Below are 260,524 nucleotides of genomic sequence, written 5' to 3' on the forward strand. Positions count from 1 at the left end.
GTTGCTGAAAGAGTCTACTTCGGGACTCAGGGGAAGTTGAAGGCCAGTCTGTGTAGAAAGGCTGAGGCAACGGGGAAAGACCTGACAGCTAGTTACATATGCTCTGACATAGTACCCCCATGATGGCTTCCAGTGACACATGTGCTGATAGAATTCTAAACCTCTGGAATTTCCCTGCTGGCGACTTCTATGGCCGTTGACTGTACAGGGTAACCTGATGCCAGATGCTATGGGCGTGATGAAAACTAGAGCATTGCAGCATGGAGGAAACTGTGAGGCACCAGATCCTGTGCTTCTGCAGGCCATTTTCTGAAAACCCCTGTTAGGAAGGTTGGATTTGGCGTGACTTGCTTGAGCAAGAGTCCTGGGGAGAGATTTTGAGGTTTAATTTAACGGTATATCCAGAGCTAACAGTGACTCAACTCGTCTAGTTCTGCAAGTCAGATGTACACTTAGAGTCTCCTTTGTGAAGGGTTTGGGTCTGAGCTGTATAGTATGTCAAACTGCCAGTAAGCCAGCCCCTCACCCTCTGATAGATATTCCTTTAATTCACCAGACTTCATGTTCGATAAATGATTAATGGTTGAAATTGTTTCTCTTCTTTTGTGTTTTCCCAGTTAATAGATGGTCACTGTTTCCACAATGTTTTATACTTTCAGCTTTTTGTAACTTAACTATAATTACTTAATTTTATTTTTTTAAAGCTTGTTGTGGTCTAATGAGAAGTATTTTTCAGTGCATAATGTTTTTCTGAGCTTCTGTAAATGCCATCCCAATGTGGTTTTGTTTTGTTGAGCAGAAACCAAAATAAATTTCAAAATGTTAAAGCAATGGATTTAATGCATTTATTTATTTATTTATTTTATTTTATTTTTGAGACAGAGTCTTGCTCTGTCACCAGGCTGGAGTGCAGTGGTATGATCTCGGCTCACTGCAACCTCCGCCTCCCAGGTTCAAGCGATTCTTCTGCCTCAGCCTCCCGAGTAGCTGGGACTACAGGTGCGTGCCACCACGCCCAGCTAATTTTTGTATTTTTAGTGGAGACGGGGTTTCACCATGTTGGCCATGATGGTCTCAATCTCTTCTTCGTGATCCGCCCACTTTGGCCTCCCAAAGTGCTGGGATTACAGGCGTAAGCCACCACGCTTGGCCAATAAATCTATTAATATTATATTAAGATGAACTCCAATAAGACCTTTGGCATGTCAGTTTAACATAAGTGAAAGGTCCTTTTTATGCCTTCTGAGCCTTCCTTCACCTTCCATCCAACACACACATGTACCAGTACATTGCAGATGCCATTTCTGGGCTTTGCACACTTTCTCTGGCTTTCCATGTTCTGCTCCTGACCAACTCTCTTGCCACCTGACTCCTCCCAGCCTGGCTGCCTGTGTTGCTTTCAGTAGCTGGGCCATTGCTGGGAACACTCTGTTGCCTCCCTGTGCTGTCCTCTGCTGTGCCATTGTGTGGAATGCCCTGCAGCCTGCCTCAACACAATGAAGTAATCTTACCAGTCGATGCCCTGACTCCTGACGTCACCCTTCCCTGCCCTGTGTCACCTTTCCCTGCATATTTGGAGGATAAGGCTTGATTGAGGCTCGGGTACCGAGCTCCCTGAAGGTGCCTTGATGCTGGCACATCGAGAACCAGATGCCACCCCGATGATAAGGAAGACAGACCTGGGACTTCCATATGAATTGGATATGATCGTCTGACATGCACCCTACTAACTAATGGATCCTGCTGTTACCCCAAAACTCCAGAACAACACTGGGCTGGACACAGGCATTTCCTGTCCCCTGAAGAGCCACTGAACCCAGCACAAAAGAGATCTAGAGCTCTCCAAACCTATGGAATGGCAACCAAAACCATGCCCAGGTTTTGAGTTAAGCCTCATTAGTCTCACTTTTCCCTTGACAGTGTAGAACTGTGCAGCGTAGCACTAAGTGAATGAGAGCAGAAGCCTCAGGACAGAACTGAACCCACCAGCTTGAGCTGACAACACTGCCAGGGGTTCTGTCCACAGATGGAATATTCGCTTTGATCACTGAGTTAGGAGGCATGGGTGAGGGATGCAGAGCGCCGCTCGTCATGAGACATCAAGCTATCCAAGTCAATATCCTATTAGTAGGGATGGCATATTATAGAAGGTGGAAAGATCTCACCTGCCCCAGCTGGAAACAGTGATTCCATTGCCCCAGATTCGGAATTGTGATTTAAACTAGGCCTCTCTTCAGGCATCAGAACCAAATAAGAGTGGTTTATATGTGCAAGGAACTAATGCCCCAGCTATTGGGCAAATTCCTCTGACTCCTCCCTGATGGAACTAATTCTTCTGTGCCCAGATCCTAGAGACAAGATCCTTAAGGTCTGAGTACAAGTTCCACTTCAGGATGGCACTGCTGCACAGCAGGGCACCTTGCAGGGCCCCGACCAGCCCACAGGTGAAGATACCCTGGCCTAGGAGGCAAGAGCAGAGGCCCCTGAGTGTGCACCCAGGCAGGCCCAGGGGAGGGTGGGGCCCTGGTGCTCTTCCCTCCACATGAGGGCCACCCAGAACTGGCTCCAATCAGGACCGGGGCCACGGCCTGCCCAGGCAGCCCTGCTCAGGGGATGGGAGGCTGCAGGGGACAGCAGGGCCTGAGGGCAGGAACAGAGGACGTTGGGCGACAGGGACCCAGGGTCTCAGGTCCTGACAACATGGGGCAGTGAGTATACCTGTCAGAGGTTGGTGATGGGGCTCTGGGCCTTCAAGGCCATCACACGAGGGGGCAGGCGGCCCAGGTCATGGTCAGCCCTGTAGCAGACACCTCGGGGAGCAGCCAGAACTGGTTGGTGAGTGGGGATCCTGCAGTCACACTCTCCACCTGAGGGCAGAAAGGGTGGGGCAGGCATGTGAGATCCTGGCTCCCCTCCCTCTTCCGCTCTTTCCCATTCACTGACTCCGGGGTTGGGTGCCCTGTCCTTCCCTGGGGCTCATGTCTTGGGGCCTGATTCCCATCTCAAGGAAAGGGCAGAAATAGCACCGTGAGGTCCGTCACCACCCCAAATACTTTACCCCCTACCTTCCCCTCCAGCTGTGGGAACAGTTTCAGGACCACTGACATAGAGGCTTCCACAAAGAAGTTTTTGAAGGTCTCATAGTCACTGCCCCGCTTTACCTTCAGCTCCGCCTGCCACTCCTCAAACCACTCGTAGGCAGTGGGTATGAGCATGATCATGGTGGACCAGCCTGGGGATCAGAGCTGATATTACTACTGCCCGGCCTCTCCCTCCACCCCCTCACCCGGGACGTGCAGCCCCCTGTGGGAATCGGTCCTCCCCGGTCGGATCCTTGGCTGATGGGAAAGCAAAGAAGAGAAGAGGGATGTGTTCCGCAGCCTCTTCCCTGGGCATGGAGATGTAGCGCTCCATCCTGCGTGTGACAAGAGTGTGGTGCGATCTCCAGGCTTTTGTCCTCAAAACCCCAGAACCACTGCAAGGACTGCTCATCCCTAGGGACTCCCCACAGGGGTGAAGCTGAGCCACAGCCTTGGCGTGACAAACTTCCAGGTGCAAATTGGAAATTGCCTACTTCCTCCCATTCCATAACTTCTGCTTGTTCTCTGAGTCAAGCCGGGAGGCACGGGCCACACACATACACACACACGTGCACCTTATGCCTGGTCCATGTCTGTGTCATAGTAAACATAGTAGTTGGTGGACGGCAGATGCAGGTCCTCCTTGGTGCCTCGCAGGCAGATGAAAACAGAGGTCATGCCTAAGCCGGGCTGAACTGTCCCCAGCTGCTGCTTCACACCTGCCAAGGGGAGTGGTTGGTGCCTTTGTGGACCATGGCCGGAGACAGCCACTCCCTGCTCCCAGGAGAGCCTCAGGGTGACCGCTCGCTGTGTCCTGAGCCTTATCTTCAGTTGCCAGCTTTGTGCCCAGGCCACTTTTACAGCTGTTTCAACTTGATGTTGGCAGGGGCCTGCTCTTCTGTGTCCTCCTGCCTGGGAAGGACACTGCCCCAGGTTCCTATTCTTCCACCTCCCCTGCCTCTGCTCCAAGCCCCTTCAGAGGCAGGTGAAGCCCAGCCCTGGTCCTCAGCCCCCATGAGCTGGCTCAGCACCTGCAGGAAGGTCAAGCTTACTGCCTCCCATCTTCCCCTTCGTGTCTTGAAGTGTGGAGCACATGACTGGGCTCCCCCCATGAAGACCACACATGAACAGCAGCTCATTACCAGCCTGATTTCAGGATGAACTTTTATGCAGTCACGGAGTGAGTGAACATGCATGATTCTTAGTGTGACATCAGAACACAAGGCCTCCAGAGGGATGCCAATGCATGTGAGCAAAGGCAGGCAGCCTGACTGGTACTTGGCATCTCAGGACTCAGCTGGAGGGAGGAGGGAAGAACTACACTATGGCAGAGGCCACAGCCACTGTGGGGCACCTGATGTTCCCCAGACCTAAACAGCTGGGCTTCCCCACTCCTCAGCAGATGACCTGAGACCGGTGTTCCGGAAACTGCCCCCACAGATTCTTCTGCTGTCTTCCCATTCCCATGCCAGAGGGATGCCGGGCCCCTGGCTCCTCTGCTTTTTCCATTTTTTAAAAAATTTATTTATTTTTAGATGGAGTCTTGCTCCGTCGCCCGGGCTGGCATGCAGTTGCGCGATCTCTGTTCACTGCAACCGCCTCCCGTGCTCAAGCGATTCTCCTGCCTCAGCCTCCCGAGTAGCTGGGATTACAGGCATGTACCACCACACCCACTAATGTTTGTATTTTCGGTAGAGATGGGGTTTCACCACGTTGGCCAGGCTATTTTCAAACTCCTGACCTCAAGTGATCTGCCTGCCTCGTCCTCCCAAAGTGCTGGGATTGAAGGCGTGAGTCACCGTGCCCGGCCTGCTTCGTTCATGTAACTAAATATTTGTGAGGCCCTCAGGTTGTGTTCAGGAGGAAGAGACACAGGAACACAGATGGAGGGCAAGAGGGACAGATGGCTCTAGCTGGGCTGCCTGGGTGAGATGCTGGGGCCTGGCCAGGACAGTGTCAGTTCCCAGAGGTCCTGGGACAGGGGAGAAGGGAGGTCAGGGTCACAGAGAGAGAGGCAGGAAGTAGCAAAGGCAGAGTCTGCCTGTGCACCATGCCCGACCCCCCTGCTCTGCCCCTGGGCCGTCTCTACCTCACCCCCTCAGCTCCCCCGGTCTGAGACAGGGGAGGCCGAGCAGGCTGCAGACCCAGCCACATGGGGCAGGGGAAGGAGAGGCTGGCATTGGTGGAGCCACCCACTGCACTGCCAGTCATACAAAGAAGTCTATCACACAGAATTATGTGCAGTATTTTTTTTTTTGAGACAGAGTTTTGATCTTGTCTCTCAGGCTGGGTTGCAATGGCACAATCTCGGCTCACTGCAACCTCCACCTCCTGGCTTCAAGCGATTCTCTGGCCTCAGCCTCCCGAGTAGCTGGGACTACAGGCGGCCGCCACCATGCCCGGCTAAGTTTTTTATTTTTAGTAGAGAGGTTTCACCATGTTGGCCAGGCTGGTCTCGAACTCCTGACCTCAGGTGATCTGCCCGTCTCGGCCTCCCAATGTGTTGGGATTACAGGCATGAACCACCGCGCCTGGCCTATAGTACTTTTTAATGAACGAAATGACTATGTTACTGGCTTATGTATTTGCTATATTTTTATTGTTTTAAACAAAAAAGTTTAAGAAGTAAAAAAAAAATGTTTTTGTTTTTGTTTTCTTTTGAGAGGGAGTCTCGCATTGCTGCCCAGGCTGGAGTACAGTGGCATGATCTCAGCTCACTGCAACCTCCGCCTCCCGGGTTCAAGAGATTCTCCTGCCTCAACCTCCCTAGTAGCTGGGATTACAGGCGCCCGCCACTGTGTCCGGCTAATTTTTATATTTTTAGTAGAGTTGGGGTTTTGAGGTCATGGTCTCAAACTCTTGATCTCAAGTGATCTGCCCACCTTGGCCTCCCAAAATGCTGAGATTAGCAGGCATAAGCTACTGCACCCAGCCCCAAAAAAGACTTTAATTAGAAAAAAGCTCATAGAATAAGGATATAAAGAAAATATTTTTGTGCAGCTGTACAATGTATTTGCGTTTTAAGCTAAGTGTTATTACAAGAGTCAAAAAGTGTTTAAGTTGATAAAGTAAAAAAGTTAAACTAAGGTTAATTTATTCTTGAAGAAAGAAGAAGATTTCTTTATAAACCTAGTGTTGCCTAAGTGTACAGCGTCATGGTTACTCACCACTCACTGACGCACCCAGAGCAGCTCCCAGTCCTGCAAGCTCCATGCCTGGGAAATGCCCTATACAGCTATGCCATCTTTTATCTTGTTTTTTGTTTTTGTTTTTTCCCAAGACAGAATTTTGATCTTGTTGCCCAGGCTGGAGTGCAACGGTGCGATCTCGGCTCACCGCAACCTCTGCCTCCTGGGTTCAAGCAATTCTCCTGCCTCAGCCACCTGAGTAGCTGGGATTACAGGCGCCCACCACCACGCCCAGTTACTTTTTGTATTTTTAGTAGAGACGGGGTTTCATCATGTTGGCCAGGCTGGTCCGCTAACTCCTGACCTCAGGTGATCCACCCTGCTCGGCCTCCCAAAGTGCTGGGATTACAGGCTTGAGCCACTGCACCCGGCCCATCTTTTATCTTTTACACCAGATTTTACTGCACCTTTTCTATGTTTTGTTTCTGTTTTTTTGAGAAAGAGTCTCACTCTGTTGCCCAGGGTGGAGTGCAGTGGTGCGCTTTCGGCTTACTGCAAACTCTGCCTCCCGGGTTCAAGTGATTCTTGTGCCTCAGCCTCCTAAGTAGCTGGGATTACAGGCATGTGCCACACACCTGGCTAATTTTTGTATTTTTAGTAGAGATGGGGTTTCAACATGTTGGCCAGGTTGGTCTCGAACTCCTGACCTCAAGTGATCCACCTGCCTGACCTCAAGTGATCCACCTGCCTCAGCCTCCCAAAGTGCTGGGATTACAGGCGTGAGCCACCACACCCAGCCACCTTTTCTATGTTTAGATACACAAACACTCACCACAGTGTCACAGTCACCTACAGTATCCAGTACAGTAGCATATGCTGTACAGGCTTGTAGCCTAGGAGCAATAGGCTATACCATATAGCCTAGGTGTGTACACCATCTAGGTTTTTCTAACTACACTCCTCTATGATGTTTGCACAATAAAATTGCCCAACGACGCATTTGTGAGAACGTTGTCTCAGTTGCTAAGCGATGCATGACTGTATATGAAATGTCTAGAATAGACAAGTTTGGAGACAGAAAGTAGATTAGTGGTTGCCTAGGGCTGGGGGAGATGGGCAAAATGTGGAGTGATTTTCAAAGGATATGGGGCTTCCTTTGGGACTGACAAAAACTTTCTAAAATTGACTGGTGATAGGTGCACAACTCTGAACATACAGCCAATGAATTGTCTACTTTTTTTTCTTTTCTGAGATGAAGTTTTGCTCTGTTGCCCAGGCTGGAGTGCAATGGCGCTGTCTCGGCTCACTGCAACCTCCACCTCCCGGGTTTAAGCGATTCTCCTGTCTCAGCCTCCCAAGTAGCTGGGATTACAGGTGCGCACCATCATGCCTGACTAATTTTTGTATTTTTAGTAGAGACGGGGTTTCGCCATGTTGGCCAGGCTGGTCTCGAACTCCTGACCTCAGGTGATCCACCCGCCTCGGCCTCCCAAAGTGCTAGGATTACAGGTGTGAGCCATCGCACCCAGCCTGAATTGTATACCTTTTTTGTTTGAGGCAGAGTCTTACTCTGTTGAGAAGGCTGGAATGCAGTGGCACAATCATAACTCACTGCAGTCTTGAGCTCCTGAGCTCAAGCAATCCTCCTGCCTCAGCCTCCTGAGAAGCTGGGACTACAGGCTTGTGTGCCACCATCCCCAGCTAGTTGTTTTTTTGTTTTTTTTTTTAAGAGATCAGGTCTTGCTATGTTGCCCAGGCTAGTCCTGAACTCCTGGCCTCAAGTCATCTTCCTGCCTCAGCCTCTCAAAGCATTGGGATTATAGGCAAGAGCGGCTCTGCCCAGCTGAACTGTATACTTTAAATGGGTGAAGTGTAACTTTAAATGGCTGAAGTATATCTCCATAAAGCTGTTACAAAAAAATTAATTGTGGTGCTAGATACTATGGAAAGTATCCAAAAGATGCTTCCTCACATCTTGGCAATTACGAGTCAAATGGGTGATAGAAGCATAAGCTGAATGTCATTCCAGGTGGCAAATTCATTTAAATCAGCTGTGAAAATGATTACCCCCTTTGCAGCTCAGTCATGGACACTGACTGGCCTATGTACATTTGAGACAGGAAGCTGGGCTCAGGTTTTCTAAGGGTGTCAGGCATGCCTAACATTCCCCTGTGGCAAGTGGCAATCTTCCTTTGCATATCTGCGAAAGTCTAACACAGGGTTTGGGAGTGAAACAAACAGGTGGTTTGATTCAACAAAAGCACTAAAGAAACACTCAGAAAAGGTCTTGCAACTGCAATTTTATTTTCTTTTGTGAAAATAAACAACTGGGAGTTTAAATTGCTCCAAAAACCATAAAAACGAAAAGAAATACACACAGAAGAAGCATGTGAGGTGATGGGGAAGGGAACAGGGTCTCTAGAACTTTGGCAGATTGTGCTGGCACAGACCCAGGTGACAGGAGCCAGACCATGGGGCCGGTCCCGCCTGCCACTCTGGGATTGTGAAGGGATGATCGCCACTGGCAAGGACGGGGAGGAACACAGACTTCTTCGCTGAGGAAGTGGCAGGCACCTTGAGTCCCTTTAAATGCGGGGGTTGGGAGGAAACCATTTCAGAGGACCGCTTTCTCCACTGAAAGCTGGGGCTGGCGAGTTCGGGCCCACTGAGGGAGGGGACGCTGGTGGCAGCAAATCAGGCCAAGATGTCTTCTCACATGGTGATGGCCTCACACTGGGCAGAGGACAGAGGACGAAGAAGAACCCACGGTATTGAGCAGACGATGAAAACTTGGGCTGGGTAACAGGAAATGTCACAATGGCAGAGCTGCAGATGGAGTCGGGGAAGCTGGGGCAGGCGGCAGGGGCGAGAAGAGACAGGAGACAGAAAGTGCAAGAGAGGTAGAGAGAGAGGTGCCCTCTGCCCAGGTCCATCCACCACAGCACCTACAGGACGAATAGCACGCTACTTTTCAGTTCTCTTTCTTATAAAGATTTTTTTTTGTTGTTTTGTTTTGTTTTTTAAAAAAGCCTTAAGATCAGCTACTGGTTACATCTACAAACTGTAAAGTGCTGTTGTTACCAGCCACTTTACAGAACAGTCCAGAGTGGTCAAATATTGACCAATAAAGTCTCCTTTTTCTTTTTCTTCTGAATCATTACTACTCAATGAGTCACGTGACAGCCTGCAGGGGTCGGGGGGAGCTTAGTGGGCAGACTTGGTGACCAGGGAAAGAGGCTGGGCCTGTAGCACCGGGAGGGCCTGGTGGGCATGGAGTGTGGCGGGGAAGGACGGGGGAGAGGCCAGCAGAGCTGTGGGCATGGACCCAAGGGGGAGGGGCCGGGACAGGAGGGGAGGCTGGCTGCCCATCTGCCCAGAGGAGGAGGCTGCAGCCTTAGCCGACAGGAAGGCGGCAGAGTGGAGAGCCAGCTGGGCCCGGGTTTCTGGTTTGGTGGTGAGGGAGAGGGGCTGGGCTTGCTCCGAATGGGTGGCAGCAGGGGCAGCTGGTGAGGCCAAAGCTGCAGAGGGAGTGGCCGGGGAGTCCAGCATGCTCCCGTGGGAGGAGGCAGGGCTGTCACAGGGCTTCTCGGGGGGCAGGTACTGAACACATGGCTTCTTGCTCTTGGAGGCCAGGGCACCTAGGGGGAAAATACAAGAAAGAGTGAGCAGCTATAGCTCCGTGAGAGGCGGAGGCTGAGGAACAGCCCTGGCGATACATGTGCTTTGGAGACATAGGGATGATTTTGGCGAGGACCTGACATTACTTCCAAGGCTTTCAAGACTAGGAAACTGCATTCACAAATACCCAGAGCACAGAGAAGAGGCAATGCCCAAACTGATGAAGATCCACCCAGCATCAGATCGGAGAGAAGACGGCTCAGTGTCTCACAGGACCACCCTCCTTTCCTAAAGCTGGTAACTTTTGGGATGAATCTCCAATTTGCTTTGAAATCTTTGGTTTATGGTATTAATACAGTCAGAGAGAGTGCATGCCTGCTGAACAGCGTGCCAGACAGCGGGTTCTGTAGCACGCACGGGTTCCACTCATGTGCGCTCCTATGTATAATGGAAGGAAGGAAGGAAGGGAGGAGGGGAGGCAAGGAAATAGGGAGGGAGGGAAGGAGAAAGGGAGGGCGGAAGGAGAAAGCGAGGGAAGAAGAAAGGGGGGGAAGGGAGGGAAGGAGGGGGAAAGGGAGGGAAAGAGAAAGAGAGGGAGGGAAAGAGAAAGAGAGGGAGGGAGAAAGGGAGGGAGGGAGGGAGAAAGGGAGGAAGGGAGGGAGAAAAGGAGGGAGGGAGGGGGAAAGGGAGGGAAGGAGAATGGGAGGGAAGGAGAAAGGGAGGAAGGGAGAAAGTGAGGGAGGGAGAAAAGGAGGGAGGGGGAAAGGGAGGGAGGGAGGGGGAAAGGGAGGGAAGGAGAATGGGAGGGAAGGCGAAAGGGAGGGAGGAAGAAAGGGAGGGAGGGAGGAATGAAGGAGAGAGATTGAAAGCACTTTACATCGTGCAAGCAGCGATACACTTGTCCTGGAGTGAGCATGAGATGGGGGCGTGACCTAAATATTAATAATAATCGTCACAGTGTGAGCATCTTTCTGTGCTAGGCATGATTCTGGTAATATAGAGATTTTATACACGGTTTTGACACAAAGTGCCTCCTAAACCCAAGCAAACTAATTTTTTTCTGGTGTTCAACCAAAGAAACATCCAAGGAAACCCGGGCTCCCCTGGATCCACTGACAGGTGGGATGTCAGGGGCTCATGTGCTGCCTTCCTAAGGGTATTTCAAAGACAATTTCAACCTCATTCCATTAACCCTCAGGTAGGATGATTCACTTTTCAATGGAATTAGATTGTCTAGGCTTTGAAGTGACAAAGTCCTGGGATCAAATCCTACCACCACCACTGAAGCAGAGTGCCTGGGAAAATGCCTTCACATCTCAGAGCCTCTTAAGTGGCCACCTCGAGAAAGGGGTAATAATACCCGCCTGCGAATACCGAGGCAGAAGCCCTGACCCATCAGGGAGCTAGAGACAGCATGGGCAGGTGGGGCTGTGACAAAAGGAAAAGCAGGAGAAGAGGCCAGTGCCCCCAGACGCACCCTCTGCCTCCTGGACTTGCTGCTGTGACTGTGTCTGGGACAGCTGCTTTTCTCTCTTCCTCTTCTTTTTCTTACCCTGGAAAATACAGCCAAAGGAAGAGGTAAGCTGGGAGAGAAGAATGCTGGCTTCTCAGGGGCTCCCAGATCAGAGAGAAGACAGGACGTTGCCCTTTACTGCTCTTGATCCCTCAGGGAGAGTGTGGAGAGATAATTCAGATCACAGCCGTGGGAGCCCGTGAGGAGGCAGAGGGAGCCCTTCCTCCCCTACAAATGCGTTTCCCCTCCAGGTCGGGTGTCCAGGCCTTCTTGGAAGGCCTCCTCCCTCCACTGCCCTTCAGACTCTGTTTTTCTGTTTCTCTCCCTAGAACAGTGCTTCTAGATCTTTTCTGAGGGGTCCCAGGTCCCTTTGAAAGTTTGATGCAACCGTGGGTCCTCTTACCAGAAAAAAAGCAAAGAAGAACACGCATGCAAAAATTGGCTTGGTTTCCGGGAGCTTAGAGACATGCCCCCTGAGGCTTACACACTGGTCTTTGAGCCCTGGGTTAGGAGTGGCTGGAGACAACTCTTCCTACCACAGCTAACCCCGTGCCCTGTGTTATGAAATCGAGGGCAGAGTCCAGTTCAAAGGGAAATGCATAAACTGAAGTCCGTCCTCAGGACTTGTTGACCTCCTGAGAATTAAAACACCTTCCTTATTTCTAGAGAAGTATGGGCTTCTCCCTGATCTTAAGAGTCCTCTATAAATGCAGTTGCTGGCCGGGTGTGGTGGCTCACGCCTGTAATCCCAGCACTTTGGGAGGCCGAGGTGGGCGGATCACGACGTCAGGAGCTCGAGACCATCCTGGTTAACACGGTGAAACCCCGTCTCTACTAAAAATACAAAAATTTAGCCGGGTGTGGTGGCAGGTGCCTGTAGTCCCAGCTACTCGGGAGGCTGAGACAGGAGAATGGCGTGAACCCGGGAGGCGGAGCTTGCAGTGAGCCGAGATCGCGCCACTGCATGCACTCCAGCCTGGGTGACAGAGTGAGCCTCTGTCTCAAAAAATAAAAGAAAATAAAATAAATAAAAATAAATGCAGTTGCTTTCCTTCACCCTTCCTCCTCTTGCAGAGGCTGTTCCTGGGGTCTGAGCGTCCTCTGCCCAGAGTGTGCACTTACATAGTTGTCCCGGGCTGACCAGGTTGGGTAGAGCTGCGAGTGAAGCTGCCGCTCCTTCCGGGCCAGCTCGTAGTACTTGGCCTGTTCTTCCCGAGACAGGTTGTGCCACTGGGGGAGAGAGGGTCAGAGACCACACGGAGCCATCAATGCAGGGACGCTGCCTCCATGGCCTGGAGGGAGAGGGCAGGTCTTACCTTTCTTCCAAGGATCTGGTTAATGGCTGCACTTTCCTTCAGGGTGCACTCAGCCACCACCTTGGCCCTCATCTCCTTCATATACAACATGAAGGCATTCAGAGGCTTCTTCACGTGGGGCTTCTTTTCTTCCTCCTTTTTCACGGTGACTGGTGATTTCCTGGGAAGGCATGTGGTTGTAGGTTAGCATGTCAGGTGTCACACAACTCATCAATCCCCGCCTGTCACTGAAACACCGCTGGTTGTCTCTGGGGAGGGGCACGGGCCGCCTGGATGCTAATTCAAGTGGCCCCATGGCTGCACTCCACACCTGAGTACCTTCCTCCCATAGTTTCCCACCTTTGAACGATCTCCAAGCCAGATTCTTTGAAAATCTACTCTCTAATTTCCTGACAGAGGAACAGAGCATGGTGGGGTTGCTGAGATGAGCTCTCACTGGAGCTGGCAGGTGCTGGCGGCGGTGACAGGACACAGTGTGGGGCACTCTGGGCAGAACCAAGTTGGGAGGGGGTTCTCTTGGGATCTCCAGGGAGCACTGACTTTGGCTTCCTGCCATCTTTATGGCACACGGGCAAGGTAAGGACCCTGGTGCTCATCTCAGCTCGGCCACCAGCCCACCACAAGTCCTTAAGAAAACACTGTCTCCTTTCTGGGCCTCACCTTTTCATATATCTTACGGTGGGGTGTTAAAAGCTTTCTCAGGTTCTCTTTCAGCCTCTGAGACCTGACAGTAAAACTTTCCTTAATAAGAGAGAAGATGCACCATGTCCCTGAAAGGACAGGGACCCAGAAGGTCAGAGGGAGTAAGTCCCGAGGGAGAGGGAGGGCCTGGCTGGGGAGGCTGTGATGCCTGCTGAGTGACACCAAGAGAGAAGAGTACATGACATTTGCTGCTCAGAGTGTGGCCACCCCTCTCCACAGCCTGCACCCTCCCACCTGCAATCCAGGCTGCCGCTTACTTACACGCTCACTGCAGGGCTCAGGCTGGGGGGTGCCGGTTCCTGCTTGACGATGGGGGAGACGATGGCAGGGTGGGGGATCCCTGAGGTGGGCAGGCCAGGGTGGGCGGGAGCCACCATGTGAGGAGAGAACCGACTGGAGACCAGGCTGTGCACCGGATAGAAACAAATGGCAACAGAGGGGTTCAGGCTGGATACCTGCCACCCAGCAGAGGACACGGTGGCTCTCTGCCTTGAGGGCACAGGCATGTCCGTGGGGCAGAGTCTCAGGACTAGAAGGCTATTTGTCGTCTTCTAGAAAACCAGGTTTGGGAGATGCTTAATGCCTCTTCCTTCTCCCCACCAACACCCAGGCTGCCCATCTGGTGCTGGAAGCAGGTGGGATGAAACACACAAAAGGGGAGGAGGGTCAGAGGCCCGGGCATACTGGGGAAAAGAAGGGCTTAGGCTGTGGGCAGCTTTCCTCTGTCCTCAGAGGTTCCACTGTCAGGTAGAGCTGGTCTCTGAGAGAGAAATCCCCTTTCACCGTCTCCTCTCCTGACATCATTTCAGGAAAAATTCATCTTCTCCCAGTCCCTAGCTTCAGTGTGATATACAGACAGTCCGTGACTTAGGATATTTTGACTTTACGATGGTGCAAAGACGATATTAATTCAGTACTCTCCTTGACCTAGATGGGGTTATATCTGGATAAAACCATCATATGTTGCAAATATTCTAAGGTGAAAGTTGTGTTTTCAGTGTACGATGGGTTTATCAGGACGTGGCTCCATCCTAAGTCGGGGAGCATCTGTCCTCAAAATGCTTCAGTGCCAGAGCCCATGGCAGGAGGCAGAGTGCTAGGGCTTTGCAATCCTTCTGTTGGAGAGATGGGGACAGTGATCCTTTGGTCTCCATTCTGACCTGGGGGTGGGGAGCGCGGGGCGCAAGAAGGTGCTTGATCAAAGAGAGGTGGGGGGAAGGATGAGCCCTGTGCCTGCTCATTAACTGGCAAGAAAAAGCTGTTTCGTGGTCAGAAATGGCGTGGTTGCTAAGACAAACATGCGGACAGCCCCAGCCCCGGGACTCACCTGGACATCGAGGCGTTCATGGCGAGGGCGGGGTAAGGGTGCCGGAAGCCACCAGGAGGAAGGGAGTACATGGGCTGGCCTTGCCTGTGAGGGTGAGGAAATCTGGTCAGCATATTGGGAAAGCTCAGGGCAGAGGAAGAGAGGCACTTGGGAAGAAGGGATGAGAAATATGGGAAGGAAGTGGGAAGGTAGAGCTGGGAGCACGCTGCCTGGGCGGGAGCAGGGAGGCCTAGTCCTGGGCTTGCCTCTGAGGGGGCTCCACTGTGCAGGGCGCGCAGGGCACAGAGGCAGAGCTCAGCGCAAGGAGGGAGCAGGGGGAAGAGAGGCTGTGGGTTCCTTACTGTGGGACGAGCCAGCCGAGGGGGTGGGGGATTTGTCCGACAGCTCCGGGAGAGAGTGGGTAATACGGTGACAGCTCGGATGGGTGAGGGGGCCGGGGGATTCCTGCTTCCAAAGAGAGATATGTCAGACTGTTCCCTCGCCCTGCCAGAGCACCTTAACGAACATCAAATGGGAGCATCCTGCCCTATGTCCCTGGTGCTCTGGAGCCTAGCAGGTGCTTGTGTCATCATCCTTGCCCTCTGTCAACTCCCTAGCAGCTCTCACCAGTCAGTCAAGGACATATTCAGGGGAGGCAGGACTAATGCACCCCCTCTCTAGCTGCACGGATTCTATCTCTGTGAAGAGTATCTTCCAGCTGGCTGTGACACAGAAGCCAGCGTCCTGGAAGAGAGGGACAGGACCCACAAGACCAATGACAAGAGTCACTGGTGAACCAAGTCTCTAGAAAGCCCGCCTCATTCATGGAGAAATAAACTTTGGATTCCTCCTCCACATGTATCTTCCTCATTATCTGTAACTTGTAGTGACTGTTATTTCTCCAAAGAGGGGCTCCAAAAATGCTTTGCCTTCCCCTGGCAACTCTGTGTGAATGCTATAAAGACAGTGGCTCCCTGGAATGGACAGGTCTGGTGGGCAAGTTAAAAAAAAAAAAGAAAAAAAAGCCAGCTCAGGTTGGGCATGGTGGCACACACCGGTAATCCCAGCACTTAGATGAGTTGATTGCTTGAGTCCAGGAGTTTGAGACCAGCCTGGGCAACACGGCAAAAACCCATCTCTACTAAAAATACAAAAATTAGCTGGGCAAGGGCATGGTGGCATGCGCCTGTGGTCCCAGCAACTCGGGAGGCTGAGGGAGGAGGACTGCTTGAGCCCGGGAGGTCAAGGCTGCAGTGAGCTGAGATCACACTACTGCACTCCAGGTTGGGCGACACAGCAAGACTGTCTTAAATAAATAAATAAACAAAAGCCAGTTTGGCCTCACTGCTTTACAGTTGCACTTCTGTGTCTGCTTAGACTGATGAATCTATTTAAAAATGTTCAGTTTAGGGCAAACGTGTCTTGGTGTAGGGAAGCACGGCCCACAGCTGGGCTAGACTTGGGCAGAGCCACCCCACACATTGCCTATGGAGCCAGGCCCTGTGCTTTACTGCATTTAATTCCTGTGGGCCTTATCATGACCCTATGGTGGAGAAGGTACAGGGGAGGCACAGATGAAAAAAAAAAAAGACAAGGCTAAAGTTAGCAGACAAGGTCCAAAGACTCCTGAGACAGCCATGATTTGAACCCAGGTCAGCCTGATTCAAGGGCTGTTATGTTCCCACAAAAGAGAAGCCCGCCCGCCCTGCAGCAGCACTGCCTGAGTGGCAGACGACTTACCTGTCTTTGGATCGATCTCTGGGGAGAGGTGGGTGGGAGGGGAGCCGGGGGAGAAGTGGTCATTGCTGTAGGTGATGAGGGGAGTCAGCGGATGCATGTGATGCGGGTGCTGAACGACAGGAACTTTATTAGACTGAAAGAGACAAAAAAGACCAGGAATAGTTGCCAAGGAGATGGAGAGTACGACCAGCTGTTATTTATGGAATCAAGTAAGTGCCAGGTATTTTCCAGGCAACATCCCATTCAGTCCTCAAAACAGTCCCTGAGAGATGACAGCAGTGGACACAGCAGAGCAGCAGGACTTGAGAAGGGATCACACCCACCCTCCAGCTTCTCCCCCAAGACAACCCTCCATCGCTCCCCTGACGTGCACTGTGTGTGGGAAACAGTACAGGCTTCTGGGGAATGATCTGCGCTGTGTCATCTCAAACACTACAGGCTGCTGAGGGATGATCTGCACTGTGTCATCTCATTGAATCTAAAAAGGCTTTTTTTTTTTTTTTTTTTTTGAGATGGAGTCTTGCTCTGTCACCCAGGCTGGAGTGCAGTAGCATGATCTCGGCTCACTGCAGCCTCTGCCTCCCGGATTCCAGCAATTCTCCTGTCTCAGCCTCTGGAGTAGCTGGGATTACAGGCGTCTGCCATCACGCCTGGCTAATTTTTTTGTATTTTTAGTACAGATAGGGTTTCACCATGTGGGCCAGGCTGGTCTTGAACTCCTGACCTCAGGTGATCCACAAGCCTCGGCCGCCCAAGGTGCTGGGATTACAGGTGTGAACCACTGCGCCCGGCCCTGAAAAGGTTTAACACACATTTTTCAAATAAACTTCATAGAAACAGTTGCTCTCAGGTTCAAGTCTGGGACTGGGAACAGGGCAGGGGGAGAGTTGCCCCCATTAGACCTCATACTACCAAGTCTCATATTCAGGCTTTACAGATACAACCCTAAAGCACTTGAAACACTTCTCTCTGTAACACTTTACTCTGCTGACCTCACTACCACATTCTGTGTAAAACACCACCAAATGGAAGGAGCACCATTATTTTATAAAGCTATTGAGAAAGAAAAACGCTGGCACGCCACAGACACATCTTCAGAGTTGTTAACATGGGAAAAACCCGTGCGTCCTACAATTGGTAAACAGAATTAACTCTTTAATTGTTTAAACCTAATCTGACTTATCCATAAGGCTTTTTATTTTAAAAACATCTACATGTCACTGAACCCTGCATTACAAACACAGCACCAGGCATAATGTCTACTCCTTATAACCTAGAAAAGAAGCTGTGATTACCCCCATTCCAGAGATGAGGGAACAACCCAGAAAGATTACATGACTTAGCCTGGGACACAGTTAGTAAGTGGCAGAGCTGGGATTCATATCAGCTGTTTATGGCTCTAATAAACAAGAATGTTTTCTCTTGTACAACCTGTCTCTCCCAGAACCTTCTCAAAACGTAAAACTTATCTGTCACAGAGAAAGGACAGAAATTATGTTTTCTGATAATAAGACAAGTGAGTTACAAGTGGAGAAGAGATTTCTTTTTAAAAGAGATTTGTGGCCGGGCATGATGACTCATGCCTGTAATCCCAGCATTTTGGGAGGCCAAGGTGGGCAGAGCACCTGAAGTCAGGAGTTCAAGACCAGCCTGGCCGACATGGTGAAACCCTGTCTCTACTAAAAATACAAAAATTAGCTGGGCATGGTGGCGTGTGCCTATAGTCCCAGCTACCCAGGAGGCTGAGGCAGAAGAATTGCTGGAACCCAGGAAGCAGAGGCTGCAGTGAGCCGAGATCGTGCCACTGCACTCCAGCCTGGGTGACAGAGCAAGATTCCATTTCAAAAAAAAAAAAAGAGATTTGTAAAAAAGATGATTTGGAGGTAACCCAAGGGCTACAACTCCACATGGCTATATTCCTCTTTGAATTTTTCATTTCGTAGATTCCATGAGACCTTTCTTTCCTTTCATGTGGTGCCTATTTGGTACTCATAATGCAAACTCCAATCCATAGATTTCCTGGGTATCCTTGAGCTCACCACAGCCTTGTTCCTTTTCAGTGTGCCAAGCAGAGAGGAGAGGCGGAGAATTAAACCGTTTATAACCATGACCACCAGGTGGCGCCAGCACACAGCTGGGCCCTGCTGGTGGCTGGTGGGCTCACTGGATGTTGCATAATGAATTTAAAAAGTACTGTCTTCTTACTGTTTTCACCTGTCCAATTACTCGTTTTTGAAGATATCTCCATATACATGAACATACAACACAAAAGTATTAAAAATTATTGTAAGATCGGATTTCCAGGAAGCCAATGCATCTTAATGATAGTTTCTGGAAACAGCTTTGTCTAAAGGGTGACTTTTAGTATTATAAATGCAATAGAATTATTACCGGAGTGAAAATACATAATCACAATTAAAAAATACATAAACTCTGTAATTTAAAAAAAGGCTAAATAGAAGCACACCAAAAATGTAAACAAGTTATATTTGAGTGGTGAAACTATGGGTAACTTTGTCTTTATTGTCTCTCTTTCCATATTTTCCAACTTTACTTTCACCATGATTTACTACTTAAAAAAATATACTATGAATAACACAAACTTTCTAAGAAAGAAATGCAAACTATATCATAATTGTATCACAAAGCATTTAGACAACATAACTGCACCATCCTAACCCTGTCGCTATGGTCATTTTGGCATATCTCCTTTCATTAAGCCTTTCTGGACATCAGCGTGTGTGTGTGTGTGTGTGTGTGTGTGTGTGTGTGTGTGTGTGTGTTTGAGACAGGGTCTCACTCTGTTGCCGAGGCTGGAGTGCAGTGGTGCAATCTCGGTTCACTGCAGCCTCTGCCTCCCAGGCTCAAGCAATCCTCCCACCTCAGCCTCCCAAGCAGCTGGGACTACAGATGCGTACGGCCACACCTCGTTAATATTTTGTAGAGACGCGGTTTCACCATGTTGCCCAGGCTGTTCTCGAACTCCTGGGCTCAAGCAATCCACCCACCTTGGTCTCCTAAAATGCTGGGATTACAGGTGTGAGCCACTGTGCCGGGCTCAGTGGCTCAAAATAAGATTTTATTTTATTTTGAGACAGAGTCTTGCTCTGTCACCCAGGCTAGAGTGTAAGTGGTGTGATCTCGGTTCACTGCAACCTCTGCCTCCTGGGTTCAAGCGATTCTCCTGCCTCAACCTCCCAAGTAGCTGGGATTACAGGCACCCACCACCATGCTCGGCTAATTTTTTTGTATTTTTAGTAGAGATGGGGTTTCACCATGTTGGCCAGGCTGGTTTTGAACTCCTGACATCAGGCGATCCCCCTGCCTCAGTCTCCCAAAGTGCTGGGATTACAGGTGTGAGCCACCACGCCCAGCCTCTGCATCAGTTTTAAATTTACATTTATTTACATCATTTATAGCTGTCTTAAAAACTGGTGATAGTATTAGCAAATCCTGATTGCTCATGTGCTGTATTTGGCCTGGGGAGAAACCAGCAAACAGGACTCAATGGGTAACAGAATTAAGTATTAGGTTGGTGCAAAAGTAATTGTGGTTTTGGCCATACTTTTAATGGCAAAACCACAATTACTTTTGCACCAACCTAATACAAAGTAGGGAAATTTTTATTTGAAGATCTATGTATAGTTGTCGAAATGCTGTGTGAGTTCTTACCGTTTCCCACTAGGTGGCATCATTGTCCAGAAAATGAACCGGGAGGGAAAGCGGTAAGTAGATAGTGGCCTCCTAGAAGGAAGGTTCTCCTTGCAGGCTTCTGTCCCAGTAAAAGTTCCTGCTCATTGCTCTCCTCAGCTGCCCCCAGGGGCAGGACGTTCACAGCATATACCCAAACCGAGGACTAGGAATGTAGGGAACCACCGCACACCCCTCTGTGGATAACCCCAACAGGGACAAAACACACAAGGGTGGGCATGGGTGTGCATGGCCAGGAAGCTGAATCCAGATGCATCCAAAGAGCCCCTGAGAGCCACCTCAGACCTAAATCCTTCAGGCAAGCGCTGCAAGCCAGCTCTTTCTAGCTCAGGTGTTTCCCGTCTATTTCAGTCTGTTTCTAGAGTTGGTACAAGACAAAGGTCTTTAAACTCTGGTCTCCCTAGGAAGCCATGTGTCCTCTCTCACATGCTTTTTTTTTTTTTTTTTTTTGAGACGGAGTCTTGCTCTGTCACCAGGCTGGAGTGCAGTCTCGACTCACTGCAACCTCCGCCTCCCAGGTTCAAGCAATTCTCTGGCCTCAGCCTCCCGAGTAGCTGGGACTACATGCACCCGCCACCATGCCCAGCTAATTTTTGTATTTTTAGTAGAGACGGGGTTTCACCATGTTGGCCAGGATGGTCTCGATCTCTTGACCTCGTGATCTGCCCACCTCAACCTCCCAAAGTGCTGGGATACAGGCGTGAGCCACCACACCCGGCCTGCACTTTTTTTTTTTTTTTTTTTTTTGAGATGGAGTCTCACTCTGTCACCCAGGCTGGAGTGCAGTGGCGTGATCTCGGTAAAAATATAAAAATTAGCCAGGCGTGGTGGCACATGCCTATAATCCCAGCTACTCGGGAGGCTGAGGCAGGAGAATCGCTTGAACCTGGGAGGTGGAGGTTTCAGTGAGCCAAGATCGCACCACTGCACTCCATCCTGAACGACAGAGGGAGACTCTCTCTCAAACAAAAATAAAATAAAATAAAAAATATTAGATAAATAAGTTTATTAAAATATTTTAATACAATGTTAAAATGCTAAGAAGAAAAACTAAGAGAAAGTAGAAAAGAAATATAGAGGGGGTGAGCAGGTTAAACAGGATGTTTCCCAGGATGACCAGGGAAGTTGTCAATGAGAAAATGACTTTTTTTTGGAGACACAGTCTCACTGTGTCCCCCAGGCTGGAGTGTAGTGGTGTGATCTCAGCTCACTGCAGCTTCTGCCTCCTGGGCTCACGGGATCTTCCCACCATGCCGGGCTAACTTTTGTATTTTTTGTAGAGATGGGGGTTTGCCATGTTACCCAGGCTGGTCTTGAGCTCCTGGACTAAGCAATCTGCCTGTCTGGGCCCCACAAAATGCTGGGATTACAGGTGTGAGGCACTGCGCCTGGCCTGAGAGCATGACTTTCACATTTTGAAAGAAGTGGGGAGCTGGACACGTTGATTGTGGGGAAGGACATTTTGGCCAAAGAAACACTAGTGTAGTATGCCCAGCATAGCACGTGTGAGGACCCACAGCAGGCCAGTGGGCTGCAGCAGAGAGGAGAATGAGGGTCTGTACGGATGGGTCAACAAATACGTTCTGAGCTCCTGAAAGTGGTGTGCTGCAGGCTACGAAAAATGTGAAGGTAAGTCAAGAGTCTCTGCAGGGCAATAGGAGAGAGAAAAGACTCTGGGACCTGGAATGTGCTTTCAGGTCCTTCTGAGCAATGGTATGTTTCTGAGGTCTTTGCAAGTAGGACAGGATTTGTCATTCTTGGGATAAGCCTTTCCTTACCCAAACTCTTCTTTTCCCACTGTTTGCTGGCATTAAGGGTGGCAAAAGACAGCCCTAAGGTAACCTTTATTTTTGTTCCTTTGGCATTTGCCTTTTTTTCTCTTCTGCATGGGTGCTTGAAGGAAAACATTTCTAAACCCTTGCAATTTGAACTGTTTTTAGGATATGTCTAGGTGAATGTCAATTTTCATTGAGTTTTATAGAATTCAAAGGAGCTCTTTCAATCCATAAATTCAAGTTTTTGTTTTTAGAGCCCACTTTAACTTTCTTAATTGCCTCTTTTCATTCAGTTTGGTCTCTTCTTTAGAAACACTATTTGTGGAATGATTTTTAATTTTTTTCTCTGTATCTATCAGCGACTTTCTCATCACAGTTACAAATGGCACGAATGTGACTTGCCACAATGTCAACTCCAGTCTATACTAAGACGAATGAGCTGGGAGACATGAGTAAGAATTTCAAAGACGCTGAAGCTCAACAGCAGAAATGAACAGAAGGAACGATGCAGGTGGAAAACCATCACTGCCTGCTAAAACTAGTGGGTGAAAAATTGATGAGAAATAGGGCATTGGCATAGCCTTGGAGCCTCTCCCTACAAAACACTTATTAATTACAAAGGGAAAAATTGGTACCCTAGGGTGGAAACATTTGTCAGATACCACCCAATCCAAACAGTTGATGCTAACATCACTAATACTGGGACAAAGGCAGACTGTAGGGCTACCTCCTGAAATGAGGTACCGAGGATGCAACTTTAGTGCAGTGACATTCTGGCCAAAAATGCACAATCTGAATCTAACCATGACGAAACATCAGACAAACCCAAACTAAGGGACATTCTACAAAACAGCTGGCCTGTACTTCTCAAAAAATGTGAAGGTCAAGAAAGACAAAGACAGGCTAAGGACCTCTGCTGGATTCGAGGGAACTAAAGAGACATGATGGCTACATGTAATCCATGATGCCAGGTGGAACCCGGGACCAGGAGAAACACATGGGCTATCATGGACATTATTGGGACACGGGCCAAAAGTTCAATCTACATTGTGAGTAAGATAATGATATGAAAAGTTAATGTTACTGGCTGGGTATGATGGCTCAAGCCTATGGTCCCAGCACTTTGGGAGGCCGAGGCAGGTGGATCATTTGAGGTCAGGAGTTTGAGACCAGCCTGGCCAACATGGCGAAATCCCGTGTCAACTAAAAATACAAAAATTAGCTGGGCGTGGTGGTGGGCACCTGTAATCCCAGCTACTCAGGAGGCTGAGGCAGGAGAATCACTTGAACCCAGGAGGCGGAGGCTGCAGTGAGCCGAGATCGTGCCGCTGCACTCCAGCCTGGGCGACAGAACGAGACTCTGTCTCAAAAAAAAAAAAAAAAAAAAAAGTAAATGTTACTTTCTTCATTTTGAGGACTGTACTGTGATTATTTAAGAGAATGCCTTTGTTCTTAGATAATATAGCTAAAATATTTAAGGGTAAAGGGTCACAATGTTTCCAAGTTACTCTCAAACTTTTAAGAAAAGAAAAAACAGAGAGAGAGAGAGAGAGAGAGAAGCACAAAGCCCAGGGGAAAAATGTGTGAATCTGGATAAAGGTTATATGGGAGTTCCTTATATTATTCTTGAAACTTTTCTGGGAGTTAAAATAATACCCAAAAGTGGCCAGGCACAGTGGCTCATGCCTGTAATCCCAGCACTTTGGGAGGCGGGCAGATCACCTGAGGTCGGGAATTCGAGACCAGCCTGACCAACAAGGAGAAACCCTGTCTCTACTAAAAATACAAAATTAGCCGGGCATGCGGGCACATGCCTGTAATCCCAGCTACTAGGGAGGCTGAGACAGGAGAATCGCTTGAACCTGGGAGGCAAAGGTTGCGGTGAGCCAAGATCACGTCATTGCACTCCAGCCTGGGTGACAAGAGCGATACTCCGTCTCAAAAAACAAAACAAAACAAAAGTTATTACTGTGTATTAAGAATTACAATCAGTATTGAGGGTAGTACAGAGCACCAACAGGATATGCTATGGGTTTTGGAGTTTTCTGCATCTACACAGGTATACTGGTAAGAAGATGGAGAAGCTATGTAGAATTTTATTAAAAAAAAATTTTTTTTTTCAGACAGGGTCTCAGTCACCCAGGCTGGAGTGCAGTGGCCTGATCACGGCTCACTGCAGCTTCAACTTCCTGGGCTCAAGCAATCCTCCTACCTCAGCCTCCCAAGTAGCTGGGATTGCAGGTATGTGCCACCATGCCCGGCTAATTTTTTTTATTTTTAGTAAAGGTGAGGTCGCACTATGTTGCCCAGGCTGGTCTCGAACTCCTGAGCTCAAGTGATCCTCCCACCTCAGATTCCCAAAGTGCTGGGATTACAGGTGTGAGTCACCATGCCTGGCTATATGTACAGTTGTAAAAGGGAAATTCCAATGAATATTTTTGAGAATTGGCATGTTAAGCAGCGTCAGGTTTCTCAGCTCAAAGCTGGGGCAGAGCTATTGATGTTCTTTCGGAGAGCATCCAGCACTGGCTCAGCAATCAATAATTTGACATGAAACTCTCCAGTTTGCTTCTGAGAGTGACCCAATTTGCAATGCTAAAACTGGGTGTTTACCATTACTAGTGCAGACAATGTCCCTATGCCAGTGGTTCTCAAAGCTCAGTCCCCAGACCAGCAGCATAAGCATCACCTGGAAACTTGTTAGAATGCAAATTCTCAGGCTCGACCTACCGCGACCCACTGAATTAAACTCTGCAAAGTGTGATTCACCCAGAGTTGAAATCATCCAGAGAGCTTTTAAAATTCCCAATGCTCGGCCAGGCGTGGTGGCTCACGCCTGTAATCCCAGCACTTTGGGAGGCCGAGGCGGGCACGTCACAAGGTCAGGAGATTGAGATTGTCCTGGCTAACATGGTGAAACCCCGTCTTTATTAAAAATACAAAAAATTAGCCGGGCGTGGTGGTGGGTGCCTGTAGTCCCAGCTACTCAGGAGGCTGAGGCAGGCGAATGGCGTGAACCCGGGAAGTGGAGCTTGCAGTGAGCCAAGATCGTGCCACTGCACTCCAGCCTGGGCGACAGAGCGAGACCCCATCTCAAAAAAAAAAAAAAAAAAAAAAATCCCAGTGCTCAGGCCACACCTAAATTCCATCAGAAACTCTAGGGGTGGGGTTCAGCAATCTTTGTTTTAACAAGTTCCCCAGATGACTCCGATGCCTGCTCAAGAGACCCACCAACGGGATGATAAGGAAGATGCTGCCAGTGTCTAAACAGTATTGGTAGGGTCCTTCTAATACTGAGAAGATGACAACCAAGAGAAATTCTAATTTTAATCCTACTGAAGATGCTAAACTCTGACAGGAAGTACTTGGACACGAGACTGTTAACACTTGCAATAATTTATTTCTGTTTAGAGTATGTTCTACATTCTTGAATCTCAAATGCTAAACAAGATCAATAGGTCAGGATGTAGCCATGTGTTTGCTTTCACTATTTATTTATAATTCTCTTTCCTTCCCTTGCCCCATCAGTATTAGACTTGCCCCTACATATTAGTCTGTTCTTGCATTGCTATAAAGAAATACCTGAGACTGGGTAATTTATAAAGAAAAGAGGTTTAATTGGCTCACAGTTAAGCAGGCTGTACAGAAAGCATGATGCTGGCACCTGCTCGGCTCCTGGGGAGGCCTCAGGAAACTTTTAATCATGGAGGAAGGTGAAGGGAAGCAGGCGCATCTTACTTGGTGGAGGAGGAACAAGACAGAAAGAGTGGGGGGAGGTCCTGCACACTTTTAAATGACCAGATCTTATAAAAACTTGCTCACCATCGCAAGAATGGCACCAGGAGATGGTGCTAAACCATTCATGAAGGACCACTCCCGTGATTCAGTCACCTTCCACCAGGCCCTACCTCTAACATTGGGGATTACGGTTAGACACAAGATTTGGGTGGGGACACAGATCCACACCATATCACCTTATGACTTGCTCTGACCAATGGAATATTAGCAGACATGAAATGAAGTGAAAGGAAGCTTTCAATCTGCTTCCCTTCTTTTGTATCTGCCATATGCCATGAGAAGGACATGACCTGGATAGCCACTGGTCCTGGGATAAGAGCCATGTGGAGAAGACCTGAACCTCCCCCTTAACAAGCTAAAACAGCCACTCCAAGTGACCCACAGGTCCATCAGTGGAAAAAGAAATGTTTACTAATGTAAGCCACTGAATTGTTTGTTACACAGCATTACGAAAGAAATAGTTGACTTGGGCTGGGTGTGGTGCCTCATGCCTGTATTCCCAGCACTTTGGGAGGCTAAGGCAGCCAGATTGGGTAAGCCCAGGAGTTTGAGACCAGCCTGGTGAACATGCCGAAACCCCGTCTCTATAAGAAATACAAAAAATTAGCTGGGCATGATGGTGCACACCTGTGGTTCCAGCTACTTGGGAGGCTGAGGTGGGAGGATCACTTGAGCCCAGGAGGTGGAGGTTGAAGTGAGCCAAGATTGTGCCACTGCACTCCAGCCCGGGTGACAGAGCAAGACCCTGTCTTAAAAAACAAAAAGAGAGAAATAGCTAACTTAAGACATAAAGTCTACAAAAATATTTTTTGAGAAATACAGAAAAGTATAAAGAATGATACCACACCCAAAACCTGCCATGTGGGATTGTTTTTATAGCTTTTAAATTTTGTTCTTTTTTTCTTAAATAAAACATCACAGAAAGTTAAATCCTCTTAAACACTCCACCAGTCTTATGCTCCTCCCCACTTCCCAAAGGCAGCTACCATTGAAATGTTCCCATTCTCCCTTAAAAATACATATGACCAGTAAACTCAGCACTTTGGGAGGCTGAGGCAGAAGGATCACTTGAGCCTGGGAGGTCAAGACCAGCTTGGGCCATATAGTGGAACCCCATCTCTACAACAAATAATAAAAATAGCTGGATGTGGTGGTGCACACCTGTAGTCCTAGCTACTTGGGAGGCTGAGGAGGGAGGAATGCTTGAGTTTGAGGCTGCAGTGAGCTATGATCATGCCACTGCACTATAGCCTAGGTGACAGAGTGAGATCCTGTCTCAACAAAGCACAAAAAACCAAAATCCGGGAGGCTGAGGCAGGAGAATCTCTTGAACCCAGGAGGTGGAGGTTGCAGTGAGCTGAGATCATGTGCCATTGCACTCCTGCTTGGGTGACAAGAGTGAAACTCCATCCTAAAAACAAAAACAAAACCACAAAACCAAAACTAAAACCAAAACAAACACATACACACAAAAACAAAACCCCAAAAATATGGATGTTAAAGGTGCTTCCGGTGAGGCTTCAGATGGAAATGGGGAACATGTTATTGGAACTAGTGGAAAGGCGATTCTTGTTACAAAGTGGGAAGAAACATGGCTGAGTTATTTTGTAGTGTTTTGTGAAAGGTAGAACTTGTGAGTGATGAATTTAGATATTCAGCACAAGTTATTTCTAAGCAAAGTGCTGAAGGTGTGGCTTGGTTTCTCCTTACTGCTTGTAGTAAAATGTGAGAAGTAAATTACTGTTAAGCAAAAAGGAACCAGAACTTGAAAATTTAGAAAATTCTCAGCCTAGCCTCATTACAAAAAAATGAGAAGGTGTGTTCCTGAGAGAACACCAATGGAGTGGCTGGACGATCAGATAATGAGACTGGGGCTGTGAAGCATGGATTCAACCAACCACCTCAGCAGAAATACTGCCCTTTTGGATTAAAATGGACAAAGACAGGACAAAGGGAAGGAAGGCTGTCAGACTTCTACAGAATGGGCTACAGTGATGTGGCTGCAAACATTTGTTATCTTTCAAGAAGAGGGAAGAATGACCCCAAGAGGGGATTCACAAGGTGTGGCTGCTGCCCAGGGCCTCAGGGGCACAGCTCCCAGCTCCCATCCTGGTGGGCTGGAAGGACAGAGAATGAATGGTGCCAAAGAGGATTATTCTTGAGCATTAAATTGAATAGAACTCTGCTAGCAGACTGCCTTTAGACTTAGACTATAACTCTTTCCTGCCAGTCTCCAGCCTGCCAGCCTACCCTCTTAAATCTTTCTCCCTCTACACATTCACACTCACTCACTCACTCGCTATATATACATACATCACCTTGGTTCTGTTTCCCTGGAGAACCCTAACACAGAACTGTTCTATATCTTTTTTATTTTTACTTTTCATACCAAGCTAAGCTGACTAGGAGAACTGTTCTATATCTTGATTGTGGTGAACTCATGTATGACTGCAAAAGTTTGTCAAAACTCACAGAACTATATACTCATGTGAATTTCACTATATGTAAATTATATCTTAAAAATGGGGAGGTTGGGCATGATGGCTCATGCTTGTAATCCTAGCACTTTTGGAGACTGAGGTAGGAGGATCACTTGAGGCCAGGAGTACAAGGCCAGCCTGAGCAACATAGTGAGACCCTAACTCTAATTTTTTTTAAATGGGGGGAAAAGCGCACACGTATACAAATATATGCACAGGATGCTAACTTTAGCTTAAAAACTGGGGCCGGGTGAGGTGGCTCACGCCTGTAATTCCAGCACTTTGGGAGGCCAAGGCGGGCAGATCACCTGAGGTCAGGAGTTCAAGACCAGCCTGGCTACCATGGTGAAACCCCGTCTCTACTAAAAAAATACAAAAATTAGCCATGTGTGGTGGCAGGCACCTGTAATCCCAGCTACTTGGGAGGCTGAGGCAGGGAGAATTGCTTGAACCCGGAGTGTGAAAGTTGCAGTGAGCTGAGATCGCACCACTGCACTCCAGCCTGGGCGACACAGTGAGACTCTGTCTCAGGGAAAAAAAAAAAAAAAATTGGGCTAGGCGTGGTGGCTCGTGCCTGTAATCCCAGCACTTTGGGAGGCTGAGGTGCACGGATCCCATGAGGCCAGGAGTGCCAGACCAGCCTAGCCAACATGATGAAACCCCGTCTCTACTAAAAATACAAAAAAATTAGCTGGGCGTGGTGGTGAATACCTGTAATCCCAGGTATTCGGGAAGGTGAGGCAGGAGAATCTCTTGAACCCAGGAGGTGGAGGTTGCAGTGAGCTGAGTTTGTGCCACTGCACTCCAGCCTGGGCAACAGTGAGACTGTCTCAAAACAAACAAACAACTGGAAACCATCTATGTCTATCTATTTTTAAAATGTTTAAATAAAAGGCAACCAGGAAGAGAGAGGTGGCAAAGTTTCAAAGGTGGTAGATATTTCTGCCTTTGCACTAACCTCATCTGGATTTTTCTCTACACCTTCCTCTATCCCTCAACTCCTTACTCTCTAGGTCCCTTTTCTGATTCTGGATGCTCAGCCTAACAGCTAAAATTTGCATTAAAAAACCCCTGAATATCTGACCATTTTCCAAAAAGCTGGATTAAGTCACTCTAAAGTTTTGGAGAACTGCAACCATTTCCAAATCATCTGGATTATTTGTCTCCTGGTCTCTGGGTCTCTGGCCCCATTTGCCTGTAACTCAGCAGAATTTATTAGGCATCTACCTGGACAGGAAGCATTTTGGTCATCAGAGAGCAAGTTACAAGTATACACACACACACACACTCTCCAGACTGAAATACTATTTAACAAAATGTTTGTGGGTTGTGGGATTATAGATCTTTTTCTGTGCTTTCTGGCATTTTCCCAAGAGTTCTACACAGTGCATGCATTACTTTTACAGTTTCAAAAAAAGATTTTTTAAAATTAAAAAACAGTTCTGAATGAAAAAAGGGGTTGGATCTTGGGTAAATGTGGGTAGAGAAGGGGTATTAACTTTTTACCAGACCATTCATTCTTCCATTCATTCAACAAATGCTCCCGAGCATTACAACAGGCGCTCAGATGCGATTCCTGTCTTCGTGTTGCTTATATTCTAGAGGGGCATATATGTGTTTTGTGTGGCTGGACACAGTGCTCCTGGGGGACAGTGGAGGGAAGACAGGCACCTGGCATGTGGGGCCATGGTGAGGGGTCTGGATAATAATCTGCAAGTGATGAAATTACACTGATCGGATCTTACAAATAGTTGCTTATACAACGTTACTGTTAGTCTTTAGAGCTTGTTTTGAAGGTGTGAAGTCCAAATTATTAAGCACTTAACTTCATCCCGCACCCTGGCCCAGTTGTGACTTGCTTAGACATACTTCCTTGTTAGGCAGCTTCTACATGACTCACTAAATCTCTGCAAGTATGCAGGCTGTTTCCTTCGCTTGCTCTACTCCCAGGGCAAACCTCACCTTAAATATTTTACTCCTGACTCTAAAATACATTTCATAATCTCAAGTATTTTAACAAAAAAGCCGGTGTCCAAACCTCTGTGACTCCCTCCGAAAAACCTTCAAGTTCTGCTCACACATCTAGCCTGGAGAGCCGCATGGAGTAAACTGGGATGTCTCTAGGTCCTCCTTCCACTCTGCCTCTGGTTTGTGATTTGCAATTACAACAATGATCCTCGACTCTGGCTGCCCCTTGGAATCTCCTGGGGAGCTTAAAAACTAAGATACCAGCCGCACCCCAGACCAATTAAATCATATCCTTGGGGGATTAGATGCTAAATTCTATAGGCTCATTATCTCTGTTACCTCTGCAATCTGTCCATTTGTTCTGGCACCTAATTCAGGCCCTCATTACCTCTTAGTTTTGCTAATTAAACAGTATTTTCATTGTTCTTTCCCTCTCATTTAATAATAGTAGAGGTAGCGGTAGTGGTGGTGGTGATGCTGGGAGTAGTAAGCTAATAGTTATTGAGGACTTATTTTGTGGTAGAGGCACAATTCTAGACTCATTACAATACACTGGCTCATTTTCGCACAACGACTCTATGAAGTCAGTCTCTTCTAATCCCCATTTAATAGATGAGGAAACCAAGGCAAAGAGAGATGAGGTAATTTGCTTGCAGCTGCATAAATAGAAAGAGGTGGATCTGGGATTGCAACCAAGTGTATTATACAGCCTCCCACTCATATACCCTCCTCCCTGGGTATCTCAGGTTTTGCTCCTGCACGTACACACCTCTCGTTGCAATGAGATGCTCTGCCTCAAAAATTGAGAATGATGGTCTTCTCCCCATCTGTTGAATTCCCAGTTAAGATTTTCTCCCATAAATGTTCCTTAAGTTTTTGAGGCCTGTGTCTGCTTTGCTATATTATAATACAGACTATGGTAATATAAAATTTACTAGAAAACTATCCATGTTGCTATCTATAATGCCATGTGTGGCAACGGTTCATGCTTCTCTGCCCTTAGACAAAATAAGGGACCCCTGCTCCACCACAATGCTGAGTTATTATTTGCAGAGCACACATCTGCAATGGTTAGATGTTTGTTTGGCAGTTGGAACTACGGGTGTAGAACTTTCTTGAGAGTTCTACAGCTCTCTTGATGGGATTTTATATATTTTTCTGTCACAAACATTGAGAGTAATAAGTGATGATGAAGAGTTGATTTATTTGAATAAAAGTCTAGAAAGAAAATGGAAGCTTCAAAAGGACAAACAACTGATTATGTGTATTAATACAGTATCTTGGAGTCAATGAAAAGATTTACAGGAAGCAGAGAGTAGTCAGGCCTTGGCTGTCGGCTGTTGGTGCAAAAAAGCAGGAAAATGAGTGGAGTTAGTTATTCGATGGCGACTGGAGCGCTAAGCCGGGCTGCAGTGGAGTGGCAGAATAAAGGAGGTGACAGAGGTGTGGGAAGTCAGGCGGTAAACAATAAAAAAGAAACAGGACGGTGCTCACAGGAACAGGAAGGCTGAACACAGGGTTTTTCTTTCATTTCTCAGAGGATTGCTCTGTGCAAAAGGAAGAATGGGAAACTCAGAGTACACGTGTTAGTTTTGTTTTTTTGTTCACGACAGGGTCTCACTCTGTCACCCAGGCTAGAGTGCAGTGGCACAATCATGGCTCACTGCAGCTTCGAACTCCCAGCTCAGCCTCCTGAGTAAATGGGACTATAGGTGTGAATGACTGCATCTGGCTAATTTAAAAAATTTTGGCCAGGCGCAGTGGCTCACGCCTGTAATCCCAGCACTTTGGGAGGCCGAGGAGGGTGGATCACCTGAGGTTGGGAGTTTGAGACCAGTCTGACCAACATGGAGAAACCCTGTCTCTATTAAAAATACAAAGGTAGCCGGGCATAGTGGCACAAGCCTGTAATCCCAGCTACTTGGAAGGCTGAGGCAGGAGAATCGCTTGAACCCAGGAGGCAGAGGTTGTGGTGAACCAAGATCGCGCCATTGCACTCCAGCCTGAGCAACAAGAGCAAAACTCCGTCTTTTTTGTAGAGATCTCACCATGTTGCCCAGACTGGTCTCAAACTCCTGGCCTCAAGCAATCCTCCCTCCTTGGCCTCCCAAAGTGTTAAGATTAAAGGCATGAGCCACCATACCTGGCCACTATATGTTAGTTTTTTTTTTTTTTTTTTTGAGTCAGAGTCTTGCTCTGTTGCCCAGGCTGGAGTGCAGTGGTGCAATCTCAGCTCACTGCAACTTCCACCTCCTGGGTTCAAGCAATTCTCCTGCCTCAGCCTCACAAATAGCTGGGATTACAGGTGCGTACCACCACGCCGATTTTTTTTTTTTTTTTTTTTTGAGATGGAGTTTTGCTCTTGCTGCCCAGGCTGGGGTTCAATGGCACAATCTTGGCTCACTGCAACCTCTGCCTCCCGGGTTCAGGCGATTCTCCTGCCTCAGCCTCCTGAGTAGTTGAGATTATAGGTATGCGCCACCACGCCTGGCTAATTTTGTAATTTTAGTAGAGACAGGATTTCTCCACATTGGTCAGGCTGGTCTCGAACTCTCGACCTGAGGTTATCTGCCTGCCTCAGCTTCCCAAAGTGCTGGGATTACAGGCGTGAGCCACCGCACCCGGCCTCATGTGTTAGTTTTTAAAGAGAAATAACATTCTTGAAAAGTAGATGGAGATGCGACAATATGCAGAGAGACACTAAGAGGACCCAGCCATCTCAGGTCTTCAGGAGTGGGCTGGCAGACGGCACAGGAGAGGTAGAGGAAGGCACAGATCTGAAACAGAGATGGCTGCACTGGGGGGAGGTGCAGGGCACGAGCCAGGTCTAGGGTGGGCAGATGTGGTCCGCACATCCTCCACCAGGGCTGACTGGCACCACTAGAGGGCACCCGCGCCTCGTGCTTGGCTATCCCAAGTGGGACTCTGGGCCAAAGCCACTACCCTGGCTTATGCCTGAGGTGTGGAGTGCTTGTTCAACGGCAGCTTGTGCCTTGGCGACTGGCTGCAGAACCTGCTGCCTTTCCCGGATGGCTGGTCCCGCCACTCACGGTTCCTTCCACTGTCATCCTTGCCTGACTCCCTGGTGATGGCTGTGATAATCACCTGAGAGCTGCATGTGGCATCCCACTGTAGATCCCACTGTAAACTCCCAAGGGCTCCACAGGAGCGGGTCTCCTGATTACTGGAAATCATACAGGCTCCCTGCACCCTTATTTATTTAGCTTTCTGCACATATCTTCTTTCTCTTCTGCTAGACTCTAAGCTTTTAATGAATGAGAATTATCAGTTTTTTTTTTTTTGAGACAGAGTCTCGCTCTGTCACCCAGGCTGGAGTGCAGTGGCGCGATCTCGGCTCACTATCAGCTCTGCCTCCGGGGTTCACACCATTCTCCTGCCTCAGCCTCCCGAGTAGCTGGGACTACAGGCGCCCGCCACCACGCCTGGCTAATTTTTTGTATTTTTAGTAGAGACGGTGTTTCACCGTGTTAGCCAGGATGGTCTCGATCTCCTGACCTCGTGATCCGCCCACCTCGGCCTCCCAAAGTGCTGGGATTACAGGCGTGAGCCACTGCGCCCAGCTATCAGTATCTCTTAAAATGTCCTATGAGATGAAGTAATGTCTGGGATTCACTTTAAATCCCTATGTAGCAGGAGGGAAATTCTGGGTGAAGGGAACATGGGGATTCATTATGTAATTCTCTCTACTTTGATACATCTTTAAAATTTCCTGTAATTAAACTTTAATAAACATCATAGAAGCCCAACGCCTAATACCTAGTACAGGGCAGTAACAGTGAAGTCCTATGTCTGCTCGTCTGTAAAATGCATAGGTCATGCAGGATGAGGGTCCCTTCTAACCGCATTCCCTGATTTTGAGGCTCACTGTACAGTCGGCGAGCACCAGTTAGCTTGTGGGGTGAGTGCATCTTAAGGCAAGTGTTGACCCAAGCACCCAGGAAAAGCCCAGGAAAGTAGGATATCTGGTTCTGTTCCAGGAGCATCTCTTATCAGCTTTGGGTTTCAGTCCTTTGCATGTCCTGAGGAGGCCAGAGGAACTGCTTGGATCCACTGCTCCTGTCTCCCAGGATTGTCCAGACCCTCCTTTCCAGCTGGTATTGCCACAGGGCCTGGCAGAAGAGGCTCGGCTGCCCTGAGGAGCATTTGTTTGCATACGTCCTATTGAATTCTTTCCTATAACATCCTGTACAGAAGAGCCTCTTCGGCCGGGCGCGGTGGCTCATGCCTGTAATCTCAGCACTTTGGGAGGCCGAGGCTGGCGGATCACGAGGTCAGGAGATCGAGACCATCCTGGCTAACACAGTGAAACACCGTCTCTACTAAAAATACCAAAAATTAGCCAGGCGTGGTGGCACATGCCTGTAGTCCCAGTTACTTGGGAGGCTGAGGCAGGAGAATCGCTTGAACCTGGGAGTCAGAGGTTGCAGTGAGCCAAGATTGTGCCACTGCACTCCAGCCTGGGCAACAGAGCGAGACTCCGTCTCAAAAAACAAAAAAAACAAAAACAGAAGAGCCTCTTCAACTATTGCCTGGCAGCTACGAGGGAGAAGAGGAGGCAATTCTGGGTAAGCCTCAACAGGACAGAGAAGCCACCCTTGCCCACGTGAAGTGGGCAGCGGGTTCAGATGGCAGCCGGGAAGGATCGCAGGCAGGCTTCCGTGATGAACCAGGGTGAGCAGCCAGGGCCATGGGGGTTGGGGGACGGCTATTCCAATTACAAAACATCTGAGGCGGTGTGGTGTGTGTGTTGAGGTCACAACCCAATTGTTAGCCCCAAGCACTCAGCTCTTCCTCACTGTACTCACACATTTGAGGAAACACTGTTGGACCCCATCTGCTTCAGCACGATGGCAGAAGGCAGTGGCATGGGATGAGGCCACTAATAGTGGCCCTTTGGTGCTTTAAGGTGAAACAGACTTACCAAGTGTGCTGGAGATGGTGACCTCGTGTCCTTGACTGTGGCGCTGGAGGGGACATCGAGGAGGGGCCATTTCATCTGCAGGTACTGCACAGGGAACAGAAAAGAAAAAGCTGTTGGTGAGATGAGGCCTCACAAGTACTCAAAGTTTGCTGGGCTCTGCTGTTAGGGCACCGGGGCAGGCCATTGGGGTGGCCTGCATTTTCATGCCACATGCCCTGTACTGGGTCAATTTCCAAACGATTATAACAGGAGCGAGCATATATTTACAATCACTACCAGCCTCACCACGCCCTCTGTCATTTTGGGGGGGGGGGGCACGAATGACAACTAAGCTGAACTTTAAGTGGTGGAGAGAACCGATCCATTCCAGCACAACCAATCAACATATTCAAAGAACCTACTGGTGAGGCTCAAGTCCCCTCCCTATGCTGTAGTCATGGACACGCAGGGCTGACCAAGGAGGCAGAGGCTCCCAGATGGCCATCCTGCCCCATCCATTTCCATCACTTACGACATCCACACACAATGCTCCCTACGAAACAGCCGTCCAGAAGTATCTGGGAATGAATGAATAAAAGCCATCTGCCTGACACAAAGTCATGGGCAACATCTACCCCAACTCAAGGATGCTGAGCTTTCCTTCATTATAGCGTCTCTCAACCCTGAAAAGATTACCCAGCACCCCATTCTTTCTCATGTCAGTGCAAAAAACTCAAACCAAACAGTACTTCCCCAACACACACACACACACACACACACACACACACACACACACACACACACACACAATCTCTCTCTCTCTCTCTGGCATGGCACAGTCCTTGCCAAGAGCCTGGAAAGAATGAGTTGAGTGGAGCAGCAGTCAGGAGCACTGAGAAGGGCCCTTCTGGGCTCCGGAGCCCTGCATTCATGGGTTCAGGCTCTTACTCTGCCAACATAGGCTGTGTGACCCTGAACGAGTGATTAACAACTCTGAGTCCCAGTTTCAGCATCTGTAAGGCAAGGTTATTATCACTCACGGTACAGGTTGTTCGGAGGACTAGGGACGGTGTCACATATTGAACACAGTGCCTCGCACATGGGAGACATTTGATAAATGACACCTATTATTTCCATAAGCAAACCATTAGTCTTTGCCAGGAGCAAAAGCACACATGTTGTCTTAGTGTCAACACTGACAGGTTGCTTCTGGGCAGCAGACCCGCAAGCAGCCTCTTTGCAGAATTCTTGAGACTCCTTTGAGAATGAAAGCTGTAACGGAAAGTGGTGGCCCCAGGAAGTTTCACAGAAAGAAGTCTTTGGCTGGGTGCAGTGGCTCATGCCTGTAATCCCAGCACTTTGGGAGGCCAAGGTGGATAGATCACTTGAGGTCAGGAGTTCAAGACCAGCCTGGCCAACATGGTGAAACTTCGTCTCTACTAAAAAAACAAAAAATAGCTGGGTGTGGTGGCGCAGGACTATAGTCCCAGCTAATCGGGAGGCTGAGGCAGGAGAATCGCTTGAGTCTGGGAGGTGGAGGTTGCAGTGAGCCAAGATCGTGCCATGGCACTACAGCCTGGACGACAGAGTGAGACTTTATCTCAAAAAAGAAAAAAAAAGGAGCCTTTGAATCATCCCTCACTCTGGTCATGTAATATCAGGAAAAATCAATCACAATCTGGCTCTGCTGTGTACAGGAGCAGGAGGGCGATGGGAAGAGCCCCAGAAGGCCCCTTTGCTCTTCATTCACCGTAAGTCTTGACCAAGATGGCAGGGACTGACTGGGCTTTCAAAAAGGTGTCCATGGGCAGGAACAACAACTTAAGGTCACACGTGCCACAGGCCAGACTAGCACATGGGATGGGCCAAGCAGGCCCGGTGTGGGAGACCTGGTGGGAAGTGGGAATGAAGCCCTATGAATTAGGACAGTCTTTTCACTTTGCGACCTCTGTACTCCCACCCCTCAGCCCTCAAATGGGGTCTCACCTCTGTCCCTGTCCTCTGCTGACCCTATCTTCTTCCTCCCCTCCCACCACCACCCATCCCTTGCCCTACCCAGAGCCCACACACCCGACATGAATTAACTGGGATTTCAATGCCTGTGGCCAGTTAAAAGCACTGGGCAAATATTGGTATCAATAGTTAAAACTCATTTCCACTGTGAATAACATTTGTGCTACATTTGCACTTGTCAAAGCATTTTCACACACAAAACTCAGTGTAATCTGCACATCAATCCTGCAATGACAAGTAGGGGTGACTATCCCAAATTTTAAAAGGAGCTAGGCCGGGCGCAGTGGCTATGCCTGTAATCCCAGCACTTTGGGAGGCCGAGGTGGGCAAATCATTTGAGGTCAAGAGTTCAAGACCAGCCTGGCCAACATGGTGAAACCCCGTCTCTTACTAAATATACAAAAATTAGCTGGGCGTGGTGGCGTGTGCCTGTAGTCCCACCTTCTTGGGAGGCTGAGGCAGAAGAATCACTTGAACCCGGGAGGCGGAGGTTGCAGTGAACTGAGATCACACCACTGCACTCCAGCCTGGGTGACAGAGTGAGACCTTGTCTCAAAAAAAAAAAAAAAAAAAAGGAGCTAATGGACATAAACAAAGGCTAAACGCTTCCCCAACTTCATACAAGACAGCTGGAGCTGGAGCCTAGGTCTCTTGACTTCAAATCCCACACCTTGCACAAGACCAAGTCACGAAGCTTTTCCTAAGACTGTCTTCCTCAACTCTCCACCCGCAGCCTTCTCTTTGCTCAGATGTGTTTTCTCTCTCCTTCTCTGTCTTGCACGGGGCTGGCCACCCAGAAACAGAATGGGTCCATGCATGTCAGTGTTCTCCTGGAGGGATGCTGAAGGTGCCCAGAGCTTGCACTTGAAGCCTAAACACCACACTCGTTTTTCTAAAAGCAACAACTTGAACATTTCTGGTTTTAAAAATTAAACTACAATAACAACTACCAGGTGCTAAAGAGAAGTATCCCAAATCTATACCCCCTAATATTAAACAGGATAGATGGGTACCTAAAAATCCATCAACTCTACCAGCATCTGCCCCCTATTTAGGGCCACAAAGACACACATTCATTCTTGTTGGCTTACCAGGGATGTCCTTAGATCATATGGGGGTGGTCCAAAGAAATGTAAACCCTAGTCTGGGATGGTGCTAGAGTTGTGGGTCTTAAATAATCCTCTCAAGTGACCTTATAGATTGTCTGGCAGAGCTGGCTTGTAGGACTGTAGTGCAGGGTTTCTCAGGCTCAGCACTATGACATTTTGGGCTGGATACTTTTGTTATTGGGGGTGGTGGGCTGTCCTGGAAAGTTTAACAACATCTTTGGCCTCTAACTATAATACTAAATGCCGATGCGCTCCCATACAGATCATCAAAAACGTCTCCAGATTTTGCCAAATGTCTCCTGGGGCTGAGGGAGAGAATCTTCCCTCCCGCAACTGAGAATCACTGCTCTAGTGGCCAAGGAGCTGGCACCCAATAGACTGCAAGCTCCATGAGGGTTTGTCTGCCTTGGTGCTGGGGATATCAAGGTACAGGTACATTTATGTATGCTTGTATTTTGTACACACATTCATAGTAAGGACTTTCAGTAACAGCCACTCTTTTGGGTGTCTGACCATGTACTTGTTTTATCTATGTAACAAGAAGTCTTGGCTTCTGCTGGGAGGAGACCACACTGGTCGCGCCTACCACTGATACCTGGCCCCTTACAGACAAGTCAGGCAGTGTGAGGGAAAAGAGCAGAAGGGAGAGGTGGTCCTGGGAACAGTGAGCATCTCACCGGGACTGACCCTGCTCCAGCCATGCCTGGGACTCACTCTGGGAGGCAGGGGTGTGGAGGATCGTGACTTTCCCTTTTCTATTTGTCTTTTTAAGATTTGGAGATGAGTGATGGGGGGAGGAGGAAGAGCTCTAAGACTTTGGAGCCCCTACAGCTTGGCCATGGACAGCCTCTGCATCACAACTCTGAGGAAAGGACAGTTGAACTTCCCAGAACCATGAATTGGGGCAGCAGGAGCCAGTGACAACCCTTGTAATCCTCTTCCACTGCAGTACTAGACATTTGAAGATGGCCAGGTAGTTCTGAATTCCTAGCGTCAGGCCCAGCCCAACTAGAGTGGAAATAAAGTTCTTCTGTTTATTTATTTATTTTTATTTTTTATTTTTAGAGATGGGGGTCTTGCTATGTTGCCCAGGCTCATCTTCAACGCCTGGGCTCAAGCAATCCTCCCGCCTTGCTCTCGCAAAGTGCTGGGATTACAGGTGTGAGCCACCATGCCCAGCCAATAAAGCTCTTCTTAGCTGTAAGGCCAACGCCACGATCACCCTGAGGGCAATCACTCATGGGTGGGAGCATGTTCTTGGGGAAGTAAGTGATGGCTGACTGTGCTTAGATTCTTTGCATGGTAATGGTATGTGGGCAGGTTAAAACTGCTGGTTTCTCCATGCCCAGTCTAGGCTACATTTAACTGGCTCTGCAAGGCCCAGCTCCTGACCAGTGTGTTGTGGCTGGGTTTCAGCCCATAGCGAAGATGTGTACACGGGCTGGTCCAGCCACCTCCCTCCTGGGGGATGCCCACTGGAATGTGACACATTGAAATGATGATGAATGGCATCAATGCAACTGATGGCCAGGCAATAGCGATCGCTCCCACTTCTGGGGTGCTTTCTATGGGTTAAATACTCGCTTTTGGATGCTCAAAAATAGAAAGGAAAACACCAAACCCAAACGGCAGGTACTACTGTCTTCGATTTACATATGTCGTGACTATCTAAGACAGGACAGATACACAGTTTTCCAATCTCACTGAATCTGAGAAACACTTTTCTGGGGACTGGGGTTCTGCTACTGTGGTTCACAGTTAAGTAGACTGAGGCTGTGGTTTAAAACATGTCTTTACCTCATTAAGGAAGGATGATTCTAATCCTATTTTTACATTGTTTTCATTGGAGCAGTTGTTGCATTTTTCTCTCAGCATTTACCAAAATGGTCATGTGGTTTCTCTTATTTGACTCATTTATGAGATGTATATATAGCAATAGATTTTCTTACATGAAGGCATTTTTGCATTTCCCAGGTAAGCCCTATTTGGTCATGGTGGTTTGTTCCTTCTTATGCTGTGTTGTGGAATGCTAGTCATGTTTTAAATTGTTGACTTTTACATTCCTAAGTAAAGGTGAACAAAGTTTTCTTTTCTTTGGGTGACATCTTTATCGAGTGTTGCCATCAGTGTCCTTGTGGCTTTATTATTCAGAGGGGCTCTGCTCCTCTCTTTCTCAATGTTTTGGGCCCCTCCTTAGAGCCCTCCTTGGGGCGAGCACTTGGCCAGGCGGGCTGTTTCTGCTCAACGTGGATCTCAGGAAGGGTCCCTCTGAAGGATGCTGTCACTAGAGAGCTAGAGCCCCCTTTCCTGCAGGGAGGCGGAGAATCCATCCTACAGAATCCTCGCTTTGATTGGAGCCATGGAGCAGATTAATTGCAGCTGTGCCCTGGAATTTCCCCAACACACAAATCTTCGTGATGTAAAACAGCTGGGAGGAAATCCCAGCATGCCCTGTACAGAGGCAGGACTGCCAATGAGCTACGGAGATTAACCCTCCGGCTCCCAGAAGGTAGGGAGGGCCCCGCCCCAGCCGTCCTCACCCTGTCCCACACTTGCTTAGTGTGGACAGGACTCTACAGGGCTCGGGGGAACGCCCACATTCTCCCTGTTCGCACGTTCTCACAGAAAAGCCTTTAAGCAGGGCCTGGGCAACAGAGGAAACAAAGCTTCATGTTACAGAATCCACAGCTCCCCACAGTTGCACGCAAGGAAAACAAGTCAGCTCCAAAAACTGCACAGGTGAGAAAACTCCAGCCCAGAGAACGCCTTCCGCTGCTTCTAGAGGAAAGGCCCAGTAGGCAGAGAAACCGCCCCTTGCTCCAGCCCCATGGTCTTGCCCATTTTTGGCCACTTGCCCATCAGCAGACACAAAGGGTCCCAGTTTTGGTGACTGGTCCTTCCTGCCTCTCTGGACCCTATGGTAAACAGTGACTTTGGGGACCTAGAGCCAGGATCCCCTTTGATAGAGAAGCAAGGGTTGCCCAGGCTTTTCGGGAGATGTAAAGTCCCAGTGCCACCCAGAACCCAAGGCTACACCCAAACTCTGGGTGCAGGTGGCTTCCCACCACAGTGACAATAACATTATTCAAAATGCTCTCCTTGTCCTCTTAGAAACTCTATGTAACAGGAACCTATACTATAACTGTATTATAAATGAAAAATGTGAAGAAGCGATCCGTGTCTCCCCGTCTCCATTCTGCCACAGTTGCAGTCGTTTCTTGCCTGGACTACTGCAAATCCTACCAGAGTCAGCCTTCTAAACACCAGTCACATCTCTCCCCTGCTCAGAACACTTGCCTGGTTGGTTTCTGGGGTCAAGAGATAAAGCCCCCAAACTCACCAGCAATCCCACACCACCCTATCCTTCTGGCTTCCACCCTCACCGCCCCCCACCCCAGCTGCACAGAGTCCTCACTGCACTCTGAACGCACCACGCTGCCCTGCTGCTCCCCGGCCTGCTACGGCCTTTACTGCATCCTTCACTCGTGGGAAACTTTAACCCCTCTTCTTCAAAACCCATTTCCTCCCAAGGTCACCCTCCCTGGCATGAAGCCTCCATGAGTCTGTCGCTCTCGAGAAGCGGCACACGGTGTTTCCACAGCACTCACCAGGCTACTCCTCCCCATTTGCACACTCTGTCTGCCCTTGGGACGGTAAGCTCCTCAAGGGTCATGCTGCACCTCAATTCCTCACCCAGAACCCGGCAATCATGATGTGTTGAAACCCTGTCCCATGCTGTATTAATGCCGTGAGCTTAGGCCCAGTTTCCACATCTGTAATGAGGGGTTGAACAGCCTCTGCCTGAAGCCTTTAGAGCAGGGGAGAGATGTGACTGGTGTTTAGAAGGCTGACTCTGGTAGGATTTGCAGTAGTCCAGAAAAGAAACGACTGCAACTGTGGCAGAATGGAGACGGGGAGACACGGATCGCTTCTTCACATTTTTCATTTATAATACGGTTATAGTATAGGTTCCTGTTACATAGAGCTTCTAAGAGGACAAGGAGAGCATTTTGAATAATGTCATTGTCACTGTGGTGGGAAGCCGCCACACGGGAGCCCATTTCACTCATGGGCAATGCCTGCTTCTCACAGTAACTGGCTTAGTCTGCCGAGAATACGTAAACGTAGCATGGAGGCTGGGATGCCCAACGTGGCCAGTTCTTGGAGACCTGTTTCTATCTTCTGTAGTAAAGTTCACAAATGGATCTAAGTTTGAAAATACACTGACACTGAGCAATGAACTCAGGAACAGGGAGACAGAAAAGCTTTCCCAATTGGGAAAACATTTTTAGTTTTCAGCAGTCGGTAAGAGAAAATGAAAGTGTAAAGAACTTGTTCCCAAACAAGATGGATTAGACAAAGAGCTCCAGGGGCAAAAGTATAAAAGAAGTTTTATACTCTTATCCCTTCTTTCTTAAGAATGAGTCATTTATGCCTTTGCTTAACTTTGCGGATGGCACTAAATCCCAAACACATTTTCTGTTTTACCTGAGGGTAGGTTAGATTCTTTCTTGAGGTATTTTTTTTTTTTTTTTTTTGAGATGGAGTCTCACTCTGTCGTCCAGGCTGGAGTGCAGTGGCGCAATCATAGATCACTGCAACCTCCACCTCCTGGGCTCAGGCAATCCTCCCATCTCAGCCTCTCAAGTAGCTGGGACCACAGGCATGTGCCACCATGCCTGGCTAATTTATTGTAGTTTTGGTAGAGACAGGGTTTCACCATATTGCCCTGGCTGGTCTCGAACTCCTGAGCTCAAGTGATCTGCCCGCCTTCACCTCCCAATTCTGCTGGCATTACAGGGGTGAGCCACCGCACCTGGCCTACACTGGTCTTAAACCAATGAAGTGACTTTGCTCTCTCTAGCACCTGTCACAGCATTTAGTCAACAAATGGTTTTAAAGCCCATGCACTGGTAGCAGAGGGGCTCCAAAAGCATTTCATAACTGAATAGTAAACTCAAAAGTAAGAGTGTGTCAATTAGGTGTCAGTTTCACCATAAACACCTCTTTCCTCTGCTTTCCCCAAATGATTCTTTCTTTTGTGGATGATCTCAAAACTATTCTCTTCCCCTCCCATTCCAAAGAACCTGGCAATTTTGCCTCCTAGATTTGACCTAAGGTTTGTTTTTAAAAACTGGCTCCCCCGCAGAAGTCAAGCTTTCGTTTTAGAGCACAGGAGGCAAGAGATCAGGGTTCCAGACTCTTTCTAACCTTTCTGGACTCCATAGTCTCATCTTTAAAATGGGAATATTTTACTTCATCAGCCTGAAGCAGGGGCCTGGACTAGATGGTCTCCTTTGGAAGGAAAAATCAAATGCAGCTGTTTGTCTAAACACAGAGGGCACTGGGAGTGCCGACCGTGTTGAGGTGTTCAACAAATACGGAATCAGGGGTCCTAGCTGAACCCCACTTACAAGCTGTGTGCCTGTGTACATCACCTTTCAGAACCTCTGGTTTCCACATGTAAAATAGGAATAAGAACACCTACTGCCTGGCAGAGTGATTATCTCACGTGTGGCTGTCACACTCAAGTGTGAGTGTCCTCTCACACTGGAGAGGACTAGGCAGAGTGTGGGGCATGCGGGGAGCTTGTAAGAAATCTGTGTTCAGTCACTAAATGTGTAAGTTATTGGTATTCTAGGAGCCTGTGACCTGCGCTTTACCTGGGGAGACAGGTCTGGTTCGGTGGTGTGTTGGTAAATGCCTAACAACTGGCTCTCTAAGCAAAAAACAAAGTGAAAAACCAAAGCATTTGCTGGTATTCATGGTGTAAACACTCCCGCTGATTTCAAGGTACCACGATGAGTCACTGAAGGCTCAGTGCGGAAGAGATGCTACCAGTTGGCTGGGTGCCAGCTGGCTCAGGCACACCAATGACCGTGGGCAAGAGCTGGGTTGGGGGGGTGGTCTCAGATGTGTCCTGACTTGCTGGGATGGCTGGAAAGCTGAGACACACATGGTTCTCAGCTGACGTGGGCCTGCTTGAGGTCTTGATGGAGAGCCGGACACTTGGCTAGGTATGTCCCCCGACAGCTGCATGCTCTGGAGGAGGGAAAACTCTGCTCCCAGAGCACTAGGCACAGCCATTCTGTGGTGGCCCTGACCAGGGGGACCCCGGGACAGAGCCCTAGGCTTTCAAACAATGTCAAAGTTCAACTTGCTTCCGAGTCCGCATTTCTGCAGCCTGGAGCGCTGGGCCTGCTGAGTCGCAAGCTGCCTCTCCCATCAGCTGTGACCTTGGGTTTGCTGGGCCTGGGCAGTGTCTGTGCAGTGTCTATGCTCACTGCCCAGCCACCAATGTGCTGCAGGAAGTGTCTTCGTGGAAACTGGCTTTGGAGGCCCAGTCCTCCTTTCCCTGAGGTGAACCCTGCTGGGCCCCTCCCTCTGTCTCTCCCCTGTCGCTGTGTGCCTGGGAATCTACTGACACGCTTCCCTCCCCTCAGGCCCTCAGGTGAGAACATCTGCCCTGGCCCCCACAGGATGCAGAGTCCACCTGCTGGCCTCTGACCAGGAGCTCAGACTGGGCTGAAAGAGCAAATGCCTTTCTCCTTCACAGCCTGCAGCCTGTTCTCTGGCCTGCACATACCCACCCACGCCACTCTGCCCCCACTCCATTCGCCGGCATAGTAGGGCTGGTCCCATAGCCATCCCCACAGAGCTGCCTCCTCCTGGGTTACAGGAGGTGCCATAACCGACTCAAGGGGCCCATACTCACAGACATGGAGGTGTTTCCCAGGCTTCTGCTGCAGTGAACACCCTTGAACACTCACCATGTTGCCCATGTATGTCTATAGTGGGAGGACACATTTCCAGCTGTGAGGGGAATCACTAGGTCAAAGATATGCACACTTAAGTTCTGAGGAGTGTTATTAAATTTCTCCCAGTTGACACTGCTAACAGCAACCTGGGAGAGGGCTTATTTCCCCACACCCTTGCCCATACAAGGTTATCAAACTGTTTAAACTTTGCCAAACTGACAGGTAAAAAAGTCCCTCACTGGAGTTTCCATTACTCTTATAACGAGTGAGGCTGCGAATTGTCCTCTGTATGGGTGATGATTTGAAGGAGGGAAAAAAGATGTGTGTGGCACAGAGGAAGTGGGGCACATAATCTGCTGGATGGTGGGGATGGGGGAGGACGAATATGGAGTCACTGCCGGTGAAACACAGGAGGAGTCTGTGGGTTCCTTGCAGCTGGCACAGCCTGTGCAACCTCTCCTGCATTTGATCTTCACTCAGGTGGAAGAGGCCAGAGAGAAGGAGCTGAGGCTGAGTCTGTGGGCTGTTGTGAGTGAGGAGGAGGCGGGAGGAGAGCCCAGGAAGCTGCTGGTGGGCAGCTGCCCCTTCTGGTTCTCCCCCTTTCCCTTCCCCGCATGTACACAGGCTGCTTACATGCCCTCCCCGCCTCCCAGGTACTTCTCAGCCCCCAGAAGGCTGGCTTCTGTTCCACTCCCTCCACTGTCTCTGTAGACACTCTCCTGTCTTTGCAAGGCCAAGGATGACTTTAGGAAGAAAATAAAGGCAACTGGCTTTTGAAGTGCCACATGACATGGGCAGCTCTGGGGAAGCCTCTCCCCCCTCCTGCCCTGTGGCTGCAGGTTCTGCATGCCTTTTGGGTGATTTTTTAATTGATTGATTGATATACTGGTTAATGGATTGATTGATAGGGTCTTGCCCTGTCAGCCAGGCTGGAGTGCAGTGGCACGACTGTAGCTCACTGCAGCCTTGACTTCATGGAATCAAGCAATCCTCCCACATCAGCCTCCTGCATAGCTGGGACTGCAGGCAAGCACCACACCACCCGGCTAATTTTTTTTTTTTGGTAGAGACAGGGTCTCACTATGTTGCCCAGGCTGGTCTGAAACTCTTGGCCTTAAGTGATCCTTTCGCCTTAGCCTCCCAAAGTGCTTGGGATTATAGCTTTGAGCTACCACGCCCGGTCATGCACATTTATTGACCTGAATAAAGTGTGCTGGACAAACTGTTCAGTGAGAAAACCCAATTAAATAATCTGGAAGCATAGTCACCCAAATGTTATCGCTGGATTTTTAACATTTCAGGCAATTTTATTAGTTCCTTTTTCATATTTTTCTTCTTCACTTGAAATTTTTACAATCAGTATGTCTTATATCATAGCAACAGTAAGCAAAGCTATTAAAAGTAACCCCAGATGAATTATTTTCAATCCTGTGCCTTCAGTGTACCTAACCAGAAACCTCAAAATCCACTTTAATGACTTTAGTTACCTCCCTAACCTGCTCTGGGCCACCCAGTTATATGGCTTCTGGACATTTTTTGAACCCTATTCCGAGGAGGAGCCCCTGCAGCAGCCTTCTGGGTTTGCTTGAGCTCCTGCAGGTTCTCACCCAGGAGGAAGGCAGCGGGGGTGGGGGGCAACCCGGTTTGAAAGGGGTGGTAGTGGGCTGCAAACCACATCGGCAGGTTGCTTTGCCTCACATTGACAAAATGTCTGTTGTCCAAGAATAGGGTAGTTGACAGAAATGAAGGGATCCCAAATCCTCTCTCCACTGAGTCACCAGTGCTCCTGTTCTCAGTTCATCTCTTCAGTCTACCCTTCACTTACCTCTAGAAATATCTTTCTAAAATATAAAACTGTGCTGTTTAAAGCTAGCAGGAGGCTACTCATTCTTACAGGACTGCCTACCAGATGATCAAGATGCAGTGACAGCTCTGTACAGAGACCTCCATCAATGTTTAGTGAGTATCTCATATAAAAGGTGGCTGTTTATATGCATGATATACCACAGGAGAGATTTTTTATGTACATAAATAACTAGACTATAAGCCTATAAATGACAGGTTCAGATAAGACAGGGATGACAATGGGCAAGAATTATCGTGGAACAACTGAAAACTTCATAGAGGAGGTGGCATCTGTGCTGGGTCCTGCAGGCAGGATATACTTCCATAGTTGTTTTACTTTTTAAAGCATTCCATATGAATTATCTGATTTGATATTACTGACTCCTGGATATAGGTAAAGCAGATATTATTATGTTCATTTAAAAAATGGGAAACTGGGCTGGGCGCAGTAGCTTATGCCTGTAATCCCAGCACTTTCGGAGGCCGAGGCAGGAGGATCACGAGGTCAGGAGCTCAAGACCAGCATGGCCAATATGGCAAAACCCCGTCTCTACTAAAAATACAAAAATTAGCCGGGTGTGGTGGCGGGTGCCTGTAATCCTAGCTACTTGGGAGGCTGAGGCAGGAGAACTGCTTGAATCTGGGAGGCAGAAGTTGCAGTGAGCTGAGATCGCACCATTGAACTCCAGCCTGGGTGACAGAGGGAGACTCTGAATCAAAAAAAAAAAGGAAATTGAGCCTGCTGGAGGCTGTTGGATTTCCTCGACACTGGCACTAGAATATAGGACTTTGGGCGTTTATGTTGTAACTCTAAGGGTACAAGGACATGATTTCTGCCTTCTAGAAACTTGTGGTTGGGAATGGGACTCACACTTGTAATCGCAGCATTTTGGGAGGCTGAGGCAGGTGGATCACTTGAGCCCAGGAGTTCAAGACCAGCCTGGGAAACAAAGTGAGATGAGACCCCGTCTCTACAAAAATACAAAAAAAATTAGCCAGGTGTGGTGGCGCACGCTTGTAGTCCCAGCTACCCGAGAGGCTGAGCTGGGAGGATCGATTCAGCCCTCGAGTTCGAGGCTGCAGTGAGCTGTGATTGCACCACTGCACTCCAGCCTGGGTGACAGAGTGAGACTCTGTCTCTAAATAAAAAATAAAGAAACTTCCAACTGATCTCGGAATCTTGGGATAGCAAATATGGGGCACAGGAGCAGTCCCATCCCTCCGTGCTTGTGGCAGACACTGCTAGTAGACCATGGCACTCTTTCTTGCTAAAGGTGGGTAAGACCTCAGAATCCTCAACACTGAGGCAGCTACTAACAGTTGATTAAAACTGACCTGTAAGGTGCAATCTATTTATTCTCTCTGATTTACGCCAGGAGGTAGATACAGATGTTCTGTCTGGTGAGAAGGAGGGGCAGAAACCAGGTCATAGAAGCATCTCTCCTGGCTGGCACAAAGCGGAACTCAGCTCCTAGACAGAGGTGAAGGCTTCACCAAGAATGTGACTAGATGGCAAAAACAGTCATAATTTGCAGAAAGTCCATTGACCAAAAGCAGGCCTGAGAATTCTAAAGTTTACGGACTTTCCCCTATGGGAGGAGAAGCTGGAAAGCATCCCAGGTATTGAGGAGAAAGGAAGCAGGATCTGTGTATAATCAGTGGGGAACAGGAAGCGCTTATCTGGGGCCAGTGAAATACTCAACACAAAAGAACAGCCAGGCAGCCTGGAGCTGCCTTCCAGCCACAGAGCTTCAAGGGTCTCTTAGAACCCTTCCCCGCGGCTCCTGCAGGCCCAGCAGCTGGCCAAAGTCAACAACTCCTGGGCACCGGGAGATGGGAAATGTCTGAGGAGGCCTCTCCATAGATGGGCAGTTCCAGGAGAGCTCTCCGACCCCACAGGTGAACAAGAACACAGGAGAATAAGGGTCACACCAGCCACCTCTATACAGGGCCATTGCTCCTGATAAAGGAGCCTGAAGAACGGGTCCTGTACCCTACACTAGTGTGTATGCAAATGTGGGTGCACATGTGGCTTACATATCTCAGGGAACAACACGATTTTATGTCCATATTGAAGGGAGGGTGCAGGAAGTTATGACGGACAGTGGAAGGGCTGAGAAGTTCCCATCTCAATACTATTAAACAACACCTCCTATTTTTTAGTACCTAAAATATTTACATTAATAGGCCTTAAAATATTTAAGTATTTAAAATATTTAAGTATTTAAGCCAGTATTTTTGGCTGGGTGTGGTGGCTCACGCCTGTAGGCCCAGCACTTTGGGAGGCTCACCTGAGCCCAGGAGTTCAACAGTAGCCTGGGCAACATGGTGAAACCCTGTCTCTACAAAACACAACAAAACAAAAATGTATATATAGCCAAACAAACAAAATTATAAATACATATGTATGTGTATTTTTTATGTATGTGTACACAATTACACATACATGTTACAGGCAAAGTTTGATATCTTGGATACTGTTGCTTACAGTGAAGCTCCATTTTTAAAAAGTGGAAAAAAGTGAATCAATTCAAAGAAAAATAATTATGTAAATAGTATAGGTGGTATGTGGCAAAGATTATGTGAGGAAGTGACATCCAGGGAATACTGTTGTAGGATTGCATGTTTGTGGCCATCCAGGGGCTACTGCCAGTTGTGGATGAGGGCACCCCTAGGAATTGGAGAAAGAGGTTCTGCACACAGACTCAAAGGTCAGAGCATCCCAGGACACACCACTATTTTCTTCCCAAATTGCTTCTCACCGAGATCTACCATCTCTCTCTTCTCATGTACCTGCAGGGTCAAAACCTCAGACATCTTTTCCTCCACCTTCTTCCTCACTTTGTCATCTAGCCCATCAAGTCCTGTGTTTTTTCAATCTCAACTACCACTGTCTTGCAATGGCTCCCTAACATTCACCTTGCCCCACACTCGTTCCTCCAGGTTGGTCACACACCCTGCTGCCCGCTGACTTTGCAGCTCACAGCCAGGCTCATTTCCTCGCTTAGCTTCCCCTAAGCTCTTTGGGGATAGGCATCCAATCTTTTTTTTTTTTTAACCTGCCGCTTCAGAAAGGCATCCAGGCTGGGCATGGTGGCTGACGCCTGTAATCCCAGCACTTTGGGAAACCGAGGAGGGTGGGTCACCTGAGGTCAGGAGTTCGACACCAGCCTGGCCAACATGGTGAAACCCCATCTCTATGAAAAGTACAAAAACTAGCCGGGCATGGTGGCGGGCGCCTGTAATCCCAGCTACTCACGAGGCAGAGGTTGCAGTGAACCGAAATCGCGCCACTGCACTCCAGCCTGGGTGACGTGACCGAGACTCTGTCTCAAAAAAAAAAAAAAAAAAAAAAAGGCATCCAATCTTATTTGCCCTTTGGGTCCCCACGGCCTTAAGCACAGCATATCATTTGTGAGAGGTGCTTGATGACTATTGCAGGGTGTTCTAGGATTAACCAAATTAGAGGTGCAAGTCCTTCTCTCTGGAGGTGTTGCCTCCCAGGCAGCTCTAGTGGAAATGTTGTATGCAAAGGCAATTAGCGGTCACACTCCTGGGGTTGTTGCCACAGACCCTAATTTAGCTGACGTAGGGTGAGAACAGAGAAACCATCACCTTTTGGGAGAATGATGGATAGAGGGAATGGGAAGGTCCGCTGCCAGTGGGGACCCTATCAGGTGAGTAAGACTCCATTTACCTAAAGTGATCAAATAAAAAACATTTACCGATATCATATCTGCTTCTATTTTTATATTTTCCTCTACAGTTAATACATTATAAAAAAACAAACAGAAACATTCTAATCTTTTGTAGCTGGGGGCCTTGATGCTGGGATTCTTCTGTTCAGCCCCACTGTGGAATACAGCACTTCTGAAATTCATACTCTGTTTGATATTAATATCATTTCAGATAAGCAAATAAGTATGTGCCAAAGCCAAGGACAGGAAACTGTCTGCATAAATCTTGGATAAACAGATTTCTTTAAAGAAAACATTTAGTGATGCGTTACCTTGTGCCAGATACTCCATGTGTTATTTCGTTTAACCCCCACAGCCTTATAAGTTGATGCTATTATTATCCTCATTTAACAGATGGAGGGATTAAGGTACAAAGAGGTTAACTAACTTGCCCCAGTCTATCCCAAACCCAAAAGCCAACTCTTTTTTTTTTTTTTTTTTTTTGAGACAGAGCCTCGCTCTGTTGCCCAGGCTGGAGTGCAATGGCACAATCTTGGTTCACTGCAACCTCCGCCTCCCGGGTTCAAGTGATTCTTCCACCTCAGCCTCCCAAGTAGCTGGAATACAGGTGCACACCCAGCTAATTTTTGTATTTTTGTAGAGACAGCGTTTCACCATGTTAGCCAGGCTGGTCTTGAACTCCTGACCTCAAGTGATCCACCCGCCTCGGCCTCCCAAAGTGGTGGGATTACAGGCATGAGCCACCACACCTGCCCAAGGCCAACTCTTAATCCTTTCATTATGCTAGTGCTGGAAGAGAAGAAAACATACCACTCCTGCAGCCCATCCTGGCACTCCTCAGATAAGGGCAGTCAGGCCCATGGGGTGAGCTGTCCCACCAAGGTCACGGAGGACACTGGCAGAGCTGGGATCAGAACAACCCAGGTGTCCTGGCCCCCAGCTACAGAAGAGCTATGATGGATCAGGTTATTTTTTTTACAACACATAAACATAAAAATAATTGGAAGGGGATGAAATACTAATGTAAGCAAATCAATATTATAAATACCAATCTGAGAAGTCATAAAACACAACAAAAGAATACTTGTATTATTGAAAGTTTCAATATGGATAAGCCGTAAGGCATGCAGAGCATGCTCAACAGCTCCACACTGCCCCCTGGTGGTTCCCAAGTGCCCACCAGAAGCATGCTGGACCAATGACCAGCGGGAAACAAAGGCCCTGGACAAGGATACCTGCTGCACTGAAAACCCCAGGAGCCGGTGACCTGGTGGGCCAGACAACAAAGATCCTCCTGGGCTGGGCACCAAGCCGTCAAGGAAAATCTCTGGGTTCCACTCCCATTTGTTTGCAGAATTTGAGATAAAGAAGTTATGAACTCAGTAATGAGTTAACTACTTTTAGTCTCTCATGTTGGCAGTGGCCTTTTCCCCCTTTAATTACCACAGGCACTTTTTAATACCCTGGTGGTGGGAAAGTAAATTAGTAAATCCTGTCTTGTGCAATTTGGAAGTATGTATCAAGTCTTCTGAAGGCTTACTGTCTCTAGGAATGCATCCTAAGGAAATAATTAAGGATGCAAGCAAAATATAGCTGCAAGGATGTTCACTGAAGAGCTGTTTATAATAGCTGAAAGATATTAAATGCCTTATGCTACAATTATGATATCTGAATTTATGTAGTAGGTGGTTATTTACAGAAACAGAAAGGTGTTTACACTGTTAAGTGAAAAAGCAAGATACAAAACATGTATTTCCACCTGTGTAATGGGGAGTGCTTAAAAAAAGAAAAAACATGTATTGAATCCTACTTTTACTTGTAATTTTGTAAAACAGGTATCTTTATGTATGTGTTGAGAAATCTGGAAGAATATACACTAAGAGGTGAGTTGAACTTAATCTCTCTGGGAGACAAGATTATGGGTGTTTTTATTTTATTCTTTTGGCTAAACATACATTGATTTTAAAAGGTAAATGCAAATATATGCAATGGGAATCACTTTTTAATTAAAAAATTTAAATATATAAAAACACTCAGAAAAAAAAAACCCCAGTAAAGTCTATATTCAAGTCTTCAGCCTCTCATTTCTGAATTTCTGAGTGCTGTTTTCTTTTGAATGGGGTCTTGCCCCTGACAACCTTCCCAACCGTTCCCATTAGGGCCTGGAAAAATGTGACCTCAGCCATTTGGAAGCCTTCAATGGTTCCTGGGCAACATACGCTGGGGCCAGTAAGTGCTGTGACTGCCAGCTGCACAAGTCCTTCCTTGGCTGAGGAAGGGTCCACTCTACAGCCCCGCCCTGGACACTCTCCTCCACTCTTTCCCTTCCAGAGGGATTCCCCTCTGGGGGAAGGTCTGGGCGCCAATTCAACCAGAGGAGACAACCCAGTCTGCTAGTTCTCAGATCTCACTGGCATCAGGGCTGCTGGGAGGAGCTTTAAAAACACTGATTCCTGTCTGCGTTCCCCATTATGATTTAACTCTTCCAGGGTGGGGCTTAAGCATCTACTTTTTTTTTTTTTTTTTTAAGCTCCCAGGTAATATTAATGTGAGGTCAGAGTGGTCCCCAAATGCTCACACCTACCCCTCCATAACTTTCTGTAGTTTCTACCCATTGTTTGGGCTTCTCTTTCAAAGACGACCTTCCTGGATCTATGGTCCTGTCTCTTTTTTTTTTTTTTTTTTTTTTGAGACGGAGTCTCGCTCTGTCGCCCAGGCTGGAGTGCAGTGGCGCGATCTCGGCTCACTGCAAGCTCCGCCTCCCGGGTTCACGCCATTCTCCTGCCTCAGCCTCCCGAGTAGCTGGGACTACAGGCGCCCGCTACCACGCCCGGCTAATTTTTTGTATTTTTAGTAGAGACGGGGTTTCACTGTGTTAGCCAGGATGGTCTCGATCTCCTGACCTCGTGATCCGCCCGCCTCGGCCTCCCAAAGTGCTGGGATTACAGGCGTGAGCCACCGCGCCCGGCCGGTCCTGTCTCTTTTACACTCTTCTTTCACAGCCCAGAGCAAGCATCCACCCACTTACCCATTAAACACTGTTTAGTGCTACTGTGTGCCAGGTTCATGGTTCTCCCCTACCTAAATCCTTGCCTAGAATACATATCTTCATTCCAGTGGATCCATTATAAGGCTCAAGGTGGAAGTTTCTGGTAAAAATGGAGAATCTATAACCTGACAGCAGCCCTCATAAATTAGCCATCACAAAGTGAGACAGGAAATGCCCACACAAGTTTCCTGATGGTTTATTGGACAAATTCAATATCATAACCCATATGCCATAAACATTCCTAACGGCGTTAGCACATTACATGCCTTCTTTCTGGGTTGGGAGAGGGGCTGCAACACATTCCCCCAACTCTCCAATCAAATCCAGGGCTTGGTCTTTATGGAATTTCAAGCATCCAGGCTAGGCTAGTTGGGTTGGGGAGGAGGGTACATTTCAGAGCACAAAGGCTCTAAAAACATTTCTCAAATCCCCTGTCATTTCCTGACTGACCTAGTAGAACACCAATTCTAGGCATAGCCTGTGCATGAAGTTGGTTACAGAACTTAACTTTCACAAGCAGCTGTTTGAGGACCGAGACTGGGTGGTGATCAGGTCTTGTTCAGGCCTGATGATGACCTGAAAATTCCACATCTTTGCCACTTCCTTCCTGAGCCCCCAGTTCCTATCCAGACTCTGAAACCCAATCACTGACCAGGTGACAACTCCATCTCATGTCTGAGGATTTGTGATGCATGCACAGCACCAGACTGGGTAGGTGTGGCCCATTTGAATACTTTTTTGTAAGTCCATTGGCCAAATTCTCATTTGATCCACCTTGATTTTCCATGTTCCATTCTATCCATTCCTGGAGGTCAGGAGTACTCACGTAGTCACTCAGATACACGCTGAATTAAACTCCAAGTCATGGTTCAAATGGGTCATTGATTTCTTCCTCTTCAATTTCCATTTTTCCCTTCAAAGAAGGAAAAATGGGCAGGAAAAATCAGTGCAATTGGCTGGAGACCCACAGTTGGATGGGCCCTGTGCTGAGGCCGTCTCTCCCTTACAAGCTCTTTACAAAACCGTCAAACCCCCCACTGTCAATGCCTCCACTCCCTCCAATCATTCGGCCCACTGCCACCTGCCTTCCACGTCACGGGCCCTGTTTTCGCTAAGGCCACTGCTGTCCTCCTAACTACCAAACCCAATGTCATCTTCCAGGTCTTTTTCCTAAGAGGCCCCTCAGCTTCTGGGGCACCCTTTCGGCTGGTTTTCCACTTACTCCTCCAGCCGCTCCTCAGAACCTTGGCCTATGCCTCGAAAGCTGGTGTTCTCTGGGTAGTCTCCTCCTCCCCCTGCAGGTTGGCACCCACGCGGTGATCACGCTCATCTCTGCAGCTGGCTCCAGCCTTCCTCCTCATCTCCAAGTGCTTCCTTGACACCGTGCTACAGGCAGCTCAATCCCACACAGACTCATCAAAATCCAGCCCTGATCCTGTTTCCTACATCCTATCAACCAAGACTCCTTTGAAAGTGAAAGGGAACACCTTTAACAATTATGATGGATGATGTAAACCAGGACATGCGGTCCCCCTGAGTATTGTACAAACTTTGGGGATCATTCTGGCCTCTTCTCTTTCTCTCACTCTCTACAACTGACAGGGGACCAAGTCTTGTCATTCTAACTTGGACCGTCTCTCCAATTGTTCCCCTTCATCTCTGCTGCTCACTGCCCTGGACCTCTGTAAAGACTCTGAGCTGCCCTCCTGCCTGCAGCCCCTCCCCAGGCCAGCCCACCCTTCCTGTGATTGCATTACTTCCCCCCCCCCACCCTACCCCCAACAAAAGCTCCAGTGGTTCCCGATGCCTGCTCAGTGGGCATTAAAGCCCTGGCCTACCCTTCCCATCTCCAACTGCCTATTCCCAACAACACCCTCCATCCATTTTCTAGCCAGCCAATCATTCCATTCTCTGAGTGTTTCACTATTTATGCCCCCAAGTCTTTTGCCAAAAGGCTGCCATGCTTTTGCCAGTGACTGGACCACCACCCTGGGTATCTTTGGTCATTGGCCCAAGTGAAGGCAAAGGGCTGCTGAGGGACCGCAGCTTTCCCCAGTTGCACGTGGAAAAGGTGCAACTGTCATGATGTAGATGACACTCTCTCCTTCTCCCTCTCTCTCTCTGAGGCCCTTCTTTCTGGAGTTCCATAGCCACTGGCCTGGCCCAAGTTTGGGGTAGGGGTAGGGTATCTGAAGCCACTGCAGTAGCAAGTACCCCGTGTTAGCCTCTAGTTCCCCGCTCTTGGGTGTCATTTCTTCCCGGGTCCATGAGTAGCCTTCCAAAGGGAATCTGCTGGAGAACTTATTGGAGGATGGCATCAGGCTCCAACTCTAGGGACCACAACCCATATGCTTGTTCTCTAATTGCTTTCAGAGTTCCAGAGAGACCCTGTGAGTTCCTGGGTATCCCCCATGTATATGATGGGGAATTCATTCTGCTGGTTTGATCTCTTTTCCTTTGGGCAACATCTTTAAAAAAAGTCTTCCTTGGAGACTTCAAACCTGGATCTTTAACAAGTCCTTGATGAAATGCTTGGAAATGCTCGTGTTTTTACCCTGGACTTGACAGCAGCCTCTACAGACTCCTTTCTCCATATTCTGCTTGGCTTGTCAGAGGCCAGAGGGATCCAAAAGAATTCCTCAGGGGAGGAAGCCCTAAGCCTACATCTTATTCTTTTTAGTTTTTTTTTTTAAGAGACGGTGTCTTGATTCTGGAAGTTGCTCTCAGAGGCAGCGTGCGGGTGTGCTCTTTGTGAAATTCCACCGTGGCGTACCATGGCCAGGGCCAGAAAGTGCAGAAGGTGATGGTGCAGCCCATCAACCTCATCTTCAGATACTTACAAAATAGATCGCAGATTCAGGTGTGGCTCTATGAGCAAGTGAATATGCAGACAGAAGGCTGTATCATTGGTTTTAATGAGTATATGAACCTTGTTATTAGATGATGCGGAAGAGATTCATTCTAAAACAAAGTCAAGAAAACAACTGGGTCGGATCATGCTAAAAGGAGGTATTCCTCTGCTACAAAGTGTCTCCAGCTAGAAATGATCAATGAAGTGAGAAATTGTTGAGAAGGATACAGTTTGTTTTTAGATATCCTTTGTCCAATATGAACATTTATTCATATTGTTTTGATTACCCTTATGTTATTACAAGATGGCAATAAATGCTATGGGATTGTTTGTCTTACAAAAAAAAAAAAGAGAGATGCTGTCTTGCTCTGTTGCCCAGGCTGGAGTGCAGTGGCACGAACATGGCTCACTGTGGCCTCCTGGGCTCATGCGATCCTCCCACCTCAGCCTCTTGAGTAGCTGGGACTACAGGCACACATCACCACACCCAGCTAATTTTTTTTTTTTAACAGATGGGATCTTGCTATGTTGCCCAGGCTGGTCTCAAACTCCTGGCTTCAAGAATCCCACTGCCTCAGCCTCCCAAAGTGCTGGGATTACAGGTGTGAGCCACCAGGCTTGGCTTCTTTTTAGCTTTGACAACATCTACTTCAACTCACCTGATTGCTTAGGCTGGGTTTTGGTTACAGCTAAGGCACAACTTCTTGTCCTTAGCAACCTTTGTCAAGACACATGCTTGCTGGTGGAATCATGTACAGCCCCCACTTCACAAAGTCCTCTTCCAGGCATTGTCCAGGGAGGTATCCTTCATGAGCACACACATGCTTCATAATTACAAACATGAAAATGATCTTCCTTTTAATGCCTGCTTTAAACAGTAGCCACTGGAGGTGGAGAATCCAGAGGTCTGGCCTGTGTAATACGCTTCGATAGACACCATGCCCTTGTGTACAGGCCTATGGGCCTTGTTATTATAGTTAACTTTTATGGTGGGTTTTAGGGGCTGAAAAAATTCTACTAATATTATTGGAAATACATTTTATAGCTTTGGCTATGAAATACCACACACACACACACACACACACACACACACCAGCAATAATTGAGGAAGTAATTGAAAACAAATAACACTTGAGTATATGTGCAAATTCTACACAGGTGACTGCAAACCACAAAGATACTAATGAGAAATGGCAGACAGGTTCTTGGCAGGTAGGATCTCACAGGACGTGTGCAGGGCCTGTCACAGTAGATATGATAACTGAGGGAGAGCAAATTCTCGGTCATTGTAATAAAACCAAATCCCAGAAGAACTTCTTTTATATCCCAGAGTGGAGGACAACTATTTTAGGATGTTGCTGCTTGGACACACCTGTTCTATCAGAAGGGGCTGAGTATGTGATACTGAGTTTTCTCTTTTCCTGTATCTTTTTCCCCTTTGTATCTGTGGTACACAGTACAGCACATTATTCAACGTATGTTCATTAAATGGCCACCGAAACATCTTTCACACGGGTTAACAAATGGCCAGGCCTCACGTACAAGGTCTATTTGTTTGTTTTTTTTTTTGAGATGGGGTCTCACTCTGTCACCGGGGTTGGAGTGCAGTGGCACGATCTTGGCTCACTGCAGCCTTGACCTCCCAGGGCTCAAGTAATCCTACCTCAGTCCCCACTGGGTGGCTGGGACTACATGCACGCACCACCATGCCCTGCTAATTTTTTTTTTTCCTGTATTGTAGAGACAAGGTCTCACTATGTTGCCCAGGCTGGTCTCGAACTCCTGGGCTCAAGCAATCTGCCCGCCTCAACCTCCCAAAATGTTGGGATTACAGTCGTGAGCCACTGCGTCCGGCCACGTACAAGGTCTCTTTAAATGATGAATTGGAAACATCAGTATTTCTTCTTTTGCTTAAATTCCAGTCCTCTGCCAACGTACACTGCCATACCAAGATTAAATAGAGAAGGGCACCCAGAAGCATCTGGTTCGCTGTAAGCACTTGACAGCTATCAGCTATGATCATCATTTCTTCTTGCTGATGTTACTGTAACATTGTGGATGAAGCAGTGTTTGCCTTAATCGATGGGGGTGAGTTTGGAAGGCCTGCCCTCCAGGGATGTCTTAGTTCCAGGTGCTGCAATTTGCAGTCCTGGAAATGGAGAAAGGAGATAAGCCTGCAGTTTAGTGCCAACTGTGAAAGGTCAGTTGAGGGGGGGGGCTGCTGGGGGCCTCTTGGGAGTTCTCAGAGGCCCTCCCCTCACATATGCACAGTATCTGGTGTCCCAGCCACCAAATTCTGGAGACCTCCAGAATGATCGGAAGCTTCTGCAGGGTCCAGCCAGTGCTCAGGAACACTCACGGCCCTCCTTTTTCCTTTCCTCATTCAACATCCCCGCATTTCAAGGCTCTCTACCAGCATTTCTTTGTTCATTGTTCAGAAAAAAATGAATCAAGCCATGACTAGAGGCTTGAATTCAACTTTAAAAAATTGTATGGCTCAAAGGGTGTCTATCCAAGTTTTTCCCAAAAGATTATTCTCCAAGGAAAAAAGAAAACAAAATGGCTAAATCGCAACATTTTTTCAGTCTCCATTATCCCACGGCTCTCTTTACCCCTTGAGACACACAATCTTCAATAGTAAACAGGGCTGAAGTTTGAGGGCAAGGCCTAGAGAAGCTGTTTAATTTCTACCCCGAAGACAAACTCAGATTCTTTCACAATTTTCCCTCAGGCCAGCCCTCTGCTTTATAGGGCCAAACCACTGAAAGAACAAATGAATGCGAACAATTTGCCTCCCAGCAGCGAGCACTAAGATTTCCTACAGATACGAATTCCCAAGCAAACCCTGCCCAAAGATAATACAAATGAAGGTTGGGTTTATCGGGCTTTTTAAAGGGTGGCTGCCTGATCTTCTTTAGGATCTGAATATGTTTACACGGGGACTGGGGGGGCGCTTACTGACAGAGCAGTTTTAGAAAACCAACACAGGCCCCAGAACACTCATCAGTCTGCAGCGGCTCGGCCGCTCATTCCACAAATACTCACTGTGCATCCACCATGCGCAGCCACTGTGTGTGGTGCTGTGGGGGACAGAATGACAATGTGTCTTGGGAGGTGGCCTCAGCTATAGGTAGGGAGGACAGGGCTTCTGTCCCAAATGGTAAATGTCATAGAGTGGGGGTGTCACCGAGTGTGGGGGTATTGCAGAGTTAGGCCAAGAGGTGGGATCTGAGCTAGACCTCGAAGAGTACAGATGGCAATTTCCACAGGGCAAGGCTCTATTCTAGAACCAACGTATTCATATTAATAAATAAGCAAGGGTTTTGAACTGAAAGGACCTACGACACTGTTTTCCTAAAGACGCCTTCGGAGGCGGGCATGGCTACAATTTGTCTTAAGTCTCAGAGGTCAGTGATGGTCACCCACTGGGGAAGGAAGGGCATGCAGACAGCCCCCCCAACCCCAATATCTGCAGGGTTTGGGACAAGAACATAGATGCAAGCCCATACGCTTACACATGTAAAAGTTATAACTCAAGCTGACAAACTGTTAAATACATTCTCTCCTCCTCCCTTGACAAATATGAATGCTATGAAAAGGCCAGGCTTGAATTTAGAATTCCCAGACTCCTGAGTTCTGTACCAGAATGCGGTGGTGGTAAAAGAGCCTGATCTGGCACCCCCACCATTCCCAGTTCCATCTTGTCCTACGAGGTCTTGGGACCACACATGGAAACATCCCAGACATCTCAGCACCCCCATCAAAGCTCAGCCCCAGGCAAACGCGAGCCCCCCATGTCAACCTATAGGTGTGCACTCCAGTGGCTTGATGCACATCCAGGGAAGAGTCAGGCAGGCTCTCAAGCCTCAGGATCCCATTCTTTGGATCCTCAGCTCCGTGGATTCCTGGCCTGGTCAGGAAGGAAGTGGCCAGGGTGGTCAGAGCAGGGCCCTCCAAAGTAGGGTCCAATGCAGGCCCCCCTGCTCAGGTCTAAGGGTACAGTGTGCACAGGCAAGGATTTGGCTCACTGGACTGTGAGGCACACTGTGTCGTGTGGTTTTGATTATGATGATACGGGCTAACCTTTATCCCAGATAATGAATACAACATTAGTCTGGTTTCCACTTAATCCTCATCAGCCCTACTGAGTTTAGTATTGTTGTTATTCCCATTTCACATATGAGGAAACTAAGATTAGAGAGATTTTAATTTATCCAAGGCCACACAGCTAGGGGTTGTGGAGCCAGGATTTGACTGTTATACTGAGTCTCATGGCCTAAAAATACTCAGAGGAAAATCATTTCCTGATCCCGAATCATGGAAAATCAAGAGACGGAAGGAACCACGACATTCATAATGTGGAACCCTCACTACGTGGCGGGAGGGGGCAGGTAGCAGAGGAGAAATCCAGGGTCCTGCTTCCGGGGCAGTCCCCATGCGGGCAGCAGCGTGTCCCACAGAGTTCAGGAGGGCAGCAGCACCTGGTGGGTATGCTGTGCAGTGGGCGTGGCCTCCCCAGGGGATGCAAGGGGAAGCCAGTCAGGGTCAGGCAGGGCCAGAGCAGCCCCGTAGGCATGTGTGGCCAGCAGCTGGCACCACAGCCCTCTGTGAGCTGAGAAGGTGACCTCACTCCAAGTGGGGCCCTTGGAGCTATTTTCTAAAGCTGCTGCCTTTGATGCTTTCTTCAAATCCCGTGAGCAAAGTGGCAAACTTGGGTGGGGAAGCCCCAGAATCTGGCTGCTGTGCAACTTCATTCTGTTTCCAAACAGCGGTGTGGGAGCTCAGCGCCCACTCCACCGGGCAGTACGAGGATGCCCTGGAGCTAAGCTGGGGAACCTGTTCTTCCTCCCTGCAGCTGTGCTGGCCAGCCAAGGCCTTGGTAGGTCAGGAAGGAGGGATTTTTCTTTTTTTAAATTAATTTAAAATATTTAAAACTAAGGTGTAATATGTATATATAAGCAAGTACACAAATCTCGTGTGCGGCTCAATGAATCTTTAAGACAGGATTTTGTTCTGTTGCCCAGGCTGGGGTGCAATGGCTCAATCAGAGCTCACTGTAGCCTCGAACTCCTGGGCTCAAGCAATCTTCCTGATTCAGCCTCTCGAGTAGCTGAGACCACAGGCATGTGCCACTACACCCAGCTAATTCTTAAAACTTTTGTAGAGATGGGGGTCTCACTACGTTGCCCAGGCTCTAGTGAATTTTTAATATGTAATTTTTTTTTTTTTTTAAGACAGAGTCTCACTCTGTCACCCAGGCTGGAGTGCGATGGTGCGATCTCAGCTCAGTGCAAACTCTGCTTCCCAGGTTCAAGTGATTCTCCTGCCTCAGCTTCCCGAGTGGCTGGGATTACAGATGCCCGCCACCACACCCGGCTAATTTTTGTATTTTTATTAGAGATGGTTTCGCCATGTTGGCCAGGCTGGTCTCGAACTCCTGACACCTCAGGTGATCCACCCACCTCGGCCTCCCAAATTACAGGCATGAGCCACCAAACCTGGCCCAATATGTAAATATCAATGTAACCACCAGCCTAGATCAAGATGTAGAATGTTTTAAATTGATTATAAGTTGCAGAAGCAATGCATGAACACACTCTCCTTGTAAAGCATTAAAACATGAGCTGTGAGCCGACCCCTCCCAGTGTCCCGCCTACACACACAAGGCCCCACTGTTATATGTAATTGATTGTGTGTCCGGAAGCAGGGGCTTCCCCCTAGGCATTCCCAGGCCTCTAGGCAGCTGAGCAGCCTGACCCAACAGGTTTAGGGTCTTTCTCCTTGAACATTCTCTTCTGCCCATTCCCTTCCCCCACCCAAATCCTCCAACAGAGAAAGAGCCTGTGGATTCTCCCACCGTGGATAACACAACTGCCTCGCTGAGCTTCCTCCCTCCCCATCCTTACAACTGAAAGCAGTCTGACTCGGACGCTTCTAAGCTGTGGCTACAGAGAACACAAAGAGCAGCCTTCGGCGCGCGGACGCACCATCGATGAACTGGGTTGGGGCGGGGGGGACGCCAACCGGCCCCAAAGCACATCGAAGCCAGAAACTGCCCGAACTAGTTACATTCCAGCAAGATTAGCACAAGGCCGGGCCTGCTCCTGCGCCCACCCCTCCTCCCCTCCTGAGCCATGAATAGGATTTTTAACTATTTCCCTCCCACTTGCTGTCCAGCCTCACACATGGACAATGCTCCCCGCTGTTTGCACATTAACCTCCCATTTGCCAGGCAGCTTCTCAGGGACTGCAGATTAACATCCACCAACTCAGACAATGATCCCCGGGGAGGGGTGCAAGCAGCTCAGACAAAAGCTACAGACACTGAGCCCAGTCAATCACTGCACAGTGACCACTGGCCAACAGTGCAAGGGACTCCTGGACTCCAGACACACAGGAATCACCACAGGCGGCTCATTCCTGGCTCTGGGCACCTGCCCCACATGGGACCAGAGAGGATACTCCCCTAATGCAGGCCTACAGCAACCAGAAGACACCCTCCCCACCCCATCTAATCTGGGACATTCTGGCCTAGGAGGGGCCCGAAAGGATCAGGGACTGAAGGGCTGGGAAGGCAGAGGGCAGCCCTAGGCAGGCCTCACAGACCCAGCCCACCCTGTTTAGGCTTCTCCTTTCTCCCGGCAAAGCGGAGCTCTCAGGGGACAGAACAGGAAGCAGGTGCCTCAGGCCCCTGCCCTGGGGCTCCCTGGGAAAGCTGCCTGGTCTCTCAGCAAGAAGGGCCCCTGACTGAAGCAGCTTGTAGACATGATTCCATACATCAAAGCCATTTTCCTATGCCCTTGTGTGCAGGTGTGCACACAGGCATGAACTTGGAAACACAACAGCATGTAGGGGGGAGGGAATGGGGAAACAGCTGGACTGTGAGGTATGGGAATGGTCCTTCTATGTCCTAGGCCAGCAGCTCAGCCCCTGCATTTGTATTAAAAATCTCCTCCAGGTGATGCTCATGCACCCTGGTCCTGAACCAGAGGCCCTGGAAGTGAACAATCGCATGCATTAGCTGAGGATCCTGTTAAGATGCAGTCTGGGTCAAGAGGTGTGTCGTGGGGCCCAGGATGGTAAGTTTCTAACCAGCTCAAGACACACTCTTGAGGCCATCTCAGTGAGGCCTCAGACTGGGCGCATCATCAGAAGGGCGATCTCTCTGTATGCTGCTTCACCAAGTAGTTGTCTGGCTACAGTTTCCACCCTTCTCGAGAAAGGTCACCACCTCTCAAGACAGCCAGTTGCAGCTGCGGACAGCTCTGTTTGAGTCCTTCCTCATATTAAGACATCCAACAGTGACAATCTGAAGTCTTTCTTCTCTTGACCTGGTAGTTCCAGACCCTCAGAAGACCTTGTGGCTTCCACTCGTGTTTTCCCCACATACCCGTGCCTCCTCATCTAGGCCACTGAGGCTGTTTTTCTGAGTTTCATTCTCTTCTTAGTACTAATGCCAGACAGGGTGGGGGCAGGGGAGCAGATCTCAGTGCAGATTGGTGAGGCTATTTGGGTAGGAGTGAGAATAGAGCCCCCAACGGAAACAGAAACCACAGTTCTAGCCTGGAGCAGTTAACATACAAGAAACTTAAGGACAATTAAAAAGCAACAACCACAATTAACATGGTTTACACAGGCAAAACTCATTAATGTGGATCAGGGTGCTGGAGTTTACCTTTGCTAGGCAAACCCTTTTTACAGACAGTACAGATTAATTGCAAGCAAGACTCCAAGGGGAATATCTAAATGGCTATGAAACAACCTTCAAGCCCCCCAATGCAGGAAAAAGCACCACTGACCTACAAGGGACACACAGAGGACTTCGTCCAGGGAGCCCCCTTGCCAGTCTGGCTTCAATTCCTGGTGAAGTTCAGAAGCAATAAACCTGTGCTCCTTTTGAAAGGTTTTATAATTCAGAAGACCCCCTAATTCACACTAACATCCACCCCAAGTCTGAATTAATTGTGTTACCCAGCAGTTCTGCTAAGGAATCACTTCATCATCACTGCTGCAGGGAAAATTTGAGTGGGGCTGATGGTTTGCAGTGGCAGCAAGTCTACAAATGATTATCCCTAATGAGATGATGCGAGAGCAGCCTCAAATAAGGCACTCCTCCAGCGGCTCCGTGCCCAGCTGGGCTTCCTGCCCTCCCACCCGCTCCAGGCCATGAGCCCTTCATGGGGCTCTCATGGCAAGAGGGGCCTGGATCTTCCAAAGATGAAACCATCCCAAAGACCCAAGGGCTCCCACTCAGTCTCCTGCTGCCACTCCCTGCCCCACTGCAAGGTCACAGATGACAGTGGGGTCTGGCTGAGCTAGGACTGAATCCTGACTGTACCCCTTACCAGTTGTTACCTTGATCTAAAGTTAATCTTTCTGAGCCTCAGCTCCCACATGTTGAAAAAGTATTAGTATAATCCAGTTCCTAAGATTGTGTGGTGGTTTAACTGAGTGAACGCTTAGCATGCACAGGGCCTGGAGTAGGTAAACTCTTACAATGGTAGTAAAAAGGAGGAATATTTCTTTTAAGGACAGGGAGATGGCCCCTCTTTCTTTGAGGCTCCAAAGCTCACTGTTCTTCTGTTGTGACACTAACCTGTCCCTGCCTTGAGATCAGTTCCACTACTTGTGTTGTTGCTCTGGTGGACCAGGAGCAACAGTTCCTATATAAGGTCATGGCCTCACTCATCTTTTACTTACCTACTGCAACGTTCAACCCAATCCTTGCAATTAGTAGGAACCTGATCAATATTTCTGCATTGACTTGCCAGCATGAACCAGCCTACTCAGGACAAAGCATGGAGGTTGTAACCAGATGGGTCAAACAGCCAACAGACCAGACCTCCCTGCACCCGCGAGCAGGTTTCTGTCCTTACAAACAACAGCAGTTGCGTTTAGGTAAAACGACAATTACCCTTCTGACCGGCTGTCAAACTATTCATGAAAATGGCCACCAACATCCTATTTTTTAAATCAAACACTAAGCCATATGTCTGCTACACAATGAAAAATCCCAAACCTATGTGGTTTAATAGGCTTTCCAACATTTCTTCAGAAGCCTAGATCCCTAATGTTTACATTTAAGGTGACACTGGCTCACGGTCTGTTGTTCCATAGTCTTATTGCACTGTCTACACATCCTACCTCATTTTTACAGAAATGGGTCATTAGGTCAGGGACCACCTTCTTCCATGTCATGACATGCTTTGGTTGGGAGTGGCGAGGGTCTAATTTTAGGCTGTCTGAGAAAGGGCTTAAAATTTCCTAAAGTAAGCAATAGAGATCAAGTTTTTAGGTTTTCTGAGGTTTTAAAACCAGAAAGCCGTTCTGTTTCCTTGAGCTGCCATCCATTCAACCCTAGAAGTTGCAGCCTGCCGTTCTGGGCTCAGAGAAGGGAGGACTAATGCTCAGAACAGTTTCCCTGGGGAGCTGGATACTAGGTGCTGAGGTTGGGCTCCCTGGCAGGAACAGGCCTCAGGGAGCTTGTGGTAGGGGCTGCTTGGAAACCACACACTTACTCTGATGACACTGTTTGTGTGCAAGCATTTCTAGACTGTTCTTTGGAAATGGGCTGTAGAAAACATTCATTCCTTCAAAACACACCGCTCTTTTGTGGTCTTTTATTTCCCCCTTCTTGGCTTTGCTACTCTCCTGGGAGTCAGGGACTCCCCAAACTCCCAGGGAAGGGATCTCTTTTGGAGAGGCCATGCAGAGGGGTCACACCGAGGCTTGGGTCAGGGTAGTAGAGTGATAGCAAATGCTCATGTGGAATTGTCTGCCTGAACGGGTGGCTATAAATTATCACAGGGTATAACTGCCCGAGACCACGTAGGTGAATTATCTAAAAGTCCTGCGAATGCTCAGGGGTGGGTACCTACAGCTGCCATGAATATGGCTTCAAAATAAGTTTCCTTAGATGAAAACAACTGAGAGGCCAGAGGCATCAGCTAGCCTGTGGGGAGGATGTGGGAGGACCACCCATGGCCTCAGTTTCCCTGGGTGCACCACTCACTTCCCTCAGAGTCCTTTCTGTGATACCTGCCTCCCCCAGCCCTCTTGTCACTGTACCACCCAATGCACACACAGCAGCAGAGAAGCATCTGGAGTGTGAGTGTGTGTGTGTGTTTTGAGAGAGGATCTTACTCTGTTGCCCAGGCTGGAGTGCAGTGGCGCAATCACAGCTCACTGAAGTCTCGACCTCCTGGGTTCAAGTGATCCTCCCACCTCAGCCTCCCAAGTGGCTAGGATTACAGGTACGTGCCACCACGCCTGGCTAATTTTTTGTATCGTTTGTAGTGATGGGGTTTTGCTGTGTTGCCCAGGCTGGTCTCAAACTCCTGAGACTCAAGTGATCTGCCTGCCTCCGCCTCCCAAAGTACTGGAATTACAGGCATGAGCCACTACACCTAGCCTAGAGTGTCTCTGAATTGCAACCTGAACTTGAATGGGAAACTGTCAGCTAGCTTAAGGGGCAAGCAGTAGGTAGCTTCTTGTCACATTTTCTCAATCAGATGCCAGTCACAGGGAACTATCAAAAAGCGGCGATTTACAAGAGTGACCTGAATAGACGCTCTGGTCTGGTCTCTCTCCTTCAGCTCTTATATTCAGCTGGTCCCTTCTGTCCTGAAGAGGTAAACAGCCTCAAGCGGGGCCCAGAGACTTGGGTTCTAACTCGACCCCAATTAGCAGTGTGATGACTTTAGGCAGGTCCTTTCCCCTTGCTGATCACAGCTGCTAGAAAAAGCCTTTATGGAAACAAACATGTATTAGACCCCTACTGTTTACACTATATACTGTACACAATAAAGGCAAAGGCTTTTTATTTCTTCCTCACAAGCTTCTCTGTGTGCATAGAAATGAGTGCTGATTATCATTTAGACATAATAATATCCGGATATGGGTCATTAAGCAGGGCAGTGACCTACCCACTTGGTCCACTGACCTATTCTTGGTTATTGCAAAACATTATTCGGACAGCAAGATAAATTGGTTAATTTTTCTTTCCACTCCTAAATTGTTAAATTAGTTACAGCAAAAAACAAAATTCAAGTAAACAAACCACACAAACCTCCTAAATACAAAGTAGGGCCCTGATCCTGCCATCTGTTTAACTCCTAAATATAGGCTGGTTTATCTCTCTCCCACCTTCTAGTGGCCTCAGGCCATGTTCTCAGGCCTCTAACTCTTAGCTGCTATTTAGAATCCAGCTGTTAATGACTTCTTTAACACCTTTTTGCTGCTCAGTCTGAACACTAAGCATTCTCCGAGACTACAGTTTCTCCTTTGCCTTTCTTTAGTGGCTCTGAAAGGTCTCTCAAAGGTTATCTGTCCTCAAGATGTGCCTAATTCTGTGCATTCAGGGCTTTCTTTGCAGGGGACGGCACAACTTGGGAGCTTTTAACATACACGAAACACAAAATAGTTTAATACAAAGCTAGCCAGGCTTATTAAAAATCTCATTTTTCGGCTGGGCATAGTGGATCACGCCTGTAATCCTACCACTTTGGGAGTCTGAGGTGGGTGATCATTTGAGGCCAGGAGTTCGAGACCAGCCTGGCCAACATGGCGAAACCCTGTCTCTACTAAAAATACAAAAATTAGCCGGGCGTGGTGGCCGGCGCCTGTAATCCCAGCTACTCAGGAGGCTGAGGCACGAGAATTGCTTGAACCCGGGAGGTGGAGGTTGCAGTGAGCCAAGATAGCACCACTGCACTCCAGCCTGGGCGACAGAGCGAGACTCTGTCTCAAAAAAAAAAAAAAAAAAAAAAAAATCTCACTTTTGAGCTAGTCTGTGTTTAATATTTAATATATTACCGGGTGCTGTTTTAAAAGGCCCAGTTACCAATTCCTGTGTGTGGCAAGGTGAGAAGGCCAGGGGTGATAGGTGCCTTATGGCTTTGGTCTATTGCAGATGCCTTCCAGTAGTGGACCAGAGCAGCTGGCACTGGTGTACTGGCATCTCCTTCAAACTCAGTGTTCAGTGATGTCATGTTGGTAGCTTGAAATCAGCCACAGGGAGAGTATTTACATCATGGAAATTGGCAAACACTAATCAGAGCACAATCCTCCCCACCAGGAGCTGACTGCTAAATACTTACCAGTACATCACTGCTTATAACCCATTTCCCCACTTCTCTTTCTATCATTAATTTAAAGGACTCATTTATTGGGCACACAGTCCACTGCATTAGACACAAATGCTACAGAAAAACAACAATAACAAATGTTACCTTTCTCTGTCCCTATGTCTTTGTCTATGTCTTTACACTGCAAACTCACTTAATCCTCAGAACAACATAGTGGGATAAAGAAATAATGTTATCACCTTTTCACAGATGAGGAAACTGAGGCACAGAATGGCAAAACCTTGCTCATGGCTGCAACTGATGATGCTTCCAGACCCAGAACTGAGGGCTTTTCCCCACCCCACAGAGCCCATGGGTTTTCTACTCTCCCAGGAAAAGGCCTGGATGGAGGCCCAGTGTGCAAAAACTCAGGGATATGTTCCACCAGAACTAAGACTCAAGAGCAAATGAGTTTTATGGAGGCTTTGTACCAGGAAGGGTTCTTAAGGGAGACAGTTGTGCAGGCTGTGAGGAAGGTTCCGCAGACCCCCAGAAAAGCAGGTGAGTGGCAACTGGGGTCACCTTGAGAAGAGGGGTTTTGGAGTACAACAGGCCCCTTGGCCTGGTACACTTTGTCAAGGCAGAAAAATGCCTTCCACTTCTGGAGGGAAAAAAAGGAAAGAGGCACAGGATGCAATTAGGAAAGAACAAATATACCCTCAGATTCTCACAGCTGAACAACTAGGGAAAACCCAGCCTGTAAACAATCAAAAACTGGTGTCGCCAGAGCAAATACCCAGGTCTCTGCTCACCCATGCAAGGGTAACTGCACGAGAATCGGGGCCCATACCAGCACAGGCCAGCGAGGGACCACTTTTTCCTTAGCAGTAGCGGCAGCGGCAGCAGCTGGTTCTCCTGCTGGGTTCAGTTGGAAATTCCAAAGGGAACTACTTTCTGCATTCAGCACACAAAGAGAAAAACTGCAACTAGTGAAAAATAAAAACTAAAATTTCAAATGCTACTTTGTAGAATGCAAACAGTCATAGTCTGCCAACAGACATTAGACTAGGTATTTCCTTATGATACTTACGAGAGACAGAAAACCAAGTTCACTCCCCCTTTCCCTACTTCCTCCTGTTTTTTTTTCCCTCCCCAAGGGAATGAGTCAAGTCAGTCAACAAGTATTTATGGAGCACCCACAGGATTGCAGAGTCTGGGAGGAGGCACGGGTTGCTGGAAGAAGCCCAGGATAGCTCTCATTTGAGACAGTTAAAGGAAATGTCAATCCTCAGGCCAGGTCTAAACAGGGCAGTAAAGAACTGACTGCCACCTGGGTGGGTTTATTCTGGACCAATCACTCACTCCTGGCTGAGCTGCCTCTGTTATTGGCAAGGTTATCCACCAAAGTGGGTGGATCAGCTATGTTCATGTACATTTTTGGAAAACTACAAGCACAACGCTAGCAATCTTGATGGTTTAGGGGGTGGGAGTTGGTGGTTGGCTGAGATACTCTTCTTCCTCCCTCCCAAAAGGCCCCACAACGATAAAAATTAAACAAATGTTGTCAGGTGTTCACCATTTCTCCTCTGCAAATGTAAGTGTGTATAAGTGGGACGGGAAGGCTAGCAAAACCCAGGGCCCGTGGAAACAGCCTCCTGGGGGCCTGTCCGCTCTAGTTTGGAGACTGGGTTGTATTTATTTGGCTGCAGATCCTGCTACTCCAAGTGTGTTCCCTGGACCAGTACCATCAGCACTATGTGGAATTGTGTTAGAAATGCAGAGTTCCAGGCCCCACGACAGCCCTGCTGAAGCAGAATCTGCGTTTACACAATCTCTTCAGATGGTTCCCATGCATGGGTGAGTTGAAGAAGCACCAGTCCCAATAACCAAGCAAGTGTTTGTTATTAAACCCCAGAGAGCCCCCAAAGTCACATTTGGGGAACATCTGCCTTTCATATTGCAGGGGGGCAGTTAGCTTCCTAGATTTCCTGTTCACAGAAAGCAAATACCAGTAAAGCCTAAAGATTTATAAATCTATTATGACTCCTGGTTTAAAAGTAGGTACCTGGAAGGACCCAGGTCAGGTGCACATTATTCAATCACCATAGGGAGATATATTCTTGGAGCTAACAGAACTGAACACTACCGGCCACAAGGAGTCTTTTCACATCTACATTACACTCAACTAACTGCATGCTGGCCTAGATTCGCTTCTGTTTTAAATATCCAAGCTATGTTTGAATAACCTGTATGGTTACAATTAGGATCACTGCATCTGGGAAAGTCACCGCAAACCCCCACACATAAATACGGTGATTTTAATAACAAATAACACATTTGGAGGCTGGTATATAAGTATGCAGGCAGAGGAAGCCACTGAAGATGTTAATTTGCATGTTCACAAAGAAATGGAATCCAGCTGCAACGTTAATGCTTAATTCTACAGAGCCATAGGACACCCGCGCAACCTTACCATGGGCATGCTCTAAATTTAAAGCCGATTTTCAAACCCTCACAATTTTGGCAAAAACCTCAATTCAACTGCTTAAGGAGACTGGATTTTCTGTGAATCCCAAAATAGTGCTAGCAGAAAAAAGTCCATTTGTTTAAGTTTTGCAAGTTAAAGACAAGTATCTGAATTGATTTGATGCAAAGGTTCTCAAAACATTCACCTTGGGGCAGGAAAAACAAAAGGTCTCATTGGAAGAGATTCCTTCTTATAAGCGATTGGAATTTACGGACTAGGGTCTAACTTAGCTGTTGCTTTCTGGCCTCCTACACTTGTATTTACTGTTTAAAGTAAAATGTGAAAATTAGATCAGTCTTTAAGAAGATAAACCTTCTGAAATAGGATGCATATGAGTGAATGTGTTTGTGTAAGAGGGAGAGGTTAATAATAGCGGTCATGGTGATATTAATAACAATAAAAGGTAGTGTGCTAATTTGGATATTGTATCCTGGTAAGCTGTGTTCACTTCACCAGTTTCTCTAAGAAAATGGAGTCTGTTGAACTGCTCACTAGCATGGTGTACTTGCTCAAGCACCTGCAAAAAGACAGAGGGGGCTTCTTGTAGGGATGCAAACCCAGTGGGGCAAACAAACAGAGCCTGGTAATAGCACAATCAATCAACTGTTTCAGTTATGAAGGAAAGAGCTGCTAAAACCTCCCACTCCAGTGGAATGTACCTCACTGAAAGCTCTTGGCACTCACTCTTTACAGAGAATGGTGGGTAGCCAGGACCTATGGTGACATCAGGCACAGAGCAATTCTCCTGTCCTACAAGTGGACAAGAGGGAAGGAGGGTGGTGGCCAAAACCATCATGGGGGTACATGTATCAGATAATGACTAGACTGCATGATTTCATGAGATAAGAAAAAAATATCTTGAGAGAAATGCTTGAGAGTCCTTAGGATTGCAATTCTGCTGAGCACTTGGCTCATCTGTTATTAATAAATGCTGGTGGCAATATCCGTGAGTACACTTGTCAGAGGGGCTACTTCCTCCCCCACTGAGCAATGGCCAGATGGAGAAGTCAGGAGACCTGCGTGGAGAGCCTCGCCTTGCCAGGGGCAAATCCATCACCTCAATAAGCCTCAACTCACTGTCTATTAAATAGGAGTGATTATACCAGCTGCACTTAATTCTTAGAACTATTTTGAGGATGAAATGAGATAATGGATGTGAGTCGTTAAGTATGTCAATCTGGGAATATGTGGGTGGAGCTGTGTGGGAGGTGAGCTCCCTTCTGCTCTGTCATGAAAGGCATGTGACACTCTAAATAGTACTTCCCTCTCCCAGGCCCCCAAATAAGCTTGCCTGTCAATTTTGACACATTTAGAATTCATTAATTAAATCCATTTTGATCTAATTGAGTTTTCCTTTGAGGGCAGTTAAAGATTCCACTAAGCCTGTGAAGCTTATGAGTAATTGCAAGTGGAAACTACACCCAACTGTGTTGAGATGTCCATCCTCGATTTTTTCCCAATGCATGATTTCACTTGCCTGGATGGCACTGTTACATCTGGAGATCAGAACCAAGCCAACCACCACCACTAGCAGAAGCAATAAATAACACCATTGCATTGAGTCAGCACTGTGGACAGTCCTGTCCTAAACCACACTCATGGGGGACACCTGACTGCCATTCACTTGGAGATCTTTCTGGGCAAAGGAGAGCTGGTCAGTCACCGGGTGACCAAAACCGGCACTGCACTGCCCAAGAAGGACATGGCCATCCTTTAACTGTTTCCATCTGACAAACTGCTGTTGGTATATGGGCAACTGTTGGTCTGTTTTTTTTTTTTTTTTTAATTAATTTTTTTTTGAGATGGAGTCTCGCTCTGTTGCCCAGGCTGGAATGCAGTGGCGCGATCTCGGCTCACTGCCAGCTCCTCCTCCCAGGTTCATGCCATTCTCCTGCCTCAGCCTCCCGAGTAGCTGGGACTACAGGCGCCTGCCACCACGCCCGGCTCATTTTTTGTATTTTTTTTAGTAGAGACGGGGTTTCACCGTGTTAGCCAGGATGGTCTCGATCTCCTGACCTCGTGATCTGCCCGCCTCGGCCTCCCAAAGTGCTGGGATTACAGATGTGAGCCACCGTGCCTGGCCTGGTCTGTTTTAAAGAGGCCCCTGGCTCTGACCTTGTAGCTCAAAGATGAGCCACGTGGTTCCAGGTCCCCATCTGGGAATTCTGGTTGCACTGTGCCAGTGGGAAGCCTTGTCAGCCAACCTACCCCATCTTAGAGGGAAGAGGGACTGGTGACTGATGCCCAGTGAAGAGGCTTGCCTTCGGCCCTCCATCCGAGAAGGGAACCCCCTATGGCCCACTATCCTAAGCAAGTGCTGAGCCATAGTCAGCTTCACCCCATTCTCTATGGGAGCCTGACACCAAACCATTGATCACACCAATCTTCTCAGATAAGGGAGTCCAGCTCAGGTTCCAAGTCTGGAGACTTTTTCCTGAGTCTCCTAGGGGGCCAGACATGCCTGGGATTTTGAAGAGCCTCCTCTCCCTGGTATCTGTCTTGATACCAGATTCTATTCTGGAATATGTCCTGCTACTGGGCAGAGTGCCAAGTCTATATTTTGAGGACAGCAAAGACCTGCATTTGCTAAACCTAATGGTTGTTTCTCAGCCCTCATCTCACTCGACCTTCAGCAGCACCCCCTCTTCCTTCGTGCACTCCCCTCCTTGGCTGCAGGAATGCGGCGCCCACCAGGTCTCCTCCTACCTCTCTGGCTGCTCCTTCTCAGTCTCCTTTGCCAGTTCTTGCTCTTCTCTCCAGTGTGCAAAAGCTGTAGTGCCCACGGCTCAGCCCTTGACCTCTTTTTTTCTCAGCTTCAGTCTCAGGGATCTCCTCCAGTCTCATGGCTTGAAGTACCATCAACATGCTGATGACTAAAGTCTCTGTCTCTAATCTAGACCTCATCCCTGACTTCTAGACCCAATTACCCCACCTATCACTCTCCCCACTGGATGTCCAAAAAGTATCTCCAATACAACATGTCCCAAACAGAGCTCCTAATTATTTCCTCCCAAACCTGCCCCTCCCACAGTCTTCTCCATTTCTGTCAATGACACTTTCTTCTTTCCCACTGCCCAGGAGACATTCCTAACTCTTCTTCCTCTTGCTCCCCACATTTGTTCCATCAGCAAATCCTGTCACTCCTCCTTCAAAATGGGGCCAGAATCTGAGAACTTTCCCCATTTCTACTGCCACCATCCAGGCCCCACTGGCCCAACAACTTGTCTCTGATTTTCTACCCTTGACCCCTTCGGTCTATGATTATATCATGGCAGCCATGGCGCTACGTTAAAACAAAGGTTGGATCACGTCACCTTTCTGCTCAAGACCCCTCTCTACTCCCCATCTCAGTCAAAAGGCTTCATCATGGGCTGCATGCCGCTGTGACCAGCCCCCTGTCCCCTTTCTGACTGTGCCTCCTTCAGTGCTGCCCCCCGGCCTTGCCCACTCTGCTCCAGCCACTCTGTTCTGCCCGCTCCTGGAACCTACCAAGTGCCATCCCCTTTGCACCTGCTGTTCCCCTCTGCCTGGCATGCTCTTCCCCCATGTATGTGTCTATAGAGTTTGTCACCTCCCTGTGAGGCCTTCAATAAATATTGAATAAATGAATGAACAAGCAGACTGAAGGCTTTACCCTGAACCCTCCCTGGCAGGCCGGGATCCCACAGTTTGCCTGTTCGTTCTTTCCCTGTGGCTGGATCCTGAACTCTGCCCACCACATCTCCCACCCCCAGGGGGTGCTGTTCACAACGTGGTCCGTGGCTAGCAGGGCAGCTCCCAAAGTCAACTCTGCAGGGACCCGTGTGAAGTCACAATATGAATATCCAGCCCTTTCTAGGGTGCCTGGCACGTAGTGGATGGCTCAGTGTATATCTCCTGAACGAAGTTTCACCTCTTACCCTGAGCCAGAATCCTGCCCACTCAGAACCCAAGACCCATGCCTGGGGCTGCCTCTGGCCAGGAAGCTTTCTCTCCTCAGCCCATCCCCAGCCTTCTCCTCCTGGCCCAGCTCCCCCTTCCCTTGCTGAGTTTCTAGCACCTCTTACGCTGTTCACCCCCAGACAATTCCGAAAACACTGGATCCCCTGTGAATGGTGTGGAAATGCAACTACCCCATGTGGAGTCGCTGGGCATGTTCCCCTTCCCTTCCCCTCGAACCCTGCACAGAGGGGGCCATTATGTCACACAAGGCCATTTCACGAGTAAGGCACAAAACGGCCCTTTTGGAACTCAAAACAAAGCTTAAGAGCCGCACCTGAGTTACTGAAGCTTCCACTCAGCCTCACCCATTCCTAGCAATAAGCTGCAGCAGCCGGATCTGCTCCCACCTCTGGGTGATGGCTGGGAACACCAGGCTGTTACCTTTCATCAAAAACACAAAGGGACAGCAAGGGGCCTCAGGCATGTAATGGTGCTGAGGAGTAGCCATAACATGTTATTACAGAATTAGTTCTTTCGAAACTGCGTGCCAACTGATTATTAATAAACTGCAAAAATGAGTTAAGGGTGGAATAATTGGGGCTGAGTGCATACCAATTCTGCACATGTTAACCAAGACATATGAGGTTCAACTACAAGCCAATTGAACAGTTACTTATTGTTAACTACTATGTGCCAAGATGTCGGTGCGTCGAGATCTTTAAGACTTGCCGGAGGCCCCACTGCCAGAGGTGTGTAATCTAAATGGGGAAAGGAAAGGAAAACATGCCCTTTCATTCAATAGTTTTTAAAACAGTACAGTGTACTAGGAAAGGCTGAGGTAAAACATCTGCTTCAATAGGGAGGCAGAGAAAAGGGGATATAGAGGCCCTGGGGAGATTTCTTGAAGGAGACAGAAAACTGGAGATCTGCAAAGAGAAGAAACAGGAGGAAGCAACACGTCCCATGTGGAAGGGGAGAAAGTGGGTGCTGTGAGCAGGAGTGACAAAGTCTTCAGGAAGACTGAGCCTGGGGACAAGGCTGACCTCAACATTTGCCTTCTATACAGGGTGTGCACAAACCTCAATGCCAAGCCCCATTCAAGGAAAAGGAGGAAGGCTGCAGATGGACCTCACTGACTCTCCCTACAGCAGAATTGGGCACAGCCGGGTGCAGCGTCTAGGTCAGGAGAGGTGGTGTTTGCATTCATGCTGTCATAACGGCTGTGGTCAGGCTTGGATGAGGACGTCAAGCTGACAAAACCTCAAGGTGATGGAGGACCATTCCTTCCATTATTTGAGCCATCCCAGAAAGAAGGGAGGTAATTCTTAAGCGCGACATGTTCACAAATGGAAAAGTGTGGATTTGGCCTGGATGTTGGCATTTTACTTGGGCCGGGGCTTTATGTGACGTGGGTTCTATGTTGGCAGCCCAGAGGCAGCCAAGTGACCCGGGGAAGCCAGCAACCATAGGGTTTCCAGCCTCATGGTATCAATGGAAGAATTATGAGATCACAAATGTCAGAGCCCCTGGGGCCTTGTAGGTAAATGCTTGGTTTGATTTTAAGTGATCCAGATAATAGAAGAAGTTCTCACTGGCTTCTTTAAGATGGTCCCTTAGACTTACAGATGTTTTTAGGTTCTCATGATTCAAAAATCTATTCTTGCCCCCCCCCCGCACCACCGCCCCCACCCCCCAAAAAAAGCAAGCAAGCAAAGAGAAACCTGAAAGGAATATTTACCAAAAAGCAAACTATTCCTGGACTAACGGAGTTATCCAGGTCCTAAGGAAATACAAATAGAGTCCAACAGACAGTTTAGTTAAAATACTAAAAATAAACAGTGGCTGTATTTAATTTCTTTTTTTAAGTTTCTAAGGAAGTCAATAAAATAAAAATATATCTGGGGCCTGAATTATCATGCATGAACAAGGACTGCTTGAAAGTGTATCCAGGTCGGGCGCGATGGCTCATGCCTATAATCCCAGCACTTTAGGAGGCCAAGGTGGGCAGATCACCTGAGGTCAGGAGTTCGAGACCAACCTGACCAACATGGTGAAACCCTGTCTCTACTAAAAATATAAAATTAGCTGGGCATGGTGGCGGGCACCTGTAATCCTAGGTCTCAGGAGGCTAAGGCAGGAGAATCGCTTGAACCCGGGAGGCAGAGGTTGCAGTGAGCCAAGATGGTGCCATTGCATTCCAGCCTAAGCAACAAGAGTGAAACTCCATCTCAAAAAAAACAAAAAACAAAAAAACGAAGTGCATCCAGTCCTCTGGATCAAAGAGTGCGAAGAGGCTCTTCCCTGCTGTTCCCCTGCTCCCATCCTCTAGACTCAATGAGTCAGTCAACGAACTTCTACTGTGCACCACCATGTAGAAGGCACTGAGGACAGGGCATTTCAAGAGTCAAATGAGGAAATGCTCGTGTGCCAACTTCTGTTCCCACACTGAGAAAGAAAGAGCAAAAACTGCTGAGCTCCAAAAGACATGCTGTGTAAAAAATGTTGAAAAGGAAGACAAACCCTTTAAAAGGGTGACCTTGGGCGGGCCCTTCCCAATTGAGTTAAATGTCACTAACTCTGAGAACTTGTACTTTCTGATTTCCTGATTTTGCAGAATCTAAAGCTAGCATAATGAATTTAAACCCTCCAGCTTCCTTCCTTTCTCCATTTCCTTAAAAACAAAAACAAAAGGCACAGATTTAATATTTCCATTAAAATAAAACTTAACAAAAAGCATCACATACTTTTACTATTACCACAGTTTAGGAAAGAAACACATTTTTCTCTCTTTTGGCTGCAAGATTATTTTTTCAAATTTCAGCAGGCACAAAATTCTGCCCCTTGGTGACTTAATCTGTAAGTACAAGCACTATTTCAGGCAACTGATTTTTTTTTTTTTTTTTTTGAGGCAAGAGTCTTGCTCTGTTGCCCAGGCTGGAGTGCACTGGTGTGATCTTGGCTCGCTGCAACCTCTGCTGCATGGGTTCAAGCGATTCTCCTGCCTCAGAGTAGCTGGGATTACAGGCACTCGCCACCATGTCCAGCTAATTTTTTTTTTTTTGTATTTTTAGTAGAGATGGGGTTTGGCCATGTTGGCCAGCCTGGTCTTAAACTCCTGACCTCAGGCGATCCACCCGCCTTGGCCTCCCAAAGTGCTGGGATTACAGGTGTGAGCCACCATGCCCAGCCAATGGTTTTATCATCTGTGTGTTTCTCAGTTATCTCCTTCACCTCTAACACGGGAACTGTTAGAAACAGGAGGGAAGTTCCCATATCAGCCCTTTGACTCCTCTCCGGTTTGCCATCCACACCCTCTGCGATGACAGCCTGAGGTTTAAAACATCCTTCATCTCCACAGCAGTCCCCCGGCTTCCTCTGTGTTCACAACAGCCTTGTGAGAGAGGGAGGTGCAGGGACATAATCATCTCCATTGTGCAGAGGAGGAAAGGGAGGCTCCCAGAGCTGCTCTGTGCAACGTGGTCCATGCAGTGCAGTGGCCACTTGCCACATGTGGCTATGGAGCCCTGGAAATGGCATGCAGGCCACAGGAAACACACACGGAACACTCAGTACGAGAAAAGAACATCCAACGTCTCAGTAATCAGTCTTTAAATTGATTACATGTTGAAATGCTAATACTGTTGATGAATTGGGTTACATAAAATATACTATTGAAATTAATTTACTTGCTTCCTTTTCATTCTCTCTCTTTTTTTTTTTTTTAGATGGAGTCTCGCTCTGTTGCCCAGGCTGGAGTGCAGTGGCGTGATCTTGGCTCATTGCAACCTCTGCCTCCCAGGTTCAAGTGATTCTCCTGCCTCATCCTCCCCAGTGGGTGGGATTAACTGGTGCGTGCCACCATGCCCGGCTACATTTTTTGTATTTTTAGTAGAGATGGGGTTTCACCATGTTGGTCAAGCTGGTCTCGAACTCCTGACCTCAAGTGATCTGCCTGTCTCAGCCTCCCAAGGTGCTCGGATTACAGGCATGAGCCACTGCGCCCGATCTTCATTCTCTTTTAATGTGGCTACATGAAAATTTAAAATTACTGCTTCAGCTTATATTTCACTTTTATTGGACAGTACCACCCTGGAGAGATTGGTGCAAAGTCATCCAGCAGGCCAGGGACAGACCTGGGCCAAATCCACTGCTCCCACTGCGTTTGGGGGCATGGCATCTTCCAGGGCATGATGGGTTGGGAAGAGTTTGCACATAGAGGAGAAACAGTCCACACTGTGATGAGTTTGCACATAGAGGAGAAACAGTCCACACTGTGCCCAGCATGAGGGGGAAGGATGCTGCCTGGGGTCTGTGTCCGTGGCAGGGCAGGGAGGGGTCTGGAGGGCAGAGAGCAACCCTCACAGCAGCAGAGAAGCAGGGCAAAGGACCACAGGGAAGGCCTCCGACTGCGTAGGATGGAGCATACAGGGACTGCAGGGGGAGCCTCAGCCTGGCGGGCTGGTCCAGTGAGGGAAGTGGGGTATATACATCTCCAAAACAGGGACCCAACTCCTATCCCTTCCTTCCATCTCTTTTCTACACAGTTAAATTCTACACAGTTAAGGAATTATGTTAAATTTTATATCAGATTTAGTCATACCCCTGGACCCCTGTTTAAAATGCTCCAATACCAGTTTGGCCAACATGATGAAACTCCATCTCTACTAAAAATACAAAAATTAGTCGGTGTTGTGGTGGATCACACCTGTAGTCCCAGCTACTTGGAAGGCTCAGGCAGAAGAACTGCTTGACCTCGGGAGGCGGAGTCAGCAGTGAGTGGAAATTGCGCCACGACACTCCAGTCTGGGCGACAGGGTAAGACCCTGTCTCAAGAAAAATAAATAAATAAATAAAATGCTCCAAAAGATTGTTCCCTGTCCATCCAACCTAAAGTAGCCCCTCAGATACTACCCCACTGTGCTGCGCAGTCCTCTGTATGGTGTATCATTACTGTCTGGGTGTTTCCATCTGTTCACTGTCTGTTTCCCCCCAGCAGAATGTGATATCCATGAGGGCATAGACTTTGCCTGTGTGGTTTTCTGCCCCATCCTCAGCTCCTAGGACAGTGACTGGAGGCAGAAGGCAATCCATAAGGAAGCGTTGAAGGAAGAATCGATGAAGGAACCACAGCCCCGGCTGTGCGGGATGACTCAGTTCCTACCACGGGTGCCATGTGCCGGATAAGATGCTGCTCTGAATCCCCCCAAAAGAGTAGTCATCTTCCTTGCAGAGAAGGCAGCTGAAGGCTCCGTGTCTCTGTTTGCTTGTGCCCTTCCCCTAGTACCTGGAGAACAGCCTTCCCTGCCCCAGCTGAAGCTCCTAAGCCCGCCTCCCGCTGCCTGCCCTGACTTCGGGGCTCCTCCCCTTCCTCCAAAACCCTTCACAGGACACAAAGGGCCGAAGCCTGGAGTCGTCTGTGTGCTGGCCTTTCTTCCCCATGCACTTATGGACTGTTAGTGAATAGTGCCTATGTCTTACACAACTGAATCTCCACCTCCCTCGCTCGCTGCCACTGCGCCAGGGCTGCTCTGGGTATACAGCAGGAACCTAATAATCATCTGCTTCAACTGAGCCAGGCAGGGAGAGCCTTTCCTCCCACTGACCCTGGCGGCCCAGGGCGGAAGCCTCCTTCGCCTGGAATGCCACCACCTGTTGGGTCCTGCCCGCATCACCTTCCCCCTGCGTCACTTTCCTCTTTGTCCGCTCACACTTTGCTTGCATGCCTCCTGCTTCTGCGGAGGCATGTCCTCCATATGTGAAGAGCCAGGGAGCCTGCGAACTCCGCTTTAGGCCTCCTGTTCTTACCCTCTCCTCCCCGACCCTGCCTGATTTGGCAGCCCCCCACCAGCCCCCTCCCTCCTTCTTCATGCCCCTCCTCCCTCCCCCATTATCCTTAGCTTTGCAACCCACCCCCCAACCCCACTGTTTACACAGCTGCAGAATGAAGAGATGCTTTCTTCTCCACTCTCCAAGCCCAGGGTTAATATATGTGTATTTCTGGCTCCCCACAACTTGGGGCAGAGAGAACACTGCCCCCAACCCAATCTCCTGTAAATAGTTGGTACATGGATAATGACATTTTCTGAGGATGGAAAAGCATGTTGAACCACTTAGAGTGAGTGATCCTGTGGATGCCTGTACAGTTTGTACATAGCCTTCCTGTAGCCCAGGAAAGGAGCAGCTGCTCCACACTGTGGAAGCCCCAGACAGCAAGCGACAGGCTGAGAGGGGGCTGCACTGCAGACCTCGGAGTCACCAGGGCTCCAATCAGGGGCCACAGTTATAACAAGGATCCTTCACTGGATCTTTGTTATAACTGTGAGCTGTGATTGCACCACTGCATCCTTCTCAGTCCAAAGCTTGGCCAAGTGTGTGGGCAAGTTGCTGGAAATTTTAAAAAACACAACAAACCACTAGAAAAACTGTCCAGGAGTTCTAACAAATACCTTAGAACTATAACAAAAGGCTTGAAGGTATTTTGGGCCTCTCCAGTCCTAAGACGTGCTCCAAATGATCACCACCTCCTGGACCATACTTCAGGGCAGATGGGAAAACCTAACCAGAAAGGTCTAAAAAGCACCTCTCCTGAGCCTATGGTGGTATCTCAGCATCCTATTTCAGACTAATGCAGGTTATCTGAGATCAGAGTTCCAAGAAAAGAGCTTACGACAGTGACCTGGGGTCTGAGGGATGCAAAGAGCTGATGCCCTCGCCCCGTGGTGGTAGACAGGTTTAGGGAACAAAGCATTTGGAAATCTCAGTCACTGCAAATGACCCTGCAGTCCCTCCTTCTCTCCTCCTGGTTCCTATTACTCGGCAATTCCTAGAAAGCCGTGAGACTTTTGACGCTCCTCTAAAATGAAATTGTTACTTTGCATTCTGACTTTCTCCCAGGAGCTCAGACTTGGGACTCTGTTTACCTCTTATGTTGCCCCTGCCCCCAACACAGCCCCCAGAGCATGACACATGGGTAGATACATATAACTGATCCCCGGCAAGGCTCTCTTTCCAGGAAATTACCTGACTTATCTTATGGGATGCCTCCCAGCCAGAAATCTGACAAGCCTAGCACCTGTCTCTCACCTTTCTCTTGAAAATTCATTCTTACATTCTGGGGCTCCAGGGACACACCAGGGGGTTCACACAATTGCATCCAGAGGCCTCCAGCTGCGAACATAGAAGGAAAGCCCCTGGATCTCACCCACACCAGAGGCCTCTCTGCAGACAAACGGGGGAAGTATGGACCTGATTTTGCCTGTGATGTCTCCTGGAGTCCAGGACAACCATGGTGACCCAGGTCATCTCAAAGCAAAGAACAGAGTTCAGAAAAATCTGCCTGTATGGACAGAGTGCCATAGGGTCTGAAATACTCGCTGATACAGACCGGGCTTGAGTGAATAACTCACTTCAGGGTTGTTAAAGCCATCTTGGCATGAGTCTCAAGGTTGGGTTTTTTTTTTGGGGGGGGGGATGGCGTGGTTTGAGACAAGGTCTTGCTCTGTCACCCAGGCTGGGGTGCAGCAGTGCAATCACAGCTCACTGCAGCCTTGACCTCCAGGGCTCAGGCAATCCTCTCACCTCAGCTCCCCAAGTAGCTGAGGGCATGCCACCATGCCTGGCTAATTTTTTGATTTTTTTTGTAGAGGCGAGGTCTCACTATATTGCTTAGCTGGTCTTGAACTCCTGGGCTCAAGCGATCCTCTTGCCTCCGCCTCTCAAAGTGCTGGGATTACAATCATGAGCCACGGTACCCAGTCTGGTGGGTTTTTATTTTTGGTAGAGACAGAGTTTCCCTATGTTACCTAGGCTGATCTTGGATGCCTGGGCTCAAGCAGTGCTCCCACCTTGGCCTCCCAAAGTGTTGGGATTACAGGCATGAGCCACACCGCACCTGGCCCCTTATAAGGTGTAGCCAAGTTTTTATTTATGTCATTGCTAAAAAGGTACCTGTTTTGCCCTTGCCCTTGAGATCCTAATGCCTTGGCTAGCGGAGAGCGTCACAGGTATAACGCATTGGCTGCCTCTTCCTAGTTGAGCTCCGCGAGGCTTCTGGGCTGCAGGTAGGGATTAGCTCCATGGTACAGATGAGGAAATGTGCCCACGGTCACACCACAAGGGAGCCAGCCCTGAGCCTAGGGGGTGAGGCTCCCAGCACGGGGCCTTCCTCTTTTCCACACTGCCCCTTAGGAACCACATTCCCAGCATCCCCAGAGGGTGGTGATAAACCAACCCTGCTCAATCCACTGCATCCTAGATTGCAGGATAAAGAAATGGCTTCGGGGAGACAGGCTAGGGACAGACAAAGTCCATAATGAAGCCAAACTCACATCCAAGTGCTTTGGATTAATATGAGCGTGTTATTTCTACTTAGTGTGGACCCAGGCCTAAACTAAGGGAAAATGAAAACAACTCTGACAGCCATTTCCTCGCTTTCTTTCTCCACCCAAGAGGTACCAGTGGTAAACAGTATGGTGGCAACAAGTGGGTCAGAGGTCAGCCCCTCAGTAAGTGCTGGTTTCCATGGAGATGAGGCCTATTCATCCAGCACACAGAGCCTCTTCACAGCCACTTACACACAATTGAGCTATTACTGGGAGCCCAGGAGAGCCCTGTCTGGAGCACAGTGCGCTAGACAGGGCAGAGTTTAATGGAGCTGATTAAATGGTAGTTGGGGAATTATCCAGAGCAGGATTTGAGAACACCCTTCAGAAACAAGTTAAATCCCCAAACCTCGGCCCATCCCCAGCACCCCTCTCCTGCAGAGCCTCTGCAATCCAAGCCACCCTTTCACCTTCAGTGATGCCAACATCTGCACACTCAAGCTGACCTCACCTTTCTTCCTATGTGTTCATGAGAGGACAAAGCCCTATTCTGAGTTTCCTGGACCTCACCACCTTTGGCATCTTCATCTTTTGCTTAGCATCACGGTGATTTTGTGATTTAGAAAGGTATCAACCCACAGACAAAAAATTAAAAGTTAAGTAGGCGATCCACTTCGGGCAGAACATAAATTCCAGCAGATGGGGAATGTGGTCCAAGACTTTTCAAGAGGTGAGAAATTCTTTGGCATATGTTTGGGAATTCGTGAAATCAATCTTTTGAAAGAATGGGGGCATTCCTTCAAAAGATGCAATACCATCTGTAACTTACCAGGCAGAGTTTCTACCAAAATTTCCACAACCTTTAAAATCAGAGTGGAACGGCCAGGTGTGGCGCCTCACACCTGTAATCCCAGCACTTTGGGAGGCCGAGGTGGGTGGACCACAAGGTCAAGAGATTGAGACCATCCTGGCCAACATGGTGAAAACCCATCTGTACTAAAAATACAAAAATTAGCTGAGCGTGTTGGCAGGTGCCTGTATTCCCAGCTACTCGAGAGGCTGAGGCAGGAGAATTGCTTGAACCTGGGAGGCAGAGGTTGCAGTGAGCCGAGATTGCACCACGGCACTCAAGCCTGGCGAAAGAGCGAGGCTCCATCTCAAAAAAAAAAAAAAAAGAAAAAAAAGAAAAAAGAAAAGAGATGAAAAAATCAGAGTGGAACAAGAGAGATGAAAAGTGAAATGCCTTATTAGAAGATTATATTCTCACACAAAAACTTTACGTGACTATTTATGACAGTTATATACATAATCTTCCCAAACTGGAAACAATCCAAATGTTCTTCAGCAGATGAATGAATAAACAAACACGGGTTCATCCATACAACGGAAAACCGCTCGGTAATGAAAAAGAACTACTAATACCTGCAGCAATGTGGATGAATTTCAAGTGCATATTATTGAGCAGAGGAAGCCAGAATCAAAAGGCTACACACCATACGAATCCACTTATATCCTGGAAAAGGCAAAACCACAGGGATGGAGAGTGGATCAGCAGTTGCCAGGGTTTGGGGCTCACTACAAAGGGGATGCCCAGGGGAAATTTGGGGGTGGGTGGAATTGTTCTATATCATGATTGTGGTGGTACAATTTGTTAAAACCCCAGAAGTTAATTTTATAGCATGTTAAAAATAATTCTCTGGCTGAGTGCAGTGGCTCACGCTGGTAATACCAGTACTTTGGGAGGCTGAGGCGGGCGGATCATGAGGTCAGGAGATCGAGACCATACTGGCCAACATGGTGAAACCCTATCTCTACTAAAAATACAAAAATTAGCCAGGCGTGGTGGTGTGTGCCTGTAATCCTAGCTACTCAGGAGACTGAGGCAGGAGAATCGCTTGAACCAGAGAGTCGGAGGTTGCAGTGAGCCGAGATCACGCCATTGCATTCCATCCTGGCAACAGAGCGAGACTCCGTCTAAAAATAAAAATAAAAATAAAAAATCTCTGAATTTAACCTTTTTAGAGAACACAAAAAGAAAGTGTGCTGACTCTTCAGGTCAGGAGAAAATGATGAAGAATCTCCAGGATGGGTGTGGGGGCTCACACCTGTAATCCCAGCAATTTGGGAGGCTGAAGAGGGTGGATCTCTTGAACCCAGGAGTTCAAAACCTGCCTGGGCAACACAGGGAGACCTCTTCTCTACAAAACGACCCAAAAAGTTAGCCAGGCATGGTGGCACACACCTGTAGTCCCAGCTACTCAGAAGGCTGAGGTGGGAGGATCTCTTGAGCCCAGGAGGTCGAGGCTGCAGTGAGCTGTGATTTCGCTGCACTCTAGCCTGGGTGACAGAGGGAGACCCTGTCTCAAAAAAATAAATAAATAAATAAACAAAATCACAAACAAAAAACAAAAAAGAATCCCCTTTGTTCTCTGAAGTTACACCTGCCAAGCTGTAACAGTAGCCCACTGGTTTTAATTCCTGTTGCTGCTTTTGCTAACCAGGGTAAGGTAAAGATGAATATATCCCAGAACTGAAGCACTGCGTGGGTAAGTATAAACACTCTAATGACAACCGGGATTGGATGGGGAACATCAACATTTATATTTTTTGAGATCTTGCTCTTCCTGAATATGTCACTGGAAGAAAAATAACAGTGGAGGAGATACCCCTTAATCAGTAGGAGAAAATAGTGGGAAGGAGAATGCAAAAATAGGGTTTAATGCCCATATGCTGAACAGTGGTGAACAAACTTAAGATCATCATGCAAAGGGGTCAACAAGACCTCACAGAGGTCTTGGCGGAATGAGACAGACGGATGGCTGCTTGTGTCCGTGGAATGTCAGCTTCCCCAGGACACTCATATCACTGCTGTGGCCCCCAGAACAGCTTTGGGCCATGGAGCTGTACCACCAGTATTTGTTAGATAATGAATAAATCTGAGGGTAGAAGTTCAGAGGAGGAAATATGATGAAAAAGAAATGGAGAAGAAATAATGGAGGATGTATACAGATCGCTTGACCGGGCTGAGCATCACGAAGCATTGCTGAGAGAGACTTAAAATAACAATCACAAAAACAAACACACACAGAGCAGAAAACAAGAGACAGAAAGCAGACAAAGGCGAGAATGGATTGCACGAGAGCCTCGAGTCTCCAGCCTCTGCTGGCAGCTACTCAGCCCTGACCCGATCGCCTTGTGGGCTGCTGATCTGGGAGGCTCACCGGTCAGATGCAGAGGAAACATGATGAAGATCTGGACTCTCAACGGTGTGACAATGAGAAATGACACCCATCTTACAGCATACCAGGCACCATCCGAAGTCCTTCGCTAACATTAACTCAATCCTCTTGAGCACTATCTGAAGTAGGGGCTGTTGAGGGTCTCATTTTACAGATGAAGAAACGGAGGCACAGGGAAGCTCTCTGACTCACCCAGGGTGGGATCTGAACCTACCCTGACCAAAGGGTCTGCACCCTGAATCCCTACACTAGGCTAGAAAAAAGAGATAAACCCACCAACACAAGGTTAACAGAAATGATGTCCTATACCCATGCCAGGGGTGGGAAATAGTGTGTGGAAGGGGACATGGTGGGAGGGACAGTTACACATGTGGACAATAAATTTTGGGGGAGTCGATTTTACAACATGGGTGCCGGAAAAAGGAAGCTGCTTCAGTGGCCAGCATACTCCCTGGTGCCCAGGGACTGGTGTCCTGATCTTGGATACACCAGTGGTGGCCCAGAGTGGAGTTGGGTGGGTGGTGCAGAGAGCTGAGGACATTCAAAATGATGTTGTATGAGACCATCAGTGTGAGGAAGGTGATCTGAAAAGTGAAAGGCTGTCACGTGGACGAGGAGGAATTAAGTTTGCTCTAGGCTGCCCCCATCACTGCAGGTGTTCAGGCAGAGGCCAGGCAACAAATAGTTGGACCAGATAACTCTGTGATTTCAGCCAACAATTGATCATTCTCAGATGTGAAGTGGTTCTTAGGTCTTCTAGAGCTACTCAGGAGTGAAAAGCCCAGTTTCAACTCAAAGTAGGAATACAAACCAGGATGCTAGGAGGAAGCGCCAGACAGAGGAGAGATGCTTGGGCAGCTGAGTCAGGTGGGCAACCCTACAGCCTGGGGCTCTCTAACAGGCCCACCTCAACAGGCCTGGCTTCCTGGGGGCGCACATTAGACCTGGCTGTTCCTGCTGGCCAGCTTAGTAACCTCGTTCATCTGCAAGATACTTGCAGATGTTTCAAAGGATTTTCAAGTACCCTATAATGTTTCTGGGAACATTTATATGTTCTTCCTCTCTAAATAGAGCATTATTCCTGAGGGGACCAAGATTTCAAGACACAGGGATCTGTCCAAACTTAGACTAAGTTTTGGAAAGTTTCAGGCATTTGTTACTTTATGGAAAACTAACAGCAAATTAAAAGGCGATATCCACCCATCCCCTCAGGCTTTTCCTCTGGCAACGTGTATGCAGCCTTGAAGCTATTACAATTTTTGTTTTTTAAAAAAGCACGTTAGTAGTACTGGTTCTTCGCAATAACAAGGCTGCCCCACAGAAAGCAGAGTGTCACGTAGGGATGCAGGAGAAATGGGCACTCTATGGTTGCCCCGGGTATAAGCTGATTCAGCCCCCTGCAAGGAAATCTGGTGATATGATGTAGCTTTAAGATGTTTCTAAGGTTGGGCGTGATGGCTCACGCCTATAATCCCAGCACTTTGAGAGGCTGAGACGAGTGGATAACCTGAGGTCAGGAGTTCGAGACCACCCTGGCCAACATGGTGAAACCCCGTCTCTACTAAAAATTCAAGAAATTAGCTGGGCATGGTGATGGGTGCCTGTAATCACAGCTACTTGGGAGGCTGAGGCATGAAAATAACTTGAACCCAGGAGGTGGAGGTTGCAGTGAGCCGAGATCACATCATTGCATTCCAGCCTGGGCAACAAGAGTGAAACTCTGTCTCAAAAAAAGATGTTTCTAGCCTTTTACTCAATGAGCCCAAGTCTAGGATTGTACTCCAGGGTACTAATCCTAAATTCAGAAAAAGCTTAATCCATAAGAATCATGCACTGCACTATTGTTTATGAGAGTAAAGCACCAGAAAAACCCGAGTTTCTAAAAACAGGGAAACAGGGGAGTCAACTGAAGAAAGTGCTTAGGATAAAGTATGAAGTGAAAAAAGCTGGACACCAAGTTGTACCTCAGTATGAAGACAACGATATTTGAAAAAGAGAAAGAAGCAGAAAACTTACATGCCAGAAGAAAGGTCTGGCAGAAAGTGGACCAACATTTAATTTATTTATTTGAGACAGGGTCTCACTTTGCCACCCAGGCTGGAGTGTTACTGGCACTATCTCAGCTCATTGCAGCCTTGACCTCCCAGGTTCAAGCGATCCTCCTGCCGCAGCAGCCCATGTAGCTGGGACTCTAGGCCTGCGCCACCACGCCCGGCTATTTTTTTGTATTTTTAGTAGAGACAGGTTTTTCCATGTTGGCCAGGCTGGTCTGAAACTCCTGAGCTCAAGTGATCCACCTACTTCAGTCTTCCAAAGTGCTGGGATCACAGGTGTGAGCCACTGCACCCAACCTGGACCAACATTTTAAAACTGATATATATTGGTGGCTGGATGATTAAGTAAAATTTAAAAAAATCTTCCCCCAATCTCCAAATTTTCTTTAATCAACACACTTTCACCTTCCCTTCTCTCTCTCTCTAGTAGCTCAAGACAGACGAGGTGATGACCCCTCTGAATGTGCTCCCCCCTTCTCTGTATGTAACTCAGTCTGGTGTGCCTCTTCCTAGTGTCCTGTCAGAATAGAGCTGCACTTGTACACATGTTCCTATCATTCCAGTTCTTTCTCTCTCCATCTCTTTAGCAGAATTGGGGTTATAGGACACCTTTTCAATAGCTCCTGTTTCCTTCAAAATAAGGTTCCAATATCCTTCCTTCCTTCCTTTTCTTTTTTTGAGACGGAGTCTCGCTCTGTCTCCCAGCTGGAGTGCACTGGCCCGATCTCAGCTCACTGCAAGCTCCGCCTCCCGGGTTCAAGTGATTTTCCTGCCTCAGCCTCCCGGAGTAGCTGGGACTACAGGTGTGTGCCAACATGCCCAGCTAATTTTTTGTATTTTCAGTAGAGACAGGGTTTCACCATGTTGGCCAGGATGGTCTCAATCTCTTGACCTTGTGATCCGCACGCCTCAGCCTCCCAAAGTGCTGGGATTACAGGCGTGAGCCACCGCGCCTGGCCCAAGGTTCTAATTTCTTTTCCTTTCTTTTTTTTGAGACGGAGTCTCTCTCTGTCGCCCAGGCTGGAGTGCAGTGCCGCGATCTCGGCTCACTGCAAGCTCTGCCTCCTGGGTTCATGCCAATCTCCTGGCTCAGCCTCCCGAGTAGCTGGGACTGCAGGCGCCCACCACCCTCCCCGGCTAATTTTTTGTATTTTTTTTTAGGAGAGACGGGGTTTCACCGTGTTAGCCGGGATGGTCTCAATCTCCTGACCTCATGATCTGCCCGCCTCGGCCTCCCAAAGTGCTGGGATTACAGGCGTGAGCCACCGAGCCCAGCCTAAGGTTCAAATTTCTAAGAATGATAAAGAAGGACTTTGAGGGCTGGTCTCTGTTACCTCCCTAGCCCATCTCTCAACATCTCCTTCCTTGCTTCCTGTGACTAAATTCCAACCATTCTGAACTCCTTGGGAACCCCAAGTCAGGTGGCATACTTTGAAGGGAGCCCCAACCCACCTCTTTGCTCCCTTTCAAGGTCTAGGCTGCCCTTCCTCAGCACAACGTCCCCACTGGTGACTGGACATTCATCCCTCTCTCTCACTTGAAACGCAGTCCCTCTAAGGCTGGAACCCTATCATTTAATTTTTATTAAACAGAATTTTGTGTCACTCTGTTACCCAGGCAGGAGTACAGTGGTGCAATCACGGCTCACTGCAGCCTTGACGTCCTAGTCTCAAGGGATCCTCCTGCCTCAACTCCCCAAGTAGCTGAGACTACAGGCGTGCACCACCACACATGGCTGATTTTTAAAATTATTTGTAGAGACTGGGTCTCGCTATGTTGCCCAGGCTGATCTTGAACCCGTGGGCTCAAGTGATCCTCCTGCCCTGGCCTCTCAAAGTGTTGGGATTATAGGCATGAGCCACCACACCCAGTCTCCTATCTTTTTATAATACCTTAGTCCCTAAGACACTGCCCAGACTGCTAGGACCTACTCAAGGATTAAATGTTGAATGGAAAAACAAATACCCAAACAACATGAAAATGTTTGTGACTAATTTTTTTTTTTTTTTTGGAGACAGGGTCTTGCTCTGTCACTCACGCTGGAGTGCAGTAGGGAGATCATAGTTCCCTGTAGCCTTAAACTCCTGGGTTCAAGCAATCCTCCCACCTCAGCCTCCCGAGTAGCTGGGACTACAGGTGCACGGCACCACGCCTGGCTAATTTTTATTTTTGTAGAGACAGGGTCTCACTCTGTTGCCCAGCCTGGTCTTGAACTCCTAGCCTCAAGAGATCCTCCCACCTTGGGCCGCAAAGTGTTGGGATTACAGGTGTGAGCCACTGTGCCCAGCCCAGAATCCAGAGCTTATAAGGAGGATGGGAAATGAGCCATATACACTCAAATAAGTGGCAGGCATCACTGGTTTCTATTAGAATGGTAGAAACAAGACTGAAGAGTCAAGTTTTTAACTAAAGCTAAGCTTATATAATTTAAAAGACTGTCCTTTGCTCTAGGGTGAGCTTGTCCCCCCACCCACCCTTTTTGTTATTATTAAAATATTCTTTTTCACATGAAATTAGGATCGTTGTTTCTCTTAATATTCTTACTTGGTTAAAAAAAAAAAAAAAAAAAGAGGGGGTATTACTCTGACAGTCCCTTTTCCCCACCAAGTTTTCTGAAATTCGAATGGTCCAAAAAACCCAGGCGTTGTTCAAGTGGCAACTACTCTAGTAGCTCATGGGAAGAACAGGTCGCCAAGGCCTGAGGGAGAGGGAGGCTCCTTTAGTTGAGTTCAGCGGGGGTTTGACAGTGTAAGCAGAGCAGAGCAATGCAGTGAGCGGAGCTAAGTGCAAAGGGGTGAGGGCAGGAGGAGAAGTCCAAAGATAAAGGGATTTGGTAGAGTTGTTACAAGGTAGATGCCGGAAAAACAGCAAAACAGCATAGGAGTGAACATTTGTTAAGCACCAACTCACTCTGGGGACCAAGTGCTTGTATTCTCTCAGTCACTCTATGTATGCTTTTGCACATCTGATCTTAAAGCCTCTCTGAGTGAGTCCCATCCCCATCCTGCAGGGTCACAGGGTAAAACGGCGGCAGCGGTGCTATTTGAACCCAAGCCCTGACTGTTCTCGCTGTCTTAGAAGCAAGACCTTGTGTTCAATTTATGATCAATGAGGATGCCTTGAAGGTTTGCAAGCACGAGAATGACATGGAGAAAGTGGTGCACTGGGAGGTTAAAAAAAAAAAAAAAAAGGCGGGGGGAGATAAACAGAAAGGGAAGAGCTGGAGTCAGGGGCACTACTGCAGTGATCCAGGCTGGAAAACCACAAACTGTCTTCTGAGAGATGGCTCTGAGATCAGAGGACAGTTTTAGAGAATACATAGGACCTAGGACTGAGTGGTTATTATGGGACAGGAGGGAGAGAAGAGCTGAAGTCAGCAAGTTTGGGTGATTAGGAGAATGGGAACTAAGAGAATAGAGAAGTTGGGAGAGGAAGCTACTTTATGGTGGTAGATTTCCACCAAAACTTGGAAGGTGCACTGACATAGAGAAGCACAGTGTGGCACAGCAGCAAAGAAGCCAGGTTCCAGGCTAGCCCAGGTTCAAATCCTGGCTTTGCCAGTGACTTAAGGGACTTGCCACTGACTTAGGCAAGTAATTTATCTGTGTGTCAGCTTCCTTAATGGTAAAATAGGGACAGGTACAAAATGGAGCTGGTACCATTCCTTCTGAAACTATTCCAATCAATAGAAAAAGAAGAAATCCTCCCTAACTCATTTTATGAGGCCAGCATCATCCTGATACCAAAGCCTGGCAGAGACACAGCAAAAAAAGATAATTTTAGGCTAATATCCCTGATGAAAATCGATGCGAAGATCCTCAATAAAATACTAGCAAACCGAATCCAGCAGCACATCAGAAAGCTTATCTACCATGATCAAGTTGGCTTCATCCCTGGATGCAAGGCTGGTTCAACATATGCAAATCAGTAAATGTAATCCTTCACATAAACAGAACCAACGACAAAAACCACGTGATTATCTCAATAGATGCAGAAAAGGCCTTCAACAAAATTCAACAGCGTTTCATGCTAAAAACTCTCAATAAACTAGGTATTGATGGAATGTATCTCAAAATAATAAGAGCTATTTATGACAAACCCACAGCCAATATCATACTGAATGAGCAAAAACTAGAAGCATTCCCTTTGAAAACCGGCACAAGACAGGGATGCCCTCTCTCACCACTCCTATCAACATAGTATTGGAAGTTCTGGCCAGGGCAATCAGTCAAGAGAAAGAAATAAAGGGTATTCAATTAGGAAAAGAGGAAGTCAAATTGTCCCTGTTTGCAGATGACATGACTGTATATTTAGAAAACCCCATCGTCTCAGCCCAAAATCTCCTTAAGCTAATAAGCAACTTCAGCAGAGTCTCAGGATACAAAATCAATGTGCAAAAATCACAAGCATTCCCATACACCAATAACAGACGAACAGAGAGCCAAATCATGAGTGAACTCCCATTCACAATTACTACAAAGAGAATAAAATACCTAGGAATCCAATTTACAAAGGATGTGAAGGGCCTCTTCAAGGAGAACTACAAACCACTGCTCAACGAAATAAAAGAGGACACAAACAAATGGAAGAACATTCCATGCTCATGGATAGGAAGAATCAATATTGTGAAAATGGCCATACTGCCCAAGGTAATTTATAGATTCAATGCCATCCCCATCAAGCTACCACTGACTTTCTTCACAGAATTGGAAAAAACTACTTTAAATTTCATATGGAACCAAAAAAGAGCCCGCATAGGCAAGAAAATCCTAAGCAAAAAGAACAAAGCTGGAGGCATCATGCTACCTGACTTCAAATATACTACAAGGCTACAGTAACCAAAACAGCATGGTACTGGTACCAAAACAGATATATAGACCAACGGAACAGAATAGAGGCCTCAGAAATAACACCGCACATCTACAACCATCTGATCTTTGACAAACCTGACAAAAATAAGCAATGGGGAAAGGATTCCCTATTTAATAAATGGTGCTGGGAAAACTGGCTAGCCATATGTAGAAAGCTAAAACTGGATCCCTTCCTAACACCTTACACAAAAATTAACTCAAGATGGATTAAAGACTTAAATGTAAGCCCTAAAACCATAAAAACCCTAGAAGAAAACCTAGGCAATACCATTCAGGACATAGGCATGGGCAAAGACGTCATGACTAAAACACCAAAAGCAATGGCAACAAAAGCCAAAATAGACAAATGGGATCTAATTAAAGAGCTTCTGCACAGCAAAAGATACTATCATCAGAGTGAACAGGCAACCTACAGAATAGGAGAAAATTTTTGCAATCTATCCATCTGACAAAGGACTAATATCCAGAATCTACAAAGAACTTAAACAAATTTACAAGAAAAAAACAAACGACCCCATCAAAAAGTGGGCAAAGGATATGAACAGACACTTCTCAAATGAAGACATTTATGCAGCCAACAGACATATGAAAAAATACTCATCATCACTGGTCATCAGAGAAATGCAAATCAAAAACACAGTGAGATTTCTCACGCCAGTTAGAATGGCGATCATTAAAGTCAGGAAACAACAGGTGCTGGAGAGGATGTGGAGAAATAGGAACACTTTTACATTGTTGGTGGGAGTGTAAATTAGTTCAACCATTGTGGAAGACAGTGGGGCGATTCCTCAAGGATCTAAAACTAGAAATACCATTTGACCCAGCAATCCCATTACTGGGTATATACTCAAAGGATTATAAATCATGCTACTATAAAGACATATGCACACGTATGTTTACTGCGGCACTATTCACAATAGCAAAGACTTGGAACCGACCCAAATGTCCATCAGTAATTGACTGGATAAAGAAAATGTGGCACATACACACCATGGAATACTATGCAGCTATAAAAAAGGATGAGTTCATGTCCTTTGGCAGGGACATGGATGAAGCTGGAAACCATCATTCTCAGCAAACTATCACAAGGACAGGAAACCAAACACTGCATGTCCTCACTCATAGGTGGGAGTTGAACAATGAGAACACATGGACACAGGGAGAGGAACATCACACACCAGGGCCTGCTGGGGAGTGGGGGCTGGGGGAGGGATACTGTTAGGAGAAATACCTAATGTAAATGACGAGTTGATGGGTGCAGCAAACCAACATGGCACATGTATACCTATGTAACAAACCTGCACATTGTGCACATGTATCCTAGAACTTAAAGTATAATAAAAAAAGAAAAAAAAAGGTAAAATAGGGACAAAGAACAGCACATACCTCATGGGAGGGTTGCTGTAGGGACTAAAGGTGTTCTTATTTGTAAAGTCCTAGAAAGTGTATGCCTTGCGGGGTTAAATCACTCATTCTCCCAATTTTTGCTGTGGGTGGTTGCTTTTGGGTACTTTTTGCTGGGTTTTGCATCTTTCTTCATCCTCCTTCTCATTCTCAGCACACCAGTATCTATCCAGCTCCACCTGGGGAAGCAGACACCCCATACATCCACCTCCAGCAGCTCACCTGATCAGGCCTTATTCCCTACCCTTGCCAGCCCCTCCCTCTAACCCCCCTTGGCTGTGGGGTCCTGCTCAGACACTCAACCATCCACCAAACACTCTAACTTCTACCTGGGATTCTGCCAGGTGAATAAAAATGAAATATTTAAAACCTTTTATTTTGTGGCCAGGTGTGGTGGCTCATGCCTGTAATCCCAGCACTTTGGGAGGCTGAGGCAAGAGGATCACTTGAGGCCAGGAGTTCGAAACCTTGTCTCTACAAAAAATTTAGAAAAATTAGCAGGGCGTGATGGCACACACCTATAGTCCCAGCTACTCAGGAGGCTGAGGTGGGAGGATTGCTTGGGCCCAGGAGTTTGAAGCTACAGTGAGCTATGATTGCACCAGTGCACTCTAGCCTAGGCGACTGAGTGAGATTCCATCTCAAAAACAAACCATTTTGGAAAATTTCCAATGTACACAAAAGTAGAGAGAACAATATAATGAATCTGGTTAAGCCACCACCACGTTCTGCAATTACTAGCTCATGGCCCGTCTCCATTCATCCATCCCCCACCCACTCCTTGCTCATCCACCCCTAAGCCCAAGACTATTTTGAAACAGAGCCCAGAGAGCCTATCACTTCATTAGTAAATATTTCTGTGTGTGTTATCTCTAGAAAGCAGGAAAATTTTTTAAAATCCTAAAAAATGTTTTTAAGGGTTAACAATAATTTTCTAATTTTATGTCTTACAAATAATTTTTCCCTACAGTTTATTTCAATCAGGATCCAATGCATGGTCCATACATTTGCTATTGGTCAATTTATGTCTTTTATTCTTTTTTAAAGCCTTTAATCTTTTTTTTTTTTTTTGAGATGGGGTCTCACTCTGTCACCCAGGCTGGAGTACAGCAGTGCAATCTAGGCTCACTGCAGCCTCTGCCTCCCTGGCTCAAGCAATCCTCACAACTCAGCCTCCCAAGTAGCTGGGACAACAGGTGCATACCCCTGTGCTGGGCTAATTTTTTGTATTTTTGGTGGAGACAGGGGTTTCACCATGTTGCCCAGGGGTTTCACCATGTTGCCCAGGCTGGCCTTGAACTCCTGAGCTCAAGCAATCCACACCGTGGCCTCCCAAAGTGCTGGGATTACAGGCGTGAACCACCACGCCTGGCCAAGCCTTTAGTGTTTGTTTTGTTTTGTTTTGTTTTGTTTTGTTTTTGAGATGGAGTCTCACTCTTGTTGCCCAGGCTGGAGTGCAATGGCTGATCTCGGCTCACTGCAACCTCCACCTTCTGGTTTCAAGCGATTCTCCTGCCTCAGCCTCCCAAGTAGCTGAGATTACAGGTGTGCGCCACCACGCCCGCTTAATTTTGTATTTTTAGTAGAGATGAGGTTTCACCATGTTGGTCAGGCTGGTCTCGAACTCCTGACCTCAGGTGATCCACCCTCCTCGGCCTCCAGAAGTGCTGGGATTATAGGCATGAGCCACTGCATCTGGCCACCTTTAGTCTTTTATAGCCTTTTAATCTTTAGGAGTCTTTCTCTTTCCCTATTTCCACCCTGCCCACGCCTCCTGTATTATTCGTGGAGGAAACCAAGTTATTGTTCCTGTAGTTTTTTTTTTTTTTAAGTCTGGATTTTGCTAATCATATCCTCATGGTGTCAATCTAACATGTTCTTCTGAATTGTATTTCTGGTAAATTAATAATTAGATCTAGAGGCTTGATCAAATTCAGGTTCAATGTTATTTTACTTTATTTTATTTAGGGGAGAGGGAATGCCATGGTTTGAATATGTCCCCCAAAGTTCATGTTTTGCAAACTTAATCCATAATGCAACAGTGTTGAGAAGTGGAAACTTTAAGAGGTGATTAGGTTATGAGGTCTGTGCCCTCATAAATGTATTAATGCCCTTATTGTGGGAGTGGGTTCCTGATAAAAGTTATGAGTTTGCCCCCCATCCCCCATTCTGCCGTCTTGTGCACACACAGGCGTACTCTCTTGCCTTTCTGCTATAGGACGATGCAGTAAGAAGGCCTGCACCAGATGCTGAGCAGATGTCGGCACTATGCCCTTGGACTTCCCAGCCTCCTTAACTGTGAGCCAAGTAAATATCATTCCTTTATAAATTACCCAGTTTGTGGTGTGCTGTTACAGCAACACAAAATGAACTAAGACAGGGAACAAGACTATTTCTTCTTCATTTATTAGCTGAAATACTTCTGTAAAGAAAAACTTTCCTCAACTAGTGGCCCAGTGGCAAACAGCACACAGCACAGGCAGGATAAATGCATGATTCTTTCTATTAACATATTGAAAATAATGACTTAGCTCCTTGTTGTCCTCCAAAGGAGACCGGTGTTGTGTTTATTTTGTTGTGTTTTTTGGTGTCAGCGTGAACTTAAGGATTTTAATAAATATAATATATTCTTGATGGTCTAATTATTTCATCTTTTCCGTCTTACTCAGTTTGGCTGCTGAGTCCTTCCGACCTAGCAGCCCTAGTACCTGAGTCCGTAACAATAGACTTGGGTCTCTAATGGTCTTCAATAGCTTTCATGCTTTCTTGTATAACAATATATTCTAGGCTAACCTCATACATCGAATCAGCTCCTTCTCCCAGGAGCCTGGTTTTATTTTAACTGGGAAATGGGATTTGGTGAATATAATCTGAGCACTGGAGCTGGTCAGTGCTATTGAGATAATCATTGTTTCTAATCTTTTCCAGCGGATAGAGCTACAAAATATATATTCTCTCTCTTTTAAGCACCAAAATAACTTTCAAAATAAGCTTTAATTTTAAAATGAAAACTAAATTATTTATTCCCACTTTTCTGAAGTTTTAAAAATGTTATTTATAGTTATGGAACAAACTATCATCTAGTTATAAAACTATACGCTGGGTGCAGTGGCTTATGCCTGTAATCCCAGCACTTTGGGAGGCTGAGGTGAACAGAGAACGAGGTCAAGAGATCGAGACCATCCTGGCCAATATGGTGAAACCCTGTCTCTATCAAAAATACAAAAATTAGCTGGGCATGGAGGCGCGTGCCTGTAGTCCAAGCTGCTCAGAAGGCTGAGGCAGGAGAATCGCTTGAACCTGGGAGAAGGAGGTTGCAGTGAGCTGACATTGCGCCACTGTACTCCAGCCTGGGTGACAGTGAGACTCCATCTCAAAAAAATATATACAAATATATATATATTTTTTTAAGTAGAGAAAGTAAGTAGAGACACGAAGGGACCCCAGATTGAATAGCTTATCATTTTCCCATATTAATCTCAGAGCTCCCCACCTCTTTTTTTCTTAAAGAAATAAAGTGTTATTGATATAGCTCAAGTATCCGATCTGTCATTCATTTATCTGCCCTCCCAGAAGTAACTGTTGTCCTAAAGGTACTGCTTGTCATACCTCTGCATGTTTTTCATTGAATATATTTCACTACATATGTACTATCCACAATTTATAGGTTCAATGAGTGTCTTCAATTTTTTATTTTGAAAAGTTCCATTTTACAGGAAAGTTATAGGAAAAGTACAATAAACACCCATCTGTCCTTCATCCAGATCAATCATCGTTAACATGTTCACACACTGGCTTTGCTTACCTCCCTCCCCTATGTATGTATTCACACAAACACATTTTTATTTTGCAGAACCATTTGAAAGTCAGTTGTCAACATTGTAACACCTTACCCTCAAATACCTCAGCCCAGATCTCCTAAACACCAGGGCATTCTCCTGTATAACCAAATGCAATTATCATTCTCTTGGGAGTTACAAACATTCTTATAAATGGCACTACATTTTAGGTATTTTTTAGCCCCTTATTTTTTCTTTCTTTCTTTTCAAAGAGATGAGGTCTCACTATGCTGCCCATGCTGGTCTTAAACTCCTGGGTTCAAGTGATCCCACTGCCTCGGCCTCTCAAAGTGCTGGGATTATAGGTGTGAGCAACTGTGCCCAGCCTAGCCACTTACTTTTTCTAATGAGTGTTACACTTTTGGAATTTATTCATGTTAATACATGTAGATCTGAGTTAATTCACTATATTCTACTAGATGACTATATTTATTTATTTAATACATAGATGGCCACATATGTTGTTTCTAGTTTATGCTACTGTAAACAATGCAGCAAGGAGCGTTCTTGTTCATGTCCCTTGTGCTCATGTGTAGTAGATTTGCTGGGTCATAAGATATGCGCATCTTTGATTTTACTAGATATTGCCAAATCATTCCTCAACATAATACGCAAATGTGTCATTTATTAACAAACATCCTCGCCAACACCAGTATGCTTAGACTTTAACTTTTGCCATCTCATTGTTTTAGTCTGCATTTCTCTGATCCTGCTTCTTTCTTTCAATGGAAAGCATACAACAGCCTTTTCTGGGAAAAAAAAAATTTGTTTTTTGAGATGGGATTTCACTCTGTTGCCCAAGCTGGAGTTCAGGGGCATAAGCGTGGCTTACTGCAGCCTCTAACTTCTGGGCTCAAGCCATCCTCTCACCTCAGCCTCCTGAGTAGCTGGGATTACAGGTGTGTGCCTATTTTATTTTATTTTTTGTAGAGACAGGGTCTGGCTATGTTGACCTGGCTGGTCTTGAACTCCTGGCCTCAAGTGATCCTCCTGCTTCAGCATCCCAAAGTATTGGGATTACAGGTGTGACCCAGTGCTCTTGGCTCTGAACATCTTATTCACCATCATGCCCGTCCATCACAGAGTATCCTTTTATATTATTACTTCTCATATTTTCCCCTGCCTAGATGGTCAGCTGCCACCTAATCTGCAGATGACTGCACTATATAATCCAGCAGTGTTCTTTTATCAAGTCAGGAAAGCCTGGGTAAATATCCAAGGACCTCTCCTAGAGGAAAAAATGCAAAAGCTTTAGGAAAGAACACTATCACCAGTTTTTCCCCCCGTTGGAATAAAAAGATATTTTAACTAAATATTTCCTAGTTCATGATTTTAATATAGATGTTTGGAACCACTAGAAGTCAGATAATGCTGGGCGTGGTAGCTCACGCCTGTAATCCCAGAACTTTGGGAGGCCAAGGCGGGCAAATCCCTTGAACCTAGGAGTTCAAGACCAACCTGGGCAACATGGTGAAACCCCATCTCTTCAAAAAATACAAAAATTAGCCAGGCATGGTGGCATGTGCTTATAGTCCCAGTTATTCAGGAGGCTGAGGCAGAAGGATTGCTTGAGCCCAGGAGGCGGAATTGCAGTGAGCCAAGATCGTGCCACTGCACTCCAGGCCTGGGTGACAGAGCGAGATCTTGTCTCAAAAATAAATAAATAAATAAATAAATAAATAAAATAAGTAAAGTTAGAGAAGTGTGGGATGCATTTCAGAACATTTTAAATCAAAAACAGCTAGAGTTAATTATAGTGCTTTGAAAAGGGAGCATTTATTGTCTGGAAAAAAATTCTTAAGGGATAGAAGACATATATAGGAAAATTTCACCCTATAAATACATAGTGAACACCTCTCGGGCATTCTTCTAGGCACGGGAGAAGAGGACATGATTTTTGATTCCAAGGAATTCCATGGTCTAGTGAAGGAGACAAAAAAGAAAAAAATTATTTTGATAAAAACTGATTAGACCTAATTTAATGCTAGTACAAGTTGAGCATCCCTAACCCCAAAATCCAAAATGCTCAAAAATCTGAAACTTCTTGAGTGCCAACATGACACTCAAATGAGATGCTGACTGGGGCATGTCAGATTTTCCAATTACAGATGCTCAGCTGGTCAGTATAATGCAAATATTCCCAAATCCAGTAAGAGTTCCAAAACTGCGAAACACTTCTGGCCCCAAACATTTTGGATAAGGGATACTTGGCCTATACAGGGTATTGGGGGAGGGAGTACAGAAGGGAATCATGGGCAAGGAACATGCTACTCAGTGGCGGGTAGGATGTCAGTAAACTCTCAAAAAGAAAAGTGCCTCAACAGCACCTTGGGGTCATTGGTGAGGATACCGGTTGGCAGTGGAATGTCCGAGTCTGTATGGCTGAAGAGCATGGTGCCCATGGGAAGAAGCTGGGACACAGGCTGTGACACCCTATGCTGCGACATGAGTAGTGAGTGACATCAAACGTGAGCAGAATGTGTCTTCCCTCATTTGAACTCATTCACTTTAAACAAAGACCTTGGAAATTAAAGAGTGTAGAACACCTTAATTTCCTTTTTCTGTGAACAAATTGTTCTGTTTCTCAGAGTGCTTCAGCTGCAAGTCAGTATAACTTGCCAGGTTTGCTTCAATCTTATCTACCTCGTGTTTGTAATTATCAAAGTTAGGAAGTTCACAGGCTTAGGTGGCCACTTACAAACATTTGTTGTGGGGTGAAAATGGCCACAATGTGCAGACTTGTTTCAAGTTGACGCTGTCAGTTTGCCAATGTGGTGAGGGCAGGAGGTGTCTTAAACAATGCCTCATATTCAACACACATGTGGGATTCCCCTTCTGAATTGAAGATGGCTTGCCTCTGAAGACTTCTGGTAAATCACCACATTCTAGGGACAATGAATGGGGTCATTAAGAAGGCAACTCTTCCTTGCTGGGACACAGGGGGAGGAAGGCTTGCATCCAGGTAGTACTAGAACCCACACTTGGACGGTCTCCTGCAAGGCTCAGATCAAACATCTCTCCAAAGCCTCTGCCTTCTCCAAGCTTGAGAAGCCCCTTTCTCAGGTATTTCAGGTGACATTTTATTCCACTTTGTTGGCGCTCATTGCAGGTATTGTAAAGACTCATGTTCCTGTTTGTTCTCTTATATTGTAAGCTCTGGAGGGCTGGGACCCTATCATGCTCTCCTTGGTAGCCACAGAAGTTGTTCGGTAATTGCTAACTGGAGAGGGGGATGCACACACACCAGGCATTCTTCCAGGGCCGGGAGGAAGGGGCTAACGTTGGTCTGATTAATTTCCCAACATACGCCTTCTAGAAGCAAAAGGAAGCATGGAAATGTTTGTGGGCTGGTATGTTTGCTTCTATCTTATTTTACTTTCTGAGGCAAAATAAAAAGGGTAAGATGAACTCAGTTAACTTAATATCACCAATTGCTCACTGGAAGTTGTTTGGAATCCATCGTTTCCGAAAACTCCAAGCACAGCAGGGCGCGAGGTTCCCAGATGGCAAGTGGGCTGTCGGGTCTTCATGGGCAGCGGAAACGGGCAAATTGCATTTTGCACAGTCACATACCTTCTCAGCAGAGCCCAACTATTATTTCCTCACCAGTCAAGTAATGCAGGGTGGGGGATGGGGGGAAAAAAGCTGCCCGGAGCCACGGGGAAGGAAAGGCTGGGCAGGCAGGGCCCAAACTTGCTCATACTTTGTTAGCACCTTTTCTTCCCTTTTGAATAAAATCTGCATTCCCTTTCTCGGAGAAGGGCAGCCGGGCTCCCCACCTAACACAGCCCTGAATGCAGTGGACTTGGTGCCCCAAAGCCAAGCTCCTCAAGGAAGCTGAACCCAGGCCAGCATCAGCACAAGAGGAGAAAGGGAGATTGTCCCCCGCCCAGCGCCAACATTTCATTCTCTTCAGAGGCCTCAAAACCCTAATTTGACCACAAAAACCTGGCCTCTGGTGTTTCTGTTATGAGTATCGGATTCCTTCGGCTGAACTTGGCTGTTCACTGCCTGAACAAATTACATTAACAATACAGAGAAATGTATACAGGGCCTTAAAAACACTGCTGAGCAGGGACCAAAACAAAGACAGCCGTGTCCTAGCAACAAACCTCACCACCCCCCTCACCCCCCCCCCCCGCCCCAGCAGCCTTGGGCTCTGCCAGGGATTGTAAGCCATTGAGCTCCTCTCTTCTCTGCAAACAATTAGGGACAGAGAAGTCACAATTACAGATGGGATTTACAGCCAAAGGAGCAATCTATAAATCACAGTGCTCCCACCCCCGGCCATTCCCAGCCAGATAATCAGAGCCAGATGTTCGGCACAGCTGCTTCAACGTGGGTACACTGTTGGCCAACTCGACCATGTTCCCGCTCTGAGAACCAGCAAAGGCTCCAGCCAAATCAACCTGCCAAGCCAGAGGGGGGCCTCTGCACCCTGGAGCCCACCCAACTGTAGGAAAAGTTGCGTTGTGTGGGAACTGTTTGTTGAAGCCATTGTAGAGGTACATCACTGGCGAGGGTATGTGGCTCCCTGGAGTTCCCTTGAACGCTGCACAATTTCGTGATAGTGGTGACAATGACAATCAGCATCTTTAGCATTTATTGATCACCTGCTATGGACTCACCACTGGGTGGAGCACGTTACAGGTACTCCTTTGCTAAAGAACACTCAAGAGTTCACCCAATTCACAAAGAAACGGAACCTGAGAGAGGGCAACTGTTTTTCAGAAGGTCCTGCTGTTAAAGTGGCAGAACAGCAATTCAAAGCTGGATCTGCTTGACCTTGATGCCCCAGGAATCTCATCTAATTGTAGAGGGATGGACAGACTCTGGTTTCAGGGCACAGGGCTGGAGTTTCCAAATTACTCTCTTGATGGTCAAACTAGGAAGAGACTTGCCATTATTTTACTCTCCATAGCTGGCTGGTGTTTTAAATGTCTGGACTGAACCAAATCAGGTTTTTAGCACCTAGGACCAGGGGACAGCAAACTCCAAATATGGTAAAAGCTAGGTTATTCAAATGTTGCCAAGGTGTTTCTGTTCACAGTCCACCTTTATGCATATTTTTCTTTATTGTTACTTATTCACTGAGATATAGCATATATACAGTAAAATGTACACATCTTTTTTAAAACTCGGGGAGCCCCTGCTACCAGAATAGGTTCAGAGCGATTCCCCACATCTTAAATGTACAGCTCAATTAATACATCTGTATAAACTTGTGTCACCACCACCAGATCAAGATACAGAACATTCCAGAACCATTCTAGAGGTTCTTGCATATCCTGTCCCAGCCAACATTCCTCTGCCCCCAAGGTAACTCCTACTCTAACCTTTATCACCATAGACAGTTTTGTTTTTGAGCCTTATTGTGTCTTGTTTTGAATACACATGTCTTTTGTACAGTTTTGGTTATTCTCAGGGTCAAATCAAGGCTCCCAATTCAAAACTACCAACAATGAAAACTCGAGATAACACAACTAGTCCTATCGGCTGGCACTGGCTTTGGGAGACAATTCCACAACATCCCTAACTCCTCCTCACAAGACCCTGCTCCTGGTGACTAAGACTGCCCCTGCCCTCAAGGGGCAGAAAGGCCCCAGGCCATTTGTCTTCGAGCATCACCCGGTAATCGAATCTGGTAGTAACAAGCTGTGTTTACCCCTCTTGCCACCCGTCATCCTTGACACGCTGACAGTCACCATCTTTCACTCCTCAGGAAGTGCAGCAGGGCATGGAGGATGTGGCTGTGGCTCTTCACGGGAGGGGGAGGATGACACAGGCTGGAATGCCTGGGCTCCCTGACACGGTTCAGGCTGCTGAGCATGGCACTCCCCGATCATCCCTCACACCTCTCACCGCCCTGGAGGTGGCTAAGTCAGGGGTGTTCCGGGGTGAGAATGGCAGCAGGAGCATCCCACTGGGGTGGGAGGAAGACCCCCATCCATGCACAGTGGGACACCCTCTGGATCCAGCCTTTAATTCAGAAATCTGGACAGAAAGCTATGCAAGATATGGGGGCAGTGGGTTGGAGCTGTGAGACGTTTCAGTCGAAATGACACAAAAAGGCTAGCACATCAGACAGAGATTCTGAGAAGAGAAAACACACTCCTGGGTGCTGGGAGGAGGGGCATGGGCAGAATTTTCTTTTCTTGGCCTTCCCTCCAGAGTTTTGACCTCACCCGAAAGCGCAGTACTGCCCACCTTAGCTCCTCGGCACTGCCACAGTTTCACTTCCCAGGGTGGTTATTTTTAGCTGCCCCAAGCACCTGTTTGTCTCCATGACTGTTGAAAATTCTAAATGTGTTGGCATATTATGACATGGGACACTTCCAAGGGATCTAGTGCCATCAGCCGGAAATGGCAAATCCTTAGGAATTTTCACTCTCATTCAAGTATTTATGGCTGATACATAAATACAGTGACCTTACCTTCCAAATAAAACACCGGGGCATGGGATTCCTCAAAGGCTATTTTTGGGTATTACTTCTAAGTGTGAGACAATCAGAGAGGTGTCATTGGGAGTTGGAAACCATAGAATTATAGGATATTCCTGATTTGTAGGGAATATGTCTCATTACCTATAATAAGGACCACTAGAAAATTCATAACTTAAAATCAGCGTAGACACAGGCTACTCTAGAGTTCTGCATTTCGAAGTTTAATACAGTTCCTTGTCATGGCTGCTCCCACCCAAAAAGGTGCTGGGGTCCATTCATGCACCTGGCCCCCAAACCCTCCCCCGCCCCCCAGCCACAGGGAAACTGGAGGCTTCTCCTGCCCATCTTTCTGCTCCCCTTCAAGGCGTCTTCTGGGCCTCCCTTGGGTCACCAGTCCAGTCTTGCACAACCCCTTCTCACCCCACCCCACACCTCACCCACTTCCAGGACTCCACCAGACAGATTTTCTAGATTCTCTTCTGCTGAGGGACAAGGTTTTGTCACTTTCGAGACCCAGGGGACATCTTAGGGCCATTCCACTTCCCAATCCCGTAATGACACAGAAGGGTCCTCTGACCCTCCCCATGTCTCTGTTTGGACCCCACAGTGACCTTGCCCACAGCCTATTCAGCGGGTTCGTCTCACCGTCCTGAAGAAGGCTGTGCATGCCCAACCTGGGGGTGATGACATCCTTCCTCAGGGGTCCAAGATACTGACGTGCACCAAGACCCAAACCCATTTGCAACTCACACAGAAACAAAAGAAAACTCCTCAACAGTCATAAAAGGACCCTGCTGACAGCCACTTGACACGGTGCACACTTTCCACCTCTGCGCTTTTACTCTTGCTGTCCTCCTGCCTAGCATGGCTCTTCCCTCTCGCAGTTCAGGCCCAATTCAAAAGACAGCTCCTCTAAAAAGTCCATCAATCCCCAGGCTGTGATGAGTTTTCCTTCTTCCGACCCACAGAGCAAGCACATGAATGCTTCCCAGGGTTGGGCATAGAGGAGTCAAGATAATAACAGCAGCCACAATAATAATTATCAGGTGCTTCTGGCCTTTTACACAGACTGAAGCTCAGCAAATCCCCACAACAAGATCAGGACGCAGGTACTGCCGCTGCCCAGACGTACAGAAGAGGTCAGGTAACCTGCTTGAGGTCATGCCAGCTGGTAAGTGGTGGGTCCAGGGTTTAAACCCAGCCCCACTCAGCCCAGACACACCACAGAGCTCTGCAGGAGGGGTGGCCACAGCCCATCTGGGGGCTGCTGACTGTTACCGTGTAGGAATTTGAGCCCATTCTTGCCATACCTCCTGATTTTTTGAGACAGGCTAGAAGTCTGGAATTTTTTTTTTTTTTTTGAGATGGAGTCTTGCTCTGTCGCCCAGGCTGGAGTGCAGTGGCGTGATCTCAGCTCACTGCAACCTCTGCCTCCCAGGTTCAAGCGATTCTCCTGCCTCAGCATCCCGAGTAGCTGGGATTACAGGCGCATGCCACCACACCCGACTGATTTTTGTATTTTTACTAGAGATGGGGTTTCATCATGTTGGCCAGGCTGGTCTTGAACTCCTGACCTCAGGTGACCCACCCGCCTCGGCCTCCCAAAGTGCTGGGATTACAGGCATGAGCTACCATTCCTGGCCGAAAGTCTGGATTTTTACATGACTTTTTTTAACTTTGTAAAATCACTGTTCCTGCCCCAAATCACAGCTACAAGGGATGTGGGCCCATGGGCATAGGTCATGCCTGCTCTAAAGACCAGACCAGGCACTGCCATGTGGGGTCTCCCCTGCTGTGGCCTGGAATTATAATTTCTATGTCTGTGGTTTCAGAAACTCTTCTTGCCTAAATTATAAGCTAGGTGAGGGCAGGGAGCAGGTCCTATAATGCATCGTTTTGTGAAATCCCACATAGCTGTTGTCCCTCCTGGAAGGCACAGGGATAGACTTACCTTCATGGAGATCCCACTACGAGCCAGCACTGGATGAGACCCTTCCCATGTGTTGTCTCATTTAATCCTCATAATGACCTGTTGAGGTTGGTAATACTGACCCAGCTCTTTCTTTCTAAACCAGTGAAGATCTAAAGATCAGAGAGGTTAAGTCTCTGACCGAAAGTCACAGACATCAGGGGCAGTGCTGTGCACACACCTTTCAGCTCAGAGAACTGATGTACATATTGTTGATAGTCTCCATTTTGGTGGTTCCAGACAATTCCTAAATTTATTAATAAGGAGGAGTTTATGTTTGGCAGGATCTCACCAGAGACATGCCTATCTCTCAGTAAATAAGAAAGCAATTGGATCCCTGGATACCTAAATTCTCAGAGCTCTCAGGCCACTGTTTGCCTTGAAGACAGAAAACTGCCCTAGAGATGAAAGCTATTCAACAATGCGTACTGAATCTCTACTGTGTGGCCTATTTTATGAGTGCAGAAGTCAAGGTGCCTCTGGGAGACAGACCCATCTTGCTGTGTGACGGGAGGCAGTGCAGTGTGGGTGGTGCCTCGCGCAGGTTCCTGGGCTCTGCCACTTGTTAGCTATGTGACCCTTGGGCAGGTTGCCGCGATTCTCCACACTTCATTTTCCCTTCATGTATGTGGAGGTAATGAGATGATGCTGACCGAAATCGCCACCTCACAGGGCTGTTGTGAGGATTAAATTAGTTAACATACATGTTTAGAATGATGCCTGGCACAAGGCAAGTACTCCGGAAATGACCATGTTATTATTTAGAACACTCAGTCGCTATTCCCTTGCCACGCCCCATGAAAGAAAGAGGCCCTAACAGACAAGGACAAACGGCTGGGAACAACCTGGATGAACCCAGCCCTCCCTCCGCACTGTTGTCTGAAACTTCCTTCAATGGCCTGGTGAAACCTCTTCCTCCCCTGGACAAATCTTGGCTATGGTGGGTTTTCACTTGACTCTCTTGGGTTTTCCAGGTAGACAATCTGCAAACTGTGATAGTTTTACCTGTTCTTTTCCAACCTTTGTTGTCTTGGCTACTGTGCCAATGTAAAACCCCTGTCCTCCTCTCCTAGCCCTTCACACTTGTCTACCTAGCACCAACCCCATGGCACTAGTGGAGATGCCTGCCAAGGGGAGAAACTACAGGGCTCCAGCCAGGGGCCATAACTGTGCTGGGCCCTCAGCCTCCCCAGCAGGACAGAAGGTAGAATGAAGATGGAGATGCCCATGTGTGTGGGGAAGGGGCCAGGCAGGAGCGAGGCCTCTCAGAGGAGGCAAGGGGAAAGGCACAGCTGGGTTACTATAAGGAGCCAGTTAATGGCAACATGGCTGGGAGTGTTCCCCATGGGGCCTCACCCAGGGCTGGTCTCAAGAAATACTGCTGAATCAACACTGACCTGTGAAGACTATATCCAGTTCACCATGGGCACAGCCTAGGTGGGGCCCTTCTGAATTCTCCCCTTTGCCAGGATTCCAAGACTATGGAGATCCAATTGCCTTATAGTTTACCAAGAGACACCCATGTCTCAAACAGAGATCCCTGCTAAAAAATGAAAACAGTTTCCTAATTCATTAATATTCTAACTGATTTCCCTGTCTGGAACCACCCGAGATCTGCTAAATTAGACTCCCTGGGAAAGGGCTATAGGATACATTTTTAGAGGAAATAAATCACCTCATAATCAGGAAATGCAATAGCTGCCTCGGTGGGTTTCTGTGCAAAGGTGTTGCTCCCCATTGCCTGGGTGTATGTGCCTGTCACCCCTGGGAGACAGCCCCTTAATTCCAGTGCTGCACCTTCTGCGCCTTGGAATGGGCCCAGGAGTCTGCATTTCGACAAGCACCTGTGATGATTCTGAAGCAGGGGTCTGTGGACCACACTCTGAGAATTACCGCCCTGGCATTTTCCAGGTTTGAAGTTCCTGAGCATCCTCTGTGTAGTTTCCCAATCTCTCTTCTCACCCAAGATGCTCCTTAGGGCATTGAGGTTTCAAACAGTGCCTTTTCAGAACATAAGCAACGGGCAGACCACAGGAAAAGCAGCAGGATTCCCAGCAAGTACTGGCACTGCCACTGAAACACCTAGTTTGGAAAGGGCTGCAGAATGGTCAGCTAAGCCTTTCCATCTCATGCATGTACCTGAATAGGACAAGTGCCACCGCCTCACATATAACTGTGTCCACAGTTGCAGGCAAAGGAAGGTGAACATGTCACTCAGGCCTCCACATCTTTGTGATCCCTCCATTGTAGACAGCAATCACTTTCCTCTTTGGGCTACTGCTTAGAGATATACTGCCTTATTCGCTCTCTAGCCTAACTTACGAAGGCCAGCTGGTTCTAAGGGCCTTCCTGGCAATAGGAAACAGCTTGCCTGCTACCTGAACTGGATATGTAACATTCGTCTGTCCCACTCGGAGGAAACGCTTACAACCAGACCACCCTGTTTTAATGTGGCGCCTTTCAGATTAAGAGAAATATTTGACCCCGTTATTCTATGACTCCTGTAAAATCCTACAACAGATGCAGAGAAAAGTGTAAAGAAATCAATGACATACAAATGAGGCTGAACCTGCCAAGCCCAGAATGTTTTGTAAAGTAATCTTGTTCTTATTAACTTCATATTGTCTCTCAAGAGGAGAAGTAAAAAAATTCACATTTTCAATGATCTATTACTTCCTCAAGATAATAAAAAGTAAATTGAAGATATAAAAAATGTGGCCCATAAATATCTTTTTCCCACCCTGGAATTGTCCCTTCCACAAAAAGAGGCAGCTCCCATTTCCATCCTTCCAGAGGCCCTCTTCCACTAAACCTGGTGTATTTAGCTTTAGATGTGTGGCAAAAACTAAAACTGCACCATGAGACAAGATAGACACACAGATAGAATTCACTCTGAAAACACGGAATGGTGAGAATTTAGCCATGAACTGGATACGGTTCATCCCTTCACTTCCTTTGGGTCTCTGCTCAAATATCACCTTCTCCATGAGGTGACACATGCACAACAACATCCCCACCTCTTCTCTCTACCTGCCTTACTCTGCTTTATCTGCTCTATTTGCTCATAGTGCCCTTTCCCACCTGACACGCTGTATACGTATGTCTCTCTCTCCTGCCAGAAGGTGACTTGAGAGGTGACATCTGATTCACTGCAACAGGCCAGTACTAGAAAGTACCCCATACTCAAGTACAGATGTTCCTCCACTTACAACGGGGTTATATCCTGATAAACCCATTGTAGGCTGAAAATATACTAAGTCAAAAATGCATTTAATAGGCCAGGTGCGGTGGCTCACACTTGTAATCCCAGCACTTTGGGAGGCCGAGGCGGGTGGATCACAAGGTCAGGAGATCGAGACCATCCTGGCTAACACGGTGAAACCCTGTCTCTACTAAAAACACAAAAAATTGGCCATGTGTGGTGGCGGGCGCCTGTAGTCCCAGCTACTCAGGAGGCTGAGGCAGGAGAATGGCGTGAACCCGGGAGGCAGAGCTTGCAGTGGGCCGAGATGGCGCCACTGAACTCCAGCCTGGGCGACAGAGCAAGACTCTGTCCCCCCCCCAAAAAAATGCATTTAATAGACGTAATCTACTGAACATCAATGCTTAGCCTAGCCTACCTTACACTCAGAATACTTACATTAGCCTACAGTTGGGCAAAAACACCTAACGCAAAGCCTTTTTAATAACAGTGTTGAATATCTAATGTAATCTGTTGAATACGGCACTGAAGTACGGTTTCTACTGAACGTGTATCACTTTTGCACCACCATAAAATCAAAAAATTGTTCAGTCAAACCATCATAAGTTAGGGGCCATCTCTGTTTGGTGAAAGAACTATTCCAGCTGTCCATCCATCCACCCACCTACCCTTTCACGTTCCATCTACCCACCCTTTAGTAAAAGCTAATGATGAGTGAGGCACCATGATGACCATTTTATAAATGGGTGAAGAGAACAGACACAGTATTTGCTCTTGGAGGGATAGCTAGCCGGCAGCTGTGTGTACAAAAAAATACAAAGCTATGTTTCGGATAAGTGCCAAGGGTGCTGTGAGAAAGAAAAAGGGAGGAACGTGTGTATGATTAGGGAATCAGGGATGTGCAGAGCACACAGGACATGGGCAGGTGCAGTGGACGGAGCTTAGTGGTTGTGACTGAGGGACAAAGTGGTGTGAAAGACAACAAGGGTCAGACCACACCTGCCAGCAACCACTGCTTTGTGTGCATGGTAGGTCACAGGCAGTAACTTGGAAGTGAATTCATCAGTGACATGCAAGTATTAACTTTATTTACAAGATTTATAGAAGGGATGAACAAACTTAAAATGTTTGCCCCTACACTGATTATAAAAGAGTACTAAAATCAATTATGAAAATGTGGGTTTAAATTCCTATTTGTTCTGCATCAGTGAAGATGCTTCTTGAGTGTCTGAGAAAAATCTTGGTATGAGGAGTAAACATAGCTAACACATTTTGGGTGACAGAATACCACGCACGCGCCTTAACACTGTTGTTCTGAATGACATTTCTGATCAGAGAGTGGTGTCAACATTCACATTCAGGAGAATGATTTAATGTGTATTGTCCTAAAAACAAATCCTTAAAAGATTGGATTATCTTTTTTTCCTAGAGTAAAATATCTCCTAAGACGTTTGTTTCCTGGGATTAATTTTCTCCTAAAATTATAGTACGTGCAACACTTTTGATTAAATGAGGCTCTCTTTATTGAACTAGAAACTCTTTGAAGGGAGGCATTATCTCTGGACTTCCAGCACTAGGATCAGTGCCCGGCCCACAGGAGATCCCTAAAATACGTTGGATGAGATGAAAGGGTCCCAGTTAGTCAAGATTTTGCTGAGTCTGGATTAGCACAAACCCCACTCTCAATGTAGTGTCGGCCACATGCTAGCTGTGAGATTACAGGTGATGGGATGGACTTTTTGGGAAATTAAATGAAATCATGACTTACAAAGAGTACCCATCCCAGAGCCGGGGACTTGGCAGTCAATGAATTAGTGGCAGAGATTACTGTTTTGTATTCAAGAAGAACCATGATTGTTCATGTAGCTTTTACACTACCACCTTAACTGCCTTCTATCAGAATCTTACCTTGGCATAAAACCACTAACCCAGTGACACATTTTGTGGTCAAACAGCCCCACAGAGTGACTGCAGAGCGTCTCTGGTCAAGAGCCAACACACAAGATGGCCACCAACAAGGCAAGGTCAGTGGTGTGTGGGTGGAAGAATTGCCACTGACTTCCCACCAAGGTGGACTCAGTACCAATGGGCAAATCACAGGCTCTGTTCTTGAGCCACGTGTGCTCATTTCTCATCATGGCCACTGGCCCTAGCCCCTGCAGACAGGGTACAGGAGCCCAACAAGAGGGAGTTAATAGCCCCAGCTAACAGGTACCTTCACTTGGAACTTTGTCAGTAATAAAGGTATGCTGTGAATTACAGAATGGACTGCCAATCTGTTCTTGGTGACAGGACTCTGAAGAAAGCATCCAAGTGGATGGCAGTCCTTATCAATGAATTATCCATCTCCAGGATCCAACTAAAGTGGTAACATTCAATTTTTCCATCAAGTCCACTGTTTTAAAGAAGCACAGGTGTGGAGAAAACTGCTTGAGCAGCTAGAATAAAGAATATGGAGGCTGGGTGCAGCGGCTCACGCCTGTAATCCCAACACTTTGGGAGGCCACAGCAGGTAGATCACTTGAGGTCAGGAGTTCGAAACCAGCCTGGCCTACATGGTGAAACCCCTTCTCTACTAAAAAAAAATACAAAAATTAGCAGGCTTGTAATCCAAGCTACTTGGGAGGCTGAGGTGGGAGGATCGCTTGAACCTGGGAGGCAGAGGCTGCAGCGAGCCAAGATTACACCACTGTACTCCAGACTGGGTAACAGAGTGAGACTCTGTATTGAAAAAAAAAAAAAAGAATGTGGGCTGACAAGCATTTCTGCTTGCTGCCCCGGAAGTCTTCTATGAACAGGCCGGGAGTGTAGATGCACACAACAATCTATCTGCACATGAGTCCATCATTTCAAGATACAGGCTTTAGTTGACAATTGGCCATACAGAAGTATGGTATTGCTACAGCCGGAAGACAAAGGTTTTTAATATACAGTTCACTCACCACCTTCAACTCTAGGCCTGCTCAGCACTGAGAGAGAAAATGCAACGTAAATTATGCTGCAAGAGGGCTTTATTTTTCTTTTGAAAAATATCTTTATTCTTTTTCAAGTTCCAAAAGCAATATACATTTATTATTTTAAAACAACTTGAAACTAAAATTGTATTATTTTAAAACAACTTGAAACTAGAATTTCAATTTAGAAAATAAAAATTCTAACTAGAAAAAATTCTAACTAATCCTCCTAATTCTCCTAATCTCATTCCACTTCTAGGTAGTTTTCCCTTTTCTATCTCTAAATGTGTTGTTTAAAATATGAAACGCTTCACAAATGTGTGCATCATTCTTGCACAGGAGCCATGCTACTCTTCTCTGTACTGTTCCAATTTTAGTTTATGTGCTGTCAAAGAGAGCCCCAGGTAGTTTTCTGTGTATAGACTAAAGAAAAAAAAAAAAAAACTAAGTAATACCTTCTACAAGTATTTTCTCTGCTTATTAAAAAAAAATTTTAAATGAGGTATAATTTCTGCCCATTGGATTAATTTAAATTTTTAAAAAGTTGGCAAGGGTATCACTCCCATACTATTCATTACAGTGTAATTTCACAAAGCCTTTTTTTGGATGGTATTTTGGCAGAATTTATTAAAATTTAAAATGCTAGCTGGGCGTGGTGCACGTGCCTACAGTTCCAACTACTTGGTAGGCTGAAGTGGGAGGTTTGCTTAAGCCCAGGAGTTCAAGTCCAGCCTGGGCAACATAGTAAGACCCCGCCTCTACAAAATAAAATAAAATAAAATGCACAAATACTATCAGACCCAGTAAATCTACTACTAGCAATCTATGCTGGAGAAAGACTAGTTTGGGCACACAAAGGTGTGTTCAAGTATGTTCTTTTTTTCTTCTTAACATGCCTACCAACATGGGAATGCTTACAAGGTACATCTCTACTATGGAATACCACACAGTGGCTAATTAGAATGAGGTAAGCGCGTATGTACTGACATCGAAAGGTCTCTGAGATACCCTATTAAGTGGGGGGGGGGGGGAAGCAAGTTATCAAATAGAAATAACAGAATCCTCTTTGTGTTAAAAAATCCACAAAATAATACATAGTAGTTGTATATGTATATATTCAAACCAGCCAGGAAGAACACACACCAAATAGCAGTGAGTGAAGTGGAGCTAGGCAGAGAGGGGAAAAGAAAATCAAGGAAGAATTTCATTTTACTTGTACTGTTTGATTTTTTTTACTTCCATTAGCAAGCATCTCTTTATTAAATATAAAAAGAATAATGAAATAAATCTTTCATTCAGTTGATATATTTGAGTGTGGCATGAGGTAGGGATCTAACTCCCCCTTCCAAACCGCCCCTCCCTGTATAGTTTGAGTCGTTTAGGAGATTTCCCTTGCGTTCTTTTCATCTATTATCACATCATTATCACTTGCTGTGGCTTTTATAGGATGCTTCAACATCGTTTTCAATACTGTTAAAGGTATCTTTTAAGTTTTTTAAACTTCTTTTTAATCTATTTAGAATTTATTTTCTTCCCTTCTTCCCTTCCTTCCTTTTCTTTCTTTCTTTCCTTTTTTTTTTCTTTTTTCTTTTTTTGAGATAGGGTCTCACTCTGTCACCCAGGCTGGAGTGCAGTGGTGTGAACATGGCTCACTGCAGCCTCGACCTCCTGGGCTCAAGTGTTCCTCCCACCTCAGCCTCCTGAGTAGCTGTGACTACAGGCACACACCACCACGCCTGGCTAATTTTTAAATTTTTTTTGTAGAGACAGGGTCTTGCTATGTTGCTCAGGCTGGTCTTGAACTCCTGGCCTCAAGTGATCCTTCCACCTTGGCCTCCCACAGTGCTGGAATTACGGGCGTGAGCCACCATGTCTGGTTGGAATATATTTTCTTCTATGGTATACATTTTCCATTTAGCTGAGTCTGATGTATCCATAATCTGAACATGCATTTCAACTAATCTTGGTTATCTACCAAAGAATTAAGATCTTTAAAAATATGACAGTGAGTTTGGCAACTCATCTGTGACAGAGCCATGCAATGTTCTGGTCATGTTCTGGTGTTAAGATACACATAATACCTCAGAAATAAGTTATAGCTTCCCAATGTTAGAAATGCTATTAAAATTGACTGAACAGAGAAACTATGGAGAATAAACTTTAACCTTTCATAAGAGTTAGGAGGTACTGGGTGGGCGCGGTGGCTCACGCCTGTAATCCCAGTACTTTGAGAGGCCAAGGCGGGCGGATCACGAGGTCAGGAGATCGAGACCATCCTGGCTAACATGGTGAAACCCCGTCTCTACCAAAAAAATACAAAAAATTAGCTGGGCGTGGTGGCGGGTGCCTGTAGTCCCAGCTACTTGGGAGGCTGAGGCAGGAGAATGGTGTGAACCCAGGAGGTGGAGCTTGCAGTGAGCCTAGATGGCACCACTGCACTCCAGCCTGGGCGAAAGAGCGAGACTCTGTCTCAAAAAAAAGGAAAAAGAGTTCGGAGGTACTTTAGGTTCAAATAGGCCTTTAGAGTCAGTGTTTATCTCTCAATTGAACCTCACAGTACCTTACGTGCCTCACCATTACAATAAGGGACTAGAGCTCCCAAGCCCCGTGGCCTGCTCTAATATTCTAATATGATCAACTTATCTTGCACAGAATGAAGCTGTACTCCTACCTTTTTGGAGTGATAAAATCTGCCTAACACTGTATATAAAAATTAACTCAGAATTGATCAAAGACCTCTAAGAACTGAAATTATAAATATCTTAGAATAAATTAAAGACATATTTTTTATGACCTAGGGCTAGGCAGTGGTTGCTTAGATATGACACCTAAAGCACAAATGATAACAGAAAATATAGCTAAATTAGACTTCATCAAAATTAAAAACTTTTGTGCTTCAAAGAATACTACAAAGAAAGTGAAAAGACAACCCACAGAATGAGAGAAAATATTTGCAAATAATGTATTTAATAAGGATCTAGTACCCAGAATACATAAAGAAAGAGCTCTTGCAACTCAACAATAAAAAGACAAATAACTCAATTTTAAAAGGTCAAAAGAGCCCGGGCATGGTGGCTCATGCCTGTAATCCCAGCACTTTGGGGGGGCCAAGGCAGGCAGATCACTTGAGGTCAGGATTAGAGACCAGCCTGGCCAACATGGTGAAACCCCATCTCTACTAAAAATACAAAACATTAACTGGGCATGGTGACCTGTGCCTGTAGTCCCAGCTATTCAGAAGGCTAAGGCAGGAGAATCACTTGAATTTGCAAGGTGGAGGTTACAGTGAGCTGAGATCGCACCACTGCACTTCAGCCTGGGTGACAGTGAGACTCCATCTCAAAAAAATAAAATAAATAAATAAATAAAATAAAGAGTCAAAAGACTTGAATAGACATTTCTCAGAGAAGACTTAACAATGGCCAATAAATACATTAAAGGGTACCCAACATCATTAGCCATCAGGAAAAGGTAAACCAAACTACAATGACATACCACTTCACATCCATTAGGATAGCTATAGTCAAAAGGACAGAAAATAATGCCAAGTGTTGATGAGGATGCAGAGAAACCGGAACCCTCATACACTGCTGATGGCAATGTAAAATGGTGTAGCCATTTTGGAAAACAGGCTGGCAGCTCCTCAAATGGTTAAACATAAAGTGACCACACAACCCAGCAATTCCACTCCTAGATATACAGTTGACCCTTGAACAAAACAGGTTTGAACTTTGTAGATCCACTTACATGTGAATTTATTTCAATAGATATATTGGAACATTTTTTGGAGATTTGTGACAATTTGGAAAAACTTGTAAACTATGTAGCCTAGAAATGCTGAAAAAATTAAGAAAAAGATATGTCATGAATGCATCAAATCTACGTAGATACTAGTCTGTTTTATCATTTACTACCACAAATATCCATAAATCTATCATAAAACATTAAAATTTATCAAAACTTTTGCACACACAGACTGTACATGGCACCATTTATAGTCAGAGAAATGTAAACAAACATAAAGATGCAATATAATCACTGCATAAAATGAAATACAGTGCATACTGTATGACTGTAATAATTTTTTTGTTTTTGTTTTTGTTTTCTTGAGACGAAGTCTCTCTCTGTAGCCCAGGCTAGAGTGCAGTAGTGCGATCTCGGCTCACTGCAACCTCCACCTTCCAGGTTCAAGCGAATTCTTGTGCCTCGGCCTCCTGAGTAGCTGGAATTACAGGCGCACACCACTGCACCAGCTAATTTTTTGTATTTTTTAGTAGAGACGGGGTTTCACCATGTTGACCAGGCTGGACTTGAACTCCCGACCTCAGGTAATCCACCTGCCTCAGCCTCCCAAAATGCTAGGATTACAGGCGTGAGCCACCGCGCCTGGCCACTACTGTAATAATTTCATAGCCACCTCCTGTTGCTATTGCCGTGAACTCAAGTGTCGCAGGTAACTCAAGTGTCGCAGGTATCCAACAGCTAGATGCTAGTGATCTCTATGTGAGCTGCTCATCTCTCCAGTAAACTGCTTATTCCAGTAAAAAGTGATCTCTTGCGGTTCTCATGTAGTTTTCACCGTGTTTAGTGCAATACCATAAACCCTGAATAATACCATGAGCCCCATATGAAGTGCCACTAGTGATGCTGAAAGTGCTCCCAAGAAAAGAGAAGAGTCCTGATATTACAGGAAAAAGTTGAATTGCTTGATATGTACCAGAAATTGAGGTCTGCAGCTGTGTAGTTGCCTGTCATTTCAGACAGATAATTCCTCTTGTAGACAGACAATGTAAACTTATGGTATTAATACAGTATTTTCTCTTCCTTATGGTTTTCATAATAACATTTCCTTTTCTTTAGCTTACTTTATTGTAAGAATACAGTATATAATACGTATAGCCTACAAAATAAGTTGTTAATCGACAGTAGGCTATTAGTAGTTAAGTTTTGTGGAGCCAAAAGTTATACATGGATTTTCGACTGCATGAGGGGTTGGCATCCTAACCCCTGCACAGTTCAAAGGTCAACTGTATACCCAATATAACTGAAACCATATGTCCTTACAAAAACCTGTACAAGAATGCTCACAGCAGCACCACAATAGCCAAAAAGTGGAAACAACCCCAACGTCCACCAATGGATGAATGGACAAACAAAATGTGGGATATCCACACGATGGGATATTATCCAAAAATAAAATGGAATGAAGTACAGATACACGCTACAATATAGGTGAACCCTGAAAGCATTAGACTAAGTGAAAAAAGCTGGACATAAAAGGCCACATGTTGTATGACTCCATTTGACGAAATGCCTAGAATGTGCAACTCCATGGAGACAGAAAGTAGAGGAGTGGTTGTCAGGAGATAAAGGAGAGGGACTGCTAGCAGCTAAGGGTTTTTTCTGGAATTAGAGAGTGGTGATGGTTGCACAACTCCGTGAGTATACTAAAGCCACTGAATTGCATACTTTAATAAGAGGATGAATTTCATGGTATGTGATTTATATCTCAATAAAATAAATAAGATATTTTTCAGCTATTAGAGAAATAAAAAATTATCTTGTATGATATTTCTGGAAATAAACCTGAATCTTTATATCCAACTGGCATACCCCAACAATGACTCCCAACCCTGGCAGCCCATTAGAATCACTCGGGGAGCTTTTAAAAACATACAGACGCTTGGACCTCCTTCCTAGAGATTATGATTTAATTGGTCTGGGGTGGAGTTTGGGGACTGGTGTTTTCAAAAGCTCCCCAGTTGACTCTAATGTGCAGCCTGAGTTGAGAACCACTGCCCTAGAATTTGAGCTTTTAAAAGAGTCCCTGGTGTTGGTTTAGATATCTGTTATTTTATCCTTTCTCATAAACATGAGACAAACAAAATTTTAAATGGCTCATGGTTTCTGGCTGTTAGAACTCAGTAGAACTGGGATTTTATTTTATTGTCTCTTCCACATTTTTTTTAAGATCAGCAGATTGCCATTTTATAGACAGAGAATCTTAAATGCAAAATGGCTAAGAGACATACTGAGATCACCATTGTGAGCTGGGCAGGGATTGAATTACAGTTTCTTCCTTGGGAAGGAAACTGAGTTCTTTTTCTAGTTACTCCAGCCTGAACCATCATGGACATTAGGGACACCCTCTCAGCACAGGTGGTAGGACAGGCAGCATCTTGGCACTGGCAGAGACAGAAAGCCTGGGTGGAGCCTCACAGTCTGGGAAAACTATAAACTCTCAAGTCCACCTTCAGATTTGATGAAATGGAGCCTCCTCCTACCCCCACAAAAAACCTTTTTTCTTTACAGGGTTGGGAAGATGAGGTTTACATCACCTACTTATCTCTGGGAAGCCATCCCAAAGTGCTCACTTATCTAGATCACTACTGGTCTCATTTTCTTTTTTCTTTTCATTTTGGAGAAAGGGTCTCATTCTGTCACCCAGGCTAGAGTGTAGTGTCACAAACAGAGCTTACTGCAGCCTCAACCTCTTGGGCTCACGCGATCTTCCTGCCTCAGCCTCCAGAGTAGCTAGGACCACAGGCGTGTGCCACCACACCCAGCTAATTTTTTGTAGAGACGGGATCTCACTTTGTTGCCCAGGCTTGTCTCAAACCCCTGGGCTCATTTTTATTACCTTCCCCAAAGCTGCCGAAGTCTGTCAGTTGGGTCTGCATTAGGCTCCCCATTCATTCTGGAGCCCCACGGCCACTTCTAAATGGCAAAGTCATGGCCAGCGAGGGCTACTCATTTGTTTAGCTTTGGGAGTCTGTCTGGGCCTGAAACCAGCCCCTGCCTGTGGAAAATGCTCAGAACAGAGGACACTCCAGGCCTCTGGGACCAGAAGTGAGGGAGCCACGGACACCTCTCCCTGAGCTCCGGCTCTGCACCCCCTTCCCTACTTGCCAGCTCAAGGAGTGCACATGAGATGGTGGTGTTTGGGCTCTAATTGTGTTGAGTAATTGCTCAATGATTTTCTATGTAGTTCCCTGGCTCCCCTATCCCACTTTCTCACTCAGCTGTTTTATAAACTGAATTCTAATCTGGGTTTCTTCACAATGTCGCCTTTCACTGAAAGCTAATAAAACCCCAAATGGGAAATTCAGAAGTCGCAGCAATACCACATGACTAACTGAAGGTTGTTGGTCAACTTGATTTGGTTTTCAAGCTTGTAGACCATCTGAGGACTTCAGTCTCCCACCCAACTTTGTAGCAATAAAGGTCTTTGTCTTTCCTTGCACTGAACGTGAGTCCTGAACCTTTCTGAGGAGTCCTGCAGACAGCCTCACATGGCCCAGACAGCCCACTGGACCCCTCCTCTGCCACCTCTACTTCCTCACTCAGGCACCCAGCACTGCTCATTGAAGTAAGTTACCCCTATGAGGCCACAGGCAGACTCTCTTCTAGAACCCTGCTTTGCACCTGCCACCTGGCCAGCTGAGCCCAACCCTGGCCACTCTGCACAACCAGGAGGCTGCTCAAACTCTCAGCAGAGGAAACATTTTCAGTAACGAGCAAAATCTCAAATCTCCAACACAAAAATCAGATGAATCTGTAAGAAGAACAAAGGTGTTTTGCTGCATCCTAAAAGGCATGGTGACGATTGACAGTTGTCTTATATCAGCCACATCAGCTAATATTTTATTTTTGAATTTTGTTTTGATTGCAGAGAACCAAAAAAAATCTTAATTTCCACAGATAAGTGGTAGCAAATGCTAATTAATGGACTTTTAGTAGACTGCCTTTTGATCCTAGGATAGCCTTTAGTTACATCAGTGTTTGTTGGTGTTTCTTTCATCACTGTCCCACAAGGAGCCTTAGCAGACATTTTGCCTATTTGTACCGCCCCACTCCCGAAATATATATATATTTTTTGAGACAGAGTTTCGCTCTTGTTGCCCAGGCTAGAGTGCAGTGGTGCCCTGCAACCTCTGCCTCCCGGGTTCAAGTGATTCTCCTGCCTCAGCCTCCCAAATAGCTGGGATTACAGGCGTGTGCCACCGCACCCGGCTAATTTTTGTATTTTTAGTACAGACTGGGTTTTACCGTGTCGGCCAGGCTGGTCTCGAACTCCTGACCTCAGGTGATCTACCTTCCTCGGCCCTGCAAAGTGCTGGGATTAATACATATTAATACATATACAATCACATACTGTTTTAGTATCACAAAGGAAAAAGAAGAGGAGGACTCACTTAGGCTGGGGGCGGTAAGTGGAAACTGTCCAAGTGAGAAGTGAGGTAACACCAACCTAGGCAGAGAAACCTGCAGGCAAGGCCCTGAAACCGTGGAGTTTGGACGGCCTGCGGCAGGTTGGTGTGGCTGGGGAGTGCCGGGGGCTGAGGAAGAGGCTTGCTCCTCCTCCCCATCCAGGCAGGCAGCAGCAGTCACTGCAGTCAGGGGAAGGGGTTGGGCAGTGGGAATGCCTCACTTACTGGGTGACATAAAGCAAGGCAGGAATGCTTTCTCAGGTTTGGTTTCCCATGTATAAATTCAGAATAACATCACCTACCCAATATAGAGGTGATTATTAAATGCACTATCCTCTAGAAGCTGTGGTTATTAACCTTGACTACACATTGGAATCACCTGGAACCTTATAAAGTCCGGGCTGGGTGTGGTGGCTTGCACCTGTAATCCCAGCACTTTAGGAGGTCAAGGTGGGAGCATCACTTGGGGTCAAAAGTTTAATACCAGCCTGGGCAACATAGTGAGACCCTGTCTCTTTAAAAAAAAAAAAAACAAGTCCCGATGGCTGGGACCTACCACCAGGCCCGGCCTGGACATTCCAAATCATCCAAGCTCCCCAGGTAATTCCAATGTGCTGCTGGGCTGAGAATCACTGCTGCACAGCACCTGGCACAGGTAAATGTTCAGAATAACATGTGCTGGGTGCAGTGGCCTGCGCCTATAGTCCTAGCTACTCAGGATGTTGAGGTGGGAGGATCCCTTGAGCCCAGGAGTTTGAGTCCAGCCTAAGCAATATAGCGAAGTTTGTCTTTAAGAGAAGAAGAATGACATTGTTTATGTGGGCACAAAAGCCTCAAATGAATCATAAACTATTCAGGGATACACTTGCCCCTGGCATCTGAACTCCTGTCCCGAGTTTAGGAATCCCTGCTTCTCGTATGAGTCCTGGCAGGACGCAGGGTTCACCTCCCACTCTGGAAGCTGGAAATGCCAGCAACATCAACAGCACAGTGTCCTCGCCACTCTGGTTTTGTGACTATTGTGGGTGCAGACTGGGCTGCTGCCTGGTCTCCATGGTTTGAGTCCACAGCCATCCCAGCAAGACTGGGAACCACCCCAGTGTCCTTTAAAGAAATCCTTTTTCTGATCTCAGTCAGCTGATACCTACTGCTCAAAACTAAGAATGCTACTGATAAAAATATTCAGAGTAGGACTCTTTTTATGGTTTTTAAGAAAGAAAATAGGGCCAGGTATGGTGGCTCACACCTGTAATCCCAGCACTTTGGGAGGCCGAGGCAGGAGGATGGCTTGAGCCCAGGATTATGAGACCAGTCTGGGCAACATGGCGAGACCCCATCTCTACAAAAAATACAAAAATTGGCCGGGGGTGGTGGCGTGCCCCTCTAGTCCCAGCTACTCGGGAGGCTGCAGTGAGAGGATCTCCTGAGCCTGGGAGGTTGAGGCTGCAGTGAGCCATGATCCCATCACTGCACTCTAGCTTGGGCAACAGAGTGAGACCCTGTCTCAAAAAAAGAAAGAAGGAAAAAAAGAAAAGAAAGGAAAGCAAAAAAGCAAGCAAAAAGCAAGCAAGCAAGAAAATCGGTCTTCATATGTAATGAGATCTTATTTATTGATTTATTTTTGAGACAGTGTCTCCTCGCTCTGTCACCCAGCATGAAGTGCAGTGGCACAATCACAACTCACTGCACCCTTGACCTTTTGGGCTCCAGTGATCCTCTTGCTTCAGCCTCCCAAAGTGTTGCAATTACAGGCATAAGCCACCACGTCCCATGCACGCTAACATTTCTTGAGCACTGACTGTGCCAGGTGCTGGTTCTTTTCACCTACCAACTCATTCAGTCTCCATGACAACCCTATTAGGTCTAGACTGTTATTATCCTGACTTTACAGATGAGAAAACGTAGGCAGAGAAAAGGGTAGGTAACTTGCTCAAGGTTACAAGGTTTGTAGGTAGTGGAGGTAGTTGGTGAACCCAGATGATCTTGCTTCAAAGCCCACAGTCCCAGCCACTACGCCATAGGGCAAATGCTGTGAAAAAGGACTGTAGGGAGACGAACTGTCCACACCTGTTACCTCGGGGGTGGGACTGGGGGTGGAGCTGAAAGAGGCCTCTGATGTATTCCTTCTGTTTGCTTTGAACCTTTTGCAATAAGGACTACTCATGTATTATTTTCACACAAAGCAGTATTTTTGTGGTGATTAAACTTGAACCACTGTGCCTGCGAACTAAAAGCTTGCAACAGAGACTCCACAGCAGCTGCTGCCACCATCCAAGAACTTGAGGGGGATTCCGCTCTGAATCTCATGCCAGGGGTTTCCTCCTGATTCTTCTGTGAGAACCCACTCCTGGAGTGTTTACTGTGACATGGCACACACTGCTGGTTGCTGTAATCACACCAGCTATTTACCCTGGGCTCAAGGGCACCTGGGGGCACACAATTCTAGACACAAGTTTGGCTGGCTTAGTTGCAGGATCCCCATCATCCTCAGAAGATGCCCTGACCATGCTTTGGGTTTCCCTGACCATCTACCCTGCCTGCTTTTCCTACAATTTTCATTCTCCAAGGTCCAAATTCATATTTCTCCTGGCAGACTTGGTTTCTCCTCTTCTCTTGGCTCATTATCAGCCTGATTCTCCTGCCTCAGCCTCCCAAGTAGCTGGGATTACAGGCGTGCGCCACCACACCCGGCTAATTTTTGTATTTTTAGTAGAGATGGGGTTTTGCCATGTTGACCAGGCTGGTCTCGAACTCCTGGCCTCAAGTAATCCACCCGCCTTGGCCTCCCCAAAGTGCTGGGATTACAGGTGTGAGCCACCACTCCTGAATTCTGTAATTCCAACTTGGCAATGCCTTAGAGTCTGCCCACATCATTTCCTGAAGGTAATCCCTCCTGTTTCGGTGGGAAGGTGCTCTGTTTGGGGGACTTTTCTTATTCAGTTTATTCCCCCCTTCTCCTCTCTTCATTCACATGTCTTCAGCCCTCCACTCCCAGGGGGTCACCTTCCAGGGTTCTGCCCCACCCCTCTCCATCCCACAGCCCCTCTCCCATCTTTTCACATTAACCCTCCTACCACCTCAGCCACAGGAGGGCCTTTTTTTTTTTAAACTTTTAAATACTAAAATAATTTCAGACTTATACAAAAGTTGCAAGAATAGTAAAATGAACTTCCACATACCCCTCACCTACATACCCCAAATGTTAACATTTAACTACACTTACTTTATCTCTCTCTCTATATATGCATTTTTCCCCAAACCATTTTAGAGTAAGATGCACACATGATGTCCCCTTTTGTCTAAATACTTCTGTGTGTATTTCCCAAAAAAGACATTTTCTTACAATACCAGTTTACCTAGTCATAAAATTGCCATCTTATTTATTTTAATTGCTTTTTATTTTTTAAGGCTAGTCAAGTGGAGCAGTAGTAGTGGAGAAGGAACAAAGAACAGAAAATTACCGCTGGTAGAATACTATCATTCAATCCACAGACTTTATTCAAATGCTGCCAGTTGTCCTGATAATGCCCTCTATTTATTTACTTATTTATTTTTAAATATAGACATGAGGTCTCGCTTTGTTGCCTAGGCTGGTCTTGAACTCCTGGGTTCAAGCAATCCTGCCACCTTGGCCTCCCAAAGTGCTAAGATTACAGGCATGAGCCACTGCACCCGGCCCTAATAATGTCCTTTAGAGCAAGAAAAAAGAAAGAAAAATGCACGATCAGAATCCCACCCAGACTAAATATCACTTAGTTTAAACTTGCCAGCTTTGAGACCTGCCTGAGACTTTGGCTCCTCAGCTGTGGAAAGAGCCACGGATGGGGAACTGTTACTGTCTATGCAGATTGGACAAGTCACTTGGCCCTCTGTGCTCTACTCGCCATCACCCACGAGAATAAAAGGACAGGGAAGCCATGGGCATTTTAGCCTGAGTGCTCTACATAAATATCAAGCACAGCAAAGGTGGTCAGTCCGTGGAGTCACAACTAACAAAGCAACCTTTGGCTTCTCCCAGGTATCGATACAATTCATTCAAATGAAAAAATAAGAACTTAATTTTATTGAGTGATTACCCAATTAGATAAGACAGACAGAGAGGGCACAGTGGCTTATGCCTGTAATCCTGGTGCTTTATGAGGCTGAGGTGGGAGGATTGCTTGAGGCCATGAGTTCAAGACCAGCCTGGGCAACAAAAACTTGGCAGAGAAACAAAAATTTCTCTACAAAAAATTTTAAAAAAATTAGCCAAGGATGGTAGTGCATGCCTGTATCCCACTTACTCGGGAGGCTGAGGCAGGAGGATCGCTTGAGCCCAGGAGTTCAAGGTTGCAATGAGCTGTGATCACACCACTGCACTTCAGTGCAGTGCACTTTAAAAAAAAAAAAAAAAAAATTAGTCAGGCCAGGTGCCACGGCTCACACATGTAATGCCAGCACTCTGGGAGGCCGAGGCAGATGGATCACCTGAGGCCAGGAGTTCGAGACCAGCCTGAACAACATGCTGAAAACCCCATCTCTACTAAAAATACAAAAATCAGTTGGGCATACATGCCTGTAATGTCAACTACCCAGGAGGCTGAGGCATGAGAATCGCTTGAATCCAGGAGGCGGAGGTTGCAGTGAGCCAACATCACACCACTGCCTGGGCAACAGATCGGGACTCTGTCTCAAAAAAATAAATAAATAAAAAATAAAATTAGAGCTCTACATGTTTCACATGTATCATCTCATTTAATACATACTGTTTTCACTGCTAGCTCCATTTTGCAGATGACTAGACTGAGTTTGGGGGAAAGGGGCGGTAGCTGACTGATTTGCTCAAGCTCTTTCCAATGCTTAAATTCAGGATTAGAAATGAGGAGGATAGAAAACATGTAGTCATTTGCAAGATGACATATCTTCATTAGGGTGAAATAGGGTAGAAGGAAGCAGACCTCTGAATGGAGACCACTGCCCCTCAGCTAACTGTGGCTGTACCTGCCATCAGGCACAGGGCTACACAGCTGGAACACCCAGCCCTATGCAGCACAGAGTCCCCTTGTCAGAGGACAAATGGATTCTGGGACCATAGTGAAAACAAAAGTGCACCAAGTTCCATGCTGCAAAATGACTTCTCTTGGTGACCTGGAGTTAAATTTTTGTCCCCTCCCTATGAAAAGCTTTATCCTAGGGACCTGAAGATGAAGTTTCTTCCCTTTGTAGGAAGTTGGTCACATCCAATGAGGAAATAAAATAAACTTCTTTTTTTTTTTTTTTTTGAGACAGAGTTTCACTCTTGTTGCCCAGGCTGGAGTGCAGTGGCAAAATCTCAGCTCACTGCAACCTCTGCCTTCCAGCTGCAAGTGATTCTCCTGCCTCAGCCTTCCGAGTAGCTGGGATTACAGGCACCTGCCACCACACCCACCTAATCTTTGTATTTTTAGCAGCGACAGAGTTTCACCATGTTGATCAGGCTGGTCTCGAACTCCTGACCTCATGATCTGCCCTCCTCAGCCTCCGAAAGTGCTGGGATTACAGGCATGAGTCACGTGCCTGGCCGAGGAAATCAACTTCTAAATGCACTAAACAGAGTAGTACAGAGCACACAGCATGCAAATACTAACTAACCCTATGAGAGGTGCCATCCCACTTCTATACCATTGCATAGTGCAGGGAGCTGAGGCCAGGCAGGGTTTGGTGATCTGGCCTGGGCTGGCACCAGATCAGGGTCTGTGAGATGTCACATAGCACCTGTGCCTAACAGAAGAAGCTGGCGGGACCAGAGGGTTTGAAACCAATGTCCTGTTAAGTGGTTCTACATCCCTCCCTTAGCCATGGGGCAACCTAACTCCTTCCTTGGGAGGAAGGCCATGCAGTGGGTTTGTGATCACCTCCCCAGGGTATGTGACAAGTAGGAAAGCTTTTCCCTATCCGTCCTCAGCATTGATACCGCCACTCGGCACTGGCAGCTTGGAAAGTGTTTCTATATTGTGTGCTGCGTTTCTCCAAATAAGTTATAAGGCTCTTAAAGACTAGTAGAGGTATGTTTCCTTTTCTTCCTTCTTTCTTAACACTTAAAATTGAAGGAGAAATTATAAAGATAACTCAGTTCACTGCACCAGAGTCATTAATGCTGGCAGCAGCCCTCGCCTCAGTTGCTAAGAGCCTAAGCCCCCATTTCCACTGAAGCTCTGCCACTCACCTTGGGAAGCCACTTAATATTTCTGAGCCTCAGGTATTGCGTCCATAAATGGGAATAATAACCTTTCCTACCTTAAAATGCCTGCAGCACTTACCACTCATATGTGGGTGTATATAACAACAGAACAGCTTAAGTCAGTGAAGTATTATGTACAAAGCTCTTAGTCCAGTAAGTTCCCAATAAATAGAAGATTCTACTATCTCTTTGGCTACTACTGTGACTGCTGCTGCTGTGATCCTTAAACACAATTTTGTAAAACTAAGAAACACAAAGGCTCCTTAGCATCTCAGCCTGTGCTTTTCATTTCCCCATGTTCCTAGGTCAGTCATCAGGTGCCAGAGGTTCCCAGGGTGTTGGCTGCCATATGGTAAGTGTCCATGAAGTCCATTCTCCCATCTCCACATCTACCACCAACTGGTTCCAAGTCAGCACCAGGTCCTGCCCTTTCCTGCAAACCAGCCACCCAAGGCTGGCCTCTGCAGAGGCCTATGGCGCTCATTACTCAGCCTCTCAAATTCCAAATGCAGATCCCTGGCCATCAGCACTCTGTTCTACGGCAACTTCCCACCTTGAAAATGTCCTTCGTCCCTCCAAGATCTCAAAGTCTACTCTCCTTGACCTAAGAGGTGAGCCCAGTCTTTTCAGTAAGGTGATCACACCCCAAGAGGCAAAATATTCTGTGGCCTCTTCAAAGGACAGTAAAGTACATCAGTGTGCCTGGGGCTATATGAAAGGAGCAGCAATGTAGTTCACTCCTTCAACAAGGACTTACTGAGTGCCTCAGGTATGTGGGACTATAAAGATAAAGAAGACAAGGTCTCTACCCTTAAGCAGGGGCTCCAAGAGGTGTACACAAAGATAAAAGCTGAAGGTCAGGACCAAAGATAAGTCCTAGCAGCCCTGAACTTGCTCATTCCCAGCTCACTGCAAGGTATTCCCACCCCTCCCTTCCAGAGGCTCCAAGTGCACAGAATGAATGAACCCCAAGTGGCTGTCCAGTGTCATTCCTCTGGGCTCACTCCCGGGCCCTGGGCTCCTCCAAACAATTGGAGGCAGGCCAAGTGGGCGCATTCTCATGTGCAAGGCTCGCAGCGCCCCTCTCAGCTGATTGTGTCCAGGCGGCCGGGGTCTCGGAGGCGCATGAATGCCCCTGAATGGGCCCTTTCAGCCTGATGGACAGGAGCTGAAAGCTGCACACACACAAAAGCCACTGGGCAGCCGGGAGGGCTCCAGCCCCGGGGTTTGCCCACGGGAAGGGAGGCCGTCCTTCCACAAAGAGCAGTGTGAAGACTTCTCCACTTTTCAATGGCATCCTCTGGCCGCCAACTGTACAGCACCCCCACCCCCACCCCTGATGGTGGTAACAGCAGCAGAGGATGGCACTACATGGAGAAGCCTTAGAGGGCTAGAGGCAGAAATTAAAATCCAACAAATAAATAACAGAATGCCCTTTTCTTTAAGAGCAGGATGGGGATCTGAGCCAAAGGCCCTGAAGGGCGCCTCCATGTGCCCATCATGTACATCTGTAAGCAGCATTCCTGACACCCACAGTGATCTTTAAGGACACAGACTGACCTGAGATTGTCTAACATGTCACCAAGAAAAATGATCTCAAAAGGACACGGCCAATATTTAAATCAGGAATGGAGAGTCCCAATTCTTGTGTCACTCACTTGGTATATTCCAGGAAAAAAAAAAAAATCCCCGAAGCGACACTTGTATTTTTAAATAGGACCAGGAAGGGGAGAATCACCCATCTGGAATTCTTTTAATTGCTTTGGGGGGAAGGGCAGCCTCCACCAGTTGGAGGAGCAGAGAAGTCTATTTACACTGTTGCACACAAATATTTTAAGTTCACAGTCAGGTGGCTACTTTGGAAGGGACGATGCTCTGCTTCTGAGATCACATTACTTTAGAAACATCCCCCCAAAAAGATAATTAAAGATAGTTCCTCCTCATAATGCAATACTATAAGGAGCAATTAAAATTAAATTAGCTTGTCATAATAAAAAAGATGGATTATGTTCTTAGGCTTCCCAACCCGGAGTTAGTAATTCATGGAGAGAAGCCTGTGACCAAGTAGCAGTTTTACTAAGGAAATATTAAACATTCAGACCACTTTTGTGAGTGGACCAAGATACCAGGGAGATACATACCCTGGCATAATTATTGCTTTTGTTTACATTTATTTTATTTTTTAAATAATGGAATGATTCAAACACATAATAAAGGACAGGGAAAAACACAACAAATAAAATCCATCATCCTAAATTCACAAATGTTAAGATTTTGTTATGTTTGCTTCAAGACCAGGTTTTTCTAAACAAATAAAATGTTATGAAATCAGATGAAGCCTCCTTTTGCAGAGGCAACTGTACGTCCATATTTTTACAGGTTTGCCATTCTTGATGTGACATAAACAGAATGTAACATTGTTTTAACTTTTTATTTCAAAATGATTATAGATTCATAGGAAGTTGGAAAAAAAGTGTACAGGGAGGTTCCAAGCATCTAGCCTAGCCTCCCCCGATGTTAACGTCTTGCATAGCTAACTAGCATGCTATCAAAACTAGGATATTGAGATTGGCGCACTCCACAGAACTTACTCAGATTTCACCAGTTTTACAAACACTCGTGTGTGTGTGTGTATGTGTAGCCCTATGTAATTTTGTCACATGTGTAGCTTTGTGTAACAACCACAATCAAAATACTAAACTGTACCATTACCACCAGATTCTCTCATGCTACCCCTTTTGAGCAACACCTATCCCTTATTCCCCTCATCCCTAGCACCTGGCAACCACTCATCTGTTCCCCCTCGCTATAATTTTGTCATTTCACGAATGTTATATAAATGGCAAATGCAGTATATAACCTTTGGAGACTGACTTTTTCGTTCAGCATCATTTCCTTGAGGCTTGCCTATATTGTTGCATGTGATCAATAATTTTTTCTTTTTTATTGCTGTATTCCATGGTATAGATATACCACAGTTTGGTCAACCATACACCACTGAAGAACATCTGGATAGTTTCCAGATTGAGGCTATTTTGAATGAAGGTGTTATGAACATTCACATGTATAAGTTTCCTTGTGAACATAAGAGAAAGGCCCTAGAAGAGCCAAAACTATTTTGAAAAAGAATAAAGGAATCTCTCTTCCCAGTGTTAAGGCTTACTATATAGCTCCAGTAACTGTGACAGCATGGTCTTGGTAGAGGGCTAGACATGGAGATCAATGGAACACAATAGAGAACACAAATTGCCTACTTGCTTTTTTACAAAGGTGTAAAAACAATTCAATGGTGAGAGGTAGTCCTTTCAACAAAGTGTGCTACAGCAAGTGGACATCCACAGGAGGGGGAAAAAAAATCAACCTCAACCTAAACATTACACCTTATATGAAAAGTAACTCAAAATGGATCTTAAATGTAAGACTTAAGACTTCAATGTAAAACACAAAACTATACAACTTTTAGCAAGAAACACAGGGCACATGAGGACATCTGAGTTCTATAATTCTGGGTACACCAGGAAGAGTCTCTTTCCTTAACATCTCCCCATCTAGTCTGTCCCAGATGACTGAAATTCCGCTATTAGACAGTCATACCTTTGGCTTAAAGGCTCATCCAGAAAATTCTTCTGGGAGAGATAAGAAATGAGAGCTTTGAATCTTGGGGTGAATCAGAGTATCAGGTCTTCTTTAGCTGACAGCTGAGAGGAGGATCTAAAAGGAAGTGAAATGAAAAGGGCACTTGGAGAATGAATGAGGGTGGGAGGGGTAAGAGGAAAAAGATGACGTTCTGACAAGTTCCACCTACTTGACAACAATAAGGTCAGTTCTTCCAAAATGTGTATCTGGTGCTGCATCTTAGTCAGGGCTGGGGGCAGGGGATGGAGTATGTTCACCAAACTACACTCAGCCAACATGTGTAGACATTTATACATGGTATCCACCAACTCACATGCAAAGAAAAGGAGTGTATATACATGTCAAAGGGTGGCAGTTCGTTGTTGTTGACCTTTCCTCATTAGTATAGTACAAATCTAGCTGAGAACAAAGAATTTATATTCCAAACAGGATAAAAGTATGAAAAATGTCTTTATTACCTACCTAGTATTTTCCTTCCTCCGTTTATGACTTCTTTTACATACACGTTTTATGGAATTATTCAGGCAAATGCCTTCTTTGGGACTCCTAACTCTGTGTGCAGCATGGTTGAAGAATGGGATATTCCTGTTACAGATACATCAGGCACATCACCAACTCCCAACGAATCAAGTCCAATTGAATGCTTTTAACCCTAAAATTTTCAGGAAACAAATTTATCATCTTTGCTAAATTAGAAGACACAATGGGAGCCATATGGTAGTGGTGACCATATTTCCCAAATTATAAATTTATGGCATAGAACCTGAGGAATGCTCATCATGGAAACAACAGGAGTGAAAATTTAAATGCAAGCAGTGTGGGCCCATATGCTCTATGGCTACCATGGCTGCCTGTCCCATTCAAGTGGGATGTGTTCAGAGGAAGCGCTGACTCCGGATGGCGCCCCCTCATGGAAAGGAGGAGCCACTGCAGCTCAGAGAACCTTTAGCTTTTCCATGTTACTTTGATCGGGCTCTAAAATAAAGTCCCCTGCGGCCGGGCGCGGTGGCTCACGCTTGTAATCCCAGCACTCTGGGAGGCCGAGGCAGGCGGATCACGAGGTCAGGAGATTGAGACCATCCTGGCTAACACGATGAAACCCCGTCTCTACTAAAAAATACAAAAAACTAGCCAGGCGTGGTGGCAGGCACCTGTAGTCCCAGCTACTCGGGAGGCTGAGGCAGGAGAACGGAGTGAACCTGGGAGGCGGAGCTTGCAGTGAGCCGAGATTGCACCACTGCACTCCAGCCTAGGCGACAGAGCGAGACTCCGTCCCAAAAAAAAAAAAAAAAAAAAAAAAAAAATCCCCTGTGTTGTCTCCTGACTGGGAGGTAAACTCGTATCTCCTGGCAGGCTGCTCCGAGGATCTAAGTCTCAAGTTAAATGAGGCAGCAGTGCATACAAACAGACTAGGAGGCCTCCACCAACATGGAGCTACCCGCACAGTGAGGGCCCTCCCAGTTCTGACCACCTTCCTCTCTATCAGCCCATCACAAAAACCCGCCACAGGCGTGAGCTGCCACTTCCTAAGATGTCCTAACCCCAAGCCAGGGGCTGCCACAACCTCAGCAGAGTGTGGTGTGTCAGGCTGAGACACATCCTCTCTCTCCAATGCAGCCTCCCCAGAAAACCCACAAGCAGAGATAGACAGGACAACCCTCTCTGGAGCTGGGCCACATAAACAAGCGAGCTTCCATGAGGAGCTCTGGCTGCCCTGTGGTTCAGTGTGAGACTATCGGCTGGCTCCTGCTTGAGACTGGCTCTACCTGTGTGACCCCAGACAGCTCATTTAACCTCTCTTCTCTGTGCCTCCCATTTCCTCTTCTGTAAGACGTGATGTTGCTGAGTGTGGTGGCACTTGCTTGTAGTCCCAGCTAATGGGGTGGCTGAGGCAGGGGGATCGCTTTAGCCTAGGAGTTTGAGGCTACAGTGAGCTACGATAGCACCACTGCACTCCAGCCTGGGTGACAGAGCAACACACCATCTCTTAAAAAAAAAAAATGCTGTGATGCAGATTCATGAGTTCAAACGCTGGCCTGGCACAGAGTAGACCCTCAATACAGGCTGGTTATTACGTCACTTATCATTACTAGGGCACACTCTCCTGAAGCTAATTTCTCAGGCGTCGCTAAGTCCTTGCCCAGGTAGTCACTTTCCTAAGAAACATGAAATTCTTCATCTGGGGCTATAAAAGATCTTGAATGGTGGAAGAGAACAAGCTCTAGATGTGGAGTCAGAGAACTAAGACACAGGTAGAACCTGTCACTGAACTTTGCTGTGACACCCTGGGCCAGGCCCTTGACTCTCTGAGCTTGTTTCAGTCAGAAACAAAACAGATTGGCTGCTAAGAGTCTTTGCCTTGTAAGGGTGCTGTGAGGATCAGAAGGGATCACTCATGTGACAGCCCAGCCCGCCTGGCCAAACTGAACAGCAAAGACCTAGCCCAGGTAGAAGAGAGGGGAGCACAGCTGTTAGTTTCCCTAGCCTTGTCCCGCCCCTATACCAAGGGCAGGGAACATCAGCAGGGCCACCTCAGTCTAAGCACAGCAGCATCCCCTGAGAGAGGGTCCAAGTGCTGCAGCCTTGTCCTTACACACCATGAAGATGGGCCAAGAAAAGGGTAGGTTGATGAGGTCATCTGCGGAGCTCTCCAGGTGAGGAATCTGGCCTCCCACCTGCATGCTCCAAGGGCTGGGGCTGCAAAGAGACTTCATAATCACCAGCATCGTCTAGACACCAGAACCACCAAGGACTATAGACCTATTTCCTGAAAGCTGGCTCTTAAATTTGCTCCTTGTCCGCTCATTCTCCTCCAATACCCAATCTGAAACCGCTTCCGGGTTACCTTCCCCACGGAAGGTCCCACAATCTTCAGGCGGACTCCACTTTCCCGAACACTGCCTCTCCCCTGCCAGCCCCAGCTCTGATACCAGGCCTGGTTCCGCCTTTCTTCCCCGCCTCACTGCCCATCTGCTGACTGGAGTGTCCTCTCCTCCTGCTCACCCAAATCCTACCTGGCCTTTAGAGCTTGGCTAAAGGCTCGCTCCATGGAAAATGCCCTTCCAGATTTCTAACCCACATGGACACCTCCTTTTCTTCCCAAAGTCATTTCCTTAACATGAAATCTGCCGAACTGTGTGAACAGTTCTGGTGCCTACATACCCCAAGACAAAAAACAACCTCACTCCACTGAGAAGAGGAGAACTTAGGCCTAGCTTTCCTTCCTGGAATGACACCTTGTATCACCTCTCTTCCCACAACCACGACCCAACTTTACAAAGATTTCAATGGCTGAAATGCCCCTTGACTTTCCCTCTTCTCCAGGCAGAGGCCTCCCAGACCCTTGCTATCATCTGTTTGTCTAAGTCCTGGTGAAACTGCAGCTCCTAGAACTAAGCCTGAAGCTCCAGAAGTGGGTTGAGCAGTACAGAGTTGCTGGAGCCATTCCGTATCCTGAGCTGGGCTCTGTAATGCCACCTCTGGCTAATACACTTGCAGTCTGCACTAAGTCTTCACTTACTTTATTTGGGTTGCTTTTGCCTCTCCAAACAGCCTGGAGTCATGTTCTCTTACATCCTCCAGAATGCTCGGCACAGACATAAACCTGCTGACTCGCCCGATGATTTTCCCCAAAATCAGGGCTGAACTATATATGACATGCTTATTCACCATGGCTAAGATTCTGAATATAAAACACCTACTGCCTTATTCAAGCCAGCAGGGTTATGGGCTCTGAGAGACACCAGGCAACAAAGACACCAAGAAAGACATGTCAAAATCATGGAAATGTCAGAAGCAAAGTCCATCAGGTCCAATGATGATCTGACTACTGTCTGACACATTCTTCCCTAGGCCTAGGATATAAAGCTTGGACTAGGGACACCACGGGCCATCCATCCTAGGAACCCAAGTCCTAGGTGACTCCCCTTGGTGCTAGCACAATAGGACAAGTTATACATTAGTAATGACCTCCATTCATGATCTGCCTTCTTGAAAGGCATGTATGCCTATGAGTCAGTGACACTCTTGGCTGACTTGCCCATCCATTTGAAATGCATTTTGATATCTAGTATTTCAGGCAGAGACCAGGTTAAACCAGGCTCTGTGCTGCCCCTTTTCACTGTGGCACAGACAATACCATTTGATTTTCCTCCTGGGTGCACAAAAGGACTACATTTCTCAGGCTTCCTTGGAGTGAAGTGGGGCCATTGTGTCTGACTTCTGCTCTCTTCTCACCCCTTGAAGCAGAAGCTCTAGTGGGGAACCACGAAGCCCTAGAGCGGGGATTCTCAGTGTGCTCCCTGGACCAGCAGCATCGGCATCCTCTGAGAACTTGTTGGCAATGCAGATTCTCAGGACCTTTCCTCTGGAGGTGGGGACCCAGCAATGTATTTTCACAAGTCCTCAGGTGATTCTGACACTCCAAGTGGGAGCCACCACTCAGGAAGACAGCAGAGCTCTTAGACAGGAAGATCTGGGTTCCTGAATGAACAGGCAGTGCTGACGCAGACTTGCATTGGACCATGACGGGGAAAGAAATCAACTTGTATTGTGCTAAGCCATTTGGGGTGTTATTTTGAAAGTGGTTATTCTGTCCCTACTGAAGCAGTAATCATCACCAGCTTCATGTCCAGTCTACTCAGAGGGCCATTTCCCACCTGGGGTTTTCTAGCATCAAAAGCTGGTAGCACAAGCTCTCTGGAGTGCAGAGAACCAGGGTTATCTTATCCTGCCTGGAACAGCCTGACCGGGAACCTCTCTACCCACTTCATTCATTCCTTCACAGTCTGGCTGGTATGCTACAATGGGTGAAGAGGAAGTCACAGAGGGCCAGGATCAGAGAGCAGCTGCTGGCATTAATACATTCCTTCTACCCTCAGCTCCTGGCACCCCAGGCCAGCACCCACCTGCTTCTCAGTTAAAGGTGTCTGAAGCCTGCGTCTGCCCTTAACTCACAGAGAGTGAGTATCAGGGACTCTGCCTGCAGGTCCCCCAGGCCAGCAGCTATGACTGCAGAACAGACTGTGCCCCAGATCACGTGCCAGACCTCATGGAGAGGCTTGGATGTCCATCTCCCATCTGACGAACAAGCTCAGTTTTGAGGGCCTCATCTCTCCCTGCCATCTTTGCTTTTCCTCTCCAACCGAAATACCACTTAACTCCTTCAGGCGCCCCGTCCATCCTGCCTCTTCCCCATGTCCACCAGCTGCTCCCTTTTCCCCTGTCCTTTGGGAGGATCTGAGACTCCCAGTGTGGCCTTAGACACGACAGGGCCCACCCCATAAGGTTTCAGTTTTACACAAAGTTCTGCATCTCCCTCCCTATCGAAATATGGATCTTGTGGCAGGGGCTGCATTCAGCATGCCTTGTACATACCCCTGGCCTTGGCACCGAACACAAGACACTTGTTAAATTGACACCCACTCAATGCTTGCTTAATGGTCAATGAGTGAGGTGCCTTAAAGAGGGGCAACACCAGATGAGCGCCCTGGGAACCCTCCCTGAGGATACTATACAGGCGCAAAGGAACCAATGGTCTCAGATTTAAGATGCAGACACACGGACCAGTCACCTTAGCTGGGCACAGTTTGGCCCCAGACCTTCTCCTCCAAGCAGAATTCCTCTCCCTCTCCTCCAGCCAGCCTTTTGCTCCCCTGGGATCATTCAACTACAAAAAGGAATGCTTCCCCTTGGCTCTGGGAGCTGCCTGGGGTTCCCTGTGTGTGCTGAACCCTCTCCCTCTCTCCTGGCCACCACACAGTCACACACATAGTTCTTTTTTTCCTCCGGGCTACTTGCTTCCTTTTGCTGCTGCCCCCAGCAGGCGGGCCCACGCCCAGCAGGGAGGCACACCCGTACCTCTGGGAGTCTCCTATACCTCCTTCTACCCTCCAAAGCAGGGCCTTTCCCCAGGGCCGTTTTGAAGGCTATAGTTTACTCACTTACACCTAGCTTTTGGCTATATGCCAAGTTAGACAAGGAATACATTCCCTCTGTGCTACCTGCCCCTCACATGCACACGCTGGCTACTCTCATTGGGCAGGTCCATCTATTTACCACTTCTTCCAGCCCTCTCTCAGGTGCTCCCTGCTCTCTGCACCTCTTTCTCTTATAACTCTCCTCCCTAATCCCCCAAAAGAAGCCCCAACTCAGGAGGGGTCACAGGGCAGCTGGCCTCTTAGGTCTATGAAACCTGAACCCACCAGCCTCCCCCTTTTCTCCTTCCTTCAGGAACTGCAGAGGAGAAACAGTTGACTGCTCCAGTCAGCAGAGCCACTCTGGATGCCAGGGGAAGGCCACTGTCTGTTAGGGGCCCTTAGGAAGGCTGGGGCTAGGAATCATGTGCTTCAGACCTGCCAGGGAGGAAGCAGTCTAGCTACTTGCTATTTGCTGGCTGTGAGATGCTCAGCACATCATGCAACCTCCCAGCACCTCAGCTTCCTTACCGATAAATGGGACTAGTGACAGGTCCTAACCTATGTATTGGGGCTGCTACAGATGACACGAGTGAATAAATACAGATACTTGGAACGGGCTCCTGGTGCACAGGAAACACTCCAGGGTCAGCTGTAACTCTTATCGTGGTTGTTATTTCCTCAATCCTCACTTTAGGAGGTCACTAGCCTCTGAAGAACGTGAAAGGCAAGGAGCAGAGACCATCGTGAGCCAGGTGGTGTGGAAGATTCCACTGAGGTCTGTAATGTGGATAACTGACAAGATTCACCAGGATGGGAACCACAAGAAATCTGTGTGGGGCTGGAAGGCACATTTGAGGGGTATGATAATGTGCGGGGTGTAGCCGTCATGAGGCTGCGATGGCTGAGGGTCAGGCAGGTAGACACACCCTCCAGGTAGCTGGGCTCACACACTGTTCAACAAAAAGAGCACTTTGGGGCACCGTAGCTCACATCTGTAATCCCAACATTATGGGAGGCCAAGGCGGGACAATCACTTGAGGCCAGGAGCTCAAGACCAGCCTGGGTAACATACAACATAGCAAGACCCTGTCTTTACCAAAAAAAAAAAAAAAAAAAAAAAAAACAACAACAACAACAACAAAAAAAAACAAACCACTTTGCAGATCAGAAGTTTAGAAACTCAATACTAGATTCTCAGCCTCACATCTCCCTCCCCATCTCTCAAAGGAGATCTTCTCGGCCCTCTCCCCAGCCGGTGCCCCCTGCCCCTTTCTCCAACAGTCCTTACAGCTGTTCCCAGGACCCGGCTAAGCCATGTCCTGGGCAGTGACACCCTACACAGGAGGGCAAGACACCCCCTATGTGTGAAGCCATTAACAATTATTAAAAACTAACCCAAGAGATCTTCTACAGCTACAGAAAGGCACCCAGAGAAAAGTGTTCAAAGAACAGAGCTTTAAGTCTTTTTTTTCTCATTCAGCAACTAACAATAGTGATGACTCAAGAGAAAGGATATATTTCTTTCTTTCAAAAAATGGTAAGAAATCTTTTTTATGCATTTGCCATGGAAAATGCTTAGCTCATCAAATTCCTTGTGCTAAAAGGAGCTAAACCAACACCACAGCAGGGCCCTCCCCGTACCAGCCCACTCAGCCCTGTTCTAATCCTAATCCCTGCATAGCAGCAGGTAATGGAGGGTTTCAGTCTGAGGGGTGAAAGGTGTGAGCAGAGCAAGGGAGGGGGCAGCTCAGCTCCAGGACTTAGCCAGAGCCCCTTGACTGAAACTCTCTTTTTGATGGCTCTCTACCACATGTAGTGGATTATGTTAGGTTTTGGAGGGGGAAGATGAGAACAAAGGCCCAAGTCTGAGAGATGACCTAGTATAGAGGTTCTCAGAGTCCCATCTGGGACCAGCAGCATCTGCATCACCTGAAAACTTAGAAATACAAATTCTCAGGGCCCCACCCCAGAATCCCCGAATCAAACACTCTGGGAATGGAGCTCAGCTTGTGTGTTAACAGGCTCTCCAGGAGATCCGGATGCATTTGAGAACTATTCCTCCAGGACTCAGGTTGTGTTTCATTCCAAGGGAAACAAGAAACTGTTCTGTGCCTGGCTAATAGGAAACAAACCACAGGTGGTCCCAATTTCATTCCCTAGGTCGTATCATTTTGAACTCAGGGTGAGTGGCTCTATTGATTTTAACATGGCAATAAAGGCAATTAGTCTCTTTTTGCTGTTAAGGAGCAAAAGACAACAACGCCTGCAGAAGCCAGTGGCCCTGGAGGGAAAGCAGCTCAGAGGTGGAGAGAAGCACCAGCTCTGTCTTCCAGGAGCCCTCCCTTATCAGCCCCAGGCTCTGACGGATGGGTAGTTACTTTCTCTCCTCTCAGGTTAACCAGCCCCTTTCTTCCATCCATCCTCTTGACTGTCTCCCTAAACTCCACTTCCCTTTGAAACAGGCTGTAGGCAGGAGATCCAGTCACAGTGGGGTTGGCTGAGGCTCCAAAGTGACCCCCACCTTGAGACACCTAAGACAAGAGTGTCTAAAATCACAGCCCTGCCGCCTGTCTTGTCTCCGTGGTTCTCAAAGCTCAGACAGGATGGGTGGCAACCATGGCTGAGCCAGGGCTTCAGTGAGGCTGCACCAACTTCAGATTCTAGGCCGTAGAAAGGTCAATTAACACTGGCAGGCCTCAATTTCCCTGTCTATAAAATGGACAAATAACCATCTAGTAAGTGCTCATTAAATATCAGCATTTCTGGCCTGAAGAGAGAGCCCTCTGAGTGGGAGCATGAAAGGGCCTAGATGCCAGGATTCCAGCCCCGCTGCCTTCCACACAGCTGTCCCCTTCCCACCCCTGCCACCCTGCTCCTTCTCCAGCTCCTTCTGGAGACTTGGGTGCACAGGAGGAGTTCAGTAAATAGTGTGAATTAAGGGGAGATAGATGGAAGGAAAGAGACACATGAACCATGTATGACTCAGGCAAAGACTGAATCGATCTGTGTTGGTATTTGAGGGGGAAGGAAATGGCTAAACAAAACAAACTGTGTTTACCACCATGAAAGGAAGCCCAAACAGTAACCAGCTAATGGCAGGTGAAAACACAGGAAATTCTGAAAAGTGTGTAAGAAAGGCACTGTGTTTTTTTCTTCTAAATAATTCAAATGGTTCAAAAGCTTACTCCTTTCCCCTCTAAAGAGCTCACTGTCCATGGAGACGTCTCTGGGAGCGTAGTGTAGCCCTACCTCATACCATTTTTTTCCTCACCTGGCAAGGTCCCTGCTTTTTCTCAGGGCTCGGGGGCCCTGCTCCTGTCTTCACTGATCTGCTTGCTCTCTGTCAGTATCACTGGTTAACAAATGACTCTATATCCGTTCCACAGAATGGTGTGCAGCCATCCCAATGCTTACTGCAGCTACATGATATCTGTGTTCTGTCGTCTTCATCTTACAATGCCTAGAACTTTGAGGGAAATCATTATATAATGAAATGAAGAAACCACCAAAACTGTGTACCTATGCTTTGATTTTAACTATATAAAATATGAATTCATCAGAATAAAGACAAAGATAAGACTCAAATGAAAACAGTTTGTTAGGTGGTAGGATTATAATCGTCTTTTCCCTTTTTTCATTTTTTTATTTTTATTTTTGAGAGACAGGGTCTTGCTCTGTTGCCCAGGCTGGAGTGCAGTGGCACAATCATGGCTCACTGCAGCCTCAAACTCCTGGGCTCAAGCAATCCTACTGCCTCAGACTCCCGAGTAGCTGGGACTACAGGCATGCGCCACCACACCTGGCTAGTTTTTTATTATTTTGTAGAGATGGGGTCTTGTTTTCTTGCCCAGGCCACTTTCAAACGCCTGGGCTCAAGTGATCCTTCTTCCTCGACCTCCCAAAGTGCTGAGAATACAGGCATGAGCCACCACTCCAGGTCTCTCTTTTATATAGTGTGGTGGATGTTGACTTTATACTTAAAATTTTTAAAAAACATATGGCAAATATTATAAGGTGTTTGTGCCCCACACCCCTGCCACCAAATTCCTGTGTTGAAATCCAATCCCCAATGTGATGGTATTTGGAGGTGGGGCCTTTGGGTGGTAATTAGGTCATGAGGGTGGAGCCCTGATGAATGGGATTAGTGCCCTTATAAGAAGAGGCCAGACAGCTGGCCTGTTCTCTTTCCACTGTATGAGGAATGCAAGAAGTCAGCAGTCTGCAACTTGGAAGAGGGTCCTCACCAAAACCCGACAGTGCCACCACCCTGATCTCACCCTCTATCCTCCCAAACTATGAGAATAAATGTCTGCAGTTTATAGTCCACTCACCCTCTGGCACTTTGTGGTTGGATTTTTTTTTTTTGAGACAGAGTCTCACTCTGTCACCCAGGCTGGAGTGCAGTGGTGCGATCTCGGCTCACTGAAACCTCCACCTCCTGGGTTTAAGCGATTCTCCTGCCTCAGCCTCCTGAGTAGCTTGGATTACAGGTGCCCGCCACCACACCAGGCTAATTTTTGTATTTTTAGTAGAGACAAGGTTTCACCATGTTGGCCAGGCTGGTCCTGAACTCCTGACTTCAACTGATCCACCTGCCTCGGCCTCCCGAAGTCCTGGGATTACAGGCGTGAACCACTGCGCCTGGCCAGCACTTTGTTATAGCAGCCAGAACGGACTAAGATGTCAGGCTTCCAAAATCTACTGATTTTCCCATGGAATATACAATTTTCAGAAAAGCATTATTTTTCTAGGATAATGAAGGATGAGGGGTCATAGCCCATGTGAGAACTACTTACCTGGAGACACCAAAGCCTTTGGAGCCAGGGACATGAAAGAGGATGCGAACTTGCCATGGGGACTCCAGACAGTGGAATGGAGGAGAAAACAACAGCTAAATATAAGGGAGAAATTCCCTACGAGTGGAGCTGTCTAATAACAGAATTGCCAAGGTCCAGTCTCCTGACCATGAAGATGTATGGGAAGAGGGTATTAAATAATCATCTACCTGCAGACACTGGGGAGCTCAGGTGCTTCCAGGTCTCATTTCATACCACAACAGGCTGCAGTGTAAACATATGGTCAGTCAGCGGAGGACTGAAGCCTCAAACTCAGATGTCCCAGGGCCTGGACTGCTGCTGCACGAGAGCTACACCAGAGCTTCCAACCGGTGCTTCTTTGCATGCCCAGGGTTGGCTGCCTTCAGCCTGTTGGCTCACCCCAGTATGCCCTACAAATATCATCATTTTCCACCCTTGCCATGAGACAGAAAGGTGGGGAGTACCTCTTATCACAGCAAAGAGGAGGAGATGGCTTCCTACAAAAGCTAGTAAATATTTCATCAGAAGGAAGTCTGTCTTCACAGGAATTGTCCCAGCTAGACTTCCAATCCCTAACCCTGATTTTAAGAGATCCACCTGATAAATGTGTCTTCAGGAACAATAGCCAAAAACAAAGACTGACCTAAACGTGGCTGGTGACAGCGAGAAAGGGAGGAGAGCCAGGAACCACAGAGGGCCAGCATTGAGAGAGTCCAAAGTATTGGTCACGCTTCCATATCCTGGCTCATGTTACAGCCAACTTTTGTTTACCAGGCCTACAGTCCCTCTTCCTGTCATTCCCAGCTTCCTATTTTAATGTTCTTTTTTTCTCTGTTCACTACTATCTAGGCAGACAATGAATACAGATAACAGCGACAGTGAAAAAATTCAACTGAGTTATCTGCTACTGGGGATTACCTGATCCATTGGGAAATCACAAGTTGACAAGAGGACAAAGAACGGGGTGTACCTCATTGTTGTCGATTTGCTTATCTCAAGTTGCATCCACCCCCCATCCTGGCTACCCATGCTCAAGCCTATGACCAGGAGGGAGGGGAAGCACTTGCCCCCGTGGCTCCCCACTGCATGGACGTTATCAGAGGTCTTGCTGGATGGTGGCCGGGCACCTGTTACTATCCTGTGGAATTTACACAGCTAGGCATGGTCAGAAAGGAAATCCATGGTTCAAATTTTTATCAAAATTCGGATAATTTTTCAGCTAGCTCAGCCATCCATATGCTTCCAGGAAATAACAATTGTGGGGGCAGGGGGTGGTAAAGCAGGCTTCAAACTGATTTAAACCTGATCCCCTGTCCAAAGAGCATTGTACAACTGAGCAGGTGTCTCCATTCACACTTCCACCCTCTCCAGTTACATGGCAAAGGGCTCACAACTCCCAGACACTGAGCCAGCCAGCATTCACAGAGAGCCCACTGTGAGCTGCGCCGGGCGGGCCAGGGACAAGGATGTCGTCACATGGCACTGCCTGTGCCATGTTACAGTGAGGGTTTGGTTGAGGCCATAAGGCAAATCAACGATATCAAAGACACAAAATCACACACATAAACAAAAAACCACACACTTAAACATAGTAACACTTTGAGACGGTCATGTCCAAAAAGGCCTGAGGAGCTGGTCTAATATGAGGTCCGGAGGAAGAAAGGTAGGCTCGGGCAGGGACCTGCAGTGACCCGAGGATGTAAGAGCAGAGGCTGGATGCCCCAGCAGGGCCCAAGTGTGAGAAAGCTGGAGGCCCTGGGCATAGACTGCGAAGAAACCAGTTGGGCAGGAGTGAAAACTGAAGAGAAATGATGGTTGTCGGGCGGAGTCAGGGGGATGCTATCCCATGAGGAGGCTCTCAGGTGCTAGGCTAGTGAGTTCAGACTTGAATCACCAGTCAAAACACAGGAACACTGACCATCTTACACATTGCACACCAGCACAGAACAGCCACAGAAATGGGGGAAGGCCCATTTTTGGAGTCGACAGTGACCAGCTAAATGAGATGCATGTACCATTGCTGAGCCTCATACCCACCTGCCAGGTGGGCAACATCACCCCTTTTTTGGAAGCGAGGAAACCCCATTAGCCTTGAGCCTTGCATCACATTTCCAAATGACTCAGTGGTAGCCATGAAGTAGAACGAACCCAAATGATGAATGGATAAACAAAATGTAGTATATCCAGATAATGCAGTACAGTATTTGGCAACAAAAACGGAGGAAGTGCTGATACACACCATGACACAGAGGAACCTTGAAAACACCAGGCTAAGTGAAAGACACCAATCACAAAGACCACACACTGTACGATTCCCTTTATATGACAGGTCCAGAACATAGAAGAAGAAGGCCGGTGGCTGCCAAAGGTTGGGGGAGAGGAGAACAAAGTGACTGCTAATGCAGTGATGAAAATATTCTAAATTTAGATAGTGGTGATGGTTGCACAATCCTGTGAATATACTGAAAACTGCTGAATTGTACCCTTTATAAGAATGAATTCTGGCCGGGCACGGTGGCTCACGCATGTAATCCCAGCACTTTGTGAGGCTGAGGCGGGCGGATCACAAGATCAGGAGTTCAAGACCAGCCTGACCAACATGGTGAAACCTTGTCTCTACTAAAAATACAAAAATTAGCCAGGCGTGGTGGTGTGGGTCTGTAATCCTAGCTACTCAGGAGGCCGAGGCAGGAGAATCGCTTGAACCCAAGAGGCAGAGGTTGCAGTGAGCCGAGATCGCACCATTGCACTCCAGCCTAGGCAACAGAGAGAGACTCCGTCTCAAAAAAAAAAAAAAGAAAGAAAAAAAAAGAATGAATTCTATGGAATGCAAATCTCAGTAAAGTTGTTTAAAAACTGGCTTAAACCAGGCACCGTAGTATGTGCCTATAGTTCCAACTGCTCAGGAGGCTGAGGCCAGAGGACCCCTTGAGTTTAGGAGACTTCGAGATCCCTGTCTCTTGAAAAACAAAAACTGGCATAAATGTATTTGCGATTCCCCTGCCTTCATATATAGGGTATGTGTGATTCAATTTAATCTTTATTAATAATTCAATCAATAGGTACCCTGTGCTGTAATCAAAATCATGAGCCCCTCTCCCCGCAGAGTGCTTCTATATATCCCCCCATGGTGCTGTTTCTGTTTTTCTGCCTCCTGCCTGTCTCCAGGGCTCCCTGTCAGGCTGTGGGCCAACACCTACCTGCTGTTTGGAGCCCCCCACCCCCGCCGTACCCACTCCCCTGCTCCTCCACACCCCTGCAGCTCAACTGTGCAAGGGCAGGTCTGTGCTTGTGCCAATGCTCGGAATGAATAGTTTCAATCAGTCACCCGGTGAGGCCCCTCTGCTCAGACAGAGCAGGAAAAGATGGGGAGAAGACAAGCTTGTTATCTTCATTTTCCTTTTGAAAGGAATATTTATTTGGCAAGTTTAACTTTTCTCAGGAAATAAGGTGTGTGTGGGCAAAGGCGGGAAATTTCGATCTTTTAAAATACTGCTGCCACTCATTTATTCGTTCTTTTAGAAATGTTTCTTGGGCACCTCCAGTGTGCTGACACTGTCCGGGTGCTGGGGTAGACCAGTGAACAAGCCCTTGTGGCGTTGCTGTGGTAGCGAGTGGAGACGGGCAATGACCAATGATGGCAGGGGTGCTCTGGAGTCAAATAAATCCAGGAGAGGGGTGAAGAGGGCTGGAGGTGGGGCGGATGCTGCAATTGTAAATAGGGTGGTCAGGGGAGGCCTCACTGAGGAGGTGACGGTTAAACTAAAGGAGGGAAGAAGTGGGGAGCAAGCCTGCAGTTGTGAAAGGATAAAGAATGTTCTAGGTGGCCGGGCGTGGTGGCTCACGCCTGTAAATCTAGCACTTTGGGAGGCCAAGGCGGGCAGATCACCTGAGGTCAGGAGTTCGAGACCAGCCTGACCAATATAGTGAAACCCCGTCTCTACTAAAAATACAAAACTAGCCAGGCGTGGTGGCACCTGCCTATAATCCCAGCTACTCAGGAGGCTGAGGCAGGAGAATCGCTTGAACCTGGGAGGCAGAGGTTGCTGTGAGCCGAGATCGCGCCACTGCACTCCAGCCTGGGCGACAGAGCGAGACTGTCTCAAACAATCAAACAAACAAGAATGTTCTAGGTGAAGGAGGCACAGAACAAGTGAAAGGCCGTGTGAGAAGAGTGTGCCAAGTGAGTTTGGGAATAAGAAGTATGGATCAAACAAAGTTGGTGTGGGGGTGGTGGCCACAGGGGCCACGGGGAGGTCAGCTCAGTGGGAAGAATTCTGCCTTCTCTCCAAGGGAGAGGAGGGCCGACCATTACCTCAATGGCACCCCATGGCCCTAACATCATTGTCTGATGCTTGTTGGTATACCAAGCTGGACATGGCTGAGTGGGATGTGAGGTGGGAAGCACTGCGGGGCTCCCCTGGTGGACACGTGGCTGCAATCAGGGCCTTCTGGTGGCAACATCAAGGACATATTTCAAACAGGCCTCGGGGAGGACACTGCACATCTCATTGGACAGTGAGGGAGAACACCTAGGAGCAGTGAAGACTGAGAAACTGGTCTCCCCAAGGTCTACGAGGACTCAGGCAGTAACCCGGGATGTGTTTAGGGCAGTGTGGGGGGAGGGGGGAAGATGGGAATGGTTATCACAATAGGATAAAAACAGTAGCTACTGAGGTACCAGGGACACTTGACATGTACATGGTAAACTCTACATTTTACAAGAATCTGGCAAAGGAGATGTCACAATCCCCATTCTGGAGATGCAAGATGGAGGCTTGGAGAGTCCAAATTATTTGGCCAAGGCTGCAAAGCTAGCAGGCAGGAGATGGTCAACTCCAAGCCCCAGCCAGCCTCACTTCCTGGTTCTATCAGTGAAACTGCATAGAATTCCTAACCATCAACTATTTCTGACTTATAAAAATGGCTTATAAAATTTCATATGAACCCTATGAAAAGGACTGGCTTTCCCAATATTTACCCACAACAGAAGCTCTGAAGGACTCTGACAAAGGCAGATCATCTCATTCATGTTTACTGCCCGGTCCTGTGAGTAGCAGTACACACCACAAAGCTCTCAAGCCTGGCTGTGGTCAGAATCACCCTAGAAGTTGTTGTGGATTCCCAGTCCTGTCCTATCTGGAGCAGAAATTACAGGGGTGAAGCCCAGGATGTGTATTTTAAAACAGCACCCCCAAATCATTCTGACATAATCCTTCTCATGTGGTTTGGCTCTGACCCCACCTAAATCTCGAATTGTAGCTCCCATAATTCCCACGAGTCATGGAAGGGACCCGGTGGGAGGTAACTGAATCATGACGGCAGGTCTTTCCCATGCTGTTCTCCTGACAGTGAATAAGTCTCACGAGAGCTGATGGTTTTATAAAGGGGAGTTCCCCTGCACATGCTCTCTTGCCTGCCACCATGTAAGACGTGCCTCTGCTTCTCCTTTTCCTTCTGCTGTGAGGCCTCCCCAGCCATGTGGAACTGTGAGTTCATTAACCTTTTTTTCTTTATGAATTACCCAGTCTCAGGTATGGCTTTATTAGCAGCATGAGAACAAGCACCTTCCCAAAGTCTAAAAAACCAACAGCCTCATTATTCCTTTGACAAGTGGCTACAGAACTAATTTCAAGATATGCATTTTCCAAGATGTCCCTAGGCAGGAAAATCCAAGGAAATTCTTTTGTCCACAGCCCATCTGTTGTCTTTCTGTTGTGGTTCCAGTCGGGGAATGGCTGCAGCAAGGGAGACTGCATCACACCTACTATGTGCTGGCTTCCTGGGCAGATGGGAAAAAATCACTTTCAAAACTCCACTCTGAGTGGGTTTCCTGGGCACCATTTTTCTTTCCTGGGATGTCCGGGTACTAAGATCTTTATGAGACAGAAGTTTCTCCAATTAGCAGAGAGAGAGAGTGAGAGAGAGAGAGGAAGAAGAATCAGAGAGAACCCTCCCCCTTTACAATAAGGGAAGAAGTCTTTGGATAACAGCAGGAAGGCAGTGGCAAAAGGAACCAAGGAAGAGCTACTGATTATAATTGGAGGCTCTGGCTTGTTTTAGAACACAGTGCCATGGCACCAGGAACAAACCCATGATTTGGCACTCCAAACCCTGAGCATAGCTATTTGCTCCTTAAATTTTTTTATATCTCAATTTTCTATATTGCTCAATTTTCTTTTGATGAATATGTATGACTTTTACTCCTCCAAAATTGACTTGATTTTACAAAGTGAGATTGCTCACTTTGTTGAAAATGCCAGGCTTGATGCTTCTGAAAACGAAATCCACCTATGGAAGATACAGTGTCTGCCCCAACCCTAAGATGACCCAGCAGAGCCAAGTCAGCTCCAGTCTCCACAAAGAAGGGGAAGGTGGGGTACACAACTCTACTCACTGGGCTGTAGGAGCTATTCCAGAGAGTGAGCACACTGCTGGCCCTTGGGATCTCACCCTTGGGATCTCTGAAATATTCATCTTTCAAGGCTATCTTGTCATGCTCTAGATCCAAGTTTGCAGAACGCTGGTTTATGCGATATCAACTTTTAGTAACAAGAAAGTATTGTTGGCTCTTCTTTTTCAATTTGGATCTTTCACAGTTATCTCAAAATGAGTTTAACTATCTTGTGCCCAAGTAAAACCTAAACATTATCTTAAAAAATCCTGATTGCCAGGCCCTTGCATTCCAGGCTAATGACTACTGTAATTATAAATTCCAGTCTGCGCTGGACGAGTCTGCCAAGGAAGAACCCAGACCAGGGCTGTGTGGCCCTGCATCACGGGAGCTGGTTGTACTGTCACCTAGCAAGCACAGATGCAGGTACATGGCAGCACAGGTGCCCAGAGCAGACCAAAAAATACAGCCTTGGTTAAAAATCTCTCCCTTCCCGTTGGCTAGGGAGACAAGGCCTCTGCACTGAAACAATTAGGGAACAACACAATATGCTTTGTCTTGTTCACCAATCACACATAGATAAATGACAGGTAGAAGTTATAAGATAATACATCCTATAAAAAGGCAATTGTGTTCGATTGTGAGGTACATATGAGAAAATGTGCACTTTGGGAGGCTGAGGTGGGAGGATCACTTGAGCCCAGGACTTTGAGGTTGCAGTGAGCTATGAGTACACCACTGTACTCCAGCCTGGGCAACAGAGCGAAACTCCATCTCATTAAAAAAAAAAAGAAAGAAAGAAACTGTGGACAGCAGGCGAATCTGGAGTTCAGGTCATCAAAGCCAATGTTGTTAGGCCAGCATGCTGGCGGGTAGAGTCTGGAAGGAGGTAGAAGCGCACTAGGTGTGTTCAGTGGGGAAGGTTCAGAGACTGCTGAACGAAGGACTGGTGAGAAGGAAGGCTGACCTGACCGAGTGAGGTCAGATGGGGAAAGCCTTGAGAGTTACACAGGGAAGTTTAGACTTGGTGTGTGAAGTGAAAAGGAGCAATTGTGGCTTTCCTAGAAATGAAGTTATGAAATGATGGTGTTTTTTGGAAGATGAAACTGACACTAATGGGCAAGGGAAGTTGAATGGAGGAAATAGAGGCAGGAGGTTCTCAATCAGATTTATTCTGTCCTGGGATTGCAGCAACCCTGTCCTCCTGCCACAAGTTTAGTTTCAAAAATCATATTTAGACTGGGTGCGGTGTTTCACACCTGTAATCCCAGCACTTTGGGAGGCCAAGGTGGGTAGATCACATGAGGTCAGGAGTTTGAGACCAGCCTGGCCAACATGGTGAAACTCCATCTCTACTAAAAATACAAAAATTAGCCGGGTGTGGTAGTGGGTGCCTGTAGTCCCAGCTACGCAGAAGGCTGAGGCATGAGAATCACTTGATCCCGGGAGGCGGAGGTTGCAGTGAGCCAAGATCGCACCACTGCACTCCAGCCTGGGTGACAGAGTGAGGCTCTGTCTCAAAAAAAAAAAAAAAGGTCGTATTTACAGACGGACCTGTGGCCCTCCTCTGATAGCCTGTCTGGGGCTGCAGCTCCCAGGTTCAGTCCACGCAGCTCTACCAGGCGGTGGATGGTGCTCAGACTCGGCAGCACCCAGCTCCATGACTCCCCGACACCCCCACACCACCTGAGGTGTCCCCCTCAGGGACAGTGTAGGGCCTGCCTGGTTAAACCACCCCTGCCCCTCCTTCTCCATCTTCACTGTTCCCACACTTACTCTTTTTTTGTTTTTTACAATTTTGTTGAGGTATGATTGATATACCAAAAAACTGCACATATTTAATATAGATAATTTCATGAGTTTGAACACGTGCATACACCCATAATACCATCACCATGGTCAGGGTAATAAACACATCGTCACCTCCAAAAGCTTCCATGTGTCCCTTTGTGTGTGTGTGTGTGTGTGTGTGTGTTTGGTAAGAACACTTAACATGAGATCGACCCTCTTAATAAAGTTGTAAGTGCCCAACTCTAAACTATGGGCACTATGTTGTACAGCGGAGCTGTAGAGCTTACTCATCTCATATCTGTAACTTTACACCCACTGAACAACACATTTCCTTCTTCCCCCATTCCCTGGCAACCAGCGTTCTTTAAGTTTGACTATTTTCGATCCCACATACAAGCAGAATCATACAATATTTGTCCTGTGACTAGCTTATTTCACTTAGCATGATGTCCTCCAGGTCCATCCATTTGTTGTCACAAATGGCAGGATTTCCTTCTCCTTATTTATTTTTTTGAAATAGGGTCTTGTTCTGTTGCCCAAGCTGGAGTACAGTGGTGGGATCTTGGCTCACTGCAGCCTCGACCTCCTGGGCTCAAGCGATCCTCCCACCTCAGTCTCCCGAGTAGCCGAAACTATGGGCATGTGCCACCATGCTCAGCTTATTTTTGTATTTTTCTTAGACACGGGGTCTCACTGTGTTGGCCAGGCTGGTCTCGAACTTCTGGGCTCAAGTGATCTTCCTGCCTCAGCCTCCCAAAGTGCTGAGGAATACAGGCATGAACCACCATGCCTGGCTCCTTCTTTTAAAAAGCTGAATGATATTCCATTGTGTGCAGAGCCCACATTTCCTTTAGCCCTTCATCTGTCGACGGATACTCAGGTTGTTTCTGTAACCTGGCTATTGTGAATAGTGCTGCAGTGAATGTGGGGGTACAGATCGTCTCTTTGACAGTGATTTCACAATTTTTTGGATATATACCCAGTAATGAGATTGCTGAATCATATAATTCTTTAATTTTTAATGAATTTTTTGTTTTTTGAGGAACCTCTATACTGTTTTCCATAGTGGTTGCACCCAACACTTGCTCTTGGGAGCTGGTCTTGTACCATGTGCTAGCCCCTTACCCCCCAGCCAGTCCCACATTGCTGGAATCAGCCAGGAGAAAAGGTAGGGTGGGAGAATGATACTTGCAGGTGTAGAGTAGGCGTTATCTCTGACTATAAAGGTAAGTACTTAGCTGAAAACTTTAACCAAGGAAACTGGAAGAAATGGCAAACGAAAAATAAAAATAGAAATACATGCACCAAAATTAGCCGGGTGTGGTGGCCGGCGCCTGTAGTCCCAGCTACTCGGGAGGCTGAGGCGGGAGAATGGCGTGAACCCAGGAAGCAGAGCTTGCAGTGAGCCGAGATCACGTCAGTGCACTCCAGCCTGGGCGACAGAGCAAGACTCCGTCTGAAAAAAGAAAAAAATACACGCACCAGCATTGCCAGATATCTAAAACCATAAAACCCAGACACAGTATAAACATTATTATCTTTTGTGGTTGGAGAATGTAGCTTTCTACTTAATCAGATACCCTGGTTAACTGAGAGGTGCTAAAGAGACAATCAACCCATGACCAGCTTTGGGACAAAACCACCACCTTAGTTTTTGAGTGTGCTCTGGGATTTGTATCAAATGCCTTCCCATCTACTGTGGTAATCGGATCTCACATTATAGGCTGCAGGAAGCCATGCCCAGCAGTGATGTCCGATCTGACTATACTCAGCACAGTCAGTTCCAGTGTGCATGGGAAGGATGGGGCAGGGCTCCTGGGTACCCCCATGCCCACCAGGCTAAAACCTTACCCTACACAACCCTTACCACGCCACCCAGGTCTAGTCAGGGCATCTCTATTTATTCCTGACCTGTCCCCTCATTGCCTATGAGGCCTGGAGCTCTTCTCTGAACCCCTGAGGACTCAGCTGGTGCCCTTGTGCCCTGCCCCTCACTCACATTATTCCTGCTCTCCAGCCCAGAGAAACATACTCTGCTCCCAAGGTCTAGCCCCAGAGTGCTTGTGCCTGTGAAGCAAGAGGCCACTGGCACCCAAGACTCCTGCTGCAGTGCTCCAGATCCAGGCCGAGCCCTGTAAATAATAGCCCACCTAGCACTGGACTCCAAATACTCTGGGGCTCAGCCCTACAGTCAAATCTCTACCTCCAGCCCCAAGGCTGACCAGACAGGTGACTCAGGAGGCAGATGTTACAACCACCACTGTGACCTGAGGCTAAAGGACAATTTAACAGAACTGATGCAAACTCACTGCCATTTGCCTCCCGATCAAGTTTTAAAATAAGATCCATAAAACAGCTCTGTATCTGATTGTGGTGTTAGTTACACAAATTTATACATGGGATAAAACTGCATAGACCTGTCCACACAAACTACACACACACACATACACACACACACAAAACATGAAGAATGGTGAGGGCTGAAGGTCTGTAGTCTAGTTAACAGTAATGTGTCAGTGTTGATGTTCTAGTTTTGATATTGAACTTCAGCTACATAAGATGACACCACTGGGGAAGCTGGAGGAAGTTCTCCCGAATCTTATGTCCTATTTTTGCAACCTAAGTCTATCATTATTTAAAAATAAGAATTAAAACAAAAAACAAACCAAGTTCCATAAACCTAATGATCTACAGCAGATTATTTTCACATCAACCAGGGCCCATGATCTGGCACCATACATGTTTTTCCAGGCCGCCCCAAACAGGTCTTCCAACCCCAGCTTTAGCGTTGTCAGCCAACCAGCCTCAGCGTCTCCAACACACGCCACTTGGGCACTGGAACAGGGTTTGCACATTTCCAGAGTGACCCAGAAGGTCACGTCTCAAGGCAAGTAACTCTGGAAAGAGTGGGTATTTATTTTGCCTGCAGCTCCTCTCAGCCCCACTCACTTGAGACTGACTGGCCAGGGACAGGGACCAGCTTCCCAAGAAGGATCTAACAGGACTGGAGGGCAGATTTAAGGCTGGGCTTGTTCAAAAGCTTCTACCTAATCACCTAATCTCTGATGTCTTTGAAAAGAAGGCAAGCCGTAGTCTACACAGGCGCACACGTGTGCACACACACGGCAGCCTCAAGGAGCCAAAAAAAGGAGCTGTAAATTTAACTATTAATAAATCAAGCGATGGTCAAGACTGTAATCTAGAGTTATCTCCACTTACAGGATTTATTCACTGACTGGGAACAGGAAACAGTTACTATAAATGCAAACCAAGGATCCCTATCCTCTTCAATGCCACAGACCCCTCCTTGGTAGGCTAGGGAAGCCCACAGAGGCCTCCACAGAATGATGTTAAATGCACAAATTAAATACACAGCATTGCAAAGGAAACCAATTACAGTAAAATGCAGTTATCAAAATATTTTAAATTTTCCACCATGGTAATATTTAATTAACATATTAAATAAGACCTAGCAGCAAATCTCATAACAACCTTAATTCTGAAGTATTAAGAATTGCTAAGGATAACAGTATATCAAGACATCTACAATGACTCTACCACACTGTAAAAAGTTAACTTTGCTTTCATGTACCCATAAATACATTGCTGTACTATTTACCCACAAACATTTTTTAAAAATTCACTTTGCAATTGCTATTGGTGACAGTCATGAGTACTGTTAATGTCCGTGTGGTTTACAGTCTACATTCATAATTGAAGAAAATGCCAATTTTCAGTTAGTGAAAATAAAATGTAATTTCTTTCCATTCAGGTTTTTGGAGCTTCCCTGAATTCTGTCTGTGGGCGGACTCCGGCTGAGAGCCTCTGACCCCAGCGGTTGATACAGAATAGCTACGGGAACGGAACGCCTCCTCCTCTCCATAACCCTGCCACTCCCCAACCTGTTCACTAATGAGATGTCCATTCCAAAGTAGCCTCGCTTTAAAACAAACCCCTCTTGTCCAAAGAGTTTTCACAATCCTCTACAGCTGATGTTTAACACTAGCCCGACCCCAGCCTTCATCTTAGGCAAGAGGGGCCCATCTCTCACAGTTCACCTCTCCCTTCAGCCACTGCTGCCACTGTGAGGAAATTAGGGGAATTATATTCATCTCTGGAGGAGCCCGAATGCAAACAATCATCCTCTGAGTGTACCCAGAAGCCAGGGAGCAGACGCCAGTCAGTGGGCAGGTTCGTGCTGAACGCTGATAGGCAACCAGCCCTGGGCTCCGGTGTTTTGAGCAATTTGAGGGTGAGAGTGGGTGTAAAGAAAAAAAAAATATGCAGCTACCCGTTAAAGGCTGCAGTCAAAGTGGCCGGCTTGGAAGATATTTGTTATGGGTTGAATTGAATCCCCCTCATACACCCCCAACAAAAAAAGTTATGTTGGAGTCCTAACCCCCAGGACACCTCAGACGCTGACCTTATGTGGAGACTGGGTATACTATGTACGTGTACTATGTGGAGACCCTGTCTCCACATAAGGAGATAATCAAGTTAAATGAGGTCATTAGAGTAAGCCCTAATCCAATAGGACTGCTGTCCTTATAAAAAGCAGGAACAGAGACAGACACCCACAGAGGGAAGACTGTTTGAATACACAGGGAGAAGGCGGCCCCCTACAAGCCAAGGAGAGAGGCCTGGAGCAGATCCCTCCCGCACAGCCTCAGAGGGAACCAACCCTGCCAACACCTTGATCTCGGACTTCCAGCCTCCAGAGCTGTGAGACAATGACTCTTTCTGTTAAGTCTCCTAGCATGCGGTACTTTGTTATGGCAGCCCTAACAAATTAATACAAAAATACAACATTCAAAATCAAACGTATGGCCTGAAACAAGGAAATCTTACTTTGGAGCTTATCACATCCTTTATGTTTGCCCACTGATCGATCTGAAATTAGATTCTGTTCGGAGTCTGCTTCTGGTCAGGCAGGAGGGATGGTCCAAGGTAGGTCTGTTGGATGATGTGACTGGGTGAAGGAGGGGCATAGGGAATCCAGGAATGAACTGCTGGCAACTCTAACACCAGCCCATGGTCTTATGGGGGAGGGGGGCCAATACCTCACTAGGCAGGGATCTGTTTAATCCTTTCATTCAGATATTCAGTGAGGAGCTTTCAACTAGAGCAGTGGTTTGCAAACTTGGCTGCATATTAGAAGCCCCTGGGGAGCTTTTAGAAAATTCCAGCAAAGCCTGAGCCCCACCCCAGACCAGTTGAATCAAAATCTTTGAGGGTGGAGGCTGGGCATGACCATTTCTAAAAAGCTCCCCAGATGATTCAAATGTGCAGCCAGGGTTGAGAGCCACTGGACCCTACGACCTTGGAGGGCCTTTCCTTCTCAGAATCCGGCGAGAGTGCATTTTGTGTTTATTTTAGTGGTTCTGGGGAGTGTGCTCTGGGGCTGCCTGGAGTCTGGTTTCCTGCAGGTTCAGTCTACGGCGCCCTTTACTGGCTATGTGTGGATGAGTAATTCTGATGAACAGCGGGGAATGGTGGGAAAAAGGGAGCTGAAAAGGACTTTTCTCCCTTTCACTAAAACATCAATTCAGTAAGCTTGTGTTACAAAGCTCCTCCGTGCCAGCAGCTCAAAGGTGAACCAGAACCAAATGCCCAGACTTCTAGAAGCTCAGTCTCATTCCAGAAACAAACTGTCAGCTGCTACACAAAACGGGGCATACCACAACTCATGTCCTTATCAGTGTCCCTGCGGCAGAGGCTCAAACACCCCCAAGGCAACCGAAGGTGACCCCAGAGATGGTCTTAAAGGAGAAACAAGAATGTCTTCCATGGGGACTAAAGAATATCAGAAGGTTTGACCCATGATGGACTAAAATCATTCTGTTTGGCTAAAAATAGAGAAAATACGTCTTCACAGACCAAGAAAATTTGAGAACCACTGCTCGAGTGAAGCTGGTGTTTAATAAGGGGTGGCCTGGCTTGGGTAAAGTAGTGCCTGACCTTCCAGCAGGGGCTGCCTTCTACCTGGATCCACAGAGCAGCCTGGGATCCCACTGTGGCCACCCTACCTGTGTACCAACTTTTAAAAGTGAGCTTTGAATAAATGTATGTTCCAGGGCCCCATGTCCAGAGATTCTGGGCACAGAAGTCAGGCATGTGGACTTTCTTTTTTTACAATTATTTATTTTTTTTGAGAGAGAGGGTGTCCCTCTGTTGCTCAGGGTGGGGTGCAGTGGCGTAATCATACTTCACTGCAGCCTCAAACTCCTGGGCTCAAGCAACCCTCCTGCCTCAGCCTCCAGAGTAGCTGGGACTATAGGCATGCATCACCACACCCAGCCAGGCATGTGTATTCTGATTTTTTTTTTTTTTAATCTCAACTTTTGGGGGAACTTCAGGGCACTGCTCTCCAAACCTCTATCTTGAGGGCAGACCACCAGGCCTGTGGCCCAACACCTGGCTTGCCTTGCTAGGCCTGCCTCGCTAGACCCTCAGCCTCTGTTTCCCATGTGGGACTGTTCCCCTGGTTCCCCCTCCGGCTCTGTTTGATCACCACAAGCCTCTGAGCTCTGCCTCGAAAGACCCAGCCACGCCCAGCCCTGCTTCCAGCCCTGGCTCCTGCTCTCAGGCCAGCATCCTGGCACCAACCTGACCAAGTGGATGACCCTAGAGTGCAGGCCCCACCACAAGTTAATCACCACAAACCCGCAGGCCACAGTGTGGAAAGGCACTCTCATCCTTTTACCCTGGACCAAATCTGCACAAAGATAGAAACAGGGACTTCTGTGCTCCTTGAGCTTCACGTGTTAACCTGGCTCCCCAGACCAAAGACCAACACCGCAGGGCTGAGTTCATCCTCTGCCAACAGCAATCTTTCCCTTCCTCTGAGGCCAGCCATCCCCATCCCAGGAGGCAGGGGAAGCAAGCCCGGGGCGGGCAGGAGAGCTCCCAGCTCAGTGAAGCAGCTCCACCGGCCCCGAAGCACCTCCCTTGCTCGCAGCTCAGAGCCCAGCTTCTCCCTGCTGCAAAGATAACTGCAGCCTTCAGACTGACTTCCGTGCCCCTCTAGCTAGGGCCCATCACTTCAAGTTCAGGCGCCAAAAACCAAGAAAGTAAATCACACTTCATAGACTTTATTTACCTTAAAAAATTCCTGAGTTCATTCATGTCTCCAAACCACTAGAGAACCTGAAAATTCACCAGGAAATTGGGCAACTGCAAGTTATCCTGGAGACTCCAGAGTCAACACTTCATTAAATGAGAACAATCTGGTTCATGCGTTGAAGCTGTTACAGTAATCAGGGCGACATGGGCAGGGGAAGCGATTTTTCTGAGGACAAGGCATATGGTAAATCCTTAGCTCTACGGATGCTGGTGTATTCCCAGAAGTCGGCCCACTAAGGGCATGCATGTACCTGTGGGCCAGTGGACTGTGGTCCTCATTCCTCCACACGGACAGACCCCGACAGCCACCCCTGTTTTACACCAATTAAACAGGAATGATGTGCGGGTTCTCACTGATGATTGCAAATGATCTGGAACAAAACTAAGCGGCTTCTTTTTTCTTTTCTTTTTGAGACAGAGTCCTGCTCTGTCCCCCAGGCTGGAGTGCAGTGGCGCATCTAGGCTCACTGCAACCTCTGCTTCCCAAGCTAAAGTGATCCTCCCACCTTGGCCTCCTGAGTAGCTGGGACAGGGGCTTGCTACCACACCTGGCTAATTTTTGTATTTTTTGTAGAGATGGGGTTTCGCCCTGTTGCTCAGACTGGTCTGGAACTCCTGGGCTCAAGCAAGGAGCCTCCCACCTCGGCCTCCGAAAGTGCTAGGATTACAGGTGTGAGCCACTGCACCCAGCCTGCTTCTTTTTTAAAAAAAAGGTGTACCAAGACTTCAAAAAATAAGGCCGAGCGCAGTAGCTCACACCTGCAATCCCAGCACTTTGGGAGGCTGAGGTGGGCTGATCACCTGAGGTCAGGAGTTCGAGACCAGCCTGGCCAACATGGTGAAACCCCATCTCTACTAAAAATATGAAAATTTGCTGGGCGTGGTGACACACGCCTGTGATCCCAAGGAAGATGGGAGGCTACAGGAGAGTGGAGGTGATTTGCATGTCTTTATCCTACATCAGAAGGTACCAAGGACATTTCTCAGAAGATGCACACAATGCGGCCAATAAATCTCTGTTGGAGTGTTGGAGAACAGAGCAGTGGCTGCCAGGGGGAAGGAGGCATGACTACAAAGGGGTGGCACAGGAGATTTTAGGAATTTGGAACTACAGCAGTGGTTACATGAATCTGTACATGTGTTAAAACTCATAAACTGTATACCCAAAGACTCAATCTTTCTGTATGCTAATTTAAAATTTTTGAAAGGAAAAAAGCCTTTAGGTAGAGGGAGAAAAGCACTGGCTGGAGATGGGACATGGCGTGAACTCCCCCACCATGTGACAGTGTCCCAGGTGCCTGTGAAACCTACAGAGCCAGTGGGCATCGGTCAGGGAGCCTGGGGACAGGAGGGGGCCAAACAAAGGGGGAAGCAACAGAGACGCTTGTGGAGGAAGCTGGGCCCCCCTGGCACACGAGAAAGCCAGCAAGGAGGGACTTTGTGAAGGGCAGAAGGAAACCAGCAAGGCCGGCAGGATGTCAGGCCAGGCCTGCTGTGAGAGGGACTTGGAGAAGGCCAGATGTTACACTTCACCCTAAGCATCCCAGGGCGCAAGCCTTCCCACAGGCCTTGGGTCAAGGAAGCCTGAAGGCGATCTTGAATTTCTCTGGGGCTTCTCCCATCTCCAGTAGGTCAAAGGGCCAGTACCACAAGCAAAGAAGAGGGCAGGCACTGGTCTGGAAGGCACCAGGAACTGCCAACCTGTTTCCTTTCACATTCCCTCAGATCTTCCCAAGTGCAGGCAGCCAATGTGTGCCCTTCCTGGTCCCTTCTGCAGAAGGTTTCACTGGGCATGCAGACAACCACCACAACTTGGTAAGGCCGGAAGAAAGGCCAAAAGAGGACAGTGCCTGCACAACTGGTCCCTGAGTAGCCCAGAGCAACCAACAGACAGCTAAACCTACAGAAGCTGCAGGCTGAGCAGGAGACCAGGTTCCCGAGGTGAATGGTCTGCCCAGGGAGCCCCGGGCGCCTGGACACCATCAGGAGGAGAACACAGGCTCGAGGGGTGGTCTGTAAACCCTAGGAAAGGCCTAAAAGGCTGGGAAGAAGCCGCAGACACTGCAGGAACACCAGGAAGTGTTTCCTGTCTCAAATGCCAATCTCTCTCGGTCCAGGACTCCCCTTTTCCTGAAGCTGGAGCCTGCTTCTATTTATTGATCGAAGGCTGAACCGCACTGTCCACGGTGCTGCAAAGCCGGATTATGCTTCAACATCCTCGCAGCCAACTCTGAGACAGCAACTTGCCTGGGGTTAAGACAATTTGTAACCAGAGATGGAAATGCAGGTAGATTTAAAGACACATTCTTCAGTAACAGAGATCTACCTTAGGGTGGAGCAAACCTTCCGAGGACAAACAGAAAGTGTGGCTGGGTCCCAGCTTGTGGCAGTACCAGGAGGCCCTTCAGTAGGTGAGCTGTGGCCACAGGGCCTGGACCACCTCCAAAGGGCCAGCCTTCAACCGAGGCCTGACAGAGAGAAATTAGCATGCTGTTCTGCTCAATTATCCACTTACAGAGAGGCATAATCACATTTTCTTAAAGCTGGACATGTAGATGAAAGATATGTCCATGACAGAAAATCCCGGGAGTTTTTTTCCAAAAGAGATAAAAACTTTATCACACCCCCGAAACTAACCTGACCTGAGCTATCATGATTTTGGCAATAGAGACACAATGACTTTTCTTAGGACTCAAATGTGAGCTTTCTTTCTGCCCCCAACCTCTCTCAGGCAAGAGTTTGGGCAGACATTATTTTTAAACAGGCTCATATCACCCCAAGACAAAATACACTGAATAAGCACTAAAACAGCCTGCAGGGGTTTGGGCCTTGGAGTTCTGGACTGGCTTCAGCTTCACACGGAGTCATGTGCATGGTCTCCTGGACACCAGACTCAAAATGAGAGGGGAGAGAGAGGACTCCCAGAGGGGACTGGGTCTCCTATGTTCTAAAGTGCCATGCTGGTGGGCACAGGAAGTTAAATGAAGTCATTTATCAGTCCGTTTGGGTTTGGCTGCAGAAGCCAGAGCAGGAGTCTGGACTAGACTGGGGTGGACGGTGAGGGCCATGCACCACACTTGCTGTCAGCTCTCCTAGCCCCTGCCCCGCCTTCTGCCCACTCAGCCAGCACCTTACACCACTATGGCCGGGAGTCTGTAAAGCTGACCTTCCCAGGAGCAACTCCACTCCTTCCTCCTTCCCTGGAAATGCCTGCTTTCCTCTGTCCGCCATGTAGCATTCTGAGTTCCCAGGCTCTCTCCATCCCAGAAGGCACCTCTAAAAGCCATGCCCCCATCTGCACAAATGATGAACAATTACCACTAACTGCCCCTCACCTCGCACTAACCCCGAGACCTCCCTTAAGGAGGGAAGGAGGGAGAGGCGGGGAGGGGAAGGCAGGAGAGCCAGTCAGGGCCCCTCCATCCTGCCCCTACTCAGCTCCCCTGGTCCTTGCAGGTAGATTGGCCACCATCATTCTTGCTCTTCACCCAGAGGCCTCCTAAGCAAGGGCTGCAGACCCGAAAACCTCATGGGTTCAATAGCTCAGGGCCTCTTAGGGACAAGGTTCAGGCATTATTAACCATTTCCAAACTGGAGCTTCAGAATGCAACTATTGGAAGGAACACCATGGGTCCCCAGTTCAGCATCTTCACTGCCTTGTCCCTCAGGCTTACACAAGCTGTCAGCATGGCCCTGGGGGAGGTGGTGCCACATGGCAGGGGCTGGGTGAATCTGGTTTCCAAGCCAGTCCCTGCCCCAGGCTTGCTGAATGGCCTCAGGCAAGGATCTTGACCTCTCTGGGCCTTGATTTCCTCTTGAGTAAAGGATGAATAACCAGTTCCTACTTGCAGGGTCATTCTGAGGACTAAACAAAGTAATGCATGCAATATTCCTCTGGGACACAGAGAACACCCAAAGAATGAGGGTTATCAATCTAGCAGTAGTTCGGAAAGAACTATTATCACTGCAAAAAGCACTGTTCAGAGAAGCCAGAAGCCCAAGTTCTGGGCCTGCTATGCTTCTCAAGAGCTTTGTGACATTAGGAACTCTGTTCACCTCTCTGAGCCTCAGTTTCCTCAACTGTAACTAAAATTCAAATGGGTCTCTAAGGCCTCTTCTAGTAAATAAATATATACTGAATATGTTTTTATTTATGTATATATATAATATGTGTATATGTACACCAGGGATTCTCAGCCTCGGCTATGGACATTTGGGGCCAGATAATTCTTTGTTGTGAGGAACCATCCTATGCATTGTAAGATGGTTAGCAACATCCCTGACCTTTACCCTCTAGATGCTAGTAGAATGTGCCCCCAGCCCCACCCAAGTCTAACCAAAATATCTCCAGGCATTGCCAAATGTCTCCTGGGCAGCAATGCTGCCCCAAGCTGAGAACTTACTCATCATGCACACATGTGCATGCATGCGCGTACACACATACACACATAGAATAATAAGATGCGAACTTTAATACAGTGAAGAGGTAAGCTGGTGAGAGCAGAGGAACTCAATTTCTGTGTACAGAGGCCTTGAAATGTGCTCATGGAAACTTTACAGGGAATGAGACTACAAACATACACAGGACTTTTGAGCTTCTTTACATCTGCAAAACGGTTACTGTGCTCGTAAAGACTGCCTGCAGACTTAATTTGGCATATACATACAGAGTCCCATTTAGTGCATAAACGCACTGGGCCCCAGAGCTCCCCACATCTGGTCTGCCCTGGTCAAGAATGTACTGGGAACTTGGCCTGGGGGAGATGAACACAGGGGGATTCTGTGTGCTCCCTTCCTGAACACTCGCCTTGAGCACCCTGGAGGAAAAGGAAGCTGAAGCTGGACTGGGGCAGCAGGCTGCGGTGGTCATTCCTGAGGAAGAGGGCATTTTGCCAAATGTGCAAATCCCTTTGACTTAGTGGATTTGACCAGACTTCTCAATGTACTATTTTCCTAGTTCAGCAGAGCTTGGTGAATGAGGCTTGTGCTCACCGACATGAGACCACAGACGTACATACCTACCCACTTGGCTCACTGAAGTAAAAATGAACAATTATCAAGAAGACGGAACACAGAAGTTCCAAAGAGGGACTGGTAAAGTGGAGGAGGGGAGGTGAACATCAGCTTTAAAGAGAAGTCTGTTTACCCCGAGTCTTTAAAGGCCAGAATCCTGAACTCCTTTTTTTACCTCATTATGACTTCTTTAACATTTGTTTTTAATTTATTCAAGATCATAATCTTCACTGAGGACCACATATGAGCCAAACTTGAACTTGAAAACCAAGCTGGGCCTTTTGTTCTGCCTGCGTTAATTAGTGTACAAAGGGGCATCTGATTTCCCCCCTCCCCCAACAGTCTAAAACACTGGTTCCTATTTATGTAACTAACAATGTTAGAGTGGGGTGCAGACGGGCCTGGTGGGTAACTGGCCCTAGGACAGGTATCAGGAAATTAACGTCCTAATCCTGGCTGATTCTCTGTGGGCCACTAAGACAATCTATTTCAAGTGCTGAGCCTCATCTTTAAATTAGTTAACAGTTCCCTGTTACCTGAAAACATGAAGTAAATTAACTAGAATTATGAAGATCTATAGTATTCTAGTGATTTGTACTTGAAAATGAAGTACGAAGACTAGAGCAGTTCCATAGACCAATCTATGGTTCTCAAAGTGGGTTCTGTGGAGCACAAGTCCCATTGTGTCCAGAGTTGGTTCCTTCCAGTGGGTTCATGGTCTCGCTGACTTCAAGAATGAAGCTGTGGACCTTCGCAGTGAGCGTTACAGCTCTTAAAGGTGGCACGGACCCAAAGAGTGAACAGCAGCAAGATTTATTGTGAAGACCGAAAGAACAAAGCTTCCACAGAGGGTTGCTGCTGCTGCTGGCTGGGGTGGCCAGCTTTTATTCCCTTATTTGTCCCCGCCCATGTCCTGCTGATTGGTCCATTTTACAGAGTGCTGATTGGTCCATTTTACAGAGTGCTGATTGGTCCATTTTACAAACCTCTAGCTAGCTACAGAGTGCCGATTGGTGCGTTTTTACAGAGCACTGATTGGTGCATTTTACAAACCTCCCGTAAGACAGAAAAGTTCTCCAAGTACCCATTCGACCAAGGAAGTCCAGCTGGCTTCACCTCTCACCATGAGATGCTACTTGGAGAAAAAATGTTCTGCTGGGTGTGGTGCCTCAGACCTGTAATCCCAGTACTTTGGGAGGCCAGGGCAGGAGGATCACAAGGTCAGGAGTTTGAGACTAGCCTGGCCAACATGGTGAAACCCCGTCTCTACTAAAAATACAAAAATTAGCCAGGCATGGTGGCACGCACCTGTAGTCCCAGCTACTCAGAAGGCTGAGGCAGGAGAGTTGCTTGAACCCGGGAGGCAGAGGTTGCAGTGAGCTGAAACTGTGCTACCGCACTCTGGCCTAAGCAACAGAACAAAATGTCTCAAAAAAAAAAAAAAGTTCTATGGGTGCCTCACTCACCTGGGCGGCAAATACTTGTTTGACGGCCTTCCTTATATCTGGTGCTGAGAACACAGGAGGGAAGGAACAAAACAAATCCACTGCCTGCCTTCTTCAGTGAGTTTAAGATCCAGAGGATCAGATCATTATTAGGCCACATATTTACCGACAGTGAAATGTGCTCAAGTACAGAGAGCTGAGAACTTACAGCAGGGAACCACATCTAAGGCTGGGAGGCAGGGAAGTATGAGGTGAGACTTACGCATGGGGTGACGGGGAGTAGGTGGAGGGGTAGTATTCCAAACACAAGGAAAGCCTTGGTCAAACAAACCCAAGGAATCCTGCATAATACACTCCCTTCTGTGAGATTCACTGGCATGTTAAAGGCCTGAGAAGTCCTGCAGAAATGAAGCCCAGCACGTTCTACCTAATGACATCCCAAGGATGTTACTCTGGGAAGTACTTAAAGAGGCACTATTGTTCTCACAGCCTATAAGAAACTTTAGTATAAAACAAAAGCTCTTGTTCATATAACTGGAAAACTATCATGTGTCCTCTCAGAGCAGCCAAAATACCTTGGAGTTGCTAATGTAATTCTCAAGTATTTTCCTTGGCACAGGCCTATAAAATGATATGGCCTCTACAACTGCTCACATACTCCCAGTAACACAGATGAAGGAAAGTCCATAGCACAAACCAGCGAGCCAGATTCAATGTTCTAACTCTAGCACAGACCTCGGCTTTATTTATTTTTAAAGGATGTACAGCCTCAATTCTGGGATGAATTGAGAAAACTTCCATAAAAAGCAAAATAAAAATGAACAACCACCAGTAATCAACTTATCAAAAATTACACATGGAAAGATACCCGAAGTGAACAATGATTTCCCTTGTTAACCTAAAATGTCTAAGAGGAAGACAGTTTTTTGCTGTTTATTTTATTACACACTGTGCATAAAAAAGAGGGAAATGTAAATCAACAATAACAGATATTCACACATATGCAGAAAGAAGGCAGACTTTGTGTGCAAAGAATGGTGTTAGCGACAATGATCATCAAAAGAGAAATATGACAGCCAGCCTACTTAAGAATATGTATTCTAGAAAACTAGCAATCCAAAATTAAACATAAGTTAGTGTCCTAGGAATAGTGCAGTGTAGAGATTAAATTTTATAGAGGCTAGCCGGGCACAGTGGCTCACGCCTGTAATCCCATCACTTTGGGAGGCCGAGGTGGGTGGATCACAAGGTCAGGAGATCGAGACCATCCTGGCTAACACGGTGAAATCCCATCTTTACTAAAAATACAAAAAATTAGCCAGGTGTGGTGGTGGGCACCTATAGTCCCAGCTACTTGGGAGGCTGAGGCAGGAGAATGGCGTGAACCTGGGAGGCGGAGCTTGCAATGAGCCAAGATCGTGCCACTGTACTCCAGCCTGGGTGACAGAGCAAGACTCCATCTCAAAAAAAAAAAAAAAAAAAATTTATAAAGGCTAGCAAGATCCTGAAACCCAGGACCACTAAAACAGATAATGAGTTTATCTTAACAAAACCCTTGCTGTGTGTGCCAGGCACTGTTCTACATGCTTATATGCAACCTTATTTAATCTTTGCCACTATGAGGTAGATCCTGGGAATACATCAAAGTATGGCTTCAGCCTACACTAGTCAATGGAAATCTGTTATCCAGCTTTAGCATGAATCTTCAGAAGGACTGAACTTCTGCCTGATTGATGATGATGTGATCACATAGATGACCAACATATCCCATCCGTGTAGCAATGTGAGAACTAAGGAAACGAAGCATTGTTCGAATCTGCTGTCATTTTCTGAGCATGCCCTTTCAAAAATAGGTAAACATTCCACGTGCAACTTGAGTGAAAATCTCCTTGTGACCCTTATCTGTTGAAATGTATCAGTTGGTAGAAATATATATATGCTTATTTTTTGTTGAAAGAGTAAAATATAAGCATGAAAAATATTAATTTTATGTAGAAAGCAATTATCATGTAAAATTATACAACTATTAAGTAGGGGGATTGATGAACAGAATCACCAATATTAAGAGTACATTTAAAAAAAGAGACTAGGCTGGACGTGGTGGCTCACACCTGTAATCCCAGCACTTTGGGAGGCCGAGATGGGCAGATAACCTGAGGTCTAGAGTTTAAGACCAGCCTGGCCAACATGGTGAAACCCTGTCTCTACTAAAACTACAAAAATTAGCCGGGCATGGTGGCACGTGCCTGTAATCTCAGCTACTTGGGAGGCTGAGGCAGGAGAATTGCTTGAACTTGGGAGGCTGGGGTTGCAGTGAGCCAAGATCGTGCCACTGCACTCCAGCCTCGGTGACAGAGTGAGACTCTGTCTCAAAAAAAAAAAAAAAAAAAAGAGAGAGAAAGAAAATGGTATATCCTTTTAGAGCAAATAAATGCTTATTGTTTTAAAATTACAATAGGCATATTATATTCTACCTCTAGTCGCTACAGAACTGCTTAGTGCACTCATAACATTAAACACAATAACCTTTAGTAGCTATATATGCAACCCTAGGGTTCAGACAGTGGTCTGTAAGTAACATTTTCCACTAAAAGAAGACAGAGCTCCTTCTAGAAATGGCCAGCTCCTGGCCTGGGACAAGAAATGTACAAGGTGTGCTGGAGTATCCTGCCAGACCAGTAAGCAGACAAGCATCCAAGACCACCAGGATTGTGTCACAAGGACTCAGAAGCCAGCCTGAAGAGGCTCCCCCTGGCTAAAGATGGGACAGTTTGGGTATCAATAAGGATAATAATTGCAAATGGATTGAAAGACATTAAGTAGGTTTAAATCTATTTCATAATATTTTTAAGCTTCATTGGTCACCTTTACAGGGTGCCATGAAACCAGGAGGAAACTGGTATATAAAGGGAAAGAATGAGGCATTTAAATTGCTTTCCCCATATGATCTAAAACAAGGGTCAGCAAATTTTTACTGCAAAGGGCCTGACAGAAAATCTTTCCAGCTCTGTGGGCCACATAGGGCTTCAATCACAGCTAATTAACTGGGCACCTTGTAGTGCCCCAAAGCTGCCCTAAACAATATGCAAATGCATGAATATAGCTGTGTTCTAATAAAACTTTATTTATCAAACTAAGTGGCAAACTGGTCTTAGCCTGTAGACTCTAGTTTGCTGACCTCTGATCTGAGGTAACTAAAGAGTTGGTGAGGGGTAATTTCTCTTTTTAAAAATATTATAACTGATAGACACGGGAATGATACAAATAGACTATCACCATTTTGAAACTGCAAATGAGGTAAAGGATGTGGGTGCTGATAATTACTAGCTGCTGACATCACAGAGAGATAATCAGTATCTCTGATGGAAAATAACATCTATTATATGAAGCAGTCTTGCAAAAATAAGTTAAAAAAGGAGAGAGGGAATGGGAGAGAGAGAGAAACACTCTGAATCTTGACCAAAAATCTAAATCTAATAATTTTCAAGAACTTCAGGGGATAGAGAAACATGTTAAAAGATATCATGAGGTTGCACTTAGCAAAATCCAGACTGTGAAAAACTCCACAGGAGTCATCAAGATAAAAACCTAATTAGGAAGTTACTCACATCCTATGAAAAATGCTGAGCAGAATGTCAACTTTGCTATCTCAACATTTCGTAAGGAAAAAACTCCAAAATCTTGCAGTATAGTTTCTTGATAAATCATCTTTGATCCAGACATAATAAAGACTATAAAAGCTTCAGAGAAAATAAACCTGTTATTTTTTAAAAATGAGAGACCCCAAGATATCTCATACTTTCACCTTATTTAGTATGCACAAATATGTTCTATAGTGTCACAGAAACAATCTAGCAACTGAAAAAATTATTGCTCCTGCCCTACACTGACAATTTTTAAAAACTGATCATCAATTTGGCAACTGTCACAGTGGAAATTGTTTCTGGCAAGAATCATCAATGGCCACTAAAACCACTGGGTAAAGGTTTGATGAGAAATGGGATATTTACATAGTCTCAAAGTATGTCCCATAAAGTACTGATTAATTACAAAGAAGAAAAGTAGTAACTTTCTTGGAGAAAGCTGGAACACATGATTTTAACCAAGAAAACAGAATTAGTATCACCTATAATGGGAAAAATAGATAATGTTCCTGAGGAGATACAATAAGAACACCCCATCTTTCCTGCCCAAAATGTACAACCTAAAGCTACTCATGAAGAAACACCAGAAAAAAAAAAAGTCAAGGTTCTTCTGCAAAATAAATGGCCTGTAATCTTTAAAGAGTCAAGAACATGGCCGGGCGCGGTGGCTCACGCCTGTAATGCCAGCACTTTGGGAGGCCAAGGCGGGTGGATCACGAGGTCAGGAGATCGAGACCATCCTGTCTAACATGGTGAAATCCCGTCTCTACTAAAATACAAATAATTAGCCAGGCGTGGTGGCGGGCGCCTGTAGTCTCAGCTACTCAGGAGGCTGAGGCAGGAGAACAGCGTGAACCCGGGAGGTGGAGGTTGCAGTGAGCTGAGATCGCTCCACTGCACTCCAGCCCGGGCGACAGAGCGAGACTCCGTCTCAAAAAAAAAAAAAAAAAAGAGTCAAGAACATGAGAGAGAGGCCGAAGAACTTCCAGACTAAAGGAGACTAAGAGACAATTAAGCATAAGATGTGATGTTGAACTCATCCTAAAGCCAAAAAAAATGAATAAATAAAAGTAAAAATGTTTTCCTCTTCTACAAAAGACATCTATCCGTAAGACAACTGGCAAAATCTTAATAAGTTCCATAGATGAGACAATTGTACTGTCTCTATGTTAATTTCCTGATTTCAGTAATTACACTTTGGCGAATGTCCTTGTTTTTAGAACGTATCTTGTCTCTTCATCTTATTTAGAGTCACAAATATGCTCTATAGTATCGGAGATGCAATCTAACAAATTATGCCCCCTTAAGTAAAGGGACATTACGCCTGCAACTTACTTGCAAATGGCTCAGAAAAAAGTTACAGAGCCGGGCGCGGTGGCTCACGCCTGTAATCCCAGCACTTCGGGAGGCTGAGGCAGGCAGATCACTTGAGGTCAGGAGTTTGAGACCAGCCTGGCCAACACAGTGAAACCCTGTCTCTACTAAAAACACAAAAATTAGCCGGGTGTAATGACAGGTGCCTGTAATCACAGCTACTTGGGAGGCTGAGGCGGAAGAATGGCTTGAACCCGGGAGGCGGAGGCTGCAGTGAGCTGAGATGGCGCCACTGACTCCAGCCTGGGCGTTGCAGCCAGACTCTATCTCAAAAAAAAAAGTTACAGAAAGAAGGCAAATTTAGGGGAAAGTACAAGGGAATTATTTGTGCTATTTTTGTATATTTTCTGTGACTGAAATTATTCTAAAATTAAAAGTTAAAATGTAATTTATATTTATATACTATACTGCTTACATATATCCTACATATAAATTTCAACTTATTTATAAAGTTAGTGTGTGTGTGTATATGTGTATATACACACACACACATATATATGCACATCATCTTGTTGATAGCTATTTGATCAAGAACTCACACAAACTGGCAATTATGTTAAAGTAATTTGTTAAGTTTTTGCAAAGGGAATTGACAACCATGTAAATTCAAAACCCGCATTAAATACTAATTACTTTTGTTTATGCATTTCTGGCTTCTCCCCTGACTCCATTTAGTCATTTCCTATAAAAAATTTTTAAGGGCTGGGTGCGGTGGCTCACACCTGTAATCCTAGCACTTTGGGAGGCCAAGGCGGGTGAATCACCTGAGGTCAGGAGTTTGAGACCAGCCTGGCCAACATGGTGAAACCCCGTTTCTACTAAAAATACAAAAATTAGCTGGGTGTGGTGGCAGGCGCCTATAATCCCAGCTACTCGGGAGGCTGAGGCAGGAGAGAGAATCGCTTGAACCTGGTGGGGCAGAGGTTGCAGTGAGCCAAGATCGCGCCACTTCACTCCAGCCCGGGCGAAAGAGCAAAACTCCGTCTCAAAAAAAAAAAAAAAAAAAAAAAAAATTAAATACTGTAAGAAAATATCCATTTGTTAAGATGTTGGTTAAAATATTTGGCTACTAAACATCTTAATAAAGTTGTGATAATACTGTACATTATTTTGGTAACATTTCTAATTTCTTTTTATATCCTGGAGATTCTATGATGCTGATATTTCATTTCAGCCTCGAACAACTCCTGATTTTAAAACACAGTCCATTCAGACAAAATGTTACTTCAGTGCTTCTCAAAGCATTATCTGTCCCCATTTATCATTATGACTATCATTATCCCCATTCTCCCTGAGGGGGGCCCTGGGGCATAGGGACACAGCCAACTCATGACGCGGCTGGGATTCAGTGCTCTGCAAACCCTGGTCAAAACCCAAGTTCCAGACCCCCCTAGACACACTGCCACCTGGAGGGACAAAGGGTGGCCTGTTAGTAGAATATTCTCCATCCCTCAAGCCTTGGGCTTCTTTCTTTCCACACAAGTTCCTCTCCTCTCTTTCCATGCAAGGTCCAAGGAACTGCTTATTAAAGGGCTGTCTCAGACTCCACAGACTCTCCCCATCCCAGCCCCTTCCTGCATTAACTCTCCTTTGCATCATCTGGGAACACCCTTGTGAAGATGACCCATTTTCCACTCCAAAGCTTCAGCACCAGCGTCTCACTCTCCCTAACAAGGATTTTATAACAAAAAAAGCTTATGTTGTAAAGTAGAAAGCAAAGTCTTTTCAGCTCATGCACTCTAATACTCCTACTATACTGTTACCCTCCCATGGTACCTCTCCTCTATACATCCCACCCAGAACACAGTTTAAGTCAATAACATAATTAATAAGTAAAAACTACAGACAGTCCCTAACCTATGATGGTCCAACTTAATATTTTTTTGACTTTACGATGGGTTTATCCGGATGTAAGCCCATTTAAAGTCCAGTCGCATCTGTATATCCAATGTAAAGTTACACCCACACATGCACGAGGATGTGGGGCTGGTCAGGAGTATGAGCGAGGCAACAAACTAAGGCACCAAACAGATGCCCACCATTATTACATATGGTGTATAGATTTAACACCCAGACACCACCACGTCTGCCAGTGAGTGGATCCCCAAGGGCAGCTTCATCCACAAGTGGCACAGGGGCTACACCTTAATGCTAGGGTCCTGGGGCCCCTGGCCCAGCTGGGACCACCAAGATCCTGTCCTCCTCAATCTCTGGGACTGGGGCTCCCCTCCCTCACTTTCTCTGGAATCCCCTTGGACCCCAAGAGCCAGGAGTCCCCTCCCTGTCTTTCCTCCTCTCCCCATCTCCACCTAGCGCCCTACCACTGCCCTCATCTAGGAGGTGCTGGGGTTTGGGTTCCCACAGCATCACGTGGGGAGGGGCGGGGAAAGAGTGACAGGTGGGAGGGGGACACACAAGCAATCCCCAATTCGGGTTGTATGGAAGATTCCACAGAGTGAGGACAGGGTGAGGGTATTTTGCTACCCGGACCCCCCACGAAAAGCTTCATCATGGACAAGAGAATAAGGACCTGCTGCAACCTTGGCCTGAGGTGGAGGACACGGCCTAGGCAGACTGCAGGGTTTCCAGATGTGAGACTACAGGGACTTTGAATGTGGCTGAAGAAATAGGCCTTAGTTTATTTATCCTGGGTTTTTAATTCCGAACTTTTCCAAACATACAGAGAAGTTGGGTGAATAGATTGATTGCCCGTGTATCTCCACCTAGAACTGTTAACATCTCACCTATGATATTTAAGGAACCAAGTGTACCACCTCAAAATATCATAAGAAAAACACAAGGGAATTTGGAGATTGGGAAAAACAGAATCAATAGAGCTGCACAGTGCAGAAAAGCAAAGAAAGATTAAGATAGCAATTAACACCACCTCTGAGACTGTAAATCAACCAGCTATTAAGGCTCTGATTCTACGTCAGGTACTAAAAATGCCTCCTAAGTGAAAGGGATAGAAATGCCACTGAAGCCGGGCACAGTGGCTCACACCTATGATCCCAGCACTTTGGGAGGCCGACGCAGGCAGATCACCTGAGGTCAGAACATCAAGACCGTCCTGGCTAACACAGTGAAATCCCGTCTCTACTAAAAATACAAAAAAATTAGCCAGGCGTGGTGGCGGGCGCCTGTAGTCCCAGCTACTCGGGAGGCTGAGGCGGGAGAATCGCTTGAACCCAGGAGACGGAGGTTGCAGTGAGCCGAGATAGTGCCACTGCACTCCAGCCTGGGCAACAAGAGCGAAACTCCATCTCAAAAAAAAAAAAAAGAAAGAAAGAAAGGCCACTGATAAGAATATATGCCAAGGGATGTTACTCATCTTTTACTTCTACACACTATTTCTTTGAGTCTTGCCCTAAATGGCATTTTCATGCATTGTCACGTCAATTTGGCTCTCAGTTTTCAGTGGAGGGAAATTGTAGCCCTGTGGAACCAGAATCCCCCACAGCTGGAATGCTGGCTCTATCACCTTCTGGGGAGGTGACTCTGGGCCTCTGGTTTACTGTCAAAGTCTTGGCTTCCTCAAGGATAAAATCGAGATGATAATATCAGATGCACAAGAATTTAGTGTAGGAACAGTTAGAACAGTGTGATATAGTGCCCTGGAACATTAAAGGTGCTTATGGGGCTATTTTTTAATATTGATGTTTAAATATTCATGTTGTCAACAATCAACAAGTGAATCACTTATTATGAGTCAGGTGTTAGGTTTTAGATAAAGAAGTATTTCAAGGTGCATCATCTCAGCTGGGCTCAGTGGCTCACGCCTGTAATCCCAGGACTTTGGGAGGTCGAAGTGGAAGGATCACTTGAGCCCAGGCATTCGAGACCAGCCTGGGCAACATAGTGAGACCCTGTCTCTATTTTTTTTTTTAAGTAAACAAAAATTAAAATAAAAACATAGCAAAAAGATGTGCATCATCTCCGGAGCACTGCTGGCTGTGTACTTCCCTGAGTGGTAGAAGATGAAGCTTTACCACTGTAGAGTGCAGCTGGACCCTAGTCCTGTTTCCATCACTTCTAATTGTTTGCCCTTGGGCAGGTCAACAACTGCCCTGAGCTTGTGCTCCTCACCTGTTGGGTGGGCGGGATGGTTCCACCTAGCTCAGAGGGCTAGAGGACACTCCCGCAGGGTCCTTGATAAGAATCTCAGGGACTAACACCCAACCATCTCTAGAAGGTATGTCTTGCAAATCCGGCTGAGTTTAATGACGCTGACATATCCTTTTTTGGAGTTTACAGAGGGGAGTGTAGTCCCAAACATCAGAAAGCACTACTGCCAACAAATCTGGACTTGTAAATTGATCTGCTTTTCATACCACTCATTCCTACTTCATTTTTCTTCCTCATTATCAATGAGATCCATCTGTTCCTTAATCACAGTTGCCATCTCTCAAACTTACACCTTTCTGCTTTCTCCACACATTCTCTATGGACATTCCTACATATAATAGCCCCATTCACTTTAATGAGGTCTAAGATATTTATCTAAGATTTAGTGCCTTGCAATACCCAGGTCTCTAGGATGGCTTAGGTAGGACCCCAAAAGCCTCCCAACTTCTGTCAACCATATCATAAGCCCCCTTTGTTAATCTTTCCACCATACTATTATTGGAAAGTAATTTGGGAAGTAAAGGAAAAAGTATGGAATGTCATGATTTCTTTTTTTTTTTTTTTTGAAACGAAGTCTCGCTTTTTTGCCCAGTCTTGGCTCACTGCAGCCTCTGCCTCCCGGGTCCAAGCAATTCTCCCGCCTCAGCCTCCCGAGTAGCTGGGATTATAGGTGTGTGCTACCACACCCAGCTAATTTTTTGTATTTTTAGTAGAGACGGGGTTTCACCATGGTGGCCAAGCTAGTCTTGAAATCATGACCTCAAGTGATCCTCCCGCCTCGGCCTCCCAAAGTGCTGGGATTACAGGAGGGAGCCACTGTGCCCGGTGGAGTTTCATGATTTCTAACCATCTTAAACATACATACACACACACACACACACAGAGAGAGAGAGAGAGAGAGAAAGGGGGATGGGAAAGAAGACAAATACCCCCTCTGCAATTCCCAAAATAACTGTGTAAATGTTTAGTATGTATTTCTTTATTGTTTAAAAAAAATTTTTTTTTTTGAGACAGGGTCTTACTCTGTCACCCAGGCTGGAGTACAGTGGGGTAATCTTGGCTTACTGCAGCCTCAACAGCCTGGGCTCAAGCAATCCTCCCACCTCAGCTTCCTGAGTAGCTGCGATTACAGGCACACGTTACCACTCCTGGCTAATGTTTTTTTTGGTTTGTTTTTTTTTTTTTTTTTTTTGTAGAGACAGGGTTTTGCCATCCTGAGCTCAGGCTATCTGTCCGCCTCGGCCTCCCAAAGTGTGGGGATTACAGGCGTGAGCTACCACATGCAGCCTAGTATGTATTTCCTTAATGGTCAATTAACGCTGAAATAGTCTTTTATAGATTTTTGGGACTGATTTTTCATTTGTGGAGAGCTTAAAGAAAGCAACCAATTTATAAAATATTTTATAAGATGAACCATAAGGAAATAATACTTGTACATTTGGTTCACCAGAGCTGGGTTAACCAAACTATGTTGTAATCCAAATTGTGAGTATAGTAAGTTTACTCCTCCAGCGTTCTTCCACACCAAAGACTCATTTGTGTATTCTTCCAACCCTCACCAGTTTCAATGAGGAAAAACAATCCCCAATTTCCAAACAGGTCAAATGTTAGCAGGTAAGCACCTTTTCCTCGGATGAAGTTCCTGGGGCAGCCCACGAAAGGTCATTAACCCCTCTGGGGCACTGCACTGGGGGAACAACTTCAACCACAACTGTCACTCGCTTCTACAACTGTTTATTCAGGGAAGTACATTCTCAGGTCCAATGTGTAAAGTTGGAACAAATCTATCCACCCTCAACCCCAGCTGATAACTCATACCAGGATTTCTGAACTGGGAAACAAAGGTCAGCTGCCCTTCTCTGGAGAGGAGGAGGAGCTACTTATATCAGGCATGTGTGTAAAATCACATGGGTAGAATGGGAGACCTAGACTTTGGACTCACAACCAAGTTCAAATCTTGGCGCCATCAATTACCAGCAATGTAACCTTGTACGAGATACTTGACCTCTACAAGTCTGTTTGCACAGCAGCAAAATGGGAACAAGTATCTACTTCTTAGCAGGTTAGAAGCTATGAAAAACACGAAAGTCTTAGCAGCCATTGCCAAGTGCTTTCCAAATGGGGTGGAGCTATTTACGCCCCTTAAGACCAGCCAAAAAGAGCAGCCGGAGCAGCCATTTCACCTCATATTTGCCAGCATTGAAGAGGCTTATTCAGACAAAATCATAATGTGGTGGGCCAAAGATGATTCTTGTATTAATTAGTATTTTTTGACTCCCTGGGAAGTTAAACATAGTTTCACATATTTGCAGCCATTTATAGTTGTTCTTTTGTGAATTTCATGTTTATGTTTATTTTCTACAATTAGGGTGAACACTTGGGGCCTTGTTCCTCCTCTTGAATAGAAATGAAAATATTTCCAAAAATGCTGTGACACAGTTTGAGAGCATGAGTGTGAGCTCATTTCCTGTCCTGAGGACCCCAGGTAATTAGAGCTATTGCCTTTGACCATATCCACAAAAACTCCTGAAAAAGGCTATGTTTAGGAAAACATTTTTATGATTTTATTTCCAAACTTTGAAGTATACTTCTCAATTAGAAGATCATTTTCCTAATCTGTACATTATGCACACAATGAAAAGGAAAAATTTAGAAGTTTGAAATGTATTTGAGAACCTTAAACGTATCTGTCAATTGAGTGAGCTCAGAGCATTGCTAACACCTTGTGAGTCTCAGAAAGAAACTGTAGAAGTGTCCTGGGGCTGTTCCCTGGGCAGTGCATACAGCACAGAGCAAAGGGCAAGTCCCCTTCACTCCCCTCATGGTTCCCTTCATTTCTGAACACCAAGGTTTTGGAAACTGCATTTATTTTATTGTTCACTATATCTAATCCGGTTTGGGAGAAATAATATAAAACATGGGATATATAAAAACCTCCTCCAAAAATAGATTAGAATAGACAATCTGGGACAGTTTTCTATATGCTCTTAAGTGACCAGTACTTCCCCATCCCCAGTTACTTATCACTTCAATATCTCAATATCTGCCCCTAGCTACACACAAATTGTGTCTGTGTTGTGTGTGTGTGTGTGTGTATATATATATATGTACACACAACACACACACACACACACACTTTTTTTTTTTTTTTTTTTGGAAACAGGGTTTCACTCTGTCATTCAGGCTGGAGTGCAATGGCGTGATCATGGCTCACTACAACCTCCATGCCCAGGCTCAAGTGATCCTCCCACCTCAGCCTTCCAAGAAGCTGGTGCCCACCACCATGCCCAGCTAAGTTTGTGTATGTTTTGTAGCGGTTTCGCCATATTGCCCAGGCTGCTCTCGAACTCGTGAGCTCAAGCAATCTGCCCGCCTTGGCCTCCCAAAGTGTTGGGATTACAGGCGTGAGCCACCACACCAGGACACAAAGCGTATTTTGATGCTCTATCCCTCTTCAACATCAGCCAGCTCCAGATAATAAAAGGAGGGAAAATTTCCCAGGTGTGCCATGTCTTCCTTTCAATCAATACACAAACATTTCATTATCTAACATGTAGCTAAAAGGTTCCCAACATTTTGGGCTTTATGAGAGGATGGAGAGGAAGTTCCTGCAGTCTCCCTACTGCCAACAAAATTCCAAGGCCCCCACTCTAGCCAACTTGCCCTTGGTTTTCCTGAGAATACCAAGAAGCCATCTGGTCCTCCAATGCACACTATCCATTTCTGCCAACTCACCTCTGCATTCCCCTACAACCTCATCTTCAAGTCTTGGGCTCGTCTTTAAAGCTGGGGGGACACCTACTATACAGCACCCTCCACGGATGAAGTAAGAAGCCTACCTGCTTTTGAAAGCTCTCAGTCTCACCTCCTCTTCCTCTCATCTTCTTTCCCATTCATCTTCAAGCCTGCCCTATGGCTCCTACAAACGGGCTCCCACTCCAGCATCCCAAATACACTTTCTCCCAAACTTGCGGCTCCTCCCTTTCCTCTTCTTTCCATAGCCAGGCTTTTGAAATGGGTTGTCGAGTCTTTGAGGTTCCCTGTGGTGGTACTGAGATATGGAAGGTACACCGGGATAGAAGGAGGAGGCTGCTTGAAACTGCAGGAGTCTGGTCTGGGGTTCCAGCTGAGGGGGAGGCACTGGGCCACACCTGAGATCAGTCTGCAGCTTGGCGCCTTGCCTATCCTATTTGGGAAGCACTGAGCTAATGTCTCTTCTCTCTACCTTTAACACCACCACTTGCCTGGAACACTTCCCTCCATGGGCACCAGTAACTTCCTAATAGCTGAATTCCAAAAGCTCCTCTTATTTTTTATTTTTATTTATTTCTTAGAGACAGGATCTCACTCTGTCTGTCACCCAAGCTGGGGTGCAGTGGCACAATCATAGTTCACTGTAGCCTTGAACTCCTGAGCTACCACCATGCCCGGACAAGTTTTAAAATTTTGTTAGAGATTGGGTCTTGCAATGTTGTACAGGCTGGTCTTGAACTTCTGGCCTCAAAATATCCTTCTGCCACACCCTCCTGAGTAGCTGGGATTACAGGCACAAGCCACAGCATCTGGCTCAAAAGCTCCTCTTGACTCCTCGATCTTCTTGTCCCCTCTCTCTCTGTGGCATCTAACACCAAGGACACTCTCTTTTCTTTCTCTCTTCTCTCTCTCTCTCTCTTTCGCTCTTATTGCCCAGGCTGGATTCTTTCTTCCTTTCAGATGGAGTTTCACTCTTGTTGCCCAGGTTGGAGTGCAATGGTGCGATCTCAGCTCACTGCAACCTCTGCCTCCCAGGTTAAAGCAATTCTCCTGCCTCAGCCTCCCAAGCAGCTGGGATACAGGTGCCGCCTCCTGGGTTCAAGTGATTCTCCTACCTCAGCCTCCTGAGTACCCGGGATTACAGGCACCTGCCACCACGCCCAGCTGATTTCTGTATTTTTAGTACAGACAGGGTTTCACTGTGTTTGCCAGGCTGATCTCGAACTCCTGACCTCAGGTGATCCACCCGCCTTGACATCCCAAAGAGCTGGGATTACAGACATGAGCCACTGCACCTGGCCTCCCACTTTCTTTCCCTCCAGCTTCCATCATGGAGGGAAAAGAAAGGGGGAGGGGAGTCCCTAAGTGCTTCTCCTACCTTACCCAGTGCTCCCTTCCATCCTCCTCCAACGACTTCTGTCCCTGCTCTAAGCATCCCTTCTCCTACTTCTATACCTCTCTTACATCACCCAGTTTCAATCATCCCCTCAACATCCCCTCACACCTAACATGTCTCCAATGAAACCGAGGGGTTCCTCCCAATGAGAGCCTCTCATAGACTGTGTGGGCTCTGTTATTGCCAAAATATTCAGTAAGCATCTGTCCACCACTGGGGAGGTAGAGACTGGGGAGGCCTCCCCACCTACAGAAGTCAGTCTCCAGGTGCCTGAGCCTGGACATCAGGAATTAACTGTGACATCAGCCACTTTCTGGATCTGGTACCTCCCCTCCCCACAGAGGTACAGACAAGAATCCTATTTCCTCCCATCCCACCTTTCCTTTCCACTCTGCTACTCTGAAGCCCTTTTCACCTCACCCCTGGCTCCTGTGAGTCTAATTGCTCTATCCCCTTCCAGGTCCTTGTCCTCCAATCCACCATTATCTTTCTAGCCATGTGTACAAGTCACATCACTTCCCAGCCTAACTTCTGATGGTTCTCTGCTGCCTCTTGAATAAGATCAGATTCCTTCCCTGGCATTCTAGGTCCCCTAGCCCATGTCCTGGCCCCTTCTCCTTCCAGGCAAATGGAACTGAAATAAGCTGCATTACCCCAAATCGCCCTGAACTTTTCCTTCCTCCATGTCTTCACTCTCCTGGTCCTGGCTCCCACCTCAAGATGAGAGTGAAGGAAGACTTCCACTTTTTCACTCTAAATGCCTCCTCTTACTATTTACATTCTTCTAAATTAACAAGAATTACCTGGATTAAAGAATGACTGAGTTTTAAGGACCAGTTTAAACCTACTTCTTCGACCTGCCTTCTTGGATCACCCAGGAAGTAATTTTTCTCAATTTCTATTATGAAAATGCTTCTCCAGACTTTACTACCTCTTAACTTCTTATTACAGTGCTACCATGACTTCTTTCCTACTTAATTTTTAAATCCTTTAGGGCAAAGCCTGGGTCTTATCTTGTTTCCCATGGTCCCTTAGCCATTGCCCATGATAGGTATCCAATAGACTTCAGTTGAAGAAGTTGAAGAGTTAGGAATTAGTTTTAAGAGTGCAAATCTAGGCCGGGCGCAGTGGCTCACGCCTGTAATCCCAGCACTTTGGGAGGCCGAGACAGGTGGATCACGAGGTCAGGAGTTCGAGACCAGCCTGGCCAACGTGGTGAAACCCTGTCTCTACTAAAAATACAAAAATTGGCTGGGCATGGTGGCACGCACCTGTAATCCCAGCTACTCAGGAGGCTGAGGCAGGAGAATCACTTGAGCCCAGGAGGTGGAGGTTGCAGTGAGCCAAGATCACACCACTACACTCCAGCCTGGGTGACAGAGTGAGACCCTGTCTAAAAAAAAAAAAAAAAAGAAAAGTGTAAATCTAAATTTCCCTAGGTTGGCATGTAAAAGGTGTCTCTAAATTAGTAGGGCCTTCCTATTATAGAAGATTTAAAAGATTTTCCAGCGAGTTAATCATTTATACTCTTTTTTATTTCCCAATTATTTTAGTAACACTGCACATCACTGTAAAGGCTGGAATACGCTGTTAGATTGGGTGGGGGTGTATGTGTATGTTTTGCTTCCCTTTTCTTCAAGAATCCCTAAAAGTGTGATCAATGAAGAATGTGACCAAACTGTAACCTTCCAAACTTATAACAAATCAAGTCAGCTATTCCCTGCCCAATCCACCCAACCAAAGAAAAAAGATTGACAGGTTCCCAGTCCTTCCCTACAGAGTTTGTCACCAATATCACCCCAGCAATCCAAGGGCGAAAACTTCAGCAACACAGGCCCTCTCAAAAGCTTGTTCCATGTGAAAAGCCCTCATTAAACTCTGAGTTATATTTAGAAAAAAAAATGAAACAGAAGTTATATTTAGATGAAATGGCTCAGAAGAATTTTACCAAAAGCAGCATGTTTATACTGATCTTCCAAAAGAAAAGGTTTCCTTAGCTTTTACATACAACTCCTAAAAACAGACAACCTCTTCATACATATACGTACAAAGATTTCTGCTTGGGTTCCTTTGGGTCTGAAAGAACAGGAGCTCCCAGGATATGAGCAAGACTGCCCATGGGAAGCAGTGGGATATAAAGGACTTAAAAATGAGCACGCGTTTGAGGACCAGGACAATTTCATACACAAGCCTGAGTTGAGATGGTCTGAGAAATAATAAAGCAAAGCCTTTCGTGTGCTTGTGCTGAACGAAAGAGGTTCTGTAATTTATAAGATGGACACAAAAACCACAGACTCCCTCAGCAATACTACCTAGAAGTGTTTCTTTCCAAAATGTCATCAGCCCTCACTTCATGGTCACAGTCAAACTACTTTCTATCACATTGTAGCTGGCTTGCTGAACCACATTCAACATTTTCTTTTTGGCTCTTCTTTGTCTTAAACCATTTTTGGCATTCACTTTCTAATGTGTTGACTTACATTTTCTTTCTTTCTTTCTTTTTTTTTTTTTTTTTGAGGCAGAGTCTCACTCTGTTGCCCAGACTGGAGTGAAGTGGCACAATCTCAGCTCATTGCAACCTCTGCCTCCCGGGTTTAAGAGATTCTCATGCCTCAGTCTCCAATGTAGCTGGAATTGCAGGTGCTCGCCAGCACGCCTGGCTGATTTTTGTATTTTTAGTACAGATGGGGTTTCACCATGTTGGCCAGGCTGGTCTCGAACTCCCGACCTCAGGTGATCCGCCCGCCTTGGCCTCCCAAAGTGCTGGGATTACAGGCGTAAGCCACCGCACCCAGCCAACTTACATTTTCCTAACAAAATTCTAGGCAACAGCCCCAAAGTGGTTTAGTAAACCGTGAAGCCTTTTCAGAAATGAATGTATAATTTTGAGGTGATTATTTGAAAAATGGTTTGTGGCAGTTATTCCTCTCTTCACAGGGTCCCAGGGCCTTCAGACAAGAAGCAATTGCAGCTCACAGAGACTTGGCCCACATCCCATGCTGAGGGGACCTCTTCTCTAAAGAGCCTCAGGAAAAAGCCACTTCCCAGCATCCCAGCCAAACCAGAGTGGAGGGCAAGGGTGATGGCTCATGGGGAGAGATGGCCAGACTGTAGGATGGGCCAGCCCCCAGTGGTCTCAGCAGGAATTATGCCAGTGGGTGAGGCTGCTGAAGCCTCCTGCCTGCTATTCCTAGGGTTCATTAACACCCTGAAAACACTCCAGCCAATTCCCACTTCTGCATCTGGCTTGGTATTTCCAGAGGAAGTGTTAGAGCAGCAGATAACTGGGGTCACCTAATTTTATACTACCTCTAGGCCTTAGAGCAGCAAAGCCTAAAGTGGTGCAGTTTAGAGGCCAAACAATAAAAAAGACCTAAGATGTCAGAGAGATCGGATCATATATCCCAGGCACTTTCCTCCCTCCTCCCTCCCCACTCATATCTATCCACATTCATTTTACCAGGCTGGGAAACCAACAGAGGGCCACTTTGTCTGTACCTACCATTTGCCTACAGTGACAATTATCTTAATTATATTAATAGAATCATTCAGAGGAAAACCATCATCTCCACCCTATAGTCCAGACAACCAAGTGCTTAAGTGTTTCCTCACTTGCTTTACTTACTGGCAGCAAACGAACAGGGTCAAATTAGGTTTAACTGTGCTGACCTAAGGGCAGGACACTTCCCCAGTATATCCGTGAACTAACACAGCGAAAGGCACACAGAGACACAGAAACACTGGGAACTGAACTAACTTCTGTAAGGGCAAGTCACCAGGGAGACAAGATGTAGGTATGGGGGTGGGATGGGACATACTAAGTCCCCAAGAAAGTACATGTCCTAGGAGGCTTGAAAGGAGGCTGGTGCCTGGGCCAGGGCAGGGAACAACTGCAGAGATGAACAAGGACAGTCAGAGAGGCATGCAGAGACGAAAGGTTGGCTGCCTCAAGGAGGGGCTCCAAAATCCCACACGGGCCTGGATTTAGTAATCAGGAATCTCCAGGATCAGCAAGAATCAGCCTTTGGAAGTTCTTAGGCGAAAGAACACATAATGTGATAGAAGGAAGGAAGGAGGGGACACTAACAAAAATCTGTCTCACTTGGACTGTCAGAGAGAGGAGACAGCAGAGCCTGGATGAATCAAAATGCCCTAAAGAGAAATGGGTGCATGGAGAAATAGCCTTGAGGGAGCCATAGTCATATTTGATGGTGAAATAGTCATTTCTGGTGACTTTAACTGCATCAGGACTTGGCTGAGGGCTGATGCACAGATGCTAGTGCCTCCCAGACCCCTCTCTCTAGATATCCTAATAGTAAATGGAAACCTGAGACTTTAGCGGCATTAACTCTCCCCCATACGCAAAGTTACACGAATCCCAACAAAACTTGCAGAACTAAGCTACATGTGTGGGCACTGGTGGGAATCACTGAAAACCTAAATAAGACCGCAGCAGCTCGTTGATCCCCCCCCCCCTTTGATTGGCACGCACCTCTTTTCTTTTAATGAGAAAAAGCAACAGCCATAGACCCACATCCAGTTTTCACTGCAAAACTGACACTTACATTCAGGACTTCCTGGGGTGCTCCAGGCCAGCAGGGCCAAAGCTGCAAGACCTCCCTCCCTCTCGGGGCAAAACTGTGAGGTCTGTGTAGTCCCACTCCCCATTCCCCTCTCTCTCAGTCAGAGTCTCTTCCACCGCCCCCCGTCAATCCCCCTCCAACCCATCTGGTGATGGTAGCGCCCCCGCTGAACCAAATGTGGAGGACTTGGCTCTCCACCGACCGCTGTACAATGACAGCAGGAATGGCCATTCAGCACCTAGCCTTTCTCTAGCACCCTTTAATTATCGTCGTTATTTTAGGGCAGTCTTAGCATAAAGTGTGTTGCTGGGACCCTGCTCCTAAGAGGCTAACACTCCCTGCCCCCTTACCCACCGTCGACAGCGAAGTGGCAGGCAATGGGAATCTGGGCGGGAAGCAAAGAACTACTACGATTCACATCGCGCCCAAGCAGCAGCACGCGGGAACCTGGCACACAGTAGGTAGGCGTTCACCCAACATCTGTCATCGGACCCAGCACATGGGCAGGGAGCCTAGGGGTGGAGTGGCGGCTTGGGGGACACAAAGGCCTCGCCAGCCCCCAGCTGCGTCCCTCGCAACGCGGGGGGCGGGAGTTTAAAGCCAGAGAGAGGGGGCGAAGGAATCCGCCCTCATTTGCACGTCGTCTGGGGCCCGGTCAATTTGCTTAATCACCGCTCTAAATGCCAGCGGGCAGCACACAATACGCGCCCATTAACAGGTTTAAAGTGTCGCAGCGCTCGCTTTAAATGAGAAAAGCAGGCGACAAAAGGGGGAAAAAGCCAAGTTCCTCAACTTGAAGAATGCCTCGGGTCGCCTCGAAATCATCTACGCGAGTTTAAAATTCGGAGCTAGCTCCGCAGAAAAGCTGAGGCCCCGGTGCGAGGGCTGGGGGTGGGAACGGGGGCTGTGAATAACCCGCCACGAAAACTGGGTTTCTTAGGAACCAGCCTGCAGCCGCCCAGTGAACCCGGAGTCGGAGGACAACGTCGCCAACCCAGCTCCCTAGGCCCCTTGCCCCACTGCCAGAGAAAGCTGACCGATTTCCAAGAAGGAAAGCGAGACCCCCCCAAAGCGGGCACAAATCCAAGTTTCCTTCGGTGCAGGCGAAGAATTCTGGAGGCCAAGGAAGATCCCAGAGGTGGACTCCAAAACCTCAACCCGCAAGAGGGGAGAAGTTAAAGTAACTTTACTTTCATGCAGGCACTGGCCAGCGCAGCCTCGCGCTTGGCCGCCAGAGAGTAGTTCAACTCCGCAAACAAGTTCTGCTTGGGATCGGTGCAGAAGGCCCCATCCCCCACTCCATGGCCGAGCCCGGGGGCGCATCCTGCGGGCCGGGGCCTCCCACCCTCCCCGGCGCGCCCGACGGGCACTCACGGTGCGCGCTCCTCCGGGAGACAGGGGTCCGTTGGAGAGGTACGGGCTGCTCAGGTCCGGGATCATCAGAAAGGGGTACCCAGGATACGGGGGTCCTTTAAAGAACGCGCTGTCCTGGGGCCTTCTCACTGCGAACAAGACCAAGGCGAGGTGAGGCCCAGGCCCCCGGGACGGACAGCGCCGCGGCAGGGGGCTCGAGGCGGGAGCTGGGGACCCCAGCGCCCCCCACGGGGGCTGCCGCCAATAGAGGCGGAGGGCAAGGGTGCGTCCACCCAAGCAAGGGGGACGTGGGCCGCCCGGGCTGAGCAGCGGAGCGCAGCGGGAATCGAGAGTGGGGGGCTGTCCCAGCGGGCACATACCTTCGGCGAAATAGTCCCGCGGCTTCTGGAAAGTGTCCCGGGCGGGCTGCGGGCGCCTCTCCGCCTGCGGAGGAGACACAAAGGCGAGAGCGGGTGAGCGGACGCAGGGCCGGGATCCCCCGGGGGTGACCGCGGTGCTTCCTTACCTCCGAGTCCGAGCTGCTGCTCTGGTTCTCCGACTCGTTGACCAGGGACGACTTGACCTCGTCTAGGTCCCGCTGCGCCGAGGCGCTATCGCTGCTCGGCTCCTGCTCCTCGCCCCCCTCGTCCTGGAAGGGGATCAGCTCGTCGTTCGCCCCGAGGTCGTCCCCTCCGCCGGCCGCCCCGGCGCTGGAGCCGCCGCCTCCCCCGCTGCCGCCGCCGCCGCCGCCCCCGCCGCCGAGCTGGGGCATGGTGGGGCCGCGGGCCGGGGCCGCCGCTCTCGGAGCCCCTAGCCGCCCGCGCCCTGCCCGGCCCGGCCCGGCGCCCCTCCCGCCCGCTTGCGGGCCCGCTGCGCTAGCCGCCGCAACAAAGTTTGACAGGGCGTGGCCCCGCGGGAAGCGGGCCCGGCGCTGCCCGGCCGGGGCGCAGGCGGCTCGGCTCGGGCCCCTCCGGCAGCGCCGAGCCTAGGGCTCCCCAACTCGCCACCGCCGCCGCCTGCTCCGCCGGGGCGTCCCAGCCCCTGGCCCGCCGGGGAGGGGCGAGCGGGGAGGGAGGGAGGAGGGCCCGCCGGGCTGGGCAGGGGGGCCGGAGGGAGGAGCCCCGGCTGCAAGCTGACACCCGCGCGCCTCGCGGAACCCGGAGAGCTGCGGTGCGCGCGCACACACACATACACACGCACTCACACTCACACGTTCACACTCGCACCTTCCAGGGGCTGCTTCTCCCTGCAACGTGCACCGCCCCCAACCCCCTCCTGCGCCTCACACTGCACCCTCGGCGGCCCTCCCCACGGCCTCCCTGGAGTCCTGGAAGTCTTGCGCCCACCCCTCCGCATCCCCTAACTTTCTCCCAAAGAACCTCCAGAACTCCGCGCAGGTTCCCACCCCCTCCCACCGTATCGGCGCGCGGGCGGGCGGCACTGCCCCCTGCGGGAAAGCCTCGGACGCACATACTGGCCGCGGGGCCCTCCCCCTGCCTAGAGTCCCTCCGAGCGCGCGAGCTGATGCACGGACTAGGACACTGGGGACATCTATGGAACCCCGGAAAATGCCCGGCGGCTTTCCGCGCCTTTTTCCTGTGGGGTTCCAACGCGACCCCCGGCCCGGGTTTTCAACCTTGTACAGATATACAGATTTCCCTGCTGAAATCTTGAAGATCACCTTTTCTTCATTGTTTGGGACTAGGTCCTAAATCGAAAAATCGCGGTCTTGGGTTCAAAAAGAATTTGGATTTGGTTCATTGAGAGGGAAAATTGCCTGTCCAGTGATCTCCGAAGCCATTCACAAAGCTGCGTGAGTAGCCAGTGAACACGAGAAAAATGCTCAACCAGCCTCATACCTAAGTAATGCCTGTGGTGCGAGCGCCACGGCCCGCGCCTGGAGTTCCATCTACTCCCGAGGCCTAGGCAGGAGGATCGCTGGAGCCCAGGAGTTTGAGACCAGCCTGGGCAACATAGCAAGACCTTGTCTCCAAAAAAAAATTTTTTTTAAATAAAGAAATGCCTGTTACAATGACATTAAGATGTCGTTTCTCTCCAACCTGTGCGGGAAAGTTTGAGGAAAATGAATAATATCTTGTGTTATCCTCCATGGGGAACTATTAGAGCATAAACTTTGAAAACAGCTTGGAAGGCAGTATGGAACTATGTAAAACTATTTTCAGCCCAACTGGCAGAAGAGTTTCTACAGAGGTGCCCGCACATATGGGCAAAGCCACATATGCTAGGTTCAAAGCATCAGAGAGCTTGGTGACATGCATTCTTCATCTTTCTTTACAGTGACAGTCCATGCAGCTGGCCAGTTCTATGCAGTGTCCCCGCCCCTCCCCCCACCCATACACACACACACAAACACACACACACACACACACACACACAGAGGCACATGGACCAAGATTGATTTTGGAGGAACATCTTTAAATGAAACACTATATATGACACTCACTATTTTATTTTTGTTTTTTAAAAAAATTATACACATTTATTTCTGCGTAGAAAAAAATCTGAGAAGATGCAAATTATTATCAATTACTATTTCTGGGAAAGGATAAGTGAAAGGAGATAGTTTTCTGCTTTCTATGAACTTTATAACAAGCAGATATGCCTTTTCTAATTTTTTACACAATACATGAGTACAGTCTCATAAAGCGTTTTCAAATAACAGATGTATCTTGAGCAGTATCGAGTAACAAGTAAAAGTTCCTCTTTCCCCCTCAGGACACAGGACCCTTCTAATTAACCACTTTCAGTTAACTGCCTCTGGTTAACCACTGTCACTAGTTTGGTATATATCCTTCCAGACACTTTCCTAGGCAGTTATGAACATATGTAAACGTATTTACAGATATTCTGATGTACATACATAGAATCATACTCTTTGTATTATTGTGTGTTATTTTATTTTTATAAGATTTAAAAGTCAGACGATTTTTCATGTTTATGGTCCATAAATATATGAAAAACCTATTGTACTAGTTTTCTGCTGCTACTGTCACAAATCACGAAAACTTGGTGGCTTAAAACAACAGAAGTTTATCCTCTCATAGTTGTGGAAGACAGAAGTCCACTGTCAGTTTCACTGAGTAGAAATCGAGGTGTTGACGGGGCCATGCTCCCTCTGGAGGCTCCGAAAAGAATCTACCCTTGTCTCTTGCAGCTTCTGGGGGCTTGTGACCACATCACTCCCACCCTTGCGTCTGTAATCACATTGCCTTCTCCTTTTTTTGTCTGTGACAAATTTTCCTCTGCCCCCTTCTTGTGAGAAACCATACTTGTGGCCGGGCACAGTGGCTCACGCCTGTAATCCCAGCTCTTTGGGAAACCAAGGCAGGTGGATCACGAGGTCAGGAGTTCCAGACCAGCCTGGCCAACATGGTGAAACCCTGTCTCTACTAAAAATACAAAAAATTGGCCAGGCGCGGTGGCAGGCGCCTGTAATCCCCGCTACTTGGGAGGCTGAGGCAGGAGAATCGCTTGAATTTGGAGGGAGGAGGTTGCAGTGAGCTGAGATCGCACCACTGCACTCCGGCCTTGGTGACAGAGTGAGACTCTGTCTCAAAAAAAAAAAAAAAAAAAAAAAAGTGATACTTGTGATAGCATTTAAGGACCACTTGGATAACCTGCCCTTGTCAAAATCCTTAACTTCATATCTGCAAAGACCTCTTTTCCTTAAACATTCACAGTTTCCAGGGATTAGGTCATAGATGTAGCTTTGAGAGTAAGCCATTATCAGCCTGCCACACCTATAAACCAGAAATGCAAACGGAAACAGCATTGAGATAACCAGTTTTCATCTGTCAGATTGGCAAAGGAAGAAAAGAATGGTAACACCCAGCATTGGCCCCTATACTAAGAAGCACATAGATGCTGGGCCATTGTGTAACAGTTCTAAAGAGAAGTTTGGCAATACCTGTGAAATACCTTTAAAAGTGTGAACCCTTTGACTTATCCACATACTTCTAGGATTTTATCTGAAGGAAACAACTAGGTACAAAAATAAACCTGTAGAAGTGTGTTCATCACAGTGAAAAAATCTAGAAACAATTTCAATGTCCCCTATAGGGAATTATTAAGTTAAATCATGGTGCATTCATCTAATGGAATGTTATGACATTGTGGAGATATATTTGTCAATATAGAAGGAGGCTCATAATGGTAAGCAAAAGTAGCAAATTAAAATTAACATGTAGACTTCCACTTCCCATTCTAATGGGGTATTGATGTCAGATTGACTCCTTCATCAAGAACAACTAACTATAAACTGGATAAAATACCAAAATAAAACAACAAAACCCAGCTGAGTTGAAGGCATCACTGTCAACCAAGTCAGCCAGGACGTGAGGAGTCAAAATACCAGATGGGAAATTCATTCAAGCGAGTTTATATTCACTGCTGTTTCATCCCCTCAGAGAATTTGGTGATTTGTAGCACCAGGCATAGAGGCCAAACCAAAAACAACCATCTAGAGCAGCATACTACAGCTTGCTGCCTGTTTTTGAATGGTCTCAGCTAAGACTTTTTTTTTTTTTTACTTTTTTTTTTTGTTTTGAGACGGAGTTTCACTCTTGTTGCCCAGGCTGGAGTGCAATGGTGCCATCTCGGCTCACCGCAACCTCCACCTCCCGAGTTCAAGCAATTTTCCTGCTTCAGCCTCCTGAGTAGCTGGGAATGTAGGCATGCACCACCACGCCTGGCTAATTTTGTATTTTTAGTAGAGACGGGGTTTCTCCATGTTGACCAGGCTGGTCTCGAATTCCTGACCTCAGGTGATCCGCCCAAGTGCTGGTTTTACAGGTGTGAGCCACGTCGCCCGGCCGCTTTTTTTACATTTTTAAGTGGTTGAAAAAGATCATAAGGGCCAGGCGCAGTGGCTCACGGCTGTAATCCCGGCACTTTGGGAGGCCGAGGCGGGTGGATCACCTGAGGTCAGAAATTCAAGACCATCCTGGTCAACACGGTGAAACCCCGTCTCTACTAAAAATGTAAAAAATTAGCCGGGCGTGGTGGCAGGCGCCTGTAATCCCAGCTACTCAGGAGGCTGAGGCAGGAGAATGGCGTGAACCCGGGAGACGGAGCTTGCAGTGAGCCGAGATCGTGCCACTGCACTCCAGCCTGGGCGACAGAGCGAGACTCCGTTTCAAAAAAAAAAAAAAATTAGCCAGGCGTGGTAGCGGATGCCTGTAACCCGGGAGGCGGAGGTTGCAGTGAGCCGAGATTGCGCCATTGCGCTCCAGCCTGGGCAACAAGAGCGAAATTTTGTCCCAAAAAATAAAAATAAAAATAAAAATAAGGATAATATTTATGACACATGAAAATTATATGAAATTCAAATATCAGTGTTGATAAAGTTTTATTGGAACATAGCCATACTCCTTAGCCTATACATTGCCAATGGCTGCTTTCACAAAACAATGATGGAGTTTAGGACATATATTGCTTAATGATAGGGATACATTCTGAGAAATAGGCAATTTCATTGCTCTGTGAACATATGGAGTATACACAAACCTAGGTGGTATAGCCTACTACACACCTAGAGTATATGGTATAGCCTGTTTCTCCTAGGTTACAAACCTGTTCACCATGTTACTGTACTGAATACTGCAGGTAACTGTAATACATTGGTACGTGTGTATCCAAACATATGTAAAGATAGAAAAGGCACAGTAAAAATATAGTATTACAATTTTATGGGACCCTATCATGTATGTGATCCCTCATTGACCAAAACTTTGTTATATGGTGCCTGACTGTAGTTGCAACAGGGACAGTATATGCTCTTATCACTTCATACTGCTGCTCAGTACACCACAAATCACGGTGATACAGTGTTTTCAGTGCCATGCATATCTCTGTACTGCGACATTTATTTTAAATTTTTATTACCAGGGCATATCCATTATGTCAAAACAAGAAAAGGAAAGTAGATGTATTCATCCGTTGCCACACTACTATAAACAAGTACCTGAGACTGGGTAATTTATGAAGAAAAGAGGTTTAATTGACTCACAGTTCCACAGGCTTAACAGGAAGCATGACTGGAAAGCCTCAGGAAACTTACGGTCATGGCAGAAGGTGAAGGGGAAGCAAGCGACTTCTTCACATGGTGGCAGGAGAGAGAGACAGAGAGGAAGCGCTACACATTTTCAAACAACCAGATCTCGTAAGAACTCTACCATGAGAACAGCAAGAAGGAAGGTCCCCCTGCCCCGTGATTCAGTCACCTCCACGAGGCCCCTCCTTCAACTCATGGGGATTACAATGCAACATGAGATTTGGATGGAGACACAGAGCCAAACCATATCAGTAGACTATGAATTTTGTGCTTTGAAGGCACAGTGAAGTATGGATTATTTTATTAGCAAATTAGGTGACAAAGCGTTGTGTTTAGTATGCAACAACAGCAGTTATGCTAAGAGAACATATGTCAACATCACGAGAGTAAGCACTCATCAACAATTTTCCCAACTGAGAGGAAAGGAATGACCAGAAAAATTTAAAAATTGAAATCAAGCGGGGCGCGGTGGCTCACGCCTGTAATCCCAGCACTTTGGGAGGCTGAGGCAGGTGGATTGCCTGAGCTCAGGAGTTCGAGACCAGCCTGGCCAAGATAGTGAAACCCTGTCTCTACTAAAAATACAAAAAATTAGCTGGGCATGGTGGCGGGCACCTGTAATCCCAGCTACTAGGGAGGCTGAGGCAGGAGAATCGCTTGAACCCAGGAGGCGGAGGTTGCAGTGAGCCAAGATCACACCATTGTACTCCACCCTAGGCAACAAGAGCGAAACTCCATTTCAAAAAAAAATTGAAATCAGAATATCTAATCACAGCAAAATTTCTTCACAAAGTAAGTGTCCTAGAGGCTCATTTGTTAGTAAAGCAAGGAGAGCTATTAACTGATGGTGACTTAATTAAATTGTACTCAAGAGCAGTAGCCACAGAAATATGTCCAGAGAAAATAAACTTGCCTTTCACAATTGCTAAAAGAGTTTAGGACATTGAAAATAACATCAATAGTCAATGGGGATTGGGTGCAGTGGCTCACCTGTAATCCCAGCACTTTGGGAGGCCGAGGCAGGCAGATCACCTGAGGTCAGGAGTTTGAGACCAGCCTGGCCAACATGGCGAAACCTTATCTCTACTAAAAATACAAAAATTAGCCGATGTGGTGGCGCACACTTGCAATCTGAGCTACTCAGGAGGCTGAGGCAGGATAATTGCTTGAACCCGGAAGGTGGAGGTTGCAGTGAGCTGAGATTGTGCCACTGCACTCCAGCCTGGGCGACAGAGTGAGACTCCATCTCAAAAATAAATAAAATAAAATAAAATACATGACAACAATAGGACAAAAGGCAGAGGGGGGATATGGCATTGAACCAAACTAAGGTTGTCTGAGAAGTGGTGAAAGTAGGAATTTAAAGTACACTCTAGTAGGCCAGGCGTGGTGGCCCATGCCTGTAATCCCAGCACTTTGGAAGGCTGAGGGTGGTGGATCACTTGAGGTCAGGAGTTTGAGACCAGCCTGGCCAACATGTCGAAACCCCGTATCTACTAAAAATACAAAAATTAACTGGGCATGGTGGCGCACACCTGTAATCTCAGTTGCTAGGAGGGCTGGAGCAGGAGAATTGCTTGAACCCAGAAGGCAGAGGTTGCAGTGAGCCGAGATCGTGTCACTGCACTCCAGCCTGGGAGAGAGAACAAGACTCTGTCTCAATAAATAAATAAATAAATAAGGTGCACTCTAGTAAGTCAAGAATGCATGTGTTCATCCCTAGAATAACACTCACTGAATAATTAAAGAATGTATAACTGGCTGGGTGTGGTGGCTCACACGTGTAATCCCAGCACTTTGGGTGGCCTAGGCAGGTGGTCAGAAGTTCGAGACCAGCCTGATCAACATGGTGAAACCCCTTCTCTATTAAAAATACAAAAATTAGCCAGGCATGGTGGCACACACCTGTGGTCCCAGCTGTCTGGGAGGCTGAGGTAGGAGAATCACTTGAACCCAGGAGGCAGAGGTTGCAGTGAGCCGAGATTGTGCCACTGCATTCCAGCCTGGGTGACAGAGGGGGCTTTGTCTCAAAAAAAAAAAAAAAAAAAGAATATTACTAACAAACTAATGAGCAAGAAAGAAGAAAGGAGACAAAAATTAAAGAACAAATGAGACAAATAAAAATATATTAAAATGATACAGTCAAAATTTCAGTAATTATTTTAAATGTATATGATCTAAACACTCCAAATTTAAAGACAAGATTTTTAGAGTATATTTTTAAAAAGCAGCTATCTGCTGCTTACAAAAGCTACACGCTTGAGATGATGACAAATCAGGTTGAAAGTAAAAAGAGGGAGAAGGATAAACATATAATTGCTAACCTAAAGAAAGCTGATTAGCTGGGCACGGTGGCTCATGCCTGTAATCCTAGCATTTTGGGAGGTTAAGACGGGCAGATCACGAGGTCAAGAGATCGAGACCCTCCTGGCCAATATGGTGAAACCCTGTCTCTACTAAAAATACAAAAATTAGCTGGGTGTGTTGGCATGCGCCTGTAGTCCCAGCTACTCGGGAGGCGGAGGCAGGAGAATCACTTGAACTCAGGAGGCAGAGGTTGCAGTGAGACAAGATCGTGCCACTGCACTCCAGCCTGGCGACAGAGTGAGACATCGTCTCAAAAATAAATAAATAAATAAAAGAAAGATGGCTGATTAGGCCGAGTGCAGTGGCTCCTGCCTGTAATCCCAGCACTTTAGGAGGCTGAGGCAGGTGGATCATTTGAGGCCAGGAGTTCAAGACCAGCCTAGCCAAGATGGTGAAACCTCATCTCTACTAAAAAAATTAAAATTAGGTGGGCATGGTGATACATGCCTGTAATCCCAGCTACTCAGGAGGCTGAAGCAGGAGAATTGCTTGAAACCATTAGGCAGCAAGATTCCGCCATTGCATTCCAGATTTCAGCCTGGGCAACAGAGTAAGACTCCGGGGATAGCGTGGGGGAAGAAAGCTGATTTATCTACACTAATGTTAGACGAAGTAGGCTTTAAAACAAAAATATTAGTAGAAATAAGTGGGACATTTCATCATGATAAAAGGGGAAGATAAAAATAACTCAAAATTTTCATTTACCTGATAACATAGTTTCAAAAATATGCGTAAAAACAGAACGAAAAGGAGAAGTAGACAAAACTACAATCATAGCTGGCAATTTTAATATAACTCTTTCTGTAACTGACCAAACAAGCCACAAAAAATCAACAAAAATATAGAAGACTTGAACAATGCAATTAACAAACTTGACGTATATAGAAAACATTGCAACAACAACTGCAGAATCCATGTGCTTTTTTTTTTTTTAATTGAGATGGCGTCTCACTCTGTCACCCAGGCTGGAGGGCAGTGGTGTGATCTCAGCTCACTGCAACCTCCGCCGCCCCGGTTCAAGCAATTCCTCAGCCTCCCGAGTAGCTGGGATTACAGGTGCGTGCCACCACGCCCAGCTAATTTTTGTATTTTTAGTAGAGACAAGGTTTCACCATGTTTGCCAGGCTGGTCTCGAACTCCTGGCCTCAAGTGATCCACGCACCTCGGCCTCCCAAAGTGCTGGGATTACAGGCGTGAGCCACTGCGCCCCGCCTCTATATGCTTTTTAAGTGCACATGCAAATTTCAAAGAATGGCCATGCAGAGTATGTTTTTTGACCACAGTGGAGATAAACTAAAAAGCAATTTTAAGGCTGGGCGTGGTGGCTCATGCCTGTAATCCCCGCACTTTGGGAGGCCGAGGCGGGCGGATTACGAGGTCAGGAGATCGAGACCATCCTGGCCTAACATGGTGAAACCCTGTCTCTACTAAAAAATACAAAAAATTAGCCTGGTGTGGTGGCGGGTGCCTGTAGTCCCAGCTACTCGGGAGACTGAGGCAGGAGAATGGCGTGAATCTGGGAGGCGGAGCTTGCAGTGAGCCGAGATCATGCCACTACACTCCAGCCTGGGAGACAGAGCAAAGACTCCATCTCAAAAAAAGCAATTTTAAAAGAAAATAGGCAATTTGAATATCCGAAAAATTTGGAAATTATGCAAATATATTCCATTTTATTTATTTAAAATAAAAATATATATATTTTTTATTTTTTGGGACGGTGTCTCGCTCTGTCGCCAAGCTGGAGTGCAGTGGCGTGATCTTGGCTCACTGCAACCTCCACCTCCTGGGTTCAAGTGATTCCCCTGCCTCAGCCTCCCAAGTAGCTGGGACTATAGGCACGTGCCACCACACCCGGCTAATTTTTGTATTTTTAGTAGAGACAGGGTTTCACCCTGTTGGTCAGGATGGTCTCAATCTCCTGACCTCGTGATCCGCCCGACTCGGCCTCCCAAAGTACTGGGATTACAGCCGTGAGCCATCGCGCCCGGCCCTATTTTAAAATTTAATTTAATTTAATTTTTTGAGACAGACTCTCTGTTGCCCAGGCAGGAGCGCAGCGGCACGATCTCGGCTCACTACAACCTCCGCTTCCCAGGTCAAAGCGATTCTCTTGCCTCAGCCTCCCGAGTAGCTGGGATTACAGGCATGTGCCACCACGCCTGGCTAATTTTTGTATATATACATTTTTTTAGTAGAGACGGGGTTTGGCCATGTTAGTCAGGCTGGTCTGGAACTCCAGGCCTTAAGTGATCCACCCACCTTGGCCTCCCAAAGTGCTGAGATTACAGGTGTGAGCCACTGCCTGTATATATACTTAGTAAGTGCACATGCAAATTTCAAAGAATTGCCATGCAGAGTATGTTTTTTGACCACAATGAAGATAAGCTAATAAGCAATTTTAAAAGAAAACAAAAAATTTGAATATCCCTACAATTTTGGAAATTATGCAAATATATTCCATTTTATTTATTTAAAAATAAAATATATTTTTAAAGAGAAAACGTATAGTACCATAATGAAAGGGGACCATAAAACATAAAATATATCAATACTTAAGTAGTAAAAGGATATTATGAACAACTATGCTAATAAATTTGAAAATTTATACGAATGAACAAATTCCTTAAAAAACTTGACCTCGACTCACATAAGAACTGAAAAATCTGAATAGGTCTATTATTGTTAAATAAGTGGAATGTGGCAGGGTGCCGTGGCTTACACCTATATTCCTCAGAGTTTGAGAGGCTGAGGTGGGAGGACTGCTTGAGGCCAGAAGTTTGGAAGCAGTCTGTGCAGATTGGGAGACCCCACCTCTACAGAAAATTTAAAAATTCGCCAGATGTGTTGGTGAGCACCTCTAGTCCCAGCTACTTGTTGGGGGCTGAGAGGGGAGCATCACTTGAGCCTAGGCGGCTGAGGCTTCAGTGAGCTGTGATTGTGCCACCGTCCTACAGCCTAGGCAACAGAGAGACCCTGTCTGGAAAAAAAAAAAAAAAGAAATCCATAATTTAAAATTTTCCTACAATATAATTGTACACCCAGATGGCTTCGTTGATTAATTCTTCTAAACTTTCAAAGAAACAAATAACACAATCTGTTATGTGTTGAATTGTGTCCCTTCCAAAAATGGATATGTTGAAGTCTTAACCCCCAGTATCTCAGAATTCCAAATGTGAGTACATTTGGAGATAGGGCATTGCAGATGCTATTCATTAAAATGAGGTCATGCTGGAGCGCCTAAACCAATGTGACTTGAGTCCTTATAAGAAGACAACCATGCGAAGACAGAATGCCAGGTGAAGATGGAGGCCATGTATCTGTGAGCCAGGAAACACTGAGGATTGGCTTCACCGGAAGCCACAAGAGAGGCATGGAGCAGATCCTCCCTCAGAGCCTTCACAGAAGGAACCAACGCTACTGCTCCTTGATTTTGGACTTCCAACCTCCACAACTATGAGGGAATATATTTCTGTTGTTTTAAGCAGCCCAATTTGCGGTACTTTGTTACAACAGCCTAGGGATACTAATACACAATTTTATATAAACTCTTCCAGGGAAGAGAAAAAGCAGAAATACTCATTTTGTAAGTTCAACATAATCTTGATACAACAACTAAAAAATATATTATAAGAAAAGAAAATTACAAGCCAATCTTTCTCATTATCATATATGCAAATATACAAAATAAAAAAAATTTTTTTTTGAGACAGAGACTCACTCTGTCACCCAGGCTGGAGTGTCACTCTGTCACCCAGGCTGGAGTGCAGTGGTGCGATCTCAGCTCACTACAACCTCCACCTCCCAGGTTCAAGCCATTCTCATGCCTCAGTCACCCAAGTAGCTGGGATTACAGGCGTGCACCACCACACCCAGCTAATTTTTTTGTATTTAGTAGAGACAGGTTTTCACCATGTTGGCCAGGCTGGTCTTGAACTCCCGGCCTAAAGTGATCTGATTGCCTCGGCCCCTCAAAGTGCTGAGATCATAGGCATGAGGCACTGTGCCCGGTCAAAATAATATATTATTATACTGGATTCAGCTATATATAAAAAATGAATAGAGCTGAGTGCAGTGTCTCAGGCCTGTAATCCCAGTTACTCAGAAGGTCAAGGCTTGAGGCCAGGTGTTCAAGACCAGCTTGGGTGACATAGGGAGATCCCAGCTCTAAATAAATTAATTAAATAAAAATTTTAAATATAAATAAAAAGAATAGTAAGTCATGATAAATTGGATTTATTCCAAGACTGACAATTCATTTATCATTCAAAAATATAATCAATATAATTTACCACAATTATAGAATAAAGGAGAAAAACTATATGATCACTTCAATAGATACTATTATTTTATATAATTCAGTATCTATGTATAGTTTTTTAAAAATAAAAGCTCTTGGCAAACTAGAAATATCAGGAATTTCTGTAATAAGGTAAAGGTTGTCAATCAAAAAAATACAGTAAATATGCTTGATGGAATATTGAAAACTTTCCCTTTCAGATTGGGAATAAGAAAAGGATGCTTGCTAACATCATTTCTATTCAGATTTATGATAGGAGCTCTTAGACAATACAACAAGGCAAGCAAAATAATGAAAAAGGGCTGGGTGCGGTGGCTTATGCCTGCAATCCTAGCACTTTGGGAGGGTGAGATGGGCGGATAACTTGAGGTCAGGAGTTCGAGACCAGCCTGACCAACATGGTGAAACCCCATTTCTACTAAAAATACAAAAATTAGCCGGGTGTTGTGGTGCACACCTGTAATCCTAGCTACTCAGGAGGCTGAGGCAGGAGAATTGCTCGAACCCGGGAGCTGGAGGTTGTAGTTAGCTAAGATTGCACCACTGCACTCCAGCCTGGGCAACAGAGTGACTCCATCTCAAAAAATAAAATAATAATAAAAAAAAAAAGAGGCTGGGTGCGGTGGCTCACGCTTGTAATCCCAGCACTTTGGGAGGCCAAGCGGGGAGGATCACCTGAGGTCAGGAGTTCAGCCTGGCTAACATGACGAAACCCCGTCTCTACTAAAAATACAAAAATTAGTGGGGCATGGTGACATGCGCTTGTAATCCCAGCTACTCGGGAGGCTGAGGCGAGAGAATTGCTTGAACCCAGGAGGAGGCTGCAGTGAGCTGTTTCACCATTGCACTGCAGCCTGGGTGACAAGAGCGAAACTCTGTCTCAAAAGAATGAAAAGGTATATTATATTAGTTGGAAGGGAAGAAATAAAACTCATTATTTTCAGACAATATGGTTTGTATGTAGGAAAATGTAAAAGAATTCATAAACTATTAGAATTAAGTGAATTTAGCAAAATCTCTCTATAGATCAATATAACAAATATCAATTGTATTTCTACATACTAGCAATCAACAATGAGAAAAATCCAATAAACGATATCATTTAGATAGCATCAAAATTTACCAAATCCCAGAAATAATTTCAACAAAAATATGCAAGTCATCTACATAGAAAACTAAAAATATTACTCATGGGAATTAAAGAAGACTTCAACAGAAAGAAAAGGTAGGAATATTCTGTTTTCATCAACTGGAACATTTAATATTATAAAAATGTTAATTCTATTCAAATTGATGAATAGATTCAATATAAACCCAATTAAAAAACCGTGTGTGTGTGTGTGTGTGTGTTTGTGTGTATAAACTGACAAGCTGATTCTACAATAGATATGTGTATTAATCATGTTTTTTATTTTCTGTATGTTATTAATCTTTTAGATCCTGGAGGCCTTGCTGACCTGGGAGAGACTGCCCCTCTCAGGGCTAGCTAATTCCTAGAAATAGCAAATGGCTTTCCTGTGAGGGAGCTTTTCAGATGCAAAACAACCAATCCAGAGCCCATACCCTCCAACCTCCTCCTTTGTTGCACTCTCACAGGGCTCTTACTCCTCAATATTCTCCTTCCCTAATCACCCCAGGGCTAGGTACCAGACAGCTCAGGACCACTCCTGCTCCCTGGAGCCTACTGAATTTATTCAAACTAGCCAATGCCAGTCCTTCTTAGCCTGTAACTGCCTCTCCCATACTACCTGTGAAAACCACAAAAAAGCCTCCTACCCATGCTTTCTCCTCATTTCTGCCTCCTAACTGGCCATGGTGCTTCCCCGCGTGGCCCTGTATGGTGTGGCATGCCCCTTCTTCTTGGGCACGGTGAATAACAAATTATCTTTTCAATGGCAGTTGTTCCTTAATCTGTCAGTCTCACCAAACCTGAATAATAATAAAACCTACATTTTAAAACAATATGGCATGTAGAAGGCTAAAAATAGCATAGATGACTTTGAAGAACAAAACCTGAACACTTACACTAACAGATTTTTTTTTTTTTTTTTTAGACAGTCTTAATCTGTCACCTAGGCTGGAGTGCAGTGATACAATCTCAGCTCACTGCAACCTCTGCCTCCCGGGTTCCACTGATTCTCCTGCCTCAACCTCAACCTCCCCAGTAGCTGGGACTACAGGTGTCCACCACCATACCTGGCTAGTTTTTGTATTTTTAGTAGAGACAGGGTTTCTTTCACCATGTTGGCCAGGCTGGTCTCGAACTCCTGACCTCTAATGATCTACCCACCTTGGTCTCCCAAAGTGCTGGCATTATAAGCATGAGCCACCGCACCCAGCCTGCACTAAAAGATTTTAAGACTTGTTAGAAATGTACAGTGCCCCTTCTTGGTGCTAGTCTAGACAATTAGACTAACGGAAAAATCTTGACACAGATCCACACTTACATGATACCTGATTTATGATAAAGTTGTCATGTCAGTGAAAGAGAGAAAGGATGGGATTAGCAACCATCCATATGGAGGGAAAAACCTTGATCTCTAATTCAAGGCATACACAAAAATACAATTCAGATGGATTGTAGATCTACACTTAAAGTAAAACAACAAAGCTCCTAGGACACAATATGGAGAATATCTTCACAACCTTGATGTGAGCAAAGATTTCTTCAATAGGACCCACAAGTACTAACTATAAAGGTAAAGTGAAAACTGGACTATATTAAACTTAAGACTTTTGATCCAGGCATGGTGGCTCACACCTGCCTGTAATCCCAGCACTTTGGAAGGCTGAGGCAGGCAGATCACTTGAGCCCAGGAATTCAAGACAGGCCTGGCCACTATGGCAAGGCCCCATTTCTACTAAAGATACAAAATTAGCTGGGTGTGGTGGTGTGTGCCTATAGTCCCAGCTACTCAGGAGGCTGAAGCGAGAGCATCGCTTGATCACAGGAGGTTGAGGGTGCAGTGAGCTGTGATTGAGACCCTGCCTCAAAAAAAAAAAAAAAAAAAAAGAGTATTGATTTCTTTTTTCTTTCTTTCTTTTTTCTTTTTTTTTTTTTTTTTGTTTGAGACGGAATCTTGCTCTATCACCCAGGCTGGAGTGCAGTGGTGCGATCTCAGCTCACTGCAACCTCTGCCTCCCGGGTTCAAGTGATTCTCCTGCCTCGGCCTCCTGAGTAGCTGGGATTACAGGCGTGTGCCACCACATCCGGCTAATTTTTTGCATTTTTTTTTTTTTAGTAGAGACGGGGTTTCACTGTGTTGGCTAGGATGGTCTTGATCTCCTGACCTCGTGATCCGCCCGCCTCAGCCTCCCAAAATAAAGAATTTTGATTTCTTAAATAACATCATTATTAGAGTAAAATGGCAAGCCACAGACAAGATGAAAATATTTGCTTTACACATATCTGACCAGAGACTCATTCGGAATATATGAATAACTTACACAAGCCCATAAGGAAAAAACCAGACAACCCAAGAAGAAAATAGACAAGATACTTCACTGGATACTTCATCAAAAAGTATATCCAGATAACCAAGAAGCATATGAAAAGGTAGTCAACATAATTAATGCCTGACAAATAGTAGATGCACAATAAATACTTGTTGCATAAATAAACTAACAACTTCGTGGCCATTATTATTATTTCCACTCTTCTTCTTTTTTTTTTTTTTTTTGAGATGGAGTCTCGCTCTGTCACCTGGGCTGGAGTGCAGTGGCGTGATCTCGGCTCACTGCAACCTTCGCCTCCTGGGTTCAAGCGATTCTCCTGCCTCAGCCTCCTGAGTAGCTGGGATTACAGGTGGTGCCACCACACCCGGCTAATTTTTGTATTTTTCGTAGAGACAGGGTTTCACCATGTTGGTCAGGCTGGTCTCGAACTCCTGACCTTGTGGTCTGCCCGCCTTGGCCTCCCAAAGTGCTGGGATTATAGGCGTGAGCCACAGCTCCCAGCTGATTTCCACTCTTCTATAATGCCTCAAAACTTTCTCTAAGACGTAAGTTCATTAACCTATCTGTTCATGAATTCAGCAGCTACTGACCTAGTGGTAAGTTTGCCCAGGATATGGTTTGTGCCCTGGGGAATTTGCAGTCTCTCAGGGAGGTAAAACAGAGAAAGCCATGCAATGCCCTGGGATAGCACCAGCTGCCCCTCATTCTTACCTTCTCTGCTCCCATCTGTGCAACTGCAGACCCAGGGAGATCTCACTGTCTCCACCCTTGCTGGCCCAGCTACCCTTTACACCTGACCTCTTGGGCCTATGGATCTCCCTGACTTTCATAGCCTGGAAGAGGGCAACTTCCTGTACTTCTTTCTTCAGTTGAGACCAGATGGGAATTTCCTTAAAATATCTTTTATTAGGAAATCAAGGTAAAGCGATGACAAAAATGCTCAAAAGACAAAAGCATAAAAATGGAACGGTTTATACAATCTGGACTTTTCACCTCAAAGTCTTGCTGCAATCATGTTTTTTGAAAGGTTAGTTAAATGCTCAGTGACATCAAGTTCTTCAACAGCTGAACTTTTGCTGCCGTGATATTTGAGAAGTAAGTCAATGCAAAATATTCCTGTTCTGAGTTTGTAAACTGTAATCAAATTAGAAATTAATAAATATGTGTGTGTGTACACACATAACCTCTAAGATTCTGTCACCTCCTTTACATTTAATAGAGGTTGCAGATAACTATGTAGCAACACAGACAATGCTAAGCAATAAATAGCACAATGGAAAACTATAGGTACCAGATCATTACATTACACATATGGACAAGGTCTTTAAGGAAAATGAAAATGTGTTCATGTTGTGGATGAAGTGGGTGATTTTTCCCCTTTTTTCAAACATCTTTCATTATTTTCTTCATGCTACTCTAGCAATACATAAAAGTCACACAAAGATTTGATAGAGCATGAACATAGTGGAATGCCAATTTGTAAACTGCTCCCAAGTCCAATTTTGTGCTGCTAATTTTAAAGCTAGTGCTATTTTCTAGTAAATAGAATATATGTAGAAGTCTGCATTTCTTTTTGTTGATTTGACCAACATATTTTAGCATCATCTGCAAACTGGCAAATAAAGTATAAGGCATAACAAATGGTTTTTGTTCTAATCTGGGATAATTTCTTGCGGCAATCACTGGTGGTTGTTCTGATACACCAGGAATGGAAGCTGAGGGGGTGGAGAGGGGGTGAGGATTTGTTTTGTTCTTATCTTGACTGCAAAGTCCAAAGCTATTTACTTTTTTGTTCTAGATTTCTTTCACAGAGCATTAATTACCTGGAGAAATTTTTTCCTAATTGCAGTTTTTTTTTTGGAGGGTAATCATTTCTAAAGAAATAAATATTCCTTCCAGGTGGCTCAAAATGTTCCTGGCATGCAACACCAGTTTAATATAACGTGTATATTTTAAGTGTTTTCATATTACTGCACGCCTGTTCATGACAAATCTGCTGTGGTCAGAATGAATTTTTTTAGTTACATCCTTGTGTCTTTTTGCAGATATGGAATTAAATCATTTTATGGGTAGGTTAAGATTTGAACAAGAGTGCATAGCCTACTTATTTCATGAGTTGAAGGATTTTCCCATCTACCAAAAATTGCACTGAATCACCTCAATAAATGTTTATTAAGCATTCTTTGGATTTTAAAAATGGATTGTGCATCAACCTGTCTTTCCTGTTGTTGCCAGCATGAAGAACATGGCCAACTGAAAGCTGTGAGGATTTGAGTTTGCATCTGGGTTCTAATCATTACTATGTGACTCTGGACAAGTCAGCTTAGTATTCTGAAGCTTTGGTTTTCTCATCTATGAAACTGGAAAACAGAACCATGAAATGTCTTGTCTGGTCCTGATTATACAGACAAATCAGCTGCTGAGGACATCTGTGGTCCAACAGGGGAAATCTCAACATGGTCTATGTATAGAAAGAGAAGATGACAATTTATAAAAAGTCTTATTATTTAGTATTTTCCTCTAACAAGTCACTTTTCCTTTCTCAGTTTATTATGGACAGTCTGGCCTCTAGCCATTTTGTGTTGTTTTTATCGTTCTCATGCTTTATGTTCTTTTTTGCTCTGATTTGAAAGAGGAGATGACACCCAAGTACTTTTCTCTAATCATAGCATAAAAAGTTTTTTAGTATCTTAAAGTGGGACATGCTCTACACACAGACACACACACACACACACACACACACACACACAGAATTTTGATAAAGCGAGTTAGTTTTTACTGCTGAGAGCCCTAAGATGAACAAATTCTGATATTTTCTAATCCCATTTCTTATCATCTTTTGGTATTTAAAATATTTTTAATTTATTATTGTTTCTTCAAATTATGAAAGATATATTGGCTATTGGCTATATAGAAAAAAAATCTGAAGCAATATCCACCAAGCAGTGAGCAGCGCTGCTTTCTGGAGATGAGCTCATAGGGGAGACTTTTTCCTTTGACATTGTGGGGTGTGTGTGTGCCAGGATTGGGCAGATAGAAAATTTGAATTCACAACAATTGCAAGAGAGGACTTAATGGATCTCACAGGGAGCTTTAGTGCTGGAATATTCCTTTAGATTTGCCCCACATTGAGGCAAGGGGGCCAGACCTTTGTATCCCTATATTGATTAGTTGTTGGATATGGACTGCCGCCAGAGTAGGGGCAAAACCTTGGGCAAGGCAGCTCTCTTTTGCCCAGAGCAATTTCTAGAGAAGGATTCGGCTGTGAGCCATTGGCAGAAAATACTCCTGGCAGCTGAAGAAATGAGTAGCTCAATCCTAAAGGGGGAATTCTGTGTGGTATACCACAGCATCCACTACAGCTTATCCCTTGCACCACTTGGATCTGCTTACTTTGTGCATTCAATTCTGGGGACAGCTCCAGGATTCTGAATAATTTTCTTTCCTGGAAAAACTTTGAGAAGAAGGTTATTGGGACAAACTATCGCCTTCACTGCTTCAGCTGGTCTTGAGCCACAGTCTCCTTCCTCTAATACATACTCTAGTCTAGGAGTCTAGATTTCTTTCATCCTCAGCTAGCACCTTTGCTGGTCCAGATGGCTTATTTGATGGGTGGCCCAGACCGTCATTATTGAGTGGCCATGGCTTTACATGGTCATCATGTCCTTCTTAGACTGTGGCTGCTGTCCTTGTCCATTTACCATAAATATTGGGCACGGGGTACCAAGAGATTTCTCAGTAAACCACTTGGGTGCAAAATATATTCTTCCCTATCCCTATTGAGTAACAGCAACCCTATCTTCTTCTGATGATAAGGATCACTTAATTACCTGTGACAGTACGGTTACTACTTTCCTTTCTTGATGTCTCTTGGCACAAGGATCCCAAAGTGACTAGGCAATAGCTATAGGAGACTCTTACCATGTCTCCTGGTGGAAGCATTCCCCGCCCCACCCCCGCCGGGAACCAGGATCTCTAGGCCTTAAAATTGAGGGGATGGGAAGTGCGAATTTCCCAAGTGGGCCAGTGGGATTGATGGTAATTGGGGCCATTTCTATTGACATTCTTTGGTTTCCAAATTCATGTACTATGTCTCCTGGGGATACAATATCATGTAATAGTCATTGATTTAGGGCGTATATTGCATCCTGGAAGATGATTTCCTATTCTTGTTGAGTGTCATTTCTTTTTTCTTTTTTTTTTGAGATGGAGTCTTGCTCTGTTGCCCAAGCTGGAGTACAGTGGCACGATCTTGGCTTACAGCAACCTCCACCTCCTGGGTTCAAGTGATTCTCCTGCCCAGCCCCCTGAGTAGCTGAGACTACAGGCACCTGCCACCACGCCTGGCTAATTCTTGTATTTTCAGTAGAGATGAGGTTTCACCATATTGGCCAAGCTGGTCTTGAACTACTGACCTTGTGATCCGCCTGCTTTGGCCTCCCAGTGTGCTGGGATTACAGGCATGAGCCACTGCGCCCAGCCTGAGCCACTGTGCCCAGTCGAGTATCATTTCTAACCTGGTATCTTGTATACAGTTTCCAAAGGCTATTTCCTCACTTTATTGAGTCCAGAAGCTTCTGAGTGATGTGGTATATGATGGGACTGGTGGATCCCATTGTCATGTGGCCATTGCCACACTCTCTTGCTGTAAGTTGGGTTTCTTGGTCCGAGGCAATGCTATGCAGAATTCCATACTGGTAGATCACTCCGTGAGTTCTCAGAGTGTTGTCCAAGGCCCTGCAGGCAGAAAAGGTAAGACTATATCTAGAACATGTGTTAATTCCAGTCAAGATGAAGCAATGCTCCTTCTAGAGTGGAAAGGGCCTGGTAATCATCTTGGCAGAAAGTGGGTGGTTGGTCTCCTCAAAGAATGATACCGTGCTGGGGACTCAGCATTGGCCTCTGCTGCTGGCAGGTTGGGCACTGCATGGCAAAAGTAATTATACCAGCTTTAGTAAGTAGGAACTCATACTTTTGTGCCATTCATAGCCTCCAACCTTGCCATATGACTACCCCATTCGTGAGGCGATCTGGCCAGAACTGTGGTGAGTGACAACAGAGGGTAGCTAACATCAACTAGTTGAGTCATCCTGTCTATTTGGTTGTCCAGTCAGTCTTCTGTTGGTGGATGCTGTCATGTGGTCAATGAAATGCAGAAAAAGACATTCACATTTTTTTTTGCCCACTTCTTTGGGTCCATCTATACCAAGGGTTGGCAACTAAAACTCACAGGGCAAATTCACCCACTGCCTGTTTTATGAATAAAGTTTTATGGGAACACAGCCACGCCACTTATTTATGTGTTGAATATGGCTGCTTTTACACTACAACAGCAGAGCTCTGCAGTTGCAACAGAAACCATATGGCCCTTGAGTCTGAAATAGTTACTCTGACCCTTTATACAAAAAGTTTGCAGATTCTTGATTTACATGCTTCTTTCCAATATTGTCCCCAGTATTCCAATCTTGTTCCTTTCAGGTCCTGGTTCAATTAAGCCATTTGCCACTGCCTTCACGTCTGTGTATATTTTCATCTTGGGGCACTTCTCTTTCCACATAAAGTAGAAGACCAGATGTACTTCCCAAAGCTCTGACCATGGGAGGATTTTATCTCAACATGCTTTCAGGGGCACCCTGAGTGAGACAGCACTGTATCACCAGTCTGCTTTTGGTTTATATCCACAAATCAAGCTAGTGCGTCCAAGAATCAAGCTTGGCCTTTGCTTCCTCCATCAGTTGGTCATAATACTTTCTATGTGGATGTAAATGGAATCCAGGGAAAGGCATCCATGCAACAGTACTGGATGACAGGATGACATGTGGCTAGTGGCTTACTTTTAGCCTCTGGCTCTACTTGATACCCAATCCTGACACGCTACTGCAGTTTTATAATGGGCTGCTGCTGGACCCGCTCAGCATTATGACTTGATGGGTCTGACAGAAACCAGCTCAGGATGGGCAGTTCTAACCACAGGCCACTTGATGTCTCATAGTCAGCTGATTCACCTCTACCATGACCCAGGAGTATGCCAGGAACTATCTATTGAGTGGCATATAGCTGTCTGGGGTTTTCCATACATTCCTACAGGTGTTTTTACACCCCAGAAAGCTCTAATATCACAAAGTCTCCTGGGTCACCTGGCCTAGGTGGCAGGGTTGCTTGTAATGCAGCATGAACCAGCTGTGGAACCTTTCCTTACTCTGGACACCACTCAAAGTTGTCAGCCTTCCATGTGATTCAGTAAATGAGTCAGAGTAGTTTTCCCTAGTATGAAACATACCATCTCCAGAACCCAAAGAGGCTGACGAGTATTATGCTTCTATCTCAGTGGATCCCTAAACATGTCACGGATGTGGTAGGACCCAGAATCTTCCTAAGATTTATCATTTATTGCTCATTCTTTGGAAAATGTGTATCTTACCAAGGCTTCAACTTACTTGCCACTTCTTACTCATGTGGTCGATAAACATCATGTTATTGACAAAATGGACCAATGTGATATTCTTCAGGATGTTCAGATAGTCAAGAACTATTTGGACTATATTATGACAGTTTGCTGGATTTAAAATATGTCCACAAATTCTTTGATGTTCCTCCCTTCAAGAGGTGGAGTCTAATTCCCCTCCCCTTGTAGATCACTGGCTCTGGGGGAAGTTGGCTGCCATATTGTGAGGACACTCCAGCAACCAATGGAGAGGTCCGCCTGATGAGGAACTGAGGCTTCCTGCCAACAAGCATATGAATGAGTCAGTTGGAAGTGAATTCTCTAGCCCCAATTAAGCCTTCAGATAACCGCAGGACCTGTAGATGTCCTAACTGCAACCACATTAGAAATCCTGAGCCAGAACCATCAAGCTAAGACATTCCTACATTCCTGACCCACAGAAGCTATAAGATAATGAATGCTTATTTCCTGCCCCAAGACTTCTCTGAAACAGTGCCATTGATACCAGCAGGAACCCTCTCAGCATTCATATATGGTCAACCCTTATGTGTGAGGTATCTCGATCAAAGCTAGCTTTTCATTACCTGGCAAACAGTTCTGAAGCACATTTCATAAGACTCCTCAGATGACTCCACAGAATCAAGCACTGGTTACCTATAACGCCAGCCAATTGGTCAGTGCATCTTGCATTGGCTTTCCCTGTTTCATTCCTCCTTATTTCTCATGCTTGTTCTCTGGGCTCACCTTCCCACATAAACAATATGCAGAAAATTCTTCATCTGTTTTCAGGGGAACTCAACGACAATGTGAAAAGGCACATGACACAATTCAAACCTGATTATATCTATGTAAAACTCAAGAGTTAGCCTCTTATCTTAATTTAAAAATGCTGGCTGGGTGTGGTGGCTCACACCTGTAATCCCAGCACTTTGGGAGGCTAAAGTGGGCAGATCACTTGAGGTCAGGAGTTCAAGACCAGCCTGGCCAACATGGTGAAAATGTCTCTAATAAAAATATAAAAATAAGCTCAGCGTGGTGGCATGTGCCTGTAGTCCCAGCTGCTCAGGAGGCTGAGGAAGGAGATTTTGCTTGAACCCAGGAGGCAGAGGCTGCAGTGAGCCAAGATGGTACCACTGCACTACAGCCTGGCGACAAAGTAAGACTCTGTCTCAAAAAAAAAAATGCTGAAGTGAGGAATAATGTCTACTATCTCCTCTATGACTGAACATTATGTTGGAAGTATTAGCTAAAGCAAATTATACAAGGGAAATCATATCAGACAAGAAACACAGTAATTGAAAAGAAAGAGACCGGGCGCGATGGCTCACACCTGTAATCCCAGCACTTTGGGAGGCCGAGGCGGGTGGATCACAAAGTCAGGAGACAGAGACCATCCTGGCTAACACGGTGAAACCCTGTCTCTACTAAAAATAAAAAAAATTAGCTGGGCGTGGTGGTGGGCGCCTGTAGTCCGAGCTACTCAGGAGGCTGAGGCAAGAGAATGGCGTGAACCCGGAAGGCGGAGCTTGCAGTGAGCAGAGATCACGCCACGGCACTCCAGCCTGGGTGACAGAGCAAGACTCCGTCTCAAAAAAAAAAAAAAAAAAAAGAAAAAAGAAAAGAAACAGATAAAGCAATCTCTATTTATAGACAACATAATTGTTTAGTTGGAACACCCAAAGGATGGAAAGAAAAACTCTCACAAACAATAAGCAAACTAAGTAAAGTAACTGGATATAAAAATCAACATGGGCCGGGCGTGGTGGCTCACATCTTTAATCCCAGCACTTTGGGAGGCTGAGGCAGGCAGATCACCTGAGGACGAGAGTTTGAGACCAACCTGACCAATATGGAGAAACCCCGTCTCTACTTAAAATACAAAATTAGCCAGGTGTGGTGGTGCATGCCTATAATCCCAGCTACTAGGGAGGCTGAGGCAGGAGAATTGCTTGAACCCAGGAGGTGGAGCTTGCAGTGAGCCGAGATCAAGCCATTGCACTTTAGTCTGGCGATAAGAGCAAAACTCCATCTAAAAATAAATAAATAAATAGAATCAACATGTAGAAATCATCTGCATATATACAAACAGTAAGTAATTAGGAAATATAATGAGAGAAGGCCTGGTGCTGTGAGTGACTCATGCCTGTAATCCCAGCACTTTGGGAGGCCCAGGTGGGTGGATCACTTGAGGTCAGGAGTTGGAGACCTGCCTGGCCAACATGATGAAACCCCATCTCTACTAAAAATACAAAATTAGCTGGCTGTGGTGGCAGGCGCCTGTAATCCCAGCTACTCGGGAGGCTGAGGCACAAGAATCGCTTGAACGCAGGAGGTGGAGGTTGCAGTGAGCCGAGATCACGCCACTGCTCTCCAGCCTGGGCAACAGAGTGAAACTGTGTCTCAAAATAAAAATAAAAATAAAAAGAACAGGAAATATAATGAGAGATGAGAGAGAAGATCCACTTAAAATAGCAACAATAAAGTAAAATATTTGCTGTAGACTAAAAGAAATGTGCAAAACCTATATGAGTAAAAACTATGAAACACACATGGAAGACACAAAAGTGGACTTAAACAAATGGAAAGACATACCATGTTCTTGGATAGGAAGATTCTGTCATAAAGATGTCAGTTCTCCCTAAATTAAATGATATATTAATCATAATCCCAGTGGAAATTACCATGAGGTTTTGATAATTTTGTAGTCTTACAAGTTTTTTATATAAATATTTTTTTAAAAAAGAATAAACACTAGCCTGAGCAACACAGTGAGACCCCATTGCTACAAAAACACAAAAATTAGCTGGGCAGGATGGCACATGCCTGTAGTCCCAGCTCCTTGGGAGGCTGAAATGGGAGGACTGTTTGAACCTGGGAGGCAGTGGTTGCGGTGAGTCAAGATCATGCCACTGTACTCCAGCCTGGGTGACAAAGCGAGACCCTGTGTCCAAAAAAAAAAAAAAAAAAAAAAAAAAAAAGAATAAACAAGCAATAATTCTTTAAGAAAGAGATACATAGGGAGGCTAGCCCTCCAGGACGTTAAAATGTTATAAAGTTTCTGTAATTAAAAGAGTATAGTGTTGATATATGAATAGACAGATCAATGAAAGGATGCATCTCAAAGCAGTGGGGAAGAGGCAAACTTTTAAATAAACAGTATTGAGACAACTGCAACCGTGTACCTATATGGAAAAATATAACATCGGCTTCATTCTTCTCATATACCAGAATAAATGGCAAATGGGTAAGAGATCTAAATATGAAAAATGAAAACACAAATACTAGAAGAAAAACTGAATGTGTCTTTTTAAACTGGGAGTGGGAAAACATTTATAACTTTAAAAGCAGAAGCTATAGAGAAAAGACTGATAACTGTTACTATATAAATGTAAATATTATTTGCAAACATGAGAGAGAAGAAGGGAGAGAGAGAGAGGAAGACCTAAAATATTTAAAAGAAATTAACAAACTGTCAAAAGGAATTGACAAGTCATAACACACTAATACTCCTAACATACAAAGAGTTCATGATTTTTAGAATCATGAGGAAGGAGAAAGGGCAAAATATATGAACATAGATAGATAGATAGTAAAAAAAAAAGAGGCTGGGATCAGTGGCTCATTCATGTAATCTCAGTCCTTTGAGAGGGCTGAGATGGGAGGATAGCTTGAGGCCAGGAGTTCAAGATCAGCCTGGGCAACATAGTGAGACCCACTCTCTACAAAAAATAAAAATAAAAACATTAGCCAGATGCAGTGGCACATGCCTGTAGTCCCAGCTACTCGGGAGGCTGAGATTGGAGGATTGCTTGAGCCCAGAAGGTCCAGGTTGCAGTGAGCTATAATCACTCCACTGCACTCCAGCCTAGGTGACGGTAGAGATCCTGTCTCTAAAAGAAAGGCAAATAGCAAAGATGGTCAGCCTTTTACATGATGAGGAAAGTGCAGTTTTTTTTTTTTTGAGAGAGAGTCTGGCTCTGTCACCCAGGCTGGAGAGAAGTGGCATGATCTCAGCTCACTGCAACCTCCGCCTCCCGGGTTCAAGTGATTCTCCTGCCTCAGCCTCCCAAGTAGCTGGGATTACAGGCGCGTGCCACCATGCCTGGCTAATTTTATTTTATTTTATTTTATTTTATTTTATTTTATTTTATTTTTGTATTTTTAGTAGAGACGGGGTTTCACCATGTTGGCCAGGCTGGTCTCCAACTCCCGACCTCAAGTGATCCGCCTGCTTTGGCCTCCCAAAGTGCCGGGATTACAGGCACCAGCCACTGCGCCTGGCCAGAAGTGCAAAGTAAAATCACCCTGAGATATTTCTCCCCTATCAGATTGGCAAAACTCCGAAAGTTTGACAACATACTCTGATGTTGAGATATAGGGAGTCAGGCTCTGTTATACATTGCTTATGGAATGCAGGATGATATAATCTTTGTGGAAGGCAACTTGGCAATGTCTAATGAAACAGAATATGCATTTACCCTTTGATTTAGCAATCCTACTTCTAGGAATCTATCCCAAGACGCACTAGCAAAACCAATAAATGGCATACAAACAAGACAATTCATTGCAGCACTATTTGTGTCAATAAAAGACTGGAAATAACAAAAATGGTGTTTGGGGACTGGTTGAATGTCGCAGCTATACAGTGGAGTCCTGTACAGATGTAAAAAGCAATGAGAAGAACCCCTATCTACCTCCATGGATTCCAGAAAATATGGCTAAATGGAAAAAAGCAAGGGGCAGAACAGTGCATAGTGTGCCATTCTTTGGGTAAGAAAAGTGCGGAAATATGAATATATAAATTATATATTAAAATTATATTTTCATAAATAATGAAAGCAGAAACGGTTGCCTATAGAGCAGTCTTTCCCAATCTTTTCACTCCAGGGGAACTCCTTTTTTTTTTTCCTTAGATGGGGACTCACTCTGCCACCCAGGCTGGAGTTCAGTGTGGCACTGCAGTTGAACTCACTGCAGCCTGGACCTCCTGGACTTCAGAAATCCTCCCACCACAGCCTCCTGAGTAGATGGGACTGCAGGCATGCACCACCATGCCCAGCTAATTTTTGTATTTTTTGTAGAGATGAGGTCTCACTAAACTGCATAGGCTGGTCTCAAACGCTTGGGCTCAAGTGATCCTCCCACTTCGGCCTCCCAAAGTGCTGGGATTACAAGCGTGAGCCACCGTACTGCTTAGAACAACTCTTGAAATGATTTTTAGGTCTCAGAGAACCCCTGCATAAAAATTATACCTACAGCTCATGGTATATTAGTGTGATTAGTAAGATGTAGATATAATCATTCAATAATAAATCAGTAATGCCATTTTGAGTAGAGAATTTTTTTCTTTTTTTTTTTCTTTTTGAGATGGAGTTTCACTCTGTCTCCCAGGCTGGAGTGCAGTGGCACAATCTTGGCTCACTGCAACCTCCACCTCCCTGGTTCAAGTGATTCTCCTGCCTCAGCCTCCCGAGTAGCTGGGATTACAGGCATGCGCCACCACGCCCAGCTAATTTTGTATTTTTAGCAGAGCCAGGGTTTCACCATGTTGGCCAGGATGGTCTCGAACCCTTGGCCTCATGATCCATCTGCCTCGGCCTCCCAAAGTGCTGGGATTGCAGGCGTGAGCCACCGTGCCTGGCCCACCAGAGTCAATTTTAGAACATTTTCATCACCTCAAAAATGAACCCCATACCCTTCAGCTGTGACCCCCTCTCTCCCCCATGCATCCCAGCCCAGGAAAACCACTAATCTCTTAAATAGAATCATATAAAATGATTATAGTATCATTATGAGAAATATCATAACGTTTTCAGGTTCATTCACGTTGTAGCCTGTGCCATTACTTCATTCCTTCTTATGGCCAAAAAACAGTTCATTGTTTGGATATATCATTCTACATTTTCTTTACAGATTTGTGAGTTGAAAGACATTTGAGTTGTTTCTACTTTTTGGCTATTATAAATACGGAAGCTATCAACATTTGTGTAAAAGTTTTTATGTAGACATATGTTTTAAATTCTTCCAGGGGTACACCTAGGAATAGATTTGCTAGGTCATATGTTAACTTTATAATTAATCATTTGAGGAAGTGCTAAACTGTTTTCCAAAGCAGCTGTACCATTTTGCGTTACCACCAGCAGTATATGAGGGTTCTGATTTCTCTGCATCCTCAATAACACTTGTTACTATCTTTTTCATTATAACCATACTAGTGGGTGTGAAGTGGTATCTCACTGTGGTTTTGATTTGGATTTCCCTGACAACTAATAATGTTGAGTATCTTTTCATGTGCTCATTGGCCATTTCTATTTCTTCTTTGGAGAAATGTCTGTTTTGAACATTTGCCCATTAAAAAAAAATTTTTTTTTTCCGGAGATGAGGTCTTGCTGTGTCACCCAGGCTGGGGTGCAGTGGTGCAATTGTAGCTCACTGCAGCCTCGAACTCCTGGGCTCAAGCAGTCCTCCTGCCTCAGCCTCCTGAATAGCTAGGACTACAGACATGTACCACCATGCCTGGCTAATTTTCAAATTTTTCGTAGAGATGGAGTCCTGCTATTTTCCCCAGGCTGGTCTCAAATTCCTGGGTTCCCGTCTTGGCCTCCCAAAATGCCGGGATTATGGGCGTGAGCCATCCCATCTGGCCTAAAAAACTTTAAAAAATTGTGGTAAAATATACATAACATAAAATTTACCATCTTAGTCCTTTCACATATACAGTTCAATAGCGCTAAGTCCGTTCACCTTGTTGTGGTTTTCCCATGTTAAAATTTAATTATCTGTATTTTATTGAGTGTGAGTTGTGTTGTTTATGTCTTTTATGTGTTTAGCTATAAATCCCTTATTAGCGATGTGATTTATAAAATTTTCTCCCATTCTGTGGGTTGTCTTATCACTTTCTTGATAGTGTCCTTTGAAGCACAAAGGTTTCTAATACTGATCAAGACCAATTTATCTCTTTTTTCCTTGGTTACTTGCGCTACTGGTATCATATCTAAATATCCATTGCCAAATATAAGGTAATCAATATTTTTCTTCCAATACTTTAATGTTTTCTTCCAAGACTTTTATAGTTTAACTCTTACACTTAGGTCTTATATTCGTTTTGAATTAATTTTTGTATATGGTAAGAAGCCAACTTCATTCTTTTGCATATGGCTACCAGTTGTCTCAGCATCATTTGTTGAAAAGACAATTTTTTTTCCCATTGAATGATCTTGACATCTTTGTCAAAAATTAGTTGACTGTAGACACATGGTTTTATTTTTGGATTCTCAATTCTATTCCATTGATCAATGTATCTGTCCTTATGCTAGTACCACATTATCTTGATTGTTGCTGCTTTGTATTAAGTTTTGAAATAAGGAAATGTGAGTCCTCTAACTTTGTTCTTCCTTTTCAAGATTATTTTGGCTATTTGGAGTTCCCTTCAATTCCAAATAAACTTGAGAATCAGCCTGTCAATTTTTTCAAAGAAGTCAGCTGAGATTTTGATAAGAATTGCATGGAATCTGTAAATCAATTTGGAGAGTATTGCCATCTTAACAATATTAAGTATTCACAAAAAAGCCTTATGGTAAAAATAAATAAATAGGCTGGATGTGGTGGCTCATGACTGTAATCCCAGCACTTTGGGAGGCCAAGGTAGGTGGATTACTTGAGGTCAGGAGTTCAAGACAAGCCTGGGCAACATGGTGAAACCTCATCTGTACTGAAAATACAAAAATTGGCAGGTGTGGTTCTGGGTGCTTGTAATCCCAGCTACTCTGGAGGCTGAGGCAGGAGAATGGCTTGAATCCAGGAGGGAGAGGTTGGAGTGAGCTGAGATTGTGCCATTGCACTCCAGCCTGGGTGACAAGAGTGAAACACCATCTCAATAAATAAATAAATAAATAAATAAATAAATTTTAAAATATTTACGTCTTCTGGAAACATGGCGGACGAAGCAGACCAGCAACAAACTACCAACACTGTAGAGGAGCCCCTGGATTTTATCAGGCTCAGCCTAGATGAGCGAATTTATGTGAAAATGAGAAATGACCGAGAGCTTCGAGGCAGATTACCATGCTTATGATCAACATTTAAATATGATCTTGGGAGACGTGGAAGAAACTGTGACTACTATAGAAATTGATGAAGAAACATATGAAGAGATATATAAATCAATGAAATGGAATATTCCGATGCTTTTTGTCCAGGGAGATGTTGTTGTCCTGGTTGCCCCTCCACTGAGAGTTGGCTGAAACAAAGAATTTGTCCTGTATGGAAAATAGCAGACTTTGCACAGTGGCCTCTCTAAATGTACAAGACATTCAAAAGAGAATCCTGCATACATTTTGATATTAAGAAATAATTCTGAGGCCGGGCGTGGTGGCTCACGCCTGTAATCCCAGCACTTTGGGAGGCCGAGGCGGGCGGATCACGAGGTCAGGAGGTCGACACCATCCTGGCTAACACGGTGAAACCCCGTCTCTACTAAAAATACAAAAAATTAGCCGGGCGCGGTGGCGGGCGCCTGTAGTCCCAGCTACTCGGGAGGCTGAGGCAGGAGAATGGCGTAAACCCCGGAGGTGGAGCTTGCAGTGAGCCGAAATCGAGCCACTGCACTCCAGCCTGGGAGACAGAGCGAGACTCCGTCTCAAAAAAAAAAAAAAAAAAAAAAAAGCAAAAAAAAGAAATAATTCTGGGGATTCTTCCACTCCTGAAATGAGTTGATTTGCAGATGACTCATAACTAAGCTAAATGGTATTTTCATTTCTCTCAAGCTCTTCCAATAAATATGACCACCAAGAGAAAAAAAATTGTCTTTTAATCCATGAACATGTAATATTTTTCTTTTTATTTAGGATTTGTTCATTTCTTTCATGAATATTTTCATAGTTTCCAGAGTATAAATTTTATGCTTCTTTAGTTAACTATATTCCCAGGATTTTATTCTTTTTGATGATATCGTAGATGAAATGGTTTTCCTAATTTCATTTTCAGATTGTTCTTCACAAATGTGTAGAAATATAATTAATTTTTGTATATTGATCTTACATCTTGTGATCTTGCTGAATGTATTAGTTCTAATAATTTTTTGTTTGTTTGTTTGTTTTTTAAGACGGAGTCTCGCTCCATTGCCCAGGCTGGAGTGCGGTGGTGCTATCTCGGCTCACTGCAAGCTCCGCCTCTCGGGTTCACGCTATTCTCCTGCCTCAGCCTCCCGAGTAGCTGGGACTACAGGCACCTGCCACCGCGCCCGGCTAATTATTTTTTCTTTTGGTATTTTTAGTAGAGACGGGGTTTCACCATGGTCTCGACCGCCTGACTTCATGATCCACCAGCCTCGGCCTCCCAGAGTGCTGGAATTACAGGCATGAGCCACCGCACCTGGGCAAGTTCTAATAATTTTTTTACTAGATTCCTTACGATTTTCTATATATAAGATTTGCAAATCAAGATAGCTTTACTTCTACCTTTTCATCCTGATGGCTTTTATTACATATTGTAGCCTAATTGCCCTGGTTGGATCCTCCAGTACTATGTTGACTACAATTGGTGAACACCCTTGTCTTGCTCCTGACCTTAGGGGGAAAGCATCTAGTCTTTCACCGTTAATTATGCTATTAACTATGGGTTTTTCAGAGATGCCCCTTATCAGGTTGAGAATTCCCTTCCATTTCTAATTTATTAAGTATGTTTTGTCACGAAAGGGTGTTAGATTTTGTCCAGTGCTTTTCCTAATTGTATTGAGATGATCGCCTAGTTTTTGTCCTTTATTTTATTGATATGATGTAGTATATTAATCGATTTTCATATATTGAACCTACCTTCCATCCTTGAGATAAATCTCACCTGGTCATGGTGTATAAAATTTTTATACGTTGCAAACTTTTGTTTGCTAGTGTTTTGTTATGGATCTTTGTGTCTATATGCATAGGGATATTGGTTTATAGTTTTCTTGTGATGTCTTTGTCTGGCTTTGGTATCAGGGTACTACTGGCCTCATAGAATGGGTTAGGAAGTATTCCATCCTCTTCTATTTTTTGGAAGAGTTTGAGAAGGGTCGGTGTTAGTTCTTCTTCAAACATTTAGTGGGATTCATCAGTGAAACCATCTGGTAGCTTTTCTTTATTGAATGTTTTTAGATTAATGACTCAATTTCTTTGCTTGTTATAAATATATTCAGATTTTCTATTCCTTTCGAGGTAATTTTTGTAGTTTTTGTCTATCTAGGAATTTGTTCATCTAAGTTATCCAGTTTGTTGACATACTTTTTTCTTTCTTTCCTTTCCTTTTCTTTTCTCTCTTTACTTTCTTTCTTTTTTTTTTTTTAGAGACAAGGTCTCACTCTCTCACCGAAGCTGGAGTGCAGTGGCATGATCATAGCTCACTGTGAACTTGAACTCCTGGGCTCAAGAAATCCTCCCACTTCAGTCTCCCAAATAGCTAGGATTATGGGCATCCTACTATGCCCAGCTAATTAAAGAACTTTTTAAAAAAAAGATGGAGTCTCTCTATGTAGCCCAGGCTGGTCTCAAACTCCTGGTCTCAAGCAATTCATTAGGATTACAGGTGTGAGCCTGGTCAGTAGTCTCTTACAATCCTTTTTTTTTTTTTTTTTTTTTTTGAGACAGAGTCTTGCTCTTTCGCCAGGCTGGAGTGCAGTGGCATGATTTTGGCTCACTGCAACCTCCACCTCCCAGGTTCAAGAGATTCTCCTGCCTCAGCCTCCTGAGTAGCTGGGACTACAGGCACGTGCCACCACGCCCAGCTAATTTTTGTATTTTTAGTAGAGACGGGGTTTCACCATGTTGGCCAGGATGATCTCGATCTCTTGACCTCGTGATCAGCCCACCTCAGCCTCCCAAAGTGCTGGGATTACAGGTGTGAGCCACCGCACCTGGCCTCTTATAATCCTTTTTATTTACGTAAGGTTGGTAGTAAATTTCCTCTTTACTGATTTCAGTAGCTTGAGTCTTCTCTTTTTTTTTTTCTTGGTTAGTCTAGCTAAATATTGTCAATTTCATTGATCTTTTCAAAAAACCAACTTTTGATTTTGTTGATTTTCTCTGTTGTTTCTCTATTCTCTATTACATGTATCTCCGTTCTAATCTTTGTTAATTTCTTTTTTCCATTTGCTTTGGATTTAGTTTGCTCTTCTCTTTCTAATTTACTTTTCTTTTTCTTTTGAGACAGGGTCTCACTCTGTCTCCCAGGCTAGAGTGCAGTAGTGCAATCATGGCTCACTGCAGCCTCAACCTCCCTGGGCTCAGGTGATCCTCTCACCTCAGTCTCCTGAGTAGCTGGGACTATAGGTGCGTGCCATCTCACTCAGCTAATTTTTGTATTTTTTGTAGAGATGGAGTTTTGCCACGTTGCCCAGACTGCTTTCGAACTCCTGGGCTCAAGCAATCCTCCTGCCTTAGCCTCCCAAAGCGCTGGGATTACTGGCATGAGCCACCATGCCTGACCCCTTTCTAGTTCTTTAATGTAGAAGATTTAATTATTTATTTGAGACCTTTCTTCTTCTTTTATGTAGACATTTACAGCTATAAATTTCCCTGTAAGCACTGCTATTGCTGCATCCCATAAATTTTGGTATGTGTGTCTTCATTTTCATTTGCCTCAAAGTATTTTCTGATTTTTAAAAATTTCTTTCTTTTTTTTTTTTTTTGAGATGGAGTCTCGTTCTGTTACCCAGGCTGGAGTGCTGTGGCGTGATCTCGGCTCACTGCAACCTCTGCCTCCTGGGTGCAAGTGATTCTCCTGCCTCAGTCTCCTGAGTAGCTGGGATTACAAGTGCACATCACCATGCCCGCCTAATTTTTTTTATTTTTAGTAAAGACAGAGTTTCACTATGTTGGCCAGAGTGGTCTCAAACTCCTGACCTCATGATCCACCTGCCTCGGCCTCCCAAAGTGCTGGGATTACAGGCGTGAGCCACTGCGCCCAGCCTTAAAAAAAATTTCTTTCTTAGCCAGGCACAGTGGCTCATGCCTGTAATCCCAGCACTTTGGGAGGCTGAGGTAGGTGGATCACCTGAGGTCAAAAGTTTGAGACCAGCCTGACCAATATGGTGAAAACCCATCTCTACTGAAAATACAAAAATTAGCCAGGCGTGGTAGTGGGCACCTGTAGTCCCAGCTACTTGGGAGGCTGAGACAGGAGAATTGCTTGAACCCGAGAGGCGGAGGTTGCAGTGAGCCAAGATCACGCCATTGCACTCCAGCCTGGATGACAGAGCGAGACTCTGTCTCAAAAAAAAAAAAAAAAAAATTCTTTCTTGACTAAATCGTTATTTGGAAGTGTGTTGTTTAATTTCCACCTATATGAGCTTCAAGTCAGTAATTAAAAAAAAATTCCACCTATTTGTGGATATACCAAATTTCTCTCCATTGATTTCTATTTCCATTTAATTGTAATTGGAGAACATAATTTGTATTATTTCTATCCTTTTAAATTTATTGAGGTTTGTTTTATGACCTGTCATATGATCTATCTTTAGAATGTTCCATGTGCACTTAAAAATTTTGATTCCACTTTTGCTGGGTGAAGTGTTCTGTAGATGTCTGTTAAGTCTAGTTTGTTTCTAGCGCTGTTCAAGTCTTCTATTTCCTTGTCGACCTTCTGTCTAGTTGTTCTACCCATTATTGAAAATGAAGCATATAAGTCTTCAACTATTATTGTTAAATTGTCTATTTCTCTCTTCAATTCTTTCATTTTTTGGCTTCACATATTTTGCATTTCTGTTGTTAGCTGCATATATGTGTGTAATTGCTACATTTTCTTGATGGATTTTGCGGCACCTCTTTACAGAGGAAAAGTGATCTTGAATTTTATTGCAATTTACAAATATTACAAATGTTAAGGTATTATATTTATTGGTGACATCTCTTGACTCAGTCTGGATAAAGACGTTGTTAATTTTACTGTATTACATAAAACCTCTTTGGCATTAGGTAACAATGTCATTAACAGGGGGCCTTGTTGCACTTGGGGGAGCAAAATCCTCCCATTTCTCATGCGGCATATTGTTCTAGAGTCTGCTCAACTCTAAGTTTCCATCTGGCATTGTTAGTGTCTCATTAACTGTATGACTTTTCCTATCCTAGGCAATAATTCTGCTACTAAATAATTTTTTTCCTGAGCCTTTTTTCTGCTTGTGACTTTTAAAAACTTTAGTCTGTTTGAAGATTCCAGTAACTACTTACAATAATCAGCCCGTTTACTTGTCAAATGACTATGATTTGTAGTCAAGTGTCTTTTCACTTTTGTGGGAGCCGTTGCTGAATGTGTAAGTTGCTCACCACAGATGACACACAAAGGAACAGAAAACTCAAAGCCCATGTAAAGCCCATTTACAAATATCTTTAATTATGTAGATGAACTTTTTTGTGTCCATTGTCCTCTAGTGCATTGAAATGACTCAGAAAACTGAAATTTCTCATCGCTAATTTGAGAAGTGTCGTAGCCAGGTGCAGGGATGAGTGCCTGTAATCTCAGCTACTTGGGAAGCCGAGACACCTTAAGCTTGGGAGTTCCAGACCACAGACCAGCCTGGGGGCAACATAGCAAGACCTTGTCTCTTAAAAAAAAAAAAAAATGCCAGTGTAGTGGCTCATGCTTATAATCTCAGCACTCTGGGAGGCTGAGGTGGGTGGGTCACCTGAGGTCAGGAGATCGAGACCAGCCTGGCCAACATGGTGGAACCCCGTCTCTACTAAAAATACAAAAATTAGCCAGGAGTGGTGGCAGACGCCTGTAATCCTGGCTACTTGGGAGGCTGAGGCAGGACAATCACTTGAACATGGGGTGTGGAGGTTGCAGTGAACCGAGATCACGCCACTGCACTCCAGCCTGGGTGATGGATTGAGACTCCATCACAAAAAAGAAAGAAAAAAAAAAAAAGAAGAAAAAGGAAAAAAGGGAAGTTTCTGTAAACCTAGGCTTTGAATCCCCCTTTTCTTTTTTATACTACATCTATCTTCAAAAATCAGCATATTGGACTATCAAACATGTTGGTAAGACACAAACGCTAGTTCTAAGAGGATATAACTGGAAGAGTATGGTAAATATCTACCTGAGAAAATTGAAAAAATGATGAATGTGTCACAGTATGCATCACTTCTAATATATGCAATTCACATTTTGCAATGTTTACAGTAACTGCAAAATGACAAGGATGGATAGCTAAGTTGTAGCACTAAAAATTCCATCTTTAGCATGAAACTTTACCTCTTATTTTCTACTAAACTGGTAAGGCGTGTTTGCCTTGTGAGTAAAATGGCAGTGTGTAAGGAAGCTGGGAAAGGAAATTTGAGTAAGAGAGTGTGGTGTTCTAAAATATGTCCACAAAGTTTTGAATATTTTTCCCTTCAAAAGGTGGAGCTGGCTCATGCCTGTAATCCCAGCACTTTGGGAGGCTGAGGCGGGTGGATCACCTGAGGCCAGGAGTTCGAGACCAGCCTGGCCAACATGGTGAAACCCCGTCTCTACTAAAAATGCAAAAAAATTAGCCAGGTGTGGTGGCACACACCTGTAATCCCAACTACTAGGGAGGCTGAGGCAGGAGAATCACTTGAACTTGGGAGGTGGAAGTTGCAGTGAGCTGAGATCAGGACACTGCACTCCAGCCTAGGTGACAGAACCAGACTCCATCTCAAAAAAAAAAAAAAAAAAAAAGTGGAGCCCATTTCCACTCCCTCATCCCCTTAAGCATGAGCTATCCCTAGTGATTTGCTTAGTGAATGGCATGTGGCAGAAGTGACAGTGTGTGATATTCAAGATCAGGACATACAGAGCATGTGCAGCTGTGCAAGGGGCTCACACCTGTAATCCCAGCACTTGGGGAGGCCAAGGCGGGAGGGTCGCTTTTGGACAGGAGTTTGAGACTAGCCTGGGAAATATAGCAAGACCCTGTCTGTACAAAAAACTTTAAAAATTAGCCAGGCATGGTGGCACGTGCCTGTAGTTCCAGTGAGGTGGGAGGCTGAGGCAGGAGGATGGCTGGAACCCAGAAGTTACAGGTTACAGTGAGTAATGATTGCACCACTGCATTCCAGTCTTTGCAACAGAGCAATATCCTGTCTCTAAGAAAAGGAAAGCACTGTGGCTTTCTCCATGCGCTCTCTCTTGGATCACTCTCCTGGGGGAAAACCAGAAACCAAGATGTCAGGACACTTAAGCAGCCCTAGGAAGAGTCCCACATGGCGAGGAACTGAAACCTTCTGCCAATAATAAAGTAAGGTCCTTTGTTCACATGTTTATCTGCTGACCTTCCCTCCACTATTGTCCTATGACCCTGCCAAATCCCCCTCTCCGAGAAACACCCAAGAATGATCAATAAATACTAAAAAAAAAAAAATAATAATAATAAAGTAAGGGAGCCATCTTGGAGGTAGACCCCCACCAGACCCTGTCAAGCCTTCAGGTGACTGAATCCCCAGATGACATCCTGATTGCAACCCTACGAGAGCCTGAGCTAGAGTTGCCCACCTAAACTACCAAATTCCTGTCCCACAGAAACCATACTATGAGATAAATTGTTGGTTGTAAATTTTGGAGTGATTTGTTATGCAGCAACGGATAACTAATACGGATTGGGGCTTACGCCACCAGCTTACCATCCTCCTCCACACAATACAGAGCTCGTCCTCTATTAGCAGCCTCCCCATCTTGTGTCGAAACTGAGAATGGCTTCAGCCAAATGAACTCAGCGCTACTCTGCACTATCAATAATGTTCCACTGACCAAAGCAAGGTACATGGCCAAGTCCAGATTCAAAGGTAGGAGAAATAAACCATATGTCTTGGTGGGAGAGGCTGGATAAAGATGTTAATTTTACTGTATTACATAAAACCTCTTTGACATTAGGTAACATGTCATTAACAGAGGGCCTTATTCATCAGAGAAATGCAAATTAAAACCACAATGAGATACCATCTCACACCAGTTAGAATGGCAATCATTAAAAAGTCAGGAAACAACAGGTGCTGGAGAGGATGTGGAGAAATAGGAACACTTTTACACTGTTGGTGGGACGGTAAACTGGTTCAACCATTGTGGAAGTCAGTGCGGCAATTCCTCAGGGATCTAGAACTAGAAATACCATTTGACCCAGCCATCCCATTACTGGATATATACCCAAAGGACTATAAATCATGCTGCTATAAAGACACATGAACACGTATGTTTATTGCGGCATTATTCACAATAGCAAAGACTTGGAACCAACCCAAATGTCCAACAATGATAGACTGGATTAAGAAAATGTGGCACATACACACCATGGAATACTATGCAGCCATAAAAATGATGAGTTCATGTCCTTTGTAGGGACATGGATGAAATTGGAAATCATCATTCTCAGTAAACTATCACAAGGACAAAAAACCAAACACCGCATGTTCTCACTCATAGATGGGAATTGAATAATGAGAACACATGGACACAGGAAGGGGAACATCACACTCTGGGTACTGTTGTGGGGTGGGGGGAAGGGGGAGGGAGAGCATTAGGAGATATACCTAATGCTAAATGACGAGTTAATGGGTGCAGCACACCACCATGGCACATGTATACATATGTAACTAACCTGCACATTGTGCACATGTACCCTAAAACTTAAAGTATAATAATAATAAAAAAAAAGAAAAAGAATGGAGATTATCTCAGGTAAATGGTTTATAAATAAACTTTTGCCTTCTTTCTTAAAAACAAAACAAAACAAAACAAAAAAAACACAGAGGGCTTTATTGCACTTTGGGGGAGCAAAATCCTCCCATTTCTCATGCTGCATATTGTTCTAGAGTCCATTCAACTCTAAGTTGCAAAGTCATATTGCAAAGAAGCCTGCATACAGGAAAGAGAGGGATTTGTAACCATTTTTAAAAATCTACCACTAGCAGGAATATCTTATTGTGCCAGGAAGCACAGAAACTGTCAAAGACCAATGAAGTCATTTGAAAAGGACATATGAGACAACTTGAGGGGGCTTCACTGGCCTAACATGGAAAAATTAGGATTCATTTTTAAATACTCAAGAAAAGTCCAGGCACAGTGGCTCATGCCTATAATCCCACAGCTTTGGGAGGCTGAGGCAAGGGAGGATCACTTGAAGCCAGGAGTTCAAGACCAAACTGGGCAACTTAGTGAGACCCTATCTCTAAAAATAAATAAATAATTAACCGGGCATGGTGACATGTGCCTGTAGTCCCAACTACTTGGGAGGCTGAGGTGGGAGGATTGCTTGAGCCAGAGAGGTCGAGGCTGCAGTGAGCCATGGTTGTGTCACTGCACTCTGGCCTGGGTGGCAGAGTGAGACCCTGTCCCAATAAAATAAAACAAAATACTGAAGAAAAAACAAAATTGGAGTGTGGAGAGATAAAACAGGTTTGACAGAATGTTGAGAATAGCCAAAGCTTAGTGATGGACAGAGGAAGATTAATTTTTTTTAGTCTCTTTACTTTTGGTATGTTTGACATTTCTCTTAATAAGAATTTTCAAAAAGTCACATGTATTTAGGACAAAAAAATTTAGAAAACACAGAAATGTAAAAAGTGAAAAATAATTGGTTAATCCCACCACTCAGAGATAAGTGTTGGTAATACTGGACTATCCTTCTAGGCTGTTCCTATTCATATTTGCAAACTGTGGCCTCCCAGCCTTGCTCAGAATGTCACTAACCATTGTTGTCTTAGTCTGTTTTGTGCTGCGATAGCAGAATACCACACACTGGCTAATTTGTAACAAACAGAAATTTATTTGGTTCATGGTTCTGGAGGCTGGGAAGTCCAAGATTGAGGGATGCATCTGGCGAGGGTTTCTTGCTGCGTCATAACATGACTGAAGGTATTGCATGGTGAGAGAAGGCAAGAGATTGAATTTGCAGTCTCAAGCTCTTTTAAAATTGGCATGAATCTATTCATAAGGGTGGAGCCCTCATGATCTAAACTGCTCCTGTTGGGCTCCGTCTCCCAATACTGCTGCACTGGGGATTACATTTCCAACACATACTTTTTGGGGGACACATTCAAGCCATAGCAATCGTTAAGTAAACACAGCCTTCTGCGACACACCAGGGAGCTGTGCCTCATGGTTACTGGTAGGAGAAGCAACTGGCTTGCACATTGTTACCTGTAATTTGGATCCTATGGACTTGGCACTGTGGCTTTGGGTCCCATGTCTGAAACCCTTTTTTGTTTTGTGCGTTTTTTGTTTGTTTGTTTTGTTTTGCCCTGACTCAGGATCTTAACACTTTGGGAGGCAGATCCCTTCTGGCCCTTAGGGAGATCTCTTCTGAAACCTGTTTAGCTGCCTATTTCTGGGCAGGCTGCCACAACTACAAAGGGAATTGTGAGTATGCCACAAACCTATATTTGAATGCAACCTATCCTAAGCATACCCTAAGCTTCCCTTTCCTTTTCACATTATTAGGTAATAAGAAGACTGAAATGTTGAAATGTTGTTTAGTTTATATGGATTTATTTTACAAATGTCACCAAATCAGAACCATATTCTACTTTTTCCACCTTACATACACTGGGAATATTTTTGTGTGCTATTATATATATATATATATATATATATATATATATATATATTTTTTTTTTTTTTTTTTTTTTTTTTGAGATGGAGTTTTGCTCTTGTCACCCAGGCTGGAGTGCAATGGCACGATCTCAGCTCATGGCAACCTCTGCCTCCAAGGTTCAAGTGATTCTCCTGCCTCAGCCTCCCATGTAGCTGGGAATACAGGCGCCTGCCACCACACCTGGCTAATTTTTGTATTTTTTGTAGAGACAGGTTTTCACCATGTTGGCCAGACTGGTCTTGAACTCCTGACCTCAGGTGATCTGCCCGCCTCAGTCTCCCAAAGTGCTGGGGACAGGCGTGAGCCACCACGCCCGGCCTTAAATATACTTTCTAATATGATATTTTGTGCTGGCATAATTTTCTGAAGTTGCGTGTTATACATTCAAATTATTTTCCACAGCAATTTTCACAGCTCTAAATAATGCCGCAATGAATATTTTTATAAATAAATCTTCCACTACCTCTCTGTCTCTTAGAATAGGTTCCTTGATATGGAATTACTGAATCAAGGCATTTGAACATTCATTTAAAACTCTTCATATGCATCTTGTTTTATGTTAAAAATGTTGCCAATGTGATATGTGAAAAAATGATATTTTCCTTTTTTTTTTCTTGAGACAGCAGGTTTCTCTGTCACCCAGGCTGGGGTTCAGTGATGCAATCATAGCTTGCTGCAGCCTTGATCTCCTGGGCTCAAGCAGTCCTCCTGCCTTAGCCTCCCAAGTAGCTGGGACTATAGGCACGCACCACCATACCTGGCTAGTGTTTTATTTTTCGTAGAGACGGGGGTCTCACTATATTGCCTAGACTGGTCTCTAACTCCTGTGCTCAAGCGATTCTCCCTCCTTAGCCTCCCAAAGTGCTGGGATTACAGGCATGGGCCGCTGCATCTGGCTGATTTGCTTTTCTTTGATCACTGGTGAAACAAACAAACAAACGAAAGCATTTTAATGATTTTGGCGAAAGGTCAGGAGACATTAAGTGAAAAAGGACCCAGAACTCACTCTTTTGAACGACAGTTTCTATAATATGACCTGCCACTACTTTAGCACTTGGTAGGAATTAGTATTAGAACATTGGAGCTGCACAGATTTGGGCTTGAAGTCCAGCACCTTCCAGATGTAACCTTGCGCAGATTCCTCACCCTATTTCTTCAACCTGTGGGAAGGGAGTCATAAGAGTCCCTGCCATCCTGTGTGCTGTGGCAATTTCATGAAGTCAAGTCTTAGCTTTTGCCTGCCCTGGAGTAAACACTCAACAAGTTAACTGTCAGGGCCATGACATACACGGACATTTGGAAATATTATCAAGTGTAAACAGATTATTGCTAAATGGTGGTGTACCATGTGATATTTTTGTTGTTCCTTTTTTACCTTGTTCTGTGCTGTTGAAGTTTTCTTTGTGTTTTTGTGTTTTTTTTTGTTTTTTTGAGGTGGAGTCTCCCTCTGTTGCCTATGCTGGAGTGCAGTGGCGTGATCTCAGCTCACTGCAACTCCGCCTCCTGGGTTCAAGTGATTCTCCTCCCTCAGCCTCCTGAGTAGCTGGGACTACAGGCGTGCACAACCACACCTGGCTAATTTTTGTATTTTTAGTAGTAACGGGGTTTCACCATGTTGGCCAGGATGGTCTCAATCTCCTGACCTCGTGATCCACCTGCTGCGGCCTCCCAAACTGCTGGGATTACAGGTGTGAGTCACTGCACCTGGCCGCTGTTGAAGTTTTTAATAATTATCATGTGTTTTTTAATGAAGCCAGAAAACTTTTTTAGATGTTTTTTTTTCAAATGCAGCACCTCCTAGCTGGAAGTCCCCACTCCCCAAGGCTTGCAAATGCTTCAGCACTAAGCTGGCCCCCAGACAGCTGACCCCCCAGCCCACCCGCAGCTGATGTCTCAGAAGGCTGCAAGGATCAGTGTGTCGGGGCCGTCTGCCAGGTGCACAGCTGTGACCTCTTACAGTCTGAGCTGCTCTTGCCACAGCGAATTGGGGGCCCTGCTGGCTGGGGAGAGGGTCCGGCTGGAACTGAGCAGAGATGGGGAAGCTGAGAACTGCTGTGATAGCCCCAACCCATCCGGTACTACCATCTGTGCCTCTGGCCTGACAATCCCCGCAGGAGTTGGAATATTTTCAGAGCTGACAGAGGCCTTCCTGATCACCTAGCCCTTGGTTCAGCCTTGGCTGCATGTGAGAATCATTCAGGAAGCATCTTCAAACAAGCTGATGCCTGTGTTCCACTCCAGACCTTTTAGAGCAGGATGTCCGGAGGAGGGCCCAGGTATTGGCAGGTGATTCTAATAGGCAGACAGGGTAAAAAACCACCGCATCCAATTTTTTCCTTTCAGAATCAGAGAAGCTGAGTGCCTCTCGTAGCATCACATGGTAGGACACATGGTAGGACCCCAGTGGAGTCCTTAGCTGGTACAACAGCACAAATCATCATAGTCCTCCCTTACAACCTGAGAAGACTGAGTGGTTTGCAGAGATTTTTTTTCAGTCATCTCAATTAGTCCACATAATGTGGGGTGAGGAAGGCAGGTGGATATTTTCTCTGTTCCATGGGTCAGAAAACTGAGGCTCAGGAGGGTGATGTGAATTGCAAGTTTGAGATAGAAGCAGAACGACAATGTGACTTAATTCCCAAGACATCCAAAGGCAGGGCTACTTCCCAGGGAGCCACTAAGGTGGAAATGCCTTTGCGGGCTGGCTGAGAGGGGCATTCTCGAGCCCTGTTCCAGACCTGCTGCACCAGCACATCTGGGTGTGGGAAGGTGTATGTACAGTTTTTAGAAACTCCTCAAGGGATTATAGTGGACACTACAATTTGAAGATCATTTCAAGTGCCTCTACTGTGGGGACCTGTGGCTACACAGCAACAGTATATTCCAATTTCTAATTGAATTTTAATCATGGGAGGCTGAGCAGAAGAAAATCTCAAAGAAACTATAATTCATATTCTCAGAGAGATAAGATACTATACTCACTAAGCTAGCATAGGATGGTATTTAATTTTAAAAGAAATGGCGACATTGAAAAATAAAAGGCAATGGAGATACATTGACAAAATTCTGAGTGCCAATGCTTATTTTTGTTTTGTGGGGATTTTTTGTTTTGGTTTGGTTTTTTTGAGACAGAGTCTTGCTCTGTTGCCCAGACTGGAGTGCAGTGGTGTAATCATGGCTTACTGTGGCCTTGAACTCCCGGGCAAAAGCAATTCTCCCACCTCAGCTTCCTGAGTAGCTGGGACCCCAGGTGTGATCCACCATATCTGGCTAATTTTTTTTTTCTAGAGATGGGGGTGTCACTATGTTGCCCAGGCTGTTCTCAAACTCCTGAGCTCAAGAGATCCTCCCATCTCAGCCTCCTAAAGTGTTGGGATTATAGGCATGAGCCACCATGACCAGACTTATTTTTGTTTTTTGAGATGGGGGCTCCCTATATTGCTCAGGCTGGCCTCAAACTTCTGGACTCAGTCTTCCTGCTTCAGCCTCCCTAGTAGCTGAGATTACAGGTACATGCCTCTGCACCCAGCTGACAATGTGTGTTTTTTGTTTTTTTGAGATAGAGTTTCGCTCTTTTGCCCAGGCTGGACTGCAGTGGCACGATCTCGGCTCACTGCAACCTACGGCCCCTGGGTTCAAGTGATTCTCCTGCCTCAGACTCCCTGGTAGCTGGTATTACAGGCACCCACCACCACGCCCTGCTAATTTTTGTATTTTTGGTAGAGACGGGGTTTCACCATGTTGGCCAGGCTGGTCTCGAATTCCTGGCCTCAGGTGATCCACCTGCCTCGGCCTCCCAAAGTGCTGGGATTACAGGCATGAAGCCACCACGCCTGGCCAAAGCTGACAATGTTTTTTAACCAAAGAACTCATTCTATGCCTAGCCAAACTATCAATGAAATGTCTATGAAACAGAAAGACGTATTAGGACTTGCAAAATGAAAAATGAGCCAACTAATAACTGAGCAAACAAACGTATGTGCCCTTTCTCAGAAGCTACTGTGCACCACAGTTAGAAACCGGCCAGTTCAGACTGCAGCAAGAGGACAGACGACAGAGGCTCTAGAATGGATGCTTTGAGAAAAACAATGGAATGGATGCCTTTGGTCCTAGGGATAATCGTGCTAAGAGGCCTTTGGATAGAGCTGTAGAGCCGCTGGAATTTAGGGAAAGATGTGGCCAGAGATTCAGAGAGAACTAAACAAATGGAAAAGAATGAGGCAAACACAAAAAGTTATGTCAGAAAGGAAATGCAATCACAATACTCCACCTGCTTATTGTGGAGTAGAGTTTCAGAAGCATAATAATGGAAACACTAACTATGGATTTCAGCAAAAATTGTCATATATTTAGGGGACAGCGGAAGCAGGGGGAAGTCATCAGGAGGCTTATTGCTTGAACACACATGTTAGTGACGGGTACCCAGAAATGAGCAATAACTAGGTAAAAGTCAAAACAAGCAGTGCGGTTGGTGGGAGTGTAAATTAGTTCAACCATTGTGGGAGACAGTGTGGCGATTCCTCAAGGATCTAGAATGAGAAATACCATTTGACCCAGCAATCCCATTACTGGGTGTATACCCAAAGGACTATAAATCATTCTACTATAAAGACACATACACACGTATGTTTTTTTGTGGCACTGTTTGCAATAGCAAAGACTTGGAACCAACCCAAATGCCCATCAATGATAGACTGGATAAAGAAAATGTGGCACATACACACTACGGAATACTATGCAGCCATAAGAAGAATGAGTTCATGTCCTTTGCAGGGACATCGATGAAGCTGGAAACCATCATTCTCAGCAAACTAACACAGGAACAGAAAACCAAACACGACATCTTCTCACTCATAAGTGGGAGGTGAACAATGAGAATACATGGACACAGGGAGGGGAATATCACATGGGGCCTGTCGGGGGTGAGGGGCAAGGGGAGGGAGAACATTAGAACAAATACCTAATGCATGCGAGGCTTAAAAGCTATGATGGATTGATAGGTGCAGTAAACCACCATGGCACATATATACCTATGTAACAAACCTGCATGTTCTGCACTTGTATCCCAGAACTTAAAGTAAAATAAAAAAACAAAACACAAAAAAATTAAGCAGGGTGGGTGCTAACACTCAGGGAGTCATTGAGGCAACAAGTGACAGCTTTATATTACATGTCCATCAATGGATGAGTGGATAAATAAGATGTAGCATATCCATATAATCAAATGTTATTCAGCAATAAAAAGAAATGAAGTATTGATACATGCAACAAATAGGATGAACCTTGAAGACATTATACTAAGCAAAACAAGCCAGTCAGGAAAGACTGTGCCTTGTGTGATTCCATTTATATGAAATATTTGGAACAGGCAAATCTATAGAGACAGAAAGCAGACTACTGGTTGCCAGGGATTGGGGTGAGAGGAGCAGGAGAATAGGGGAATGACAGTAATGGATACGGGGTGCCTTTTAGGGTAGATGAAAATGTCCTAAAATTGATTGTGGTGATAGTTAATATATTAAAAACACTCAACTCTACACTCTAACTGGGAGAATCACATGGTATGTAAATTAAATATTTAAAACAATTTAAAAAATACATCAACCTAGCAATCATGCTTCTTGGTATTTATCCAAATGAATTGAAAACTTATGTGCACAGAAAACCTGCACGTGGATGCACAGAGCAACATTATTCATGAGTGCCAAAACCTGGAAGCAACCAAGATGCCCTTCAGTAAGTGAATGGATGAACGAACCCTGGTACATTCAGGCGTGGATTATTATTCAGAGCTGAAAAGAAAAAAGAAGTGAGCTAAAAAGAAATCAAGTCATGAAAAAATACGGAGGAAACTTAAATGCGTATTACTAAGTGAAAGAAGCCAATTTGAAACGGATACATACTGTATGATTCAAACTATATGACATTCTGGAAAAAGTGAAACAGTAAAAAACAAACAAAAAAGATAGTAAAAAGATCAGTGGTTGTTAGGGGTTGAGGGGAGAAAGGGATGAGTAGGCAGATCACAGAGGATTTTTAGGGCAGTAGAATTATTCTGCATGATCCTATAGTGGTAGATACAGTTCATGACTCATTTTTCAAAACCCATAGAACATGCAACACCACAGGTGAACCCTAATGTTAACTATAGACTTTGAGTGATAACCGTGTGTCAATATAGGTTCATTAGTTGTAATAAATGCAACACTCCAGTGTAGAATATTGTCAGCTGGGAAGGTTGGTGGGGACAGGGAGTATATGAGAAGTCTCTGTACTTTCCATTCAATTTTGCTGTGAAGCTAAAACTCTTCGAAAAATAGTCTATTTTAAAAAGAAAAGAAAGCAATCTCCCTATTTTATGTGTGTGTGTGTGTGTGTGTGTGCATGATTATGTGTGTGTATATATAATTTCACTGTGTTCTAGCTTTTATAATTGCTATGAGAAATTGACTGCAGATCTAATTCTAGCTTCTTTATAGGTGATCTTTTTCCTGTGGTCTTTTAAAATATTTCTGTCTTACGTGTTCTGCATTTCCACTGCAGTGTGTTTAGGTATTGATTCCTTTTTATTTATCTTGTTTCCTGTAGCTATGGGTTCTAGTCTATCCTCAGTACTAGACATTTCTCAGCCATTATCACTTCAAAGACGCCTCTCTTCCATTTTCTGTATTTCATCCTTGTGAAGTTTTGACTGGGGTATGTTGAACCTTCTCACCCTACTCTTCTTATTTTCTTATTCTTTTTTTTTTTTTTTTTTTGAGACAGAGTCTCACTGTATCGCCCAGGCTGGCAAACACTGGCGTGATCTCGGCTCCCTGCAAACTCCTCTTCCCGGGTTCACGCCATTCTCCTGCCTCAGCCTCCCAAGTAGCTGGGACTACAGGTGCCCGCCACCACACCCAGCTAATTTTGTTTTTGTATTTTTAGTAGAGACGGGGTTTCACCGTGTTAGCCAGGATGGTCTCGGTCTCCTGACCTCATGATCCGCCCGCCTCGGCCTCCCAAAGTGCTGGGATTACAGGCGAGAGCCACCGCGCCTGGCCTCTTATTTTCTTATTCTTATTTTCTATCTCCTTGGTCTCTCTCTTTCCATTTTTGATAAATTCTCTCTTCATCTTTATATACTCTTCTCTTTAACCCTTCCATGGAGTAGTTTTGTTCACTTTTTAGTTTGAGAGAATTGTAGATTCACATGCAGTTTTGAGAAAAAACAGAAAATTCCCACGTACTCTATCCAGTTTCTGCCAATGGTAACATCTTGCAAAACTACAGAACAGTATCATAACCAGGACATTGACAATGATACAGTCAAGATACAGAATATTTCCATCACCCTCATGGAATCTCATGGAACATTTCCTCACCCAAGAATCCCTCATGCTGCCCTTTTACACCCACCGCTACTTTTCTTCCACCCCACCCACTTCTGGCAACCATTAATCTATTTGCCATTCCCCATTTCTATAATTCTGTCATTTTAAGAATGTTATATAAATGGATTCATACAGTATGTAACCTTTTGGATTGACTTTTTTTTCCTCTCAGCATAATTCTGTGGAGATTCATCCCCTCTATTCCTATTTTTCTGAGAGTCGTTTGTTTGTTTGTTTAATCATGAACAGGTGTTGAATTTTGTCCAATACTGTTTTTCTGCACCAATTGATATAATCTCATAGGTATTTTTCTTTAGTCTATTAATATGGTAGATTATATTGATTGATGTTCAAATATTGAACCGGCCTTCCATCGCTGGAACCCTGTTTAGTCATGAGGTACAATTCTTTTTGTATATTGCCAAATTTTATTTGCTAATATTTGTTAAGGATTTGTACATCTATATTCATAAAGGAGATTGGTTTATTGAGTTTTTATTTCAACAATTATATTTTTAATTTCTAACCTTTAGTTTGTTTTAAAATCTGTCTTGCTACTGACAATCTCTTGTTGCCTTCATATTTTTGTGTTTCTAGCTTTGTTTCTTTGGTGATAATGAGTTGTGAGTTCATATTTGGTTTATCTAAATCTGGGAGGAAACCCTAGGGCTTACATTGGGGATGGTTTCCTCCAAATAGAATTCGCATTTTCTTTTGCTGCAGGCCAGAGAGCCACTCACCTAGGGCCACTTTAACCCTCTTTGTTCCTATCTCCTCTTATCAGGTCTCAGGCCAAGGTCCCCATTCCAGCCCTTTGCTACTGGACCATGGATCAATCTCTTGACTGCAAGACAGCAGGTAGCATTTACTGTCCAGGCAACTCTGTCTCTCAAGACTTTTCCCTCTTGAAAATTTCCCTCCATTTCTCACAAAGCCAGCAAAGCAACACAAACAATGGTTTAGGCAAGATCTAGGATTTCCTTCCCTTCCTTCCTTCCTTCCTTCCTCCCTCCTCCCTCCTTCCTTCCACTCCCTCCCTCCCTCCTTCCTTCCTTCTTTCCTTCCTTCCCTCCTTCCTTCCTTCCCTCCTTCCTTCCTTCCCTCCTTCCTTCCTTCCCTCCTTCCTTCCTTTATTCCTTCCTTCCTTCTCTCTCTCTTTCTTATTTCTTTTCATTTTCATAGGAGGTGCCCTAAGAATATCTTGTCTACCACACTGCTGGTAGTGGAATGACATTCCATTGTACATCCACCATATAACAAATACTTCAATGTTTAACACTTCAAATGTTAAGAAGACAGAGTAATTGAACCCTTACACACTGCTGGTAGGAGCATAAATTCAAGACAATAATTTTGGAGACCTAGTTATTATTATCTAGAAAATTTGAAAATGCACACATCCTACATTTTATTTGTAGCCCATACTCTACAGGAACTCTTCCGCATATGGCTAATAGAGACATAGAATATTCATTGTGCATTGTTTATAAAAGAACTCATTGGAAACAGACTAAATGTTCATTAATAGCATAATTGTGGTATGTTTATGCAATGGAATACTATGCAACAATGGAAAAGAATAAACCAGACCCACAAGTATTAATATGGGTAAGTATACATAATAAGAGTAAACACAAAGCAAGTTGCAGAGAAATACATATAACATGACTATGTTTGCAAAAAGTTTAAAACATGCAAAACAACAATAAATATGACTTAAGAATGCCTACATATGTAGTAAGAATTTGAAGAAATGCGTAATAACAATAAACACCAAACTCAGGACAGCAGCCTGAAGAGAAGGCTGAAAATATAAAATAGAAATAGAAATAGAAAGGAGGGCCCAGGGACTGAACTGGTATTGTTTGTTTTATTTCTTAAACTGGTGATGAGGACATGGTTATTCACTATATTACACCTTGTACCTTTTAGGAGGTCTTGCCTTGTCTTCTGGTCAGCTTAATACCTCTGAGTACTTCTAATGGAGTGAATCCCAGAATCACTAGTAGCAATGGAATTAAGTTCAACTAGGGAGAAGATGTGTATGAGAAGACAGCTGAGGCCCACCAATATCTCTGGAGGCTGAGAAGGGGGAGAACTTGGCAAGTGTGGTGTTTTCAAATCCATAGGAGGGGAGAGCTTCAAAAAGACTTATGTAGTAGGCAGCTTCTGAACTGGCTCCAAAAAATCTCCACCTCCTGGTATTCACATCCTCATGTAATCCCCTCCCATCGAACATGGGATGGACCCAGTCACTTGATTCTAACAAATAGAATATGGTAAATTGATTTCCTAGCTTAGGTTACAAAAGAGTGTGAATTCTGTCTTGCCCAAACTTTCTTTTTCTGGCTCATCTTACTGGCTTGCTGTGATGAAGCAAGCTGCCATGTTGTGAGTTGTCTGATGGAGAGACCCACATGACAATAAACTGAGGGTGGCTGCTAGCCTACAACAAGCAATGAACTGAGGTCTTTGGTCCAACAACACTTGAGGGACTGAATCCTGTCAACAATAATGTGAGTAAGCATGGAACTGGAGCCTTCCTTTGTCAAGCTTTCAGATGAGACCACAGCCCCAGCCAACACCTTGATTGTAGCAAGCCATGCAATCTGCATGCCATAGTTTCAACCTACAGAAACTATGAGGTAATAAGTGTTGTTGCTATAAGTCATTACATTTTGGGGTAATTTGTTGTGCCTCCATCAATAACAAATACAGATTTTGGTAACTGGAAATGGGGGTCTGCTGCTAACTAACACCTAAAAGTGTGGGAGCAGCTTTGGAACCCTTGGTGTGCACAGACTGGGAAGATTTAGAGGAGCATATTAGAAAAAGCCTAAATTGCCTTGAACACATTGTTAGTAAACATCTTGACTTTGAGGAGGCTGCCAGTGGGGGCTAAAAAGGAAATGAGGAAAATATTATTAGAAACTAGAGGAAGGATGGGTGTGTGCTTATCGTATAGTGACAGAAAGCTTAGTGACATGTCAATCTGAAATCATGTGGAAGCCAGAATACGTGGCTAATGAACTAGGTGATTTAGTTAAGAAGATTTTCAAGTGAAGTATTGAAGGTGTCTCCTGGTTTCTTCTTGCTGCTTATAGTAAATTGCAAGAGATGAAAGATAAATCAAAGGAAGGACTATTAAAACTATTAAACAGGCCGGGTGTGGTGGCTCATGCCTGTAATCCCAGCACTTTGGGAGGCCGAGGTGGGTGAATCACGAGGTCAGGAGATCAAGACCATCCTGGCTAACATGGTGAAACCCCATCTCTACTAAAAATACAAAATACTAGCCAGGCGTGGTGGCGGGCGCCTGTAGTCCCAGCTACTTGGGAGACTGAGGCAGGAGAATGGCATGAACCCAGGAGGTGGAGCTTGCAGTGAGCTGAGATCCAGCCACTGCACTCCAGTCTGGGCAACAGAGTGAGACTCCGTCTCAAAAACAAAAAACAAAAAACAAAAAAACAAAAAAACAAAAAACTATTAAACAAAAAAGAAGCCAGGACTTTATGATTTGGAAAGTTTGCAGTCTCTCTAGATGGCAAACTATATGAAAGTTAAGAAATGGCTTCTTGGCTGGGTGCAGTGACTCACGCCTATAATTCCTATAGTTTGGGAGGCTGAGGCAGGAGGGTTGCTTGAGCCCAGAGGTTCAAGACCAGCCTTGGCAACATAGTGAGACCCCTGTCTCTACAAAAATAAAAAAAAATTAGCTGGGTATGGTGGTGCATACCTGTAGTCCCAGTACTACAGAGGCTAAGGTGGCAGGATGACTTGAGCCTGACAGGTTGAGGCTGCAGTGAGTCAAGATTGTGCCACTGCATTCCAGCCTGGGCAACAGAGTGAGACCCCATTTCTTTCTTTCTTCTTTTTTTTTTTTTTTGAGATGGAGTCTTGCTCTCTGCCGCCCAGGCTGGAGTGCAGTGGCGCAATCTCGGCTCACTGCAAGCTCCGCCTCCCAGGTTCATGCCATCCTCCTGCCTCAGCCTCCCAAGTAGCTGGGACTACAGGCGCCCGCCACCATGGCCGGCTAATTTGTTCTGTATTTTTAGTAGAGAGGGAGTTTCACCATGTTAGCCAGGATGGTCGAGTGAGACCCCATTTCTAAAAAGAAAAAAAGTATTACTTCTGGGCACTGTCAGAAAAACATGGTCTGGTAATAAAATAAAGGCAAGGGTGTGACTCTACAAACTTTCATTAAGACTTCAGGGCCGGGCGCGGTGGCTCACGCCTGTAATCCCAGCAATCTGGGAGGCCGAGGCGGGTGGATCACGAGGTTAGGAGATTGAGACCATCCTGGCTAACACGGTGAAACCCCGTCTGTACTGAAAATACAAAAAAATTAGCGGGGCGTGGTGGCGGGCGCCTGTAGTCCCAGCTACTCAGGAGGCTGAGGCAGGAGAATGCTGTGAACCCGGGAGGTGGAGCTTGCAGGGAGCAGAGATCGCGCCACTGCACTCCAGCCTGGGCGACACAGCAAGACTCCATCTCAAAAAAAAAAAAAAAAAAAAAAAATACTTCAGAAAGACCAAAGAATCAGAGTATTACTCAGTCACATATGGGGCTCTTTCAGGAGAATTAGGGTGTCCCTCCCTGATTCTTTCCAATAAAACAATAGGTCCTCCAGAAAGTTTAAGAGCATCGGCCCCCAGCAGTAGCCCAAGACTTTTGACAAATAGAGTGAACCCTGGTGAGATTCACAGAAAATGCACAAAGTTTTTGAGAAAATTATCTAAGCAGAAATACTGCCAGTTTGGGCTGAAAGGGACCAAGATGTACAAAATGAAAGAAGTCTATTGGACCTCCAACATTTTACTGGAAGGAAACAGGCTGAGAAAACCATTCAGGTGCAAACGATTGTTACCTTTCATGATAAAGGAGGGATGGCTCAGAGGCCGAGCCAAGAGCCTAAAAGATGCAGCCAAAAGTCATGGAGAATTATTCCTAAGTCTTGAAACCTCATCAAGGAACCCCCCACATTTTAGTCAGCTGGATTTGAGAATTTTTGTGGACCAGTGGTTTCCTTACCTCTCATTTTCCCAATTTTTGAGCAGGAATCTCTACAGCCGTGATCCATGTCTGTCCCACCACTGCATGTCAGGTGGATTGGTGCAGGGCAGACATCTGGTCTCTTTGGTTTCATGAATCCACAGATGGAGAGGAAACACACTTGAAAGTTGGAGCTACACCCCAGGAGCTCCCATCACAGCTGGACCTGATTGAGATGATGATGCGGAACTGGTCTTTCAGCTGATGCCGAAATGGAAGGAGAATTTAGGGCACCTTGGGAAGGAGTTAATGCGTTTTGTCTGTGAGGGAGTTCTGAATCTTTGGGGGCCAAAGAGTGGACTGTGGTAGGCAGCTTTTGAGAGGGCCCTCTATGTCCTCACCTCTGAGTGTTCATAAGTGTGATGTAATTCCCTCTCCTTGAGCTGCTGGACTGAATGAGCCTTCCTGAAACCAAGGGCACAGACTTGAGGCCCTCCAGACCTGGGTCCTGTGGTTCAATGCATGGCCCTGTAGCTGCAGGTTCCCGGAGAAGGGCGGATGGCAGAGCAGACTGTGACATCTCCAGGTGGCTCCTGAGCACCTGCTCTGCTCCGCTTCCCCTCCAGGCTCTCTGATTTTGGCTGCTTGGCTGCTCGCCATCTTCCAGGCTCTACGGTCATCCTGTGAGGGCATGAACTGATCTGTGCTTCGCCTGCAAGCTCTATTCTCTCCCCCAGACACCTCACACTCTGTGGGGACCCTGGAGAGAAAGGTAGCCTTGGGCTTCTTGGAAGTGCCAGGAAAGGAAAACAATCCAACAGTTTAGGGGCCCCACTTCTCATTGGAGCTGGGGACCCTCATCCCCTAGGAAATGCTGGTCCTTAATCACTGCCCTCCTGAACAGACCTGCTGCTGCTATGCCCAGCATCTTTGCTCACCAGCCTCGTCCTAATATGAAGGCCGAAGGCACATTTGGGCTGTGCCAGGAGCCAGGGTGATTGACAGCTGGAGCTCCTAGTGGGGCTCATTAAGGGAAGCTGGGTGTGGCCTAGGGGAGCTCACTCTCCCCTGCCAGCCCCAGACCCAGGCGATGAGCTGGGAGGGGGCAGGAGAGGGGGTCAGATCAGCCAAGCTGGATGTCCTCTGCAGCCTGCCAGCTTGAGGCCCCAGCTGTGCCCACTGCCGAGGGCCAGGCTCTGCTCCTGAAGGCCCAACAGCCAGCCTGGAATATTCATAAGTGCCAAAGCCTCCCACCCCTGGGCCTCTGGGCTTCCTTAGACCCCCCTGGAACATGCCCTTCATGGCTTTTCGTTCTAGAGACATCACAAGTTACTACGCACTACTCCCAATGCTGCCTCCTCCCTGTCCAAGTCCTCGCTTTCCATAATTTCCCAGTCTTGCAACACACACTGGGCCTGCCTGTCATTTTGATTTGCAAATTGAATCTCCCGAGAGCTAGTTATAATACGCAACATTATAAACCAGAAGTAAACTTCTCTATGTCTAACAAGGGCTACTGGAGAGACTTCTTTTCTGTTTATACCCTTTTATCTTGTTTAAATATTTTTGTGTCTTTTTAGTTCCTTTCAAAATCAGGAAAAACAAGAGATATTTCCTTTTTAGAAGGAGAAAAAGCCCATTATTTCCCCTCCTGGTGGTAAAGAGCAAGGACCCTACAACCAGGCTGATTGTGTTTGAATCCCTATCCTGGGTGATCTTTGGCAAGTCACTTAACCTCTCTGTGCCTTAGCGTTCTCATGTGTAAAATGGAGTTAATAATTCCTTCCTGAGGGTTGTGAGGATTAAATGCATTAGTGTATATAAAACGCTTACTGATACATAGCAAATCTTTTTTTTTTTTTGAGATGGAGTCTCGCTCTGTTGCCCAGGCTGGAGTGCAGTGGTGCGATCTTGGCTCACTGCAACCTCCATCTCCTGGGTTGAAGCGATTCTCCTGCCTCAGCCTCCCAAGTAGCTGGGATTATAGGCATGTGCCACCATGCCTGGCTAATTTTTGTATTTTTAGTAGAGACGGGGTTTCACCATGTTGGCCAGGCTGGTCTCCTGACCTCGTGATCTGCCCGTCTCGGCCTCCCAAAGTGCTGGGATTATAGGCATGAGCCATCGCGCCCGGCCGATATACAGTAAATCTTAAATAAATATTCGTTAAATAAAATTTAAAACTCAGCTGCCTGAGAAAGGAGGCCAGTGAGTCGTAAGGTCCAGTGGCTCCCATCTCAGCCCCTGCCTCCATCTCTTCCTACGCATTTCCGACCACGGGGTCCAGATGTGAGAATTTGTGCTGGTTTCAGTTCCTACTCCAAGCTATTGGCCCAGGACACTGCCCAACTCCGAGGCTCCTGGGCAGGTCCTGTGCACTTTCAGCCACCTGTGTCCTCTGCCTGTAAGCTCCATCCTGAGGACAAGCAGAGCCTGTGGACAGGCCATGCACACCCCAGCTGCCCTCCCATCTGACTTCCCAGTGTACTGAATCCTTCCCTGGGCCACCTTAAGGCCCTAGGACCCTGACTGCAGCTTGCCTGGTCCTCCAACAGCACCACACAGGCCTGTAGCTCCACAAGCTGTGCTGACCTCTTGCCATGGGCCATGGTCTAGGACCAAGTCCCGGGCTTCTCTCTGGGTGCAAAGTCCTCTCCCTGCCGGTGAAGTCTGCGGTTTCCTCCCAAGGACCCAATCTCTGTCATCATCCTTTCTCTGCCCTGCCCTGCTTCTCTTGGGACAGAGACAAACTTGAAGATTCTTAAGGATTCAGTTGTCACTAGTGAAGAATCAGGCTGGGCTCAGGCTGCAAAGACTGCTTTCTGGTATGACCAGGGAGGGGGACTGCGGGCAGAGCCAGGGGCAGTGAAAGGGGATGTGTAATGGTAAGGGGTCTTCCTCATGGAGGAAGAGGCAGGGCTGGGGTCACATGAAGGCCAGAGTTTGGGAACAAGACAGCCAAGAGAGAGAAGACAGCTAGCTAGATAGAGTACTTCCTTGTGATGCTTTCTGTCTGAGCATCAGGGCTGTTCTAGAGATGGTTTCCAAAAGGAGCATCTGTTTAACAAGTGTCCTGGGGCAACGATCAACCTCTCTGACCTTTAGTCTCTTTATCTGTAGGATGGGATGATAATGCCTTCCTCAAAGACTTGTCAGGAAGATCCCATGAGATATTGTGGTGGTGACTGCAAAGCGTTTAGTACCTTGCCTGGCATGATAAATCTTAAACATGAATGCTGGGACTGGACGTGGTGACTCACGCCTGTAATCCCAGCATTTTGGGAGGCCAGGTGGGAGAATTGCTTGAGACCAGGAGTTTGAGACCAGCCTGGGCAGCATAGTGAGACCCTGTCTGTAATAAACAAACAAGTAAATTTTAAAAATGCTGAAAAGCCTTCTTGACTGTTATTAACAAGGTCTGTCTTGGGAGGTGGGTCCTAGAATAAGAGCCTGACTATGGGTGAGGGGTTGCAGGCCAGATCATAAAATGACAGGAGGCGTGAGGTGAGCCTGGCAATGATGGCAGCTATATTCTCCCGACATTAATTCCCCAAGAAGTTCTCTACTCCCAAATTCTATTTTCTGTCTTTTTTTTTTTATCACAACTTAAAGAAACCCTAAGCCTGAAATGGGACCAGAGATAACAGGTTCCACAAGCCTGGTTCGTACCTGGTGCTCATAACAGTGCTGTGGCGGGCTGTTCTGTCTGTGTGGAATGGCCCTGTCTCCCTCCCCAGGAAGGACCAGGGCATAGCTTGGGGTACCACTAAAAAGCAAATTCATAAAGACGGAAAGTATAATACAAGTTACCAGGGGCTGAGGGGAGGGGATAACAGGGAGTTATTTTTTAATGGGTACAGAGTTTCTGTTTGAGATGATGAAAAAGTTCTGGAAATGGATAGTGATGGTTGGATAACATTGTAATACCATTAAATTGTACACTTAAAAATGGTTAAAATGGTCGGGCACAGTGGCTCACGCCTGTAATCCCAGCACTTTGGGGGGCCAAGGCGGGTAGATCACATGAGGTCGGGAGTTCGAGACCAGCCTGACCAACACAGTGAAACTCCATCTCTACTAAATACAAAACATTAGCCGGGTGTGGTGGTGCACCCCTATAATCCCCACTACTTGGGAGGCTGAGATAGGAGAATAGCTTGAACTCGGGAGGCGGAGGTTGCCGTGAGCTGAGATTGTGCCACTGCACTCCAGCCTGGGCAACAACAGTGAAATTCCGTCTCAAAAAATAAAAATAAATAAATAAATGGTTAAAATGGTCAATGTTATGTTATGTTATGTATAGAAACATATGTGTATGCATATACACATTTTTCTCAAGTGCATATAGATCAGTCTCCAGGATAGACCTCTGCTAGGCCACAAAAGAAGTCTTAATAAATTTTAAAAGATTGAATTATCATACAATATATCTTTTCTGAATACAATGGAATAAAAATAAGAATGAATCACAGAAAGAAAACTGAAAAAGTCACGAATATGTGGAAATTAAACTTACTCTTAACCAATGGTTGTTTAAGAAGAAATCACTTGGGAGTTGCTCTGAACCTGTTCTGGTTTGGGGGGTGCCCAGAAAAAAAAAGAAGAAATCACAAAGGAAATTTAAAAATACTTAGAGATGAATGAAAAATATAAAAACAGGCTGGGTGTAGTGGCTCACACCTGTAATCCCAGCACTTTGGGAGGCCGAGGTGGTGGATTGCTTGAGCTCAGGAGTGCAAGACCAGCCTGAGCAATATAGTGAAACCCATCTCTACCAAAAATACAAAAAATTAGCCGGGCATGGTGGCACGTGCCTGTAGACCCAGCTACTGAGGAGGCTGAGGTAGGAGGACTGCTTGAGCCTGGGAGGGGGAGTTTGCAGTGAGTCAAGATCTTGTCACTACACTCCAGCCTGGGTAACAGAATAAGATCCTGACTCCAAAAACAAACAAACAAACAACAACAAAATATATATATATATAAACAATGCATCAAAACTTATGAAATGCAGTGTTTTGAGGTAAATTTATAATAGTTAATGACCTCATTAAAAAAGAAGAAAGATCTCAAATTAATAACCTAGCCCAACTTTTCAAGGAACTTAGAAAAAGAGCAAACTAAACCCCATGCTAGCATAAGAAATTAATAATTAAAAAATGGAGATAAATGAAATCGAGAATGGAAAAACAATAGAGAGAACCACTAAAACCAAGATTGGTTCTTTAAAAGATCAACAAAACTGGCAAACCTTTAGCTACACCAACAAAGAAAAAAGATAGAGGATGCAAATAACTAAAATCAGGAACAAAAGTGTGGGTATTACTACTGACTTTACAAAACTAAAAAGGATTATAAGAAAATACTATGAATAATTGTACACCAATAAGTTAGATAACCTTGGTAAAATGGGCAAATTCTTTGAAAAACACAAACTACCACACTTACTCAGAAGACATAAAACATCTGAACAGACCTATAACAATTAAAGGGATTGAATTAATAATCAAAAACTTCCAAACAAAGAAAAGTCCAGGGCCAGATAGCTTCACTGGTGAATTCTACAAATACAGAAAAACTAATGCCAGTACCTCTCAAACTCTTCCAAAATTTAGAAGAGGGAACACTTTTTAATTCATCTTATGAGGTCAGTGTTATCCTGATACCAAAGCAAGTCAAGGACACCACGAGAAAAGAACACTATAGAGGGTGGCCCTTATGAACATAGGTGCAGAAATCCTCAACAAAATACTAGCAAACTGAATCCAAGAGCATATTAAAACACCATGGCCAAGTCAGATTTATCCCAGGAATGAAAGGATGGTTCAACATAAAAAAAATCAATCAGTGTAATATACCACATTAATAGAGCAAAAGAAGAAAATCATGAGATCATGATCAAAAAAACATTTCACAAAATCCAAGCACCTTTCATGGTAAGAACACTCAGAAAACTAGGGATAGAAGGGAATTTCTCAATCTAATAAACGGCATTTCTGAGAAACCCACAGCTAACATCATAGTCAATGGTGAACGACTGAAAGCTTTCCTCTAAGATCAAGAACAAGACATGATGTCCATTTTCACCACGACTATTCAACATTGTACTAGAAGTTCTAGCCAGGCAATTGGGCAAGAAAAGGTAATGAAAACCGCCCAAATTGAAAAAGGAAGAAGTAAAACTATCTGTATTTGCAGATGACATGATCCTATATTTGGAAAATCCCAAATAAGTCACAAAAACTACTATTGCTAATAAACAATTTTAGCAACTTGTGGGTGCAAAATCAACACATGAAAATGAGTTGTGTTTCTATATGCTATTATGGATAATTCAATTTACAGTAGCTCCTAAAAGAATAAAATATCTAGGAATAAATTTAACCAAGGAAGTGAAAGACTTGTATATTGCAAACCATAAAACATTGCTGAAAGACCTTAAGGAAGACCTAAATAAATGGAAAGACATCCCATGTTCATAAATTGGAAGACTTACCCTTAAGATGATAGTACTACCCAAAGCTATCTAGAGATTCACTGCAATCTCTATTAAAATTCTGCCTGTTTTTTTTTGAAGAAATGGGAAAGCCAGTTCTCAAATTCATATGATATTTTTAGAAACATTGAGTAGCCAGAACAATACTGAAAATGAAGAACAAAGTTGGAGGACTCATATTTTCTGATTTAAACACTAACTATAGAGCTACAGTAATCGGTCGGGCACGGTGGCTCATGCCTGTAATCCCAGCACTTTGAGAGGCCGAGGCATGGGCATCATGAGGTCAGGAGTTCAAGACCAGCCTGGCCAACATGGTGAAACCGTGTCTCTACTAAAAATATAAAAATTAGCCAGGCTTGGTGGCGCACACCTGTAATCCCAGCTACTCAGGAGGCTGAGGCAGGAGAATCGCTTGAAGCCGGGAGGCAGAGGTTACAGTGAGCCGAGATCGTGCCACTGCACTCCAGCCTGGGCGACAGAGCAAGACTCTGTCTCAAAAAAAAAAAAAAAAAAAAAAAAGCTACAGTAATTGAAACAGTGTAGTACTGCCACTGGGATAAACATGTAGAAAAATGGAATAAAATTGAGAGTCCAGGAATAAACCCATTCACTTAGGGTCAATTGATTTTTAACATAGGTAACAAGACCATTCAACTGAGGAAAGACTGTCTCCTTAACAAATGTTGCTCAACAAATCCACATATAAAAGAATGAGTTTTTTCATTCTTATCTCATACAATATACAAAAATTAACTCAAATACTTGAGGGGATAGATACCCCATTTTCCATGATGTGATTATTATGCATTGCATGCCTGTATCAAAACATCTCATGTACCCCATAAATATATATACCTACTATTGTACCCACACAAATTAAAAAATTTAAAAATTGGGCTGGGTGCGGTGGTTCATGCCTGTAATCCCAGCACTTTGGGAGGCCGAGGTGGGCAGATTGCTTGAGCTCCCAAGACCAGCCTGGGCAACATGGCGAAACCCCATCTCCACAAAAAATACAAAAATTAGCCAGGCATGGTGGCACAAGCCTGTGGTCCCAGCTACTCGTGAGGCTGAGGTTGGAGGATTGCTTGAACCCAGGAGGCAGAGGTTTCAGTGAGCCAAGATTGTGCCACTGCACTTCAGCCTGGGAGCCAGAGAGAGACAAAAATAAAAATAAAAAAAAATATTTTTACAAATTTAAAAATTAACTCAAAATGGATCAACAACCTGGCTAGAAGGGATAACACTATAAAACTCTTAGAAGTAAACATATGGGAAGTCTCATGACCTTGGATTTGCCAGTGGATTTTCAAATGTGACAACAAAAGCATGAGCAACAAAAGAAAAAATAGATAAATTAAACTATGAAAACTGTAAGTTTCTGTGTATCAAAAGACATTATGAGGAAAGTAAAAAGACAACTTGCAGAATGGTAGAAGATGTTTGCAAATCATAAAGAACTCTTAGAACTCAAAAGCGAAAAGACAACCCAATTCAAAAATGAGCAAAAGGACTTGGATAGGCATTTCTCCAAAGAAGTGATACAAATGGCCAATAAGCACGTGGAAAGATGTTCAACTTCATTAGTCATTAGGAAAATGCAAACCAAAAACCACAGTGAGATACCACTGCATATTTACTAGTACGACAATAATTTTTAAACACCAGAAAATAGCAAGTGTTGATGAGAACGATTTTCTGATTGAAAAACCTAAATTGGAATCCCTGCATATTGCTGGGATTAATGTAAAGTGGTGCAGCCACTGTGGAAAGCAGTTTGGCAGATCCTCAAAAAGTTAAACATAGAATGATCATTTGACCCAGCCATTCCGTTCCTGGGCATTTACCTGAAAGAATTGAAAACAGGTAGTCAAACTAATATTTGTATGCATGTGTTCATAGCAGTGTTATTCACAACAGCCTAAAGGTAAAAACCACCCAAATGTCCCTCAATGGATGAATGGAGAAACAAATTGAGGGACACACATGCACTGGGATATTCAGCAGGAAAAAGGAATGAAGTACTGATACATGGTACACATGGATGAACCTTGAGAACATGCTAAGTAAAAGAACAGAGGGTCACATATTGTATGATTCCATTTATATGCAATGTACAGAATAGGTAAATCTACAGAAACAAACCAGATTGGTGGTTGTCAGGGGTTGTGGGGAAGAGAGAATGGAGAGTAATCACTGACTGGGTTTTCTGGAGTAATGAAAATGTTTTAGAAATAGAAGTGGTGGTTGCTCAACATTGTAAATGCACTAAATGCCACTGAATTGTCCACTTTAAAATGGTTAACTTGGCCGGGCACGGTGGCTCATGGCTCATGCCTGTAATCCCAGCACTTTGAGAGGCCGAGGTGGGTGGATCACCTGAGGCCAGAAGTTCAAGACCAGCCTGGTCAACATGGTGAAACTCAGTCTCTACTAAAAATACAAAAAATTAGCCGGGCGTAGTGGTGCATGCCTGTAGTCCCAGCTACTTGGGAGGCTGAGGCAGGAGAATTGCTTGAACCTGGGAGGCAGAGGTTGCAGTGATCCAAGATCATGCCACTGTACTCCAGCCTGGACAACAGGAGTGAAACTCTGTCTCAAAAAAAAAAAAATAAAATAAATAATAAAATGGTTACCTTTATATTATGTGAATTTAAACTCAATAAAAATGTAATTGTGTAGTTCTTGGATGATGTAATAGAATTTGGTGGTAAAATAAACTTGATTATAGATGTAAATGTATAAAATAAAATTATAAAACTTTTAGAAGAAAACAGGAAAAAATCATCATGACCTGGTGTTAGGCAAATAATTCTTAGACATGACACCAAAAGCATGATCCATAAAAGAAAAATTGAGTTTCATTAAAATTAAAAACTTCTCTGTGAAAGATGCCATTAAGAAAATGAAAAGCACTGGGCGTGGTGGCTCATGCCTGTAATCTCAGCACTTTGGGAGGCTGAGGCGGGCGGATCAGTTGAGGTCAGGAGTTCGAGACCAGCCTGGCCAACACAGTGAAACCTTGTCTCTATTAAAAATACAAAAATTAGCTGGATGTGGTGGCACATACATGTAGTCCCAGCTACTTGGGAAGTTGAGGCATGAGAATCCCTTGAACCCAGGAGGCAGAGGCTGCAGTGAGCTGAGATTCCACCACTGCACCCCAGCCTGGGCGACAGAGTGAGACCCTGTTTAAAAAAAAAAAAAAAAAGAGACTGGGAGCAGTGGCTCACGCCTGTAATCCCAGCACTTTGGGAGGCCGAGGCGGGCGGATCACGAGGTCAGGAGATGGAGACCATCCTGGCTAACACGATGAAAACCCCTTCTTTAGTAAAAATACAAAAAATTAGCTGGGCGTGGTGGCACGCGCCTGTAGTCCCAACTACTCGGGAGGCTGAGGCAGAATTGCTTAAACCCGGGAGGCAGAGGTTGCAGTGAGTTGAGATCTTGCCACTGCATGCCAGCCTGGGCAACAGAGAGAGACTCCATCTAAAAAAAAAAAAAAGAAAGAAAGAAAAAAAGAAAGAAAGAAAATGAAAAGCTAAGCCACAGACTGGGAAAAATTATTTGCACAGTATATATGTGATAAGGACTTGTATCCAGAATATATAAAGAATTCAACCCTGACTGGTCACAGTGGCTCATACCTGTAATCCCAGTACTTCAGGAGTCTGAGGCAGGAGGATCACTTGAGTCCAGGAGTTTGAGACCAGCCTGGGCAACATAGTGAGACCTTGTTCATACAAAAAATGAACAAAATTAGGCCAGGCGCGGTGGCTCATGCCTGTAATCCCAGCACTTTGGGAGGCCAAGGCAGGTGGATAATTTGAGGCATCAAAGTTTTTAGCTGACTTGCTACGCTTCACGGCAGCAATACCAAATGATCCCCCGCAATGCTGTGAGCCCTAGGATTTATTTTCCTTTTTATGGTAGGAGGCCTAATCGGCACTGTACTAGCCAACTCATCATTAGACATTGTGTTATATGACAGATACTATGTTGTAGCCCACTTCCACTACGTCTTATTAATAGGAGCCGTATTCACTATTTTAGGGGGCTTTAGGAGTTCAAGACCAGCCTGGCAAACATGGTGTAACCCTGTCACTACTAAAAATACACAAAAAATTAGCCAGGCGTGGTGGTGCGCGCCTGTAGTCCCAGCTATTCAGGAGGCTGAGGTATGAGAATCGCTTGAACCTGGGAGAAGGAGGTTGCAGTGAGCTGAGATCGCCCCATTGCACTCCAGCCTGGGCGACAGAGCGAGACAGTGGTGTGTGCCTATAGTCCCATCTACTTGGGAGGCTGAGGTGGAAGGATATCTCCAGGCTGGGATGTCAAGGCTGCAGTGAGCTGAGTTCGTGCCACTGCACTCCAGTCTGGGCAACAGAGCGAGACCTTGTCTCAAGGGAAATAAAAAAAGAAATCAATTCAGTAACAAGGTAAACTACCAACCCAATTAAAATATGTACAAAATAGACATTTCACCAAAGAGGATATACAAATAACTATAAGCACATGAAAGATGCTCAATATAGTCAATTTGGAAAAGCAAATTTAATCCACATTGAGAACCACTACACACCCATTCAAACTGCTATAATGAAAAGAACTGTTGAGATTAGGCCAACTACCAAGAATCTCTATTTCATATACATTTGGGAACTGAGGAAATGCCCACTGTTCAATGGACCTATTCTGAGCTGGAGTTTAGCCAGAACTCCATTTATACCTAGTCGCTATATGCTCCTATTCCGTTTTTTGTTTTTTTTTTTAGAGACAGCTTCTTGCTCTGTGGCCCAGGCTGGGCTGGAGTACCCTGACATGATCATAGGTCACTGCAGCCTTGAACTCCTGGGTTTAAGTGGTCCTCCCGCCTCGCCTCCTGAGTAGCTGGAACTGCGGGCGTGCACCACCACACCTGGCTAATTTTAAAATTTTTTGTAGAGATAGGTTCTTCCTATATTGCCCGGGCTGGTCTCCAACTCCTGGCCTCAAGTGATCCTCCCCTCTTAACCTCTCAAAGTGCTGAGATTATAGGTATGCGCCACTGTGCCCAGCCTACATGTGCCTAATTCTAACAGGGGCCATGATTACACTTGGGATCTAAGGTTATTCATATCTACTATAAGTCTGTGTCTAATTGTCCTCAAGATGTTTAGTATTTTTTTTTCCCCAGTGCTCAATTACCCAAGTAAATAGTCTTAGGTCCCTTTGAGGGAAGGCCTGAAGGAGTCATTACATGTTCAATTGCCACGTGTCGCAGGATTCTTCCTGCTGGAGTTGCAGGCGCTGCTTCAATCAGTGGGTTCTGGGTTCAAAAACTGACCCAGTGTAAAAACTGGGCAAAGGAGAGTGACTTTTTATTGGAGCAACTATCCTCAGCTTCATCACCCACCCTTGATTTCTTTTGATGGTTCAATTTGAATAGCACTCTGTTGGCTAATGCAAGTATTTCGCCGTTTGTTTATACCAAGTTCTATTAACCATCTCCAGAAGTGTCTTCTGAACTGACCGTTAGCGCCACTCCCACCGCCACTTGTCCTCCGTAGCTCTGGAGTCCTGGCCTGCCGGTTGCTAACTGGGCCACTTTACAGAGGCGGAAGCAAGCTCAGGGAGGGTAAACAGGAAGGGTAACTAATTTTCCTGGGATTACACAGTCGGTAAATAATGGAGGCAGCATCGACCCCAGGCAGTCTGGCCCCAGACACCACACTTTTACCCAATTCCCACAGCTGCCTGGAAAATAAATAGAAATCAAATAGATGTTAACAAGGACCTTTGGGAGTTGTCCGGCGTTTGGGCAACGGGTTGCTTTTCTGTTTCATGTTAGTCCACCGCCCTCACGTGGCCCCGTCCTGAACTTCACCCTTGTTTGGTCCCAAACTGTAAAGACCCTCACCGTGCTGGGAAACACAGCCCTGCTGGCCTCGGACTGCAGGACAGAATCCTTACCCCTCCTGGGCCTCCGTTGTGTTCTTTCCAAAATGGGATAATGGTAGCAGGTTAATGGAAATAATTAAATAAAATAGTCCATCTAAATTCCTGGATCGAACGAGGGGTCCAATAAACATTAGCTGTGCTGTTGTAGTGCTCAGTGCCTCTCTCTCAAAAGGGGGTGGCAACAGACACCCTCATACCTTTGCTGTAATGAGAGCACTGCAAAGCCAACTGCAAATATTAGGAATCGGTGTCCATCACGAGGCCAACCCCTTTCCAAGGCTGCTTGGAAAATGCTTTGCTAGACTAGCTTGGATCTTGCTGGCTTGACTCAGATCACAGTTGAGCAAATGTGCAGAAGAGGAAGAGATGAGGGAAGGCCTGGCTCAGTGTGCTCAGAGCTTCGATTTTGAGACTGTTCGGGAGGAAAAGTTCCTCACCAGACAGTGCTCCGCTACTCTTAAAGCTAGAAGGACAGAAAGATTTCTCCACAGTTGGGGTCATGGAAATGTGTATTTTCTCCAAACCTTTTTTCACTGGACCAGTTGTTGGAGCCTTCCATTTGAGACCTTGTGATGCCTTCATGGACATTATTTCTGCTCATCCACACAGCCAGCAGGGACTTGTGCAGCAGGAGGGGCAGGCTCAGAGTTAAGCAGCTGCTCCAACCTCACACGGCTAGCCTGGGCCTGATCTGGAGCTTGTCCCAGATCTGAAGCTTCCCAGGTTTGGACCTGGGTCACTAGAGCAGAGCCTCCTTGCCTCTTGGTGGATATGGAGCCAATTCACTGTGGCCGATCACCAGCCTCACAGACTAAGGGGGCAGCCCTGCCCCTGCCTACACCCCTACCACTGCTGAAGCCATCTCCTTGCCGACAAACACAAGCAGAAACTTCTCAGGATCTGCTGCCTCTTGTTCCAAGGATTAGGCGAGCTTCTGTCTTGAGACAGAAGAGGCAGCTGGAAGATCAGGGTTGTGGTTGAAGAAGGCCTAGGTAAGGTGCCATGACTCAAATGTCCCTCATGGGTGAGGGCCTTCAACTTTTGGAAACTGCAGGGGCAATTTTGGAGACAATGTTTAACTATAGTGTAAAGACTGCCAGTTTAATTTCTAATCCTGAAGAAATGTATATGTGGTCACAGGCTAATATTTCTAAAAGTCATCGAGTGACTTTACGTGTCCTAGTCCCATATTTCCCCAAAGATGACTGTCTAAATGCCCCTAAGAGAGGCTTTGGAGTTCTTTGACTTCTCTGAATTGTTGTAGTAAAGATAAGGCAGAAATTTTGAAGAGATCAGAAAGAAAAACTTTAGAACAAATCTCGTCTTTTCTAGAACTGTCTTCATTTTAATTTACTGTCATATCAGATAACATGCCAGATGGCTTTTACTGTGTCTGACTTGAGTCAGACCAGCTGGGATGGGATCCTGCCTCCAGCAGTTGTGGGCCCCAGGAACATTTATTTCATCTCAGTATCAAGCATTCCCAAAGCAGCAGGGGCTAACGGGGCCGTAGAGATTACCCCTGCAGCTGTGGGGCTGGCCAGCCACACTTCCATAGATTTGTCTGTAGGGAGACATTGAGCCACATGGATTCGGACAGGTTGTTACATACGCAGACAGCAAAAGCAAAATCAGCATGACATGTCGCTCCTTGTGTCCCTCGTCCCACAGGAGGACACAAGGCTGGAAGGTTGGGACACCAGATGGCATGGACAGTGGGTTGCCCTGCTGTGCAGCAGCCAGCTCTCAACTGCAACCGAGCACTCTACAGACTTAGCAGGCACCTGCAGACGTAACTTGTGGGAGTGGGGAGAGAGGAGGAAAGCGCTGCGCTCAACAGAAACTAGGGAGATCGATGAGAAATGGCCTTGCAGCAGTTCCGAAAGGGTGGGGAGGCAGGTGAGACCACTCACGGCAGCGATGCACAGGGCCACTTAACGCCCCTTGCTCCATGAGGAGTTGCAGGGTGTTCCACCAAGACGCAGGTCAGGTTGCCGTCGAGCCCGGTGGAGATGTGCAGGGTTGCTGGGCACCTGGCAGAGCTGGTCCCTGACACGCACTTTTATCATCAGTAAAATGGGGATGTTAAGAATACCTACCGCAGGTATGTTTGACTTTTTTTTTTTTTGAGATAAACTTTACATAAAATTCACCATTTTAACCATTTCAGTGTACAAATTAGTGGCTTTTCATATCTTCACAGAGTTATGCAACCGTCGCCATTATCTAATTCGAGAACCTCTTCAACACTCCAGAAAGAAACCCAGTGCACACGAGCTGCCACTCCCCACTCTCTCCTTGCCCAACCCCTGGCAACCACTAATCCACTTTCTGTGTCCATGGATTTGCCTGTTCTGGGAATTTCATTTAAATGGAATCATATACTCTGTGGCGTTTTGCGACTGACTTTTTTCACTTACTATGTTTGCAAAGTTCATCCAAGTTGCAGCATGCGTCAGTACATCATTCTTTTTTATGGCCGCATAATAGTCCATTGTGTAGATCATGTTTGTTTAACCTTTCATCAGTGAATGGACATTTGGGTTGTTTCCTCTTTTCAGTTATTATGAATGATGCTGTTCTGAGCATGAATGTAGGAGGTTTTGTGTGAACATATGTTTTCAATTCTCTTGGATATACCTGGGAGTAGAATTGCTGGGTCACGTGGTAATTCTATGTTTAATGTTTTGAGGAACTGCCAAATTGTTTTCCACAGGGACTGAGTATTTTATATTGGTATGCACTTTTGAAATAATAAAAAACACTCTTAACAGAGTCTGGCCCACACCATTCATTCTTTTATCCCATAAATATTTATGGAGCACTTACCGTGTGCCATGCCTTATAGACATGGAGATACAAGGGTGACTAATGGACAGCCCTGCCCTCAGGAAGCTGGCATCTATGTGTGTGTGTATGTAGGGGTGTGTGTGTGTGTGTGTGCACATAATGTGTATATGGGGTAGGGAGGATGTCAGATGGTGATAAGAGTTATGGAGAAACAGGCCAGGTGCAGTGTCTTACGCCTGTAATCCCAGCACTTTGAGAAGCTGAGGTGGGTGGATCACCTGAGGTCAGGAGTTCGAGACCAGCCTGGCCAACATGGTGAAACCCTGTCTCTACTAAAAATACAAAAATTAGTTGGGTGTGGTGGTGGGTGCCTGTAATTCCAGCTACTTGGGAGGCTGAGGCAGGAGAATCGCTTGAACCCTGGAGGTGGGGCTGGGGTGTACCGGGTGGGCCTGGGATCCCTGTTTTCATTTGGGTAGTCAGAGAAGGCCTCACCGACAAAGAGAAGGAGGCAAGGAAATATGGATCTTCCAAGAAAAGGGGACTGCAAAGGCAAAAGTCCCAGAGCTGTGGCATGCCCGAGGGACAGCAAGGTGGTCAGTGAGGCTTGGGGGAGGGAATAGAGTAGCAGGGGATGAACCCCAAAAAGGAATAAGAGCCACAGCCTGTGGGAGCCAGGGGCTGTGGTGAGGACTCCGCCTTTCCTCTGAGAGGGAGGAGCGGCGGAGGGATTGGAGGTGTAGGTTCTGACAAGATCACCCAGGTGCTGTGCTGGGACATGGAAGTGCGGGGGCAGGCATGCCACTTGGAAGCTATAGCGATGACCCTGTGGGGATATGATGGAGGCCTGGGCCAGCGGCAGCAGTGAAGATGGTGGGAAGGGGGCAGTTTCTGGAAAAGTGTGGAAATAGAGACAGCGGGATCTGCTGACGAAATGGATGTGAGGTTCAAGAAAAAGAGTAGAAAATGATTCCAACAGGTTTTGGACTGAGCAATTGGGAAGCTGTGCTATTTAGTGAGCTGGGGACCTCTTTGCTTTATTCACTGGAGAACCCCAAGTGCCTAGAACAGTGCCATGCACTTAGTAGATGCCCAAGAAACTGACTGAGTAAATGAAGAGGTGGTGGGATCCATAGTAAAGCCTCAGTTGATGTTTATTCTTTGATACCTATGGTCTCCTGACCTAGGGTGATTCCCGTCCTTCCCCAGCTCTTGAACTCCTCAGATAAAGAAACTTGAGCTTCCACGATTTTTACCAGGTCACTGACCCTCATGGAGTTTTGCCAGAATGACTTAGAAGTATTTGAAGCAGGATGGGGCTAATTAAATCAATGTACTGTGTTTGCGTAGAAGTTATCTGGCTCTGTCTTTGCTCCCAAGCAAATCCCACTCTTTCTTTCCTTATTTATTTATTTATTTTTTGACAGAGTCTCACTGTGTCGCCCAGGCCGGAGTGCAGTGGCGCGATCTTGGCTCACTGCAACCTCTGCCTTCCTCAAGTGATTCTCATGCCTCAGCCTCCCGAGTAGCGGGGGTTACAGTCACCCACCAACGCCCCTGGCTAATTTTTTGTACTTTTAGTAGAGACAGGGTTTCACCATGTTGGCCAGGCTGGTCTTGAACTCCTGTCTTCAAGTGATCTGCCCGCCTTGGCCTCCCAAAGTGCTGGGATTACAGCTATGAGCCACTGCGCCTGGCCCAAATTCCACTATTGGTCACCTTTGGGTCCCTGTTATGTTGGTTGCCTTCTGAGGCACCTGCCATTTTTTTATGGTTACTTCACACCAGGCACTGTATTAGCACATTATTTAATACTATGATTAGCTACATTTAAGAATGAGACAATAGGCATACTGTTTAATTAAAGTTAATTAACTTGGCCAAGATCACACAGCTAGTAAGCGGTAGGGCCAAGATTGAAACTCACGTCTGTGCTTGTAACCACAGCACTTTATCTTCTCCCTGTTCTGGGTGGATATTTACTTGTCAGGAAGGTTTCCATGGGAACTCCTGCACCCAGAGAGCAATTAGACCTTTCCAATTCTAAGCTTTAATTCCAGAGTTCCATTCTCCAGGTTTTCCCTAACTTCACCTCCAACCCAGCTTGATTTTGAGTCCCATCCACTGCCCTTGACACAAAAATGTGCATCTCCTTATCCCCACCGTGAATTCCAAGTTCTAACATCTGATCAAGCAACACCACCATTTTCCCTTTTTCTTTCACAGCGCAGGCAATGTCAGTAATCCAGGAAATTCCGCAAATTTTACCTCCCCAGAATTGACCTACCAATTATTACCCATGACTTGCCTCCTAGTCCAAGCATGATCTGGGTACTTTTGAGGTAAGAGAGAGAATCCCAAGAGAGAGAACCCTAATTTCTAATACAGAAGATTCACATCCATTCTCATGATTCATTGTAATTTTTCCAGCCACTTCTTTTTACAAACTTAATTCCATTCTTTCTCCCAGCCAACATCTGTTATGGCTGGCTACAGAATTTATAAGCATCTAAAAGCTATCTTACAAACACTTCATCAAATGCTGTCTACTTGAAATGTAACAATGTCTAAAATGTGTGCCTTACAACAGTATAAGATGTGAAAAGTGCTATTTGTTGCAACCTTTACATTTTAGGATTAGTGGAGTAATCAACCAACCCACCCCAATCCTTGGCGGCCAGACTACCAGAGCTGAAGGCAGTTTGAAAGACAGCTGTGTGAAAAGAATGTGTTGCCCAGGACCACTGGACAAGCGCCTGCGAGTGGACATGGTGGGTTTTGGTTTTCTTAGGTGGACTTGTTCGGGGCTTTATAACCATAGAATGGTGAACACTTGGAAAATACTATGAAAGGATTAAAAGTTTTATCGAAATATGCCAAAAGTGTTCTTAAAAAGATCCGGCCAGGCATGGTGGCTCATGCCTGTAATCCCAGCACTTTGGGAGGCCAAGGTGGGCAAATCGCTTGAGCCCAGGAATTTGAGACCAGGCTGGGCAACATGGTGAAACTCCATCTCTACAAAAAATACAAAAATTAGCTGGGTATGGTGGCATGTGCCTGTAGCTCCCAGCTACTGGGGAGGCAGAGGTGGGAGGATAGCTTGAGTTCAGGAGGTCTAGGCTGCAGTGAGCCGAGATTGCACCACTGCACTCCAGCCTGGGAGACAGAGTGAGACCCTGTCTAAAAAAAAAAAGAAAAAAAGAAAAAAAAAAATACAATCCACCATCCTCCTCAGAACACAGTGACTTGGGGGACAACCCTAGAGCCCTAGGCTGAAGTAAAAGGCATTTGTTCAGGTAGATACTAAAAGGTAATTTTCACTACTTGCTTTTAAACCTGCCATTGGCTTGGCCGGGCGCGGTCGTTCATTCCTGTAATCCCAGCACTTAGGGAGGCTGAGGTGGGCGGATCACCTGAGGTGAGGAGTATGAGACCAGCCTGGCCAACATGGTGAAACCCCGTCTCTCCTAAAAAACAAAAAATTTGCTGGATGTGGTGGCGCGGGCCTGTAGTCCCAGCTACTCAGGAAGCTGAGGCAGAAGAATCGCTTGAATCCGGGAGGTGGAGGTTGCAGTGAGCCGAGATTGCGCCACTGCACTCCAGCATGGGCGACAGAGTGAGACTCCGTCTCAAAAACAAAACAAAACAAACACACAAAACAAAAAAAACCCTGCCATTGGCTAGAGGCAGTTGAGTGTTCAAAATGGGGAAAAACAACCACCAAAAGCCAACAGGAACTCTGAAGAGGGGAAAAAAAAATGGATAAGGAACAAGTCTTGTCCCTTCCGGTCCTGAGTGGGTGGGGCTTATGTTCATGCTGAAGTTCAGGGGGCTCCTTCTCAAGTCCTTCTTTCTAGTCTTGCCCTGTGAAGCTGTAAGTAGAATCAGTATTCCAAAGTCCTTTTCTGGACTGAGGAGAGAGGCCACATGTTCACCCCTCAGGCTCAGACACCAGCAACAATGGTAACCTGGGTGGTCCTGAAAATTCCGTAGGCAAATGGAACTGAAACTGCAGATGTCACTGGAAGCATTAATAAAACACACACACACACACACAGAAACAGGAGAGGACGCAGACAGGGACAATAGGAGTAATGGTATTTCACAGGGGATTTAAAACTATAGAAATGAGGCCAGGTGTGGTGGCTCACGCTTGTAATCCCAGCATTTTGGGAGGCCGAGGCAGGTGGATCACCTGAGGTTAGGAGTTTGAGACCAGCCTGACCAACATGGTGAAACCCCGTCTCTACTAAAAATACAAATACAAAATACAAAATACTAAAAATACAAAAAAGTAGCTGGGCGTGGTGGCACACATCTGTAATCCCAGCTACTTGGGAGGCTGAGGCAGGAGAATCATTTGAACCCAGAAGGCGGAGATTGCAGTGGGCCGAGATCGTGCCACTGCACTCCAGCCTGGGCAACAAGAGCAAAACTCCATCTCAAAAAACAAAACAAAACAGAAACTATAGAAATGCCGAAACACCAGTGCCACAGATGACCAAGTCTGTGTTGAACATTACTGACATCTTAAGATGACACAACACTGAAGTCACACTCGGCTATCTCAGTGAATGCAATGGAAAGTGAGGTGCACAACACAAAGTTTATTCAAATCAGAAAACAGATAAGCTTCATGACAGGTGGTGATGTTATAAAAGATAATCTATATCAAGGGTTCAGTACAAATTAGTCTCGGAGCCTGTTACAATATGCAATTTATTCTAAAGTACTGTATCGTCAGTGTGATATTTTCCAAGGTAAGTCTGAATCGTGAGTGGTCAGCACACATGGTGGCTGCTATCCGATAGGGCAATTCAACAGACACTGCTAATTAGCATACTATATATTTAAAAATGGACTTTTATGGGGAAACTAGTGTCTTGTTAATTGTCATGAAAGGTTCTCGTGGGCAAAATTAAGTGGATTCAAGGCTGGCCAGAAGAGCTTTCATGACTAGGGGGTAAGAATCCATGAACTCTCCTTCAGCCCCTAGCGACAGTGGCTGAGGCCTGTGTCTGTTGGTCCAGTCCACTTGCCAATACAGGAGTATTATAGAATCTTACCCCAGGAATATCGCTGCATCTACCTCAAGAAAACCTTATATACAGGGTGTGGTCTCCTTATATACAAGGAGAGAGATCTGGGACTCCATCCAGCTTACAGAAGAGGATGCTTCTGGGCTGGCTTCACTGTTAAATGAATATGGATCTCTTATGTGTGAGGCAGATTCCAAATGCTGTCAGTCTAATTTGGTAGATTTAAGGGAGCAGCTCACTCACCAGCTCTGATTGGTCACGTGACTAACCAAAGGCAACCAGCTTGGTGACCTTTGAAAACGTTTCAATTGTGTAAGGGAGAAAGGCTCTTTTAGAAAATTCTTACAGGGGAAGTCTGTAAAAATCGCAGTTCGTAAATAATGTTTAGGCAAAGCTTCGTACCTACTGGGAACTCAAAAAGTATGTATGAATGAGAGAGCAGCGAACTGATGGCTTCTATAGACAGAGGAGCCAACATTCTACAGGCTACATGCACTGTCTGCCAAGGACACAGTCAGATGCTAGGTTCCCTGTGGTTAGTAAAGGCCTCCTTGAAGAGAAACATCGTTATCTAGTCCTGTGGAAAGCAGCCCCAGGCTGTGCACATGCGGCCCACATGGGTTTTTTTTTTTTTTTTTTTGAGGAGAGTCTCACTGTGTCGCCCAGGCTGGAGTGCAGTGGCGCAATCTCGGCTCACTGCAACCTCCGCCTCCCAGGTTCAAGCAATTCTCTGCCTCAGCCTCCCAAGTAGCCGGGATTACAGGCGTCCGCCACCAAGCCCAGCTAATTTTCGTATTTTTAGTAGAGATGGGGTTTCACCATCTTGGCCAGGATGGTCCTGAACTAACCTCGTGATCCACCCGCCTTGGCCTCCCAAAGTGCTGGGATTACAGGCGTGAGCCACCACACCCGGCCCCACATGGGTTTTCAAATCAGCCATGTGCAGCCCTCATCCATATCTGTGCACTATCTGTACAGCAAGTTAAGTTACCTGGGACAGTCAGACTTAAGGGTTCTTTTTAATTGATCTCTTTAGTTGCTGTAAAGTTAACTGACTTACTAAAGTTAACATGAGGACTTGAGAGCATTCTCCTTTGTGATTTGAGGAACCCATGTTAGGCATTACCCACCTAATAGCAACCGACTAAAATGTGACGTGGAGGTTCAGGATCAACTTCTCTGAGACGAATCGTCTTTCAAAACTTGAATTTGCTAACCAAGTTGAGGAAGTAGCAACAAACATCAAGTCACATCTTATTCGAGGTCTGCTGCAGGGTTCCTTAAATAATGAATGTATGCATTTATAGAACACTGACAGAAATGGGTTGAAAAACTACAGAAACCAAGAGGCAAGAGTACGAATTAGAAACAAACGTTGTGTAAGCATAGTTGAAGCCGATAAGCACAGGGAATTAGATTTTTATACTATTCAGAAAAACAGTCACTTGAATTTGGCTTTGGAATACCGTAATGATTGACTCAGACATAGCCATGTTTAATAGCACAGAATTTCATGACATCGTCACAACCTGAAAGTCTGCAGACTGCTGCTCCATCCTGCACTCTAACCCTAACCTCTACCCACGCCAGGCCAGGCATAGGGTTTCAATTACTGTTGAGGCTGAAATGAGATGAGATGAGAGGCTCCTCCCCAGCCTCTTCCCTTCCCCCTGCCCACCCCATCCCACTTCCGGTCTCAAGGAGAGAACTGTTTTAGTGTCTAGTTGAGCTTTAGAAAGAGCACAGATAACTGTAACTTTTTTCCAGCATGAACACCAACTTTCGCATATAATTCTGGGAGAATTTCGTACCTAGTGTTTTAATTTTTTTTTTTTTTTGAGAGTCTTGCACCGTCGCCCGGGCTGGAGTGCAATGGCGGCGTGATCTCAGCTCACTGCAACCTCCGCCTCCCAGTTTCAAGCGATTCTCCTGCCTCAGCCTCCCGAGTAGCTAGGATTACAGGTGCCTGCCACCATGCCCAGCTAATTTTTTGTATTTTTTAGTAGAGATGGGGTTTCACTATGCTGGCCAAGATGGTCTCAAACTTCTGACCTCGTGATCCACCCGCCTCGGCCTCCCAAAGTGCTGGGATTACAGGCGTGAGCCACCACGCTCAGCCGTGTTTTAATTTTTACTGCACATGAAACCAATATTGCATGTGCCCCTTAAACTGTGCATGCAAATTAAGAAACAGGCATGTCATATATAGTAAACACGGCTGCAGGGCTTCTCTACAAAACTGTTAAAAGAGCTTTTAGCACCCATTTCTCCATCACACTTAGTTTTTTACACATGCCTGTATCAGTAAGCCATATTAGCCCCCACTTACAGTAGACTTAATATTGGTACTGAACACTTTGTTACAGGAATCCCATTCAAAAGATCCTTTTCTCCAGCCACCTGCTACCGTAACCTCTCTAGTATTCTCCTTCTACCCCCCACCCCGCTTTGTCCTTAACTAGAGCTATGAACTATTGACATTATGTGCTTACCCCAACATCCATGGAGTAAATATATAAAGCGTTAATATTTGCAGTGAGGAGCCTAGCTTTTTTCCTGGAAACTAAGGCTTGGACGTATCAAGAGAACTCTGAACCTGTTACCCGTTCTTTTAACTGTGGCCCACAGACCAGAAAAAAACACAAAAGCCTTGGTGACCTTTGAATCTGTCAGCATATTACTGAAATTTCTAATATTGAGAGGGAAAATGGGGGGTGGGGA

At 45.9% G+C, this 260,524-nt stretch overlaps 1 protein-coding gene, 1 long non-coding RNA gene, 1 other non-coding gene and 3 pseudogenes across 4 annotated transcripts; 2 read left to right on the forward strand and 4 right to left on the reverse strand.

Annotated features, from left to right (window-relative positions):
* Positions 1-2,635: 2,635 nt before the first annotated feature.
* On the reverse strand, positions 2,636-3,311 carry LOC134807804 (all-trans-retinol 13,14-reductase-like; annotated as a pseudogene).
* A 5,177-nt stretch (positions 3,312-8,488) lies between these two features.
* On the reverse strand, positions 8,489-185,026 carry TCF7L1 (transcription factor 7 like 1). 2 transcript variants are annotated; one of them, XM_016948878.4, is made up of 12 exons: positions 184,488-185,026; positions 184,342-184,405; positions 183,983-184,110; positions 35,078-35,161; positions 16,404-16,536; positions 15,026-15,128; positions 14,685-14,768; positions 13,619-13,762; positions 12,656-12,815; positions 12,462-12,569; positions 11,304-11,379; positions 8,489-9,846 (listed from the first exon to the last, which is right to left on the reverse strand). In XM_016948878.4, exons 1-12 carry the CDS (start codon positions 184,731-184,733, stop codon positions 9,413-9,415), a joined length of 1,764 nt encoding a protein of 587 aa, XP_016804367.1. In that variant the 5' UTR covers positions 184,734-185,026; the 3' UTR covers positions 8,489-9,412. The 2 variants fall into 2 exon arrangements, with proteins under 2 accessions (XP_016804367.1, XP_009441021.2); XM_009442746.5 differs by lacking the exon at positions 12,462-12,569 and having other exon boundaries at positions 184,488-184,829.
* Positions 56,247-56,662, forward strand: LOC107973533 (small nuclear ribonucleoprotein E-like; annotated as a pseudogene).
* On the reverse strand, positions 100,372-104,911 carry LOC134807805 (uncharacterized). The gene is made up of 3 exons (XR_010149079.1): positions 104,828-104,911; positions 101,319-101,505; positions 100,372-100,540 (listed from the first exon to the last, which is right to left on the reverse strand). It is a non-coding gene; the product is annotated as an uncharacterized LOC134807805 (long non-coding RNA).
* LOC112208210 (U6 spliceosomal RNA) lies at positions 113,483-113,589 on the reverse strand. Its single transcript, XR_002942635.1, has one exon. It is a non-coding gene; the product is annotated as a U6 spliceosomal RNA (small nuclear RNA).
* A 29,506-nt stretch (positions 185,027-214,532) lies between the features above and the next one.
* Positions 214,533-214,882, forward strand: LOC743013 (U6 snRNA-associated Sm-like protein LSm3; annotated as a pseudogene).
* Positions 214,883-260,524: the final 45,642 nt, after the last annotated feature.

Source organism: Pan troglodytes, chromosome 12 (genome assembly GCF_028858775.2).
Source record: "Pan troglodytes isolate AG18354 chromosome 12, NHGRI_mPanTro3-v2.0_pri, whole genome shotgun sequence".
In the NCBI taxonomy this organism is placed as follows: Eukaryota; Metazoa; Chordata; class Mammalia; order Primates; family Hominidae; genus Pan; species Pan troglodytes.

Bases quoted from the DNA above. Each gene is read 5' to 3' on its own strand.
- TCF7L1 (XM_016948878.4), bottom strand. From the start codon at position 184,733: ATGCCCCAGCTCGGCGGCGGGGGCGGCGGCGGCGGCGGCAGCGGGGGA. The intron at 16,537-35,077 runs GTAAGTCTGTTT...TGTCTCTTTCAG, and splicing joins CACCATCTCCAGCACACTTG to TCTAATAAAGTTCCTGTCGT. The intron at 14,769-15,025 runs GTAAGGAACCCA...TCACCCTCACAG, and splicing joins CTCGGCTGGCTCGTCCCACA to GCAAGGCCAGCCCATGTACT.